This window comes from Miniopterus schreibersii (genome assembly GCF_964146895.1).
Source record: "Miniopterus schreibersii genome assembly, chromosome: 4".
NCBI lineage: Eukaryota > Metazoa > Chordata > Mammalia > Chiroptera > Miniopteridae > Miniopterus > Miniopterus schreibersii.
Window position 1 is genome coordinate 65,215,002 of NC_138105.1, and position 282,413 is coordinate 65,497,414.

A 282,413-nucleotide genomic window follows, 5' to 3' on the forward strand; every position below is an offset into this window, starting at 1 on the left:
CAGAAAACAGATGGCGGCGGGCGCGAAATAGATGAAAGGGGTCAAAAGATAAAAACTTCCAGTTATAAGTCATGGGGATGTGATGTACAGCATAGGGGCTATAATTAACAATACTCTGTATTTGAAAGTTGCTAAGAGCAGATCTTTAAAGTTCTCATCACAAGAAAAAAAATTGCAACTGTATGTACAAATATTGAATCATTAAGTTGTACACCTGAAACTAATGTTATTATATTCAATTAAGAAAAAACATGCTCGCCCGGCTGGGCGTGGCTCAGCGGTTGAGCGTCGACCTGGGATCCAGGCGATCAGGGTTTGATTCCCAGTCAAACCCCGGCACATGCCCGGGGTTGCGGGCTCAATCAATGATTCTCTCATCATTGATGTTTCTATCTCTCTCCTCCTCTCCTTTCCTCTCTCTGAAATCAATAAAGATATATATTTTTTACAAAAAAGACAAAACATGCTCAGTAAAAGAAAACGGACACAAAGGCCACATACTATGTGCTTCCACTTACACAAAACGTCCAGAAGAGGCACTGATAAAGTAGGGTCTGGGCACTGTGGACATTTGGGCCCCATGCCTCGCTGTTCCTTTCAGGATGTGCAGCAACCTCTCTGCTCTCCCCACACCACTACCTGATGCCACTAGCACCACCCCCGCCTCCAGTCCGCACAACCCAAAATGAATCCAGCCTGGCCCCGCGTGGCACGGAGGTTGAGCATCAACCTAGGACCCAGGACACAGCGGTTTGATTCCCGGTCAGGGCCCATGCCCAGGCTGCGGGCTCATCCCGAGTCAGGGGCGTGCAGGAGGCAGCCGATCAACGACTCTCTCATCATTGATGTTTCCATCTCTCTCTCTCTCTCCCTTCCTCTCTCTGAAGTCAATAAAGATATATTTTTAAAAAAATAAAAAATGACTCCAGATATCGCCCACGTCACCTGGGGAGCAAATTGCCCCCCCTTAAGAACTACTTCTTTTCTGTTGCTCTGGAACTTGCCAGGTGTTCCTTCTGCCAGAACCCCTGCTCCATGCACCTGGGGCCCTTGATTCAGCCTCCCTCAGGGACCCCAGGGAAGAGTACTCACCTGTCCCAACACCTGAAGCAGAGGGCCCAGCCTCAGGCCCTAGACAGGCAGGGTGAGTCCCTGGCTAGGCTGTGACAATGCTGTCTTCCGAAAAGTTATCTTGTGTCTGTGGACCCACTGTTGTTTTTTCTCCTACTGGTAGAAATAGAAAATATTTATGACCGGGTTTAAATCAAAAGGTGATACTACAGGAGGAGGCAGGGCCAAGGGGAGAATGATTGAGGTTTGGGGTGGCATTTCCTACCCTCCGCTCCCCAGACTCAGCTGTAAAGCCCTCCCCATCAAAGCTCCAGCGGACCACCGCCCGGGGCCGCGGCGCGGACCGGACGCCCGCTCGCCCGCCGCTCAGGGCTCCGCAGGGCCCCCCGCGGCCCGCGGCGCCGGCCGCTCTCGGCACTCGCGGGCCCCGTCCCGGCAGCGCGGGCGGGCCTGGGCCTGCCTTCCCCTCCGCGAGCTGCAGTCCGCGCCCTGCTCCCCGCCCGCGTCGCTCAGCGCCGGCCCCGCGGGACCCCCGGGAGCGGGACTCCAAGTCCCAGAACGCCCCGCGCTTCCCGCGGGCGAGGCCCAGGCCCCCTCCGGGTGCGCAGTTTGGGAGGCGTTGGCAATTTTCGAATTTTGGCGCTAAGAAGGCGGGGCGGCGACGGCTGCGGCCGTGACCCTCTGACCCCTCCCCGCGGACCCGAGGTCTGGGGCCCCGGCCGAGCGGCCGTCCACGCGGCGGGGTCTTAGGGCCCATTTCCAGGACGGGAAACTGAGGCATACAGGGATTTTTTTTTTTTTTTTTTTTTTTTAGGAACCTGTCCCGGGACCCAGCAGAGGCGGGGCGGGGGCGGGATTCGAACCTGGGACCCTCTAAGCCCAGGGCGCTGTAAGGTTACTGGCCGACTGCTGACTGCTCTGGGGGTCGGGGTGCCCGCGGCGGGAGAGAAGTCCTGGACCCCAGGCCCATGCACAACCGCTGAGCCACGCCCGGCGGCGGAGGGCTGCAGTTTTATTTTTAAATTTTTTTAATATATCTTCATTGATTTCAGAGAGAGGGAGAGGGAAAGGGAGAGTTGAAACATCAATGATGAGAGAGTCACTGATGGGCTGCCTCCTGCACGCCCTGGACTGGGCATGTGCGCTGACCAGGGAATGGAACCGTGATCTCCTGGATCCTAGGTCGATGCTCAACCGCTGAGCCACGCCTGCCAGGCCAGGCGATTCTTTTAAATTTTGAAAATGAACTGTATGTTAATAAACACTGACTTCATTGGGGGTTTTTTGTATGTTTTTTTTAATCGTCACCAGAGGATATTTTTTCCATTGCTTTTTCAGAGAGAGTGAAAGAGAGCGAAGGAGAAACACTGATGTCGATTGGTTGCCTCCTGCACTATCTGGGGCCAGGGATGGAGCCTGCAACCGAGGTACATGCCCTTGGCCTGAATCGAACCCAGGACCCTTCAGTCCTCCGGCTGACGCTCTAACCACTGAGCAAAACAGCGAGGGCAATAAACACTGACTTTTTAATCATTCAAAGTGCATATACATTTTGGGAGGGCACCCTGTATTTAAGACTCAACCAATGAATGCATAAATGAAAAAGAAATCGATTCTCTCTCAAAAAATCTATTAAAAAACCCCAAAATGGCTAAATTAGCTGTTATTTAGGGGTGCTCCAAATGTGATATAATTGAAAGGAAAGTGGGGGCATGATTAACCCAGAAGTCAGCATAGCGGTTCTGTCCAGAGGGGAGGGCAGGTGGCATGTGGCAATCGGTACACACACAGTGGGGCTTCAGTGTGGTGGCCATGTTCTATTTTGTAAGCCCAGGGATTGTGAATGTCTCCATAATCTGGATGTATAAGTCATAGATGCTCTTTGTGTGTTGGATATACTTCATGTTTCAAAAAAGAAAAATAACCTCACTTGGACCTCTGTGTAGAACCACATGGTCCTAATATAAATAGAATATCCCACCGCAAAAAAGAAATAATAATTAGGTGGCCTGATAGAGGTGTTAACTAACAGTAAAGTGGAAATCATGTTGCAATATATCAATGTATCAAATCAGCCACCTTAAACTTACACAATGTTTTATGTGAAGTATATTTCAATTTTTTTAAAAAAGAATACCTTAAAAAAAGTAGTGAGCCACATATGTTACTTTAAATTTTCTGGTTGCTACTTTTAAGAGTAAAAGGAGCCTGGCCGGTGTGGCTCAGTGGTTGAATGTCAACCCATGAACCACGAGGTCACAGTTTGATTCCCTGTCAAGGCACATGCCCAGGTTGTGGGCTTGATACCCAGTAGGGGGCGTGCAGGAGGCAGCCAATCGATGATTCTCTCTCATCATTGGTGTTTCTATCTCTCCCTCTCCCTCCCTCCCTCTAAAATCAATAATATATATATGTATATATATATATATTTTAAAGTAGAATTCAGTGGTTTTTAGCATATTCATAAAATTATGCGATAATCATCATAACAAACTTTTCATAAAGTTTCAGGACATTTTCATAACTTTTTTATTTTTATTTATTTTTTGTGTTAATTCTCACCCAAGGACATTTTGTCCATTGATTTTTTAGATAGAGTGGAAGAGAGGGAGGTAGTGGGGAGAGAGAAAAACATAACTCACCCTGACTCCGGCCAGGGGATGAGCCCTTGCCTGGAAGCGAACCTGTGACCCTTCAGTCCATGGATGGATGCTCTAACCACTTAGCACACCAGCCAGGGCCATTTTCATCTCTCTTAAAGAAGACCCTTATCTGCAGTCACTCCCCAGCCCCCTCCCCCAGCCCCAGGCAACCAGAAGCCCACTGCCTGTGGCTGAGGATTTGCCTGTTCCGGACACTTCACATAAATGGAATCACACGCTGCATGGTCTTTTGTGTCTGACTTCTCTCACTGAGCCTCATGTTTTCTTTTTTTTAATCCTCACCTGAGGACATTTTTAAAAAATTGATTTTAGAGAGAGAGGAAGGAAGGGGGAGAGAGAGAAACACTGATGTGAGAGCGAAACATCCAATGGCTGCCTCCCACATGCACCCCAACAGAGGGTAGAACCCGAGACCCTTCAGTGCACTGGCCGACGCTCCAGCCAACTGAGCCACACTGGCCGGAGCTGAGCATCATGTTTTCTTTCTTTTTTTTTAAAATCCTCACCAGAGGTTTTTCTTTTCCCCATTGCTTTTCAGAGAGAGAGAGAAACATTGATGTGAGAAAGACAAATCGATTGGTTGCCTCCCGCACGCACCCCAACCAGGCCAGGGATCAAGCCTACAACCAATGTGCATGTAACCTTGACCGGAATCGAACCTGAGACCCTTCAGTCTGCGGGCCGACACTCTAACCACTGAGCCAAACCAGCTAGGGCTGAGCATCACGTTTTCAAGGTCATGCACATTGCAGCGAGCTTCAGTGCCTCACTCCATCATCAGCTGATGGACATTTGGATTGTTTCCACTCTTTGGAAATGATAAATATTGCCACCATTAACATTCACGAATAAGTTTTTGCGTGGACGTAGGTTTTTCAATTCTCTTGGGTAGATAGGAGGGGAATTGCAGGGTCAGGTGGTAATTCTGTGTTCACCCTCTGGAGGATCCCCCGAACTTTTCCACAGCGGCCACACTGTTTCTCATTCCTGCCAGCCGCGGGGGTTCCAGTGTCTCCACTTCCCCCCGACACTTATTGGTACCTGTCTTTCTGTGTAGCTGTCCTAGTGGGTGTGAAGTGGTATCTCATCGTGGCCCCGGCACAGCCACTGTTAACCCACTGGAGCATTTGTCCCCAAGGAGAGCAAAATGTATTCTGTTCAGCAGTTTATTTGATGTTTAATTTTTGAAGCCTTAGTCATGGGTGTATGGCCCTCTTGAGGTCTTGCTCTGTGTCCCACAAATGTCAAGGGCATGCTTGCTCGTGGTTGGTCAAAGGATGGAAAAAGGGGTAGATCTGCTTTGGGACCAAAGCCAATGGATTCAATATTGGGGACAAGGTAGCTGTGAAGGTTAGACCCACCCAGGCCCTCCTGCACCCCATTCCCCCTTTGCTCTTGAGGGCTGACCCATCTACATGTCCGGCGCCCCTCCAGCCTGGAAGCCCCAAATCTTCACTGTCTGTGTTGAAGTGAATGTGTCCCCTGCAAATGGAAACAGGGTCTTTGCAGATATAATTGGTTAAGATGAGGTCATCTTGTAAGAAGAGGGCGATTTGGACATTGAGGGGAGAACCTCATGTGAAGACACAGAGATGCACAGGGAGATGGCCCCGTGGAGACAGAGGCAGAGATTGTAGCCACGCATCTGCAAAGCCAAGGGCACCAAGGATGGCTGGCAGCCACCAGAGGGGCCTGGAACAGACTCTCCCTCAGCCTCTAGAGGGAACCAGCCCTGCCAACATCTTGATCTCAGACCACCCTGCAGAGTCGGGACAGAATAAATTCCTGTTGTTTTAAGCAACACCGCCCACAGCATGTGGGACTTTGTTGAGCCCCGACCCCGAGAATCAGACATTGTGATCATAAACTCAGCACTTTCCTGAGTTTTGAATTGTTTTAGTGAATTATTGAGCCTGAGGGGGTTCGTGGGGACACCTTGAATTTTCTTCCAGCTGGTCTGAAGGGAGAGTGGCCCTGGGAGACCCTAGAGCTTGCAGCTGGTGTCTGAAGTAAGGGCACTCTTACCGGAACGGTCCCCTCCCACCATATAAGTGGCTAGCCTCCTTGCATCTGGAGAAACAGAAATTATCTGACGGAAAATTGAGGACCGGGCCCCGGCCAGGTAGCTCAGTTGGTTGGAGTGGCAGTCCTGATACGCCCAGGTTTCAGGCTCGATCCCAGTCAGGGTGCATATGAGAATCGGCCAATGAATGCATCAGTAAGTGGGACGACAAAGCAATGTCTCTCTCTCTCTCTTCCCTCCTCTCTCTCTAAAATAAATAAATAAATAGATCGCAGCTCGTCCTATATTAATTTGCACCTACTAAACAAATTCATTTTCACATCCTGATTGCCTAGAAATGTGTGGTTCTTTGAGTTCTTTGAACCGGTGGTGGCATCTTTCTGGCTCCCTCGTTAGTTAAATGCAATCTTTGGCACACATATTGTATCAGCTTCTTCCTTTTTTTTTTTTTTTTTAAATGTAACCTTTTAGCATAATGTGGAGCCCCTCAGAGTGATGTTGGGGGCTCATTCAGTCATTCAACCGGCACACATTTATTGAGCACCTGCTATATACCAGGAATATCACGCTGAGCAAAACAGATCCAAACTTTTGCCCTGCTCGAGATGACATTCCAGTGAGAGCACAGGTAATAATTATGACGAGTAAGTAAAATATCTAGCATGCTAATGGTGTTCAGTGCTAAGAAGTAAAAAGGGGGTATGAAATGTGCGGGTGGGGGTGTGAAACATATGGCAGGGGGCCCAGGGAAGCCCCACCAAGACGGGGGACAGAGGCAGGATGACTCAGGGCAGGGAAGATTGTCCAGGGGAAAGGCCTGGAGGTAGGTTGTGTCTGACACATTCAAAGTGCAACAGGAAAGGGTTGCTGGTGGTGTTTGTCTTTGGAGGGTGAGCAGAGGAAGGACATTGTGAGATGAGTTCTGGAAGGGACCTCTGGGGACTGCAGGGAGAGCCAGCAGAGGAGACATGGGACATGGGTGTCCAGGGAGGAAGGGGCGTGGCTCAAGGTAACTACAATAGGGAAGATGTGTAGAGACCCTTCTCTGTGCCAAGCCCAGTCTAGGTCATGTTTTTTTGGTCATCCTTTCAATATGGTTTTCCCATGAAAAGGAGTTTCAGAGAGGTTAAGTCACCAACTCAAGGACACACAGCTTGTGAGTGGTGGACGTGGGATTTGAACCAGGTGAGCTTGACCTCACAGTGGAGCCCCCACTGCCCCCAGCAGGCCTGGCCTTCCAGCCTCCTCACCTAAGCTCCTGCCATCTCCCACACCTGGTGAGTCGTGTCCACCTCCTGCCAGCCCACCCTGTCTTACCAACGTCTCAAAGTTCAGATAATGACTCACCTCCACCGGGAAGCTTCTCCTTGGGGACAGGAATCACGTCTTGTTCATCTCCGGGAAAAAAAAACATACACAAAACAACCACAATGTCAGAGGCCAGCGCCACCCTTGCTTCAAACACTCTAATGTCTTCCTGGCAAATCCAGAGTCAAATCCAGGCCCATCCCCACAGCTGCCAGGCCCACCTTCCTGATCTCATGTTCCCACTCTCCCCTCAATTACTCTGCTCCAGCCACCCGGGCCTCCTGGGGGCTCCTCACATGTGCCAGGTACGGTCACACCTCAGAGCCTTTGCTGGCACGGTGCCAGGAGCAGTGTCCTTCACAACTTCACTCGTCACTCAAGTCTCAGCTCAAAGGTCACCTCCTTAGAGAAGCCCACCCAACCACCCCACCTGAAGTAGCTGTGCACCCCCCCCAGGGCTGAACCACTACCCAGTAGACCTTCAATTAATGTCTGAAAGTTAGATAACAGCTTCCATTTACTGGGTGGCTCCTATGCATGGGCCAGTGTCTTCTAAGTATGGACCAGAATGGATTCATGCTGTACTCAGAGAGAGCCTAGATGATGCTATGATTTCCATTTGCAGAGGGGGAAACTGAGGCATGAAGGCGAGGGTGGAGAAATGACATGCCCAAGCTCACACTGTTGGTCAGGAGAGAAGCTGGAAGTTAGAATGCAAACCCAGGCAGTCAGAAGTATCCTCGGTTACCCCCATCTCTCCCATGTGCTGTTTGGGGGGGCTCTGTCTGACCCCCATTCTACTTACCCCAGCCCCTCATACCCCTCCTATCTTAGTCTGCTCAGGCCGCCATAACAAAATGCCATAGCTTGGGCAGCTTAAAGAGCAGACATTTATTTCCCAAAGTTCTGGAGGCTAGAGGTCTACAATCAAGGTGCCGGCAGGGTCAGTTCCTGAGGAGGGTTACTTCCTGGGTGTAGATGGGCGCCTTCTTGCTGTGCTCTTACATGCTGGAGAGAGACTGATCTCTCTTCTTCTCCTTCTGAGGACACCAGTCCCATCACAGGCACTCACCCTCACGACCTCATCTAACCCTAATCACCTCCCAGATGCCTCACCTCCTAATATCCCTCTGGGAGTTAGGGCTTCAGTATATGAGTTTGGAGAGGACACAAACATTACGTCCATTACACCTCCTACAATGAAAGGGGCCTTAGCTCTGCACTCAGCTCTTTCAAATGTCCCTCCCCAGCCCTGACCCATAATCCTCTCACAGTCCAGCCACCATTCTGGGAAGGAACCCAATGCTAGGCAGATCAACTCCACAACTCCCTGGAGACTTGGTTTCCCCTCTGTCCATTGGGAACACCCCTCAAGTTTGCTTTTTGGGGGCTAGGGTTTTAAAATGGTACCAAGAAGGAGGGCAGGTACTCGTGTGAGGCAAAAACTCAGTCATAATTTTTTTAAATCATATTTTTAGTGCAACTGAAAAAAACACATGCAAAAGAAAATTTGCATGCTGGAGACATTCTCAAAATTTTAAATTGAGACAGAATCAGTTATACTGATTTTTTTTTTTTTTGGCCTGGCTCCGGTCTGGCTTGGTGTGGCACTGCTACTGATCCATCTTGGATTTTAATGTGTTTTTATTTAAGATTTTTTATTGATTTTTAGAGAGAGAGGAATGGAGGAGGAGAGGGAGAGAGAGAAAAACATCAATCAGCTGCCTCCTGCATGCCTCTTACCAGGGACCAATCCTGCAACCTGGGCCCATTTCCTGATGGGTAATCAGACCAGCAAGCTTTCAGTGCGTGAGATGATGCCCAGCCAACTGAGCTACACGGACCAGGGTGTTGGTTTTTTCTCTCCCCCTGCTGACCAGGGCTTAATATTTTAAAATTTTAACATTCTGTTCATCATGGATGTTATGACATCCTTTTTTTTTTTTTTTTTTTAATATACATTTTTATTGATTTCAGAGAGAGGAAAGGAGAGGGAGAGAGAGAGAGAAACATCAGTGATGAGAGAGAGTCATTGATGGGCTGCCTCCTGCACGCCCACACGGGGAATGGAGCCCGCAGCCCGGGCATGTGCCCTGCCCCGGAATCGAACCGAGATCTCCTGAATCCTAGGTTGATGCTCAACCACTGAGCCACGTCGGCCATGTGAGACATTGGTTTTGATTTAAGTTATCACATTGAATATATCTCATTCTGGAGTAGTGGTGACAGCTGCATAAACTTCTGACTATACAAAAACCCCACTGAACTGGACACTCTAAAAGGATGAATTCTATAGTATGTAAATTATCTCTTAATTTTAAACAATGGGAAAAAAGGTTATCTTGAAACTGAGTTGTTTTGGGCCCCCTTAAATTTTGCACCCTAAATTTGAATGCTCTCTTCAGCTAAGGAGGGCAAAGCAGGCCTCAAAGAATATGTGTTCAGGTCCTTCCTTTGCATCAGCCACAACAGTCTTTCCCCAGAGGCCAAGCCTTTGTCTGGGCCCCTCCGCCAGGAAAACAAATACTCATCCTTCAGGGTTCATTTTGCTTTGTCTCCCTGCAGTCTGACTTCCCTGACCAGCCCCCCAGACATCTCCCTCTAGACTCCAAACATCCCCTCCTAAACCCCCCCCCCATCTTGGACTGCCTACAGTTCAGCTCTGCGCCCTTTAACCAACAACACTGTCTTCCTGAGTCTCTGCTTCTTTCTTGGCAAACCTGGAAAATCACACCAGTGTGATTGGGCATTGAAATAAAAACTGTTAACAAAATGCTTAGCGTGTAGTAAACACTCAATAAGTGTTTGTTCTCAGTATCTTCAATGCAGTGCAACATTAATAAAAAAGAGGAATTACACTTATTGATTCTCATTTGCAAAGAGAGTATGGATATGTTTGCTTTTTTTTTCCGGTTGAGGAGTTCCCTCCCTCACACATTCTCCAATGAGGAGGTTGTGGGTCACCTCCACCCCATAGCTGTGTCACCTCTGCTTGGACAGGGACATCCTCAGGGCTGGGCCTAGGGTAAGGTGAATGAGGTGCTGGCCTCAGGAACAAAATTTAAGATGACACCAAAAGACTCAATAATCAATGTAAATATTTTCATGCAATAGGTTAAAAAAATCAGAATCAACACCCTAGCTGGTTTGGCTCAGTGGTTAAAACGTCAGCCCTAGGACTGAAAGGCCTGGGGTTCAGTTCCAATCAAGGGCACTATGTTGGTTGCAGGCTCAATCCCTGGCCTGGTCTGGGTATGTGCAGAAGGCAACCAATCCATGTGTCTCTCTCACACCGATGTTTCTCTCTCACCCTTCCACTCTCTCTGAAAAGCAATGGCGCCTGGCTGGGTGTGGCTCAGTGATTGAGCATTGACCTAGGATCCAGGAGATGGCAGTTCGGGCATGTGCCTAGTTGAGGGCTTGATCACTGGTCCTGGCCGTGCAGGAGGCAGCCAATCAATGATGACTCCCTCATCATTGATGCTTCTATCTCTCTCTCTCCCTCTCCATTCCTCTTTCTAAAATCAATAAAGATAATTTTTTTTAAAAAAAAGCAATGGAAAAAATCCATGATGAACAAAAAAATCAAAATTGCATATAAACAGGATCTGACCTTACACACCTGCACAGCTCATCTCCCTGTCCTTACCCTAAGTTCTGGCCCTAGTCCTGTGTACATATTTTATTCATCATGGGTGGCTTTTTTGCATAAATGCTGATTTTAAAGTATATTGCATCTGGGTATTATTAAATACATGTTGCACATGTAAAATATTTTAATGTCACCCAAGTCCCAGCCCTCTTCACCCCGCCACCGCCCCAGCTAGTCCCTTCTGTCGCTGCTGGAGCAGATACCCAAATCGGCCACCAGGTGGCGCATCCATGCCTCTCAAGGCCCGGGACCTTTCGCGCCTCCACGGTGGGCGGCGCGGAGGTGGCGCGATGCGTCAACCCGGTCGCGGACGGGGGAGCCTGGGGAATTGAGCGATGGGGCGGAGGCCAGACCCCAGGTTGGCGGGGGAGGGGACACAGTTGTGAGTCACCCGGGAGCCCCCGCTCGGCCGTGGGAGACAGTCCCCCGCAGGCCTGCCCGCCTGGCTCGTGAACTGCCTTTCCCGAGAGACTGGGAGACTGGCGGCAGTCTCTGCGTGCGGCCGTTCCTGGCGTACACGTGTGGCTCCAAGAACAGGTAGCCGGTGGCTTGTGGGAGTGGTGGCCTCACCAACCCTCAGTTTCCCCTTTTGCATCCTGCAGATAAGTGTGGCCCTTCTTCCTGGTCCCTTGAAGATTAAATGAACTATGATACAAGAGCCTGGTACATTGCGCACTAAATACATATTACCATCCACCCACGGAGGAAATAAAAGTGGCGACCATCATTGCAAGGGGACCCTAGGTGACAGCCTGCGGCGCAAGCTTGGACCATTTCCCCCCCGGCTTTCTCTCCGACCTTGATTTGTCCAGGTGCGGTCAAAAGATGGAACGCAAGACGCCGGCAGGGGGCGCGCAGGGCACTGAGGCCTGGCCACCTGCACCTCCCACGAGCGCCCCACCCTGACAATCTCCGTGGGTGGGAAGGGGGTGCTTGGGCTCGTCCCTAGAGCACCTCGGACATTGCAGCCCCTGCTTCTGGGGACCAGGCAGTGGCCTCCCGCGACCACCAAGTGACATTTATTCGGGGCTTATTGCGTACCCCTTATTTTATGTAATGCTTCCTGCAACCGGATGAGGCCAGTGTGCATGCTCATAGGACAGGTGTGGAAACAGGCCGATTTTCGCAGCCCCCAACATCTGGGACTGCGAGGCTGCCTCCAGCGACCACCACAGTTTATTAAACACCTATTGTGTACCCCCTTTTTAAACGCTCCCTCCAACCCAAGGAGGCCGGCGTTGCCTGCGATTAGGCAGGTAGGGACACAGAGGGCCAGAGAAATTAAGTCACCCAGTGTCTAAGGGTCTCACAGACTGGGGAAACCCACCACCTGGGAGGGCTCGGGCTGCAAGCCGGGTCCCCTCCCTTTACAAGCCCCCAGCACAACCTGGAAAAGGCTCTGGCCGGGGACTCTCCGGTGACTGGGAGGGGATTCCAGGCCCCCCCGACAGTCTGGGCCGCCTCGCGCGCTGGAAATCCCGCGCGCGCCCCGAAACGCGGCGCGGCTGCCGGGAAATCTGGAGAAAAACTTCTGCTTTTTTTCTTTTCTGGCACTCACTCTCCCCGGGCGCCCTCCTCCTGGCTTTCGCCCCCACGTGGGGCGCCCCCGCGTAGCGCCCCGCCCCTTCCCCGCCGACAACCAATCGCCTTTGTGGGTTCCCCAGTGGGTGGGGCGGATGGCAGCCGAGGCCACGCCCCCGTTTGCTCAAGCCTCTAAAAGGCGCCACGGGCGGCGGCAGGATCAGATCGCTGACGCCGGGGACCCGAGCACTTTGTCCGAGGGATCCTGGATTATTCCTGCTGAGGACTTCGCAGAGTTTTTTTCGCCTTTTCGGGGGAGGATTTCGTTGCCTTGCAAACGCTCGGGCTCCGTAGGAAGGTGTTGGGCTCTCTGGCCTCGGAGTTTGCATTTTCTCCCTTGGGACTGTCGTGGGCTGTTTTCCACTGTGGATTATAACTGCAACATGACTCTGGAAGAGCTGGTGGCGTGTGACAACGCGGCGCAGAAGTAAGTAACCTGAAGTTGGCCGTGCCGGGGGAGGGGGGGACCCGAGCGCCGGGTGACCGGCCGGGCGCTGACCCCCCTCTCCTCCGCCCCAGGATGCAGACGGTGAGCGCCGCAGTGGAGGAGCTGCTGGTGGCCGCGCAGCGCCAGGACCGCCTCACCGTGGGGGTGTACGAGTCCGCCAAGCTGATGAATGTGTGAGTCAGATTCCGTTCCCCAGCTGGCTGCGGGTGGGGACCCCCCTCCGCTCTGCACGCTTTCTGCTGCACACCTCTCCTGCACGGGGCTGGGACTTCCCCAAGTGTCCCCACTGTGGGTGAAGAATCTCTCTGCTTTCTTGTAGGGGGGGGAGCTGAAGTATTCTCACGCTGCACCATTTGCAAGCTCCCCCCATTATATTCCTACCTTACCTTCCCCAATACTTTGAACAGTGCATCTCCCCCCCCCCCCCCCCAGCTGCATGCACAGGCTGTTCCTGCAGACCTGCGGTTTCTCTTCGTTTTTGCAAACTACCCCTTGCATGGTCGCCCCTCCCCAGGCTCCCAGCTGACCTGTCCCCTTCCTCTGGCCCCCTCAGGGACCCTGACAGCGTGGTCCTGTGTCTGTTGGCCATTGATGAGGAAGAGGAGGATGACATTGCCCTACAGATCCACTTCACGCTCATTCAGTCCTTTTGCTGTGACAACGACATCAACATTGTCCGGGTGTCTGGCATGCAACGTCTGGCACAGCTGCTGGGTGAGCCAGTTGAGACACAGGGCACCACCGAGGCCCGAGACCTGCACTGCCTCCTAGTCACGGTGAGCTGGGCATCCTGGGTCTGCCCCACCCCAGTACCTGGGCCCGTGTTTGTCAACAAAGTTGAGCTGGCTGGTCTTGCACCAGCTCAGTGCTCAGCCACGATTGGCATGTCCCGTGGGCAGCTCCATCCGGGCCTTGTCACCCAGCAAGCTATTTTGAGCTGGCCTGTTTTCCCCACAGGGGCTCTGGGAGAGGGAGGCTCCCTGCACACTCCCGGGGCTCCCACTGAACCCCATCTTTTTCCCCTTCCACAGAACCCTCACACAGATGCTTGGAAGAGCCATGGCCTGGTGGAGGTAGCCAGTTACTGTGAAGAAAGCCGGGGGAACAACCAGTGGGTTCCCTACATTTCCCTCCAGGAGCGCTGAGACCCCTCCCAGCATCAGAACCTGTCGAGTTGCTGCCAAAAATACAAAATAAATATTTGACCCCCTCCCCCCAGAACAACCCCCCAAAACGAACTAACCTGTGAGACCATCGGGGGCAGAATCATTGGAGACTGGAGACAAGGAGAGGGGAGTGCGCAGCCACCCCCGGGGCCGAGAGCCTGAAACAGCGCCAGTGGCGGCCACCGTGAGAGGAGAAGATGGGGACTCAGGCCAGCAGAAGAGGGGACCCTGGAGCTCAGGCCTTCTGACAGAGCAGAAGCTGCAGTGGGGGAGGGCATGGACTCCACATTTCAGGGGTGGGGTGAGGCTGATGGCATCCCCCACCTTTCTAGAGGCTGGAGCTGACATCTGCGACGGGCCTTGGTTGACGAGGGTCTGCAACCCTCGCCAGGACTAAACTTTGGGACTTGGGAACTGGGGCTGATGTTGCTCTGTACCCATGAACTCCCAGTTTGCAAACTAAATAGATAATCTATTTTGTTACTTGCACTGTGACTTGAACCACTGAGAGAGACCGGAAGCTTACAGATACATCTATTTTACTTCTACGATGATGGCCTTGTAATAAATTTCTAAAGCTTCTGGGTTCTTGTGTATGTGCTGCCTCCGAAAGGGACCAGGACCCCCGCCCCCCTCACACTGCAGCAACCCTGCCCCCAGCCCCCTCCTGCAGGCTCACCAGGAAATGTTACTTAAGTCCCTGTTAGCAGCTCCAGGCTCCTTCGCAAAAACAGTGCCTCTTCTCTCTGCAGCCGGCGCCACCCAAGTCCAACAAATCTTTGCCTCTTTTTTTTTTTTTTATTCTCCCTCCTCCTGCCCTGTAGCAATTAAAAGACCGGTTTATTACGAAACCTGGCCGCCCTGCCACTGCTGTTACAGGCTGTGCTGGAGCCAACCCCAAGCCCTGGGCACATACAGATGCAATGGGGAGGGCCTGTAGTCCCTGCCTGCCCAGCCACTGCCGAAGCCCTAGGTCCAGAGGGGTCAAGAAGGTACCTTTGACCACACAACAAGGCTGCCTCAGAGATGCCTCTGGGCAGGCTGGGACCTTGCAGGAAGAGTTCCTCTGGTGATCCCCCAGGGTGCGCCCCCTACCTGGGCCTTCTCCCTGCCAGGATAGGCCTCTTCACTGCACTAAAGAAAAAAAACACACTTTTCTCCCAAACTAAAATCAACAGGCAGAAAAATACTCCAGGAAGTTTTGTTCCTGGTCCAGCTGGGCTTGGCATGTTGCTGCATTTTGCCTCTAAACCGAAACTGTAGGGGTGGCCACCTCTTTGTTCTCCCTAAACTGAGTGCAGTGATTTCCACCCCACTACCCCCCCACACCCCTGCCCTGGGCTGGGAGCTGGGAGTGGCCGCAGGATGAGGGGTGGGCTCACGCCTGGGGCAACCTTGCCCCCCCTCTGTCAGGAGGCCTGGCCTGGGAACTGTGGGTATGGAGGGGGAGAATCCAACCGCAGGCCACGACCTTTCCACAGAGCCCACGTGGGCAGAGAGGAAAAGCCCCGGTGGCCCCCCCCCAGGAGTCATGGGGCTGGGCGAGCCCCGTAGGAGGCGGGGAATCGAGTGAGCAAAAGAAGGGGGAAATCCCAAAGAGAAGGGGAGGGGCAGGACCCTTAAAGGGTTGGGAGAAGGGGAGAGAGCACAAATAGGGAGGGAGCCCTGAGTGAGTAGGGAACCTGGGGTAGGGGGACAGAGGAACACCTGTAGGGAGTGGGGAAGGGGAGATTCTAAGAAGAGGGACTCAAGCCCCCCAGGGTGGCGGGGGGGGGCACCTAGAGGGGCTATAAGGGGGCTGAAATAAATCCCTGCAGGGGGTGGGATAGCTGAGTTGGGGGACCACAGCCCCCAGGGGAAGGAAGGGGTACTCCAAGGGGGTGTGTAGGGTAGATGGGGAGGAGATCCCTGAGATGGAGCTGGGAGAGGGAAGGGACCAGGGGAGGGGGGAGCAGACGTTGAGAGATTCCCTGAGGTGGGGGCCCAAGGGGGAAGGACTAGCAGGGACAAGAGTCAGCCCAGCTGTGGCCTGGAGCTCAGGCTCTCTGTGTTAGGTCAGTTCCTCTCAGGGAGGCACATCCCTGCTGGTTTGCCCATAGGCCTGGGCCACTCTGTCTCCATCCTGACCCTGGCCCTCCAGAAGGGCCCAGTGACCTCTGACCCTCTCAGCCCGAGGTCCCCTGTGCAGTAGGGGCAAGACTACAGGCTTCTGGGCCCCAAGGAGATATCAGGGCATGGGTGAGACTTCAGCTCTGTGAACCACAGCCGGTTCCTTAACCTCTCTGTGCCTGTTTCCCCTCTGCAACATGGGGATAATAATGCTGCCTACTCAGATTGTTGAGGAGGTTCAATGAAATATATATGTCTTAAATCAGCACCTCCTACATAGAAAATATAAAAAACGATTCGCCTTTATTACTAATACTACTATTATCAGCGCTATTATGTCCCTGCATTTCCAGAATCATCTCTAATCCTCTCACAGCCACTTTGTGAACCAGCACAGTGGAGACCAGGGTGAGGCCAGGGAGACACGCCCTCGTGCAAAATTTAGGAGAGAAAGGTCCAAAAATTCAGTGAGCAAGATAAAGAATATTTTAAAGCACTATTTTATAAACTCAAATGCAAACCAAAAAAATAAATAAATGAGAGAGAGAGAGAACTCCCTGGTAAACAAAATTGTAAATCAAGATAAGATCAACATGGCTGAGTTTTCCTTTTGCCTCAGGCTCCAACACCTCTTAGCTGGCCCTGTCCCCATCCTGTCTTATTTAAACTCCATACTGTATTCGGTTTGCAGGTGGGGAAGTGAAGGCTCAGGGCAAGGTGCAACTTCCCAGGATGAACCCTGTGCTCCCTCATCAACATGAATGCTGAGGGCTGGGACTCTTTTTTTTTTTTTTTTTAATTTTCATCACTTTTTTAAAAAAATCCTCACCTGAGGACATGTTTTTTATTTGTTTGTTTTTTAAATTAATTTTTAGAGAGAGGGGAAGGAAAAGAGAAAGAGAGAAACATCAGTGTGAGAGAGAAACATCGATTGGTTACTTTCTGTATGTGCCCCACAACCTTTGGTGTACCAGAGCAGGAGGCTCCGGCCAGGCCAGGGCAAGGGCTGTGACTCTCATGAGTAGTTCTCTCATTACTATTACTGTTATTGTTGCTGGTATAATTGTTGCTGTCATTAATAAAAGTATTAAGTCTTCTTGACTGGACCCAAGGATGTCCAGAAATCTGCTTCAAATGACGCTATTTCGCTAAGTTAATAATAGCAGTTTGGTCTTTCCTGGCTATTAAACCCCTTAACTTAGCCATAGTCCCAAGAGGATAGGGCCGTTGTCTCATTTTCCAGAAGAGGAGACTGAGGCCCAGAGTGGAGGCCTGGAGTCTTGCATTGTGGGTGGCTGGCTAGCCAGCCACTGAGGAGAACCCAGGGTGATGGTGGGAGCAGGGTTCACCGCCCCCAGTACCTCCCCTAACTCCTGAGTTCAGGATGAGCCAGGGAGAAGTTGCCACAGCTCAACAAGGCTCAGTCATGGATGGAGGTGACTCCCCTGGGCTCCCACCGTTGGGAGCTGGATACCAGGAGACACTTTGCAACCTCACCAGGAGGGGTGTAGGCAGACACGCTTCCCCGGCTGGGGTGCATGCTCACCTCGGGGTACTCATGCTGCCTCTGCCCACACCTATACTCATGGGCCCAAGACACGCACACATGCAGGCACCCCCCGCACTATGAAGATATACACATATTGGAACCCTGCACACAGCTTCCCAAACACCATACACACTGTACCCACTCAGGTGCACCGCACATCCCGATTCCCTGGAGCCAACTGCTTAGCTTTTCTGAGCTGCCTTTCCATGTCTGTCCAATAGACACCCCCCCCCCAGCATATGTCCACATGTGTATACACGTGCCAACGTGGACACAGAATCACACGTATGGTGACCGATGTGTAAATATACTAGGTCTCAAGGGTTTGTAGGATTCTAGCTATTTCCTTGAACTCTCCTTGCCTGGGGAAGGGGGATGGCCTTGTGAGCATGTCATGAAGCATATAACACATCCCTGGACATAGGGACCAGGCTGGGAATGAGACAGCCAGACACGGCAGCGATGTTGGGAGGAGCAATACAAAAATCACTGACAGAGTCCTGGCTGGGTAGCTCAGTTGGTTAGAGCATCATCTCTATATTCCAAGGTTTCGAGTCAGGGCACATACAAGAATCAATCAATGAATGCATAAATAAGTGGAACGACAAATTGATGTTTCTCTCTTGCTCTCTCCCTCCCTCCCTTCTTTTCTCTCTCTAAAAAATCAATAAATAAAAATTTAAAAAATAATAAATAAAAATCACTGACGGGGCACTGGGCCAGCCCTTCCACCCTATTACCCCTTCATCCTCACAACAACCCTACAAGGTAGGGACTATTATTATCTGCTTTTTACAGGAAGGGAACACAATGGACTCAGAGAGGTGCAGTGACTTGCACAAGGTCACACAGCTGGATGGCAACAGAGTCAGGGACCAAGCCAAGGCCTGTGTGATGCAGAGTTAGGACTTTATATCTATTTATATTTATATATAATGGAGATATATACCACAAAATAGCTCATGTACCATAAAATTCACCCCTTTAAAGGGTAATTCAGTGATTTTTTGAGTTCTCCACAAAGCTATGCAATCATCACCACTATCTAGCTCCAGAACATTCCATCACCCCAAAAGGAAACCTCATGAGCAGTCACTCCCCATCCCCATCCCCCAGCCCCTGGCCACCACAAATTCCACCTTCTGTCTTTGTGGATTTGCCTGTTTTGGACATTCCTTATAAATGGAATCACGCACTCTATGGCCGCCTTCACTTGAATAATATTTGGGGGTTCATCCATGTGGTAGCATGTGTCACTCTCAAAGTCTGGACTTGTATCACCTCCTTGTATCTGCAGTCCCCAGTGTGTATACCTTAGCACCCTCCCGTGTAGACAGTATACACAGGAAGGCACTCTGAGTCATGAACACAGTTTATAGTTAGCAAGCACCCCTCATACACACACACCCTGCACCCGTACACTGCGTGCACACCTGGCCCTCTAACATCTGACCTGTGTATGTGCTGATCCCTCTGCCTAGAACCCTTCCCCCATCCCTCCCTACCACATTTCTCCAAGCAAACTCCTACTGTCCTTTTTACTTTCATCTCAGATGTCCCGTCTTCAGGGAAGCCCTCTGACAGGACACTTAGAGCCTGTCTCCAGCTCTGCCCACCTCCTCTTCCTGGCACCTCCCCTGTTTGCAATGGCATATTTAATCTTGGCATCATTGGCTTCTTGTCTGTGTCCTATGTTAGACTGCAGACTCCAAGAGCGTTGAGAAAGAGTCTGTTCTGCTCACCCCTGGCCCCACATGGCTGAGCTCAGGGCCCAGGACCCAGTTGGCATGTCATAAATGTTTGTGGCATAAAGACTCAAGCCCGAGTCCTGAGTCTTGTACAACTAGAAATTGACCCATCAATGACCTCCTTCTCCAGGACAGACTGTTTTGTCCCTAAAGGACACATGCTGGCCTGCCAAGGGCTAGGGCCTGGCCAGATACAATGACACAACCCAGGACAGGGCTGGAACCTGTCCCTGTGGAGGCGGCCGGCCACATGCCCTTGGGCAAGTTGCTTCACCTGTTTGGACTCAGTCTCCTTACCTGTCCAATGGGGAGACTAGTAGGAGTGACTGTCTCTCAGAGCTGTTGTGAGCATTAAACCAGTGAAATTATGTCAGGCATTCAGAACAGTGGGGAGCCTTGCAGAGCATTAGCTATTACTATGTGAATTGGTATTCGACTGTTTATGATGCTATCTGGACTTGGTATCTGCTTGTCTACCTATGTGCCTGTGAGTAGGATTTGTCTATGCATCTCTCCAAGTGCTGTGGTTCAGGCCTGAGGATCTGTGCGGCTACATGGAGTCGTGGCAGTTCACATGTGCCTGTGGCTGGGCCTTGAATTCCTGGAGTACCCAGCATGGGCCTGGGCTCCCAGAATTGCTGACCAACTGGGGTCACATGATTCTACCTCGACCCCTCCCACTTTACCTCAACTCAGAGATGCTGATTCTGCAATACAGCTCTGCATCTCCCTGAGAAGTAAGGTGGTCCCTGGGCCTAACCTTTTTGGGGAGGCAGCGGATGTGTCTTGTGGCCCGAGCATTGTTTATTCTAAGCAGTGGGCATGGGTGGCCACATGTACGCATGCAGGCACACTTGTGCATAGCAGACAGGTACTCAGATTTGCAAACAGGCATGGACACACACCAGGTATGAACACACAGACGCACACAATTGTTCTTACCCTCCTGAATACCCATTGAATGAATTTCCTGGGGCAGCTGTAACAAAAAACCACAGACTGGGGAGCTTCCCTGACAGGAATTTATGGGCTCTCAGTTCTGGAGGCCAGAAATTGGAGATGAAGGTGTGGACAGGACCTTCTGAGGCAGTGAAGGAGGATCTTTCCAGGCCTCTCTTGCTTCTGGTGGCCTCTGATGTTCCTTGGCTTGCAGATGTTCTCCTGTGTCTTCACATGGTCTCCTCTCTCAATGTGTCTCTGTGTCCAAATGTTTTCTTCTCAGAAGCACACTGGTCATATTGGATCACGCCCCACCCCCCCCATGACCTCATCTCAACTTGATCATCTGCAAAGACACCACCTCCAAATAAGGTCCCATTCACAGGTCCTGGGGGTGAGGACTTCAACATCTTTTGAGGGGACACAATTCAACCCATAACACCCCCCAAAAAATACCCAAACATGTACTGCCAGGCACACAGGGAGACGCCGGATTGCCTGGGGCACACACGCCAACAGTCACCTTTCTTTATCTTGTTCCCTCTAGTTCTCCCAACACTAGCATGGGCCCTACTGCACAGCAAGGGCCCAATAAATGATAAGTAGCAATACACACCCAGGGCCACAAGTCTCAGACACACAGGTGCACCAACTCTCACCCAGCCCCTCCGCTGAGGCAACAACTTCCTGGTCCTTCCTGCCTACCCAGAGGGTGTCCAGGTAGAGAAAGGCATCAGGAAAGTTGTGGGGTGTTGGGAATCCCCTCAGGCAGCCTCTGTGGTGCCCAAGGGGGCAGGGGTAGCGCCTCTGAAGAGCACTTCTCAGACTTCAGGTTTATGGGGCTTGGCGTCACAGTCTGTTCATTCAGTAGGTAAGATGGAGCCCCAGGGACCAGGTATCCCCAGGGGTCAGCACCACACCTCTGACCCTGTCCCACTCTGGCCCTCACCTTCTCCCTTCCCTCTGCAAAACACCACCAATCAATGGCCAGCTCCCCGGCTTTTCTCCATGGTCCCTTCTGTGGTCCACTCCGCCTGGGGTGTCCTCTTTTGGCCTCTGTCATATGCCTCACTCATGCTGCTGCTTTTCTCTCCTGACCCCAAGTCCCAGGCAGAGGGTATGGCCTCTCTGCTAGATTTTCAGGGTTCCAGTGGTGCCCTACCAAATCTGGGCACACGCATGAGCAGGGAGGCAATTGAGGAGCATGGCTTTATCTGTTGGAATTGGGAAGCCTGGCAATGTTGCTCCCTGGAGTTGTACAACAATGGAGGCACAGGGACCTGCACACTGACACCCCCAGTCCTCAGTGTAGTGAGGTAGGCATCCACGTGGAAGTGTATGCCAGTGACCAACAGCCTTGCCGTTATCCAGGGGCTCGTGGTGACCAGCAATCACCTCTAGAGACTCAGATAACTCAGAGTGACACACAGCCCTAGTGACACCCCTCCCCCAAGGATGACAGACCAGGGAGCCGACAGACCAGGGAGCCGGCAGACCCATTAGGGACACACGCAGAAGCTCCATCTGGAGAAGGGGTAGGGGAGTTTCCTTTCGCAGCCCCTCCCTGTTCTTTCCCTTCATTGTTCGTTCCTCCTCGTTCCCACCCCACGCCCTCCTCCTGGGCGCCAGAGGTTCCCAGGCTTGGGGCAGAGGAGGGGTATCGCGGGGCAGCCGAAGACCCTCGTGCACACCAGGTCTCGTGCGCTGTCCCAGGAGTGAGAGCACACGCGCGCTGAGGCGCGAGCCTGTGACCACATGCATGCTTGCGCGGGGCGGTGTTTGTGCCGCAGCGTACACAGCAGGCGCTCCATAAATGCCTTGGAGGTAACAGCTGGGTGGAGGGGCAGAGTTCCTTCCACACCCTGAGAGACAGCCGCAGAGCTTCGGGCTCGAACCTGGCCTCGGACAGCTTCCTAGCTAGGGTCGCGCGGCAAGCGTGACTCAGTTTCTCCATTCATGAAAGGGAAAGTCTCATCGCCCTCCCACGTGGCGACGTGAAACTAGATAATGCACGGAAGCGCTCAGCACAAAGCTGGCCTTGAGAACCCTCATTACGCCTTCCTTCCACCCCGCCCTCTCGCCAGACACTCTGGGGGTGGAGGGGCGCTGACCCAGGCCCCAGACACCCCTCCCTCCATCCCCAGCAGGCGGGAGTCCCGGCTTCCTCGGTCTCTAAATTGGATAATTGGAGACAGAGGCGGCTGTGCGAGAGACAGAAATCCCCGAGTGGGCGAAGTTCAGGGGCCTGTCCTCCCAGTTTCTCCACGTTTGAGGCTCCGACCCTCACCAGCGCCACTACCGGTGCGCCCTGAGCGCGCGGCCGGTGCGCTCAGGAGCCCCTAGCGCTGGCCGCCGACCCCTTCGAGAGCCCGGCAGTGCCAGCCTCCCTCTGGTGCCCGCCAGGCTGGGTGTCTACGGCCGCCCCGGGCGGGGGGCGGGGGTGCCCGCCGGCGGCGGCCCCGGCGGCGTCTCCCTCCCCCAGCCCCAGGCGGCCGGCGGCCGAGGAGAGGGCGGGGCGTCTGAACACACCCTCCCTTTGTGAGCGGCGCCTTCTTCTGGGCTTCCTGGCGCGCAGGGCTAGGGCACCGCGCCAGCGCCAGGAATAGCCTCCCAGCCCAGCCGGCCGCTCCACGCCCTGCTGGAGCCGCCTGACCTGCCCGGCCTGGCGCGGGGGTGGGGGTGGGGGTGGGGGTGGGGGTGTCAGGCCGCGCAGCACGGGATCCAGTGCGTGCTCAGCGGCACGGGCTGCACGCCTTCCGCCTGAGAGCAGCAAGGCCTACTGTGTGTGCAGCCCCTCTGCTGGTTGCAAACGCCCACTGTGTTGGTCTGTCTGCATGCAGCCCCTACTGTGTGCAGACCCCCACCTACATGCAAACGCCCACTGTGTTCCTTCTTCGTACAGCACCTATTGTATGAAACCCCTCTGCAGGGTGCAAATGCCCACTGTGTGGAGACCACTGCCTGCGTGCAAAGCCTAAATGGACACCCCATCTGCATGCAAACACCCATGTGCAGACTTCAGCCTGCCTGCAAAACCCACTGTGTGTAGACCTCACCTGCCTACAAACACCTACAGAAAATAGACACCCTCATGTGTGCAAATGTCCAATGTGTGCAGACACTGACATTCAAACACCCACTGTGTATAGCACCTGAGTGTGCACACACCCACTTAGCACAGGCACAGACACATTCTCAAACACCCATTCGTGGGGACAACCCATACTTTGAAATGCCCTTGTCTGTGGAAGCACTCACATGCAGGTAAAAACCCTAATGTGTGCACACCTGCTTTCTGACGAGTACATGTGTGGTCATCAGGATAGTGCAAACATTTCGTAAGTTCAAATATTTGCTATGCAGAGCCCCTGTGCCTGCAAATACCCACTGTGTGCAGAGATCCACGCATGCACCAAGGGGCATGTGCATATGCCTTGACTCCACTTGCAGACTTTGCTCTGCTTGATTCTCTTCTGGTTCTGACTGTGAGGGGCTCTGTAAGTGTGGGAGGAAGTGGGTTGCACCCCCCCTGCATTGTATGGGTGAGGGCGGTGGACTCAGGCATGCAGGGCTGGGGGCTGGGCCTCCTAGGGCCTTCCTGGAAGCCCAGGGGACAGGTGCAAAGGCAGGCAGGCTCTGTGGGCAGGACGCCAGCGGGTGGCTTCCCTGAAACTGGGCACAGCAGCTGGGAGAGGTTTCCGGGGCCCACCTGGCCCCGGGCACTCTCGGCAGATGGGCAGGGCAGGCAGGCAATGCCAAAGATGATCAAGGCCCCAGCCAGCACATGCCCAAACAAGAGCCACTGGTGGACTTGTGCACACACACCTGTGTGCATGCATGTGTGAACTTTGCTCCCCACATGCAAAGTTGTGTGCTTGTGCAAACACACGAGCTTGCACTTGTGTGTTGCATGTGAACCACATGACACAGGCAATGACTCTGGGGGTTCATACTCACCCTGAGGCTTCACAGGACAGAGAATTTTGTCTGCATTGCTCATTGTGTGTCTCTAGCACCTGAGAGTTGGTTGGCGCTCTGTAAATATTTGTGGAGTGAACCAAAGAATAAAGGGGCGAATCATTTTACAACTATGTACTGAATGTCTACATGTGCCGGGCACTTGTACATCTGGGAACAACAAAAAGATCCTTGGACTGACATTCTAGACATGCACACAGGGCTGTGAATAAGCTCACAGCTGCATACATCTGTGAGTACACGCATGTTGATCAGGAAACAACTAAGTCCACTTTAATTCATTCACCTACAGAAACTAGAGCCAGGTGTACACACCCAGCCCTTGTGGACACCTACACATTTTTGTGCACACAATTTCCCAAAACTCTTCTCTCTTTGTCAGCTGCTTGTGTGATCCACTCAGCCATCCTGGAGGCCTCCCCTTCAAAGACCACTGAGTGCCCAAGCCTGGTTTTGGAGTGGTTTTGTTACCAGGTGTACCTCCCCCAATCCCACCTGGAATTTTCAGCACTAGGACTTAAGCTGTTTCTGCAGAAGTTTGGTGGGATCAGAGCTGTGTAGGATGTAGGCTTGGAGGAGCAGTTCCTGGATAACCCCCAAAACCATCCTTCCATTTTACAGCCTGGGAAACTGAGGCCCAGGACACTGTGAGAAGCAGATGCTCTGCGGAGCCCCCTCTTCTTTCTCATCCCCTTACAGTGGTAAACAGCAGGTTCCCAAGCCTGGGCTAATGGCCTGGGGTGGGGGCAGGGAGGAGGAGGCCTGTGGAGGGAGGGGGAGCCTGTCTGTGTCCTGGAGACAGACGCAGAGGCAGGAGGCCCAGAAACACCTTGCAGACAGACACACACAGCAGGCAGCAGGCAGAGACCTAATCTGGGACACACAGACACAGTCGCTTCCTGTGGCAGATTCTCCTTCCCCAGCCTCCAGATGGGACTCCTGGGGCCCCTGCCCTGCCTGGGGGAGAGGAAGAGAGAGAGAGAGAGAAAGAGAGAGTCTATGTATGTTTAGTGTGTGTAAGTAACATGCATTTGTGTGTGTTTTTGTGTGCATGAGTGTGCATGTGTGTATGTTTTGTGGCCATAATTATGTGTATGTGGGTATTTGTATAGGTGTGTGCATATTTTAGTGGGTGCTATTGTGTGCACACATATGTTTATGTGTATGTTCGTATATGTATTTATATTTGTGTGCATGTGTTTGTGTAAATGTGTGTTTGGGGTGTGTGTGAGCACATATGTGTGTTTCTATGCACACTATTTTTGTATCTATGCACACACATGCTTGTGTGCTGTGTTTGTGTGTCTCTGTGTGTGCACATGCATTTGTGGGTATGCATGGGTATGGTGTTTTGAGTGTGTGTGTTGCACAGGGAAGGTCCAGTGCTCTAGGTGTCCTAGCATCCAAACTCGGGGATCTGTTTTCTTGGGGCCTGGAGCAGCTTCCACACACACAACAACAACAATGTCAATAATAATAACAGCTATCATCTATTGTTTCTTTACTATGTATGGGGTATTTTTCTAAACCCCTTACATTTATTTTTCTAAGCTAGGTTTATTGAGGTATAATTTACAAAAAGAAAATCCATACTTTTTAGGTGTACAATTTGATGATTCCTCACACAGAGAGTCATGTAAACCTTTCACGATCAAGACTCAGAACAGGTTCATTATCCTGGAAGTCCCCTCCTGGCCCTTTGTGTAGTCAGTCCCCTCTCCCCATTACCAGCCCCTGCAACCACCAGTCTGCTCAGTCCCTGTAGGTTGGCATTTTCTAGAAAGTCAGGTAAATAGGATCACACAGTATGCAGCCTTTTGAGTCAGTTCTTCAAACTCAGCAAAATGCATTTGAGACACAGCTTTGTTGTTGCATGTATAAATAGCTTGTTTCTTTTATTAAAAAATTGAGCTATAATTCACATACCATAAATTCACCCTTTTAAAGTGTACAATTCAGTGGTTTTTAGTATATTCATAAAGTTGTGCAACCATCACCTCTAATTCCAGAACATTCCACCACCCCAAAGAAGCCCTGTCTCCATTATCAGTCACCCCCACTCTTCTCCCCCAGTCCCTGACAACCATGAATCCACTCTCTGTGGATTTGCCTGTTCTGGGCATTTCACTTAAATGGAATCACACGCTATGTGGCCATGTATGTCTGGCTTCTCTCAGTTCCAAGTGTTTTCAAGGTTAGTTTGTTTCTCTTCATTTGCTGACTAGTATTCCATCCTATGGATGGACCTCAGTTTACCTGTTCACCTAGGGATGGAGAGCTGGGCTGTTTGCAATTTTGGGGGGATTAAGAATAAAGCTGCTATGAGCATTCACCAGTGATCTTGGTTTGGACCTGTTTTCACTTCTCTTAGATCATACCTAGGGGTGGGATTCCTGGGTCCCATGATGAGTAAATACCTACATTTATTAATTCATTTGTTCCTCATAATCTAGGAGGTAAGTACTATTATTAGATCTATTTTATGTATAAGGAGAGCAGACTGTCCCACAGATCTCTCCCTCCCTTCCTCTCTCTTACACACACACACACACACACACACACACACACACACACACACACACACACACACACAGCAGACAGGAATATTGCCCCAAACACCCACCGCAGGCCGTCCAGGACTGAGCATATACGCCCAAGGCTCCCCCAGTGCACACAGCAGCTAGTTGACACACCCCTCACCCCTAGAACAGAAGCTGGTGTGGCCTGCAGACCCAGACGTGCTGCAGACACATTGCGATTTGTTCATCTTTCCAGCCATCCCGTCTCGTCCTGACAGTAATTAGCTCCCAGACTGGCGGGGAGACAGTGAACAGGCTCAGAGTCATCGCCCCACGCCCACAGGCCACGGGCACTGGGCCCTGTGTGTCCAGGCCGAACGCCCTCCCCTCCACCTCAGATATTACAGACAGGCCCTGAGAGCCAGGCCGGGTTTCTCAGCCTCTTCCTAGAGCCAGCCGGGGCCATGCAAACCCACAGCGCCTGCCACGCAGGATCCGGCCCCGTGGGTTTGGGGCACGCAGGCAGGCCGTGAGCTTATGCACGCTTACACACCCCAGGCATGCCCAAGCCTCGCACTGAAACGGTGTTTGTCCCTGTGGGCGCCCCGGGCACTTTGCACTCGTGGAGCGTGAGCCCTTTGGGCTGCCCCGCCCCCTTCGCGCCCGCGTCGGGGTGGGGCGCCGCGTGCTGGGTCCCCCACCCCCAAGCCTGCCAGGGCGCAGGCCCGGAAGATCTGCCGCGGCGGCGGCGGGCGCTGGCGTCACCGGTTTCCACTGGGGCCTCCGCGCGGGGGCCGGGATTCCCTGGCCGCGGAGCGCCCGTGACGGCGGCGCCAGCCTGCGTCGGCTGCTGGGAGGCTGCACCCGGCTGGCGATGACGTCAGCCTCGGCGTTTCGGGAGCCCGCCTGGGAGGGGGGAGGACTGGAGAAACTAAAGTGACACGGATTGCCAGTGCATACGCTGGGCTTTGTACCCCCATAGTCGCTGTTGCAGGTGCTGCTAAGTTCCCCATTACACAGATTCCCAAACTCAGGCCTTGGGTCTGTCATCTGGGAAACTTCTATAAGTCGCTGAACGCATGCCTGGCACTTAGGCCGATGCTCAGTTCTCATCTCATGGTCTTCAAAGAGTGTCCCATTCCAGAGCGAGAGCCCCCTTTGCCTAGCGTCTTCTGGGGTCCAGACTCCCTACCAGCGTGTCTCCCTCTCTTTTGCAGTAACCTGGCTCAGAGAGGGCTTGTGGGTGCCCTGGCGCCACCCAGCAAGGCGGACGCTCAGGCTAGATCTGTTCACCCCGTTGGTCTCCCCCCCAGCTCTGGCCCCTGCGGTGGCCAGAGGCAGTGCCTGCGTCCTAGCCAGGGAGCCCGGGCTGCCCGGCGGGGTGCGCCCAGGCTGGCTGCCGTTGTGCCGAGGCCTGGACGCATGGGCTCTAAAAATAGCCGGGGAGGAGGAGAGGTCTATTTTTAGTCTGGGTGGCTCTGGGCACTCCCAGTTCCCGGGTCAGCAGATCTGGGCTAGGGCCGTGGAGAGGGGGAAGGAGGCTCCATTTTCTAGGGTCCCCACCCCTTCTGGGCGCCCCCTGCGGAGACGCCCCCACCCCCAGATCAGGGGCAGCCAGCCTGCCCTTAAAGGAACCGGCAGCCCTGGGGAGGCGAGCCCAGATGGGGAGAAAGAGCCTGGAGTGGGGTAGTCTTGCGGGTGGGGGGAGGGGTCGCCCAAGGCCATCTTTCCTCAAACCCCACCCCTCTCTTGGCTTTTGTTGGGCGGGGAGGCTGCTTTCTATTTTGGGAAGGTGTTGGAATAATTTCCAGGGCTATTTTTAGCTGGCTTGGGGATTCCTCCAACCAGGCTGGCCGCCCAGCCTCTCCGCCTTCTTCGGTCCTCCTCCTCCCAGCCGGCGCCCCAAGGCTTGCCTTGCTCACAAAGGGCAGACAAGGACACAGCCCCCCGGAGCAGGGGTGTCCACTGGGGCAGACCTGGAGTGGGGAGACCCCCGTATTTTCTGGTTGGTGGGAGGGAGGGGGCTCTCAAGGGCGTTCCCACGTTCCAGGTGAGCCAAGCATTCCATCCTTAAGGAATCCGTGACCTCACATCTGAATGCCATCTCCAGGGCAGGGTGGGGCTCCTGGTCTCTGACCTTTCACCTCCTTTAAGGGTTGTGACAGGTCTACCCAGCCAAGAACTGAGCTATACTGGGTCTTGACCACTATACTCGTTGGCTGGGGCTCCATTGTCCCCAAGAGGAAGATCTGAGAGTAAACTGAGGCACAGGGAGAACGGAGGAGTGGGCTACATTTTAGGCTTATTCTCTTATGGCTTCACCCCCATCCACATTCTTAACAGCTGGGCAACCGTGAGGGGGGTGACTTCACCTCTCTGTGCCTCAGCTGCCTCCTTTGGGAAAATGGGGTAATAATTGAAATGGAGTTTTAAAAATATGAGTGGATATATTAAAGATCTTAAAAGAAAAATTAGGCAGGTGATGGAGCAGGTGGTCCCAGAAAGGATGCTGAGATGGGCCTGGCTGGAGATGTGAGGAACATTTTGGGTTCTAGCTGGTTCCACACTTTGAGATGATTCTCCAGCTACTTCCTTACTCCTCACAGTCGTGAGGCAGGAGTGATCCCATGTGACAGATCAGGAAACTGAGGCCTTGGAATAATTTCACAGGCACAGGGTCTCATGACTGGTGACACATAGGAGGCCAGCACAGTCTCCTGACTCTTCTTGCTCTGACCCACACGGTGGTATTTCACAGCTGCCTTTTGCATCCTTTCATTGTTCCTTCACTCATTCAGCAAATATTTGTTGGATAGTGTATGAGTTTCCTACGGTCTCTGTAACAAGTCACCACAAATTTAGTGGTTTAAAACAACCCAAATTTATTCTTACATTTCTGGAGGTCAGAAGTCAGAAGTTAGTCTCACTGTACTAAAAATCAAGGTTTTGCCTGACCAGCATGGCTCAGTGTTTGAGCTTTGACCTATGAACCAGGAGGTCATGGTTCGATTCTCAGTCAGGGCTCGATCCCCAGTAGCAGATGTACAGGAGGCAGCCAATCAAAGACTCCCTCTCATCATTGATGTTTCTATCTCTCTCCGAAATCAATAAAAACACATTTAAAAATAATAATAAAATAAAAATCAACGTTTCCACAGGGCTGTGTTCCTTCTGGAGGCCCTAGGGGGAAATGGCTTCCTTGCCTTTTCTGGTTTCTAGAGGTGCCTGCATCCCTTGGTTCACGGCCCCACAACACAAAGCCTTTTTTCTTGCTTCCATCTTCACTTCATCTCTTCTTTCTGACTGATCCTCTTGCCCTTCTCTTATAAGAACCCTTGTGATGACACTGGGCCCCCCTGAATAAGCCGAGCTATTCTCCCCATCTCAAGATCTTTAATTTAATCCCATCAGCTGTCTGGAAAATAGTCACAGGTTCTTAGTACTAGGATGTGGACATCTTTTGGGGAGGGGCTATTATTCAGCCTACTACAAGTACTTTATTTGGTCAAACCCTGCTAGGTGCTGGATGGTGAGGAACAAAAGCTGATGGGTGCCCGCCCTCCTGGAGCTCACAATCCGGGGTACATGACCAAACTAATCAGATGGTCACAATGATGAACGAAAATTTATAAATAGGGTTGCCAAATAAAATCCAACATAGCTAGTTAAAATCAAATTGAAATAAACAAATTAATTTTAGTATAAATATATCCCATGTACTATCTGGGACATACTTATACTAAAAGGAAATTTAGTATCTTTTACACCTGCCCGTGGTCCTCCTGCCCTTCAGGTTCCTGAGCCGCTTGGCCAATCAGAAGCCGAGAGGGAGCGTCGGGTTCTGAGAAAGCTCGCGCCCCCCTGACCCCGGGCCTTCTGCGCAGCCTCTGGGGGCGGAGCTTCGCTCTGGTGTCTTCTGCGCAGCCTCTGGGAGGCAAAGCCTCACGGTGGGTGGGGCCTCGCGCTGGCTTCCCGCGCAAAAGACCCCTTTGACCTCCGGCTGAGAAGCGCCGTAGGGGGAGCTCTGGGGAGAGCCGATCAGGCATCTGGAGACCCTGACGTGAGGTTCAGGCCAGTCGGGTCTCCCGTTCCTGCCGGGAGTGTCCAGGCCTGGCTGTGGGCATCAGCCTTAGGAGCGGGGCCGCTGCCTGCCATGACCCCTCACAGGAGCGTCGGTCGGAGTCCGAGACCCCTCAGGTGGGGTCCCTGGTCTCCAGGCCTCTTTCTCCTTCTGAGAAAGGCTCCGGATCCTCCACCCGGGGAGCCTGCTGGATTCACAGAAATGAAGCAGAATTGCCCTGAACAGCCCTGGAAGGGGAACAGCTGCCTGGCTTCGGAGAAATGGGCCGGAAACACAGAGGAAGCAGCAGCAGGCCCAGGGGGAAGTCAGCTCAACCCGAAGGCCTCACTGGCCCTGCCCGCGCCCTGACCTCTTGTAGGGTTTGCAATGGAAGAACAGAACGCACGCTCAGCCTCTCCAGCCTATACATTGTCCTGGGTCACAGCAGGCACAACAGCAACAGCGGGCAATGTAGTTTCTTATTTTTTTCTGTGGTGCCAGTTTATTTCTGCTAGCCTGTTGCAACCCTCCAAGAGAGGATAGTCTGCCTGCGGAGATAAGGCCCAGGAACAGATAGTAAACGTGGTTCAGCATTTGGCAGGAAATGTTCACGCCAGTCAGAAGGGACAGTTGTCACTTACTTGCACCACAGACCACCTGGATGTTGAGGGCATTACAGCATCTTAAGACTGTTGGCCAGTTTTGCTTGTTGGAAGCTCATTATGTAATTTATGCCTATTACATATTTTTACGACAACTTCAGTGCTACTAATTCTCATTTTACAGACAAGGAAACTGCCATGCAGAGCCATCACTTGCTGGAAGTCCTCCAACTAAGTTGGCGGTAGAACCAGCCCCACCTGTTCCTTTTTACCTGCTGCTTCTTGTTTGAATGCTTTAGAGGCTATGCAGATCCTTGTTCCTCCCTCACAGTCACAGGAGAATAGTGGGTTCCCCAATCCTGGGCCCAGGCGCACTGTGCTCTCCTGATCTGAGGTGTCCTCTGAAAACAAAGAGCCTCTGAGAGCCTATGGAGAGAATGTTCCAAAGTGTGTTGGCCAGGAAAGAGACCATATCTGAGGGGTACTTCCTCCCTCACTCTGCTCCAAAGGTGGCTGGGATGAGGCTGGCAGATAGACAAGATAGCAGGAGTGTCGGGAGGATGGCAGCTTCCACTACTTCCTCCCCATGGGGGGATGTTGCTGGGAGAGCAGTTTCATGACCCAAGGATCAGGCTTTGGATTTCTTTGACCCCCTAAGCTAGCCTGTATAATGCCCTCCACAGGATGGGTGACTAGTTATGATCCCATAGTTATGCCCAGGTTGTCTTATGAAGCTTTAAGACCTTGGTCTGAGAAGTCCTCCTTTCCAGAGGCAGTTCCATGTGGCTTTGAGGATGGGGACATGAGTGTTCGCCAAACTCAGACCTTTTTAGACTCTCTTTATACTTGGGGAGTAAGTTGGGGGCAGATAAACTACCTGGCAGTGCAAGCTGGGCTTTTCCTGACCCTAGAGTAGGAACTTGCCTTCCTCCTGCTTAAAGCTGATCTCTTATCTGTAGGTAAGAACAGGAGGCTTTAGAACAGGAGAGACCCTACCACTTGCTCCAGAATCCCAATGCTATTCAGTCTGAGATTTTTCATTTTCTTGATTATAGAAGAATGGAGTAAGACAACATTGAGATGGTCTATGGAAACCAAAAATGCAAGGAAGTATGTGGTTGCTATGTGAGATCATAGAGCAAGTGAGGGGCAGAGCTGGATTAAGACCCTGGGCACCTGTTGGCTAGCCCAGTTCTCCACCTCACCCTGTCCTGTGTCATGTAGGCCAGCAGACTGCGCCATTCTGACCAGAGGAAACATTTCTTTCTCAACCTGGGGCTTGGAGTTCTTCCCAGAGTGATAAATTTTGGCGAGAAAGAGTGCCACATTCTTAGGGCTGGCTCGCCGGTGAGGCCTTGCATCACTCTTTCCACTGTAAACCCTGTGCTGGCTTCCAGAGATCAGCCACACGTGTGTTGCAGAAAGTGCTGAGCCTGACGTGGCCACCCAGGGGGAACCCTCATCCTGGAGACTTTGCGGCTGCCTCAAGGCTCCAAATGTGGGATTTCCCCCCCTCAATTCTTTGGGTTCTTGGGGGAACTGAATCCTGAGCCTGCCTCATTGGCTGACTGGGCTCCAGAGCCCAGCCATCACTTGTGAAAGACTTTCTTGGAATCATAGGGACTAGCCAGGAGGGTGTGAACTGTTGAGCAGGCAGGCTTCTGCAGGATGTAAGATCCCATTGGGAGGGAGTGGAAGCTGGCAGTGGGTCAAAGTCACAAGTCCTGATAGAGGGGGATTAAAGTCATCACTTAGATAAACACTTTTGCTTCTGCACCACAGCCTTATGAAAGTCTCATTTACCCTTTCTTTGGTATGAAAACAAACTTTCTAAATATTATAAATAAGATGTGTGCAATGTGAAGGTTGGTGGGTGGTACTCTTACATTTCTCCTTTGTATCAGTTTCCAAAGGTTTCTCTTTAGTGGAGTTGATTGGTGTCAAATGTTTATGAATAGTAGAATGTTAACTATGAAAGCTAAAGAAGACGAGTCTGGTGGGTGTGGGGATACACTGCCCACATCCCTTTAAGGAAGGATGAATTGCCCTGGTTTCTGGGAGTGTTGACACCCTTCAGCTGTCAGCCCCTGCAGGAATTGCTTCACCTGCAAAGAGCTTCCTGGCCCAAGGTCACAGCGCTCTGGAAGCAGCCCATCCAATGGCTTATCAAGATCGAGGTATAAAGGCCTGCATCCCCCGGGGAAGCCTGAGGTTCCTCTGCTCCATTCCACATATTTTGATCCCCAAAGTCTTTAATAAGCATACTGAACACAATATGTCTGCTTCCCAGAGAACCCAGCCTGCTCCTATAGCACTGTGATAACTGTGCTTTTGTTTGTTTACTGCATTTCTTTTGTAGGGCAATGAATTTGGAGTTCTAGAAATGATGAGATAAAGTTAGGACTAGTCTTCTAGGACTACTGCAGGATCCTTATAGTTTCTATAGTTATGACTGTTGATATTTTGACGCAGTGTTATTGGTGAGAGTTTCATCTTGGTTGTGAATTGTGCTCTTTATCATTATAAAAAAAAACAACCCCAAAAAGTCTCATTAGATGCTTTTGGTCTTGCTTTCAGTTCTGAAATTAGGACCAGTTAGAGTGACTTGCCCAAGGTCACAGGGAGGCTGAGTTGCTTCCACTTGCTGAGGTTTTTAAATGTACTTAAAAGAAGGAGAGAAGAAATACCAAAACAGGATAAAGAAATTGTAGAAGAAAAAATATAGATTGTCAGAAGAGTGTAATATACTATTCACAAAGCAATGATAGGATTTATAAAAATATGAATTCATTGTGCCCTGCAGGTGGTGTGGTCTGGTAATGGGGCAGATTTAAAATTGTGTGAGGACTGCCCAGGCCGGTGTGGCTCAGTTGGTTGAGTGTCGTCCCATATACTGAAAGGTCACCAGTTCGATTCCTGGTCAGGGCATTAAGAAAAACAAACAAATAAACAAACAAACAAATAAAATTGTGTGATGACTATGGTCTTTCAGTCTTGTCAGTCTATGTCTTTCCATTATAATTTCTTTTGGAGAGAGCATAAAAGTCTAAGGAGGATCTAGTGTCAGTTACAGAATCAAATATAGATCTGGGTCTTAATTCAGTGCTCTTGCCACTAGTCTTCTAGGACTACTGCAGGATTCATGTCCCCGCTCCTCACTGTTCAGCATTTTGTGTTTATAAATGAAAAGAATGAATAAGCATGATGTGCCTGAGTAGCTATTGTGCTAACTTACCCGGCTTCATAAATGCAGTCATTTTGATTTGAAAGGCACATGGGAATTTTTTTTTGAAATTTATACCATCTCCTGAGCAAAGAGGTTTTGTGTAGAACTCAAGGTCAGTGAATGTGTTTTGCATTGCATTTCCTGAAAAGCTGGTTGCAAATGCAAGGAGGGTTATAGGGCCCCTTGTTCTTCCAAGTTCCTGTGCATGGCCAGCTTTGTGGGCGTGCGACCTGTGGAGGCACCTGGGTTTAATGCTCTACTGTTACCATCTTGAAATTCTTAATTAAAAAATTTTTTCTCAGTTACAGTTGACATTCAATATTATATTGGTTTCAGGTGTACAGCATAGTGGTTAGACATTTATATAACTTACAAAATGATTCCCCCGATAAGTCTAGTATCCACCTGGCACTATACGTAGTTATTGCAATATTATTGACTATATTACCTATGTTGTACTTTATATCCCTGGAAATTCTTAATTTTTGAACAAGGGGTCCTGCTAATTCTGTAGCTCATCCCACTGAGGGTCTGTGACTCAAAATTTGGTTTCAATGAACTAACTAAAGGGGAAGATTCTGGAAATAATACTGGTGTCTTGCGCTTGTGCAGTGACTTCACTTATGATCATTTTGAATTTACTTACTCTCTGAGGAGGCAATATATGCTTCATTTGGGTGTGCCACCTCCACCCAGTTAGGGACATGGCCATACCCACCCTCCTTTCAATGCCAGCACCTCTCCACTGCACCCCAGAGCCTGACCTTTCCTGCTTTGTGGGCCAGGGTGTCTGTATTCTGCACTGCATGCAGCGCAGTCCATGGTTAACACCAGGTTCACTACATTCTGTGGGTCTTGCCAAGTATATAATGTTGTGTCTCCACCATGGCCATGTCCTACAGAAGTGTCACTGTCCTAAAGATCCCCGGTGCTCCCTTAGTCATTCTCCCAATTCATCTTTTTAATCGCCTCCATAGTCTTGCCTTTTTCCAGGTCAGAGTTGGAATCATATAGTATAGGTTTTTCAGACTGGCCTCTTTCACTTATTTCCTGACTTTTCCATCTTCTAGAAATGCCACATCCCTGGCTCGTGGCCCCTTCCTCCATCGTCACAGCCCACAGCACAGCCTCTTTCATCTCTGACTCTGACCCTCCTGCCTCCGCTTTATGAGGACCCTTTGAGAGCACCGGACCCACCAGGGAATCTAGGATGGTCCCCATCTCAAGTTTCTTGACTTAATCCCACCTGTGAAGTCCCTTTTACCCTATGTAAGGTGACATAGCCACAGGTACTGGAGATTAGGATGTGGACATCTTTGGGGGTCAGTCTTCTGACCGGACATGCTGTGCACAGGCTTGCCTGTTCTAGAATATCATATAAATGGAAGCATGCAGGCTCTCCTCTCTATAAGGCTTATTTCACTTGGTGTGAAGTTTTGCTAGTTACTCAGTTTGTTGCACTTAGTATTAGTTTATTTCTTTATAAGCTGGGTGGGATTCCAGGGTATGAATGGACTATAGTTTGTCTATCCATTCACCTGTTGCTGAATAAGAGATGTTTCCAGATTTTGACTATTATGAGAAGAGCTGCTTTGAACATTCTTTCCAAGACTTTGTGGACACGTCTTGATTTCTCTTGGTAAATACAAGTGGAATTGCTGAGTCATGGAGTAGGTGTGTTTTTAGTTTTCTAAGAAACTGCCAGACCTTTTCCAAAAGTGGTGTAGCATTTAACACTCCCACCAATAAGCTCTGAGTCTCGTTGCTCCACATCCTCAGCAATGCCAGGCTTTTACGTTTTAGCCCTTCAGGTGAAAGGTGTTGTGTGTTTTTTCTGTTTCTGGTAAAACATACATAACATGAAATTTAGTGTTTTAACCATTAAATGTGCACTTCTGCAGTGTTATGTACTCTTACCATGTCATACAAGTATCTCCACCATCCATCTCCAGAACCTTCTCATCTTCCCAAACAGAAACTCTGTCCCTGTGAAACACTAATTCCCCACCCCCCACCCCCAGCCCCTGGCTCCCGCCATCTTATTTCTGTCTTTATGAATTTGACTCCTCCACGGATCTCATGAGTGTGATCACACAGTATTTGTCCTTATTTTACTGAACATAATGTCTTCACGGTTCATCCATGTTGTAGCAGGTGCCAGAAGTTCCTTTTTAAGGCTGAAAAATATTCATGTGTGGATGGACCATACTGAGTTGATCCACTCATCCACCCATGGCCATCTGGGCTGTGTCCACCTTTTGGCTGTTGTGAATCACACTGCTGTGAACATGGATGTGCGAGTCCCTGCTTTCAATGCTTTTGTGTGTACATAACTAAAAGTGGGACTGCTGGGCCATGCGGTGTTTTGTTTGAAATGCCTTCTAATCATACTTTTTGATACACAAGGGATAATTTTTATGTAGTTGAATTTACAAATGTTTTATACAGAAAACGTTCTTCTTTACTCAAAGATCGGAATCACCCATTTGCAGATTTATTATTAAAAATTTAACTCTTTTTGATATGGTGTGAGTTGTTCCACGGCTCACGGGACTTCCCTGGAGTCTCTCTGGTAGTTGGGGGTGGTTCCTGGGTGACTGGCGAGTGGGGGTGAAATGAAGATCTCCCAGGCTCTGAGTCCTTCAAAGATCAAGGCCCTTACCATGGGCCATGCCAGACAAACACTCCCAATCCGTGGGGCACATGGCTCATGCTATGCAAATAGCTTTCCCCCTAAATTTTCTAACTACAAATCACAGAGCCCATCAAAGCTGAGGCTACTTGAGTGCTGCTGCCTGCAGCGGGTTCCAGCCGTATTGCCTCTTCCTGGGTGCAGGTGAGGGGAGCGGGGATACTGTGGGGCAGCCCCAACTTCCCAGCAGTAGCCTGAGAGAGCAGGAGGGGCCCAGACTGGAGACAAGGAGCAGTGAGGCTTTTTATTGTGGATTAATTTACTTTGTATTGACAATTCCACACAATATTAAAATACTGCGAGAAAGTGGGTATGACACACCTGGAATTTTTTTAAAAATCAGAAATAAAAACCACCAGATGTCCAAAGGCAGATGGGGTAGAACCTGCCAGAACCACAGATTGCTTCCGAAAACCAGGAACAAGTCATTACAATATTTGGCAATGCGTTCCATGGACAGAGGAGGAAGAGGGCGGAGCGTCCGACATATGGCTTGTTTTCAGGGGACCCCGTGGCAGGCTGGCTTTTTGTAAGTGCTCGTGAAGCGTGAATGATTTTTGGTGGCTTCATTTCAGATGGACACTGCCCCTGGTCACTCACGCTTGGGGTGAGAGTCTGAGGCACCAAGGGCCTTTTCCTGTTGGCCTAGAGCTTGGGCAGGGCTGGGCCTCTTCGCCAGATGGATGAACTGCCTAGGGGCCCAGAGTTGTTCTGGACCAGTGGCAGGGACATCAAAGCCGGAAAGGCAGCACCTTCCACCCAGCCCAGTGGGTTTACATCCCTTGGGGCTGGAGGTGACAAACATCACTTCATTCTTGGCCTGGGAATCACCACTGGAGGATGGGGCAAGGGTGCGTGGTTAGCTCCTTTCTGGAGTGGGGAGGGGGATCCAGCAGAACAGGGGCTTGGCCAGGCCAGGCAGGTTGGCCCACTAGAAACACTGAAGCAGACTGCAGAAGACGGAGACTTGGCACCTCCACACCTGCCTTCTGTGTGTGTGTCCTTAATCCCCCCCCACATGGTGGGAGGCCTGTGCGGCCACCACCACCAGCTCCCTAAGGCATGGGGCGCTTTCAGACCCCCAATGCCTTGAAAGCCATGTTTTCATGGCGGACACTTGTGCCAGGAGCACACAAGCAGCATAGGTTGTTGTGAGTGCACTGATGCTTTAGGTCTACACTATGGACAGTGAGATTTACTCTAAATGGAAAAAAAGGAGGTGTTTTTTGTTATATTTTTTTTCTCAGCTAGAAAGAAAACCACAGTGGGATTTCTGCTGATCACCACTCCCTGGGGTTGGAGGTTGTGGGCACCTGGGATAGGCAGCTGAGCAATAGGGCCGGAAACCAACTGTCCTTACGGTTGCTGGCCTCAGTTTACCCAGACCACTCAGTCCCTGGGTCTTCTGACTCAAAAGCCTCCGCAAGCCCGGGCTGGAGTTTCCTTCAGGGCTGGGGGTCAGGTGGGGTGGGGAACGTGTTGGCAGGCTGAGCCCATAGCAGGCCATGGAGCCGATGAACTCGGGTTCAACCCCACCTCCCTCAGCCAGGGGTCCTCAGCTTTGCTTCCCACTGGCTTCTCCAGAGTCACCTGGGTCAAGGACATGTGGTGGGGCTGGGCTTAGAATGACTGTCAGGGCAGGGTGTGGAGAGAGAGGGGAGGTCTGAGCCCCTGGGGGGCTCCTGATGTTGAAGTCAGGACCTCCTGTTTCTGGGGCCCAGTGGCCAGGCAGTGGGGGACCCAGGAAGAAGGATGGGCATGCAAGGATCTGATGCAGGCTCAAGGGATTAAGGCTTCCGTCACAGAGCAAAGGGGGTGCACTAGTAACCAGCCACCAGAAGGCTGGCGGGAAGGGCCGGTAGATGTGGTCTCCACAAGCCGCGCTCTGCCACCCGCTCTCCGCCCTCTCGGGGTTAATTTCCACTGTGCCCTAGAACAGGGTTTTGTTCCATCCTGCTGGGGACAGTGAAAGGCTCTAGGGCAGCACAGGCTTCTTGCCCAGTGAAAGGCGGCTGCAGCATGGGTACCTTCATGGCTTTTCCTGACCAACTGCTGGTCTGGAGGTGCCGGGCTCCCCAAAGCCCCCGGTGCACCCAGACCAGCTGGGGAGAGCTGGGTGCTGGGGAGAAAGTCTGAGCCCACCAGCCTGTACCCTGTGGGAGCTGGATGGAGGGTCATCCACTGGAACCTTCTTAGCTCTGGCAAGATCTGAGCCTTGGCCCCAGCTGCGAGGTGAGGGCCTGGGCCTGGCAGCTGTCCAGGACCCTGCTGGCGTGGGCCTCAGACTCTGACGTCCATTGGGGCCACAGGGGCAGAGCTGGGCTCGTTTATTCCCACAGTTTGCCTCCAGCCCCGTGATGGGGCAGCAGAGGACCCCTGAGTTCATGGTTGTATGGGGTCCTGGCAGTGATGGGTGGCACTGCCAGGGGAGGAGGGGGATACATTCGGTCCCATCCTCTTGCTCCTTTAACTGTCCACATCGTAACAGGAAAAAGTGATTTTAAAAAAGTCCCCTGCCCCCAACCCCCCGACTCCATGACGTATCAAATTTCCAAGGCTGTTGGGAAGTGATGCCTCTTACTTTCTCCAGCCAGAGTTCTGGGTCTAAGGGTCATGAAAGGAAGCAGGGAGCCTCGGAGGCCTTCCAGCTACTTCCAGACCATTTAACACCTTTTCATACCAGACTCAGGTGGCCCTGCCCAACAGGCTGCAGCTCTGTTTGAATAATGGCCATGGCGATAAGTGAAAATGGAGAAAACCAAAAAACCCTGAAGAACCTAATATGATTGCAACTTCTCATCGCCTGTATCAATGTCAGGTGCTTAAAACAAAATAAAATCCTGCTGGCCATTCCAGGGACCAGGGCAAGTTGTTGAAAATCCCTTTCTGTGATGGGTGGGGTCCCCAGGGAAGGGCGGGGTCACATGTGGCTGTACAGTGACACATGCCATACAAATACCATACAGCAGGGTGACACTTGGCAACACAGGGTGCGTTTCTCAGGCAAAGCCCCCCCGCCTGGCCCCTAAAATCCACTTGTGCATTACACAGTACACCTTGGCCAAGTGTTCAGCCATCGAAATCTGACTTTAGCAGTGTAGAATAACAATTTTTTAAATGAAAAGGAGATTTTCTCCAAAAAGTTCATTATATAGCCTACCCCCCAAATTTTACTCTTTTAAAAAAAAAAAAGCACTGTAGCGTAAGTTTGTTTTCTTTTTTTACAAGTGGCCAATTGTGTGAGAACGGCCAGCTGGCCAGGTTGCCCAGGTAACCCAGGACAAGTGGCCAGTGCCCCTTCCATGCCCTTCACCCGACCAGCTTGGCTCTGGACCACAGCGCAAATGGCAAGTAAGAGTTTAAAAAATGGTGACCACATCGTTTGGGCATCTCAGGTCTTCCTAATTGGAAGTAGCTGTGCAGCCAACATCCATCTTTCGGCCAGGCCCTGAGGGCTATGCTGTTCAGTCTGAAAACCCATCATTACCCAGTGGGTACATTTTACTCCATCTGGGCAGTGGCAACGGTTGACATTTCTTTTGGCATTAAAAGTTTCAGGGACCCAAAATGCTTTGCTTTACGTACTGAATTATGCCCTGACAGAGAGAGAGAGAGAAAGAAGTGGAGAGAGAGAGGGAAAGAAAGAGAGAGAGAACACACACAGAAGAAAACCAAGCTATAGAATGACACAAGGCTTCTTGTCCTTGAAGGGGTTCTCGGAGGCAGGGACTCCGACCAGCAGGGGGTCGTTCCGGGCATGCTGCTCACAGTAACTCATGAGTTCCGATGAGGCTTTGGAGACCTGAGTGTGGGCACAAGGGTGAGAGAGAAAAGGTGAGAGGCTGATAAATAAAACCAGCATATTCACAATGGCCAGAAGGTGGATACTGCCCGAAAGTCCATCAACTAGTGATGGATAAACACTGTGTCCCGCCTTTTCATGGCTGGAATATTACTCAGCCACGAAAAGGAGCGGAGCGCTGACAGTTGCTACAACAAGGATGAACCTTGAACATAGGATGCTCACTGAGAGAGAAGCCAGACACAAAAGGCCACACGGTGTGTGATTTTATTTATGTGAAATGTCCAGGTCAGGCAAATCCACAGAGACAGAGAGTAGATTCGTGGTTGCCAGGGGCTGGGGAAGGGGATGGAGGGTAGCTACTGATGGGGTGAGGTTTCTTTCTGTGGTGATGAAATGATTTGGAATTGGATAGAGATGGTGATTGTACAACACTGAACACACAAATACCACTAATGATAAATTTTATGTTGTGTATTTTACCCCAATTTTTAAAAGATTAAAAAGGAAGGACTGAGCCTCCTCCAGCAGGAGTTGCCCAGATTTTGAACAGAAAAGGTCAGAATGAGATGCAGCTTCCTTAGGAGTCAGCCTAAGACTCCATCCCACCCAAGAAAGGACTGAACAGTAAGACCCCTGCTTGGACATCGGCACGACTGAGGGGCATGAGAGAAGCCTGTCTTCAGTTCCTTTCTGTGCATTCTGGACCCACTGGGGTCCAGTGACCCAGCGAGGGCACTGACCCTTAGGACCACCTGCATCAGAGTCCCCAAGAGAGGAGGGCGGTGAAGGGAGGGTCCTGGGGAAAGCTGACATGGGGAAAACGTGGCATTTAGCATCTGAGGAGCTGAGGGTCACTACAAAGGGTGCCCCCTTGGCCACATGCCCTGTTCTTCCTGGTTATGCATTTGGGGGTGCTGCAGGGGCCATTCCACTCTGTTTGCCCCAGCAGGGCTGGGTGGCTGGGTGGCTGGGTGGCTGGGTTGCAGGTATCCTCGCTGGGGGGAACAGGACATGTCTGTGGGCCTCTGGATCCCATTCCAGGGGCAGGAACTGTCTGCCCACGGGGCTCTCTTTCTTGGCCACTCACTTTCTCACCTGTGAGGCCAGAGGCCAATGAGAGCTGTGCAGGGGCTGCTGGGTGGGAAGATGAGGCCCGAGGTGGGGGAGACTAAACTTTGAAAAGCCCTGGCAATGTCTACGACACTGCACACCTGAACACAGAGGACGCCCCAACCCTGTCCTGTGCTGGGGGATGCTCCTGCCCTGAGACAGCGACAATTGCCACTGTTGTGAGCACGCTGGCTGCTGGCGGGACGGCTGCCTTTGATGAGCAGATGGAACTTGGTTTCTAGAGTCCTATTTGGAAAGTACCCCTCCCAGACGACAAAAATAGTCAACGGGCCCTAAAATAACTGATGTTGTGGCTCCAGCTTGTGCCCCCCCACCCCATCCCTGGCGTTGACAGGAAGGCTCTGCCCACAGTGCCAGGACTACCTTCCTGCCGTACATCCAGATGGTGGGGCACCTCTCCTCTGCCAGGCCGTGGCTGGGTTGGCCTTTTAGGCAGGCTGATGCGCTGTGGTTCTGGTCACCATTTTGGGGGGATGCAAAACCTCAGGCAGGACTGAAGGGAGAGTGGGTTATGTCCTGATTCCCCTCCTCCTGACTTTCAAAGGGGCGGCCGGGGGCTGCTCCTGAACATCAAACGATGGGATGAATCACTGCTCCACCAGGGCTGGGAGCTGGCACCACTCACAAAGGAAAACCACTTCAACCGGGCCCTTCTCTTTCTTCAGCCTGAAGGAATGCTTTGAATGTGCAGAGTTCTGGAACATTCAGCCACCTCCTGGGAGGCACTCCCCCACCCACTGGGCAGCCCTCCCCCACCCCAACTGGCTGGTAGAGGCCCAGGGGCCCATCAAAACCATTTCCCTCTCTTCTACCACTTGGCTGTTAGGTGTGAGTCTGTCTGCGCCTGGCTGGGCTATCCCTTCCTATGAATTCCGTGACCAGCAGTGAACAGGGCATGACAGGTGCTCAGGAAAGCGAGTCTGAACAAATACGTGGGCTGATAGTTGATTTTGTGTTTCCACTTGGCTAGGCCACGGCACCCAGATATTTCATCTAACACCACTCTAGAGTCTCTATAAACATGCTTTATAGATAATATTAACATTTAAATCTGTTGGCTTTGAGTAGAGCAGATTTGTTTCTATAATGTGGGTGGGCTGCATCTAATCAGTTGAAGGCCTTAAGAGAAAAGACTGAGGTCCCTGCAAAGAAGAGAGAATTCTGCCTCCATACGGCCTTGGGACTCAAGCTGAAACATTGAATCTTTCCTGGGTCTTCAGCCTGTGGAATTCAGACTTGCCAGCCCCCACGATGGCATGAGCCAATTCCTTAAAATGCATCTCTCTTTCTATATATGTACACACATCCTGTTGGTTCTGTTTCTCTGGAGAACCCTAACCCAGTAGGTAGCTAGAGCAGGGATAATCTAGAAGTGCAAGCGCTGGGGCCTTCTAGATGGAGACTCCCTGGTGCTCACTGGGCTGTCTGCAAGCTGGGGCCTGGGACAGGAAACAGCTTCTTGGAGGCACCTCACTGTCCTTTGCAAAGTGGACGTGGGTTTGGTGAGAAGGTGCCTTTGAAAAGTGTCAGGCACCTTTCTTGTGTAAGCAGCCTATTGGTTTATACCCTTGGAAAGGAGGAAAAGTGTGTGCCCTGGATGTTGTCCTGATGTCCCCTCATGGACTTATATTCATATACATAAACTCAATGTGGCCATGCACACTCTGGAATATTACTCAGCCACGAAAAGGAGTGAAGCTCTGACACTCGCTACAACACGAATGAACCTTGAACAAGGCCACACAGTGTGTGATCCCATTTATGTGAAATGTCCAGAACAGGCAAATCCACAGAGATAGGAAGTGGGCTAGTGGCTGTCAGGAGCTGGGGAGGGGGATGAGGGCGACTGCTAAGGGGGATGGAGTTTCTTTTTGGGGTGATGGAACATTCTCCAACTAGACAGAGGGGGTGGTTGCACACTGTGAATGTACTCAATGCCACTGAATGCACTTCAAAATAAATGGTTAACTTGATATTATGCAAATTACTATTTTTAAAAAATATATATATTTATTGATTTCAGAAAGAGGAAAGGAGAGGGGGAGAGAGAGAGAAACATCAATGATGAGAGAGTCATGGATCAAGCCTGCAGTCGGGCATGTGCCCTGACCGGGAATCGAACCCCGATCGCCTGGATCCTAGGTCAACGCTCAACCGCTGAGCCACGCCCGGCAGGGCACAAATTACTATTTTTTAAAAATCTCTGTCTGCAGAGCTGATGTTGCATGCTGCACTATTTTATTTTGCTTTGAGTGTCCCTGATAACTGAGGGGTTAAGTGTCTGAACAGAAACTGCTTGTCCTTTTCCTTTTTTTAGCATAAAAAGCAAACGTGCTTATTTAAAAAAACTCACACCGTGCAGAGGTGAAGGAAGCAGGCAGCGAGCAGCTCCGTCTCTCCCTTCCCTGGGCCGGGTCCCTAACTCCCATCGGCGCCTGTTGCAATGAGGGGGCTGAGGGGACAGGAGAGAAAGTGCCTGGCTCACGCTGGTCCTTCGGTGAAGCCCGAGGTGGCCTGCACGGGGCCTCCAGGGAAGGATCCCAGGGACGGGGGCGAGGTCAGTGTTTATAAGTCACTGTGGCACATGGGGGCATCACAACCCATGAAGTACCTTTACGTCAGCTGCCTATCTGCTGAAGAAACTGAGGCTTAGAGGCGGAGCGGCCTGGGGCGGCCCAGTGCGGGGCTCGGCTGCGGTGCCAGCCGGTCGCCCTGGCGCGACGGCCGCTGTGGGCCCTGGGTCTCTCCCGTCCCCTCTGCTGCCCTGCTCACCTTGATGCGCTGGATCCCGGCTTCGATGCGGAGCTGCTCCACCAGTTTCCTGGCCTGGGCGATGTTGTTAGTGGCTGACATTGTCTGCCATCGGCTCTGGGCCCGTAGTCCAGAGAGCTGTGGGGGGAGAGGACAGTGTGAGCTGGCTCTTGGGAGCCCTCTGGCCACCCGCCCCACCACCCTGCAGCCCGTTCTGGGGACTGGCCACGTTGTCCGTGTCCTCAGGTTGGAGATAGAGGCCTGGCCAAAGCCCTCTTTACCCACAGTTCCCTCCTGTGGCTAGTTGCTGGCGGTGACCATCGAGGGTTCCCAGGAGAGTTCATGAAACCAGTGCATTGGCGCCTGGCTGGCTGGATGAGGGACTTGGCAGGGGAAAATGACGTTTTCTCCGACCTCTGCCCCAGCCCTGGGGTCCCTGGAAGTGGGGCTGGGTCACCCCCTGGGGTGGGGCCATCCTGGGCACTGTAGGGTGTCAAGCAGCAGCCTTGGAATTATCCTCTTGATGACAGGAGTACCCCCAGTCATGATGACTGCATTTGTCCCCAGACATGGCTCAGTTTCCTGAGGGGCAGATCGTCCCTGGCTGAGACTCCTTGGCTGTCTGAGGCAGATCACCGGGGACACCACACACTGTCTATCACCCCTTCTCTGGAGGGCCGGGGCAATTTCTGTCCTTCCTTCACTTGTTTGTTCAGTAAACTCTCAGAGAATGTCTTGCCACACCCCAGGCATAGCTCTGAGAATCGAGCTAATGACTGTCATGAGTATGCGGGTGCCTGGTTCACACTTACGCCCGGCGCGCCCCAAGCCTGGCCTGGCTGCCTTTGGAACCAGCGGCCGTGGCCTGGCCTCCACACCTGGCTGCCCGGCGGGCAGGAGCAAGAAGTGCTGGCTCTCCCTGCTCCGGAGTAAGTCTGAGGTGGCTAGATGGGACAGTCACAGGGAAGGGGATTTAGGTCAGAAACTCTGGTACGGTGGTTGCCAGAGACTGAGGGAGCCCGCTTGGTTCTGCAGGGTTTCCAGAGCTTTCCAATGCTCTGAGGCTCACGTTCCTCTATTAGTGTCCTGCGGTGGCCATGACAACCACACACCGGGCAGCTTAAAACAACAGAAATTTATTCTCTCATATCTGGAGGCCGAGTCTGAGATCAAGGTAATGCAGGGCCGTGCTCTCTGAGGGCTCCAGGGGAGGGTCCTTTCTGCCTCTCCCAGCTCCTGGTGGTGGCCATCCTTGGTGTCCCTTGGCTGTTGGCTGCATCACCCCAACCTCTGCCTCTGTTGTCACATAGCCTATGTGTCTGTGTTCATATTTTCATCTTCTTATAAGGACAGGTCATTGGGTTCAGTGTAACCTCATCTTAACTAATTACATCTGCAATGACTCTATTTCCAGATAAAGTCCTGTTCTCAAGTCCTGAGTGGATACAGATGTTGGGGGACCCTACAGTTTCCCTGAGTGTGGATGATGTGCTCAGAGTAACCCACTTCATGTGGGTGGATGCTTCCAGATAAACCCTCCTCCTTCCCCTGGTAGACCTTTTGCTAATTCAGATCCAGGATGAGAAATCTCATGCTGTTTTTTCTGCATCAAATTCCACCTGTGGACCTATCTCCCCAGCACCCTTAGGAATCAGGTGTCACATGTCACAGTTTAGGGGACCAGAACGCTTCTCTGCTCCCTCACCAAAAAGAAGGTGAACCCTTTATTATGCCAACAATTCCTGCTTTGCTTTTATTTGGGATGTTTTTTGGTTCCTTCCAAAATATTTTTAGTAATTTTTAAAATTATTATTTTATTATTATTTTTAAAAAATCCTCATCCGAGGATATTTTTTTCCATTGCTTTTCAGAGAGTGTAAGGGAAAGAGAGAGAAACATTGATGTGAGAGACACATTGATTGGTTGCCTCCAGCATGCGCCCCAGGGATGGAGCCTGCAACTAAGGTTTGTGCCCTTGGCCGGAATCAAACCCAGGACCCTTCAGTACATGGGCTGACGCTCTAACCATTGAGCTAAAATAACTAGGGCTACTTTTAGTAACTTAAATTAAATTTTAAAATTTGAGATGCCTGTCAATTCACGTGCAGTTGTGGGAAATGATAGAGACCATGTGCACTTTGCCCAGTTTCCCCAAAGGCGGGTATCTGGTGAAACTGTAGTGAGATCACAACCAGGATGGTGACATCGATGCAGGAAAGACACAGGACATTCCCTTTTATGGCCCTTAGATGGCCACTTCCAGGTCCACCCAACCCATCTCCATCCCTGGCGACCACTGATAGGTTCTCTTTCTCCACACATTCGTCATTTGGAGAATGCTATATAAATGCAAGCATTCAGTATGAGGCTTTCCCCCCACTTGGTGTCATCTGGAGCTCCATCTGATTGCTGCCTGCATCAGTGGGTCATTCCTTTTCAAGGCTGAGTCCTGCTCCAGGACAGGGCTGTACACAGGTTAACCATTCACCCATGGAAGGACATCGGGCTGATTCCACATTGTGGCCATCACAAATTAAGCTGCCATCGACATTCATGTGAACGTAGTCTTTATTTCTCTGGAATAAATTGCTGAGGAGTGTGACTGCAGGCTTAATTTTTGAAGAAAATGCTAACTACTTTCTCGAGTGGCTGTACCATTTTACATCCCTATCAGTGATGTATGAGTGATGTTAATTTATTTTTGTAATTCAGTTATCCTAATTCTTTCCTATTCCTTAAGGAAGTGAAAATTCTTTTTCATCCAATCTTCCTTTAGTGAGCCCTAGTGGTGTGGTTCTGAATTGGGATGATGTCTGGGGACATCTGTGGTTGTCACATTGGTGGTGCTCCTGGTATTGAGGGGGTGAGGGCAGGAATGCTGCTCAACCCCCCATAGTGCCCAGGATGCCAGGGGGTGAAGTGGGGTAGAGGGTACAGAACCCAAGTTCAAGAGTCCTGGGAAGCCCTCGGCCCAGCCAGGCAGACTCCTAGTTGGGTGGCTTAGTAGCACTCTGTACCCCTGTCTGCTTGGCAGTCAGGACGGCCAGGTGGCTACGGAAAAGTAAAGGCTGATTTTCAAAAAATGTCTTATTCAGCAATCAAAAGGAATAGACTGTTGATAAACAAGCCTTGGATGGTGCTCCATGGAGTTCTGCTGAGTGAACAAAGCTGGTCCCCAGAGGTTACATGCTGTACAGTGCCATTTATGGGCTATTTTTGAGATTACAAGATTGTGAGGATGAAGGAATGATAGGTGGTTGCTGGGGGCTGGGGCCGGGGCCTAGGAGGAAAGGGTGACATGCAGGTCTCTGTGGTGCTGGAGATGAGGCTTATCTTGACTGGCAGTGGATCATGCGCCTGCCCAGGTGATGAACTTGCCTAGAGCTGCAAGATCCCATAGAATCTGAATAGGGTCGGTGGGTTATACCATGTCCAATATCCTGGCTGTGACATATATATATATATATATATATATATATGTATGTATATATGTATATATGTATATATGTATATATATATGAAATATGTTTTTATTGATTTCAGAGACAGGAAGGGAGAGGGAGAGAGGTATAGAAACATCAATGATGAGAGAGAGTCATTGATCGGCTGCTTCCTGCACATCCCCTCCTGGGGACTGAGCCTGCAACCCGGGCACATGCCTGACAGGGAACCAAACTTGACCTCCTGGTTCATAGGTTGATACTCAACCACTGAGCCACGCTGGCCGGGCCTGGCTGTGATACTGACAAGGGACTTTGACAAAATATTACCATTGGAGGGGGGATGGAGGGAAGTCGAAGAGGGTATAGAGGGGATAAAAGGTGATAGAAGACTTGCCTTGGGGTGGCAATATAATATGCAGATGATGTATATAAAGTTGTACACCTGAAACCTATATAATTTTATTAAGCATGTCACCCCAATAAATTTAATAAAAAGGAAAAGCAACAACCATTGGGGAAAACAGAGCAAATGATACAGGAATTTCTCTTCATAATGTTACAACTGCATGTGAATCTGCAGTGATCTCCATCAAAGTTTCAATAAAAAAAAGAATCCTTCCACATGGCCTGCTCCCCGAGTCCTGCAGACATCCAGTCCCCGACTGGGTCAGAGGAGGCCCAAGTGTGTCTACCCTGGGCGCACAGAGCCCACGTGTGGGCTTCCAGAGCTCTGATTCAGCAGATAGCTTCAAAGCAGCCACAAAACATCCAACTCAGGGAAAACCGCCCTGGTTCAGCTCAAAAATACCTAAATTACTCAGCGCTAAATATAGATGTGTACAGAGAACAAACGAGGTGGCCCCAGGAGTGTTTTCTTTGGAATGCGGGAGTCCTGTTCAGCGTCCAGTGTGTCCACCAGAACCCAGGACCCCCGGCACCTCGCGCAGCCACCCAGCCGTGGTCTCCCTCCTGAGCACTGAGCCCGAGGCGGTGCTGGCTTCTACGCCGGGTATGTGCCCTGAGAGGCTCTCGCTGGGCTGGTGATAACCCAGGCCCAAGAGAGCGGCCAGAGGGGTGTGTATGTGTGTGTGCCTTTGTATGTGGGTGTATGCATTTGTATGTGTGAGTTATGTGTGTGCACGCATGCGTGCATGTGTTTGTGCTTGCGCCTGAGTGTATGTGTCCATATGTATGTATGTGAGTATATTGTGTGCATGTGTGTATGTGAGCATGCATGCTTGTATGTGTATATATTTGTGTATGTCTGTGTCAGTGTGAGTATATGAGCACGTGATACGTGTGAGCATACCTGTGTATATGTGTATGTATACATGTGTGTGAGCGTGTGTGTGTGTGTGTGTGTGTGTGCCAAGAAGCCAAGATCCAGACATGGTTGCGTTACCACAGCCCATGAAGCAGACTTAATGTCACAGCCAGTCACTGACTCATGGGCCAGCCATGCCTTCCAGGATGAGACCAAGGCCAGCAGAACAGGCATCGTGCTGAGTCAGCTTGGGGAACACTCCGCACCAGCTGCCCCTCCACAGGAGGCATGTGACTAATGGGCACCTGACCTGGCAGGGCCTGCCGGGGCCCAGCAGAGCCTCCAAAGGCCCCAGAAGCTGGCAGGGCCTTGGGATGCTGGGGGTGGGTGGGGGGATGGAGCAGGCTGCTCTAGGAGGGAGGGGCGAGGTGGTCAGAGCTGCTGGCAGCGGTTCTCAACTCTGGGTTCAGCTTCTGCAGAGAGGCTGGTTCAGGCCTGAGGACAGGACTTGGGGTGAGGTTAGCCCAAAAATAGAACCTTGACAGACGCCACCAGGCCCTGGCTGGCTTCCCAGTGAAGGGCTAGGAAGTCACACCAGGTTGAACCTGGCTCAGCAGAAGAATTGAACATGCTTGTGTCTCAAAGGCAAGGGCGATGAGACTGCATCCCCCACATTCCCTGTAAGCACTGTGAAGCTGTGATAAAATGGGGGCTAGTCACCCCAAAATATTACAGACCTGAGCTGAGACACGAGTCTCCAAAGCACAGTAGGATTAAACAGAACCATGGAGCCCTGGCTGAGGAGCTCAGTTGGTCAGAGCGCCGTCCTGATACGCCAGGGTTGCAGGTTCGATCCCCGGTCAGGGCGCACAGAAGCAGCCACCAATGGTGCATGAATAAGTGGGACAGCAAATCGATGTCTCTCTCTCCCCTCTCCTCTCTCTCTAAAAAACAAACAAACAAATAAAACCCCACCAAACTATGGAGAGAGTCAGCCTTCCTTCACTGGGGGCTGCAGGGATGGCGAAAAGGGGAAACTCCTAGTTTAGAACAGTTTCTCCCTTGGGCACTGCTGACACTGAGGCTGGGTCACTCTCTGTGGGGCCGTCCTGGGCACTGTGGGGTGCTGAGCAGCATCCCTGACCCCCACCCATGTGATGCTAGGAGCAACCCCAGTAGTGATAAACCCAGATGTCCCCAGAAAACCCTAGTGTTCCAGGGGCAGAATTTAAGGCCTTTAAGGAATTCCCTTATCAGAAGAAAATCTGCAGCTAAAAGAGGTTCATTTAAGCAAACTGCAAAGAGCTTTTTTTGGAACTGAAATGGTTCAGTTTGAATTGAAATAGTCCTGGATGAAAACAGAAGCTTGTTTTAAAAGGGGGTTTAATTTTCTTAGCATCCAAACCCTCTGTGACAAGAAGTCACACAGGACCAGAGCTTCCCCTCCACTCAACCAACAACTCATCTGAAGGGGGCAAGAGCAGAGAAGTGGAAGGTGCAAGCGCCATGGAAAGCAGCCCTAAATTCTGCCCCAATCCCAAAGCTGTGTGGCTTTGGGAAGGTTACCTCCTCTCTCTGAACTCTGCTGGAATGCTCAGAGCGACAATCCCTCCCTGCTGGCAAACCAGGTCCCACTGAGGACCTGTGGCAACTATTAAATATATAAACACAACCGAAGAGACGAACAAAAGACAAAATGACCTGGACGTTGTGTGCAGCACATGCGGAAGGGCTGGTGTGCTGGAAGCCATTGGGAACCCTGCTCCTCAAGGAGCTTGTTGCACCAAGATGGCCATCCCCTCGCCTGCCCAGGGGCTGGGGACTAGGGTGTCGCAAAGCCCACCCGCCCCAGGGAGACCTAGGCAGAGTTTGAAGTTGATCATATTAAAAATAAGAGTGGATGAGGTTCACGGGAGAGCCAGAAATTGAGACCATTTTCATGTTGCCTGACTTAAATCATGCAAATCCCTGCCCTTTCCGAGCTATAAAGTGAGACTAGATTCCTTTAAGCTCTGCTATGAGTTCCCAGAGGCCACGATGACAGCCTCACCCAAGTCGGTTCCATGTCATTTTTGGACACACTTAGATGTGTTTTAGCTTCTGCTGACCTCGAGTTGCAAAACTGGAAGTATCAGAAAGAAGCCGGGCAATTTCCAGGGACCTCATTCCTGGACAAAGGCAGACCTGGTTCCTGAAGGTACAACATGCAGGGCATGTCTGGAGGTGGGCACTGGGTCTGCCCTGACCTGGGTCTTAGCTTCTTCACGCAGAAGATAACAGGGTTGTTCTAAAAGCTGAGAGCAGGCCCCAGTGTGTCATTCTGTGTCCCTAGGATCAGGGCGATCTACATTCATGGCCTCCTCCTAAGCCACCTGGACTTCAGGTAAAAATCTTTATCTGCAGCTCTCCACCTGCACAGCAGTGAGCTAGCTGCCACCGACGGGCTCCAAGGGCAGCCGCGTGAGCTGGGCAGAGCAGAGAACGCCTGCTGGGAGGCACTGCAGGGCCGTGAGGATGGTGAAGAATTTCCACGGGGCCTGGAGGAGAACGGGAGCCCAGGGTCCTGTTCCCTGAGGCTGCTTTTTCGGGTGTGGAGGGTTTACCGAGAGGCTGAGCGACGCCTGTTAGCCGCGCGAGGCCGGGCATGGAGGCTGAGGTCCAGGCCTTCCGCGGGGAGGAGCCTGGAGAACCCCCCTTGGTGTGAACCTGGGACAACAAAGGGGTGCGCTCTGAGCACAAGGGCGCACAGGAAGTGGACAGGCTCTGAGAGCAACTGGAGCTCAGTTTTGAATAATCTTAGTGCCTGATATTGGACTGAGGTGGCCTTAGGTGGCTCGCAGCCCTAGATGCTGGGTAGGAGTAGACGTAAATCCTCTCTGATGGAAACATCATCATCTTAGGCTTCGACTGATTTCTATAAACAAGTCTGCAATCACAATGTGTAGCACACAGTGGGAAATAACCAGGCACGCAAGGAGGCAAAACCACATGAACACAAATCAGCAGAAATAATGGGCAATACAGACTCCAGGGTTCTATGCACGGGAGCTGGTAGAGACTTTAAAATAATTGTGTTAATTATGTTCGAATAGAAAAATGGATGAGATGGGAATTTTAAAAAAATATGTCTTTAATGATTTGAGAGAGAGGAAGGGAGAGGGAGAGAGAGAGAGAAACATCAGTGACGAGAGAGTCACTGATCGGCTACCTCCTGCACACCCGCTACTGGGGATCAAGCCTGCAACGTGGGCGTGCGCCCTGAGCGGGAATCGACCACAATCTCCTGATCATAGGTCGATGCTCAACCGCTGAACCACACCAGCCGGGCTGAGACGGGGGTTTGAGCAGTGAATTGGAAACTATAGAGGAAAGAATCCACGGACATGTAGAAAGTGCTGATATCTGAAATGTAAGAACACGATGGGTTGTTCCAGTCAACAAGGCGGAGCAGGTAAACGTAATACTTGCACCCTCCCACAACCACATCAAAATCACAGCTAAATTACAGAATAACTGTCATTCAGAACATCTGAAATCCAGCTGAACAGAAGTCCTATAACTAAGGATATAGAGAAGCCACATCGAGACTGGCAGAAGATGTAACCGTGACAAAGGATTTTAGAAGAGTAGAAAATGCTTATCACATGGAAGCAGAGGTCTGTATTACATTTACTGAATTTGAAAAAATGCAAAGTATTTATAACTTTCTTGTTGAAAAGCTAGATAGCTCTGTTGTCACCTGACAACTCCAGTTCTGTCATACCCCAGTCTAGGAAAACTTTTATTAATCAAAGAAACAAAAGACTGAGAAGGACAAAGAGACAACTAGTTATCCAGACTCGAGGTCATTAACTGTGCAACAAAAAATCAAAAGTGTGACAATACACGCTGCTTCAAAAGTGTTTATAAGTTTTGAAGGGGAAAGAGAAGAAAAAAATCCCTGAAATTCCAACTAAAATATGTTGTTTGTATCTTTCTGTCTATTTTTATACTTTTTATAATGTTTGCTTTTGTCCTGAATATATACACACTGGGTATTGCACAAAAATGCATACACACTTAATAGCTGATAGCTCAATTCATGTTTCTTTATTTTCAGATTTAACCCATTGGAATTAATAATTATTCAAAATGTGTATACATTTTTTGGGACACCCTGTATTGTATAGTATATAAAGACCTTCTCCCCCAAATCTTTCAATCCTTGAATACAGTCCCACAGAATACTTATGCTTACTTTCTTTTAAAACCTTACTATGGGAAATACTCTTTGGAAATATGTTACGTGCACACTTTTAAAAAACAACGACACACACATGGAGGAAATAGTATCATTAAAGACAACTAAAGAGAAAATTACTGCACTGGAAGATAATTCAGGGGGGAAATATCCAGAATGAAGCATGGACACACAAAGGGAAAGAAACCACAGCAGAGAAGGTAAATGTAGAGGATGCAATGAGGTGTGATACACAGGTAACTGGAAGTCTGGGAGGAGGAGAGAGAGAGTGGGACAGAAGGAATCTTCGAATAGATAATGATAATTTCCCAAAACTGACCTCAAGCCAGATTCCACAAGCCCTACACCCTCAGGTAGGATAAATACCTTAAAAACCAATAGAGAAATGGCCAATAAGCACATGAAAAGATGCTCACTGATGAGGCAGCAGGGAAACAGAAATGAAAGCCACAGTGAGAGAAATGACTGCTTCATAACTAATAAGGTGGTGAAAATTCAAAAGGCCAACAACACTGGGTACTGGGGAGATGCAGAAATGCTGTGAGTTATACACATTACTGACAGGAGTGTGAAATAGTACAATCGGTCTGGGAAAGAGTTTAGCAGTTTCTTATAAGGCTACACACACACTTAACCTATGGCCCACAATTCCACTCCTTGGGATTTACACAAGATAAAGAAAAATGTTTTTCCACAAAAAGACTTGTACGAGATGTTTGTATGTCTTTACATTTGTAATAGCAAAAACTGGAAACAACCCAAATGCCCATCAACAAGAGAGCGAACAAACAAACTGGTCATTCATACCATGGACCATGACTTCACAACGAGAAAGAACAGTGCGCTGACAGACGGGGCCACTCGTGAGAATTTGTCAAGCAAAAGGAGACAGCCATCAGAAATGTTCTGTATCTTGTCTGAGGTGTTGGTGTCCATAGGTATACATATTTGTTAAGATTCATTAAACGGTATAGTTAAGATCTGTTCATTTTACTAAATATGAATTATACCTTAATAAAATCAGTTAATTACAAAACAAACAAACAAACATAACTGCCAGAGGAAAAAGGGCCCACAGTCAGGTGGAAAGTTATAGACCTGCTGAAAACAAACTTCAAGAATTAGGGGAAAAGATAAAGACATTTTAAACAAAGAACAGGCTTTCCCACCGGCTAACCTGTCTTCTTAAGGTAAAAATAAAAGGATATTCGAGAAAAATGATCCCAGGTTAAAAGTAGGACATTGAGAAGGACTGAAAGCAAACAAACAAATGAGAGATGAGGAAGGAAAGGAACTGGATGAAATAATGAGAAAGTTCCTGTGGAAAACAGCCAGGAAGTGAGAGCCTTCGGCACACACACAAATCACGAGCCAGCGGCTCCCGCCAGCGAGTCACACACTCATCTCCCACCAGTTTATTCACAGGCGATGTTCTGTGCATCTGCCTCAAAATTTTTATAGTACTAGTTTTTATTACACTATCGTGGTGATTCAGTCCCAGTGATTGGAGTCATCAGTATTACTTTAGGAGTCTGCTAGTGACATCTTATTTGAATTGAGTGACTACACACAGGAAAAGATGAAGTCAGCATCTGAAAAAAATAACTATTCATCTCCATGCGCCACGGCTGGTCCCGGGCCAGCCCGACAGCGCCCAAGTCCAGTTGTCCCCGTTTCTCCTCAGTCCCGCTGGCCCCTCCCTGCACTGCCACTACAGTCACCCTTAATGTCCATAAAACTCAGTTACAAAGGTGTTCTATTTCCATTTGTTTTATATATATACACACATATGTAATTTAAAAGTTCTTACAACAGCTTCATACTACATAAATATAACCAATAGGCAATAAACTGCACGCTCGGAAAGTTCAGTTTGAGGACTGTGGACATGTACACACACCCTGAAGCCATCACCACCGAGAGAATGACCCCCAGGGCGCAGAGGACAGCCAGCTCCTCTAACCGCTCCGAAGCTGAGGGGGTTTGCTCTGTCCTAACTTCATTTTGCAGCCTCGGAAACTGCTCAGAGACAGGCAGTGATTTGTTCCAAAGCACCCAGCTATCAAGTTGCAGGAATGGAATTAAAAATAGTACAAATATGGGATGCTGGGTCTGGGGCAGTCCTGCGGCCACCGGGGTCAGAGAAAACAATGGGTGACATTTAACAACAAAAAGCCTTCGCTTCACGCCTCCTATTTAGTGCTTTGTAAGCGATGCCGGGCTCTCTGAGTCCTGGACACTTCCCCCCAAGAACTAGAGCAGACTTTCCTGCCAGCTTCCGACAGGGCCGCCTGAGTGCGCCTGAGAAGCCCGTGCATTCCTTGAAAGGCACTGTCACCTCTGCAGGAGCTGCAGAATTCCTGGGAGGCCTTCTCAAGGTCATATTTCTGTCCGCTTTCTCCTAGTAACAGGCTCAGGGGGAGTAGGCTCTAAGATGTCATTTGGATTCTGGGTCTCAAACAGGTACCCAGCGTCTCCTTGGGGGCAGGCAGCCTGAATCTCAGTGTCCTGGGTACAAAGCCAAGCAGACAACAGGCCCTGCAGGGACCTGGGAGCTCCGAGGCTGCCCGGAAAGTGGGTCTGCTCCCTGCCTTCCTGGCACACAGCCTGGGCATCCAGAGAAGCTCCCGCCTGCGGGGGGGTCTCAGTGGGACAAACAGAAGCCCACTGGCCCCGGGCCGGGCCCGGAGTTCCCCGGAGACCTGAGAGAGCTGATGACCCAGCTCCTCTGTGGACCTGTGATGCCTTCTCCACCCTCAGAGGTGTTTTCCACTTGCTCAGGAAGCAATGATAGCGAGACACAAAAATGCCGGCAATCCCTCTGAATTCCGCGCATAGCTCTCATAGCTGGGACAAGTGCCACTCCCAGGCCGCCGGATAAACCGACCTGGGCTGCTGCTTACCAGAAGAGAGCTGGATGCCAGCACAGGCTTCTGAACGGTGGCCAGTTGGGCTGCATAAAAGGAAAGCAATGTGAAAAATGTGCCTGGCGGGGCCGAGACGAGGCAAGAAGGGCCTTTGAGGAGCAGCTCCCGATTCTGGTAGCTACATGGGACCCCGCCTGGGTGTGGGGCCCAGCAACCCCAACCCGTTCGAGAGAAGAGAGATGGGGCTGAGCTCCGGCGTCCCAGGGGCTGCCTGCAGCAGGCAGTCAGTCCTGTGCCGAAGGGCTGACGGCTGCAGACTGAGTGTCAGACAGGCTGGCCCCGGGGGGAGGCCACAGCCCGTGTCTCTTCTCCGAGGCACATTCTCCATGTTGAGGCTCCCAGAGGTGGGTCCCAGGCTATACTCCCAAGTTCATGAAAATGAGTGCTGGAAGATGAGAAAAGGGGGGTTCAGGATTCAGTTCTCCTGCCAACCGGCCGCTTAATTGTTGTGTCCGAGGGACATATCTTCCAAAGCAGCAGGGCGTCCACGCCTGGATGAGGGGGGTCAGCGAGCCCACGTGGCTCGTGGCTCTCAGAGTGAGTTCTCCAAAACGGGCAACTGCTGTTATGAGTAGGAGGGACTATGCAAGGTCACCCCCATCCACTGCTGACACAGGGGCAGGTGGTTCTCTGTGGGGGGCCTTCCTGGGCTCTGTGGAGGTTGAGCAGCCTCCCTGGTCTCCACCCACTCAATGTCTCAGTTGTGACAACCACAGGTGTACCCAGACATGGCCCAGTGCCCCCTGGGGTGAGGCTGCGTTAGAACCCCTCAAGAGAGCCCTCATGTCAATGCTTCTTTCCTGAAGTTTGCTGTTAAAGACAAGAAGGGGAATTACAGGAAATGGGAATTAGGGGCTTTTTCTGTGGTGTGTTGCTGGTTTCAGGCCCCACCCTAAGCCAGGGCCCAATCTCACCTGTGGCGTGCAGCAACGTGTGTACAGGAGGACTCCCACTTTTCCTGGGGGCTGTTTGGCAATTACAGGCATTTTCCACACCTGTTATGTCACAACGAACCTTCCCAGCAACCCAGTAAGGGCTCAGCAGGGGCTGTGTGCCTGTTACAGAGGTGAGACAAAGTGTGGCAGGCACACCTCTGTGATGACCCCAATGACCTTGTGTAATCACCTCTCCTAGAGTGTGGTGGGACCTGAGAATAGGCTCCAGGCCAAGGCCCTGGTGACACACGTGACATTAAGAAAGGTTGGTGATGTTTGGTGGGCCTTATCTAATCAGGCAAGCCCTTAAAAGGGAACAGAAAGGATTTGAAGCTTGAAAGGGATTCGATGCAAGGGAAACCCTCTGTTGCTGGCTTTGAAGATGGAGGGGGCCAGCTGACGAGGAATGGAGGCAACTGCTAGGAGCTTATAGCCAGCAAGGGAACAGGGACCCCGATCATGCAGATGCAAGGAACTCAATTCTGCAACAATCTGAATGGGCTCAGAAGATGACCTCAAGCTCCAGATAAGACATTTCAGCTTCAGCCTGGTGAGACCTTGAGCAGAGAAGCCAACATGGGCACAGCCTGGCTTCTGACTTCCAGAACCACGGGCTGGCACATGGGTGGTGTAAGTGGCTAAGTTGAGAATAGTTTGTTATGCAGCCCAGCTAGCTGATACACAGGCCAAGGTGAGACCAGAATGGTATCTCCTCACTGTTGGACAGGAGTCTTTCTAGTAGCCTCTGCGCTTAGATATTGGTCACATGGCCTGGGGTAATTCCAGCCGGCCTTCACTAAGGCTGCTGAACACGAACACTGAGTGTGCTGCACATGTGATTTCTCCTATTTCCCTTTATAGCAGCCCTGAGATACAGGTATAGCATTAAAGCCAGAGAACTTTCTGGTGGCTTTGCCATTAGTGGGCTAATCTGTACCCTGTGGTTCCTGTAAATTGAGACCTGAGTGCTACGTGCATTTAATCCTCTGATGGCACAGTCCTCAGGGAATTCCAGCTGGGAGAGAGCCCTGGCTACTTCCAAGCAGTTCCACAATGCTCCTCTCACCTTCTCATCCGGGCTTGTGTGACCAGCATGCCCGGTGAGTCAGAGCCCAGGAAGGTGGCCTGGTTGGGGGAGGCGGTTGCAGCTGGCAGTCCTTTTGGGGCTGCAGGGCTTAGCTCAGCTTCCTGGCAGCAAGTCCGGAGGGGAGGGAGGGGAGGGAAGGGAGGGGAGGGGAGGGAGGGGAGGGAGGGGAGGGAGGGGAGGGAGAGGAGGCACAGCAGCATCAGAGACTCCTTGTCTTTAGAGAGAACAGCCTTCATTTTGCCATAAAACTTCCAGAACCAGTAGCTTAACAGCTCACCAAGCTTCTGAATTCTTTCCTGCCGAGGCCCGGCATTCAGACACTCACCCCTGCCTGTCATTAGAAAGGAAAGACAAAAACTCAAAACCCCCAAACACAAGCCTCTAGCCAGATCCGAGGACAACCGGTGCAGCGTGAGGCTGCAGGCTCTTTCCCAACCGAAGGGGCTGGCTGCTCTTGGCCGCACCATGATCAGAAGAAGGGAGGGTGTTTTGGCGAAAGAGGAAAAAAACCCCAAACCAAAATAAAATGGGACGGAGGTCTGGGGGGAAAAGCAGCTCTGAAGTACAGTTAGGACAGAGCCGGGAGCTGGGTTTGCAGATGCTTGTCCACGTGCACCTCCATCAACATACATTTCTTGCACACCTACTGTGTGCACAAGGCCTTGGCTTTGCATACCTCCAGGGGTAACCTTTGCACCACAGTCCATGTCACAGAAGCCCCTAGAACAGGTGTCTCACCCTGAGCAGTCTTGTCCCCCGGGGGACACTGGGTTATGTCTGGGGACATCTGGTTGTCATGAGTGGGGGTGCTCTTAGCATCGAGTGGGTGGGGGTCAGGGATTCTGCTCAGCACACCACAGTGCCCAGGACAACCCTGCAGAGAACGACTCAGCCCCAATGTCAGCAGTGCTGAGGGGGAGACCTGCTCTAGACTCTACAGAAATGTGCACACAGTGTGGACAGCGCATGCCAGACGTTAGGATACTAAAGTCAAGGAGCACATTCTTGGATGTGTCCCCAGCAACTGGGATGGGGCTGCCCTCAGCCCCCCGCAGGCCCACCCCATAGAGGGGTCTACAGAGAGATATGGGTGCTGCGCTGGCACCTGAACTTCAGTACGAGGCAGACACAAAACCTCTGATGCCCCAACCCCTCGGCAGCCTGGGGCCAAGCCAGCACCCTCTGCCTCTGTCCTCACCCCTGATGCTCCCAGGTCTCCAAACACTGGGCCTCTCCCTGCCCCCTTCCCTGTGCCTGAGGCTCCTCCAGGGTCATGGTCACCCTGGCCAGTGCGGGAAAGGGCGCCCACGCGAGGACCTTTTGGTGGAACTGCGGGGGCCGTAAAACCCTAGTGGGGACTTTGTCAGGCACACTTCCCAAGAGAAGGCCCGCACCAATGGAGAACAGCGTCTTGTGACTCTCTCTGTCACCAGTCCCTTTGTGTACAGGCTAAATCAGTCCTCGGGCAGCTATATTTAGAAAGAGCCGGAGAAAAGGGAATGAATGAGGTGCCCACAAGCCAGGGAAAAACAGCGCAGCAGGGAAAGCAGATACTGCCTGCGGCCGGAGCGCAGAGCCCGGGAGTAAGTGGCTGTGGGCGCAAGTGGACAACGAGCCTGAGGTGACAGAGGGTGACAGAGGGCGATGACGCAGCTGACGCGCGGGCAGAAGAAAAGGCTTTCTCTGTCCACCAGAGGATGACTGCAGTCATGTGAGAGTTTGCAAGCCTGGGAATGGGGCTGGGCCAGGATGCTGAGTGCCTGTCATTGCACTTCTCCAGGCTTCTGGCACTGAGGACGTGCTGTCACCCTGGCCCAGGGAGTGTGCAGCTTGGGAGACAAAGGGCAGGAGGGCTGGGAAGGGAGAAGGGGAGATCCAGGCCTTCCACCTTGGCTCAGACAGATCCTTCTCCAGCTGGGGCCAGACAAACTCTTGCACGTCTTACAAAGCCCCGTGAGTGTCATCCCCTCTGAGAAGCACCTGGCCTGCTGTCCAAGCACAATCAGGCTGCACTAAACCCCCTTCTCAGTGTATCCACAGCTCCTTGGACATTTCTTGGGCACTGCATCTGTTTCCTGTGGCTACTGTCACAAATTACCACCAACTTGGTGTCTTAAACCACACATTTATTCTCTGGCAGTTCTGGGGCTAACCCCAGATGTGGGCAGGGCTGGTCCTTTGGAAGCTCCAAGGGAGAACCGCTTCGGGCCTTCTCCAGCTTCCAGAGGCGCCGCATCCCTGGCTCGCGGCCCTCCCTCCATCCTCACAGCCAGCGGCGCAGCCTCTTCCATTTCTGACTCTCACGCTCCTGCCTCCCTCTTATGAGGACCCTGTGATGACACTGGCCCCCCTGTAATCCAGTGTCATCCCCATCTCAGTCCTTGACTTAATCCGACCTGCAAAGTCTCTTTATCATGTGAGACAACATGTCTACAGGTCCTGAGGATTGGGATGTGGATGTGTGGGGATCATGGCCAGGAATCCGGGCACCAAAATGCCACCTGCATAGTAGGGACTAGTCGCCATATTACAGGTATTTACCAAGGAGGCTCCTTGAGGAACTAACTCTGTCCCCAGGGCCAATCTCTCTCCTAGGACAGGGGCTCCCAGGACCAGGCAGCCTGGGACAGAGCACCTGTCTACACCTGATGGCCTGCCCTCGAGGACAGATCTAGACCCAGGTCATTGCTGGGGCTTCTTGCTCTGGGCTCTGGGTTGTTAATCAGCACTCAGTATAGTGAAGGTGTAACACCACGTCATAGGATGACTGGTGGTTATGGAGCATCTATGGGATCTCCCACTCCACTCCAATGTTGTTAAAGTCCCAGAATAAAACAGATCCAGAGAGGATGTTCCTAAGGGTTAGCTGTAGGTAGGGACATTTTTCATGTGAAAAATGAACACCAGAAAACAAAAGACAACCCCCCCACCCCCCGCAAATGATAACCCAACCAACAATGTGATTAAACAGTTTTAGAGGGTTCTCACTCAGGGGACACTGGGAGATGTTTGGAGACATCTGTGGTCATCACGATTGAGGGTGTTCCTGGCATTGAGGGGCTGGGGCCAGGGATGCTGCTCAACAGTGTCCAGGATGGTCCTTCACAGAGGATGACGCAGTCCCAGTGTCAGCAGTGCCGGGGGGAACACTGGTCTGAGGAATGTCCCAGCCAGGAGCGGGATCCTGTGAGATGTGTTCCTTGTTTTAGTTCCACCGGGTTCAGGTAAGAAGCCAGGGTGGGCAGAGGCTACCAATGTGGCTCCCAGGCTCCTGTTTCTGGCTCACGACATGAATCCTCAGTGCCTAGACACTGAGGGGCCCCAGATGCCCACCAGGTGTGGATAGGAAGGCTTGGGGTCAAATGCCAGGGTGCCTTGCCCAACAGCAGAGCATCTGGACATCTGGGTGGGCTCCTACTTGGGTGCGAAACCACTGTGTCTGGCTGGAAGCTTTACCCTGAAACACAGCAAGGTGGGGGTTGGTGGATATAGAAGCAAAAGTCTGGGTCAGGATGCAGGTTTTGGCAGAGAGTGCTTCGAGATGGCACCACTGAGCTGTCACTGGACTGCATCCTCATTTGGGCATGTGAATGGAATGGAAGGATCCACATCAGCATTGTGATGCTAAGCGTGTCATTTCGTGTCTCCTGTGGAACCTTCCAGAGAAGGGCAACTGCAGAGGCCCTTGCTGAGGATCCCAGCCTGAAGCCTCAGGGACCAGGAGGGAGGGATCTCAATGCCTGGGTACCCACGGGCAGCAATAGGGATGCGGGAGCCAGCTCTGGATTTGCAGAAAACCCCTAGCGAGAATGTTTATCTCGGTAGCCCAGGCCAAACGATAACCCAGCCCTGAAATAAGGTTTCAATGACCCGCATGGAATTTCTAACAATGAAACCAAGTGTTTGCTTCTGCTCCTGCTGACATCCCCTTTCGCATCTGTCCAAATTCCCCCACGCCTCTCCTTGTTAATGCTGAGATGAAACCTAGCCCTGGGCCGCTCGGAAGGGCTGAGGTCTTCTAGGGCTCTCACTGGAAATGGGAACCGTGGCTACACTGGGGCTGGGCGCCTGCTGCTCAAACTTAGGAAGGGTAGTTTGGGCCAAAACTGGCACACAGAAAGTGGGGGAAATGCACAGAATTCAGGTATGTGATATCATGCTGGCTGGCTTGATGGAAGTAAGCAACTGTGTGTAAGAAGCTCACCTGGCAAGGTGCTATGGGAGACCCCTAGGAGCTGATGGCAGACCCCAGCTGACAGGCAGCAAGCAACCAGGTTCACGTCTTATAGCCACAAGGAAATATTCTGCCAGTACCCCGAGGGAGCTTCGAAGCCAGTTCTCTCCCACTGGAGTCTCCAGGTAAGAATGCAGCTTGGTCTACAGTTAGAGGGTGGCCTAGTGAGACCCAGCGGCTGTCCCTGTCCTGACACTCCCAGGGAAAGTGACCATAGTTCTGGAGGATTCTGAGGAGCCCATCCAGATGGGCAGGTGGCTGTGCAGCCTGGGAGGCCAGGTGGTGGTTGATTTTACATGTCCACTTGGTTGGGCCACGGGATGCCCAGATATGTGGTCTAGTATTACTCTGGATGTTTCTCTGAGGGTGTGTCTGGACAAGATTGAATTTAAACCAGTGGACCTTGAGTAAAGCAAATTGCCCTCCCAGTGCACGTGGGCCTCATCCAATCAGTTGAAGGTCTGAAGGGAACAAAAGACAGATCTCCCTGAGCAAGTGGGAATTCTCCAGCGATGGCCTTTGGACTGCAACTGCACCATCTGCTCTCCTGGGTCTCCATCCTGCAGATTTTGGATTTGCTAGCCTCTGTGACCAATTCCTTAAAATAAACCTCTCTGTATATACACAGCCTGTTGGTTCTGTTTCTTTGAAGAACACTGACTTATATGAACTGCCAGGTGCTTTGTGGTCAGAGAGAAATGAACTCATATCCTGGCCCTGTTGCCCACCAGTCAGTGGGCCTTGCCAAATCTCTCTGCTGCTAAGCCTCAGTTTCCCCACCTGTAAAATGGGGATAAGGAAATCTATTCCTTGGGGCTCCTATGAGAAAGAAATATAACAGAGCAGCCAGGCTTGGCCCACAGTCAGGGCCTGATGAGTGTCTGCTGAGTAGCTGAGTGGGAGCTGCAGATAGAGGAGCTGTGGTGGGAAGTGAGGAAGGAAAGAGACAGCGGTCAACAGTAGGCAGGGCTGGGCTGCTTGGGAGCAGGGCAGGGGGCTTAATGCTCACTCATAGCCACAGCCCAACTGGAGCTGGCTGAGGCTTTGTGTGGCTCCACCAGCAGGTGCTGCACCGCAGGGACCTAAACCTGCAGCATGTGGGGGCAGCCCAGCCTGCTCTCTGGACACCTGAGCCTGGTGGAGGTGGCTCCACTGAGATCCTTGCACATGTGTGTGTCCCAGGGGAACACACACCTCCTGTCGGATCTCTGGCAACTGAGCTCTGATCTCTCTGTCAGGAAAATGGGTGCGTATCTGTGCTTCACTGGCAGAGAGTGTGAAAGGACCAGAGACTGTGGCCTCCGGTAAGCACAGGGAACTGGCCACACTTCAGATCATCGTGTACATAGTCACTGTTACTGTTCGGGGAGGCTGGGGTGAGGCAGGTAAGGCACTCGCCTTGGGCGCAAAATCTAAAGGGCACCAAAACCTCAGCCATTGTAATGACTCATACTTTCATGCAATGTTTTTATATAAAAAAATAAATGCAAATTATCCATGATGAACCAAATATCAAGTTTTTCGTTAGAGACAGCACCTGATAGGGCTAGGGTGAGGGAGAAACCAGACCCTTAATTTAAAATTTTCACCTTTGCCCTGGCTGGTGTAGCTGAGTTGGTAGGGTGTCATCCCGTGCACTGAAAGGTTGCGGGTTCGATTCCGGATCAGGGCACATGCCTGGGTTACAGGCTCAATCCCTGGTAGGGGGTGTGCAGGAGGCAGCTGATCAATGTCTGGCTCTCACATCGATGTTTCTTTCTTTCTCTCCCTCTCCCTTCCTCTCTCTCTAAAAATCAATTAAAAATTCTTTTTTAAAAAAATATTTTTTTGACCTTCAGGTAGGAAGGAGAAGTCTGTAGGAAGCAGAGGTCTGGCACATTCAGGGGCAACTGAGGCCCCAAGAAGCACAAACTGGAGAGAGGTGAGCCTTCAGTAGGATGGATGGCGAGCCCCCTAGAAGACCAGGGTGTGTCAGCACCTGTAACACTCCTTAGAACTGCTGAGGAGCTCCAGTCCCCTCTCACAAGTATGAGAGGTGATATGAGCTCCAGAGTTAAGCTCCCCACCCCAAGACCAGCCCTCCCTGCACCCCACCAGCGAGCCCTGCAGAGAATGCTGCCTGAACCCCCAAAGGTCCTGAGATAATCCCAGAATGAAAACCGGTTCAAGCTACCCCACTGCTTATCGCCCTAGATAGAGAAACATGTCCCCATGCCCTTTCCTCCCCAAATGGATCATGGAACTCGTGGAAATTAAAGGACATGCTCTTGGACAAGTGATGGGCCCCAGAAGAAATCCCAAGGGAAAGTAGGAAATACTTTGAATGAAGATGAAAATGCAACACACTGAAGGGTACCTGTGGGGACGGTAGCGCACAGGGGGACTCAGGCTGCAAATGCCAGCATCCAGGACGATCTCCGATCCACCACCTGACTTTACATCTTACGGAACTAGAATGGGAAGAGCGAGCGAAACCCAGGGCCAGCAGGAGGAAGGAAATGACAACGACACAGAAGAGAAAACGAAACGAAGGCTAGAAAAACGAGAGACTCAACGAAACCAGAAGCTGGCTCTTTGGAAAGGTCAGCAACATTGGCAAACCGATAGCCAGAATGCTGGAGAAAGAAGAGGGAAGGTGCAGTAACTCAAGGGAGAGCAGGGCATGCTGAGGTCTTCTGGAAATGAAAGGACTGGAAGAGAAACTGAACAACCGCTCCCTCAAATTAGGTTATCGGCATATATCTCAGAGCCACTTGGACACGGCACACTGTGTTTCTGTAACTGTGGCCTTAGTAATCTTTGTGACATTCTTGGGAAGCTGGAGGATGTTATTTCCGTGGCAGAGATTAAAGGCATCCGCCCACTCGAGATGGTGGCTCACAGGCCAACCTGAGATCTAAACTCAGGTTTCCTGGCTCTGAGCCCAGAGTTCTTTTCACGGTGACACAATGCCCAGTATGTCGTGTGCGCGTGAGATACTGTGGCTTGTTTGTTCCTTTTTCTCAAAAACAAGAGATTCCAAACTCATGAAGTAAAGATAAAATGCTACATACCTTTTATAGTTTTTCCAAGAAGCGCCTCCCTACCCTATTTTAAAAAGGGGGGGGGGGAACATGGTTAAATCTTTTTTACTTAACCATCTCCAGCTTTTTTCAGATAAATACTTTGCTGTTGTCAAAAATGTGTTAGCATCCTCCAGGGAAACGAGGCAAGTCCTCTTTACCCTTCACTAATGACCCATTCAGAAAGGCAATCCTGTGTCTTTGGGGCGGCGGGGGAGTCAAGTTTTCTTCTGGAATTTGTATTATTGCACTTTGGAACATGAGGACCCCAAGTCCAGCCCATCAGATGCACCAGCAGGAGAAAAACAAAATATCCAGCCATTGAGCAGTGAATGTAATGTGTGGTGTTTTTCCATGTCTGGTTTCTTACTTTGATGGAAGCCACGTGCCGGGTAAAAAAAGGGAGAGCTGGAAAAAGTGAACTCGGGGGCAAACCAATTAACCTCGGGTGGAATAGGTGACAGGTATATGGGCACAGGAAGGAGAGGGATCTGAGGCTGGCCGCTCAGGGCCAGGAGGTCAACAGGAAAGGAAGGAAGTCCCCGTGATCGAGCACTGGGGGTGGGTGGACTTGGACACTTTGGAGCCACTGTTTTCCAGGGAATGGGACCCCTCGCTCCAAGCGGAACCCTGGACAACCTTGGACAGAACCACAGCTCTCTCTGATACTCAAACAGTAGGGTTCCTGGAAGCCGCTGTGTCCAGCTGCCAGGGTGACCCTGAAAATGCATGCCAGCCTACACCCTGCCCTCCACCCTGCACCAGCTGCCCTGAGAATGCACCACCCAGGGGGGCACCCCTTTAACTAATTCCCGCCGAGGCACAGAGAAAGAGGCAAGCACTGACCCTGTCTGTCCAGCTGCAGTGTGGTCTACACAGCCAGCACCAGCCTTCTATTTGCAGATGAAGAGACTTCAGGTCTGGCTCCAGGTCTGCACACGCAGCTTGACCAGAAGGATGCCCCATACTGCACTCTCAGGGGGACCCCTGCAGTTGCTGGGCTAGGATCACACTTCAAAGCTTGCAGTAGACCACCCTCCAGTCCTAGAGGCCAGTCCTTGCCACTTATTCTACTGTGAGCTTGCCCCGGGGAGGTCAGCAGAAGCCCCTACCCCTGCGCCATTGCAAGTCCAACTTCCTGAGCTGCGAGGCCCACTGGAGAGGGCAAGGCTGTTTCCCTCTGGCTCTGGAGGTCCCCTGTGGCCTCTGAGAGCTGGCCCCTCTTCCTTTGCAAACATTTGCTTTTTCCATAAACCAATGGGGTTTTTTCCATCTACACAAAGGGAAGCACCAGGGCTGCCCCTCCTGGGTCAGAGCTGAGGGCCACTGTGGACCTGGGGTGGGGTGACACCAGAGGCTGGGGGTGGGAGGGTGGCTGAAGTCAGGCAGGAACCTCCTACCTTGAGGCCCACCAGGGGAGGCCCAGCCTGAGTGTCACAGAAACTCTAGGGTACCAGCCGCAGGAAGGTGGTGACTGGGGGTGGCTTTCTCTAAAGCAGGGGTCTTTCTCTCCCCCTCAGCATTGCTGACATCATGGCCATCCCAGACACTGTGGGGTGCTAAGTAGCATCCCTGGCCCCCACCCACTCAATGCCAGGGGCACCCCCAATTGTAACAGCCACAGGTGTCCCCAGACATGGCCCAGTGTCCCGAGGGGGATAGGATCACCCCTATTTGAGACCCATAAGGGAGGGCTGGGTGACAGACAGAAATAAGGCACTGAGTAGGGAGAGCTAATGTCATGGCCTTGTGAGGCTGGTGGACCCCAGAGTCTGCTGAAGGTCAGCACTGGTGCTACTGTGGCCTGGTGGGGACACAGAACCACCACTGGGCTGGGCTGCCAGGGTTCCAGACATCAGAAAAGTCTGCCCTAAGCATAATGACAGTGGGCCCGCGTGGGCACCAGGCTGAGGGGTTATGTAGAGTCTGTGCTCATCACCCACAGGTTCTGTATTTGTGAATTCATCTTCTTGCTAAAACTTATTTGCAAGCCCAAATAAATATTCCCATTACATATGACTTGGAGGGGGTTCTCAAAGTCATTGTGGACACGCGCAGAGCACATGCCTAGCTGAGGTGGAACCAGGAGACAGAGGCTCTGCCTTCTTGTTTTAGTTCCGACTGTAAACCAGGGTCCTTTTCAATGTTTAGTGCTATGATTTTTGCATTTAAAAAAAATTCTTTTTATTGATTTTAGAGAGAGAGGGAGAGGGGAGAGAGAGGGAGAGAAAAACATCAATTGGCTGCCTCACTCACGCACTTTAACTGAGGCTCGAACCCAAAACCCGGGTATGTGCCTTGACTGGTATTTGAACTGGTGACCTTTTGATGCACAGGACCGATGCTCAACTAACTGAGCCACACCAGTCAGGGCACATTTTTGGTGTTTTTGTGGGTGATTAAAATGTCGCCCAAGCATAGAGCTGAAGTGCTGTCTTGGGTTCCTGAGCCCAAGACAACTGAGATGTGCCTTCTGAAGAAGACACGTGTGTTAGAGAAGCTTGTCGAGGGCTCAGTGTTAGTGAAGCAACAATGGGTGTCAAATGTGTCTTTAAACAGAAACACACGTGAAACAAGGTTATGTGCCCACTGCTTGAGGAAGATGTGACCAGAGGCCTACGGGAACCTAACCTCGTATCCCCCATGGGCAGTGGTTGCATATTAGCCCATTGAGTGTTTGTTGCAAATAACAAGAACCAAATATATATATATATACTTTTTTTGACTGTGAAAGGAACACAATTGTACTTTACAAAGTCTGGGACTCACATACAGACGATCCATAACCCCACCGCCTCATTTTTCCCAGGCGCGTGCACATGCACCCATTTTTACATGTTTAGGTCCTATATCCCGGTTGATCAACTGCCTTTAAAATATTTCTTGCTTAACACTGCTTTGTGGGGGGCACATGATTTTCCCATGCCATCACAAATTCTTCTAACCCTTGACTTAAAAAAAAACAAGACCTTTATGTTGAAATAATTTGACTGACAGAAAAGTGGCACAAATAGCACGGAGGGTTCCCACGTGCCCGGTGCCAGCTTTGCCTAAGGCTGACACCTTGTCCAGGTGAAGAAATGAACGCTGGTGTGCTGCATGCATCAAATTCCACTTTATCTGGATTTCACCAGTTCCCCCCCAAAGCCTGTTTTCCATTCTGAGATCCCGTCCAGGATACTAGATGCATTTAGTGACCTTTTATGTCTGTGTTTTATACTTTATGGATGTACCATAATTTATATTATTACTGTTATTATAGGTATTATTGCCCATTATTGACGTTTATGCCAACTCTGGACATAAAAAGTTCCTAGATTCAGACAACTTTTATCTTGCTAGTCCTTTATTGAAGAGTAACATGCACACAGGAGTGTATAGATCATTCATGTACAGTTACATGCATTTAAAAAGTGTATGCATCTGTGTCATTGTAACCTACATCAAGACACAGAACATTTCCAGCATCCCTGAAGGTGCCCCAGGGCTCCTTCCCAGAGTGAATCATTACTCTGATGTTATATTTTTACAATTTTCATTATTATGATTATCCTGACTTTCGTTCCTGAAGATAGAAAGGAGGGTACAGATTTTTTTTTAACTTTTATTAGTATTTACTTTATGCTGAATTTACTCCCAGCCTGTAAGTTTTGTTTCTTCAGTCTCTTCTGGGATATCTTTTCTCCTGTGCAACCTCCTTTTCTGGTTTAGGAACAATCTGCTCTTTTCAGTAGGGAGCAGCCCAGTGGGTCTGACAGGGCTACAGCTGAGCGCCCCCCTCCCCGCCCCGTCAGTCCACTGTCCTAATTTTATCCTAATTTTATGGATGTCAGAGCCTCCATGGGGGATGAGGCTGGGCTGAGGTCACGCGGGGTTGGTCTGGGGATGTCAGGCTTACTCAGTGTTTATTGCGGGTCAGAAGTTTAATTTCCCTTCTTTCTCTACAACCTCGCTGAGGAAGGTGTTACAACTGCTTTGCAGACCTGGCCGGGCCGGGTCCCCAATGCTTCTACAGACACGTGCTGTTCCCTGGTGTTGTTCCCTGGCTCACCCCTTAGAAAGAAGGGAGGAAAATTCCAGAACCCCCGGTAACTTGACTCTGTACTCTCATGAGCAAGGCCCTGCTAGATATGCAGGAGGAAGGGAGGGAGGGAGGGAGAGAGAGAGGGAGAGAGAGGGAGAGAGAGGGAGAGAGAATAGGTGTGTGTGCGGGCGTTACTAGCTCAGGGTCTCTCCTGGGGCAACACTCCCTCAGGGCAGCATCCGGGGATATCTGGGGACATCTGTGGTTGTCACACTGGGGGTGCTCCTGGCATTAAGTGGGTGAGGGCCAGGGATGCTGCTCAACCGCTCACAGTGCCCAGGACGGCTCCCTACAGAGAACAATCAGGCCCTGACGTCAGCAGTGCAGAGGAAGACCCGGTCTGGTCCCTTCACAAGCACTGAGAGCCACCAGGCAGAGCTGCCCCCCAGCTCAGGATGAGCCCAGAACAAGCAGCTGTAGGCCTGTGCTTCACCTCTGAGAGCCCTTGCCTGGGCCCTTGTCTTTGCAGGTCTCAGCTTAGCCTCTCCTAGAAAGGTTTAAAAATAGGTCATCTGCTTTTTTTTTTAAAGTTTCAGGAATGCCCAAGAGGAACTGCCCTCAAGGAAGCTGCCCTAGGCAGTAACTGAAACCTAAAGAGCTGCTGTTTGATATTTAGCAGCTCTTCTGGGAGCCAGGTGGGTAATCCCCTCTGTAAGGCATTTCTCTTAGAAGTCTCTCTGCCTTTTACTTCTCAGAATGAAACTGGGCTGCGGGCATTCACGGCTCTGCCCACTCAGAGCTTTGGGGAGGTGGGAGTTCACTAGAAGCCGGGATCCCAGGCACTAGAAAGCCCAGAGTGGCTGTCCCCACCCGCCGTCCTCAGCCCAACAGGGGGGTACCAACTTGTCACAGCTGCACGGAGACACACCAGCAGCCGATTCTTTTTTTAAAAAAAATTGACCAAGCCCTAGCCAGTTTGGCTCAGTGGTTAGAGCGTCAGCCTGCGGACTGAAGGGTCCTGGGTTCGATTGTGGCCAAGGGCACATGTACCTCAGTTGCAGGCTCGATCCCTGGTCCTGGTCTGGAGGTGTGCAGGAGGCAACCAATCGATGTGTCTCTCTCACATTGATGTCTCCCCCCGAGAAGCAATGGAAAAAATATCCTCGGGTGAGGATTAAAAATGAAATAAAACAATTGACCAATAAATAAACATTTTTATTCAGTTGAAAGCTACCATCACTTTCCACATCTATGAGAGGGTTCCCCCTTGGCACCTTGGGGGATTAAGCAGCATCCCTGGCCCCACCCACTCAATGCCAGGAGCACCCCCAGTATGACAACCACAGATGTCCCCAGAAGTCGCCCAGTGTTCCCTGGGGCAGGATCACCCCAGCCCCACTTCACTGAGAACCACTGCTCTAGGATTACTGCTTTGGAGAAAGGGTGTTTGCAGAAAAATGATGTTAAGGATCTCAAGATGGGGTCATCCTGGATTTAGGGTGGGTCCTATATCCAATGACTGGTGTCTTTATAAGAGAAAGTGGAGGGAGATTTAGAAACAGACACACAGAGAGAAGCCACGTGACAACGGAAGCAGAGGAGGTTGGAGGGATTTGGCCACAATCCCAGGGACGCCTGGAGTCCTGAGAAGCTGGGAGAGGCAGGAAGGACCCTCCCCTGGAGCCTAGGGAGGGAGCACAACCCCGTGACACCTTGATCTCCGACTTTTGGCCCCATGATTGTGAGGGGATAGACTGTTTTAAGCCACCAAGTGTGTAAGTTCGTGGTCATTTGTTATGGTCGTCCCAGGAAATGAAAACATTAAAAAAAAAAAAAAAAAAGGAATTGGCTGCAGGTGTGTCCCTGCAGCTGTGACAAGTCAGGCCCCTGAGTGAGAAGGGGAGTGAGATGGGTTTCCCTCTCCCTGTTGGACTGACAGGCTCACAGCCCTTGGGGAAAATGCAGGAAAGTACCTAACCCCCCTGGTGAAGCCTGCACCTCACAGGGCTCGACAAATTTAAGCTGTTTGCATGGGAGGAAGGTCTGTGGCTCCTTCTAACCAGGACTAAATTTATAAGAACTACAGACATTTGGGATTAGGGACCAGTTAGCACAGGGTTTCCCAACCTTGGAATCACCCAGGGGACTTTGAAACACACTTACACAGCATCCCACCAGGAGAATGGGATGTAGTTGGTCTGGGTGGAGAGGTCTCAAGTGACTCCACTGGGCAGCCAAGGGTGGACCCCAAGTAAGGAACCCCATAGGAAAGCCAGGCCCGTAAGTTCAATAAGTGAGTTCAGGGCTCCCAGAAGGTGAGGGCGGGTAATGTGGTTAACCATTTAATGACAATAGGAAACAGAAATAAAGAAATAAAAGATCAAAGTCCTTCCCCTAGGGAGCTTTCCTAGCATGGGTGGAGGGGAGAAGGGAGGGATTCTTAAGACAAATAAACAGACGATTACAGAGTGTGATATAAGTAATAAATAATAAACATTTTTTTTCTGTAAAAGGTCAAATACTAAATATTTTTGGTTTTGTGGGCTGTAAGGTCTCTGTTGCAAGGACTCAATTCAGTTGCTGTAGTGCAAAAGCCACCACTGACCATATGTAATGGGTGTGCTGCGTGCCAATAAAACTTTATTTGCAACAACAGAAAGAGGGCCAGATGTGACTGCTTGGCTACAGGTGGTAGAACTCTGAGCTACATACAGCTTCTGAGGTTAAGCAATGACAGCTCTTTAAAAGGTTAAAATAGTTACCATTTGACCTAGCAATTTCACATCTAGGTACACACTGAAGAAAAATGGAAACACGTGCCCACACAAAAGCAGGTGCATTAATGTCCACAGCAGCAGGATTTATAATAATAGGCAAAGTCTCTGGCTCACACCAATATACTTTCTGTCTCTGTGGATTTGTCTCCTCCAGGGACCTCATGAGTGGAATCTGGCTTTTTTCACTGAGCATAACGTCCTTCAGGTTCATCCATGTTGTAGCAGTGTCAGTGTGTCCTTTTTAAGGCTGAGTCATATTCCATTCTACGAAGAGGCCAGGTTTTCTTTACCCACTCATCTGTTGGATAAAGCTACTGTGAATAAAGCTACTGTGAACACGGTGTGCAAATACTTCTTTGAGTCCCTGCTTTCAATTCTTAGGGTCCATATCCTGAAGTGGAATTGCTGCGTCACATGGTGACTCTATTTTTAGGTATCTGAGGAGCTGCTATACATCCACCAGGCTGTTTTCCACAGCAGCTGCACAATCTTACGTCCCTACCAGCTGCTGTGCACAAGGGTTCCAGTTTCTTCCCAACCACACCTGTTCTAAGCCCCGTTTTAACCTGAGCCTCAGGAGCCTCATCTAGCAGATGGGTGCACGGTTCCTTCCGCAGGCCTGTGGGAGGCTGTGCAAGAGAGGGTGCTTGTATGTCAGGCTTTGTTTTGTTTATGGAGATGACGGTTGTCTCTGAGCTGTCAGGAACCAGAAAAAATGCCGGTTGGACTCTGTCTTTTGTGATTATTATTTTTTTGACCATCCTTGAACATTGATCTGAAAAGCCGTTGGGAAATGAACAAACCAGGAAAAGGGACACCACCCGCACGCACGCACACGCAGACACCCAGATACATGTCGCACACATACGTGTTCCTGGAGCAGGGGTCTCAGGGCTGGTGGCCTTGGAGACCGAGTTTCCCCGCTCGCAGCTGTGTCACCCTGGGTGACGTGCAGGCACGCAGCCCAGGCGGTGCCGGAGGCCAGCAACAAAAACAAACAGGCCAGGGTGGGTTCAGCAGAGCGCTCAGGCAGCCTGCACGTGGGGCACCGGGGTCTGCTCCTTCCTGCAGGGCCACTGTGGCTCCTAAACACGGTGGCCACGACCACCAGCACGGGAGAGGGGCTAAAAGCAGCTGCTGGCAACCCTCACACACATCTGGAAAGTGGGAGCCTGGAGGTCCATTAATTTGAGTTCATTCACTCGGCACGGTCCCCAGGGCACCCCCTCATGAGGCTTGGTGTCCTCACCCACAGACCTGCCAGCTGGGGCACTAGATCAGCAGACTCATTTTCTATGCTGTGTATGTAACAAATTGTCACAAACCTGGTGGCCTCAAACACTACCCAGTAATGTCTCCTAGTTTGGGGGTCAGGAGTTGGGGCACAGCTAAACTGGGGTCTCGGCCCCAGGGCCCCAAGAGGTTGCTGTCTCACCAGGAAGGAACTGGGGAAGGGCCCCCTTAGAGCCCCCTTGGGGTGCTGATACAATTTGTCTCCCTGTGGCTTCAGGACTGGGGTCCCCAAGTTCTCACTGGCTATTGGCCTAGGGTCACACACAGCAACTAGAGGCCACCCTGGGGTCCTGGCCATGTGGCCTCCTCCATGGATCCTCTTATAATGTGGCAGCTGACTTCTTCAAGGCCAGCTTGGGGCAGGGAAATTGTTGTTACTATGAGCCTTATATATACATATAACGCATATGTAACATGTATACACACACATATATACATGTGATACATATAAATGCATAGGTAATATATGCATATATAAGTATTTTAATATATTTAACATATTTATACATTTATATATAAGCATATATCTATATGTATATATTGCCTATGTATTTATATGCACACATTATATATACTGTATACTTTTATTTATAAATTAATTTAATAAGATTCTAATCTAATATTCATCAAAATGCATATAAATATGTAATATGTGCATATAAATACATGCTTTTATATATTTAATACATATTATGTTTTATATTATTATATTTAATATTTATCTTTTAATATGTATTTATAAACATATATAACACATATGTGAATATATTTTAAAAATATAAATGTTATTTATATGCATATATTACATATTTATTTATATACACAGTATTACATATACTACACACTTATATTTATGAATAAATCTAAAAAGCAAAGCAGCCCTATATGAAGCGCATATGCAGCACTCTGGCATCATGGAAGATGGTCACTTTTGGAAGTGAGGTTCTGAGGCTAAGAGATGCTGAGATTCAGCTGGAGGCTGAGCCTCCCACCCCAGCCAAGGACCCTCAGGGGAGAGGATTGCGACCAGAGTGCAGAGGGTGGCGTGTGGATTCCCCCGGGTACTCAATTTTTATAAAGCCATTTGTATTCTTCTATTGGGTTGAATCCCCTTCCTGAACGCTTACCTGGGTTCTTTGTGAAACAAGGTGGGAAATAAGTAAATCAACACAAATCTGAGCGTGAGCGTACGCAACAAGTGACCGGTCTCGCAGGGCTGAGAGCGTTAGTGAGCAGGGTTCCCTAAGGGACTTGACGAAGGGTGGCCACACATCTGTTATCCCGGAGTCCAGAGAACTGAGCAAAAAGCACCTGTCTGAATCCCTGTAAACCTGGGCACTAGGGACACTGGGGCCTGGTCACTCTCTGTGGGGGGCCATCCTGGGCAGTGTCTGGGATTGAGCAGCATCCCTGGCCCCCACTCACTGAATGCAAGGAGCACCTCTAGTCATGACAACTACAGATATCACCAGTGTCCTCTGGGAGCAGAATCACCCCAGGTGACACCCCTCTGGGTCAAAGGATTCCATTGATCCCAGGAGACTATGTTCCATAACCATCTGACTCCTGAGGTCCTAGGAGGTTGCACACATTTAAATACAAACACTGAGTGGGAGAAGAGAGGAGGTGACTCAGACACTGGACTCACTCTGGTTTATACCATCTGACCACTGGGAATTTGTTCTGGTGTCAACTGTGAGCCTAAGGATCTAACTCAATTTTTCCCCAAATTATTAACACAGGGTCTGTCCCTTTGGCATTGCTGACACTGAGGCCAGGCCATCTCTGTGGGGCCATACTGGGCACTGTGGGGGGGGGGGGTGAGCAGCATTCCTGACCCCCACCCACTCAATGCCAGGAGCATCCTCCAAGAGTCATCAGGCCCCAGTTGTCAACAGTATCATGTGGAGTGACCCTGAGTTAAAAAATTTCCAAGTCACACAGTGGGGAAGAGGTGGAGTGGGCTTGGAACCCATGCCTCCTTCCTCCTAGATCACGGGGGTATGGATCCCAGACTAACCCCCTACATGGAAAACAACCAGCCCTGGCTGGGTGCCAGCATTGCTTGTCTGTGAGGGGCCAGGAAATGGCTGGGAGAGACATACGGAAAAACACCCCGAGAATGCAGATCTGGCCTCTGTCCTGGCCCTCACCCACCTGCCATTGACTACTCTGGAGGGACCCATTACTCCGGGGTCCTAACCCTCCAAACACATCCAGACCAAAGGCTGGGGAGACAGCTGCCTGAATGTACATGATCGTGTCACCTGGCTCTGTGTCATGTGTTAATAAGAGCAAAGAGGCCACTCCCAACAGCGGTGGCTACTGTCCTGGGCTGAGGGTTACCTTCTCCTGCAGAGCAGCCTACAGCTCTGTCTAGTGACCCCACCTGGGACCCCACAGGCACCCAAGCCCCCATCCAGGTCATCAGGTTGGTGCCAGGAGCCCGGTGGCTGGGGAGAAGGGAAAGCAGAAAGTCAAAGGGGGGACGCCAGGAAAGCAGGTGGGGGGACATGCAGACCATCTGGCAGGGGCTAGACATGGGCTGGGGAGCTCCGAGACACAGGCACACAAGTGGTTTCAGTTGGGAAGCATTGGAGTGTTTGCCAGAAAGTCTTTAAGTATTTATGGTGATAAGAAGAGAGCACAGGCAGCTCCGCATGCCGGTCACCTCCTCGAGGACAGGCCACCCATCTGACGGGGAGGGCAAAGGATGCTTTTCTAGTTACCAAACAAGCAAAAATCCCAATTTCTCAGTAACTCTGCGTCTGAGTTTCCTGGGGCAGCAGCAACAAGTACCACTCATTTAGTAGCTTAACACCATACATGATTCTCTGACAGTCCTGGAGGTCAGAAGTCCTAAACCCAGGCATGGGCAGAGCTGGTCTTTCTAAAGGCTCCAGGGAGAATGGTTTCTGGCCTTTTCCAGCTTCTAGAGGTGCCACATCCCTGGCTCGCGCCCCTTCCTCCATCGTCACAGCCAATAGAGCAGCCTCTTCCATCTCTGACTCAGATCCTCCCCCCTCCCTCTTAATGAGGACCCTGTGATGACCCTGCGCCTCCTGGGTAATCGAGGGTCATCCCTATCTTAGGGACCTTGACTTAATCCCAGCTGAAAATTTCCTTTACTATGTGTGGTGACATATCCACAGGTCCTGGGATCAGAATGGGGACATCTTTGGGGTCATTATTCTGCCTGCCACACATACTGTTCTAGAAAGATATTTTTTAAAAATCACCAATGTTTAAAATCAAGCCATTATAACAAGTGTGACCTGCAGGAAGGCTGGGTATGCTGTGACATGCCCTGTGGATCTCAGGAAAGCCTGATGTCCCAGGATGAGTAAAAACCAACAGTCCCTGCAGACCTAGGAGCACTGGTCTATCATGTCCTGTCACTCACACAGCTGTAACACTCCTGGTTCATTATATGCTTTTATGGGTAGTGGCGGTGGTGGGGTTATGGGTTGACTTGCATCTCCCCCCAAATTCATATGTTGAATCCTAACCCCCTACATGATGGTGTTAGTAGGCAGGGCCTCTGGGAGGTGATTAGGTCATAAGGGTGGAGACCCCATGAACATGGTCAGTGTCCTTATAACAGAGACCCCAGAGAGCTCCCTCCATACCTCCTCCATGTGAGGACACAGTAACACTCTACTGGGCCACATCAAGACTTTTAAAGATCTTTGCATCCCTGGTGCCCGATCCTGAGCAGACACAGTATGCTTGAAAAACTATGAAAGGAACCGTGGAAGGGATGTGCGTGGGGAGATCAGGGACCAGACACTGTAGCTGAGTGGATGTCCACCCTGCCCACCAATCCCCAGGGTCTGTGCCCATGACATCTGCCCATTTGCACAGCAAAGCCCCCTTCCATCTAGCACACAACCTCCATTTAAATGCAGGGGATGGAGGCAGGACGTGTCCCTGAGCCTCTAGGAGGTTCATCTTTCTCCTCTTTAGTCCTAAATCAGGTCACAAGGAAGATTCAATATGGACTTTGTAGAACCTTGCAGAATCCACTCCGATCCCTCAGGTCAGAGAGCTCTCCTGGGAATTCTCAGCCTGACAAGACATTAATCTAGAGTTTTGTCCCTTCTGACCCCCAACAGAGATTTTCTTAAGGACGTAGTCCCCAATAATGAGACAAAAACAACAATAACAAAAGGACAATCTATGTGACAGAATGATGGGGGTGGGCCCTGGAGAGCCAGGCGTCAATTTTCTCACTTGCAAATTGCCCAGGAGGGCTCTCAGGAGGGGTGGGCTGGGTTCTCAAACCACAGGAGGGTGAGAACTGGGCCCTCATTTCGGGGTGGGGCTGCCCCCCATCCCTGGCATACCCTCATTCACAGCAGCAAAGTCACACCTGCAGCTTAGCTCCCGCTGCACCCTGAATGCTGGCTGCATACCTGGCTTTGTGCCCTGTAGGAATGAGGCTCCCTGCTTGGTATTTATGGGGACTCCTGCCCTTGAGGCTGGAGACCATGAGACACGCCCCTCCCACCCCTTGACGGGTCCTACCCACTCCTCATCACTCAACAGATGTGGGATCAAAGGGTGAACCCCAATTCACACAGGACACAGCTGTGCCCACGGCCAGCACAGCTTCATGGAAGACGCTGACCAGGGGAAGCCAGATGAGGACAGTAAGGACCTCGCTCTACCGTTTCTGCATCTCTTTTGGAAGCTGTGAATTATCACAAAATTTAAAAAATGAACTGTTAAGAACTGAAGCAATCCATGAAAGCATTATAAGAGACCATTACGAAAACTTTCAAGCTCTCCAGTAATCAAAAAATTATATATAATACAATGAAATGTTACTTTTAGCCTTTGATCCAAGGAAAATGACACTTGGACTCAACGAGGGATCCTGGGTGGGGCAATGGCTGCGAAAGATGGCATGGGGGCAAGTGACAGAATTTGGATACAGATGGCAGGTTAGATGAGATGGTGTCAATGTGAAATGTCCAGATTTTGATGACAGTGCTGTGGTTCTATAAGAGAGTGTCCTTGTTCTTAATAAATACTCACTGGGGTATTTAGAGGTCATGGGGCATGTTGTCTCCAGCTTAATTTTAAATGGCTCTGAAAAAATTAAGATGCATATGTATATAATTGCATATATACAACTATATGTGTATAGGTAACTACATAACTATATATATTATAACTAGAACTGTGTATATATGCACTTGTAACACCTATACACATATAACATACACATACATGCATGTGTATCCACACACACTATAATAATAATAAATACTACTACTACTACTACTACTAATAATACCAAGCTGGCACACCTGAATTTAAAGGGTATATAAAATTCCTGTAATTCCCTGGCCTGCTAGCTCAGTTGGTTAGAGCGTCATCCTGATACACCAAGGCTACATGTTTGTTCCCTGGTCAGGCCACATACAGAATCAATGAATGCACAACTAAATGGAACAACAAATCAATTTTTCTCTCTCCCTTTTTCTCTTCCTCTCTCTCTAAAATAAAAAAGTTTACCAAAAAAATCCTGTATTAATCTTGCAACTTTTCCGTAAATTTAAAACTATAAAGAAAATAGAAAGTCAGTCTGGAGGAGTATTTTAACAGTGGTCATCTCTAGGCAGTTGAACTTTTCCTAAATCTTTAAAAAAAAAAAAATCTGTATTGATTTCAGAGAGAAGAAAGGAGAGGGAGAGAGAGAGATAGAAACATCAATGATGAGAGAGTCATTGATCGGCTGTCTCCTGCACGCCCCCAACTGGGGATCGAGCCCGCAATCCGGGCATGTGCCCTGACCTGGAATCGAACCAGGATCTCCTGGATCTTAGGCCGACGCTCACCGCTGAGCCACACCCAGCTGGGCGAACTTTTCCTAATTTTTTAAAAATTTGGATATTGTTCACATACCACAAAATTCGCCTTTTAAAGTATACAATTCTGCCTTAGCTGGTTTCTTCAGTGGTTAGAGCACCGGCCCTTGGACTGAAGGTACAGGTTTCAGTTCCAGCCAAGGGCACGTACCTCAGCTGCAGGCTCCATCCCTGGCCACCGGGCTGTGGGAGGCAACCAATCAATGGGTCTCTCTCAAGTTGATGATTCTGTTTCTGTCTCTCTCCCCCCACCCCCTTTCTATGAAAAGCAATGGAAAAAATTATCCTCAGGTGAGGACTTAAGAATACATAAATAAAGTATACAATTCAGTGACTTTTGGTATCCTTTCTTCTTTAAACCTTTGTGCGTTTTCTGAAATTTAAAAATACACACACATGAGCATGTATTACCTTTATCAATAAGGAAAAAAAACTATGTAAAAAAATACACCTGACCTTTCACCCCTTTACAAACTAGACCAAGGGTTGGGTCAGGCATGTGGAGGGCATTGTGATGGCATGAGAATGACCTCAGGAGAGACAGAGGCAAGGGCCCTCACATGCCTGGCCCCCGGGCCCAAGCTGTGTGACAACGGGCCTATGTTGGTGCAGGTGCTGGGGGCTACTGGCATTTCCCACCTTTCAGAGTGACTGTCACCTCCTGATGGGTTTCTCATCTGCTCAGCAGGCCCATAAATTTGAAGCAAGGGCCACACATGGGAACCTCCTGGGGCGGCATATCTGCCTGGGAAGCTGCGAGCCAGGACGTTAGACATGCTGCTGATGGACTCAGGTCCCCTGCAGCCCAGCTGAAGCTGAGGGACAGGGCGAGGTGGGAAGGACACAAGCTGGAGGCAGCCTAACCTGGGTGCAAATCCCAGTCCTGACATCTGCCCCGCAAAAGCCCTTGGTCTTCTCTGAGCCTCTATTTCTTCAAATGAAAACGGAGACAGATGGATACACACAAGCCCCTCAGTGGGAACTCAGAACCAATACTGCATGTTTGGATCCAACCAAACATGACCTCAGAATCATAATTACAGCAGAGAAGGCTGACAAACATGACCTTGGCTGACGGATCAAGGTCAACATCAACAGTGATAAGTCATGGTGACATGTGGCCCTGGATATGAGGGGATAAGAAGGGCCCTTCACTCTGGGGTCTTCCCCTGAGACCCATCACTCCTGTCTAACCAAGAGAAAAACACCAGACGAACCCCAATTTAGGGACTTTCTACAAAATCTCTGACCAGTCCTCCTCAGAGCTGATAAGTCACGAAAAACAAGGAAAGTCTGAGAAACTGTCACAGCCCAGAGGGGCCTAAGGAGACATGTTGCCTGAAAGTCAGTTGGGATCCTGAGACAGAGCGAGGACATTAAAGGAAAAGTTGATGACATCAGAATAAACGGTGGAGCTCCGTTTACATTAACGCAGGCTTCTTGGCTGTGGTGCTGCACTGTGGTGATGTCAGATGCCAACATGAGGGGAGGCTACGTGATGGGTAGACGGGAACTCTGTCCTGTCTTTGCCACTTGTCTGTAAATCTAAAACTATCACACACAAAAAGTTTATTTAAAAGATCATCAGAGTTGGCAACATGCTTCCTGATGGCTTCATTCAGCATGTCCCACAATAGCATGTTTCCGGTGAACAGGAAGCGGGTCTGATGCCAGAGCACGTTCAGTTGAACATTCTAGAGCTGCGCGATGTCTGTGGCTTGTCACAACTCGGGGTGCTCCTGCATCAAGTAGGTGGGGCCTGGGATGCTGCTCTCAGTACCCCACTGTGCCTAGGACAGCCCCACAGAGACGATCCAGCCCCACTGTCCACCGTGCGGAGGGGAGAGACCTGCCTTAAGTTTCAGGAAGCACCACACAGGATGTCTGGCCTTTGAGGCTCAGGGCTGAGCCTATGAGATGCCCACCTGGCTGGGAGAGCCAACCATGCCCAGCTTCAGGGAATGAGGACTCAGACCTGACACCAGATGAAAGGAAAGGGGACTCTGGTATGGCTTCATCCCATAGACACTTTATCAGCGCGATGACATGCACAGGGATATGGAGAACAGATCAGACTGCCAGGCCCTGACAGAGTTCACAATCCCAGGAGGAACCACCCATCCCAGGAGGAACCACGTAATCCCGTGAATGTAGAATCACAATCAGACACCATAATGACAGTTTTAAAGGAAAAATACAGAGTGTCATGAATACACGTACTGGGGGGTGGGGGTCCTGATTTTGCTTGGGGAGGATCAGGAAGTGACTTCTGACTGAAGAAGGCAGTTTAGGAGGTGCAGAAGCTGAGTCGGGGTACACATCAACCCACAAACCCCATGGATGCATTTTCACTTTTAGGACTTGCTAAGAAACGGGGGTTCAAACTCCAGCAGCTGGGTTCTGGGGACCAAGCAGGGAGGAAAGAGGGGGCAACTCTCCAGGACTCTGGGCTTTATAAAGCAGCTGCCCACCTGCTTTAGGGGACAAGCAAAGATGCAGGGATATTGGTTTACTGTATTTGAATTCTTGGGGGGCCCCGAGAGGAGATGCTGGGACTCTGCCCTGCGCTATTATTACTGGGCGGAAGCTTCCAGCATGGTCCAGTGCCAGGCCCTGGGCCTGACATGCAGGAATCTGTTTCTCCTCTTGCCAGGGCCACCGCAGGGCCTGCTTACCTGTGTGGCTTTGGCAATCTTCTTCCACTCAGATCTCCAGTGCCCTTTTTGCATTAAATGTCTGCCTTTTTAATAAAAATGTTTTATTTTAAAATCAGTATAGTCATAGGAAGTGGCAAAAAAATTTGCAGGAAGTCCTGTGATCCTTCCCTCAGCCTCCCCTAATGGTAACATCTTGCGTAATATAGTGAATATTACAGCCAGTGTCTTAGTCCACTCAGCCTGTCCACAAAATACTAGAGACTGGGAAGCTTAAACAATAGGCATTATTTCTCACAGTCCTGGAGGCTGCAAGCCTGAGATCAAGGTGCTGGCAGGGACAGTTTCTGGTGAGGGCTCCCTTTCTGGCTTATGGATGACCTTCTCATTGTGCCTTCACATTGTGGAGAGAGAATGAGCTCTGGTCTCTTCCTCTCCTTATAAGGACACCAATCCCATCACAGGTCCCCACCTTCATAACCTCATCTAACCCCAATCACCTCCTAAAAGCCCCACCTCCTAATATCATCCTACTGGGGGTTAGGGCTTAACATATAAATACCAGGGGACACAAAAATCTGATCCATTACAACCAGAAAATTGACATGGATACAATCCACAGAGCTCTTCAGGTGTCCCTGGTTTTACATGCATACATTTGTGTGCGTGCATGTGTGTGTGTGTGTGTGTGTGTGTATCTAAGCAACTTTAGCATATGTGTAACTTCATGCTCCCATTACTACTGTCAAGATACAGGACATTTCCAAGACTCCTCCAGGCTATGCCTTTCAGCTACACCCTCCTCTTCTTCACCCCTAATCCATCCCCTCTATACTGATCAAACGTCCATGGCCCTCAGCAAAATATCAGCAAACCGAATCCAGCAATACGTAAAAAAGATTCCACACCACAAACACATGGGGTTTATCCAAGGAATACAAGGTTGGCTTGACATTTGAAAGTCAATGTAATGCACTACATCAATGGAAAACAGGACGTGACCGTTTCCATAAATGCAGATGAAGATTCGACTGTTATCTACACCCCTCTGTGATAAAAATAACTCACCAAAGGAAGACTAGAAGGGAACTTCCTCTACCTGATTAAGGGCCCCTAGGGAAACCCCACAGCTACGATAATTCTCAATGGTGAAAGACTAAATGCCTTTCCCCAGAGACCAGGGACAAGACCAGGACACCCATTCTTGCCACTTCCACTCAACACTGTGCTGGAAGTTCCAGCCAGGGCAGTTGGGCAGGAAGATGGAATAAAAGATATCCGGATTGGACAGCAAGGAGGAGAACCATGTCTCCACTTGCAGATGATATGATCTAGTATAAAATGTCCCTGGTACACACTGCACAGCAGTGGTGCAAAGCTCAAAGGGGCCTCTGGAGCTGCAGCTCTTTCCTAAGTTTGGTGGGGGGTGGGAGAGGGCTGGAGGGTTTGACGGGAGTCCTGCTGAACTGCAACTGGCCTTTGCATCCTAATTAGCTCTCCCGAGGACAACCAAAGGGCATCAGATTAAAAAGTTACACTGAGATAAGCACCTGACAGACTGTCTGCAAAGGGACAGGTAGTAAACAGACCTCTTAAAACACGTCATGAGGTCTTTTTGCCTTTTTTTTTTTATGTCAACAGTTGATCAGGGCGGTCAAAGGGCCTGCTCCTTGGCTGGGAATAGGGCGGAGACAGAGGGCAGCTGGAGCTGGACAGCAGCCCTGTGGGAACATTGTTCCGTCAGGGGCCACATTTCTCCTCCATCCTCCTCTGACCTTCTTTCCAAACTGCCTGCTGACGTGTCTATTCTTGGCTGCTTCCTGGGAGCTCCAAACTTAGGGTAACCAACTTGTCCTGCTTTTAGCACTCCAGGTCTTGCATCCTAGGGACCCTCAACCCTGCAAACTGGGACAGATGGTCACCCCATAAGCTCCTCCAACTGGTCATCATTCCCCACAGGCTCTCCTGTTTGGCTTTGTGGCACCATCTTTCTCTCTGGTTGCTCAGGTGTGACGCTGGGAGTCCTGGGCTGTCCCCCAGGCCTGTGAAACTCCCAGGTCTCCTTTCTCCTTTGGTTCCTCAAAGCCTCCCATCTGCCTCTAGACCTTCCCACACTGTCTCTACCGCTACTACTTAAATCTGGTTCCCTACTCTCATGTCCAGGCCATGGGAGCAGTAAGGATAATAAAACAGTGGTCTGGTACCCCTGGGCCCTGGGCACGGAGGGTTGTATGAGGTCTGCGATCACCGCAAAAACACTACAAAACATGGATGAACCCTGAAAATGTCACGCGGAGTGAGAGAAGCCAGACACAAAGGCCACACAGTGTGATTCCATTTGTGTGAAATGGCCAGAACAGGCAATTCCACAGGGACAGAAAGTGGATTTGTAGTTGTCAGGGGTTGGGGAGAGGAATGGAGTGGGTGGTGACTGCTCATGGGGTCGAGGTCCCCTTTAGGGTGGTAAGAATGTTTTAGAACCAGTTTGTGGTGATGATTATACACTCTGTAAATATCCTAAAAACCATGGAATTGTACACTTAAAATGGTGAAGTTTATAGTATATGAATTTTTTCAATAAAGCTGTTAGTAAATAAATGATAGGGCCCTGGCCAGTATGGCTCAGTGGTTAGAGCGTCGGTCTGCGCACCAAAGGGTTGTGGGTTCGATTCCCAGTCTAGGGCACGTACCTGTGTTGCAGGTTCAATCCCCAGCCCTGGTTAGGCCACGCGTGGGAGGCAACTAATTGATGTGTCTCTCTCACATTGATGTTTCTCCTGCTCCTCTCCTCCCTCTCCTCTCCCCCCCCCCCTTCCACTCTCTCTAAAAATCAATGGAAAAAATATCCTTGGGTGAGGATTAACAGAAAATAAATGATAGGTAACAACATTATCAGGAGGTTGGGTCCTTTATCCAAATGGGTTTTTCTAGCACAATGGTTTTTAAAAGCATCACCCCCCAAAATAGAAGTGCTATGGAAAAAATAGAGCAGGTAAGGGAGAGTAAGAGGTCTTTTCAAATTACTTCAAGCACATAATTATTTTCATATATTTTTATAGATGAGGAAACTGAGGCTTAGAAATGGTAGAATTACATGAGCTATAGCTTGATAAAACTGTCATATCTATTTATCTGTCCATCCATCCATCTATCCACTCACTCCTCCATCAATCCACTCATCCATCTAATGGAAATGGCAGAATTGCAACTAGAATTCAGGACTTGTAAACCATGGTCCAATACTACTCTTTTCCTTTTAAAATGTCAATACCTAGTTTATTTTTTAAAGTTGAACACAATTATACATTGTTCCCTAGTTTGGTAACCTAGCAACTCGACATCACTCAGAGGACACAGCAGAACATTCTCACACAGAACATTCAACTCAAAAACAAGCATTCCACACTCAGACGGCTTGTGTGAGCCGATGATGCAGACGTTAAAAATAATCTCCCCTCCTTGCCACTTCTCATAAGATTTGCAAGGGACACTCCTACATGCTAATACTATTTGCCAACATACTACCTTGCCTCCACGCATCCTGTTTCCTCTTCTGTACCATGCCAGCAGAGCATGCAGGATCTGACTCCACTCTGCAGACCCAGAGGCACTGTCCAGGAGTCAGGGCCTGCAGCCCACCGCCAATGTCTCCAAGGACCAACCTGGCCTGGAGAGCTTCAGGGCAAACCTTGCCTTGCTGAAAAGCCCTGGTTGAAATTAGTACTGGCATTTTAGAGGAAAACATGACTTCTGCTTCTTCTGTATGCGTTTTTGGCATTATTTAGATTTTCTAGTAAGTTGTTGCTTTTGTAATTTGAAATCACATATTAAAATGAGGCTTGGAACAAGTATTGATGTGGAGAAACTAGAATCTTCATGCAAAATGCAAAATGGGGCAGCCACTGTGGAAAACAGGATGAAGCTTCCTCAAAAAGTTAAACAGAATGACTGTATAACCCAGCAATCCCACTTCTGGGTTTACACCTAAAAGAACTGAAAGCAGGGTCTTGAAGAGAAATTTGCGTACCCGTGCCCATAGCACCATTAGTCACAACAGCCAAAAGTGAAAATAACCCAAATGTCCGTCAGCAGATGAGCCGATAAACACAGTGTGGTCCGTCATTACAGGGAACTATAATTCAGCTATGAAAAGAAAGTTCTGACACCTGCTACAATGTGGATGAACCTTGAGGAAATTAGGCTCAGTGATATAAGCCAGGCACAAAAGGTCAAATACTGTGTGATTCCACTTATATAAGGTCAGACACAGAAAGTAGACGGTGGGTGCTGTGGGATGGGGGCGGAGAGTGGGAGCTAGTGTCTAACGGGGACAGTTTTAGTTTGAGATGATGAGACCATATTTGGAGAACCTACCAGAAACCAAATCACCATGAAGGGACATGTTCCCAACCCAACCCACCAGGATCCTCCTAGCCAAAGCTCCAGATGACCAATCTGCCGGGCACACAGTATCATTCCACCTGCATCCATAAGGGTGCGAGCGCACGGGAAGAGTCTAGAAAGAAAGTTCAGAGATGACATGGGTGTGGTGATGATGACAAGAGCAAAAGTGGCATTTACTTAGCACGTATTCTCATCAGGCCGTCTACTTAGCTTTTCCCCTCCATTACCCAAAGTTTATGCTCATGACAACCCTGTACAATAGATGGCTATTATTCCACTGTACAAACGCAATGCCTGTTCTTCCTTTGTACAAACGAGGGAGCAGAAACAAGGGAACACAGAGAAACTGGCTCAAGACTCGTAATTACAACCTGAGGGCAGTTCAGGACTGGATGGTCTGAATTTTGTCCATGTGTCAATGATCGTGAACACCCACCCTGCCCACATGCTTGGTGGTGGTACGCTGTGGGGAGCGGGTTGCGATGGAAGAGTCCCCCTTTCTCATGCCTCTATTATTAGATTTACTTATAAATATATTCTCTCTCCATGGGGGCGGGGAGATGAAAATCAATTTTCAAGGAAGCAGAAGAGATAAAAATCTCACTCTTTTTATGCATAAAGCCCAGATGTATAGATAGAACATCAACTGACACATGGTATATCTGTGCTATTAACATTTCATGGGGGTCCCACGAAGAGAATTTTTTCTCACCAACTCCTTGATTACCAGAATTTCAGTTTTTCCCCTAATAAGCCACCTGCACAAGTGAACAACTGAGGGGTTTTTTTTAAAGTATCACTATGAACTCATAATGTTTCAAGATATGAAGTGTTTTCATCCATTGCTGGCATTATTATTTTTGATGAACAATTATGAAGAGAAAGTCTTTAAAAGGGTGCTTGGCAGGGTGGGGTGACCATGAAAAAGAAAAAACAAGGTTGAGAAAACAGTGATTTGTATTCGGCCGGTATCACTTCTGTATTAATTTTTTAGAAAAAGGGAAAAACTGGAACTGAAGGAAAAGGTCACCTTGCTTTGGTAGAAATAAGTTGTTTTGAGAATCATTTCCAAAATGGGAAGTTGAGCTTGCAGCATACCACCGAGCACTGGTGAGGGGCAGGATGGCAAAACCAAACGCCACTGGGCCCTGCTGGGGGCGTGCGGCCCGGGGAGCGTGTTTCAGGTGCAGTTCTGGTGCACAAACACCACGTGGTGTTTTGTTCGATGGCCAGCCTGCCAGCCACTGTCCTGGTCTGACCTCAGGCAGCACTGCATTTTCCCTTGCTGACTTGGGGAAGGTCTGCCTTCTGGAACATCTATGCGGAGATCTGAGGTTTCGATTTCACCAAAATAAATACTGCAATGGCCCACCCCTTCCGGCGAGCCGGGGCTACCATAAATCCAAACAAACCAGGCGGGTTCTGAGAGCATGTCCAGGGTCTCCAGAGGAGAGAGTGCTGACCTGCCAGCTTCCAGAAAGCAGTGCGCAGGCGCTGGGTCTGCTTCCCCTCCGCAGCCCTGCGTGCAGGTGTGGCACTAAAATTTGAGGAAGTCTGGGCATTTCTCTAAGGTTATATGATCACTGAAACGCGGGTTTGATCTGTAACAGTGAAGTTCAGAGGCAGCAGGGAAGCCCTTGTTGGAAGGCATCTGTTACAAAGGAAGGAGACTTCAAACTCCAAGAGACAAGTACCCCAGCAGAGGGGGGCAAGGGGCGGGGGCGGAGGCATGACCACCAGGGCACACCTGCAGATCTCAGACCCGGGGGTGTAGGAACTTTCTAGAACACAGTTCTCCCCTCAGCACTGCTGGTATTCAGGGCTGGGTCATTCTATATGTCACTGTCCTGGGCACTGTGGGGGGTTGATCAGCACCCCTGCCCCCACCCACTTGATGCCAGGACACCCAGTCAAGATAACCACAGATGTCCCCAAACATGGCCCAGTGTCCCCTAGGGTCAGGATCACTCCAGGTGAGAGTTCTGGTCTAGAACAACTCATGACACATGAGCAAGCAACTTTCCTGTGCTGATTCAATTCAAGGAACGTCCATTGTGCATCTACTGAAAGGCTGATCTGGGGGCTCCCGCTCCCTACTTGCACAGCCCTGGGCAGGTCAGTCTACCCCTTGGGCCCCTTGGACATTCTGCAGGGCTGTGTGGTCAGTGGCCCATGTGGTGCTTGCTACTGGAAAGGCCCGGGCATAGGCGGATGAAAGGACAAATAAACAGACAGTGTGGAAAGGCAGATGTGGTGATGCAGGGAAGGTCAGCTAACTCCCAGGTAAGTAATACACTACATACTTTTCCTCAGTCTCCAGAGAAAGTACACAAATGGCCAATAATCACATAAAAAGATGCTCATCCTCATTAGTTACCGGGGAAATGCAAATCAAACCACAAGAAGATTCCCCTTCACACCCACGAGGACGGCTAGAATAAAAAAGACAGGCAATGCCGTGTTGGGGAAGATAGGGAGCAAGTGGAACCCTCGTGCACAGCTGGCGGGGATGTGAAATGGGGCAGCTGATCGGAAACTGTGTGACGGTACCTGAAAGGTTAAACGTGGAATTTCCACATGGCCCAGCAGTTCCATCCAAGAGAAATGAAAACCTATGTCCACACAAAAACTTGTAAACAAATGTCCATAGCAGCAGCATTTACAATAGTCAAAGAGTGAGAACAACCCAAATGTCAATCAACAGATGAATGAATAGACACAATGTGTCCATCCACACCTGGAATATCACTCAGACATGAAAATGAGGAAAACACTGACACTTGCTACCATGCGAATGGACCTTGAAGACACGATGTACAGTGAGAGAAGCCAGACACAAAAGGCCACACAGTGTACAGTTCCATTTATGTGAAATGTCCGGAACAGGCAAATGCTCAGAGACAGGAAGTTGATTCTTGGTTGCCAGGGCCTGGGGGAAGGTGGGAATGGAGAACGACTGCTAATAGATAAGGAATTTCTTTTTCAGCAGGGACATCAATGTTCTAAAATTTAAACGTGGTGCCCGGCCGGGCGTGGCTCAGGCCTAAGATCCAGGAGATCCTGGTTCGATTCCAGGTCAGGGCACATGCCTGGGTTGCAGGCTCGATCCCAGTCAGAGGAGTGCAGGAGGCAGCCAATCAATGACTCTCTCATTGTTGATGTTTCTATCTCTCTCTCTCCCTCTTCCTTCCTCTCTCTGAAATCAATAAAGATATATTTTTAAAATAAAATAAAATAAAATTTAAACGTGGTGATGGTTGTACAATTCTGAATACACTAGAAACCACTGAGTTGTACACTTTAAATATGTGAATTAGGTAGTACCTGAAAGTCTTAATAAATCTGTTATATAAAAACATGTACATAATTATGATTAAAAAAATTATGGGGGAGGGTACATGAGGAGGATGCAAGGGGCATATGGGAACTCTCTGTACCTTCCACTCAATTTTGCTGTGAACCTAAAACTGCTCAAAAGATAAAGTTTATTTTTTTTAAATGACTAAGGACCCCAAACAGAGTGCATTAAAAAATTACCTATTTCTAAAATTTTAGCAAGACTACATTTTGAAATGAAAAGTAACAGTTTATCCAAAGAAATTTTAGGGAGAAGAGTGGTGTTGTTTTGCATTTTTGTGAATCTCCTTCATGTCTGGCTTAACAGGAAACAGATGGACTCTCCTATCAGCTCCTGCGTTCAGTCTGCTGTGATACCACACTCACGTAACTGCTGGAAAGCTCCACCATACACCCGTGAGACAATGAGAATGAACAAGGCAAACAGCATGTCAGCATTATGTGAACAGGGAGAACTCTGCCACACAGATTCCTCCACTCCATTTTACAGATGGGAAAATGAGCTCACAGAAGGTATATGAGCTGCCCAAACCCACCGAGTGCAGCAGGAATGGATCCTTCTGCCTGCTCCATTCTGTCCAGGTGTTCCAGGGTACATCTGGGGCTCCGCCATCTCCAAAGGCCTTGGACATAAATAAGTCACCCTAGATAACCTCAATCCAACCAGCACTGGACCTCCTCGCTGGACCAGGCCCTGTGTTGCCATAGTGATCTGATGGCGTCCAGCTATGGCTCACTCCGATTTGCAGATACACGTGCATATGTGCAGTGCCGAGGCAGTATACGTGTCTGTCGCCCTTGCTCTGCTGCCAGTGTCCTCGCTGCTTGGCATTAGGAAAAGAGAGACGCCTGCAGAAAGGGAGCTGATGTCACCTCCCCAATGTAAGATTCTGTCAAGGAAAATAAAAGGCAATGGCATCCCAGATGGTCGTTAAGGCTCCTTCAAGGAGTATTCTGGAGGCATGGCCGGGAAGGAAGCCTGCTGGGTCCCCAGACCTGCTTCTGACGATGAACCTGCTGACTGAGGCTTAATCCTCTGCAGGCCCTGGCTTCTCTCTACCCATCCCCGACAGTCTTGCAAAGCCGCTGCCTCCTTTCTGGGTCCTAGGCAGCAGCTGCCAGCAGAAAACAACGGTCTATGAGAGGGCTCCAAGTTACACCAGCGCCTCCAAATCAGCAGAGAGAATGAAGGCAGAGCTGCTGCACTGGATCTGCCCAGCAGGGACACCTTGGGTGTGGCCCTGGAGCATCTGAGCACGAGCTCTGTCTGATGTAATCATAACAGCATGTGCTGCCTCCAACGGTATTCTGAGAATCTAAATTAATCCCAGGTGCCCCCCCTCCCCTGCAGTGCAGAAGCTGATGTCGGCCCCAGGCAACAGGCCACCCATTCCTCTTAGATTAGAATTGCCTTTTATAGCCAGGTTGACAGTTAACAATCAGAAGGGGTCAAAGGGCAAGAGAAGTAAGTATTAGAAGTGTAGGGCCTGGGAGGAGAGACCTGCTAAAGGCTGAAACCCAGAGCCTAGACTTTGGGGCAGGTGCTAAGCACAAAAAAGGCCGAGGTTACAGGTCCAAGGGCTTGCAAGGGTGAAACGGTAGGGCTTCGGTGGGCATCCTGCTCCGTACTCCTTACTGCACTGTGAGGGAGGGTGCCTTGCCCACCTTATTTTTTTTTTAAAAAAATATACCTTTATTGATTTCAGAGAGAGGAAGAGAGAGATAGAAACATCAATGATGAGAGAGTCATTGATCAGCTGCCTCCTGCACACCCCCTACTGGGGATCAAGCCTGCAACCCAGGCATTTGCCCTGACTGGGAATCGAACCTTGATCTCCTGGATCATAGGTTGATGCTCAACTGCTGAGCCACGCTGGCTGGGCACCTTCTCTTATTTTTAAAGAGAGAGGTGATATGCTTCGTGCCATGTCCTGCACCGCCTGACAGAGCTGAGGTTCAAAGGTAGATCTGCTGCGTTCCTTCCATCCCTTTGGCTGGAGAGGAGACGGTGGTGGCTCTCGGGGCTGTATATGCCAGACAGAGACGCCTGAAGAATCCAACAGTCCTGGGCTCGGAAACGCAAACTCAGTGCAGTGTTTTCAGAACCTGGAGTGGAGACTGCCCGAAAGTATGCAGGGCTCACGCTTGTGGGGTGGTGGCTAAATTTAGGAAACCCAACTATCTGGAGAATGTGAGTGGCTGGCTGGAGGGAGCAGCCTCTGCCTTGGGGGGGGGGGGGGGGGGCGTGTAAGTTTGTTTTTATTCATTGTGCACAGATTTTTATTTTTTTTAGTTTTTTGTTGGGCTGTAGAGCTGGGAGGAATGTCAGTGTTTGTTTCACCTCGATTCATTTCACAGATGGGGGAACTGAACTGGCAAGTGAGGGGTGTTTCTTTTTTGAGAAACTGAAAGTTTTCGCCCTTGCCTCTGATGGTTGTGTGAAGGACTTTCCCACGCTCTCCACTTCTCATTTCATCTTGAGGGTCTGTGCCTCCCACCCCCCACGGTCAGGGATGAAGTGTGGCCTGTTGAAACGATTTCCCCAGAGAGATGAAGGATAACAGCAGGAAGAGTAAAATCCAGCTGTGGCTTCCCTCCCTCTTAGAAAAAGTTAGCCACAGGGTGGCCCAAAAAAGCCTCTGAACTCTGAGGATGAATTAGGTACAGTTAGTTGCTGGTATGCAAGCCCTTTGTGCAGTCTGTCTTCGTTTCCTGGGCCTGCTATAACAAATCACACTGATTTGGTGGCCTAAAACAGCAGAAATTTATTCTCTGAAGCTCTGCGGGCCAGAAGTCTGAAATCAGGGTCACAGGGCTGTGCACCCTCTGGAACCTCCAGGGGAGGGTCCTTCCTGCCTCGCCCAGTTTCTGGGGGCTCCAGGTGTCCCTTGGCTTATAGCTGCATCACCCCAATCCCTGCTTCTGTTGTCACATAGCCATATTCTCTGTGTGTGTCCAATCTCCCTCTGCCTTCCTCTTCTAAGGACAATTATGACTGCATTTAGGGCCCAGCAGAATCAACTCTCCATTGAAAGATCCTTAATTTAATCACACTGGCAAAGCCTTGGCCCTAGCAGGTAACCTATTGAAAGATTCAGGGATTCAGCACCTGATACCTCTGGGGCCCATTCTCCAACCAACCACGTGTCTTTTCAGGATAAATGCATGTGCTTACAGGACATGCCCCCACGTGGGCCAGTAGCCGGGAGGTCTCCATGGGAGCAATATGCTTCTAGGAGCTGGGAAGAGAGAAGGTAGCTGCAGTAGCAAGCAATGGTGGTACTGTCTTTCTGGAGAACATCCGAAACAGACAAAAGGCTCCCGTTTGGGCTGATGAGAAAGTCCCAGAACTAGGCAGTAGTGATTGCACAACACCGAGAATGTGCTAAATGCTAATGAGTTGCCCATTTTAAAAAGATTAAAATAGACTTTAAAAAAAAAAAAAAATTAAGATGGGAAATAAAATCACCTGGAGTCAGCCTCCTTCGGGAGCTCAGCCTGGCACCAGGGATCCTACCCCAGTGGCACCTTCCTCCTTTCCAATTGAAGCATCAGTGCCTTGGCCAACTGCACAGAGGTATGAGGACTGAGCTTGGTAACCACCAAAAACAAGTGACAGGCTCTCCAGGCAGTACTCACTGTGACAGCAAAAGTTGCAGCCACAATGTAACTGAGCCACAAGGCAAAACCAGTTTGTCCCAGCCAGCAGCACACATGCAGGACTCAAGGGAGTTCAGAAAGTTCCTGAGGGTCTAAGGTGCAGCTCCTTGGGGAAGCGCCTCAGGTCAGGTGGCATTTGAGAAGAAAGGTTAGGTTGAGCCGAACACAAAACAGAGCAAACCACAGTTTCAACCCCCAAAAGTCAGGACAATATGCAGGTGGAGAGTAGGTGGAGAGGGGGAGGGGGAGGACTGAGGAGGAGAAAAACTGAAACTCGAGAGTGAGATCTGATTCAGCAAAGGTTCTGCCCACACATGACCTTCCCTGTGAAAAATAGAAACACTACACCATGCACAGGCAGGCCTGCAAACCAAAATGACACGTGGGCCGGGGATGCCTCTGAGCGCACGCACACATTGGAGGGCACAGATATCCCATCAGAGGCAGAGGGACTGGCCTGAACTGTGAGAGCTGAGGGTACAGCACACAATGACCCATAAGTGATGCAAGTGTGTAATCTGGAGACAGGCAGCTGGCTCACGCGTCCCCAGATGCAGGCACACCTGTGCCATCTTGAACGCATCCCAGGGTCTTGAGGTAGAAACTCTGGCAGAATTCCTCCTGCTTCAGTCAGATATCCTGGGCCAAGGTGCTCAGGGCCTCCTCCAGCAACTCCTGCTCCTGCAAAGAGCTTGGAGGGAGAGTCCCCAAATCCCCCCTGGGGTGGGCAGAATGCAGGATATGGTGGACCTGGGGCCTTCCAGCCAGTACCAAGGCCTCCATCAGATGCCTGTGGGCCTGTGGACACGGCCTAGATCTGTGTTCCTGCTCCTAAGCACACTTCCTTCTGCCTTTTTTTTTTTTTTTTAAATTGAAGTGAAATTTGCATAAAATAAAATGAACCATTTTATAGTGAACATTTCAGTGGCATTGAATGCATTCACAATGTTGTGCAACCATCATCTCTATATACTTCCAAAACATTCCCAAACCTCATCTCCCCAGCCCCTGACAACCACTAACCCACTCTCTGTCTCTGTGGATATGCCTATTCTGGACATTTCACATAAATAGAATCACAAACTATGTGGCCTTTTGTGTCTGGCTTCTCTCACTGAGCACCATGTGTTAAAGGTTCATCCGCAGTGTAGCGAGCGTCAGTGTCTCACTCTTTTGCATGGCTGAGTAATATTCCAGTGTGTAGACTGACTGCAGTGTGTTTATCTGTTCATCTGCTTTAGTATATTTTCTTGTTCCCACTTTTGGGCTGTTGTGAATTGTGCTGCTGTGAACACATGTGCATGTGTGTGTGTGTGTGTGTATTTCTTCAGTTTTTGTGGGAACATACGTAGGGGGTGGAGTTTCTGGGTCACATGACTCACTTTTCACCTTTACACCCCTAAAATGGCCCAGATCAGGCCTCCCATTCTGCACCTCTGCAGCAGGCTTTTCTGAAACATAACTATTTACAACTGACAGGTGCATGTCTCTCTGACAGATATCTTCATACCCTGCAATGATGGGTAGTAGGGAATAGTGGGTCTTGCAGGACTGGGAGTGGTGTCAGGTGAGCAAGGCATTCAACTTGGTAACAGAACAGAAGAGGGCACCAAAAAAAACAGAGATCAAGATAAATAATATTTTAAGACACTATAGCAAAAAAAAAAAAAAAAATCAAAACAAAGGACAAAATCCACCATAAACTAAATACTGGCATTTAAAACCAAGACAGGCCTGGCTGGGCATGGCTCAGTGGTTGAGCATCGACCTAGGATCCAGGAGATCATGGTTCAATTCCCAGTTAGGGCACATGCCCGGGTTGTGGGCTTGATCCCCAGTTGGGGGAGTGCAGGAGGCAGCAGATCAATGACTCTCTTATCACTGATGTTTCTCTCTCTCTCTCCCTCTCCCTTCCTTTCTCTGAGATCAATAAAGATATATTTAAAAAAACAAAAACAAAACACCAAGACAGCATTGGTAACAGTGCTGTATTGGAGATCCATAACGGAGCCTGACCCAAGAGGAAAAACCAGTACAACTAATCCTGTCTTGATTTAAAATTTTGAAACTTGGTTCATTGTGGATTTTTATGCATTAGTTTTGGATTTCAATGGAAGTAATAAATAATCTTACAGTAAAGTATTTTATTTTGACATTGAGTCAAATTGGAATAAAAGAGATTAAATACATAAAATGGATTAAAATTAATTTTTATTTTATATTAAAATATTATTTATCTTGATCACTGGGGTATTTGGTGCCCCCTTAGGTTTTGTGCCAGTGCCTCTCCTGCTAACCCCTGGCCCTGGCACTGGGATCCCAATATCTCTGAAGAGAATCCCAGCTCCACTGGCTAGCTGGAGGTACCCAGGCTCCCTTCTCTGAGCCATGTTTTGGTATTTCTAGAATCCCAGGTGTGCAGAGTAGCTGGTGGATTGTAGTGACACTTGCCCAGCTTGTCCTAGCACCCAGCACCCAGAAGGGTCCCACTTGTTAACATCATCTGGGCTGCCTGGAAGGAGACGGTACAACCTGGAATGACCTACAGGGAAAGGGGTACAAACTAGGGTTCTGTTTTTATTTTCTATTGGTCCAGAGGTGGAGGGAATGAGCAGTGACTAGCATTATTTCTTGATGCCCAATTTCATTGTGAACAAAATAGGGGTGATGATAAAGCCCTTATTGCTGGGGTTGCTAGGAGGGTGAAAATGTTGAGCTCACATTAACTTCTTCTCAATAAAGGCAGACCCTTCTCTATCTGGGCCTCCCAAGGCTCTTAGGATGAACTTCCCAAAAATGTGGGCTCAGAGCAGGTGATCCCCAAAATACATGCAGCTGGATGCACCATGCTGCTGAGGGTTAAATGTCCCTCTAGACACTTCTGAAAAGAGTCCTGGTGTGGGGAGGGGAAAGACAAGGAGGCCCCAGGCCTCTCCCCAAGTCAACAGAGCCTCCCTCTGGGAATGTTCCGCCACGTTGCCACCCTACAAGGCCCCAAGGAAGCACGTCAGCACTTTCTTAGAAAATTATTTGTTTTGCAGATGGCATCAGCCCTGCCTGGCCCTGAGCCATGCTCAGTAAGTGCGGCCAGGCCAGGTCTGCGTCCATCCTGGCACCCAGTTCTCCTTCCTCCTCAGGCCAAGTGGGATTCTCGCTCTCAGAAAGCAAGGCAGGAGGTGTCACCTGGCACTGGTTCCCATCCAAGACCCTGCAGGACAGAAGTCCAATGTCTGGTGCTACGGGTTGAATTGTGCCCGTGCCCCAAATTCATACGTTGAAGTCCTAACTCCCAGGACCTCAGAATACTTTATTTGGAAATAGAGTCTTTTCAGGTGTAATTACTTAAGATGAGGTCACACTTTGGTGTAGGGTGGCCCTGACCCAGTATGACTGCTGTCCTTATAAAAAGGGGAAATTTGTACACAGACATGCACACAGGGAAATAGATGATTATGTATGTAACAACAGAGGCAGAGGTGATGTATCTACAAGCCAAGGAACACCAAGGATTGCCAGCAACCACTGTAAGCTGGGAAAGACACAAACAGATTCTCCTTTACCTCCCCAGAAGGAAGCGGCCCTTCATACACCTTGACCTCAGACTTCTGGCTTCCAGAGTTAGGAGAGAATAAACTAATGTAGTTTCACTCACCTGTGTATAGTAGTCTGTTATGGCCATGCTAGCAAACCATACACTGGGTTAATACATTGGAATGGCCTTCAGAGCCCAGGGTCACAGACTGTCCACCCTGGAATGTTCCAGAGGGACATTGGCAGTGCCCCAGTGTCCACCCCCAAAGCCTCAGAGGCTCCTATGGTGGGATCAAGACATGACATTTCAGGAAAAGTACCTCGCAAGGGCCTCACCCACAGGAGGAGGGCTTAGGTGGCCTACGAAACACAACAAAGACCAGCTTTAATTTTTGCAAGATGCTGCACCATTTCAGAAGGGCTGGTACCAAGGCAGGGCAGGGGTATGTTTCTCCCAGGCCAGGTCTGGTTTCAGTGGGGCTGAGGGTGAAGATACCTGTCTTCTGAGCATTCAACCTGAGACTCTCAGTTCCCAAAAGGCAGCAAAAGAGAGAAATTCAAGGCCAGACACAGAACAGGCAGCTGGGGCCTGCTGAGGGCCAGCTAGGAGAAAGGCCATTGACTGGCTAAGCTGGTCACGCCGGCCTGGCCAGAGACCTTCCTGGCCCTAGTGGCATTTCACACTTGTCTATACAGGCTGCTGGATGGGTCCCTTTTCCCTGCCCGCTTTCCGAGAAGCAGTGCCCCCCCACCCCCCATGTTGTATCCCGGCTGCCCCCACCCAGACCCTTAGAAGCCACTCAGTTGAGTGATCAGCCCTGGCGAGACAGCTTTGAACACACACAGTGGGAAATGATGACCAAGAATGAGGATCGCGAATGTCTCCGTGCAGACTGACTTCAGGGGAGAGGAATTCCGCCGGCGGGTGTCTAGACTGCGGTGTTTCTGGGACGCTGGAACTGGGAGCCAGGACCATCACCCACTGGGAGGGCTGTGCTGCCACCTGGCGGCTATGACTGGAAGGGCCGCAGGGCCTGGGCCCATCAGCGTGTCAGGTGGACGCCAGGCGTTGGGCAAAGGGGAGTCTTGGCCCTCCTGGGGCCTGTAGCCTAGTAGGGAAGGCCATGCAAAACGGGCATTTGTTTAGGGTAACAACCCCTGGGTCAGGGTATTCCACTGCATTCCACAACCATCTAACTACTGAGGTCTTAGGAGGCTGTACATATTTAAATACAAACACTGAGTGGGAGGGAAGGGGAGGTGACTTACAGATCCTGGGGTCACCCTGATTTATACTGTCTAACTATTGGGGATTTATTCTGGTGTCTACTGTGAGCAGGGATTAAATTAAGTATTTTTCCAAATAATTAACACAGGGTTTCTGCCTTGGCACTGCTGACACTAGGGCCGGATCACTCTCTGTGGGGCTATCCTGGCCACTGCGGGGTGTTCAACAGCTTTCCTAGACCCCATCCACTCGATGCCAGGAGCACCATTATAGCGACCACAGATATCTCCAGGCAATACCCAGTGAGTTGTACTGGGTTAGAAACACTTGCCATAGGTAATTATTATTATTATTTTAAATGTTTTTTTATTGATTTCAGAGAGAGGAAGGGAGAGGGAGAGAGAAATAGAAACATCAATGATGAGAGTCATCAACTGGCTGCCCTCCACTGGGGATCGAGTCCCAGCCCAGGCATATGCCTAGACTGGGAATTAAACCGTGACCTCTTGGTTCATAGTTCCATGCTCAACCACTGAGCAACGCCGGCTGGGCAGTAATTTTTATTTTTGCTACAGCCCAAATATCCTTTCTTGCTAAGCAGAAACCTTCCAGGCTATTGATGCCAGCAGTGCCCTTGTCCTCCACCTGTGAGGAGCCTCCCTTCAGGGCTGGGGTGAGGCCACACTTGAGGTGTTGGGGGACCTGGGAGGATAGTATTGAGGGCTGGAAGACACCCACCTGCTCAGCCAATAAGGCAGTGGTGGGAGGGGGATGCAGGGTCCGGGTGATGGGCGGTCTGAGAGCAGGGAGGCCCCTTGGACAGAAGCAGAGCAGAGGGGTGTTTGCTAGTTCAAAGGGGGACAAGGTTGCACCCAACCAGGAAGGGTAACCTTTCACTACAAAATTCTATTTCTAAATTTGTTTTCATGGCCTTTAAGCATGATCCATTTCCCTCTGGCTTCACCTGGCTGCCAGACCACATAGGGAATTTTGCTAGCCTGTGGCCCCCTCCTCCATACAATTATATGGAAAATTATATTTCACAATTGCGTAGGTGTAAAGATGGCTATAACAAGGCTGAATTCATGATTATAGTCATTAATAGATTATTCATTTTTATCCACTGATTTTTTTAAAAATTAAAATTAATTATTAACATTTGGATAGGCCTATAAACACCTTCCCTGGGCCCTGGGCACGGGGCCTCCTGTGATGAATGATGCAGCCATCCTGCAAAAATGGCCTCGGCTGAAACTTAGCTTCTCATGAAGGCCTCCTCCTCCCTGGCCCAGGCTGGGTCAGCCCAGCTATGACACTCCCAGGAATTCTTGGGCATCTTCATTTCAAGGTCTGGGACTCTACTCTAGATCCTTCTCAGCCCAGGGTGATTCTGCCCCCAGGGACACTGGGTGATGTCTGGGGACATCTGTGGTTGTCACACTAGGGCTGCTCCTGACATTGAGTGAATAGGGGCCAGGGATGCTGCTCAGCATCCCACAGTGCCCAGGACAGCCTCACACAGAGTGACCCAGACCCATGTCAGCAGTACTGAGTGGAAGACCCTCATCTGTAAAATAAACTCAGACCCTGAGACTAGTGAATTCTGTTTCCTGAACTAAAATACTCTCACCAGACACTCAGAGCCCTCAAGGCAACCAAAGAGCTTGCTGAAAGCTGCAGTCACAGTGACATCTAAAGGAGTGACACATGCAATACAAAAAGCCGCCCAAGGAGGCAAGTCCCCTGGACCCAACCCTCTGCAGGAGGCAGGTCTACTCATTCATGATGAAACCATGTGCCCCACAGCAGGAGAAGCCACTACAGTCCAGAGAGCAGGTTTGGGAGATGAATCAGCTTGGGAAATTGAGGGAGAGTGGGGAGGTAGTCCTACACCGCAGCCTGAGCAAGGTCACATGACAAGCAATTACAAGATTCCCAGGGGTGTTGAACATTACAACCCAATATGCATGCAGTAAGGCAGGGTCCCCCATGGCACTGTTGACATCAGGGCCAGTCATTCTATGTGGGGCTGTCCTGGGCACTGAGGGGTGCTAAGCAGCATCTCTGGCCCCCACACACTCGATCCCAGGGGGCACCCCAGTTGCAACACACACAGATGTCCCCAAGCAATAACCGGTGTCTCTTGGGGGCAAAATCGCCCCTGGAGGCCCTCCTGCCTTGCTCCAATAATAGAAATGACTTCAGAAGCAGCTGCTCATACCCTTTGTCCAGTGCCCCGTGTTTGCACTGGACAGGATGTGGATGAGAAGCAGTGAGGAGACTGCAAAGGTCCCAGTTTCCTGGGCTGGTGTGTGTTGGAGCTCTCAGCACAGAGGCTAACATCCCTGGTTGCCCAATCCCTGGAAAGCACAAGCCCTTCTGCTTCACAGCCAAGAAATCTAGCAGAGGAGCACTGGGTTATGTTCTTGGCACTGCAGCTGCATGGCTATGCCCGACCCCAGGCTATTCCTGGCACTTGTCCGGGGAGGAACCCAGCTGTACCCAAGAGGATGGGACTTCACAGCTTCTGCCTCCCTCTCACACAGCCTGGATTAGAGAAGGCTCTCACCAGGGGTGACTCTGCTCCCAGAGGACACAATGTTTAGGAACATCTGTAGTTGTCATGATTGGGGTACTCCTGGCGTGGAGTGGGTGGGGGAAAGGCATGCTGTTCAATACCCCACAGTGCCCAAGTTGGCCCCCCACAGAGAAAGACTGGTCCCTGATGACAGCAGTACTGAGGGGACAGATGCTGTGTTAATTATTTGGGAGGAAAAAAATGAGTCTGATTGCTGCTCACAGTAGACACCAAAACAAATCCCTAAATGGTCAGATGGTGCAAACCAGGGTGACCCCAGCATCTGTGAGTCACCACCCCTGTCAGGTCCTGCATTCCACCTTCAGGTCAGGGAAAGAAGCCAAAGACCCAATGCAGGCAGGGAGGGGACAGGCCAGGGAGTGGGCCAGGCAGGCTGAGTGGCCCCAGGTTTCTGTTAGGCACAGGGGTGAGCACAAGACCCAGAGGCCTTGCACCAACTGGTCTGCAACAACTCCCATGCAGGGACATCCTGCAGGCAGAGTGCTGTTTCCCAACCTTTTTCTGGTCAGCCCAGTTTAACACACAGGCAGGTGAAGTAAACATGGATGAGTGCCAAGGATGGCCACTCGGCTTTGTAGCAGGAGTACTCGAGAGGGCACTCATGGTGGATGCAACCTGGCCTGGGTAAGACAGCCCTGTGGAAGGAGGGAGGGTCCTGGAGCCTAATGCCCACTCCCCTGCCAGAGCCCTCCCTTCTCTGGCCTCAACAGTAGAGCTGGCATGGCTGCCCTGTCCCCAGAGGGTTTCCTGCATGGGGAGACTTGTGTAGGTGCCCAGAGCCCTGCAGTCAGAGGGCCCACCCTTGGTTTAATACACTGCTCTCATCGTCCAGAATCTGGGTAATTTTTGAACAGGGGCCCACTTTCTCATTTTGCACCAGGCCCTGAAGACTCCACAGTTGGTCCCTCAGCTACAGAGGACAGAGTTTCTGAGGCCTCCTGGCTCCAAGCCCCATGTGGACACAACTCAGGGAAATTCAGGATGGACAGACAGGGAAGGCTAGGGCCAGGGGCATTTGAATTTCCAAGTACAGAGCAATGTGGAGCCACACCTGAGTTCAAGGTCTGCTTAAACCTAAGTGTCCAGTGACAGCAAGAATTGGACTCATTGTTTTTTCCAAATAATTAACACAGCGTCTCCTCCTCAGTACCGCTGATATTGGTGCCACATCGTTCCTGTGGGGCCATCTTGGGCACTATGGGGTGTTGAGCCGCATCCCTGACCCCACCCACTCAATGCCAGGAGCACCCCCAGTTTTGACAATCACATATGCCCTCAGACATCACCCCGTGTCCCCTGAAAGCAGAATCACCCCTGAATTAGTGGTTTCCAGGGGCTGGGAGAGTGAGAGTGGGAGTGACTATTAATGGGGATGGGATATCTTTTTGGGGTGATGGAATGTTCTGGAATTCAAGCAGTGGTTGTACAACTATGTAAATGTACTAAAGTTACTGAAACGTACACTTTAAAGGACGAATTATATGGTGTAAATTATATTTCAATAGAGCTGTTATTGTAAAAAAATTTTTTTTTTAACTTGAAGAATTAAGAAAAAAGAGCCAATTCTGAGACACAGCCTCCCACCTGTGGAGCACAAAGCCTGTTTTTCCATGTTCAGTTACTAAAGTGTTTGACCTCTTATGGAACCATATTTCTGTTCTTAATGGGAAGCACTTGACCCCTTCCTCTTTGTGCCTTAGTCTTTATTTACTCCATTGAGCTTCTTCAGTGTGGACAAGGCCCTGAAGCCTCCTCATGTAACCTCCTTTATCAGGGCCAAAAAAGACCACATGCCTTTGCTGGTCCACTGCCTCTATCCTCTGCCCTGAGTTACCAGCAAGAGTAGGAACAAGACCTCCATCTAGGCTAGAGTGGGACAATATAAAACTGTTGTGGAAATGTCCAGTTTATCACTAGTGAATCCCCCTTCCCCAATTCCCTTTCTTCCCAGGGTTATCAGCTGTCTGGACTCATCAGACTCAGGAAAATAAGAATTGTGTACTGATGTAAAAATAATCTAATAAAAACTTGCTTTTTAGAGAAGTTCCTTAAATGAAAACAAACAGGTTTTAGATTTAAAAAAAGAAAAGAAAAAAAGAGCTAACACACCTGTGCTTTGGCTGCAGGGTGCTGTCCTGTTTCATCTTTCGACACACTCAGTCTCCTGCTCGCTGCTCCACTTCGAAATTCCCACTGCGGACAGTCACTGCTCCCGCCCCATCCCCCACTACAGCCCAGAGCAGGGCCCAGTCTCCAAGAAACATGTCACCTCACAGGGTTGCTCAGGCCACAGGATCAACAAGATACAAAACAAGAGAAAAAGTAAAAACTGTCTCCTACCGAAGCAAATTAGAAAGATCTCAGGCAAGAATGCACCATTTTCAAGCAATTAACGGCAAAGAGAAGTCAAGGAACCATCCCAGCTGCTGTTGGGCTTCCAGGGCCACGGAACTAGCCGCACTGGGGGACTCTAGAGGTGTCCTTGTGTTATCGGAACCCTTGGCTAGGCAGCTGGCCTTGTGCACAGAACCAACACAAGGGGTGGAAATGCTGGCTCTGCTCAAGGCTGTTCTGTGACCTTGGATGACCTCCCCTATCTTGAATTTCCACTTTCATTGATAAAAGGGGTGGGTAAACGCTCCCCTCACAGCAGAGTGACCTTTCTTGAAGGTTAGAGATTACATCTCAGCTAAATGACTTGCACTGGGCTTGCACAAACAGTGGCCCCCTCTGGGATGACCCATCCCCCTTCCTGCACACCCTTCTGGGGTCTCTTCCTGAGGACTATGTTCGACCCACTTCTCTGTGGTGGGTTAAATAGTATCCCTGCAAATGTATGTCCACCTAGAACCTCAGAAGGTGACTGGCATGGACTGAACTGTGTCGTCCCCCCCAAATTTATACGTTGGGCTCCTGAACCCCAAAACTTCAGAATGGGACTGCATTGAGATGGAGTCTTTAAGAGGTGATTAAGGTAAAATAAGGATGGGCCCTAATCCAACATGACTGGCATCCTTTTTTTAAAAAATATATCTTTATTGACTTCAGAGAAAGGAAGGGAGAGAGAGAGAGAGAAACATCAATGATGAGAGTCGTCATTTATCAGCTGCCTCCTGCAGGCCCCCACTGGGGACTGAGCCCGCAACCCGGGCATGTGCCCTGACGGGGAATCAAACCGCGATCTCCTGGATCCCAGGTCCATGTTCAACTGCTGAGCCACGCCCGGCCAGGCAACTGGCATCCTTTTGAGTAGGACACAGGCATACACAGAGGGAAGACATGAGGACACAGAGAAGATGGCCGTCTGCACACCAAGGAGAGAGGCTTTAGGAAGAAGTAGCCCTGCTGACACCTTGATCTCAAAATTCTGGCCTCCAGCACCAGGAAAAAATTAATCTCTGTTGCTTAAGCTGCGCTGTCTGTGGTGCTTTATTACGGCACCCATAGCAGACTAACACAGTAACCTTATTTAGAATGTCATTCTCACTGTATACCATTTGTACCTTTTGAATTTTTATACCATGGCAAATTTATTTATGCAACAATATATTTTTCTTCCTAGAGGTATGTGGGCCCAAGTGAGGGTGGATGAGGGAGAAGCCACCTTATGACCCAGGTTCCTGATTCTGTGGCTCAGGCTGGGTTCCTTTGTGTCCTGGGGGGCAGAGAGGTGACCCTTAGGCTGGGCTCGAGGTATCATATCAAAACCAAAAGGTGTTTCACTCCTCAAAGAATTGAAAGCAGGGTCTCAGACAGATAATTATACACCTGTGTTCATACTAGCATTATCCACAGTGGCCAAAAGGTAGAAACAACCCAAGTGCTCATCAATAGATGAGTGGAAAACACAATGTGGTCCATCCACACACTAGAATATTATTCAGCCTTAAAAAAGAAGGGCATTCTGACACCTGCTACAAGGTGGATGAACCTTGAGGACATGATGCTCAGTAAAATGAGCCAAACACACAAGGACAAATACTGTGTGATTCCACTCACAGGAGGTCCCTGGAGGCAAATCCATAGACAGAAAGTAGATGGTGGGAGCCAGGGGTTGGGAGATGGTGATGGGGAGTAAGTGTTTAATGGGGACAGAGTTTCATTGGGAAGATGAGAATGTTCTGGAGATGTCTGATGGTGGCGGCTGCACAATAATGTGAATGTATTTAATGCACTGAGCTGTGCACTGAAAAATGGCTAAGATGGTGAATTTTATGTTATATGTATTTTACCACAACAGAGAAGAAAGGATGTTCCAAACACTCCTTATCTTTGTGTGTGGAACAACGCAGTCTGTGAGTAAATATGGTGACCCTGGTGGCCTCACAACACAGATGACCATCTCCAGCTGGCATCTCTGCCCAGCTTCCCCTAGGAGGCAGCTGAGCAGGTCTGAGTATTCTGGGAAGGGAACAGATTTGCCACCCTTTCCTGATAATTCCCAGGGAGGGGTGGGCAAGCGGTAGGCAAGGAACCCAGCCCCCATGCCCTCCAGTCCCTGGGTGTTTACTGAGTCTGCAGAGATCCACACCGCAGGCCAGACTGTTCCTGCCCGGACAGGAAAACAAGGTCAGCTTGGGACACAGAGCCACTGCCTACTGCCGCCTGCTGCCTCCTGCTGCCAGGGGACGGGCCCTGGGCCGGGGACACATTCTGTCCCTGAGATTCAGCTTCTTTCTTGCCCTCGGTCACTCACTGATTCCCAGCATTTCCATAGATACCAGAGATACTGGATGACCTCTGGTGTCTTTGGGAAGGAGGCAGGCAGAGCGAGAGGGGATGGGTGTGGGATGAGGCCTGCAAAACTGATCATATCCTCTAGTCCCTGAGGCCATCCTGGGCATCGGAGGCAGTTATCACTCCAAATTTACCAAATGGAAACAGGGCAGGAGGAGGTGCCTGCTTGAGCAGGGGTCTTGGAGCTGGGAGGTACCGAGGTAGGTGCTACTTCCTGGGCCTGGCTCCAGAGCCCAGGCACACCCCCAAAATGGCATGGTCAGTGGCCTTGTGAAAACAGCCCTGAGGTCTGCTGGGACCTACGCCACCCTCACCTTCAAGGTGCCTCAGTTGCCTAATATGTAAAACAAGGAGGTCAATCAATTGTTGCCGGGGTGGAGCTGGAACCCTCTATGGCTCCCTACTGCCCAAGGGATAAAGCACTGTTTCTGCCTGTGGGCTCCTCGCTCCTCTCTCTCACCTTGAACCCGACCGAGGTCCTGGAACCAGCCTCTGCTCCTGTGCCACCTGGAGGGTCCACCTACCCTTGTCAGCTCCAGGGCATTGTCAACCTCAACTCAGACACAGCTTCCTCCAGGAAGGCCTCCCTGAACTCTGGAAAAAGCCCCCTGGACAAGCACCTCCTCTAATTCAGGCAGTGTCAGCAGCATCAATTCTCTTGGCCAGGGTCTCACCCAGGGTAATCCTGCCCCAAGGGGACACTAGTGATGTCTGGGGACATCTGTGGTTGTCACACTGGGGGTGCTCTTGGCATCGAGAGTGTGGGGGTCAGAGATGCTGCTCAGTACCCCACAGTGCTCAGGAAGGCTCCCCACAGAGAGTGACCCAGCCCTTACTGGAAGCAAGAGACCTGGTAATGGTTTGCCAGGGGCACTGGTGGGTGTGGCCCCAGCCCCAAGACCTTGTTTCCCCTTCTCCTTCCCACCTACCCTGTGTGCCCTTCCTCACACCTGCAGTCTCGGTGCCATGAACCCCCACCCAGACCTGGCTGGCTGTTTCTCCTGCTGCCTGGCTTTGCCAGTCTCTCGGGCGAGAGGGTGCTTGGCTCCAGGAGCTGGCCTCTCGTCCGAGCAGGGCTCTGAGTCGGCCAGGATATTAGTCAGGGTGCTAGGGAATGGTATGTTAAAATTCCAGGAGGCTCATGAGCTCAGACCTCAGCTCCTCGATGACTCAGCCAGAGAAGACCCATGTCATCATTATTCCTTTCAGGGTACAAGAATTATGTCCTTGAGGTTCCATTCACTGGTCCTAGTCATAGGCTCACCTCTCTGTTCAAAGGTCAGGTGAGGATTCGTTCTTTCTCTCACTCACTTACCAAACATCCAGCAGGTGGTTAGGCGAGGTCCCTGGCCTTAAGGAGCCAGATCCCTGGTCTGGGCCTAGTGACACTCAGCTAATTTGAATATCACAAAACAGTTAACATGTGGCCCTGTACAAGTTTCTTAGCCTCTCTCTGCTGCTGTTTTCTCATCTGGAAAATAGAGATAATTAGCTCTAATTTGCAGGGTTGTGGTGGGTTTTAGAATGAGCGTGTCTGAAGGCAACATAGTTGGTGTAACAGTCAGCTACTGCTGCATAACAAGTTGTCACAAACTTAGCAGTTTAAAACAATACACATTTGTCATCTCACAGTTTCTATGTTAGGAATTAGGGCACAATTTAACTGGGTTCTCTACTCAAGGTCTCTGAAGCATGAAATCAAAGAATTGGCTGGGTTGAGTTCCCATCTAGAACTTAGGGTCCCTTCCAAGCTTATTCAAGTGGTTGGCAGAACCCATTTACCTGTAGCTATAGGACTGGGGTCCCCATTTCCTTGTTGGCTGTGGGGTGGGGGTTGATCTCAGCTCCTAAAAACCATATGGCCTCCTCCACAGGCAGTTCACAATGTGTCTGTTTGCTTTCTTCAAGGCCAGCTAGAAAGGGTCTGCCACTGCTTCTAATGTCTGTCTCCACCTCTGCCCCCTTTTATTGTGGTAAAAAAAACGTAACACAAAACTTACCACTTTAACCTATTTTATGTGTACAGCTCAGTAGTGTTAAGTATATGCACACACATGAGTAAGAAGCACTCTCTCCACTTTATGAGTGGTGGTCCTGCACACCCATAACTTAGGCAAAGCCCAATCTGCATATGTGATAAACAGTGGTGACCTCTGCATACTACATGATCCCCGTACCAATTTCTGGTCTCATGTTATAGTTATGTGAGATACCACTCCAGGGGAAAGCTGGGGGAAGGGTGCTCGGGACCCCCTGAACAATTTTTGTAATTTCCTTTGCAATTATTTCAAAATAAGGGTTTTTAAAAAAAATTAGGCAAAGCCATAGGTACATTTAGGTGTAAGGGCCAAAGCATGCCAGGCATTCTCCAAACACCTCCTTTCTCCCTCAACCCTGGTCCTCCCCCGAGTCCTGGTGATACATACTGCAGGGAGTTGCAGAGGTCAGAGGGGAGGGCAAAGATGCCCTCTGTTCAGCTTTGGTGGAGACTCAGCGCTGGCTGAATCTCCCTGCCTATGTCTATGCGCCCCTTCTACCTCTGTGTGGTCAGCAGGCTCCTAAGAGCCCCTAAATCCCTGTAGATGAAACCCGGAGTGTGGACAGGGCCTGTAAACATGATAAGACACCCCTGGTTAAGTTATTTTGTACAAAAGAATGAATTTGGAGGATGTAATTAAAGTCCCAAATCAGTTGACCTTGAGTGAATCAAAAGGGAAATTTGCCTGGGTGGGCCTGGCCTAATCAGGTAAGCCCTTCCTGAAGTGAGAGACTGGAAGCGTGAGGGGGTCTATAGAGGAGACCATGTGGCTAGGACAGGACCTGAGAGCCACCTCTAGGAGCTGAGAGTCATGTCATCCCTAGCTGGCAGCTGGCAAGATAACTGAAAGGAAATGGATCCTGCTGACAACCTGAGTGGACCTGGAAGTGGGTCCTTTCCCAGTTGAGCCTCAGATGAGAATTTAGCCCTGGCCAACCCATTAAGACGCCGAGCAGAGATCCAGACATGCCACGTCCACAATTCTGACTTGTAGAACCAGGAGCTAAAGGAGAGGTGTGGTTTAAGCTACTATGTTTGTGGTGACTTGTTATGCAGCAACAGCTAGCAAATACACTTTATATGTGATAGCAGAGAAGAGCACCTGGAGTTTTACAATCACTTTTGTATTTAAGGGATGCTCCCATTGCTCAGGAAATTCTAAGCGTTTTGGGAGCTGTAAGCCCGGAGCTGCGGATAAAGACCAAAATATGTATTTATTATTAATCATACCATCACACCTCCCAAAGGCCCCACCTCCAATTACCATCACACTGGGGGTTAGGTTATACATTTGAATTTAGGGACACCAATGGCAATTAGAGACAACTGGTGATTCAGTTTATGGCAATGATGGACAAGCTCCCCACACACTAGTCCCCTGTGGGCCCTGCATTTAATGTACTTGCTCAGGTCTCCACTGTGCTCAGGAGCCCTCAGCCCCCAAGCCCCTCCCCATCCCCAACTCCTGAACACAGCCCACCTGGGCCCTCTCCAGGCAAGTGGGTATTTGCTGACTAAAAGAACAAAATGGGAGGGAAGAGAAATCAGGCTGACATCCTTAGTGCCTACCAGTTCAGATGGAATCAGGGCAATGTATTACAGGGCTGAGAATGGGCCTTGGAAGGATGTGGGGACCCCTTCTGCCCACCTCAAATGAACTCCTCTTGGGCCTCATCACGGCTCCCCCGGCTCACCCACCTGCTTGTCATATGTGACTGTCACCCCTATGTGTGCTTTGAGTCCAATGACTCTCTGATGACTGCCTGCATGCATCATCCCCTGCCCTGAGGCTGACTGTTCAAGTGGTTGCCTAGCAATGAGCGCGTGCCTGCAGGTGCTGCGGTTCTGCCGGCCTTTGTTGCCAGTGGGCTGTTCCAGTTCTGGCTGCCCCACCAGTAGATCTCTTCGGTGATCTTGGATATGAACTTCTCTGGGCTTTTATTTTCAAACCAGTAAACGCGGATGGTAGCGCTAGCCAACCCATGAGAGGTCTAGCTGAGAGAGCTTAGCCTGTACGGTGCAGAGGAGTGGGGCCTGTAACTGTGGCTTGGGTGAGAACCACAGTGATAACATGAAGTGGAGAATAGAGACAGTGGTCTTGAGTCACCCTAGGAGGCAAAAATCTCATAGAACAGGGTCCTCCCTCAGCACTGCTGACATCAGGCCTGGGTCATTCCCTGGGGTACAGCCATCCTGGGCACTGTGGGGTGCTGAGCAACATCTCCAGCCACACCCACTCGATCCCAGGTATACTCCCAACTGTGACAACCACAGATGTCTCAGACATGGCCTAGTGTCCCCTGGGAGTAAAGCTACCCCTGAGTGAGACACTACTGTAGGGATCAAGGTTGTGTCTGAGCAGGGCCTGCTGCCTGGGGAAGCACCATGTGGCTTGGTCTCTGGAATCCAAGGTTCCAGGCTGCAGGTAGAGGGTCCTGTAGGCTGCAGTAGGAGCCCCATAATTACATAAATACTGTATACGTTTTCTGTTGGGAAGGTGGTGGTGGCAGCCCATGACCTTCCATGAGCAGAACATTCTAGATTTTGACTGTATATCTTGGCAGTCCTTCTAGAACAATGTGTCCATGGAAAGAACTGATAATAATGTGCATTTTCACACACCCAGGACAGACCAAAAGCCCGGGGGAAAGACGAGAGCTCTGATTTGCACGCCAGGGCTGGAGTCTGCTCCCCACACAAGGGCCACTCTCTTAAGATAAAAGCTCTGGCAATGCTTTCAGCAGAAATGTTCAGAAACTCCCAGAGAACAGGAGCTATCAGGAAAACACGCTCTGCTGCTGGGAGGTTATGAAGTTATTTTGTGCTGTATGCAGTGAGCAGGACAGCTGCAGAAATGCCTGACCTTGTCCAGGGTCCCCCTGGGCACTACTGGCACCGGGGCTAGGTCAACTCTGTGGGGCCCATCCTAGGCACTGCTGAACACAAAGCAGCATGCCTGGTCCCACTCACTCAATGCCAGGAGCACCCCTATCGTGACAACCACAGGTGTGTCCAGGCATCAACCAATGTCCCCTGGTGGCAGGATCACTCTCACTTAAGAATCACTGATTTAGACCAACATATGCAAATTATAATCATTTCCACTGGTGGCCCCATTGCAGGTGCTCAGTAGGCCCCAGTGGCTAATGGCTATCATTTTGGAAATCACAGTTCTGGACACTGTGTTCAGCTCAAAACACTATGTCATCACAAGAAAGCTCGTACCAGGGCAGCCTAGATGTCCGAGCCAGGTGACTCCCAAGCTGAATGGTTAGTGCAGTCAGTGGACAGGGGGTCCGAGGTGTCCTTGAGAAAGCCCTTGCACTGCACAGCTGTTATGTTGGAGGGGCTCTCGCTTGCTGTTCCATGAGGCAGGAAGCAGCTAGCTGTGCTCCCAGTCTCACCCCCTGAACTTCCAAGAGAATGGTAAGTGCCACCCAGTAGAAACTTAACCACGTCCAAAGACAGAGTGTGAGAGGAACCAGTAAAACAGTGTCTCGCTGTGTGATCCTGCGCTAGGGGATACTGGGCCATGTCTGAGGACTCCCATGAGTAGGTCCACAATTCTTGCTTGAACATCAGCTCTGTGAAAGCCAGGGGTCTTTGGTCTTCCTTGTCATGTTGTTTTCCCAGAGCCTAGCCCAGGCAGACATTTGGAAATCCTTGCTGAAGAAATGAATAAAATCTCTGGGAGGGTCATCATGTACCCAGTCAGGCCAAGCAGTAACTGCACAGGTGACTATACTCAAAGTTGTGACAGAAACCCAAGGGTGCCGCAGGGGATACCGGGCATATTCCACACCCAGAAGGCCAATGGGGCTTCTGAGGGTTGGTGTTATTTAAATGAGTCCCAAAGGAGAGGCTTCATGGGGCCAGCGTGCAGAGGTACCACGTGGCCAGAGCTTCAGGTCACTATAGGACCTGTCTTTGGGGGTGCGAAAGCAGCAGCCAGGCTGCCACCCACAACCTTGCCTCTTCGCTTCCCTGGTGCAGCTTCTGCTCCAGCCACTGGGCCATGCCCAGGTACAGGGTTGGTCTGGGGGGTGCAGATGCTCCAAGCACCCAAAGTCACAGAGCTCATGTTTCCTGCCTCTCTCCTACACCCGACAAATGGGAGTCTCCGTGTCTATGAGGCAGGGGGGCCCCCAGGATAGGGTGACTATGGGACTTTCAGCGCTGAATCAGAATGTCTTGGAGAATGGGGACCCGTGGTCACAGGGCTCCAAGAGGGGCAAAGGATTGACTGAAGATATCTGGATACCCATCTACACCCACCTGAATTTCCATCCACACCTGGGTCTCTGTGGGGCCCATGCTGAGCCAGTCTGATCCCATGGGCCTTCTCTGCCCCCTAGTGACTGCCAGAGGAAACAGCAGCCCTCTGATGAATGTTGCCCAGGCTCAGGCACTCTGGAGCAAACGCCACCAACCACTGGCATCTGCAGAAATTCAGAGGAGTGCATCAGAGCGCTGGTTCTGCCTTCAGGATGGGCAGCAGCAACCCTCACTCAGTGACACACTGGCTCTCTGGAGACAGGTGGCTGCTCGGTAATGGGAGACCCTGGTCAGAATCTTGTACATCTTGGACCCTTAATCTAGTCCTCTGCCTGACGAGGACCCTTAATCTGGAACCTCTGACCCTGGTGCTATGGGGAACTGAATGTGAGGATGCCTGTGGGTGGGTAACACAGCACCTGGCAAACACAATGCGCTCAACAAGTGATTATTAACTTTTTAAAAACAATCAGGACAAGCCTGGTATTACCCACTTTGAGGAATTTCTTTCGCAACTCTTGCAAGACCCGCCTGTGGTATGCCAGCTCAGCAAATAATTGTCTCCCTCCAACAGGGCTTCCCCTCGGCTGACATTGGGCGGTAATTCTCCGTTGGGCTGTCCTGGACACTGGGGGGGTTCTGAGCAGCATCCCTGGCCCCCACCCACTAGATGCCAGGAGCACCCCTAGTCATGATAACCACAGATGTCCCCAGACATGGCCCAATGTCCTCTGAGAGGCCAAATCCACTCTCAGTTGTATGCAAAGGGATCAAAACCAAAGAAAACGCTTGGAATTTTCAGCTACTCTGTGACGTCCTGTTGACACATTAGAGTGAAACTCAAGCACCACACTGAGCTCAGACTGCTAGAATGTTTTGTCTCCAGATGATGTTCCCCAGTCATCTCTAGAAAAATTCTCGGTAGCACATATGGAAATGTAATTAGCAGCTGTTTTTCCTCTGTGGAGATGACACAGATTTGGGTCTGTAATAAAGACGAATGAGTCCCTTTAGACCTCAGGGCCAGACTGTGCAGGATCCCTAGCTAGTACTGCTGACGTCAGGACTTGGTCATTCTCTGTGGGGGATTCTCCTGGGCACTGTGGGGAGTTAAGCAGCATCCCCGGGCCCACCCACTTGATGCCAGGAGCACCCCTAATCGTGACAACCACAGATGTCCTCAGACATTGCCATTTCCCTTGGGGACAGGATCACCCCGGTGAGACCCACTAGTACAGTTGAATTTCAAACAGGTCAAGGATTTAAGTGCAAAATATGCAATTTGGACACATTGCAGGTGAACTGTTTTTATAATCTCGAAACTGAAGAATGCCTCCCAAACACAAAGGAGAACACTTGTGTCCGGGAAACATTTATAGTTCTAGTTCCCTATGGGAGAACCACCACCAGCCAAGTGGGAAAACACACTCAGAAAAATAGTCGCATTTGTGACACACCAGAGTCCAAATGGAGAAATATAGTAAATTCCAACAAATATGTGCAAAGAGCTCACGCAAATCCATGAGAGAAAGAAACTCCCAACACAAAGGAGATTAGACAACATAGCCAGGCCACTCACAGCAGAAGCTCCTAAGAGAGAATGCTGAATTCATGGATAATGCAGAAGACCACGACACAGCAGCCACACAAGTGACCTGGCTGGTCAGATTGGTAAAGACATGAAAACTGTAGTTGGGATGGTAAGAAAAGGGGCCCTGGAAATAAAAAATGGTATATTTCCGGAGGTCCTGTGGCTGAAAGTCAAAAATGTAAATGAAAACACTCTAATTTAAATACACACACACACATATACACCCCACAAAACTACTTATAGGAACTTACCCTAAGTAATAACCAACCAAGGCTATACAAAGTTGGCACAAAAACATTCATCCCAAAGCATAGCAAAAAGGAAAAGAAAATAAACACCCACAGGAGCCTACCAAGAGGACACCAGTCAAATCAGTTATAAAATCATCTCTAAAAAATTAATTATAATTTGTCTATAAGGTGGAATGTTAAGCCAACATCAGGAAAGATGGAAATCTAGCTTTACTGATAAGAAAAAACGCCCATCAAGCGAAATGAGCTCACTAAAAAAAAAAAAAAAAAAAAAAAATCTACTTATTTAAAATCATTGTGTGAATGTAATTCACAGAAACTCAGGGACGATGCTCAACAGATGTCAGCAATGGTCATGGGGGGGGAGGTTTGGGTGACATTGCCTTCTCTATACTTGTCTGCATTTCCACTATGTTTTTACAGGACGTCAGTGTGACGTTGATACTGAAAAGAACTGATGGGCGGGGTTTGCTTGTCCATGAGCTGTGCAAACCATACACCCGGCCACAGCCTTGCCCAACTATACACATAATTCACCAAACTCCCCACTGGTTGGCGACTTTGTAAAATAGGAGTTACATTTTAGGTTTTTTCCCCCCATTGATTTTGAGAGAGTGGAAGGGAGGGGGAGAGAGGAGAGAGAAACATTGATGTGAGAGAGACACATCTATTGGTTACCTCCTGCATGCACCCCCACTGGGGGTGGGAACTGAACCTGCAGCCCAGGTACATGCCCATGACCAGGACTCGAACCTGAGACCCTCTGGTGTGCAGGCTGATGCTCTAACCACTAAGTCACACTGGCCAGGGCAGGAGTTACATTTTAAATCTGCTCTGGACCTAGGCTGAGCATAAACAAGTCAGGCAGACACCAGGACTCCAACCTCAGCTTTTGGCCTCTGGCTTCAGGGACAGCCTCTCTCTCTAGCTTAGATAAAATATATATTTTTTAACTTTACTGAAGTGCACTTTAACTTCTGTAAAATTCACTAGTTTAAAGTGCATAACCCAAGATTTTCTAGTGAATTCACTGAGTTGTGTGACAGTCCCTGCCACGAAGTGTTAGACCCTTTCCTTTATCCCATCAGATTCCTGGTGTTCATTCACACCAACCCCCTTCCCACCCAGGCCCTGGCAGTTTTGCTTCTTCTAGAAATTTCAACTAAATGGAATCATATAATGCATTGTCTTTGGGGTCTGTCTTCTTTCGTAACATTTTTTTCTTTTATACAAATACACACACTGAATGGGAATAGCCAACATTATAGATATCAGATCTCCCTCAAGTTTATCCATAAACACAATCCTAATTAAAATTCCATCCGAATTTTTGTTAGAGGCCGGAAGTTTATTCTAACGATCGCATGAAAGAGAAAACTCCATGACAGAAGCAAAGACATCTATGAAAGATGAAGGAGCAGGAGTGGGGCCTCCCTGCTGGGCAGGAAACATACCAGAGAATTATAGTAAACACAACAGGCAGGCAGTGGCACAGAGCGCACAGCAATCTCTAACTAATTTTCACATTATTCCCTCTTCCCACATTGTAAAAGCCACTCAAAATCCTTTGGGGAATGAGAACAGAGATAAACAGATAGGAACTAACAGAACAGGGCCTGAGCCTTAGCTTTGGTCCTAACTTGTTAAAAAAGAACCATCCTGCCCAGCTGGTGTTGCTCAGTGGGTGAGCGTCAACCCATGAACCAGGAGGTCATGGTTCAATTCCCGGTCAGGGCACCTGCCTGGGTTTCGGGCTTGATTCCCCGGGGGGGGGGGGGGGGGGTGCAGGAGGCAGCTGATCAAAGACTCTCTCTCATCACTGATGTTTCTATCTCTCCCTTTCTCTCTCTGAAATCAATAAAAACATATTAAAAAAAGGACCTTCCTGAAGCCACTGAGGTCTTTCCCAGTCTGCCAGGGTGGGTGACGGGTTTCAGATATTCATCACGTCCAGTGACTTAGCTCTGTTCCTGGCAACAGTTAAGCTAAGACGGCTGAAAGCAGACTAACACAGTTGCACACTCTCTGCCCTGACCCTGTCCTGGGATAGACTGGGACCAGCCCTTGTCCCCCTACTTCATGGGCGACTGGAGCTCAAGAGCACAAGACATTCCGTGTTGCTCCAGGCGCTCTTGATGGAAAAGACAAACCCTCAGAGAAGAGTCAGGCGCGCACAGCAGGACAAATGCTCCAATGGCAACCTGGCCTCTTCGCTCTCATCCTGGCCTGGAGCGGCCAACCCAATACCTGCATGAACTGCGAATGTGAAAAAAAGGAACACTTCATGACACTGACCTGTGTGCAAGGCCTGGCTGCCTTCAGTGCTGAGGTTCCAGGAACCCAACGTCTGCTCCCTGGAAGAAAATCATAAGACTTTAGTTGAGCATCATGTGGCCAGAAATTCAGGTGTTACTGCGGGCATTAGCATCAAAGAATTGCAAGCTCATAACTAGACAACGATAAAATCATTTTGGGAGTCCTGCCTTCTGGTTACTCTGACAGACACTGGGGACAGCACAAATAGGATGTTTCAAGATGCAGAGAGGATAGATTTGAGGAGATCAGAGCCCTGGCCGGTATGGCTCAGTTGGCTGGAGCGTTGTCCCATATGCCGAAAGGTTGCGGGTTCAATTCCCTGTCAGGGTGAGTATGGGAGGCATCTGATGGATGTTTCTCTCTCACACTGATGTTTCTCTTTCTCTTCCCCCTTCTCCTCTTTCTAAAATCAATGAACATAGCCCTAGCCAGTTTGGTTCAGTGATTAGATCTTTGGCTAGCAGACTGAAGGGTTCCAGGTTCGATTCCAGCCAAGGGCATGTACCTTGGTTGCAGGCTAGGCCCCATTCAGGGTGTGTGCACGAGGCAACCAATCAGTATGTCTCTCTCACATTGATGTCTCTCTCTCTCTCTCTCTCCCCCCCTCTCCAAGCAATGGGGGGGAAAAATCAATGAACATATCCTAAAGTGAGGATTAAAAGGGGGGGGGGAAGGCAATTAGAGATTGATTATATTATCCCTGATAAATCTCCACATGTTCCAAAACTAAATTAAATGAGAGGATTGGATGTTTACGTGACCTTTTAGAAATTATAAAAGACATTCAGCCCTGGCCAGTGTTGCTTAGTAGTTAGAGCATCAGCCTGCACACCAAAGGGTTGCAGGTTCGATCCCTGGCTCTGATCAGGGCACATGTGGGAGGCAACCAATAGATGTGTCTGTCTCACATCAATGTTTCTCTCTCTTTTCCCCTCCTTCCCTCCCTTCCACTCTTTCTAAAAAGCAATGGAAAAAATATTCTCAGGTGAGAATTAACAAAATAAAATAAAATAAATTCCCTTTTTAAAAGGAAGACATTCACCTGTATCAGTTGAACCTCATGGGAGGAAGAAGGGGAGACTGAGTCAATCCCCTGCCCCAGGGCGCCCATAGGGTGACCAACTCACCCAGTTTTCCCTAAGAAGATATAAGAAATAAATGCATTTTGAGGTCTTGGACAGGGGCAGAGAGAGGAAACTAGTGAAATCCGAATAAGGAGTGGAGCTGAATTCAAATAAATGTACCCACATCTGTTCCTTGGTTGTCACAAATGTACCATGATTATGGAAGATGCAACCACTCGAAAACTGGGTGATGGGTAGATGGGAACTTGCTGTACTATTTTTGAAACTCTTCTGAAAATCCAAAACTATTTTAAAGTTAAAAGTGTATTTAACAAAATAACGCAATGAAAAATTTTTAAGTGCTGGTTCCTTTCTCTGCGTTCCAGGCTAATTTGTTAGTATAAGGCCAGGACGGTGAACTGAAATCCCCACTGTAACCTGAAGGTGGCACCAGTGCTCCAGGAATGCCGTATGCACTTTGGAATCTAACCCAGCAGCGTATGCTCTTCCCAGGCCACCACTTAGGACGGGGAACTGCTGGGGCACTGGAGCAAGAGGGACACCTGGGGACTATCCTGCCAAGTAACAGTGGCTGGAAGAGGTGAAAGATGAAAGGGCTGGAGCAACATGCCCATGAACCTGGAGGCCAAGACTTGCCTCATCCTTGCAAGAACCATCTATGTATATGATCCTTCAATTTTTTTTTTTTTTTGGAATCAATTAAAGACTCACAAGAAATTGCAAAACTAGTAAAGAGGAGTCCCAGGCACCCTTCACCCAGTTTCCCAGATGACAGCTCCTTACACAACTAAGAGGCATTATAAAAACTAGGAAACAGTGACTAATAAACTAAGCACCGTTTTTTAGACAGTCTTATTAAGATATAATTCTGATGCCACACAATTCACCCATTTAAATGCATGATTCAGTATGGGTTTTTCTGTATATTCACAAAGTTGTGTGACCATCACAATTATATTTTAGGACATTTTCATCATCCTTAAAAGATACCCTGCCCCCCATCAGCAGTCACTCCCCAGCCCTTGGCAACCACTAGCCCACTTCCTGTTTCTGAGGATCTGCCTGTTTTGGACATTTCACATAAATGGAATCACACACTATATGACCTTTTGTGTTTGGCCTCTCTTGCTGTGCATCATGTTTTCAAGGTCCATCCACATTGTAGCAAGTGTCAGTGTCTCATTGCTTTTCATGGCCGAGTAATATTCCACTGTGTGGATGGACACATTGTTACCCATCATCCACTAATGGACAGTTGGGTTGTTTCCACCTTTTGGCTGTTGTGAATCGTATTGCCGTGAGCACAGGAGTTTTATGAATCACTTAAAAATGGTTTCTCATTCTGCCCTGACATCTACCAACTGCAAATCTCCCCATCCCCGGCCCTTTAACAACAGCTGCAAGCTGCTGTCCTTGAGCCCTTGGACTTGGACTTGAGCAGTGAGGTGATCTCCACCCCTGCTGCCCTTGGCCCAGACCAGCTTGGGCCGGGGCAGAGAGCAGCCTGGACAAAACACATCCCTGCAGCTCCATCCCCAGGGCCATGAGATGGCAGGCTGTGAGCTCTACCAGCTGGCACCGAGCTATCCGCATGACCTTCACAGGCTTGCTCACCCAGACAGACGCTGGACTTTCACTTTCTCGTCAGAGTGAATCCCAAGCCCCCCAGAAGGGTCAGCACTGAAAAGAGGAGGTGGGACCTCTCCATAGGACCCGCTAGAGAATTTTCAGAGCCAGCGAAAAAATGAAACAGTAGGACCCCTGGTTCAAGAATTAGTGCAAATTTCAAGATGGCAACAGCTGGGTGCGCAGGAGCCTGCAAAACCCACACAGACCCTGCCCTTAGGAACTACCCACAAAGCAGGGTAGATAAACCTCAGACACAAATAATGAACACTCTGGGTAGAAAATCCCAGGTGCTGTGAGGGAGAAATAAATCCTTAAGGAAACAGGGGCCTTATTTACCATGGTGGTGATCAGGGATGCCCTCAGGAAGGACTCACACTTACTCTTGTGGGCAGCATTTCCTACAACCTGTGAGCCCCATTGTCCACATGCCTTTTTTAAAAATTGAGATATATTCACATACTATAAAATTCACCCTTTTAAAGTGTCTGATTCAGTGCCTTTAGGATATTCACAGGGTGTACAAGCATCACACTATATAATCCCAGAACATTGCCACTGCCCCCTGAAGAGACTGTGACCATCAGCATCATATGGTTCAAAGGTGAGTCTCCCCAGGAGAGACAAGATCCCAAATGGCAAGAATGTCATGTGTTTTCCTTGCATGGTGGTTCCAATAGCTTTCATGGAGCCCACCTATAGGGGGGGCTCAGTAATTCCTGTAGGTGGTAAGGGAACACAGCCTATGGAGCAGGAGGATGTTGGGGAGAACAGGCCAACCCCAGAGCTGGGTAAAGTTGGGCCCCTTCCTGCCCAGAACCTGGCCTGAAATAGACAGGGACACTTGGGAACCCCACTGCATTCCTATGGGCTGGGCACAGGGGCACGGTCAGCACAGGCTTGGCTTGGAGCCAGGCCTGTAATGTGGGCTAGTTCTCAGCTGCAGACTTCAGCTGTGTCATCTGTCACCTTGAAAAAGGAAGACAAAAACCACGATCTCAAACCAAGAGTACTTGAGGGTCTTCCTTCATTAATTTCCTAGATTTTTTCTCCCCCTTACAATTCAGAAAGGGTTCAATAGATTTGTCAGATTATCAGCTAATGGGTCTAAGCGGTGGGTAGTGGGGCAGGGACACAGGTGACCGGATCCTTAGTTCCCAAACCTGGATGTTTGAAACTGCTAAAAAGAGGGCCGTGAAATTGGCTTATTGAAATCCCTGATAAAGGGCTGCAGGAACCCGTCACCAGTAAGGAGCTGAGGAACCAGCCCCAACTGACCCAGGATGTCAAATCTAGGCAGGAAGCCAGCAAGTCCCTACCTACTTCTCTAGATCAGAGCTACCAGAACTTTTTCAAAGGGTTTGCACAACCAACATCGGCGCAAATGCTGCCCTCTCCCCCTCTAGAATCTGGACCCCTCCCCCCACTGCTTACATTTGGGGCAATCGTTCTCTGTGGGGCCATCCTGGGCACTATGGGGTGCTGCAGCATTCCTGGTCCACCCACTCAATGACAGGAGCTCCTGAGGTCATAAGGCCATAGATGTCCCCAAATGTCGTCCATTGTCCCCTGCAGGGAGGAGGAGGAAACACTGCACTACAGCTTCCTGAGCTGCTTTCTCATCTTAAAGGGTAAATCCCTTTTCAGGCAGGACCCTGTTATCGACCTCATGGGGTGGGAGGGGGGGGTGCAAAGGGGTACTCACAGAGAACTGGGGGACATAGAGGCCCATGCGCTGTGCAGGTGGCATGGAATGTGACTTTAACCCATCAATCCTGAAGCCAGGGGCTCTGGGCAGATTTTGAGGCACACCTGAGACCCAGGATTGATTACACTTTCTCATGGAGCAGCAGAGAAGGGACACACCATACTTGTCACTCCTGCCAGATATAAATACATTTAAATTGTGTGCTCTCACCCTGGCCAGTGTGGCTCAGTGGATCAAGCGTTGTCCCATGCACCAACAGGTTGCCAGTTCAATTTGTGATCAGGGCACATGTCAGGGTTGCGGGTTCGATCCCCAGTAGGGGGCATGCAGGAAGGAGGCAGCCAATCGATGTTTCTCTCTCCCCCTCTCCCTCCTCTCCCTTCTTTTCTCTAAAATTAATTTTAAAAAAAAATTTTTTAATTGTGTGTTCTCTGTTTGAGTTTGATTCTTGGGGCAGGGGGACAAGGATATCACAATGGCTGTGGCCCTCCAGGAGCCCCAGCACATAATGGACACACAGTATGTTGGTGTTATGAGAGTTTCCTACAGAGTGGCTTATAAACACTGGTTTCTTCTGAGGAAAAAAAAACAGCATTCCACACCAATTATTGGCAGGAGTCATTCAGGAAAGGCGATGGCGCCAAATGGCACTGTGGGGTCAGGCAGACGTGTGCTGAGTGCTGGCAATGGCACCTAATGGCTGCGTGTTTTATGTCCCGTGGCTCCATTTTCTCAGCTGAAAAAGAGCAAAGACTATCTACTTGGGGGTTGAGAAAAAGACTGAAATTGGATGACGAATGCAAACCTCACAGCACACACTGCTCTGTGAGAAATACTCCTGTAACCCAGAACAAAAGGGATAGAAATAAACTTTGTTTACTGCCTGCCTGACCCCAAGACTTCACCTACTGGTGGTCACACCTTTGTTTAATCCCTTCCCCTGAAGTGTTGGTGGGGCCAGTGACTCTGGCAAAGGTGAGGGGGGGTCACTTCTGATATTACACTGCAGAAGACTATGACTTCCGCCTGGCTAACAAATTCAACTTCTGTCTCAGCCTGCACGCTGTGACAAAGCAATCAGCCAAGTCGGCAAAGTCCACGTGGCCTCCATCCAGCAGCCAGAGAAGAACTAAGGCCCAGAGAAACTGCATCCAGCCAACAGCCACAATGCTGGGAATTGGCAACTTCCCCAGTTGAGCTTTCTGATGAGACCCCGGCCCTGAATGACACCTTGATTGCAATCAGTGAGAGAACCTGAGCAGAGGACCCAGCTAAACCAATTCCTGTATTCCTGACCCACTGTAAGATACTAAATGTGTGTTGTTTTAAGTCACCACATTTGGGGTGATTTGTTATGCAGCATTAGCTAAGTAATAACATAACAGGAGCCCATTGAAGTAAACCATTCATACAGTAGAATAAAAATATCCCAATACTTACTGAACACATATGTGCCAGTCTCTATGCTACACATTTTTTATATATATCTGCTCATTTAGTTATAACAACTATTATAATTCACTTCTTCGTTAATCCTCACCAGAGGATATTTTCTTCCATTGGTTTCTAGAGAAAGTGGAAGGGGGTGGAGAGAAAGAGAAACATCAATGTGAGAGAGACACATCGATTAGTTGCCTCCCACAAAGGGGCCAGGGATCAAGCCTATAACCATGGTACATGCCATGGACCAGGAATTGAACCTGAGGCCCTTTGGTGCACAGGCCAACACTCTAACCACTGAGCCATGCCATCCAGGGCATAATTCACTTCTTATAAATGAAGAAATTGAGTCACAAAGAAAGGAAGTTAGGAAGGAAGGAAGGGGAGAAGAAAGGAAGGAAAGAAGGAAGGAGGAAGGGAGGAGAGAGCCCATCTCAGACCAGATGATCGCTAAGCACTCAGATTTTGCCAGTTGATTCATTTGACAGCTGTTATGAACAAGAGCCAGAGAGAAGCGAGGTCAGTCCTGGCCAAATATATTTCCTCGTTTTTCCACCAAGCCCCTGTAAGTGCCATAATAATATATGAGGATCAAAATCTCCTGACCACTCAGGCCTGGATTAACTGACATCAGAGCCATGTCAGGCCAGGGAACCATGGCAGTCCCAGGGGCAGATTAGAGGAAAGCCCCAATAGAATCATCCCACATGAACTCCCATGGATTATTGCCAAATGCCATTTGGCCAATGGGAAGCATATGCTGGCCGATAAAGAGCTGATTTTTCCGTAAGACGGCACAGAGCAGGAGACAATCTCTTCATTCTCCCATTACTGATGTGTCCCTGTGCAATCTAGCCTGAGGCTCAACCTGTTCCTCCTGCCATTCCTGTTGGGGAGATTCCACTCCTCTCATCTCTTGGTGTGAAGCTCTCAGCGAGGCCCAACACCACATGGAAAGGAGAAACTGGACACATCCCTCATCCTCCACCTCTCCCCATGCTTGTCCTCCAAACTTTGCGTGAAGGATAGAAACAGCCGAAATAAGTGGACAAAAGGCATCTCAAGGATGGTTCCAGAAACTGCAATTCTACCCAGGATGCCCTGGGAACAGCCTGCACACAAAACACCAACAACTGCCATTTCTTGGTGAAATCACTAAATCCATCACTTCACATAGCATTTCTCTGTGATAGCAGGTGGTGTTTTTCTTTTTTTAGGAACATTGGGCAAATAAACTAATGTCCCATTTGACTATTTTCAGAGATAAGTTCACCTGCTGTGGTAGCCAGTCGCCAACAACCAACCCATCTCCTGATATTCATGCTCTTGTGAGACCTCCTCCCACTCTGTATCACAGTTGGTCTGTGTGACCAATGGCATGTGGCAGAAGTGATAGCATACCACTTCCAAGACCAAGTTATGAAAGACACAGGCTTCCTCCTCACTCTCTGGGATCACTCTCTCTGAGGGAAACCAGGTACCACATTGTGAGGATGCTCAAGCAGCGCTGTGGAGGGGTCCATGTGGAGAGGAGCTGAGACCTCCCATCGACAGCCAGCCACACAAGGGAGCCATCCTGAAGTGGCTCTTCTAGCCCCAGTTGAGTCTTCAGATGAAGCAGCCCTTGTTGACATATGCTCCGCAACCTCCTGAGAGTCTCTGAGCCATCAGTTAAGCTGCTTCCAAATTCTCAATTCATAGAAACTGCGGGGTAATAAATGCTTGTTGTTTAAGTTTGGGGGCCATTTGTTACAGAGCAATAGACAGCTGATACACCTGCATCTGAGCTGATTCACCTGACATCTCCACGTAGACATTTAGTCAGCTATTACATTTTTCTAATGGCAAGCATAGAACAGCACTGGCATTTTCATTTTTCTGTTTGTTTTTTTTTGTGTGTTTTTAAAAATATATCTTTATTGATTTCAGAGAGAGGAAGGGGGAGGGAGAGAGAGAGATAGAAACATCAATGACGAGAGAGTCATTGATCGGCTGCAGCCCGCAACCCAGGCATGTGCCCTGACCGGGAATCAAATCCTGATTGCCTGGATCCTAGGTGGATGCTCAACCGCTGAGCCACGCCCGGCCGGGCTTCATTTTTCTGTTTTCCAAGCCTCTATTACAGTAATAACCTGGAGAGACACAGCCCAATAGGACTGGTAAACTCAATGAGAGGAGAGTGGTAGAACAGCTAGGGTGAGAGAGTGAAGCCTTTGGGATTTCACAAATTATCGATGTCAATGCCAGCACCAAGCTTCTGAAACAGAATAAATCCATTGCCTCTATCATCTTTCCCCTAAAGCAAGGTTCTTCCCCTTGGCACTACAGACATGGGGGCCAGTCATTCTGGGGGGGTGTCTTCCTAAGCACTGGGGAGTACTGAGCAGCATATCCGAACCCTCACCTGCTTGATGCCAGAAGCACCCATAGTCCTGACAACAAAGATGTCCCCAGACACACCCTAGTGTCCTCGGGAAGGACTGCCCCGGATGAGAGCCCTTGCTCTAAGCACGCCCCTCATGGCAGGGACTGCCAGGGAACCAGCAACAGGCAGCTCTCCCCCACCAGGTTGCAGATCCTGCCTCTGGAATCTGAGTGGGTAAACTAGGACATATGAACCCCTTCCCTTCTCTTCCCACACTGACAGCCCACCCGCAAGTAGCAGGAGTGCCTCATCTCGCTGGAGGCTGGATATAGAAACAGCGCTGGCTTTTATGCACTCACTGCAGCTATTACCTCAGCCTTCACTCATCACCACAGTAACCATCTAAATATGTCACCCTGACGAGCTCTGACTGCAAATGAAGGGGGAAGAGAGCCTAGGGACTAGGAAAGGTACCTGGGGGCCGGGGCAGTGACACACTGCTCCAAAACCACTAGGCTGATTGCGGGGTTGGCCATGGCTGAACCAAATCAGGAGCCATCACATCCCTAACGAGACAGGGCAAATGGGCACAGTGAGCTTAACCCCAGGGGTTAAAGGTCAGTCTCTGGGAGCCAAGTAGAATGATGTTCTTGGTGCCTTAGAGGCTGGCCCAACTCTCCTCTGTGTAACACAGGAGGGGGGTTCCCCTGGTTTAAATGTCTATTGGGGATTTTTCTAGTGTCTTCTATGAGCAGGATCGGCCTCAGTTTTTTTCCAAATAACACAGCATCTCCCCCCCTCGGCACTGTTGACATTGGGGCCAGGTCATTCTCTGGGGCCCATCCTGGGCAGTGTGGAACATTGAGCAGCATCCCTAATCCCCACCCACTCAGTGCTAGGAGCACCCCCAGTGCGACAACCACAGATGTCCCCAGATACTGCCCAGGTCCCTTGGGGACAGGATTACCCCACCATGCTAGGCAGTGTCCCCCATCATCTGGGATTGTAACATATGGAGGGACAGGCAACTGATTTGGAAAGAGGACCAATTTTGGACAATAAAAAAGGAAAATGTGTACAAACAGATTTCTCTTTCTGCTCACAATTAAACAGCTGCACTGAATCCCACGGAAGGGGGTGGGGGTGGGAACACAGATTCTTGCATCAGAGAGGCAGCACGGTGGCGTACTATCTGTCCCATCTTCATGACTTTCTCCTCCATGCCTCAGTTTCTGAATCTGTAGCATGGAAAGGATGGCAGCACCTTCTAGATGGGTTTGCTTTTTGGATTAAATAAATGAATATCTATAAAATGCTTAAATCAGTGCTTGACATATTGTTAATAGTACATAACTGCTTTATTAAAACTTTATTATGTTATGTATTATATATTAACTTACACATTAGGACTTCTTTATTATATTAGGAACTTCATTACCTGCTTTGTTCACAAGATCAGGGTCCAGCAATGTGTTTCAGTGAAGGGCCAGCCAGTAGATATTTTTAGCTTTGCAAGTTATACAGTCTAGGTCCCTACAACTCAACAGGGCTGTCGTAGACAAATGGGTGTGGGCCATGTGCCAATAAAACTTTATTTACAAACTAGGTAGTGTGGATTTTGCCCCGGGGCTGTAGTTTGTGGTCTACGAAAAAATGACAGTATGTTAGTCACTAATGCTCATATCCAGGCACCAATGCAGGCACCTCTCATCCTGAAATTAGATTACAGGTCATAGGGAAAGCTCAGTGCTGCCTGTCGCAATCATCTTAGGCCATCTGGCAACACAAAACACTCACAACCACAGAGGGCAACTTTTAAATTCAGAAGAGAGCTGTTGCTTCCCCACCACTGCCTTGAAAAATCTGTTGCCTATCTTCGTTAGCAAATACCTCATCTCTATCAACCAGCTAGAAAACTCTGACTGCAAAGGGCATCCAAAATATCTAAATTCATCGTCACTAAATCAACAGACACCCAGGTGCGTGAAGATGGGGAGAAAAGGGAATTTTGTGCACTGTTGGTGGGGTTGCAAATTGGTGCAGCCACTATGGGAAAGAGCATGAAGCTTCCTCAAAAAACTAAAATTAGAGCTGCCACACAAACTACCAAGTGCATTTCTGCGTATTTACCCGAAGGAAAAACATTACTTCAAAAAGATATATGAACCCCTATGTTCACTACAGCATTGCTTACAACAGACAAAATATGCTTGGAAGCAGCCTAGGTGTCCATCAGTAGCTGACTGGATAAAGATGTGAGCCCTGGCCGGGTGGTTCAGTTGGTTGGAGCATCATCCTGTACACCAAAAGGTTGCAGGTTCGATTCCCAGTCAGGGCACGTACAGGAGGCAACCGACATTTCTCTGTCACATCGATGTTTCTCTCTTTCTCTAAAAATCAGTAAGAACATATCCTTCGGTGAAGATTAAAAAATAAAAATAATAGATGTGATACATACACACAATGGAATATTACTCAACCATAAAAAATAAAATCTTGCCCTGGCTGGTGTGGATCAGTGGTTACAGCATAGGGCCAAGCACTGAAGGGTTTTGGGTTTGATTCCAGGTCAAAGGCACATGCCTGGGTTGCAGGTTCAATCCTCGGTCCCAGCTGGGGTGTGTATTGGAGGCAACCAATCAATGTGTCTGTCTCACACTGATGTTTCTCTCTCTCTCTGAAAATTGATGAAAAAAATATCCTCAGGTGAGGATTAACAAAAAAACAAAAACACAAAACTTTTGTTTTAAAAAAAGAATAAAATCTTACCACTTGGGACAACATGGATGGACCTTGAGGCATCATGCTAAGTGGAATAAGTCAGAGAGAAAAGGTCAAATACCATGATTTCACTTATATGTGGAATGTAAAAAAACAAAATAAATGAACAAACAAAACAGAAACAGACTCATAGATATAGAGAACCAGCTAATGGTTGCCAAAGGGGAGGGGTGTGAGGGGATGGGAATAAAGAAAAATAAATAACAAAATACCTAAATTTGGTGAGCAAAATTTTCTAGATAGGATAGTTTATCACCTGCAAAATTGCCACTGGTCAGGTCCCCTTATAATCCATCCCTAGACTGAGAACTGGTTTCTGCATATGGAAAATTTGAGAAACCATCACTGCCCAGAGGGGCCTAAGGAGACACGTCAAAGGTCAAGGGGTCCTGGGTGAAGTCCTGGAGCAAAAAAAGGGCATTAACAGAAAACTACAGAAATCTAAATAAAGCATGAACAATAGTTAATAAGAACACAAAAATACTGGTCTATTTGTTGTGACTAATGTACCAGAATAATGTATGATGTTAACAGTGGGAACTAGGTGTGGGGTGTATGGGAACTCTGCACTGTCTTCCCAGTTTTCTGGGACTCTAAAACAATTCTAAAATAAAAGTTTATTTTAAAAAAAGAAAAGGGAGTGCCAATAGGCAATTAGTTATGTATGCTAGAGAATGCTTTAAAATATGATTGAGGGAACATGAAGTCCCTGTGACAGCATCTAATAATGAAAGTATTATATAAAACCTAGAAAAGAAAGATGCTAATAACAGGATATGCTAATGAGTGGGAAAGTTTGCTCTTATGAAAGGAAGGAGGGGGAGAAAAGACAGGTGGCTGAGTGGTTCCTGCACCAGCCATGGTGGCTGAGACCCTTACTGCTAGAGGAAACCTCTGGAACATCCAGGCAGATCTGGACAATGGGCTGCATCCACTCAGGAGGCCGTAGCACCAGGTGGCACGCAACTAGTGCCTGCCAAATGTGTAGCCAGCGCCCAGGTATGGCAGAGGGCAATTTTATGGATGGAGAGTTCTGGAAAATAAATGTGAAGCAGTGGTCCAAAGACAGACAACATCTCCTGATCTTTGCAAGATAACTTATTAGACACCAGGGTCTCTCCCCTCAGCCCTATAGACATCCAGGGCTGGACTGTTCTCTGTGAGGGGCTATCCTGGGCACTGCAGGGTGTTCACCCTGGTCCCCACTCAGTCAATGCCTGGGGTACCCCCAGTCATGACAACCACAGATGTCCCCAGACATCGGCCAGTGTCCCTTGGGAGTAGGATCACCCCAGATGAGAACGGTCCTATAATATCTAACAATCTATATAGAACTCCATAAAGTATAATTATCCTCATTCTACAGATGGGGAAACTGAGGCTCAGAAAGGCAATAAAGCCAGCCTGAGATCTCCAAGATAGGAGAAAGCCTCAGAGAAGAAGGGGCTAGTCATAAGTGTTGAATGCTACTTTGAATAAGGGACCTCTGCATTGGGAAGGCGGAGGGCCAGGCTGATCTACCAGAGACAGGAGGCCTAATCCGGCCAACCACTTGTGTTTGTACATAATGTTTTATTGAAACACAGCCATGCCCATTCGCTTAAATACTGTCTATGGCACTTTCATGCTTACAAGGGCAGAGCTGAGTAGCTGTGACAGGGACTGCCTGGCCCGCAAAGCTGAAAATATTTACTCTGGTCCTTGACAGAAATTTGTTGACTCCTCATAAAGAGATATCCAACATCACCACCTCAGGCCCTGCAGTGTTTTCTCTTCAGACTCAGTCTGCGTGCTCAGGGAGTATTTTGTTGAAGGAACAGACACAGAGGCAGCCTCCCTGGGAAGGGAGGCCTATCCCCCGGGCTCTGGTCAAGGAGGCCCGCCCTGGGTTCCCCTATTCAGCCAGCCGGGCGGTCTGCCCTTCCCCACCCACCAGGGCCCGCCCCAGCCTTTCAGGCGGGCTAGCAGCACAACAGCCCAGCTGCCTTTGAGGCCCTGGTGCTGTGCGGGCAGTGCTGTCATCGAAACCTGCTCTCCCGTGGGATGGACTGGGGGCTTCTGCTGAGCTCTGGTGCTCCGGAAACCATGTTCCCCTGACTTGGCAAGGTCAGCCCTGCAGCCTCTGGAGGGTAAAATGTGCTGAGCAGGACAGGCACTGCTGCACCAGCTCATCTTCCCAGAGCCCCAGTGGACTTGGCACAGCTTAGGGTCCTAGTGTGAGACCTACAGAATATTCTTTTTTAAAAATTAAATTTCTTGGGGTGACACTGGTTAATAAGATCATATAGGTTTCAAGTGTATATTTCTATGATACATAATCTGTATACTGCATTGTTGGCTCACCACCCAAAGTCAAACCATCTTCCATCACTATATATTTGGCCCCCTTTACCCTTTACTACCCCTAACCCCTTCCCTCTGGTAACCACCATACTGTTGTCTATGAGTTTCAGAAATCATATGGTTCTTAGCTCTTTCTGACTTATTTCGCTTAGCATAATATTCTCAAGGTCCATCTGTGCTGTCGCAAATGGCAGCATTCCACCCTTTCTTATGGCTGAGTAGTATTCCGTTGTATATATGTGCCACATCTTCTTTATCCAAGCCTCTACTGAAGGACACTATGGTTGTTTCCATGGCTTGGCCACCGTGAATAATGCTACAATGAACATAGGGGCGAATATATATTTGCAAATAAATGCTTTCCAGTTTTTCGTGCAGATACCCAGGAAAAGGGTTGCTGTGTCATATGGTAACTTTATTCAGTTTTTTGAGGAGCCTCCATACTGTTTTTCCTGGTGCCTGCACCAGTTTACACCCTCACCAGCAGTGAATGAGGGTTCCCTTTTCCCCACAACCTCTCCAACACTTGTTATTGCTTGTCTTGTTGGTAACGGCCATTCTAACAGGTGTCAAGTGGTGTCTCTTTGTAGTTCTGATTTGCATTTCCCTATAGCTAGTGAAGTTGAACATCCTTTCATGTATCTGTTGGCCATCTGTATGTCTTCTTGGGAGAGGTATCTGTTCAGGTCCTCTGTCCATTTTTTAATTGGATTGTTTGTTTGGTTGATGTTGAGTTATATCAGTACTTTATATATTTTGGATACTAACCCCTTGTCGGAGCTATTTGTAAATATCTCCCATTCGGTTGGTTGCCTTTTGTTTTGTTGGTGGTTTCTTTTGCTGTGCAGAAGCTTTTTAGTTTGATATAGTCCCATTCATTTATTTTTGCCTTTACTTCCCTTGCCTTTGGGGTCAAATTCATAAACTGTTCTCTAAGACCAAGGTCCATAAGTTTAGTACCTATGTTTTCTTCTATTAATTTATTGTTTCAGATATTATATTTAGGTGTTTGACCCATTTTGAATTAACTTTTGTACATAGGGACAAACTGTAATCTAGTTTCATTCATTTGCATGTGACTTTCCAATTCTCCCAGCATCATTTATTGAAGAGGCTTTCTTTTCTCTATTGTGTGTTTTTGGTTCCTTTGTCAAAAATTATTTGCCCCGCCCCCCCAGTATGGCTCAGTGGTTGAGCATCGACCTAGGATCTAGGAGATCACAGTTCTATTCCTGGTCAGGCCACATGCTGGGTTGCAGGCTCAATCCCCAGCAGGGGGCGTGCAGGAGGCAGCCAATCAATGACTCTCTCTCACCATTGATGTTTCTCTCTCTCTCTCCCTCTCCCTTCCTCTCTCTCTGAAATCAATAATAATATATTTTTAAAATATTATTTGCCCATATACATGTAGTTTTATTTCTATGCTCTCAATTCTGTTCCATTGGTATGTATGTCTATTTATCTGCCAATGCCATGCTGTTTTAATTATCATAGCTCTGTATCATGATTTGGAGTCAGGTAGTGTGATACCTCCAGTTTAATTCTTTTTTTCTCAGGATTGCTTTAGCTATCCAGGGTCTTTTGTGGTTCCATACAATTCTGATTATTTTTGTTCTATTTCTATTTTTAAAATGACAGAATATTCTTTAGTCAGAAGGTAACCTTAGTCCATGCTTTCTACCCCAGGCACTGCTGACACTGGGACTGGGTCATTCTGTGTGGGACTGTCCTGGGCATTGTGAGGGATCGAGCAGCTCCCAGCCCCCACCCAGCAACCCTGGATGCCAGTGGCTCTGGGCCTCACATGCCCTTCACACTAACTATAAAATGCTCCCAGGTGACTTGTGCGCACCTGCATTCCAACATGCTTTTCTGATTTACAGCTCAGAATGAGCTCTGCATGGGAACATTCCCCCCTGAGGGCCGAGAAGAGGGTTGCTGAGCTCTGGTGCCTGTTCCAGGATGATGAGTTTGAGGTGGGCCCCAGGGCAGGCAGGTGACAGCAGTGTGGGGTCCTGGAGAGACTACGCCTGGCTCATTGGAAGACCACACCTGAATCCAGTGCCAGCTCTCACCACACAGGATGTGGCCTGATGTCATCAGCAATTCCAATTATCCTGAGAGTTTTTGCTGGACAATCTCCTGATTTTTTTTTTTTCATTCTCACCCAAGGAGAGAATTTTCCATTGCTTTTAGAGAGAGTGGAAGGGGAGGGGGGAGAGAGAGAGGGAGAGAGAGAAAGAGATGGGAAACACATCAATTTGTTGCCTCCTGCACCCACCCTGATGGTGATTTGTTATGCAGCATTAGCAGACTAATGCAGGCTGTTTCCCAAATTCAAATCTACTCTCAAATGATAAAAATCTGAAATGCATTCAAAACATACAAATTTGTACATCTGAAATACACAAAAGCAGAGCAGCCCACCTTGAAGACCATCACAGTGGAAACACTATTAGAAGTACAAGGTCTCCCAAGGTGAATGAAAAAGGAGGAAACGACTGCTTCAATGTGAAGTCTGGGGGTGGTGAAGAAAATAGAGCTATTTTTTGTGGACATTCATAACTCAAGAGTTTCACACTCAGTGGCATATATAGTACACCAGGCAGTTTTTCTACATTACTGGGTCTCAACGCTGTGTTGTTGTGTATCCCCCAAAGGAAAAGCTGATTCAGAAAACAATGCTATACATTATATATACATATATCATACTACTTTCCTTAAATCAGAACTGTTCTAACGCCTCTCCCTGTGGCTGAGACTAGAATAGATAACAAACTACGTTTTTGCACACTTGGGATTGGTAATATTTTAACACATGGAAAATGCTATGGGACTGCAAACTGCTTTATATTCCTCAAACATACCACCAGCTATAGCAACTCCCCTAACAGTTAGACATGTTCATAAATGAACCAAAACAGATCACGTTCTTGGAGGCAAGACGCATAATGGGCTCTCCACCAGAGGGATCTAATTAAATCCCCGAACCATCACAGAAAACAGGAGTTCGGCTTCTATGAGAATTGAGGCTTAGAGGCCATGTGGAAGGGAGAGTGCCGTGGCCAAGTTCAGTGTTCTTCACTGAAAACCTGTGACGACAAAAACCAGGAAATGCCAGCTAGGTCACTCAGAGGTAAAGAAACTGGGAACATTATTTACCAAACCCAGCTGGTTAGGGACTGGAACTATCAACCTGCACAGCCCCTCTCCCGAGGACGGAGCTGAAGGACAGCCAGGACCTAAATTGATACATGCAAAGAACTGCTGGAAAAACATTTCCCCAGGGTCCTACAGGGTACAAAGAAAACACAAGAAAACTTACATTCCTTGCATGAGGATTCTCAACGAGGGGAAGAGGGACAATTGCCCCGAGGGGACACTGGGCGATGTCTGGGGACCTATATGGTTGTCACGACTGGAGACACTCTTGATATTGAGTGGGTGAGGGCCAGGGATGCTGCTCGACACCCAACAGTAACCAGGACATTCCCCCATGGAGAACAACCTGGCCCTGATTTTCAGCAGGTCATTCTCCTGGGGGGACTCTGCACAGTCTGGCCCTGAGGTCTAAAGGGACTCATTCGTCTTTATTACAGACCCAAATCTGTGTCATCACCGCAGAGGAAAAACGGCTGCTAATTACATTTCCATATGTGCTACCGAGAATTTTTCTAGAGATGACTGGGGAACATCATCTGGAGACAAAACGTTGCAGCAGTCTGAGCTCAGTGTGGTGCTTGAGTTTCACTCTAATGTGTCAACGGGACATCACAGAGTAGCTGAAAATTCCAAGCATTTTCTTTGGTTTTGATCCCTTTGCATACAACTGGGGGGTAGATTCTGCCCCTCAGGGGACACTGGGCGATATCTGAGGACATTTGAGGTTGTCACAACTGGGGGTGCTCCTGGCATGAAGTGAGTGGAGGCCACAGATGCTGCTCAACACCTCACAGTGCTCAGGACAGACCCACATATAATGACCCAGCCCCAGTGTCCACAGTGCCAAGGGAGAGACCCTGTCTTATGGGAAATGAGTCAGCAGGAGAGTATGGCATGGAAGGTCAGAAATGTGTGTGGTAGGGACTGCACCTTGGAGATAACAACACTGACGAAAACCAGTGGAGCAGATAATTGCACGCACAGCACAAGCACTCACCTCATTTCGTCACTGCCATAACTTTGAGCTAAGTCCAATTATTTCCCCACTTTGAGCTAAGTCTTATTATTTCCCCACTTTAGGTGGGGACACAGATGGAGGGAGGCCCCAGAGGGAGCTGGAAAAAATGCTGGAGTGGGTTGGTTTTCTATTAGAAATCTGGAGTCACCATGTACTCACTGTATAATCCAGGGCAGGTTTTACAACTGCTCAGCTTTCTGACTGAAAACAAGGACAAGGACACCTACCTCAAAGGTTTAAGACAGGGAATCTTCCCCTCGACACTGAGCACTTGGGGCCGGGTCATTTTCTGCGGTGGAGCAGTCCTGGTTTAAGGGCTAGATCAACAACCTTGGTGGCTACAAAGGTGTCTAGCACATAGCGGGTACTCAAAGAATAGCTGGGTCCTTTTTAATTTTTCCGAGACGTGGGGTATAGACAGAGCCTCACAGCCGGGTTTAGGGTGCTGCACTCCTAACAGGAGGTCAGCCCTGAGCCCTCCAAAGCCCCTGCATTAAAGTCACAGAAGTATCCCCACCGAAGGGAAAAGGGTACAAGGTCCGTCATACAGATGATTCTCCCAGCCTGGCCAGCCTGATCCCAGACAGTGGGTAACCAGACGCCATCCTCTGCAGAACCCAGTGTGGGCCTGTGTGCTTCCATCCTTCCACAAACATGAGTATGAATGTTCCCTTGCCTCAAAGGACAAATCCATCACCATAACGCCATAAAATTTCTAATTCTGCAGCCACCTACAGTCTCTTTACAGATGTTAGTGGCAGGGTCAGCAGCTTTTAGAAAATGGCTGGCTGGGGTCTGGTCCCTTTGGCCCTGAGTGGAAGGGGGAGGGGTGGATGCAGCAGATACTAATTCAGTCGAAATAAGACACATGAGGGGGGTGAATGTGCAGTGAGAGGCAATGGGGGAACAATATTGATATTAATATGTATATTATAATACTAATATTAGCTATAATATAGAATTAATAGCATTAATATTAAACTGATTATTACAGCAATCACAGTGATAACCTGTCCACCCCCCACCAGGTCACTGCCTCGTACATCATCTCAACCCTTGGATGATCCTGGGTGGTGACCTCTATCCAAGTTTGCCCACAAGGAGAAAGGAACATTGATCCCTGCTAGCTACTACACACATTCTGTGTGGTCTTCTCACTGCCCTTGAGTCAGGAGCCTCTTTTACAGAAAAAACAAACCCACCAACCAAAACCTGAAGCTCAGGTGCAAGAAAACTGCGCAAGGTCCCCTGGCAACTGCAGAGCAGTGAGGGCTGGGGTCCAGCAGGTTCGGGGCTTCAGCAATTGAAAAACACTAGTCATGACGGTAGGTGGAGGGTAGGGAAAGATGGAAACATGGCCAGGCTGAGAGCAAGCAAGTGGAATTTGTCAGAGCAGAGAGCATTCTAGGTGAGGGGGATAGAAATGAGACTCCAGGGCAGGAGGGAGAAAAGTCAGCTGTGCCCAGAGAAAGCTGCTGGGAGGCACAGCTATGCAGGGACACTGCTGCTCGGAGGCTCTGAGAAAGAAATGAGGATGGATGTGGGGAGCGGATGAATGGACTCGGCCAGAGGAACTCGATTCCTTCCACAGCCCCCAGGGCGGAGCTGTGAAAGCAGCAAATGTACAAAAATCCCAGCAGGCACAGAAGCACAAACAGTCTATAGGTTTAAAAATAGATGATGGGCCGGCAATGCCCATCCAGAACTGAAAACATCCACATAAAAACTATACACGCATGTCCACAGCAGCAGGATTCACAAAAGCCAAAAGGTGGAAACAACCCATGCCCATCAATGGATGATGGATAAAGACAATGTGATATATTTATACAATGGAATATTATTCTGCTATAAAACATGAACGTGGAGGAACCTTGAAAGCACGATGCTCTGTGACAGAAGCCAGACACAAAAGGCCACACAGTGCACGATCCCATTTATGTGAAATGTCCAGGATAGGCAAATCCACAGGCACAAGAAGTGGGTCAGTGGTTGTTGGGGGGTGAGGAAGGGAATGGGAAGTGACTGCTGATGGGAACAGGATGTCTTTTTAGGGTGATGAAAACATCCAAAAATTGCCTGTGGCAATGGTTGCACATATCTGTAAATATACCAGAAACCAAAGAATGGTACATTTTAAATGGGTAAATTATATGGTATGTGAGTGATATTTCCATCGTGTTAAAAAAATGTCCTGCCCTGACGGGCGTGGCTCAGCGGTTGAGCGTCGACCTAGGATCCAGGCGATCAGGGTTTGATTCCCGGTCAGGGCACATGCCCAGGTTGCTGACTGCAGCCAATCAATGACTCTCATCATTGATGTTTCTATCTCTCTCTCCATCTCCTTTCCTCTCTCTGAAGTCAATAAAGATATATTTAAAAAAAAAATATATATATATATATACATATATATATATATATCTCCTACTAGGCACAGAAGCAACCCACACAAACAGTCTATACATTTAAAAATAAATGATAGGGATAAACATAGATAGAACCTCCTAGAATAATGCCCACTGAGAGGCATATAAAGAATGTGAGTAGGAATTTCATTTTCAGCTCAGCTTCCATGTACTGAGGGCAAAAGACTCCGTAAAGCTGTCTGTCTCTGACTTATGTCATTTGATTCTTCAGGTAACTCATTTAGGTTAGCATTACCATGCCCATTTTTGAGAGGGGAAGACTGAGGCTCCGTCCTCGCTCCTGGTGCTCCCTCTTTCCCCTTTTCCCCCTCTTCCAATCAACTAAACAGAAGTGATGGCAATCCCTTTGCAAACCTCCCTGGAGAGGGTCTCCTAAAATCATATCATCTCCCTCCCAACAAGCTGTCCTTTTATGTTTCTTTCCTTCAACCAGCTGACCCTGCTTAGAAACCACCATGGGACATGCAGATCAAAGCTGCAGTGAGAAACCTGCAGGACGCTGGACTCAGAGATGCACATCATAACTGCTGACGAACTGCTGGTGGGAAAAACAGCCTGGTGGGTTCTTCTTCTTTTTTTTTTCCAACTTCATTATTTTTTTAAAAAAAAAATATATCTTCATTGACCTCAGAGAGAGGAAAGGAGAGGGAGAGAGACAGAAACATCAATGATGAGTCATTGATTGGCTGCCTTCTGCACGCTCCCGACTGGGGATTGAGCCTGCAACCCGGGCATGTGCCCTGAGCGGGAATCGAACCCCAATCGCCTGGATCCTAGGTCAATGCTCAACCGCTGAGCCACACCCGACCAGGCTCTTCTTTTTTTTTAATTCTCATCCAAGGGCATGCTTAGAGGAACAGAGTGAGAGACATCAATTGGTTGGCTTCCGTATGTGCCCGATCGCAACCCTTCAGTGCTACGCTCAACCAACTGAGCTCCTCGGGCCTAGCTGGCATGGCGGGTTCTTAATGTGTTAAACAGGAGTTGGTGAAATGACCCAGCAATTCCACTCTTAGGAACCTACCCAAGTGAAAGGACAAAGTCTATGTGATTCCAAACTCATATGAGATCTCCAGAGGAGTCAGATTCATAGAGACAGAAAGTAGATGGTGAATGGGGGGGGGGGGCGCGGAGCTGGGGATGGTAAGTGAGCGCTTAATGGGGACAGTTTCAGTTCGGGAAGATGAGAAAGTTCTAGAGATGGATGGTGGTGATGGCTGTATGACAGTGTGAATGTGCTTAATGTCACTGAGTTGCGCACTTAAAAATGGTTACAATGGTGCCTGGCCGGTGTGGCTCAGTGGTTGGGAGTCATCGCATGCACCAAGAAGTCACAGGTTCGATTCCTGGTCAGGACACGGGCACATGCCCAGGTTGCGGGCTCGATCCCCAGTAGGGGGTATGTGGGAGGCAGCCGGTCGATGTTTCTCTCTTCCTCTCCCTCTCTCTCTGAAATCAATAAAAACATATTTTGGGGGGGAAATGGTTACGATGGTGAATTTTATATTTTGTGTAATTTACCACAAAACAGAACAAAGTAGAGAAAAAGTGGACGCAGGGAGGTGAGTAGGGAGTTCATGCTGCCCTGAGCACAGAGTTGGGGGGCTGGTGAGAAGCAAATGGGATGTCTGGCGTGTGATACAGTGGCTACCAGGACCAATAGGTCCCCTCCCCTGGGGAGTGGGCAACAAGGCAGAAGACAGTCGCATACACCCAGCACTCAGCAACATCCTACTGTTGTTTGCTGAGTAAAAAGAGGTCACTGAGAAACAAGCCTCATGCAACAAAGGGTCCCATTCAGTCCCAAGCGGCTCAGAGAAATACTGCCTTCTCTCCGGGGAGATGACCCGTGGCTGTACAGTTTCACTTTTAAAGGACACACCAAACACCTGCCCACAATACAGCCTGCTTTCCAGCAACCCTCTGCTTTCACCAGAGATCCAGGGCTGTCACTGTGGGAGGGGGGCAGACCAGGAGGGAGGGCACGAGTATCACTGCTGTCACGTGGTTTACAAGCCTTGGGCCACCTGAGTCGCAACTGTATTTATTCCTAGATATAAAGCTCCCCTTTGTTAACACATGGTACCTATGCAAACTTGAGCTAAAACACTCAGGTCCAGTTTATTTCAGTCACCAGAGGTGGGACGAATGCAAGCCCACACACACCTGAGCACATTTGGGACAAGTGAGACCCATGCATCTCAAATTAGATGTTTCTCCCAACACCCTTCAGTGTCTGCAGCCACATATATAAAATGATGAGTTTCCAACTCCCCAAACACCACCTGGGCCAGGAGGTCCAGCTCATCCTGAGGGTGATGATGTTTGGGTATCAGGACCCCTGATAGGATATGACAAGAAGTGCACCTCACCTATGTGTTCCCCTAAACCTATGACTGGGGTCCAATCATGAGAAAGCACCAAACAAATCCAGATCAAGGGACATTCTGCAAAACTCGTGACCTGTCCTTATAATTGTCCAGGCATGAAAGGTAAGGAATGTCGGAGGGTGTCACAGCCCAGAGGGACTAATGTCATAGGGGATCCAGGATGGGGTTCTGGGACAGCAAAGGGGCATTAGGGAAAGTTAGTAAAATCTGAATAAAGACTTTAGTTGATAGTAATGCACCCATGTTAATATATTAGTGTGGCAAAGATGCCCCAGAGGGACTATAAAATGCTAACATTGGGGAAGCTGGGGAGGGTACATGGGAACGCTGTACTGCCTCTGCAACCTCTCTGTACATCTCAAATTAGTCCAAAAGTAAAAAGCTAATTAATAAAATTAAATAAAATAAAAACATGTCTGGGAACTCAGTCTACCACCTTTCTTAGAGACACTGAGGTGGGGTGCTGTGCTGCATTACATGGAGCTGAATGATGGGTACAGATGTAATCTGATCCTAGGGAGAGGGAAAGGGAGGAAAGGGGACACTGCCCACAATGGAACGAGAGGCAGAGCCAAGACTGGAACTTGAGGTTCCAGAACATGGGTCCTCACCTTCTGCACCCCAAACCTACATTCACAGCTCTGAGGTTGTGGACACCACAGACACACTTTGGTTTTCTTTACACACCCCTGAGAAACTCCTAGAACCCTTCAATGACAAAGAGAAAGAGAGGGGGAGGGAGGCAGAGAGGGAGAGAAGGAGGGAAGGAGGGGAAGGGGGAAGAGGAGGGAGAGAGGGAGAGAGATAGCAAGAGACAGAGAAGGAGAGAGAGACAGATATGGAGAGAGAGATGGAGAGAGAGAAACAGACAGACAGACGGAGGAGGGAGGGAGACAGAGGGTGAGAGAGAGGAGCCAAACTATTTTTAAACAATAAAAAATGCCCATCCCATCCAAAAAACCCCAACCAGCCCCATTTCCTCCCATCACCTCCTGCTGTCTATCAACCATCATAGAAAGTTCAAGTCAAAAGCAACTCTATATTTCATTAAGTAACAATTTGAAAAAAAATCTTCCATTTCTTGTCCCTGCCACAAATATTTAAAACTCAGAAGAACTAATGACCTGTCAGTTCTCACTAAAGAGAAAGGTGTTTCGAAGCTCAGCGGGTATTGAACAAGACCATCTTGGGCTCCATCCTGGGCTCCTGGCCAAAGGAAACGCTCATCTTCACTATAACCAGACAGTTTTCAAACCTCACCCAGGGATGGATGGCCCACCTGGCAAACTATGACTTGGAACACCATAGAAAAAATACCCATTGCCTGACATCAAGATTGTCTAAATATGCATTTGGATGCCATTGCTTTACTGAGTTACTCGTTTGTTTTTATTTATATTATATATATTTTTTTTCAGTTTACGGTATAAAAGCTATGAGCACAAGACATTTATACACAGTTTTACTTTTGTATGTCTTTAAGTAACATTATAATAGGCATAACTGACATTTTAAAATGTGGTCTATTTTTGAACTAAGATGTCACAATTCATCAAATCTCAGAGCTCTTATTTCTTTTTTCTTTTAATCCTCACCGGAGGACAAGCTTTTACTGATTTTAGAGAGAGAAGAAGGGAGGGGGAGAGAGAGAAAAAAACACACATCATTGTGAGAATGAAACATCAATCAGTTGCCTCTGTCATGCACCCCAACTGGGGATCAAACCTGCAACCTGGGTATGTGCCCTAATTGGAAATCAAACCCGCAACCTTTCAGTGTATGGGACAACATCAGAGCTCTTATTTCTAAGATGGACTATTACGTCTTGTGAAACTAAAGAAAATATATTGTCATTCTTACTAAGACTGGCACAGTGCTGTGGGAAATATAATCACTCTATATATTTGTTCCCAAATCATTAAACCCTGTTCAACCAGGCTGCTATGGGAATACAAGCTCCTACATTAGCATTAGAGGCAACGTCTCTGAAGTTGTGTTATTTGCTTTCCCAATACTAGTGCTTAAACAAAACGATAAAAGCTATGAGACCACCCCGCTGGCATGGCTCAGCGGTTGAGTATCAACCTATGATCCAGGAGATCGCAGCTCAATTCCTGGTCAGGGAACATGCCTGAGTTACGGGCTCAATCGCCAGTAGAGGGCATGCAGGAGGCAGCCGATCAGTGACTCTCTCATCATTGATGTTTCTCTCTCACTCTCCCTCTCCCTTCCTCTCTCTGAAATCAATAAAGATATATTAAAAAAAAAAAAAAGATAGCCCTAACCATAAAAATCTATTAAAAAAGAAAAAAGCTATGAGACGCCAAGTTCAAGTCCCAGCACTGTCATGTCCCCCTGAAACCAGTGAGTTTCTCATCTGTAAATCACATATGCTGGGCCAGAGGGATCAACAGACTTTTTCTCAAAGGAGCCAGAGAATTAATTTTCGGCTTTTAGAACCACATGGTATCATATGTGGTAGCATGAAAGCCACCACAGGCAACATGTGAACAGATGAACCTGGCTTTGTGCCAATGAAACTTTATTGCTGAAAGAACTCTATATAATTTTCATGTGCCACAATTCATATAATTTTTCTTTTGATTTTTTAAAACCATTAAAAAATGTAAAATCCAGCTCAGTCCAGGGGCCATATAAAAACAAATGATGAGCCCTGGCCAGTATGGCTCAGTTGGTTGGACGTTGTCCAGTACACCAGGAGGTTGCTGGTTCGATTCCTGGTCAGGGCAACATGCCTGGGTTTCAGGCTCAGTCCCGGTAGGGGTTGTGCAGGAGGTGGCTGATCGATGTTGTGCTCTCATATAGATGTTTCTATCTCTTTCTCCCTCTCCCTTCCTCTCTCTCTAAAAATCAACTAACTATTAAAAAGTAGTAATTTTTTTAAAATGATGAGCTGAATTTGCCACATGGGCCATGTCGCCCCCTGAACTAGACAATCACAGGGACCCTTCTGGAACTGACTTTCTAAGATGCTCTGATTCTCAATCCACATTTTAATAAGCAAATACTTCTGTAGCTCTAAACAACCCACAAGGTGTCCAAATGCTAAACTCTATCGATATGCCTCCAGAGGTCTTATTTTCCCCCTAAAATTTCCCCTATTCGCTACCTAGACCTGTGATGTCCAGCACGGGAGCCACCAGCCATATGTGGAATTGAGCACGTGGACTGTATCTCATTCTGAGATGTAAAAACCTGTGAGTGCAAAATACACACCAGTTTCCAAAGACTTCGTATGAAAGAAAGTGAAGGTCATTTGCACCTCCTTTATGTCGATGACATGCTATCATGCAATATTCTGGATATAATGGGTCATGTCAAGCATATTATTAAAATTAGTCTCACCTGCTCTGCTTTCTGGAATGTGGTTACTCGAACATTTAAAATGATGTCTGAGGCTTGAATCCTGTCTCTATTGGAAAGCACTGTTTTTTAGAGAAAAGGGGGAAGAATAATTCATATAAAACTCAATAGCATGCCAAGTTACCACTTCCCAACAGGCACTCAAGGTGACCGCTGTTCTCATTGCTTTGCGCATAAAAACAAAATAATGGGGAAGGGATGAGCAGGTGGAGCAAAGATGATGTTTAGGGAGATTAAACTATTCTGTATGACACTATAATGATAGATAAGTGTTATAATACATTTGTCCCAACCCATAGAATGTACGACACAGAGAGTGAACCCTGACGTAGGCTATGGATGTTGAGTAATCATGTGTCAATGCAGGTCCACCGATTGTAACAAAAGTCCACTCTGGCGGGGATCGCTGATAATGCGGGAGGCTGTGCAAATATGAGGGCAGGGGAAAAACAGGAAATCTTGTACCACTATTCAATTTTGCTGTGAACTGAAAACTGCTCTAAAAATAAAGTCTGTTTTAAAAACCAAACATATCTTTTTATTTTAAAGCAATCATAAATTCATATTAGAAATAGTTATAAAAAAACAAAACAGAAAGAAGTAATTCATCCCAATGGTTCACAATCTGAGGTGGTTCTGTCTCCAGGGGACACTTAGCGATGTCTGGGGACATCTGTGGTTTTCACAACTGGGGGTGCTCCTGGCATCAAGAGGGTGGGGACCAGGAATGCTGCTCAATACCCCACAGTGTCGAGGATGGCCCCCCAAAGAGATGACCCACCCCCAGTGTCCCCAGTGCCATGGGGGAAGAAAGGAGACCTGGTTTAGTCAAATGCCATCTTGTTAATAACAAGAACACTTAATAATTACAGTGCACTTTAAAATTCCTACTGTGTCCTTCCACAGGAGCCTCGTTTGATCCCACAGCCTGGGAGGTGGCCAAGGTAGGTGTCCCAGACCCTGTCTTATAAGTAATCAAGAGTTTCTCAGGGAATATGGTTACCTGTGGCCTCCTCTATACCTCTCTCCATAAACTTGAAAACTCCCACCTCCACTCCCAGCCCTCACTCCCAGGGGCCCTGTCATGCCCAGAGTTCTCCACTTTCTGTGAGATGGTACAAAGTTTTATTTTTCTGGTGTGGAGAAAGGGGGGATGGAGAAAAGGAAAGAAGGACATCTGGCAACTAGGACCACATGGGCCCGAATAATCTGAATTTTACCCTGCCGGTGACTGCTTTCTGGGCAGTGAATTGTGTCCCCAAAAAAGATATGTCTGTATCCTAACCCTGGTACCTGGGAATGGGATCTTGTTTGGAAATGGGATCTTTGCAGATGTCAAGTTAGGGTGAATTATACAGGCCCTAATCTAATGCCTGGTGTCCTTATAGAAGAGGAAGATTTGGACATGCTTTTCAACCTGGCCTCAGCTTTGGGGAAGAATTCTGCTAAGGTGGTTGATCATTCAATCCTCCAACTTTCATATCTGACCACTCTTATATCTAATCAGGGTCCTCACCCCCTGCCCTCCCTCAGGTGATGTTGGATCACTCTGCCTGCAGCAGGAATCCTGTTAGCTGGTGTAGCCAGAATCCCCCTGATGTTCTTAGTGATTTTCCATCCATTGATCTCACTTGCTCCTTGGCTGTAAGTGCCCACTGGTTCACACTGTACTCAAAGTTGAGCCCAGATCTACACTGTTTTCTTTTCCCCGTTGCAGGAACTCCTGAATAAATATTTTTCTACCATGCTGACAATTATCTGACTTTGGCTCTCTCTAACAGATACACATAAAGAGGCCAGGTGATGACAGAGGCAGAGACCGAAGAGATGCTGCTACAAGTCTAGAAATGCTGGAAACCACTAGAAGCTGGAAGAGGCAGGCAGGACTCTCCCCTGGAGCCTCCAGAGGGAGCAAGGCCCCATGACACCCTTATCTCAGACTCCTGGGTTCCAGAACTGGGAGAGAATAGACTTCTGTTGCTTCAAGCCGCCCATGGCTGTGGTACTTTGTTACAGGGGCCCCAGAAATTCACTCAGGCAAACAGAAGACAGGTGGCACTAAGGTCTTATTCACTGACCTCCCAGCCACAGCCTGTCTGTTCCAGCACAGTGTCTGCATGGATATCTACCTTTAACTTGGCTGGATTCACCTCTCATCTTTGGTTCCTCCTGACTTTCTGTGTCCATCAAATTAGGCAGTTTCTTAAGGAGACAGGGGCAGGGGTAATGGCCTTGACAACAAAGGACAAAAGATCTGACCAGCGGTAACAGTCAAGAAGCAGAGCTGGAGGGCACCCCAGATTCACCTAGCCCTTGGCCCAGGTCCCTCCTCATGTTAGCACAGAAGTAGCAGGTAACCCACACATGTGCACACACACAAGCCCACAGTAATGACAGCACACTCTCAGTTAACTGACAGACACCAAAGATGAATTGTCTCTATTTTATCATCTCCAAACAGTTAACTTTCAGAAATTCCAAAAAAGGTAGTAATTTCTGCAAATCAGTTTGCCTTGCTCAGCACCACATCCTGGCATCAAGTGGGTGGGGGGAGGGATGCTCAACACCCCACAGTTCCCTGGATTGCCTCCTACAGAGAATGACCAAGCCCCAATGTCCACAGTATACAGAGGGAGACCCTGCAAGAGATGACATGGAAAGCCCAGTCCCACCTTGGTGCTCACACGTGGCTATGCCCCCCACCTGCCCCTTGGCTAATTTGTCAGTGCAAAACTTCTCTCCGGTCTCTTCACCTAACCATCTATCCTATGTACAGATGTTATCCCCACCACTCTGCCCCCTGAAAAACTTATTGTCACCACACCTGTGGAGCTCATGGAATATACAGGCCTGGGCTCCCGTCTCCATCACCCTCAGGGATCCCAAATCGAGAGAGCTGGGCCATGGACAGAATGGCCCTGGATCCCCTGTCTGCACACCTCCCCATGTGTGTGCACAAGTGCCTTATTCACATGGTGCTCCTGGAGCCTGGCACATGTTCTGATGCTTAAAATAGGCACACAACCAGCCTTTGTTGGGGAGAGGAAGGAAGGAAGGAAAGACGGTTTCAGACAAAGGAGACAGCAACCCAGCCATCCAGAAACGCTGGGGATGTGCTGGGTGGGCAGAAGGGGGAGTGGGAGGGGACGGTTCCTGGAGTCAAAGTAAAGGTCCTCAAGAAAGGTAACTTGGGGCGGACTCCTGCAGTGTCATGAAAGCTGTGTGCCCGGTGTGTTTTTTACTGTCCCCCAATACAAAAAAAAATAAAACAAAAACCAGTTAAGAATTATAAATAAAAAGTTAGGCAAAGACAGGAGGGAAATACACAAAGTCATTAGTTAGAAGATTAGCATCTTATCCACAACCAGAGAAAACTACATGATCTAACATTTGCAACATGAGAAAACCAGGGGAGAGTGCAAGCAGAGTCCTCCACTACCACAAATTACAGTTGAGTCTCCCACATGTGGGGAATCCAGAGTGCAATGGACAAGCCTCGTCCTGAGAAAACCACCTTCTTGATCATGGTGTCTCCCCTGACAGGTAAGTATGTGAGGGATTTTGATTTTGCTGAGTGGGTGAGGAATTGGTGAAGGTGGCAGGGAAATGACATACCAATCTGTGCTTTAGAGAGAGGATTCTGGTCATATGAGGTTCATCCAGCAGAAGGGGAAAGACTGGAAGCTGATCCAGCAGCTGGGATGCTCTGAGCAAGAGTCAGTGAAGCACTTAACTCAGGGAAAAGAAACACAGAAGAGAGAGAGGTAAAACCCAGAGGGCTGACACCAGACAACGCCCTAAGCTTCGGTTTAGTGGGCTGTTGCCTGCCCAGAGAAAAGCCATTTAAATAGCAGCATGATTCTTGAATGCCAAAGGTGGGAGCAGAGCACCCAGATGTCCATCAATGGATAAATGGATAAACACAATGTGTCCATCCACACGAAAAGGAGGGAAGCACTAACATTTCCTACAATCTGGATGAACCTTGAACACATGATACTCAGTGAGAGAAGCCAGACACAAAAGGCCACACAGCATGTGGTTCCATTCATGTAAAATGTCCAGAATAGACAAATCCAGAGACAGAAAGTGGGTTAGTGGTTGTTAGGGGCTGGGGAGAAGATGGGGGGGGGGGCACATGATTGCTGATGAGGACAGGGGATCTCATTGGGGGAACAGAATGTTCTAAAATGGGTTTAGGGGAGCCCTGGTTCAGGTGTCGCTCAGTTCGTTCAGCACTGTCCCATGCACCAAAAGGTTGCCAGTTCGATTCCCAGTCGGAGCGCCCAGGTTGCTGACTCAAGCCCCAGTAAGCAGCCAATGGATGTTTCTCGCATTGATGTTTCTCTCTCCCTTCCTATCTCTCTAAAGCACAATAAAAACACATTTTTAAAAAAGATAATAGCCCAGCCGGGCGTGGCTCAGAGGTTGAGCGTCGACCTAGGATCCAGGCGATCGGGGTTCGATTCCCGGTCAGGGCACATGCCCGGGTTGTGGGCTGCAGCCGATCAATGACCCTCTCATCATTGATGTTTCTATCTCTCTCCTTCTCCTTTCCTCTCTCTGAAATCAATAAAGATATATTAAAAAAATAATAATAATAATAAAGAAACCATTTAAAAAATTAAAAATAAAATAAAATGGGTTTAGGGGGATGGCTGCATAACTTGATAATCTTACCAAAAAAACTGAACTGTGTGCTTAAAATGGCTGAATTTTATGACATGAAAATTGTACCTCAATTTTAAAAATTAAAAAACAATAAGGCTTTCCCCTTTGTAAGTTCCTCAAGGAGAACTAGTAGCCATTTCTGGAAGAGTCTCAGCTGCCCAAGGCCTCCTGCCCACCTGCTGGCAGGACAAAATACATTGAGAGAATCCAGCTAATCAACGCCCTGCAGGGTGGTCAAGGAGGAAAAGGATGACGTGACTGCCCGGAACAGGTCACCCCACCTGTTCAACTCCCCTATCAGGTCCCCTAGTCTCCTGGGTGACATACATAATGAACACTTTTCTCTAGACCCTGAAGAGAGGGAGGCTACACCAAAGGGCAGCACAAGATAGAAGGGATGAAAATCAAGGTCCAGAACTATCAAAAGTGGAAACCAGAGGGAGGCTCCCCAACATCGGCAGGGACCTGGGATTGCAGGAGCCAGCCCTTAAAGGACCCAGGGGACCCAGGCCCAGCCCTTAAAGGACCCAAGCAAGGGGGTGAATGGAAGACACAGTTTCAATAGCTGCTGTTGTCAGTTAAGACACAAAGGAAGGGGGAGAATACCTGTGTCAACATCCACCAATCACACAACAGTCCTGGGTAACCTGCCCCTCTAAAAAGCTCTAGAAAGTTCCAAAGTCAGGTCCACCGACCCTTTTTTAAGAAATTGTGTAAGAAATTACAACAGAGTTTCAAGAATACGAATAACCTAGTAAATACAATTTTAAAGATGATTATTTGTTTACAGGTGCAAATGAAGAAACCTGTGATAACACCTTGAGCGGAAGAAAGTTTTTACACTACTACAAGGTGGACCAAAACATAAACACCTCCATTCAGTAAACAAGGAGCTAAATCGTCTGCGTGTCAGGGTACTTCCCATTCAGTTGTCTTTCCCTTCAAACAATAGGGCCTGGTATTTACAAAATGAGCACAAACTAATAACACCAGTCACAGGATGTTTCCTACAGAAGACCAAGAATTACATGAAAAACTCAAGTTTCATGCTCTAGGCCAAAACCAAGGAAGCAAACTGCATCCTTTGGCATCTTTCAATGATTGCAACAGATTATTTAATCCCATATTCAAAACCAGTAAAAGTGGTTAAAGGCTGCACAAAAGACCCGCGTAGAAAGAGGTGTTTCTAAAATTCTCTAAAAGTGGTGATTTTTTTCCTCTTCAAATGAGACAACTGGATGATTTTAAAACAACCCCCAAATCTCGGCTTAACTTCCTAAGAATCAAAGGTAAGAATGTGGTTTTTAAAGGAGAACACCTTAGTTTTATTTATAACAGTAGGTCTCAATTGGGGCAATACTACCCCAAGGAAAACTGGGTTTCGCCTGGGAACATCTGCGGTTGTCATGACTAGGGGTGATGCTGGCATCGAGTGAGTGGGGGTCAGGGATGCTGCTCAGCACCCCACAGTGCCCAGGTGAGCCCCAAAGTCAGCCAAGCATATGGAAGGACCCAAGTCTATCAGGGTAGATAATTGTGGCCCAGTGGTTCCCTCCAGGGCACACATCCAAATGGGTCCTGTGGAGTACACCTAAATAAGAATGTCCCATGCAGCCTTCCCTTAAGTAGACATGCTTGTTCCGCAACAAATCTTCAGAATTTCCTGGAATCAGATCCAAAAAGATTCTTTTACTGTTTTGTTTTGTTTTCCTCACTTTTAATAATAGGACTTTTTCTTTTTGCAGATTTTTTGTGAAAGCTCAAGGAGTGATTCTTATGTGCACCCCCAAGGTTGAAGGACTAGAGTCAAGCTCTGATTCCTTCCCACCCTCCCTGACAACCCAGTTATTCTACCCACCCACCTTTCTCTCCTCCTCCCCAAAAGACCTTAATTTAGAACACTATTATCAATGCTGCACGTAGCCTCACCATGTGCCAGGAGTGTGCTAGGTGCAAGCATTCTCTCATTTGACTTTGACATTCCCAGTGATCCTGCTACTGTTTTGCTATTCCTATCTTATGGAGAAGTAAACCAAAACTCCCAGAGGCCACTTGGCCAAGCAAGGGTCTGATACACTGTTAATCTTGGGGAGACCGCAGCATCTGAGAAACAAGTTTGTGAACTTGGCTTTTGCCTCGCTGACACCTAGCAACAGTGGAAGCCTCTTCCCTGCTGCTCATCAAGCCTGTCTTCTCCCACCCACCTTCCAGCCCCTAGCAACCCCCGTTCCCCAGGAATAATAAAGTGCCAAAGTGCTGCCCACATCCCTCAGTATCATCATCCCCAAAACTCCCACTTTGATTCTTCGCTCCTGAGCCCAAAAATTCCTGAAAAATTCAGTCACCAACACCAGCCTTTTCTGCTTCCCAAGACGCTCTCCTATGCACCCTACATCTCAGTCATAGACCTCGCAAAGTACATTGAACTCCTCCTCCAGCTCACTGGTGCCAAGGGGTTTCCACTCCATGATCCTTTCTACAACAAATGATTAGCCCCACACAAAAAGTGGGGACAAGTCTCCTCCACAATCCTCAGAAGTGACTTCCAACGGATACCCCCCATTTCCTCCTGATTAGTCAACTTCCCATAAAACACCTGCCATCCCTCTATCCCACCATCACTCGCCCCCCCCCCACTTTTCATCCCTCCTTACTCCACATCTCCCCACATCCCTCCGACCGCTTCTGAAAGGAGGCTGACCCCACCTCCATTCCTCAGCCCGCCCTTAATTCTGCCCTCTGGCCCCTTCTCAGCTCACCCTAACCCCACATTCCTCAATCGCCCTTCCCGGACAACTCACTCCCAATTCCATCCCCAACCCACTACCCAGCAAACCTCCATTTTCAACTAAACTCTCGGCCCCCTCAAGTAACCTTCACCTTCAACTCGAACCCTCTCCCCTCCCCAGCTAACCTTGACCCCCACCCTCCCCAGCTAACCTCGACATAAACTTCAGTCACCTCCCCAACTGACCTCGACCCCCAGTCCCAGCCCAGCCCCCCAACTCCAGCCCCCCCAATACCCACCTCAGCAGACACCGACCCCCAAGTCCGCAGCCAATGGGAGCTCTCTCAGCGCCCAAGCCCTGGGCTGCCCGAGCCAGCTCTCCGCCCGGGCCACCCCTCGCCCCTCGCCCCGCCCCACCCGGCGCCCGAGTTGGGGGCGGCGGACCTCGGCCCGGACCACGACCGCACGCGCCCTAACCTGAACTCCGGCCGCCGCGGCCGACTCAGCCCCGCTGCGCAGCCGAACCCGCCGCCTAGAATGCGAGCGCTCGCTCCCTCTGGGGGGCGGGGCCGGCGCGCGGGGGGGCGAGCGCTGGGACAGCGCAGCCAATCGTGGGCCTCGGCGGCGGGAGCCCGGGCCGGGGCGCGGCGCGGGGCAGGCAGCGGGGTAGGCTGCGCGCTGGCGAAGGGGCGGGGCTCCGAGCGCGAGCGGGGCCTGGAGGCGGAGCGCTGAGTGGCACCGTCGCTGGCCACCCGAAAGCGGGTACCGAGCGGGTGGCGGGGCTATGCTAATATGCAGATAGAACACTGTGTTGGATTCCTTGGCCGGGCGACAAGCGGATTTTCAGAGGCGACTTGGTGACGTCAAAGAGGCGCGAGGCTTTTCGCGAGTTCGAATCCCGAACAGGGACAAGGGTTCGAATTCCCAATTCCTAGATGCTGGGGCTCGCTTGCGGAGCGGGAATAATGTCCCCTCCTGATAGGTCGCGTGACCTACAGGACACTAATAATAAATGCTCCCTGCCCTAGCCGGTTTGGCTCAGTGGTTAGAGCGTCAGCCTGTGGACTAAAGGGTCGGGGTTCTGTTTTGGGCCAAGGGCACGTACCTTGGCGCAGGCTCAATTCCTGGCCCTGGTCAGTGCACCAGCGGGAGGCAACCAATCCCTGTGTCTCTCTCACATCCATGAATCTAGCTATCTATCTATCTGTCTCTCCCCCTTCCACTCTCTCTGAAAAAGCAATGGAAAAAATATCCTTGTGTGAGGATTAAATAATAATAATAACAAATGCTCCCTTGTTATTATTATTATTATAACGTTGTACCCTCTGCATAAGGCTAGAGGAGAAATTATAAAATCCCCATTTTACAGAGGCAGAAATTGAGTCTCGCAGAGGTTAAACCCAAGGCCATTCGCTCAAGCCTGTCTCATCATTTCCAGGGTCTCTCAATTTCCTAACTCCTGGGCCCCCACCCATATGGATTGATCTAGGATCCTCCAGGAACTGGATTCCTAGGATGTGCATTTTTAACACTCCCCTGGTGATGTTGGAAAACATTGGAGGGGAGAGTTTTTTATACAGGAGGATGCAGCCACCATATTCTGGACTTGAGGAACTTTGTGTAACATTGAGGCTCTGTGATCTGAGCTGCTGCCCTCCCAGCTGGGCGCCCCAGGGCTCCTTTCATCCCTGTAGGAACCTCCCTGCTCATCCCCTGCAGCGCACTGAGAGAACCACGTGCCTGGGGCAGCCATCTCACTCCCCAACTTACATTCCCTCAGAGGAATTACCGTCTGAACTAGAGACGAAAACTTGTGGCCCCCCAGGCTTACTGTCTTAAGATTGTGGACCAAATAGCCTTTAAAAATTCAAAATTCATTGCCAACATTTAAAAATCAGGCAATTCACACACAAAAATCCACATTTCCAGGTGCTCTTGAAAAATCAGAAGGTCTGGTGATTCCTGCAGCAGCTGGGTGCAGCAGCTGGATGAAGCAGCTGCACAGCTTCAGGCAGGACCAGGACTGGGGTGAGGTAAGTGAAACATTTTTCTCAAATACCAAACCTAAAGGGGTGGGGGGGAAGCCCTCACCATCAAGATAAATACTATGTTAATGATATATATATTTTAAAATATGTTTTTATTGATTTCAGAGAGAGGAAGGGAGAGGGAGAGGGAGAGAAACATCAATGATGAGTCGTTGATCAGCTGACTCCTGCACTCCCCCTACGGAGGATAGTGCCTGCAACCCCAGGCATGTGCCCTGATTGGAATCCAACGGTGACCTCCTGGTTCATAGGTCGATGTTCAGCCACTGAGCCATGCTGGCTGGGTGGTTAATGATATGTTTTTAAATTTCAAATTAAATACAGAAATAATCCAGGATGAACAAAATACCAAATTTTCAAGAAAGACAAAATACGCTTTTGCACTTGTGCAAACCATCTCCTTTGCTTTTCCTTAGCCCGAGCCCTGCCAGATCCTGTCCTTATCTAAAAGACTGATGCATTGTTCATCATGGCTTCCTTTGCATTAAACAGTACTTTAAAATATGTTTCTTGATGGTTGAGATTTTTGGCACACACTCCCACTTAAGTTTTGCTGCTATGGTGATTGCCTCGCTTTCCTCAGCTAGTCCTGCCCTGCTTATAAGTTTGTAAACTCAGCCCTGAGCCATTTAGCAGATGGAAAAACTAAAGCCCTGTGGGTTCCTCTCCACATAATATGGGGCTCAGAGTGCCTGCCTGTTCCCCTCAACTGGCTGAAATAAGCGTGGTGTCATCAGGGCTTGTGAGGTCTCTTGTGGGGACCACAATGTTCCCATGACACCCTGATGTCCTTGTCATAAAAGCCCATCCTCTTCACACAGCCCACTAGGCCCTGTCTGACCCTGCTCACCTCTCTGATCTCCTTGGCAACCACCCTTCCCTCACTCCTCTCTTGCCATTCTGGCCTTCGTTGGTCCCTGCCTCAGGGTCTTTGCACATGCTGTTCTCCTAGTCTGATGCTCCTTCCCAGATCATCCTCTTAGGGCTGGCCTCTACTATGCCTCCTGTCCCCATGTCACTTTTGTGGTCCAGGTTTCCCTTTTTACAGCATATATCTGAAATGATCTGATTCAGTTCTTTGGTGATGGTGTGGAGGGTGTCCTCTCCCCAAGTAGATTATAAGCTCTCAGAGGGCAGGGATCCTGGGGTTTGAGTCACTCATTACTGTGTGTCCAACATCCAGGAAAGGGCCAGGCACATAGTGGGTGCCTATTACATACTGGATGGATGGATGAATGAATGAATGAATGAATGAATGAACGAATGAATGGATGGTGTCTCAGTTCTTCCTCCGAGTCTGTCCCTCAACCAGGCCTTATCTCTTCCCACTGAGACACCTGCCTGGTCTGGTCTGAATGGGTGGGAAGGAGGCTGGAGTGGCAAATGAGAAGTGACATGGGACAGGTGAGGGAGTGAGGAGGATAGTCCCTCCCTGCTCAGTTCACCCTCTCCCCGCGCCCCCCCCCCCCGGACTTCTGTGAGCACCCCTACTCACTCACTCTGTGAGCCGTGCAGGGAAATCGCCCAAGTTCACAGAAAGTCCAGGGAGGGTGCCCCAAGTAACATGCAGAGTGAGTGGGGAAACCAAGGAGGAGCCTGGGCCAGAGCTACACAGAGCCAGTACTATCAGAGCCCACTTGGAAGCCCTGGAGCCCGGACTGCTCCTGCCTCTCCTTGCTTCCTCACGGCCCTCTCCACCTGTCACATCCCCATCCTTCACCTCCCTATACCCGCATGGCTGTCACTGCCCACCTCTCAGCTCCTCTCTTCCTCACCCCCATTATTTACTCCTGCCCCTCACCTCCTCCATCCCTCGCCTCCATCCCTTCCCTCCCAGGCCTTCATGTCCTCATCCTTTGCAGATGGCCAGATGACCCCCCCACCCCAAAGAAGGAGCACGGGTGGGGAATGTAGGATCCACTTCTTTATTACAGGAAGACTATTTCTAGAACGAATGATACACAGACCCCACAATGGGGGACGAGGGTACCCACATGCAGGGGGAGAGGGGGTGGGGGCGGAATCACAGCAAGCATGGCCTGGCACGGCCCCCAGACCCAAGGATACCCACACAAGACAGGCCAACAGCCAGGGCAGGCTCTGCCCCCTCCTGCTGCAGAACCCCTCAGTCCCCAGAGTCAGGGCAGGGCCTGAGGCAGGAGAAGCCTGGAGGGGCAGGGCCCCAGGGAGATTGTGCTATCAGGGTGTGTCCCTGAGAAAGGGCTGCAGGACCCCTGCCCAGCCTCACCCACTCAGGCACCTTCAATGCCCAGGAACCACTCCTGGGGTGGGGAAGGGAGTAACACCAGCTGCTGGTGGGTCCTAGACCTGCCACAGGATAAGGGGACTCAGCTATGCTCAGACGGAATGCTACCAGCTCTTCCATGGGCTCATCCATGTGCCTGGCAGTCACACACACACACACACACACACACACACTCCTCTCTCTCATAGTGTGTCCAATAAACATATGTGGAGTGAGCAGTCACATGAACAAACAGAAAAATAAACCTGCTGTCACTAAGTTGGACACAAACAGTCCCTCTTATCTACATGCAGTCCCATGTGCTCACATGACTAGACAGCCACATGGCCTCCCTCTCTCACACACACACACACGCGCGTGCGTGCAGTTCAGTCTCAGCGTGCACAAGCCCACACAAACACATACGCATGCAGCTTTCTGACGCCCAATGCTGCGAGAGGCCGAGGGAGAGACTCATGGGGCAGGGACATGAGGGCAACTCCTGCTGACAACCAGTGAGCAACTGAGGCACTCGGTCCTGCAACTGCAGGGAACTGAGAGCTGCTGACAAGCACTTGAGCTGGGAAGTGGGTCCTTTCCCAGGCAAGCTTCAGATGAGACCAAAGCCTGGCCAGCTCTCTGATTCCAGCCTCATGAGACCCTGAGCAGAGGGCCCAGCTAAGCCATGCCTGGGCTCCTGAACCACAGAAACTGGGAGATGATAAATGTGTGTGGTTTCAAGTTGCTGAGTTTGTGGTCATTTGTTATGTATCAGTAGCTGACCGATATAGGTTTTTAGATGAGAGACACTTTGCTGTAGAGTAAGACATGGTGAGAACAAACAGGTTCACAGATGCTCCTCAATAAATCACATCACCCACTCCTGAAAACACAGGCACTTATAGTCATGCTCATGCTGTTACATCACAAATATCCTGACCTATAAACAACAACACCCACCCCTATGTTATTAAATACACAGACTGTCACATGCACATACCACTCCAGTGACAAGACATACACACAGGCACGCACACAGACACATATGTAGACACATTGGCCCCTACACAGCTATTTGCACAAATATACCATCCCATGGTCGCCCCCCACCCCTCCAGCCTACAGGTCACCTTCATTGTCAGACACGGGCCCACAGGGTCCCAGGAGCGTAGAGTTATCTAGACAAGTACACCAAAACACTCAGAATTTCATGGTTGCAGAGACACCCCGGCTGCAAGACACACACCTTCCTGGGGGTCCCCCTTTCAGGAGTGCAGGTGGTGGGAGGAAGTGGGCTGGGCAAGACTCTGCCTTAACCCTCTCAGATCCTGCTGATGGTGAGTCCAATCACTTGCCATTGGACAGGGCCCCAGGCACCCCACCCAGCACCCCAGACCCCTGCCTGGGGCTCAGTGGTGATGCGCTGTGTCAATCTTTGTCTGTGGGCCATGTCCAGGAAAGCCCCCCATTTTCACACCTGGCAGTCCCCGAGTTGTGCTGTGGCCATTGGCCAGTCCTGGGCCTCCCCTGCCTGCACCCCAGGCCCAGGCTGGGAGAGGAGTGGGGTTCTGGGCTGGCAGGGCACTGCTGCAGGCCCTGGTTATTGCCTGGTGGTCTGAGGTCCATCCCGCAAGCCACCCCCCCCCCCCCCCGCCCCAAGCTGTGGGGACAGAAGTGAGAGGGGTGGTCAGGGCCTGGGGCAGGAAGCACAGGCCAGAGGTCAGGAGGGATGGAGTTGGGGAGTGGGAGGAGTGTATGTTAAACCCCAAATAGGAGAAAACAGAATCTGAGGTCCATGTGCATTTCAACTCCTCCCTCCCCAGCAAGGTCACAGTGATCTAATGGGTGGAGACAGGTCTGTCTGGGGACACCTAAGGGAAAGGTACAGGAATGGGAGTCCTGGGCAAAACAGAGACAGGTGAAGATGGGAAAATTCGGCATCCTTGGTCCCTACAGGGACAGGCAGCTTCCCCATTTTCCCATGTGCAGATCAAGGGGGCCACATCTAGCACTTTGCTTTCGCAGGGATACAGACAGGACAGTGGGGTAGAGAGACAGGGCGGAAGGCAGAGGGATGCGACAGAGCTGGGTTGGAGCCCCAGACCTGCAGGGCTCACCAGGGCCTCGGAGTCCCCATCGGGGATGTTGGACGATGGCAGAGAAGTGGAAGTGATGGGAGAGAGAGAGGAGGAGGAGGGTAAGGAAGGGGAGAGGAGGAGAAGGCAGTGGCTGCAGGGTGGTGTGGGGAGAGGCATGGGGCCAGAACAGGGGCCAGGACAGGGGCTGTCTGCAGGGGGCATCCCAGGCTCACATGAGGATGCATTTGCCCTTGATGCGGTCTGTCCTCTTCTGTTTGCTGGAGCGCTTTCCATCGATGTTGAGGCTCATGTTCCGGCGTGTCTCCAGCGTGAGCAGCTCCTGGAAGAGCTCCTTGACATTGTAGTTCATCTTGGCTGATGTCTCCATGAAGGCGCACTTCCACTCCTGGGCCACTGCCTGGGCCTCGCGGGTGTCCACCTCCCGCTGCGTCTCATCACACTTGTTGCCCACCAGCATGACTGGGATGTCCTCCACGCTGCCCTTGATCTGCACAATGAGCTGGTAGATGGGCCCCAGCTCCTCCAGAGACTGCTTGCTGGTGACCGAGAAGACCAGAATGAAGGCATGGCCCTTGGAGATGGATAGCCGCTGCATGGCCGGGAACTGGTGGCTGCCTGTGGTGTCGGTGATCTGCAGCGTGCACACGCTCTTGTCACAGCTGATCACCTGCCGGTAGGTGTCCTCAATGGTGGGGATGTAGGTGTCTCGAAATGTGCCCTTCACGAAGCGCAGCACCAGCGAGCTCTTGCCCACGCCACCCGCACCGAACACCACCACCCGGTAGTCATTACTCTGCTCAGGCATCTTCCACGCGGGGGGTGGGGGTCGGAGCCGGGAGGGCTCGTGCCAGCTGAAGGAACCCCAGGCCGACCCTGTACAGAGAGGAGTGGCAGATGCAAAAGGCCACCTGGCCTGGAGGGGATAGCTCCAGGCCTAGGGGCAGGGGGGGCTGTTTCTCAGAGGAGGTAGCTTTTCTCCTGTGTCCTGGGAAGGCCCTTCTGGTTGATTTGACTGACTTTGCAATTCTCCCTGCATGCAGGCTCAGAGCCATCCTCCTCTGCTGGTTTTCACCCCAACAAAATCTGTGGCCTAAGCTCCTTCCCAGGGGACTTTGGGCTGGAAGACGTGAAGGTGACTCGTTGCCCCGCATGCATGCTCCCCCAGCCACTCCCCCAGGCTGCATGAGCTTTTCCCTCTCTTCTCAGCTTAGCCATGGGCTCCTGCAAGCCAGGTCAGATCAGATCTGTGACCTGAACAAGCTGCTCAGCCTTGGTTTCCCCCTCTGCAAAGTGGGTGACATGATGCCTGAATCCAAAAATCACAGGCTTCCTGCTCTCCCACCAGCCCAGAGGCTCCTCAACCTTGTGGGAGCTACTCTTTAAAATGGCCGTTTTGGCTCAGTGGTTAGAGCATCAGCTGGCAGACCGAAGGGTCCTGGGTTCAATTCCAGCCAAGGGTACGTACCTTGGTTGCAGGCTCGATCCCCGGCCATGGTCGGGGCTCATGTGGGAGGCAACCAACCAATCGATGTGTCTCTCTCACATTGATGTTTCTCTCTCTCTCTCTCCCTTCCACTCTCTCTGAGAAGCAATGGAAGAAATATCCTCAGGTGAGAATTAAAAAATTAAAATAAAAAAATAAAATGCAGCTTGCAGGGCCTCAGCCCTGGAAATGATTAATCAGTTGGCTCAGGGCCATGACCCGGGGCACCTGCATTTTAAAGTCACTCATCCCATAAGCTTGATTCTAATGCTGGAGGTCCCAGAACCCCACTGTGCAAATCATGACACTGATTCCCCATAGAAGCCCTGAGAGGCAGGGATGCACAGCCCAGATTGGGGATGAGAAAATTAAAGCTGAGGCCAAAGAGAAAAATACCTGCTCCTTAAACTCTGCACCCAGACCATGTCTGCCCACCCTGGCCTCCCATTCAGGTCCAATATATCCATATCCCAGGCACAAAGCTCCCTCTCCTGAGCTCAGAGAGGTCCATCGGCCTCTGGAGGTCACACAGCATAACAATTCCTGCAGTGATGGAGGCAGAGGAGGAGCCCTAGGCTGGGGGTGGGAGACAGGAGGTTTGGCTCCAGCATCTGTGTCCTTATTTATAGAAAGCAGGAGAGAGCCCACCCCTTCCTCCTTCCTAGCCATCCCTAAGGGTCCCTCAGCATGGGGGTTGGTCTACAGTGAGGGAGGAGACAATAAGATAGCACCTCAGCCAAGTTACTTCCCTTAGAGGTGAGTGTGTGTGTTTAAGACTCAATAATGTGAGCCTGATGGCAGGAATGTGGGCAGGTAACTTGATGTCCTTGAGCCTCAGTTTTCTCTGTGAAACTGGAGCAATTGCAGTGCCCACTCTCCGGAGTAGCCAGGAAGAGGGTGTGATAAGCTGGAGAAAGCCTTTAAGTAGGTGCTTGGCACAAGGAAACCCTCTATAAGGATGGATGATTAGGATTATCGATCACAGGGGCTCAGAGTGTAAAGCACTTGGCCGTAGTGGGCTGGGATGATCAAAGGTAAGAAGTTTATCAGAAGAAGATATGAAATAAAAGTAACAGCCAGCACATACTCCACCAACTATGTGCCAGCCAAACTTCCAGGAGCTTTGGTAGTACTAACTCATGATCAACTGCTAGGCATGTTGGTGACATGGTGACATGTATGGCAGTGTTCCACATGAGAGGACACTGGGTGGGGGGCTGGTGAGGGGTGCCAGCCAGCTCTGCAGTCACAGCACTGCCCTTTCCAGGTGGGTGCCCTGAGGAATAGGTACATGATGTGCAGCCAGGCACCACCACAACTGGCCTGGGGACCCAGGGTGGCCAGTAACAATCAGTTCTGCTGCCCCAGTCCCAGCCCTGGCTTTGCTCTGAGTGCAGACCCCCTGGAAGGGATCCAGGCCAGCCAGTAGGGGTGTCCTCCAGTAGAGGCCTCTCTGGGTCCTGGGATCCCTGACTAGGAGACCCCATTCAGTCACACCTAGTCCATGCCAGGCATCCATCTGGTTCGGTTTGAAAACCACCTTCACCTCCCACGGGGCAGGAGTTGGGGGAGGGGTCTCCGGCACTGAGGTTTGGAGGGGAGAGGCACTGGCTCAAGGTCATAGAGCAGGGAGGTGGCAGAGCAGAGCAGGATTTGAACTGGCCCTGGTTGGCCTCACAGCAGGGGGGTCCTCCCCCTGTGCAAAGCAGCCCACCCTGAGACTCCCCAGTAGGGAATCAGCCCAGCCCTAGGTCCCCGGAGCCCAACTGGGGAAGTTGCAGCAACCTTAGGTGCAAGAAAGCAGGCAGGACCCAGGGGAGGGCCTGGGGGAGGTGCTTGCCCAAATTGGGTGGGGGGTGGTCTAACCCGGGACTAATGAGAGGCTTAGTGAGAGAGGGCCTGCTCTAGGGGGCTGACAGAGATGAGACACAATTAGGAGGGCCAACCCAGAGGCTCCCCTTGGCCAGAGGAGGATCTAAGGAGTAGGGGAGGGGGCCCGACCAGCGAAGGGCTCCTGAGTGAGGAGCTTCACTTGGCGGGGAGGACAGGAGGGCTGAGCGGGAGGCGGTGGGAGGAGACAGGCCCAGGGCCCAAGAGGCTCCTCGTGGAGGGGTCCTGGCTGAGGGGGACGACCAACCAGACAGAAGGTCTGAAGGGGGCTGGAGAGCGGCAGGTTTGGCCGCGGGGGCGCCCTGTGGGTATGGGGGGGAGGGGAGGACGCAGAGCGGGAGCTGTCCAAGGTGGGAGCGGAGGGCGGCCGGGCCAGGGCGCCGTGGGCTGGGGAGAGGTTCCGGTGCGGGGCCGGGCGGGAGGAGGGCCCGGCCCCTCGGGCTGGCCGGGAGGGTGGGGCTCGGACAAAGGAGACGCGCGCCGGACAGGGCCCCGCGGGCCGGGCGAGGGGGATGCAGCAGGCCCGCGCCCCGGCCCCGGCCCCCGCCCCGGCCGCCTACCTGGGCGCTCGTCCCTGCGGCGCCGCCGCGGCTGCTGCTGGCCGGCTCCGTGTCCGCTCCGGCGCCGCCGCCCCCCGCGCGCCCGCCGCCGCTGCCGCCGTGCCCGCGCCGTCCCCGCCCGCCAGCCCGCCCGCCCGCCCGCCGGGCGCCGCGCTCCGCCCCTCCCCGGGGACCCGCGCCCCCGGCCAAGGTCACAGCCACCCTCGCACGCAGTGCAGCCCAGATCCCCACCCCGGGCCCCCAGCACTGGACTCCCACCTGGCGTCCCCAGCCCTGGACCCCAGCCAGGGGACCCCGCCCAGCCCCGCGAGAGCGCAGCCCCGCCGGGACTCCCTCGCGCGCACACCCGCTTCGCTAGGATGCCGGGACGCGAGGGGGTGGGGTCCGCTTCCTCTGGATCCCCGAATGGGAGCTGGCGCACTCGGGGTCACCCTGAAAACCAGGTCCTGGGCAAGAAGGGGACAGAGTCGAGGCCACCCCGGGGACAAAGGGAAAGGGCAGAACTGCAGATAAGGGGGCTGGGAGAGCAGAATAGGACACCCTGGGGTTGGTGGGGGTCGTGGTCCAGCTCAGGGACCGGCTCCAGAAGAGGTGCATTGGTAGAATAAATAATCAATCAACCAATAAATACTATATAATTTTATTAACCAATGTCGCCTGATAAATTCAATGAAAATTTAAAAGAAAATGATAAATAGATGTATGAGAAGGCAGAGGGAGTCCCAGGGGGTTTGGGGCAATGGGGGTGTTGGAGGGGGAGACAGGAAGTGAAGAGGGCCTCCGTCTAGGTTGGTACCCCTAAGGGCAGCCCACCAGGGCTGGGGGAATGGCAGGTGGGCCCTTGATGGATCTGGTGGAGGGTGAACAAAGAGGGTTAGGGGAAAGTGGTTTTTTTGGTTTTTGGCTTTTTGGTATGAAAATATTTTCCTTCCTCAAAGAGGTAACTGAGAATAAACATTCACCTTTGGGAAGTGTCTGTGCATTTGACATGACTGTGTGAGCTCACAAGATGCCATTACCCCCTCCCTCCTGAAACCCCGGAGAGCAGAGGCTCATCTCAGAGGAGACTGGTCTTTGGGGTGCAGCAACTGGGCCAGGGCTGGGTGTGAGATGGCCCTGTTAAAGGAAGGTGCCCCTTGATGGCTGACATTACGGTCCCACAAGGAAGGGCTTTCTGGGGTCAGATCAGTTGGAAGATGAAAGAGTCTCTTTCGTAGGTGGTGAGCTCCCCATTATGAGGTGTGTGAGCAGATGGTCAGCTGAAGCTCAAGGGCCCTTCTGGCTTTTGGTTCCTTTATTCTTGCTGACCCACCGTTTCTGTGGCTTTGGCTGAGGCAGACTCTTCTGGGCTTGAAGGGTCCCATTTCTCCCGGACTCAGCCCCTCCACTGCATCCCCAGGCCTCTCCTACCTGGACAGTCTCACCCACTTCCTTCCTGGCCTCCCAGGATCACCCACCAGCCCTTTTCCATTCTGGCATTCAACTCCCAACCTTCAACATGGCCCTCCCCTGCTCTAATGCTGCTCATATCTCCCTTTGCCTCCAGGTCAAGGTCCAGCTTTTCAGCCTGGTATTCAAGTTCCTTTACGAATAGAGCTCTCATGATTTCCCATCCTCCCCCCCACCCTGTACACCTCCCTTCTGGCCTGTCCTTGGTCCCGGGGGATGCCTCAGAGGGTGGCTTGGCCCCACCCTTCTTGGGGTGCTGTCAACCAGACACAGAGGCAGCCCCATGGGCAAACAGATCCTGACTTATGGTCTGAATTGCCATGTCCCAGTCAAGTGTCCCTTTGAGACTTAGTTTCCCCATCTATGAATGGGGATCACTGTTGTCTGGCCTCCCAGGGCTCCTGGGAGCAATTGGGATGACGGCCACCTACATGGGGCTGCTGGGCACACAGGGGCTGAGACAACAGCCCAGCTCCCTTCCACTCTGATTGCCTACCTGCCTTCATCTCCTGAGTGACCGGCTGGTGCTGGGCCAGGCTTCTGGCCTCCGGCCGATTTCTGACTCCTCCAGGAGCCAGCCCAGGCTGGGACAGGCTGACTCATACACATGATCGTGGGCACAGCAGCAATGCCACTCTGCAGTTGCTATTTATAGCTCTCAGGCCAGGCTCTCAGCCTCCAGAGCCTGGGAGGACAGGCCCCAGAGTCCCCTCCTCATTCTCCCTGGGGCACAGGGGCCCAACCCCCACCCCAGCACCCAAAACTAGGAAGACAGCAGTACCCCTTCCCTGTGGCCAGCCAGGACAGCTGTCTTTCATGAGCATAGAGATGTGTATGGGTGAGGCACCAGCTGTGTCCCCTCTGGTAACCAAGGTGCAGAGAAGGCAATTGGCTCATGGGGAGTGGCCCAGCTGGAACTCTATTGGGCTCTGAAGCCACAACCCAGCCTTCTGGCTTTCTGGGGGCCTGACCCAGGGTCCTGCACCTGGCCTTCAGCTGTCCCTGTCCTAAAGAACTCCTCTCAACTACAAGGGACGTTCACCTACACAGTCCCAGCTCACCTGTCCTTGCAGCCCATGGGTCTACTCCCTGCCTCAGTGTTCCAGGAAGCGGCCACACCACCTCTCCCACCCCCACCCTGCTTCCAGCCCAGCATAGCTACCTGGTGGAAGGTAGGCAGCTAGGTCAAATTCTCTGCTGTCTCCCTGGATTAACACAATTATGCAGGTAAAGCAGAGGCTGAGCCTCATGATGGCCTCTCACAGATGCAGTTTGGCTCACCAAGGTTTTTCATTTAAGTTTGGTGTCAGCATTTTAAATTAAGATGATCTGCTAAAACCCAGCTTGCCTGGAAAAATGAATGGGCTGGCATCCATGAGCCTGAATTCTGCTGGTCAGTGTCTGCAGGAGCTGGACCCCACTCCAGGGTGGAAGATGCTGGGTCCTGACCAAAGCCACCTGCCTGGCCCCTGGAGGCAACCTGAGTAGCTATTCAGCCTATGGACTGTGCTGTGATCACCACCTCCGAGGAATGGGGTTACCGAAGACTTCACCACCAGCAGGATGAATCCCTTTAACGCTTGAGTCTTTTGAGAGAGAGACAGGGCTATTTTAGTCAATCAGAAAAAAAAGGACTGTAACCTGCAGAAATACCTTAGGGCCTTTGCACAGGCTGCTCCCCCTGCTGGAAAAGCTTTCCCCCATCTTGTGACTCACACATGGCCCTCACAGGTTTCCTCCCTGACCAAGCTGCTAAAATTGTTGCCACCTCCCTTCACCTTGCTTTTTTGTCTTTGGGGCTTTTATCACTCCCTGATATTGATCACATGCTGAGATAGCATGTCTACCTCCCTAGAATGTGAGCTGCCTTCCCTGGATCTCACCCAGGGTGATCTTGTCCCCAGGGGACACTGGGCAGTCTGGGGACATCTGCAATTATCACACTGGGAGTGCTTCTGGCACAAGGGTGGGGGCTCGGGATGCTGCTCAATACCCATATTCAGACAGTCCCCTCCCCCGGAGAAGGACTTGGTGCCCCAGTGTCGAGGGGAGGGCCCTGCTCTGAGGGCCAGCTTGTTGGGCCCAAGTTGCTGAACCTGAACTAGCTGAAAGGGCCCATCCACTTCCTCAACGGAGAGGGCCTGTCAACCATGGTGGCTGTGTATTTTCCTCAAAATGCAGCTCCTCAGCAGTGTTTCCCATGCACCCAGAAACCGGGGGCTCTGAACTGCCAAGCTGCCCAACCCAGTTGTCTCCTGCCAAGCTGGGCATGCAGCAACCACTTCAGCCCTCAGCCAGAACACCAAGGCCTGCCAGGTCAGCTCTTCTTGCCCAGGCAGTTGTGGAGGCAGGCCTAGGGGGTGGCAGGAACAGAGAGGGTATCCCTGCTCCAATCCAATTTGGCCTCAGCACCCTGATAGCCCAGGAAAGAGTTCTAGTGTCTTCACAGAACCACTCACACACCTTGTAGCAGCGTCCCTCTGACCTTGCCTTGGGAAAGTCAAATTGGTTGGTCACTGGCTCTGTGTTGAAGCTGGCAGACAATCTGAGAGAGCATGTGCTGGGACAGGTGGGGTGCATGCCCCTTTCTTCTCAGCGGGCCTGAGGGTTCATATTGGTGGCCAGGGCAAGTCTGAAGGCACCATATGCTAGGAAACACCATCCCATTTGTTGCCTGCTTTTGGGGCCCTAAAGATGCAGACAGGCCCATGAATTGGTGCTCTCCCTTCCCTGCCCCACGATAATAACTTCACAAGAAACACAAACAGCAGACAACAGAAGCCCCAACACACTGTTATTATGGTTGATTCAATCCATGAGGTCTAGATGCCACCTTCTAATTTTCTTCTCTTTTGTTTCCAGATCAAGCAGGGAAACCCGGTTGACTCCATCCAGCTGTTGCCTGTACTGAGCCCGTATGTGGCGCAGACTGTGGAGGGCCCTGGGCCCTGGCTGCTTCACTCTCTGGGGTGGGGCTGTACTGGGCACTGTGGGGTGCTGAGCAGCATCCCTGGCTCCCTACTCAATGCCAGGAGCACCCTGCTGTGACAACCAATGTTCTCAGACATTGCCCAGTGTCCCCAGGGGGCAGAATCATTTAGACTGAGAACCAGAGTTTACTAAGATGCCTGAGGAGGAATCTAAGGGACATGTGACATCTCCTTGATGTCAAAAGTTGCATAGAGATAGATGAAGCCTTTGAGGTGAGTGCTGGTCCAGGGCCTCAAGTTATAAACCACCTGCAGTCTTATTCAAGCCAAAGCTTCTGTCACCACACGGCAGTGCTCCCTCGTCAGAGATGATGGGCAGTAGAGTTGGCCTCAGAAGACCCTGGAAAGATTTGGCCACCATCCACAGGCGGACCTCAGAAATGTTCCTTTAGCCTCTGCCAGATGGGCCAACTGCTTTTCTTACCCCACTGTGGAGACATTCTGATCCTTGGCCAAAGTGGGGAAAGCTCACCCAAACTGGCCGAGAGACACCATCACCCGTGCAGCTGGCAGACTCATGATGGCTCAGGGAATTAGATCCCAGGGCTGAACCTGCTCCTTTGACCGCTGTAGGCAGGAAGGGTAGCCTTCAGGGGCTAGTGGGGCAGGCTTCGTCCTTTCCTACATCCCTGCCCCCAAACCTCTCAGGGTCTGTGTAACCAGTGGGCCTAGAAGCACATTTGCTGGGGCTGGTAGGACCCTAGGGAAAGGGGCAGCTGGGAGTGGCCACAACCCAGTGAACGAAGGCAGGACAGGCACAGGCATGCTCAGGAAACAAGGATGACAGGACCTAGGACAGTGATGTCTAACTGAAGGGCGGGCAAAGGACACTCAGGTCTTTCCCTCCTTGCTGGTGTGGTGATGCCCTTCCTGGGCCTACTAGTCTGGAAGCTTGCTCAGGGCAGAGGGGCACGGTCTTGGAGCCTCCCCCTGGGGACAGGGCCATGGGAACTGTTTGGAGGACAGGCTGTGGTGTCTCCAGGGCTACCCCAGGAAGCTGATGGATGGCAGGAGGGCAGGGACCCTGCTGTGTGCACTTTTGGTGATGGGGGTAAGAAGCTGAGGACAACTGGAACAGACTGCTCTGCTCCTATGTAGGGTTCCCACTGGATTCAGGGGGACAGGATCTCCTGAGCCTTCCTATATGGGAGATCCCAATGCCTACAGCCCCATCCCCTGCCCAGTTCCATCCCCCCAGCTGAAGGAAGACTCCAGAATCTAGTGGCTCCATGGTGACCCACCCATCTGGAACCTTCTGGTTCCTGGGTGGAGTGAGGGGGGGCTATAAAGAGGATGATGTTCCCATACCTATGGGGTCATTTTTCTGGCTTGGGGTCAGGGCCAGGCGATGAGGGGTTGGGAAACGGGTCCCTGGAAGTTTCAGATAGTTCCTAGAAATGGGCTCTGACAGCAACAGGGTGGGAGCCAATAGTGTGAAAGTAGGGGGCCTCAAACATGTCCCTGGCTCTCCAACTCTTGTAACAACAGAGGAGGCGGCTGGGGCTGTAGCAAAGGTCATACCTTCCCGTAGCTTGTGCTTAGTGGGCAGGCCAGCTCCTGGGGAGTCCACCCTTGGATAAGCAACTAGATGCTCCTGGAGTTCCCAACCTGGCTGGTGTGATGACTAGAGGTCTCACTGAGTCCAGAGAAATGGGAAGAGGGACCTGTCTTTGTTGGAAGCTTAAATGGCCCTATTGCAGCTCTTCCTGGCATTGGTGGGCACAGGAAAGACATTTGAGATTTCAGAGAGGTGCACACCTGGGCCCTGGGCCTCCTGAGTCAGGAAGTAGGAATGGTGTAACAAGCAGGCCCTAGCAGCCATGACAGCTGGGAGAAGCTGAGGCTGGGCAGAACCCAGCCCAGGTAGCCAGGCCCAAGCATCCTCCCACCACACCTCCAAGCCAGGCCAAGCCAATCTCCCAGGAAAGGCTCACCCTACTCCCACTCCCCAGGCATGCCCCAGGTTGCCAGGACAACAATAGAGGCTAATGAGAGGTTGCCATGGCACCAAAGGTTTGCACCAGCCACTCGGCTGTTAGTCTCTGCTCTCCTGCACCATCTGGGACTGGCTTCCTTTGTGTCTGGTGGGGGGAATCGATTCTTGTGGCTCCTGCCCCACAACCTGCAGGATCTGTCTTGCTTTGGAGACCCCGGGCACACATGGAACTGTGAAGCAATGGCCAAGCTGCCTCCCAGCTCTGCCTGCACCTTTCTCAGGCCATGGGTCTGTTCCTTCAGGAAACCCATATGCTCTCCCTGGCCCAGCAGTCCCACCCCCCCGGAGGGCAACCTCCCCATAGAGGGGGACACCACCAGATAGCAGAGGAGACAGTAGTCTTGAGGTACCCAGGACCCTGTCTGTCCCTGTGGTGGCAAAGCCTCAGGTGGCAGGAGGCACAGAGCTGCCCTAACCGCAGAAGGGACACTCCATGCTGGTGGCCTCCTCTGTTAGCAACAGAGCCAGTTGAGGGCAAAGGACAGAGGCCTCAGAACCTCCAACAGTTCCTGTCTTGGTCCACAGTTGGGGTGTGCAGGGAGGGGAGGGTCTTAGCTTGATCCCATGTGGATGCCCAGCCCTGCCTCCCATGAGAGTTGCCAGACCCCCATGCCCAGGTTGATATGGCCACACAGCTTTGGTAAATACCTTTAAGAGAAGTATTTTACAAGTAGTAGCGTTGCCCCAAGGCTCAGGGTGTAGAATCTAGGGTGCAGTCTGGTCTTGGGTAGCCTCTCTGTGCACAGGCAGTGGCCCGGGGCCTGAGCTCCCCGATGGGGGGAGGGGGGTCGGGGGATGTGGCCGGTTTCCACCCCAGGGCTCCATGAGGGCTCCAGCAGGGTGGGGTGACCAAGGTGGATAACGACGGCAATAGGACATTCACCACTTGAGGAAGACCATGCCGGCCAGCACGGTGTAACCCAGCACCAGGAAGAGGACTTTGAGCAGGCGGTCATTCTTCTCCTCCAGTTCCTTCCCCAGGATCTCAAAGAAGGTGACAAAGAGAAAGGTGCCACCCACCAGGCCCTGCAGCAGCACTGAAGCCACACTGCTGGGCACGCCCTGCGCACTCTTGATGCCCAGGCCAACACTGATGCCCAGGGGGATCATGGCACTCACGGTGACGGCCAGCTTGGCCGCTTCCCTCAGGGGCATGGAGCTCCGGGCCATGTTGATGCCCAGAGCCACAGCTACCAGTGTCTCGTGGATGGCCACACCCACGAACAGGCTTACCACCTTCTCCCCCTCCTCCAGTAGGCCCAGGGCCAGGCCCTCAAAGATGGAATGAGCTGAGAGCGCGAAGACCAGGCTAAGGAGGCGCAGGGGGCTGGAGCGAGACAGCTCTTGGACACTCAGCCGGTGGCTGTGGGTGTGGGGCTCCATGTAGAGTGCGTGGCCCCGTGCTGCCCCCATGAAGGGGCTCTCGTACTCTGAGTCACTGCCGGCATCCGAACCAGCATTGAAGGTCTCCAGATCGATGAAGGATGGCTTCTCCTTGCGGAAGGTCAGGACAAGCTGCTCCAGGAAGATGGTCATGAAGAAGCCTAGCATCATAATGGTCTCTGCCAGTGGGTAGTCGGTGTTGATGTGCCCAAGACTCAGAACTTTCTGGAGCTGGAGCGGAGGACATGAGAGAGGGAGGGAGGGAGGAGGGAGGGAGACAGAGAGAGGTGAGAGGACTTCAGAGGCAGGAACCCAATGCAACAGGGTTCATCAGACACCACTATTCAATTAGCAAAGCACAGAAATACCCAATAAATAAGAGAATTTAAGTAAAAGGGGAGAGAGTGATGGGCTCATCCTTGATGGATTAAACAAAAACTCTACTATAAAGGGAGTCATGAGGCCTCACCAAAGTGAGCTGAATTGTGGCCCCCAAAGACATGTCTACTCAGAAACTCAGAATGTGGCCTTATTTGGAAGGGTCTTTATAGATATAAGTATTAAGGTCTGAATTGTGTCCTCCCCCCAAAATAAAAAGTCATATATTCAATTCTCTGAGCCCCTAGTACCTTAAAACTAACCATATTAAGAGAATCTTTAAAGAGGTGACTCAGTTAAAATGAGGCCATTAGGGTGGGGCCTAGTCCAATAAAACTGGTGTCCTTCCAAGAAGAGGAAGAGACACCAGGACCACAGAGAGGCAAAAAAAGGGAGGCCTGAGAAGGACCCAGCCCTGCCAGTACCTTGAGCTCAGATTTACAGCCTCCAGCACTGGCAGAGAATAAATGTTTGAGTCACCCAATCTGTGGTGTTTTGTTTTGGCCACCCCAAGAAACTCATATATAAGATAAAGATCTTGAGTTGAGGTTATCCTGGGTTAGGGTGGGCCCTTAATCCAACGATAGGTGTCCTTTTGAGATAGAAAAGGAGATACAGAGACACACAGGCAGATGGCCATGTGAAGATGGAGCCAGAGACTGGGGTGACGTGTCTGTAAGCCAAGGATTACCGGTCACCACCAGAAGCTGGGAGAGAACATGGAACAGATTCTCCCTCATGGCCTAGGAAAGACCCAGCCCTGCTGACACCTTGATTTATTAGGACTTCTGGGCTTCACCACTGTGATATAAACTAGTCTTTCTGGCCCTGATACCTGCATGGTGTTTGCCTCCATATAACCCAGGTGGGGCTCTGTTTCCAGGGTCTTCCCATCACTCCAACCTCCTGGGTAAAGGCTTGCCAGCACATTCAGCCACCCATCAGATCCCTTGAGTCAGCACCATTCAATAGAATGTTGTGGATAATAGACACATTTTCTATCTGTGCTGTCCAATATGGGAGCTACCAGCCATGTATGAGGACTTGAAACATGGCTGTTGCAGCTGAGGGCTGGCATGTTGAATTGTACTTCGTTTTAATTCACTGAAACTTGACTAGCCAGGAATGGCAAGCAGCTGCGACACTGGACAGTGTTGCTTTGGACACTGTCCAGCAAGCTTGTCTGTGGGCTCCTCAAAGATGAGGTTAATTTTCCCTGGGTTGGTAAGGATGTTTGCACACACCAAGCTCTGTCCAGCCTTGGGGTTGTGCCACCAGCTCTGTCCAAAAGGTACCTCCTTCAGTTTTATTCACAGCTGATGGATACTCATGCTTTGGGTTTGGCTTACATATAATTTCCAAGTACTCTACCTAAACTAGGTGCCCCAAACTCCGCTTACTGCCCCGATCTCTTCTTTCCCATCACAACCTTCATTACAACCTGTGACTGTGCATGCACATTCACACACAGAATTCTCAACTAGGGCGATCCTGCTCTCAAGGGAGAGGCGTAATATCTGGAGACATTTTGGTTGTCATGACTTATTGGGGGAGGTGTTGATATTGGAGCAGGATCATTCTCTATGGGGGCCATCCTGGGCACTGTGGGGTGTTAAGCAGCATTCCTGACACCCATTCACTTGAAGCCAGGAGCACCTCCAATCATGACAACCACAGATGTGCCTAGACATGGCCCAATGTGCCTTATGGGCAGAGTCACCCCTGGATGGGAACCCCTACGGCAGCAGAAGGCTATATTTCTGTAGAGAAGCCATTTCATTCACTTGCTAAATGTCTCATGAAGGCCTGAATGTGCCTCACTGGGGGAAACACCAGCTCACGAGAAACACAAACTACCCCCATAAACATGGATTGGAAAAGACACACAAAGGCCACATCTTGTGGCACTATTCTTCTTGTGGATGCTGCTGGCTGAGGCTGGGAGGGACCGGAGCTACTGAGGTGTGGGAAGCCTGTGGGCAGGGATGCAGCATAGGAGTGGTTTTGGGAGGACCCAGAGAGGGCCACATGCACTGAAGATGGACAGAGAAGAGCAAGGCATTGCAGCAGCCAGGCCTGAGGTAGGAGGGTGAAAAGGGATGACACAGTGGGAATGCAGGGAATGGGGTGGTTTTGAAAGTGGCACTGGGGGTACAGAAGCCATCAGATGAGACTCTGATTTAACCTCATCAATGCCAACTGTATGACTATCCTGTGCTGTGTAATGAAGGAACATAAGCTTAGCAGTATAAAGCAACACGAAAGCATCATCTTACAGATCTGAATGTCAGAAATCCAGGCACAGGTTGCAGCCTGAGCATGAAGCAAGCAGCCATGTTGGGGAGGTACATGGGGCAAGGGACTGAGAGTGGCTCTCAGCCAACAGTCAGGAAGAAACTAGGCCCTAGTCTGACAACCAGGAGGTGGCTGAGTCTGCCTTACAACTACATGAGCTTAGAAGCTGACCCATCCCTAGTTGAACCTTGAGATGAGACCACAGCCCAGTGGACACCTCGATTGTTGCCTCCTGAGAACCTGGAGCAGATGACCCAGCTAAGCAGTGTCCAACCCTTGACCCACAGAAACTGAGATAATAAATGCGTGTTGTCTTAAGATGTTAAGCTTGTTATCACTTGTTATACAGCAATAGTTGACTGATACAAGAACTGAAGAGAGGCCACAACTGCTCAGGACAAAGTATATACTATCAGGTATAGGTGGTCTGGTTAGATAATCACTAATGACCTCACCAGTTGGGAACCCCAGGTCTAGTTTAAAACCCTTGTTTACCAGGTAAGGCTCAGAGAGGAAAAGCAACCAACTCACGGTCACACAGCAAATTCATTTTCTACTTTCCATCACCTTTGTATGTCAAGGCCCCCACCAAATTCAGGGTCAGAGTTGAAAGAGCATCAGAGACTCTTAGGCATAAAGTGCCAAGGGCTGCCGAGACCACCCAGGGAGCCCTTACCTTTTCCCTCACAGCAGGCAGTAAAGCATTGAAGCAGGTGGCCAGAAAGACTCCACCTCCGAAGGTGTTGCAGAGTGAGAGGATCTTTTTTGAGCGGTGGGCCTTCTCAAAATCTGTCTCGATGATCTTCACGGGGAGCAGGGAACCCAGCAGCATGAAGAAGAACACACCCACCATGCAAAGAATTTTGACCACTAACAACTTCACCATGGTGACAGCCTGGGCTGCTGCAGTCACCGCAGGGCCAAACCATGTGTGGATGCACACTCCCGTCCCACGTCGTGCTACCAGGGGCTCATGCCTCAGTCCAGCCACTGTAAACACCAGAGGCAATCACATCAGCTGTTGGATTTATCTGACCGGATCTAGTGACCAAGCCCATTCTCCCCCTTTCCCCCCTGGCACATATCCCTGCCTCCTGCAGAAAATTCTCCATGGTGGTGACATCCAGTACAGTAGTCACTAGCCACATGTGTCTGTTCACATTAAAATTAAAGAAAATGTAAAATTCAGCCCTTCAGTTGAACTACCTGTACTTCAAGTGCTCAGTAACCATGTGTCTAGTAAACACCATATTGGATAGCACAGACAGAGAATGTTTCCATTGTTGCAGAATGTTCTACCAGGTGGTGGTGTTCCACTGGTTCCCCACTGACTTCACATAAAATCCAAATGCTTCACCCTGAGGCAAATGCTCCTGGGCCATCAGCTCCTGCTTCACCTCACCCCACTCTGGCCTTTGTGGTCCCTAAATGTATCAAGCCCGTTCCCACCTCAGGGCTTTTGCACAGGTCGTTCTCTCGGCCTGGAACATTTCCCTCCCCGATATTCCGATGACATCTTGTCTTTCAGGTCACTGCATCCCGGACCCCACAGAAGGGCCTCCCCTGGCCAACCTCTACCCTACACTGTATCCCTTGTACCTACCCAGAGGCCTGGCGAACAACACAGACTCAATAGCTGCTGGCTGAACAAATGGATGTGCTGAAGCATGTGAACGTCTTTACATGAATCAATGAGCCCAAGTGGAGCAGTTTTCACCCTGGACCCGAAAATATCAGTTAGTATGCAGGACCTTGGCTGCTCCCCTGTCCTCATGTTTTTCTCCCAACCTCCCAGTTCTCACTGGCCAAACCCCCACTTCGGTGAGCTCTTCAGGTCTCAGCTCAGATGCCACCAGTTAGAGGTCTCTCCCACCCCCTCCCGATATTTTCCTGGCATTATATGTGCTACAGAGAGCTACACAACTTAAGTTCCGGAATGTCCTCACTGGCTCTAGCCTGCGACATCTACAGGGGCAGCGACTCTGTTTTTCCTAGCCCAAGGCCAGGTACACAGTAGGCGCCCATCAGATATTTGCTGGGTGTCCCTACGACCCAGTCTGTGGAGTGGGGGTAAGGAGTAGCCTTCACGCTCCCAAATCCAGGGCTGAGTGGAGGACGGGATGGGCTCATTCATTTATTTAGCACTTATTTGGGGCCTTCTGTGTGCCCACAAGGCACGGGCGCCCCGCAGAGGACAAGGCTTACATGGCCCTTCCCGAGAGGGGACAACTCGCACTGTCCTGGTGGAACTGGACGCAAATCACAAAGATCTCGCCGATAAAAGTGAAGCCAGGGCGGACGCCTCGTCCGGGCCTGGGCTAACCAGCAACAGTGTCCGCCAGGCCCCGGCCCCACCCCAGCCCGATCCCCAGACCCCGACCTGGCCCCGGCCCCAGCCCGCACATACCTCCGCGAGGACCCTCGCCTGCCCGCCGGCGCCTCCCGCCGCTCAACCGTAGCGCGGTCTAGACCCCACAGTGGCCCTCCAGGCGGAGGCCTGGGTCAGCGCGCCGCAGCCCACGCCCCGCCTACGCCCCTGCCTATTGGTCTTCCCAAGCACCGCGGGCCTAGACCGCCCCTTCATTGGCTGCTGTGGCTACCACTCATCCTGGGAGAGTCCTACGGGCAGGGAAAAGTAGTCCCCTCCGGCAACAGCGGTAGGTACAGGCACCGTGTGGCTCCGGTGGGAAACTCCGACCCCAGTAGAACAGTTCCGGCAGGGTTTTGCTCCCAGAGCTGTCCAGGGGCCCTTGGTGCTGAATCCCTCTCCGATTGAGCCTTGAGCATCGACAGGAAACGATTTTCTACCGGGGACTGTCCTCTCTGAGCGTCCTTGCTGCCGATGCCCTTCTCGTTGGCCTAAGAAGCAGATTTATCTGTTCAACATCTCTGCCTACTATGTGCCAGGACTTTTTCTAGGAGAACATCTGTGAGCAAAACGAAGATCTCCCTTTGGGAGCTTACCTTCTAGTTGAAGACACGGAAAATAATGAATAAACAAAATAAATAATGGAATTATGTTAGAAGGTGACAAGTGCTCTGGAATGATAGAGCCTAGTAAGGGTGGTGGGTTTCTATTTAAAATAAAATGCGGGCTTAGCCAGTTTGGCTCAGTGGTTAGAGCATCGGCCCTACAGACTGAAGGGTCCTGGGTTCGATTCCGGCAAAGGGTAGATACCTTGGTTTCAGGCTTGATCCTCACCCAGCGTGCAACTGATCGATGTGTGTCTCTCACATCTCTCTCTCTCTCTCCCTCCCCCCTTCCACTCTCTCTGAAAAGCAATGGAAAAAATATCTTCAGGTGAGGATTAAAATAACAATGATGATGATGGTGATGATGTATATCTTAAAAAGTAAATAAAGTAAAGTGCCCTAAAAGACTTCATCAAGAAAGAGATATTTGAGCAAAAACTTGAATGTGGAGACATTAGTAAAGTGGATAGATGGAGGCAAGCATTCCAAATAGACATATACTCCTGGAGCAGGAGTGTACAAGAATACCAGTGTGGCCAAAACACAGCAAGGTGGGGAAGTGTATTTGGAGATAAAGGGAGGCCTTAGAGGGCATTGAAAGGACTTTGGGGGAAATGGGGAGTCACTGCAGGGTTTTGGTCAGAGATGTGACAGACCCAACACGTATATAAAAACAGAGATACACTTTTGTTCATTTTTAGAGAGAGACGAAGGGAGAGGGAGAAATAAGTGGCCGCCTCCTGCATGCCCCCTACTGGGGAATCGATCCCACAACCCCAGCTTGTGCCCTCACCAGAAATCGAACCGGCAACCTCTCAGTGCATGGGACTAGGCTCAACCAACTGAGCCACAGCAGCCAGGGGAGGTCCAACATATTTTAATGGAATCATTTGGTTATTGTGTCAATGCTGCCAATAGATCAAGTCAGATGAAGACTGCAAATTGACTATTGATATTTTTTAATGGGGAGAAGGGACCATGGGGGGGGGATCTTGCTTTATTTCCCTATAAAAGTAACCAGACTTATGAAGGAAAGGACTGTATTTATTTATTAACTAAAATCTTATTGTCAGCCAACCACGAACCAGCCAAGGGGAGAGATGCTAAGAATAATATGGAGAACGTTATAACCTGGATGAAACTTGAGGACATTATGCTCAGTGAAATAGGTCAGACACAGAAGGGCAAATACCGTATGATTCCACTCATAGAGGAGTCAGATCCATAGAGATAGCAAGTAGATAGTGGGTGCCAGGGCCTGGGAGAGGGCGAGGAGGGTTACTATTTAATGGGGACAGAGTTTCAGTTTGGGAAGATAAGAGGGTAGGGATGGTTGCATGATATTGTGAATGTCACTTAATGCCACTGAGCTGTATGCTTAAAAATGGTTAAAATGTTCAATTTAATGTTACCATTTCACCACACTTTTAAAAAATTATTTGTACTTAATAGTTTCCTTCTTCACCACACCCCAAACTTGGGCTTCCTGTTGGCATTGAACTAGTGCCAATGACCGTGAGTTGACAATAGTAAAGGCCAGACTCAATATTATTAAAGTCTTGTTTCTATTACCAGAAGCAATTAATAAAATGGGGTAAAAAACACCAAAGTCCATGCACTCACAGTTCACAGTCTAGTGGGAGAGATAAGTATTGATGAAATAATAACATACTGAAGTAGGCAGACTTCTAAGATGATTCCAAACAACCCCACATTCTTGTGCTCATGCTCTGGTGTTATTCCTTCTTCTGGAGTGTGGGCTGCATCTGGTGACTAAATTCTAATAAACAGAAAATGGCAAATAAGGAATGTCATGATTTCTATTTTGATACCAAGAGTCTCTCTATTGCCTTTTCAGCTTCCATGCTTTGATGAAGCAAGCTGAGGTGCTGGAGAGGCCCATGTGGCAAGGAACTGAGAGTGACCCCCTACCAACAGTCAGCGAGAGCCTGTAAGGAACTGAATCCTGCCAACACCCCCGTGAGTGATTGGGAAGGGGATCCTGCTCTGGTTGAGCCTTCAGATGACTGCTGCCCAGCAGATACCTTGACTGAAGCCTTTGAGAGATCTGGAAGCCAAGGACCAGCTAAGTGCATCTGGATTCCTGACCCACAGAAACTGTGAAATAATAAATGTTGTTGCTGCAAGTCACTCAGTTTTGGGATAATTTGTTATGAAGCAAAAGATAAATAATACACATACATAAAGGTTGCAAACTATAGGTTGCACTTAGTGCCGTGAAGAAAAAAAGAGAGAGAGGGTTCTGTGTGGGAATTAACCAAGTGAAAAGTGGTAAGAGGTGTGGGGGGGGGGCAGAGAGGATACTTGACCCAAAAATAGAAGAGTTTGCAGTATTTGAGGAACTGCAAAGCTGGCTGGTTGAATATTAGTGAGCAATGGAGATATGAGAGATTAGGGACTGTCCTATAGATCATGCCAAGGAATTTAGAGCTTACCATAAATGCAAGGTGATTCATAAAAAGCTTTTAAACTGGTGAGGGTCATGATTCAACTTATGTTTTAAGGTTATTCTGACTCCTGCATAAAGAAAGACTGAATTGTAGGGGAGCCAGAGTGGAAGCAGGGAGACTCGTTAAGAACCAGCTGGGCAAGAATGGAAGCTAGTTTAGACGAAGGCATTGGCAGGGATGATGGAGGGGGTGGATGAATTTGAGAACTATCTTGGAGGGTGAATTGACAGGACTTGGCACTGGTTTGCCTGGGTGGGTTGTGGGGGGAGGAGGTGTCAGGGATGACAGCCTGCGTTGTTCAGTAAAATAGGAAAGACTGGAGGAGGTGCAGAGAATTGGAGGTGTCAAAAGACTGAGTTTGGTTTTGCAGTGGGAAAGTATGAGATGTCTGTGAGTTTTTAATATTGAATGCCACTTTCTGCCTGCTTTGTAATAAGCACGTTAGACACAAAGTGCCTCGACTTTTTTTCTGGTTTCCATAATTCACAACAACAAAAACAATCACTTGTAGTAATAGCACACCAGGTAAATGTCCACAGGATGCCTCCTTCCTATAGAAGAATTAGGATGTGCAATATTTTTTTCATGATTAGTTAGAGAATGAGGCTGCTCAGAGAAGGAGCTGTGTAAGTGCTGGGGTTTTACTCACTGGGAACATATTTTTGAAAGAGTCTTAGGCTCCAAGACTTGTGTATGGGCAGGTATGAGAGAAAAAAATACCAGCAAGTTTGACTCTGTTGAATATTTTTAAATTTTTCCATAGTGAAAGACCGTGAATGGGCTTAAGAGACAAGTGACAGCCCTGGGCGGGTAGTCAATTGGTTAGAGCATAGCCCCAATGAGCTAAGGCTGTGGGTTCCATCTCTGGTCAGGGCATATACAAGAAGCAGCCAATGAATGCACAACTAAGAGGAACAACAAACCTATATGTCTCTCTCTCTCTCCCTCCCTCTCTCTCCCCCCTCCCTCCCTCCCTCCCTCCCTCCCTCCCTCCCTCTCTCTCTCTCTCCAGCTTCCTCTCTCTCTCCTTCCTTCCTCTTTCTCTCTAAAACCAAATTTTAAAAAAATAGAGACAAGTGACAGACCAGGAGGAAATGTTGGTAATAGATGACACAGAGCACTTGATAGAGAACAAACATCCTAAAATAAAAATGGGAAGGGAGATGAACAGACAATTCACAGAACAAATACAAGAGGTGAGTACATAGAAGAAAAGATGCTTGATCCATACAGATAACCATGGAAATATGAAATAAAACCATCGTAGCAGCTTTATTGGGTTATCATTGACATACAATAAACTACACATATATGAAGTATACAATTTGATAAGTATTGACATATGTGTATATCTGTGAAATCACCCTCACAGTCAAAATAGTGCAATAACCTGCACCCCCCAAAATTTCCTCCTGCCTCTTTCCACCCCCAACTCCCAAGCAGCCACCATTCTGCTGCGGTTGCCCATTAGTTTCTGCTGTTAGCTGCTGCTAACAGCGCTGCTCTGACTATTCCTCTGCCTGCCTTTGGGTGGCTGTTGGGCGTACATCCAGAGGTGGAATTGTACCTCCGGGGTCCTGGGGTATGCCAACACTCAGTGTTAGAACTCAATGCACAAGCTGGCTTTTCCCCTTAGGTGCACAAAAGAATTAACATGGCAGGCCTGAGATTTCTATCTTTGGAAAGGGCGGCTTGCAAGGCTGACCCTTGCTGGTGTCTGAAACTGGACTCTGAGGGCTCCCTGTCCCTACACTCCCTGTGCAAGCATGTGGTTCATGCTGAGCTCTTGCTCTAGCCTCCTGGAATCTGGGATCTCCTACATGCCACATGGAAGGGCCTGAGTAACTGGCCCCTGGGGAGAACGCTCATACGGTTTCTATGAGCCCCCTGGGGACCACACCTCCCACATGCTGTCACATTCTCATTTTGGGACAATTAAGAGTGCTCTGGTGACTCCACTCAGAGAGGACTCAGGAAGCTTGCACCCTGTCTCTGGCCCTGCTCCATGTACCCTTTCCCTTGGCTCAACCATCTGCTGAGTTCTGGGGCCTCCTGGTGAATTCCTGCACCTGGGGGTGGTCCCGGGGACCCTGATGCACTTTTGTAATAAACAGCACTTGTTTTTCATTTCAGTCATTCTTGTGTAGTCGTCTCACATTATGGTTTTAATTAGTGTTTTTCTGATGTCTAGTGAAATTGAGCCCCTTTTCATATGCTCACTGGCCAATTGCATGTTCTGTTTTTAACAAATGCCTGTTTTCACCATTGAAAAAATTGGGTCATTTCTCTTTTTCCCATTGACATATAGGAGTAATTTATAGTTTTGTCAAATATATTTTGCAAATGTCTTCACCCACTCAATAGCTCACCTTTCCCCTCATATTTTAAAAATTGAATTTATTGGGGTGACATTGGTTAATAAAATTATATAGGTTTCAGGTATACAATTCTATAATAAATCATCTGTATATTGTATTGTTTGTTCACCACTCCAAGCTAAGTCTCCTGTCACCATTTATCCCCCCCTTCACCCTCTCCTACCTCCCCTAAGCCCCCTTTCCTTCACTTTTAATGCAGTTCAATTTGTTGATTTTTTTAAACATTATGGTTACAGCTTTTATTAGTCAGGATCTCCAGAGAAACAGAATAGGGGAAATAGATAGACGATAGATAGATTTATTTTAAGGAATTGGTTCATGTGGTCGTGGGGGCTGGCAAATCTGAAGTATGCAGGACAGGCCAACAGGCTGAAGACCCAGGGAAGAGTTGATGTTGCAGTTTGAGTCTGGATGAAGAATTCTCTCTTCTTTATGGAGAGCTCAGTCTTTTCTCTTAAAGCCTTCAACAGATTAGATGCAGCACACCTGTATTATAGAAGCTAACCTGCTCTACTCAAAGTTGACTTATTTAAATGTTAGTTTCATCTAAAATACACCTTTCTGGCAACATCTAGACTGGTGTATTACCAAATACCTGGATAATGTAACCTAGCCAAGTGGACATATAAAATTAACCATCACAGTGATTTGTGTTCTCTTTAAGAAAGTTTGCCTATCCCAAATCATACTTTATATTTTCTTCTATAATCTTTATACTTTTAACTTTCATAGATTTCATTGTATACATTTCAAAAACAGGCAAAACTAACCCACAGCATTGAACTCTGGGGCACTGTTACCCTTTGGGGTAGTAATGACTGGAGAGGGCATGACAGGGGGCTGGTCAGGTTCTGTCCTTGGTCTGGGTGCCAATGACATGTGCACGTTCCCTTGTGGAAATTCAAGCCGTTTGCTTATAATGAGTGCACTTTGTCTGTGTATGTTACACTGTGATAAATTTAAGGAGTACAATAATAAAAGAGAGAGAATACAGAATGGACTCTTCCAGTCTACCAGAGTTTACAGAGACCTGGGAACAGCTATGGGCTGAGCAGAATTTGTGATTTGCATCCTCCAACCTCACCACTGAAAGGATTCATATTTGATGCTGTAATGCATCAGGCAACTTAGGATGGTGACCCCATCACAGCAGAGAGCCTAGCAGATGTCCCCGGCTGCAAGGACTTATACTTCTGAAAGGAAAACCAGCTCTAAAATCACGACGTTAATCTCCAGAACTGAGCCATTTTTAGGCCCAGACCTAGGTAGCTTCATGATCAGATGTGGCGTCGTACTTTCTGGTCCCTTTCCAGGGACGGAGGCGGCAGCGAGGCTGCGGAGCTGGCGCGCCACCTGGTGGCCTCAGCCTCTCGTCTAGGAGGGCCACACTGGGCTCCACCTTTGCTCCAACTTTGAAATCAATAGTTTGCAAGAGGGAATGGGGTGGTGAAGCCATCAGTTTTGGGTTTTCAAGTTACCTGGGTTGGGGTGAAATCTATGCTGCAAAGTTACAAGGGCACTCTAGAGCCAGTGAACAAATTATTTTTGCTGGTGGCAAAATGGTTTGGGATATTGGTTTGACAAATTTATTTAGGTAGGGCCTGTGTGCTGGCAGTACCAGAGGTTGGGGGTTTCAGCCTTGGCACTGCTGACACTAGGGCTGGGTCATCTCTGTGGGGGCCATCCTGGGCACTGTGGGGTGCTGAGCAGCATCCCTGGCCCCCACCCACTCAAAGTCAGGAACACCCCAGTTGTGACAACCACAGATGATCCAGACACGGCCTAGTGTCCTCTGGGGAGCAAAACTGCCCCCAGTTGAGAATCCTGTTTCCGTGAGATACACTTCGTTTCTTTCTCGTTGCTTCCTGGGATGTAATCTGGGTGGGGTTTTACCATCTAGCCCGCAGGAATGACACACTAAATGTGTGGAGATGGGAAAGGACAGAGCCTTCATAACACCATCTACGGCAGCAGCCCCTGCCTTACATCTTAGGCTCATCCTACTCCTGGAGGCCTTTTCCAAGTCACGATTTATGCCAAATCCATTATTTGCCTTTTTTTTTTTCTTTTTTGCTCAATGCACCTCTGACAGGAATATTCAGAAATATCCTATTTCTAACTTGTGTGGGATGGAGCAGTAATTATCATGACACACGTCTCAAGTCACTGGCTTATAGGATGAGGTGTTGATAGTTTTTTCCTCTTCTGCTCTCAGCTAGTGGTTCCAAACCACAAAGTTTCTGGGGCTTTCCTGAACAGCTAGGCCAAGTTTGGGGTAAATTGGAAGCAGCTGTGCAGGGTCTCCCAGCAATGCACACAGGAGGGGAGGGAAGGAACAGAGATTGGGAAGACCTAAGACACATGTAGATGCTTCTGGAATGTACAGCTCATTTTCACGTTCCCACCATGGTTTCTCAAAGTGGGTGGGGATCTCCAAATATGCAGGTCAGAATCATCTGGGCTGCCCATTTAAAATGCAGAAGCCAGCCCGGCCGGTGTAGCTCAGCCTTTGAGCATGGAGTTTTGATTCCTGGTCAGAGCACATACCCGGGTTGTAGGCTCAATCTCCAGTAGGGGGTGTGCAAGAGGCAGCCGATCAATAACTCTCATCATTGATGTTTCTCTCTCTCTCCCTTCCTCTCTCTGAAATCAATAAAGGCATTATTTTAATAGTTCAAAATGCAGAACCCAAAGGCAGCTGGCTAAATTAGGAATGCACAGACCCAACCAATGGTTCTCGAACATTGGTGGGCATCAGAATCATCAGGAATATTTGTTAAAACACAGATGACTGGGACTCACCTCATTTTTGATCCAGTAGGTCTGGAGGTGGGAGGCCAAGAATTTGCATTTCTACCAAGTTCCCAGCTGCTGATGTTCCTGGGCTAGGGGTTGTCACACATTGATATGCATTGTTCTAGTGCAGGGTCTCCCCTCAGCACCGTGGACATTGGGGCCAGATGATTCTGTGGGGGGGAGGCTCTCCTGGGCACTGCAGGGTTCTGAGCAGCACCCCTGGCCTCCACCCACTTGATGCCAGGAGCACCCCCAGTCATGACAATAGTGATTCTGGGACAGAATCATCCCTGGTGAAGACAGGCACAGGCCTCACTCTTGCCCCTCCCCATGCACTCTCCGTACCAGGCTGAGTGCTTCCTGGGGCTGCTCTCAGTCCATATTTTGTCATTTTTTTCCTGATTTGTGGGAGGACCGACCACCGCTGAGCCTGAAGATCTCATTTCTTCATCTGTTGCTGGAGCAGGCAGCTCTCACACAAAGTTGGGGTCCTCAGCCAGCCACTCCTAGGACAATTGGGGGCTGCGCTGCACCAGGTTTGCCATTCAGGGCTGGGTAAGCTCAGGAGTCAAAGCTCCATTTCTTCACCTGTGAAATGGGTATGATGGTGCCCACCATGTAATGAACTGAGAGTCCACGCAAAGTTTTTGTAATGACTATGAAGTGCTTTCTATATCCACAAAGGTTTGGGGACGAACCCTAGGACTGGGGCCAAGCCAAGCCTGAAGTTTACTGGGCTCCTTCCTGCCTAAGACGTATCTCCCCTGGAAGTTACAGGAGGGTCTTTGGGTTACAGAATGGTGAATTTATGGGCTTTAAGAACATACTAGAAAAGCAATGCACACAATAACCTTACTGCTCTGTCCCTCAGAACCTAGGAGTCTAGCTTAACCCATAAGGTCACCATTTACATAGTGGGTGTGGGAGTGTGACTGTGGTCAAAGGTGAGGGAAGAACATGGGACAGCCCAGAGGTTTGCTGTTTCTGGAGCCATCTGTGACCCCTGGCACAAGAAGAGCTTAGTCGTGTCAGGTAGTGATGTTATTCAGTGTCCTGGGTGGTGTGGAAACTCTAGGCTGGGGGGTTCTGGAAACTTGGGGCAGGGGTGGCGCCGAGGTGTCAATGCAGAGACGGGCAGAGGTCACGATGTCTATTTATTCCCCACACGTTATTTTGTCACCATGGCTAGCACTTAAAGAGTTAGGGCCACCTTACCACCCAAGTGACCACTGCAGGTGGCTGGTGGTGGCCATTCTTCCTACTAGTTTCCTATTACACACGGCACCGGGTCGATCTTGCAGACCACCAGGGAGACTCCAACACTGCTGTCAGCACAGGGGGACTCAACAGATAGCCCCTAAATCCCCCGCCCAAGCAGGGGACGCAGGGATGTCCATGGTGGCCTTGCATCTTAGGCAGGCTACCTGGCTCTGGCTTGTGTGTTTACCCTCCCTGGAGGCAGCTCTTGCCTGCTCGACAATTGCAGGCTGAGGAGGGTGGCCCCAGGGGCCCCAGAACAGGAAGGGGAGCCCGCTGGGAGTCCATGGGCCAGACACAAAGGCAGGCAAGGATGGCTTGGGGACCAGGCCTGAAGGTAATGATCACGCCCCTCGAGGTCTGTCGGGTGTGAGTACTGGGGAAGGAGGATCGAAAGGGGTGAAAAGCACATCTATCAAAACGTTCGATTGTCCCCAAAGCTGCCCTAGGCACACCGAGACAGTCCCACTCCCAACAGGCGCAGGGAAATGAAAATGTCTTTAGGAATCTGCAACTAAAGTTCCTCATGCAAAAACCTGTGGTCTGAGGGCCCGGTGGACACTGGTGTCCAGACCGTGGCTGGCAGTGAGCTCGTCTGAGCAGCCAAGGTTGACTCAAAAAGAGGCTTCGGATGTGGCTGGACATAAAACCGGTAGCTTCTTGGAGAGCACCCCGAGGACCATCCCCACTCCGGAATATTCTAGAAAATACTTTAGTGACTGGGTTTTTGGAGATCGGTGCTGGTCTGCATTCACAGCTTGCTGGCTCTGTTTCGAGAAGGGTCTGGGAGCCATGAGGGAGTACAAAACGGGAGGTGAGGGTGAAGGGAAAAAATAAAAAGCATAAAAATCCGTCTCATGCAGGTCCAATTTCTTTTTCTTCTTCCCTCTCTGGCAATCCGATGGGAGAAAATGGCAGAATGTGTGGAGGCTCCAGTAAGCCGGGAAGAACCCGATGGCACTGGAATGGCTGGAAGGAAAAGACACATAGGTGGTCAGTCAGGCAGGTGCCCAGATTCGAGATGGCACTACTGTAGCTGATGAAATCTAAATTCAGTGCACCGGTGTGGCTTGTGGCTGCTGTGTAAGCACAGAAACAGCATGGCCATCATCACAGGTGGTTCTGGGGCCCAGACGTGAAAATGTCAGTGAAGGTAGTTTGGGGATAAAGTTCCAACAAATAACAATTACAAAATTGACCTGAGCTATGTTTTTTCTTAAATTTCTTAAATTTAAGGCAAAAAAAAAAAAAAAAGAGAAAAAAAGAAAAAGTACTCCAAATATTAACACTAGTTGCTCTGCATGGAAAGATTAAAGTTATTTTGCTTTTCTGTGTTTTTTTCTTTACATTTTTCTATAAAAAATCATGGTTAAAAGAAAAATGTGAGGTTGACGATAACAAAATAAAGAGGTGACACCACAGCAGGATGTGAATGTCTTGGGAAGGAAAGCTGCCTGTGACCTGTATCCAGGGAGCAGAATCCCTGGAGATAGACAGGGTGGAGGTCAGGGGCTTGGGGGACAGCTAAACAAGCCAGCCAAGGCCTCCAGGGACCCTCCAAGTGTATTTTTAAGCAATTGTTCATGTAACATTTGCTCATAGCAAAACAAAATAACACAATACCCCAAAATCATGTGAAGGAGAGGCAGATATAGGTCTGTCCTTCCCCTGCCCAGGCGACCTCATCTCACATCCATTGGGGCCACCAGGACACTTTCTGTGGGTGCACAAAAAAGCACTCTGCCAACACTTTTCTGCACACTCATCACCTGTAGACACTCAGGCACCAGCCCTTCCAGGAGCTTTGGGGTTTCAGCCCGAGTCTCTCAGTGGGAGTTGGGAGGGGGAGGAAAAAAATTTGGTGGAAACACCTGGAAGGGGGCCTGCACCCCCTCACCGCCCTTCAGCCTGAGGGGACTCACGTGGGCGGTCATTCCTGCTGGTCATCGTTGCTGGCACTGGGTGTTCGACTTCTGATCTGACTTCGAAGCTGCTCAATCAGCTCTGGGTTCTGCTGTTGCATCTGCTGAGCAAACTGCTGGCCCCTGTGAGAGAAATGCGAGGCTCAGTCCAGCCAGGATACTGGCCTGCTCCTTGGAGGATCATATGGAAATGCCCCCCGGGCATTCATCATGAGTCCCCATGTGTGACCCCCAAGGGCAGTGTGGCTACTAGCTGGGCAGTGCTGACACTTCCATTTTCCCATGTGGAGTGCCCCTGCCTGCCCACTGTGTCCCCACTATGCAGGTCTACTCACGCCTGGATGAGACTGGCCAGGTCATTCTGTGAGGGGCTGGTGCCAGGAGTCCCCAGGGGGTTGTGGCTGCCGGAAATCATCCCAGACATGCTGCAAGAAGAGAGCCTATGACTCGCACAGGATGGCCCAGCCCACCCAGTCTCATAGTGGCTCCACTCAGCCCTTAGCTTCTGCTAGCAAGAGATGTTCTCTGTCACCATCTGGCAGATCCCCTGACTGAAACCCACCCTTGGCCCACCCTTCTCCCTGATGGTAGCCCCTGTGAATTCCATCAGCTTTCCCAGGAACAGCTTTTTGTTCTAATGACATTGATTCTCAACTGGGCAATTCTAGCCCCCAAGTGACACTGAGAAATGTCTGTGACACAATAGGTCCTACGGTGTGTGATTTCATTTAAATGAATTGTTCAGAACAGACTAAAGTCACAAATAGGATGTGGGTTAGTTGTTGCCAGGGGCTGGAGGAGGGGGAGTGATTACAATGACGATGGGGCTTCTTTTTGGGGTGGTGGAATATTCTGGAACTAGATGGATTTGATAGCTGCATGACACTGTAAATGCACTTAATGCCACTGAGTTGTAAATTAAATGGTTAGAACAATAAATCTTATGTGTTTTACCACAACAGAAACAGATTTAAGCACAAGACCCAGGGGAGAAGGGCTGTCACTTACAGCTGCTGAACCTGGGGGTTGTTCATCAGGTTTGATGCCTGAAGAAAAGAACCGATCATCAGAGGACAGCTACCAACAAGTTCTGACTGAGAACATTCCCTCTCAAGCACCTTGGGCTCTCTTGCCCCAGCATAGCAAGTATGTCACCCCAGGTGCTTGCTCTCACCACCCCTTCCCTACACCGTTTCTTCCTCCATGCGCTGAGACTCACGTTTCACCAGTTTTACCACTTTGATCCTGTCTGGGACCTTTATTTCAGGAGACTCCAGGACAGCTAACATTTCTTCACTGGCACCTTAGGTTTCGCTGGATGGATGTATTTTAGATCTTTTTTTGGGTCACTGAAGATATTAGGAGAGCCAGGCAGTCCCCAGTTTTGCTCTATCAGTAAAGAACACTGCACTGGGCACTTTCGTGCCTTCACTTCTCCACTGAGGACATTTCCTTAGAACCCAGGTCAGGGAGTGAAGGGTAGGAACTGAAGAGCTGCCCGCCAGACCATTGCTCACGGGCTGCCTAACTTTCTGTAAAGAGCCATAGGTTAAGTACTGTTGTCTTTGGGGCCAGTCTCTGCCTCAACCAATCAGATTTGCCAAAAGCCGCACGAGCGGAGCTGTGCCAGTAAAAGTACACAAACCAGCGGTGGCTGGGTAGGCGGGGTCAAAAGGAGTGACTATTACAAAGCTGAGTCCTCAAGCCAGGGTGCCCTTTGGAGAGCTGGTACCCACTCATCCCTGTCCATCAACAGAGACCCCAGCTTTGGCTGCGGTGTAGGCTTATGACGAAAGTGCAACCTCTGCCGATTTAGGAGGTGAGATGCTCCTTGATGTACTGAGGATCTCTCTCTGCCAGTGGGTTCCAGATTTTCCTGTTCTTGACAGTTTGAGACTCTCCACCCTTAGGCTCTGTAGGCCAGCAGTGAGGCCTCAGGTTGAGCAAGATTACCCAGAAATGGACACGTGTATGTAGGGATCAGCCCCTACAGGTCACAGCTAGGAGCCTGCTCTCAAGGGACAGAAGTACCTCCAGACTTAAGTCTTTAGTGGCACTTCATGTCGGAGGCACCTAGTGCTCTGGTGTCCCATTTGCATCTGCAGGCATGGCCATATCACTATCACTGTCTCCCTGTGAGAACACCAGGCTGGGGCAGAGGGGAGGTAGCTTTCCCAGGTTATTCAGCCAGGAGAGGTAGGATGATTTGTCCTTTGTGCTCAATACTGGGGGTCTCACTTGGGGCCATGCTGTCCACAGGGGACACATAATAACTGAAACATCTTTGGTTGTCATAACTGGGGGTACTCCTGGCATGGAGTAGGTAGGGCCAGGGATACTGCTCAAAATCCCACAGCGCCCAGGCAGGCCCCTACCCCAGAGTGGTCCCAGCCCCAGTGCCCACAGTGCCACATCAGTGGCCCTGGTCTATGGCAGGCAGTGATGTGGCAGGCCCAGGTGGTGGGCAAGGATGCTGCTGGGAGGGAGATGAGGGCAGTTACCATGCTCATGAAGCTGGGGTTGTTCAGCAGGCCCGCGATGTCAAAGCTGCCGACCCCTCCTGTCTGCGGGGATGAGGAAAGCACTGGTTAGTGGCATCAGGACACAGGGCCATGATACTGGTCTCAGGAACTGAGAGATAAGACCCCATGTGGGGCCCAACTGAAGTTCTAAGAGGTTAAACTCAAATAAATGCGCTCTCAGCCTGAGCAGCTAGGCCATATGGCTAGGGGTACTTTGTAAAAAAGCAGGAGCCCCGGTGTCCATCACTGGGAAAAGCACTCACTGTGTTGACCACATCTTTCACTTTCTGATGCTCTGACACCTGGGGCCTGGCAGACCCTAGAGGAACAGGCCGTCCCCAAGGTGACCAATTCCTAGAGACAGTCCACAACTCACCCAGGAATGCACCTTTCAAATGCAAGTCAGTCAGCCCAGTGTCCACTCCCACCCTCTCCTCTATGGGATTTTCACACTCGGGCAACTATCCTCCTGCCACAGTCACCCCAGAGCCAGGTGCCAGACAGTTGGGGCCAGCCCCTAGCCCAGAGTTCCCTGGAATTATTCAAACTAGTAAATCGCAAGCCTGCTTCCCCCACATCACCCTTTTCTTCCCATGAAATCATAACAAAGGCTCTGGTCCACATTTCGCCCCTCTCGTTGCCTCATGATTGACCCTGGTGCTTCCCCATGCAACCCTGCAGCTTGTACCCTCCTGTTTCTGGGGATCTGTGAAAATAAAAACATCTTCCTTCCTAACAGGCATTTCTGTATGTATATCTCATACCTGCTTAAACAAATGCCAGGTCCCCTAACAGTACATTCTTTGCACACAGGTCAAGCCTGGCCTGCCCTGTGCTCTGCCTCCCTGACAGAATCACACCTCTTGTTCCTGGGGGAACTCACAGGACTGGGTGCCTCTCTCAGCTTCAGTTCCGCTATCTTGAGGTTGGACTTATATGTTTCGTTGTCAGGGTCCAGCTCCAGGGCCTTCTTATAGTAGGCCACAGCCTCCGTGTGCTTGTTCAAACTGGAGAGCGCCAGCCTGGGGGGAGAGATGTTGGGGATGAAGGGGAGAGGCCCTGGGAGCTTCTAGCTCCTCCCTTGGCCCCCACACCTCAAACTATCTCCATGTTTATGTCATCATTCCTTGGCCAGTCTGGGCTCCAGTGGAGGACACACGAGGGGGTCAGAGGAAGGGCTAAGAGGATGAACATGGGACAACTCAAATGCACAGGTGTGAGTGTCCTAGTGGTGGTGCCCAATACCAAGGGCTTTCACGGCCCAAAGGATGGAGTACCAAGGGGACAGGAATGGTCAGATAAAGAAATTTATATGGTCGGTCCTTGACCCTGCTCCTGGCAGAGTTCCTAAAATCCCTGAAATTTCCAGAGTCATAGGTGTGTATTATTCATAAGGAGCCTCTTCTGATCACACCTAAAGAGGGTGACCACATCCAGGTTCCAGGAGGTGGTATACCCCCAACTCCACAGTGACAGAGGCTCTGGCACCCAAAATCCAGGACCATGCTGGATTTTACCGTGTGCCTCTATCTAGCTGTTCCATCTGAATCCTAACAAACTGGTAAATGTAGGTAAAGTGTTTTCCTGAATTCTGTGTCATTCCAGGGGATTATTAATCCTGAGAAGGGGGTAATGGGCAACCCATATTATAGCTGGTGAGTCAGAAACCCAGGTGACAACTTGGACTTGTGACTGGTGTCTGAGTGGGGGTGGTCTTGTGGAGCTGATCCCTGAACTGGTGGGATCTGATCAGTAGGTGAAGTCAGGACTGAATTGAATGGCTGGACCCACAGCTGGAGTTGGAGAGTAGGTTATTAGAATGGAATACCCTCCACACAATCAGAGGAGGAATGTGGTGGATGCAGGGGGAGGGGCAGTTCAGGCCCAGACAGAGAGATGGGTTGGATCCTCCCGGCCTCACAAGGGGCACCTACCCAGGCACTCACCCCATCCTCCCATATGCTTTGCTGTAGGACGGGTCTATGCAGATGGCCCGCTCACAGTCCTGCACGGCCCCTGCGTAATTCCCCAGTTTGCTGTAGGCTGCGGCTCTGAGGAAATAAAGCAGGGCATTCAGAATTATGTACCTTGTTGGCCACCTAGGATGAGCCATTTGGGGATGGGCCTTGGTTTCCCCATCTGTAAGGTAAGGTGGATATGGGGTTGCAAAGGGGTGTGCAGGCTTTGACATGGACATCCATCTGCTAGGCACCTGTGCTGGGGGGCTGTGGAAAGGGTGATGCCCCACTTGACAGGGGAAACTAAGGCCGAGGGAGGCAGAGGGGTGTGGCCCCATGCTGCACAACAGACAGGCAGTGAAAGGACCTGGTTCTGAACCCACAGTCACAGGGCTCTGCGGTGCAGGCTCTTTCTTTTGGGGGGAGCTCATGCCCATCTTATGTTGCCAAATAAGTCTGCATGCCCTCTGCAACTTTTCTGTATATCTAGAATTACCTCCCCCAAAAAAAATTTAAAAAAAAAAGAAATCAAAACAAAGGCACTTCTACCCTGAGATGATGTGGACAACCCTTGGCATGCATGCTTCTGGTATCTTCTATACACTATGTGTTTCCATGGCTTCCACACTGATTGTGCGATGCTACCTCCTGCTTTCCACTCAGTCCCTCTCATTAGCACAATGTTCTGTAGAGTGAAGCTATGTGACAGCTAATTTGACTTTTCCTTTGAAAGCACAGGCCAACCAGTCAGTGTGGCTCAGGGGTTGAGGACTGACCCCATGATCCAGGAGATTGCGGTTTGATTCCCAGTCAGGGTACATGCCCAGGTTGCAGGCTCGATTCCCAGTAAGGGGCATGCAGGAGGCAGCTGGTAAATGACTCTCATCATTGATGTTTCTATCTCTCTCTCTCCCTCTCCCTTCCTCTCTCTGAAATCAATATATATATTAAAATAAATAAAAATAAAAACAAGGAAAAAGAAAAAGTACAGGCCAGACGCAGTTCCTCACTATTGTCAATGCTGCCGTGAGCATATGCATGACGTTATCCAAATTTTGGGTTATTTTCTTCACTCCACATCTGAGTAGAGAATGGTAACACCTAATTTTAACATCACCATCAACTGATGGACAGCTCGCTGACTGCCTAACACTATGGTTATTTGGGATTGTGGTGGGGCAATCAGTAACCTATAGTACAATAGCCTGTCCAATTCACCAGGGAGTGAGATTGGCTGACCTGGCCCCTGAGCAGGCCTGGCAGGTACCTGTTACAGAAATAGACAGCGTTTGCGGGATTGAGCTCGATAGCTTTCCCGTAGAAGTGCACGGCAGCCTCAAAGTTCTCAACTTTCATCTGCTCATTTCCTAGAGAGAAAGAAAAAAAATGTACACTGGCTGTTCACAAGAGACCTAAGGGGTCTGAGGTGTCATTCTCAGCTCTCTCAGCTCCTAACTGAAGGCCTGAGATTTCAGGGGGCAGGATACAAACACTCAGGCGTAGGCTTGGGGGTGTGGATTGCATTGAATGTCTTGCAAGGGCTGGCCTGAGCCAGCACTTGGTGATGGTAGCTGTTACTGCTTTGGTTGTGGTGCTTGGGCACGTAAGTCTCAAATACTGTCACTTCTGCATCTTCTTTTAGAAATAGAGCCCAGTTTCAATGAGATGTAATCCACATACCACAAAATTCACCCTTTAAAAGTGTACAATTAAGTGTTTTTTTAGTATATTCAGAGTTGTGCAACCAGAACCTCCATCTAATTTCAGAACATCCATCACCCCAAAAAGTAACTCTGTCCTCATCAGTAGTCAATTCCCCCCTCCTAGCCTGATAACCATGAACCCACTTCCTCTGTCTGTGGATTTGCCTGTTCTGGACATTTCATATAAATAGACTCACACATTGTGTGGCCTTTTGTGTCTGGCTTCTCTCACTGAGCTTCATGTGTTCAAGGTCCATCCATGTTGTAGCACGGTCAGTGCCTCACTACTTTTCATGGCTGAGTAACATTCCAGTGCGTGGATAGGCCACCTTGTATGTATCTGTTCCCCAGCAGACTGACATCTGGGTGGTTTACACTTCTTGGTTACTATGAATTGTGCTCCTATGAGCATTTGTGTACAAGCATCTTTGTGGACGTGTGTATTTGCTGGGTCATGTGATCACTCTATGTTTAACTATTTGGGAAGCTGTCAGACTATTTCCATAGCAGCTGCACCACTTACATTCTCACCTGTTATGTGTGAAACTACAATTTCTCCACATACATCTGTGTTCTTAAAAGCCATCTCCACCCTATCTCCAAAGGCTGGTTTGCTGTCTATTGCTCAAGAGCAACCCTCCCTTGGCTTCAAAGCCAGGGACCAACCTACCTCACCCTCTTGCAGCCCCTGGAGTCTAGGTGGGCAAGGTGCCCAAGGGGGATGGAGAACCCTTCTCTCACCTTCGGTTTTGAGGCGCTCTGCCTCGGCTGAGTCCTCCTCTGAAGGTGGAGTTCGCTCGGGGCTCCTCAGGTTCTGTGGCATCTCCTGGCCCCAAAGCAAAGATGGCAGTCCTACTGTCCTCTTCCTCCTCCAAACCCAGCACCTTGAGCCTCCCTCCCCCATCAGGGGCCTCTGAGGTCTGAGAGAATGGAACTCAGGCCCAGTGCCCGCAATGCTGGTGCCCTACTTCCCTCACCCAGGAGGGACGTGCTTTAGAGCTGTTATCTACCCATGCTGCTCTCACTGTTTTGGGCTGTGATGGGGGCAGCCCCAAAGCTTACCTTGCTTGCGGCAGCTTCAAATATTTCTGGAAGAGTCTGAGAGAGTGCAAGGTCACTGTCTTCCACTGTCACCCCAAAAGCGGTCTCCAGGCACTGGATTGCAACTACAAGGAACACAAAGGTATTTTCTTCTGAATGTACCCAAGTTTACATTGGGGCTCAGGAGGCAGGGCTCGTGCCTAGTTTTCTTCAGGAGGGTTGGCAGAGACCCCGGAGCACAATGCAATGTGTGCCCCTTGAGCCCTGGTTTGGAGTCTTCCTGGTTAGCTCAGAGCTGTGGGAAACTCAGGATGGGTAGATATGCCCTTGAGCCCTAAGAGCAAGGAAGTGTGGGGGAAGATGCTGTCCTTGCCCAGTGGGGTTCAGGTGGGTGACATCAGGGCTCTCTGTGAGGTCACTATGCTGGGGCCATCTGGCTGGGAGGCTTGGAGCTGAGCCCAGCCTGGAATGTGACATGGGGGTCCAGATGCCAGGGACACTCTGCAATAGAGGGGTGGCCCCTGTGGTGAGGGAAGGGCACTGGGCTAGGAGGCTGGAGAGCTCAGTTCTGTGCCTGCTTAGGGCTCGGTGGCCTTGCCTGTGACACAAGGACATGACCAGTGTCCACGGCTGGGCAAATATGCTGGCCTATCATACCTACCCTGTAGTGGTTCTTGGCATCGATGAAGGAAGGGGAAGAGGGAAAGAAGAGGAGCAGGAGCGGGAGAAGGTGGTGGGGACAGGGGACTCCATTCCCAGGGCCGAAGGAGGTGTACCTTCCAAACTCTCCTGGGCATCAGATGAAAGCCCCCCGTGCCGCAGCTGGTCATGTAGGAAGCGGATGATGGCATAGGCCAGGCGCTTCTTGTTATCCATCTTGAGACGGGAAGAAATGATGTCCAGGGGTTTTCAGGATCTGTAGACCCCAGGCAAAAGTATGAGGACCGGGCTGTTTAGGTAGGCACTCTTCCACACACTCACAGGTCCTGCTCTAGGCAGGACTCTGCAGAAGATGTGTCCCCCACCCAAGCACAATGGCCACTTTTATCTGTGAGGTAAAAAGTTAACAATCCCATTTCACAGATGAGACACTGAAGCAAGGAGGCTCAGAGCTCCTGCTCTTGTGCATGTGGGTACTTAGAGCACCCCTCGAAGTTCCTCCTCCTTGCTTTCACAGGAGAGCAACAAAGCCCTGGGCCTAGTGGTCTTCACCCTTTCACTGGCTGGATGGGAGCAGGCTGGGGCTCCCCGAGGACTCAAGAGGGCTGCCTAGCATGGGCTGGAGCCCTGCAGGTCTGTGAACCCCAAGTTTCCAAGGCACACAAGGGATGACACAGGCATCATGGATTGGCCCGAGCAGACTGAAAGGCCCTCCTGGGTTCCTCTGCAATGTGCTGTACTGCCTGGGCTGAGTCTAGAGAGATCTGTGGTTGTTACAACTGGGGGTGCTCCTGGCACTGAGTGGGTGGGGCCAGGGATGCTGCTCAACCCCCCACAGTGCCCAGGATGGCCCACCACAGACAGGAACCAGGCCCTGATGTCCCTAGTGCCGAGGTTAGAATAGAAATGTGTGAGGAGCCTGCTACCTGAGCTCCTGTGATTCGTCTGGCACTTTACACAGAACACCTCACTTCCGCCATACAGCAACCTTTGAGGTGCATCGTTGCTCCCAGTTAGAGAGGATACAGGAGCGGATGGAGACCTACATGCTGCCCAAAGCCCCTCATATCCACTCAGCATGGCTGGGAGTCACGGTGTGAAGCATCTTGGTCCCCCTGAAACATCTCCAGTGGGGTAAACAGCCTGTGCCCTCAAGAAATCAAGGAGTGGGCCTCCTGACCACATCATCATTAACCCGTTACTGGCCAGAGATCAGAAGAGTGAGTCATTAACCTCCAGGCTTTACAAGCTGGCTGACAGCAAACTGAGCTGATGCTAGCATTTGGCGCCTAAAAGTTGTGGTGCAAGGGCAGTCAAGGCGTGTGATGCTGGCCATGTTCCAAGCTCTCTGACTCTGGTTCATGGAAAACCACATCCATCAACAACAACTTCTTAAAAGAGAGGAGTCATACACAAAAGGCCATACTGTGTGTGATTCCATTTACGTGAAATGCCCCAAACAGGCAAATCCAGAGAAAGGAAGTGAGTTTATGGTTGTCAGGGGGACTGTGGAGTGGCTGCTAATGGGGATTTGGCTGCTTTCAACGGTGATGGAATGCTCTGGAACTCATGGTGATAGTTGTACAACTCTGTGAATATACTAAAATCTACTGGTTTTTATGGTATGTGAATTATGTTTCAGTTTCTAAAATGGAGACGAACTTAAAATAGCTATGTTCTGTACAGTTGGACAGGAGTTACAGCCATCCCTGGAAAGCTCTCGGGGGATGGTTATGAGTTTCCCCCTCTATTTCTGGACACAATGAGCTTTTACCAAGCAAGTGCCTTTGGCCCAAAAGCATCCCTGGAACCAGGTCTGCGATCAGGGTGTGCCAGAGCCTGGGGGGCAAATGGCCAGTCCCAGATTCAGAGGATCTTGGGGACAATACACAGGGGCCCATGAAGATCAACCACAACCTGCTTGTTTTGAAGACAGTGAGGTCCCAAAAGGTGACTCATGCTCCCCAGCTGGAGGGTCCTGAGAGCAAACTGGCCATCTGCCAGCCTCCAAACCCTAGGAGACAGACATGCTGTCAAGAACATAAAAAATGTTTGTTTTATACATATTCTTGACAGGTAGCAGCATGACTCACAGTAGCTGAAAGGTGGACAGACTCCAATGTCCGTTGATGGATGAATGTGTATCAACACAATGTGGTCCATCCACACCATGGAATATTATTCAACTTTAAAAAGGAAGTTCTGACACCTGTTACAACATGGATGAGCCTTCTGGACATAATGCTCAGCGACATAAGCCAGACAGAAGAACAAATACTGTGTGATTCCACTCATACGAGCTCTTTAGAGGATTCAAATTCACAGAGACAGGCCCTGGCTGGATAGCTCCGTTAGTTAGAGCATTGTCCCGATATGCTAAGGTTACAGGTTCAATCCCTAGTCAGGGCACATACAAGAATCAACCAATGAATGCATAAATAAGTGGAACAACCAATCAGTGTATCTCTTTCTCTAAAATCAATTGCAAATCAGAGACAAAGTAAATGGTGGGTGATGAGCTGGAGGAAGGGAGTTAGTGTTGAATGGGGACAGAATTTCAGTTTGGGAAGATGAGAGAGTTCTGGAGATAGATGGTGGGGATGGTTGCACAAAATGTGAATGTGCTTAACTGCCACTGAATTGTTACTTAAAACCTGGCCGGTGTGCTCAGCAGTTAGAGCCTCGGCCTGTGCACCAAAGGGCCCCAGGTTCACTCCCTGCCCCCGGTTGCGGTGTGTGGTTGGGGTGCGTGCAGGAGGCAACCAGTCAATGTATCTCTCACATAGATGTTCTCCCTGCTCCTCCCTCCCTGCCTCCCTTCCACTCTCTCTGAAAAGCAATGGAAAAAATATCCTCTGGTGAGGATTGGAAAAAAAAAAAAGGCCTGCCTGGTGTGGCTCAGAGGTTAGAGCATCGGCCAGTGCACCGAAGGATCGCAGGTTCTATTCCCGGTCAAGGGCATGTACCTGGGTTGCAGGTTTGATCCCAGCCCCAGTGGGGGCATGTGAAGGAAGGCAACGAATCAATGTGTCTCTTTCACATCGATGTTTTTCTCTCTCTCTCTCCTCCACCCTCCATCTCTCCCTTCCACTCTCTCTAGAAATCAATGGAAAAAAATATCCTTTGGTGAGGATTAACAACAAAATGAACAAAAAAATAGTTAAAATGGTAAATTTTATGTCTATTTTACTATAATTAAAAAACTCTGTTTCAAAGGTCCTCCTCTCAGAATATAAACCTCTGAGATCCCAGGTCCCTGCTCCCCCCCTCCTGCCCCCACTGAACTAATTTAAGGCAACTCCCGCTGCCTACCTCTGAGAGGCTTCTCCTGGTCTACCGAAGTGATTTCCTCCCATACACCAGAGTGTCAACAAGTCAGGGCCCCTGGAGCATGCCCTGGGCCAGTGTCTGGATGATGGGCTAGACAGGACATCTCTTTTCCCTGGAGGATAAGATCTGGAGTCACTATGTCTTAGGTAAAGCCATTTCTCCCCAAGGCCAGCTGCATGTTGCCTTCCCTGTCCCTGTGTCACATCTGAAAGAGTCCCAGTTGATGCCCTCAGTTACCTCTTCTACAAAATGAGGTAACAGGTATTTTCACAAGCTGTTGAGAATTCAGTGACCTAATGCAGGGTTTCTCCGCCCAGGCACTATTGACATATGGAACATTTTCTGTGTGAGGAACTTTCCAGTGCACTATAGGATGTTTAATAGCATCCCTGGAATCCATCTAAAGTTCCCTTGGAGCTGGGGGTGGGGGCAGGATTATCCCAGGCAAGACCCCCTGGGTCAGGGGATTCCACTGATCTCAGGAGACTGTGTTCCATAACCATTTGACTACTGAGGTCCTAGGAGGCTGCACACATTTATTTATTTATTAATCCACACACAAGGATATTTTTTCCATTGCTTTTCAAAGAGAGTGGAAGGGAGAGAGAAAGAAAAACATAGATGTAAGAGAGACACATCGATTGGTTGCCTCCCACTCGCACCCTGAGCGGGACCAAGCCTGCAACCGAAGTACGTGCCCTCGATTGGAATCGAACCCAGGACCCTTCAGTCTGCAGGCCGATGCTCTAACCACTGAGCCAAACCAGGCAGGGCAAGGCTGCACACATTTAAATGTACAGCCTGAGAGAGAGGAGAGAGGAGGTGACACACAGATGCTGGGGTCATCCTGGTTTACACTGTCTGACCATCGGGGATTTATACTGGTGTCTAGAGTGAGCAGGGATGAAATTCACTATTTTCCCAAATAATTAGCGCAGGATTTCTCCCCTTCAGCACTGCTGACATGGAGGCTAGTTCATTCTCTTTGTGGGGGGTGTCCTGGGTACTGTGGGGGGTTGGGCAGCATCCTTTGCCCCCACTAACTTGATTCCACAAGCACCTCCCAAGCAGTGACAACCACAGATGTCCCCAGACATGGCCAAACCACTCCCAGCTCAAAATCATTGCTAGACACTAGTGGGAAAAAGAAAAGACTCTAGGTCAGCATAAGTTAAACTTTCTGACCAAATGATTTTGCTACTAACTTTGGGAAATCTTCCGTGTGCTGGGTATTTGGGTTTCGGAAGTGCAGAAAAGGGATTGTAGGTCCACAGCAGAAGACTGGGCACAGTGTTTGACACAGGTGGTCCCTAAAAACTGCTGCTTCTCCTCTCACCTCACTGAACAGGGAGGACAGGAAACAGTGTGAGCATCTGACTTAAACACAAAGCTTTAAGATGAACAAACTTCTGCTCCTCACAGAGCAGGACCCAGCCTGACACAGGGACAGCACTTTTGCTTGATGGCTACTAGGCACTCTGTGTCTTTGGAACAATCACAACTTGTAGGTCTTTGGCTGCTGGACAACATTCTCAAAGGCCTACTCTCTCTTAACAGTATGGCCTGTGTGAGCTCCCAGAAAGCATCACCAGGGCATATGGTACGGGAATAAGCCTGGTGAGGGTGGGCAGGTCCTGCCCCAGGGTGTGGAAAGGGGTCCCAGAGACAGTTCCTGTTTGGCGCCTTCAGAATCCCTTCTAGCTCTCAATCCACTTTTTCATTTTATCATTAAAAAACAAAAAACTTCTATTCCTTTTATTTCCCTGCCCAAGACTGACCAATAAAAGGAAAAAACGATATACTTTACTAAAATGAGTGACCTACCCCGCATACCCTAGGAAGAAGTATCCACTTTTTGAAGGATGGCCCATCTCTTCTGTGGGTGCTCCTCCCACCCACCCTAGGACACTGTAGGTACCCAAGAAAGGCTGCCCCAAAGCTAGAACTGGGGTTCACCCCCCAAAGCACAGCCCTGTTTTCTTCTAAAATGCCGCCAGGTTGTCCTGCACACTTACAAACCCTCGAAAGCTCCCTGAAACATAACAAGTGTGTGCGCCTAGCACCTAAGCACTGGCGTGTCACCTGCTGGGCTCCAAACCCTCTGTGCTCCACTCAGATCCACTATTCACCTTTCCTCTGATCCACCAGGGAAACTCTTATTCTCCCTTTGACACCAAGCTGCAAGGTCACCTCCTCAGACAGAGCTGGACACCTTCTTTTCCCAGCAAAGCCCAAGCTCTATTCCCACCTCTGGTATAGCATCTCCTACAGGCTCTTTCCTGGCCTGTCGTCAGCCAGCAGACTGTGAGCCACTGGACAGATCATCTTCCTTTTAACCCCAGCTCTTGGAGGCACATGATCCATACGGACTCAGGAAAATGTGAGGTCACTGTCAAATTCAGAGCAGGACCACCAGGTTCCTTGGGGAGGCTATTCTCTTTGGGTCTCGGTTTCCTCATCAGTAGAAGACCTTTGGTCTTGCCTACCTGCCTATAACCCCCTTTATTCCTTCAACCCTCAATGAGTATTTCCCACCTTGGCCCGAGTAGGGTCTTGGTGAAAAAAACATAAGATCAAGTAAGACTACAGCTCTAGACCTGGGGCAGAGATTAACCTCATTTAGAGTCACACAGCCTTCCAGGTCAAGATTGAATTATAAACCTCAGGTGCAATCCTTGGAATGCCAAGGACTTTCTGGGCCCTGAGCTAAGTGCTGTATATATAATGGCTTATTTCAGTGGTCAGCAAACGTTTTCTGAAAAAGGCCAGAATTTCTTCAGCTTCACAGGCCACAGGGTCCCTGTGGCAACGACTCAACACTGCTATTATAGTGCAAAAGCAGCCACATAATGTGTATGCCATTGGGCATGGCTGTTTCCACAAAACTTTATTTACAAAAACAGACCTCAGCTGGATTTGGCTCCCTCATTAGTTTGCTGAGATCCTGAGTTGTTTCACCTAATCCCCATTCTACAGAAGGAAAAATTGAGGCTTAGAAAGATAAGGGCATCACCACTCAAGGTCATCAAGCCAAGAAGACACAAATCAGTTTTGAACCCAGCTAGTCCGACTTGAGAGTTTAACTCCAAAGTACCTTTCCTGCTCCCTACAAAAACGGGTGCAACACACAAAACCTTGCACATGATTTCTTCGGGTTCACTCCCCCCACCAATGCAGAGGTCTCAGTGGTAAAGAATCACTCACTGGTCTAGGGTAGGGTTTAACTGCTGACATTTGGGGCCGATCTTTCTCTGGGGAACCATCCTAGGCACTGGGGGGAGGGGGGATTGAGGAGCATCCCTGGCCCCACAACCACTTGATGCCAAGAGCACTCCAGTTGTGACAACCACAAATGTCCCCATCTCCCAGTGCCCCCCCCCCAGGGGGGTGTACAAAATCACTGGTCTAGGGAGAGGAAAAACAGACTAAACAAATAATCAGGGATAGAAACAAACAGGAACATCACTCAGGGACACACTTTGCACACCCATGTTCTGACACCCAATAACAAAACCAGTCATTCTCTAGTGAGCAAGTACTAGGAACTTGATTAAAGAATGTTCTCACATAGACCCTAGGAGACATATACTTCTACAGCCCCTATAAGAGACGTGCTGCTCAAAGAGGGGAAGCGACTTGCCCAAGCTTACACAGCCTGGGAGAAAGGTGGTGCAGCGGGTTCCTCAAGCCCAGATTTCTCCAACTTCTAGCACAACATGCAGAAGACCCTAAGTGTAAAATAAGAGAAACTGTTGGCTGCTTTGAGCTCTCATTTTGCACTGGGCCCTGTGGCTTGAATCCTCCCCAAGCCCCCCGCCCGTGAGGCAGGGGCTGTGACAATGCCCGTTTCACAGAGGAGAAAACTGAGGCTCTGAGAAATCAAGAGGCTGTCCAACGTTATCCACCTGGAGAGCAGCGGCGCTGAGACAGCAAAGAGCCCCCCCGCCCCGCCCGATTTAAAGGGACCGTTTTTCCGTACAGCAGCGGACACCTAGCGAGCGATTACTACGTGCGGGGCGCTTTTACTTCCCACTTTCCACCCACGGACCTGCGAACCAGCATTACCAGGCCTGGGGTCCAGGGGAGGGAAGCCAGGGCCGGTGAGGGCGAGTCCCACGACGCCCGGCCTCAGTTTCCCCTCTGTACTGCCCATTCACAGCACCACGCCGATGCGCGGTGACTCCAACTCCAGACCGACCTCCCCTTAAGGGTCCTGTAGCTCCGGAAGCCCCTAGCCGCGAACCCGAAGCCAGTCCGCTCAGCGCCAAACCCCCGACTCACCTCTCAAGCGGCCGAACCCCGACCCACCGACGGCTGCGCCTGCGCACCGCGGCGTCGCCCGGCCCCGCCCCCCAGTCGGGACGCCTGCGCGGAAGGAACCCTCTCCCGTCGGCTTTCATTCTGCGCAGGCGCATCAATTGTCCAGGCAGAAGTGGGGGAAGTGACGCAATTTAGAGGCGGGAACGAGCTGGTCCTTAGGGCAGCTGACCTCTGCGACCGAATCAAAATGGACTTGTCCTCTAGAACGGTGCACGGTAGGACAGTGACTGATTCCTTGCTGGTAGGTGGAGCCGGTCACATGGTGCATAGCCGGCCACGTGGTGCAGCTGCATTTGGGTCTTTGGTGCCCAGAGCCGTCATCGGCGCTCTGTGAATGGGAGCAACTGTTATCCATTATCTTAGTTCCTTTATTCACCTACTCATTTACCCATTCACCAGCAAACGCATTCTTTCGTTCATTCAATCCATACTACGTAAAGGAATACAGAAATTGTTCACAGTAGGTGCCTAGTGGTCAACAAGTATTTATTGCAAACTAACTGTAAAGACCAGCAAAGTGTTTGCTCTCATTATTTTGTATTGGGGTAGACGAATTATAAAATAGTAAACTAATGAATTCATAAATTAATGAATTTCACTTAATGGGAAGGACTATGAAGAAATATGGGGTGTTGTGATCGTGACTGGGGAGATAAGTTGGCTGGGATGGTTAAGGAGGGCCTCTCTTTTTAAATGCGGGTTTGGAGGATGAGGAAAAACACTCCAGGTACAGCGAACAGTGAAAATGAAGACTAAAGTAGAATTAAACTTGGTGTGCTTAATACGGAGTAATGAGAAATTCCCTAGGATGACTCAGAACTGCCCTCCACTAATGTTAAAAGTTGCCAGAAGGGTTCTTCCGATTCATTTTTATCCTATTTAAATCGCACGCATATTTAACGCCATGGATTATTTTAATTTCTTCTGCAGAAATAAAAGAGGTGGGAGTTTTTTGCAAGTTTAATTCTAGTAAAATTTTCTTTCTGGGTGCCTTAGACGGTTCAAGATTTTGTTTTAACCGGCAGCACTAGATATAGGTCAGGTTACTGCATTCTTCCAAAACACCTATTGTTAGAAGTTCTGGATCCGTTTATTGAGGCTTCCTTGGTGGTACTTAATTACTTACGTTTCTCTTTTTCTTTTTTTTTAAGGTAGAAAGGAGGCAGGTACCAATTAATCCGGGGACTTAGAAGCCCAGGCGAAGTACTGGCAGAGAGCCGCAAACGTTCAGACGCGCCAGCTGCCTCGTTCTGTCTCTTTCGCCCCAGTGTGCTCGCGCGTGCGCAGTGTGGGTGGAAGGAGCCGAGAGGGGCTCGGACTGTGGGTGGAGCTGAGGCGCGCGTGCGCCCTACCCCCGGGAGCACGCGCCCTCCCAGCGTTCAGTGGGCGCGCGGGCGGTGGGTGCCTTAGTGGTGACGGTGGCGTCCACTGAGCGGACGGAGTTGGCTGGCCCCGGCGGCTGAGGCGGCCCCACGCGGATCAGGTGGAGAAGGAGGCCGGCGGTAGACACCGGCCCGCCATGAAGCCCCCAGCAGGTACCAGCCACCTTTCGGTGCGGCCCCGCTCGCGGGACCTGGGCGCCTCCTGCACCCTCGTGCCTTTGGGGGTCTTGACTTGGGCCTTAGAGCGGAGCCCAGTGACCCTCTAGTGACTAGGGCCTTGGAGAGGGGTCCTCGTCTCCTCGGTAGCAGAATGAATGAACCAGCTTTTCGAGCGCCTCACTCATTCAGCCAACTTCATGTGCCTTCTGCTAAGGACGGGTCGGGTTCTGAGGTGGACTCTGGGAGAGACTGTGAGTCCTAGATGCTGTTCCAGAGCGGGAGACAGACGTTCAGCAAGCAAAGAAGCTAGCGAGGGCTTTAGAGAGTGGTCAGTGCCGGGGCTGGTGGCACTTTTTAGAGAGGGCATCCTGGAGGGCTTCTGGGAGGAGGTGGCATTTCAGCCTGTACTCGATGGGGACAAGCCTCTCTCTGCCAAGACCTCAGAGGAACATCCAAGTTGGCTGTGACCGTGAGGGCAAAAGCCGGGAGGCAGGAACAGGGGTAACTTATTTGGGAGAGTAATACGTCATTTTGGCTAGAGGACAGCTTTTATTTTAAGGGCAAATGGGTGCTATGGACAGGTTTTCATTGGGAGCGATGTGACTTGTTTACTGTATTTTAGAAAATCGCCCAGGTTGTTGTGTAGTGCCTCCTGGAATTTTCCCTTGCCCGTCCGTCTCTCCTTCCCCAATTCTTTCGCCAGTTCATTATGATGGTGATGTTGATAATTGTATTAATGATAATAATTACAACTAGGGTTATGGAGGACTCAGGAAGGCAGAGAATGTTGTCTGCCTTGTTTGCTGGAGGATTGTTAGCTTGGGGACCGGTTACATAGATGGTAATCAGTAAATATTTATAGAATGAATGAATGCATGTGCTTTTGAATTTTTTCAAATTCTAGCTCCTCCAGGAAGTTTTTCTGACACTTCTAGCTCACATGGATCTCCCACCTTTCCTGAGCTCCTAGAGCCCTTCTTTACCACCAAATTAATACAGACCTACAGTCCCTTTTTGGCACTTCTGAAATTTAAAATACTCTGCAAATAGAAAGATTTCCCCGAAGTTTGGCTAGAAAATCTGACCTGTGCTGACTTAAAAGCTTTTTCCTTCTTAGTGTATATCAGTGGTCCTCAGCTAGGATGATTGTACCACCCTCGGAGACCCTGGGCAATGGGGACATCTATGGTTGTCATGACTGGGAATGTTCCTGGCATCGAACGGATTGGGGACCAGGGATGCTGCTCAGCACCCCAGAATCCCCAGGACGGCCCTACCCCATAGAATGACCCAGCCCCCAATGTTAATAGTGCTGTTCAAAAACCCTACCCCAAAGATACCAATACAGGTCCGAGCTAGCACACCTTTCAAAGGTCCCCAGTGTTCACAAGATGGGGAGTCCAGGACCACTTTGGCCCTGCTCAACTCCTGGCTGGCCAGAAGGGGAAAATGAGGCACAAAGCTGGGTGTTTCCTGGAGCAGCCCCTTCTTGTTTATGACACATTCCACACCCACCCTGTTCATTAACTCAACAAGTAATTTGGGACAGGTGTAGCCATTCCAGACCTACAGGTTCTATAGGAATGCCATGGCAGGGCCTCCTTGAGAAAGGAATGTGGAAGGGAAGACTGGCAGGGCAGGGCCTCAGGGCAGAGAAGACAAGCTGCAGGAAAGCCCTGGAGACTGAAGGCCAGTGTGGCTGGGCATAGCAGTTGGCAAAATCAGCTGGCAAAACCTACTGTATAGGACCCAGTAGTGTGTGGACAATGTAGATCAGGGGTCAGCAAACTGCTCTATAAGGGGCACATGGTTTAGACTTGGCTGCCACATACTACCTCCCATGTGAAATCACTTTTAGCTCATGGGCTGTGCAAAATCAGGCAGGTGTAGACTTTGATGAGAGGTTTGAACTTGATGAGAGGTTTGCAAGGTGGAGCCCTGGGAAAGGGACAGGAAGTCCTGACAACCAGATGTGCAGATTTACAAAGGTGGGGTGAGTACAGTATACCAGTTCACAGTGTGGGAGTGGAATCAGACTTTGGGTATGAACCCCACCTCTGCCACTTGTTGGCTGTGGGATCATTGTGGCAGGAGACTTGAATGCTCCAAATCTCAGGATTCCCACCCATAAAACAGGCAAATGGGATGCAGAGTGCAGAACTGTCAGAATTCAGAGGGAAAGAGGGCAAAACATCTTACACTCTGAACCTTACACGGAAGTTGTCAAGTGACTTCTATTAGTACAGACCACAGTCACTTATCCAAAAGCTCTCAGGGCTAGGGATATTTCAATAATCAGGATTTTCCCCCTACTTTAGAAAGGTAATACAGTGCAAATGTCACATTTTACATCCAGGGAGGTTGGGAGTTGCACCTTGTAATTAAGTTATTCTTTGAGTGAAATGCAGGTGTATACCAAATGTCCACCTCACCACACTTGATGTTTGGGGCCAGGTCACTCTGTGAGGGGACCATCCTGAGCACTGTGGGGTGTTGAGCAGCATCCCTGGCCCCTACCCACTTGATGCAGTAGCATTTCCAGTCCTGGTGACCACAAATGTCCCCAGACATCATCCATTGTCCCCTGGGGAGCAGAATCATGTGCTCTAGAGGACTGGTTAACCTGTGCATCCCCACAAAACCTTTGGGCCTTGCTCATCTGCAGAGACACAGTGGTCCTCTCCTGTTCCTCATTCCCCTCTCTCCCACCTAGTTACTCTGACCCTAATTCTAGAATTCTGGATGTGAAGCAGATGCTTGGTATGGAGTTTTGTCCTCTGTGTAGCCTGTGTAGGAGATGCCCTGGATATGGCAGCCCCCTGCTCTGTGGTGAACTACCTGAGATGGGACCTGAGTGCCCAACAAATAGCAGAGCTCACGACAGAGCTCATGGAGCAGACCAAGCGCGTGTATGACCAGGTGGGCTCTCTGAAGTTCGAGGATGTGTCCTACGAGAGTACGCTCAAGGCCCTGGCTGACGTGGAGGTGTCCTACACAGGTAGGTCCAGGTCAGGATCTGGGCAGGGAGCTCCTGGACCCTTACCCTGGGGTGGGGCCACCCATCCCCTGGGGTCATGGTGGGTAAACGTGCTGGCGAGGGTAAAGGTACCCAGCAGGTGTGGTCCATTCCCATGAGCACCCTGCTCCACTTTGCCACCTGGGACAGTCGGTCCTCACAAGCATGTCATCTGAGGGCCCAGAGGGGACAACAGCACCCCTCTCTGAGATCCAGCTCAGGTGCCTGCCTTGAAACTGGAGCCCTTCTCACTCCTTTCCTAGTCCTAGGGGGTATTTGTTTTCTCTCTTGAGAACTGAACTGAGAACTGAACTTGGTCCTCTTACTTTTCTTCTCCCCGAGGCCTCCCCCTGCACTTTGTGTAACCTGATGCCACCCCCCCCCCCAGCTGGCTTTTCTCTCCTCTTTGGGGTCTGCCTATTTCCTTTGGGAGGAGTGAGGTGCTCAGTTAAATAGATATGGCATCTGCTTCCTGGAGCCCCTTTGTAGAGGATGACAGCATGGGGACAAAAAATCAAGGGAAGTCTCGAGGTGAAGCCAGGAAACCCCCTGACCCCAAATCTCTAGCAAAAGTCATTTTTTTGGGGAACCATTGAGAATCCCTGCTACAGGATTCTCATGTATCCCTGAGGCCTCACTGTGTCAGCTTTGCTGGTGTTCTGGCAAAGAGAGGTGGGCCGAGAGGTGAGGGTTCTGCATCTTGCCTCTGCCTCCCCTTCCCCACTTTGGGCAGATGGGCCTCAGTTTCCCCCTCTTCTCTCTCACAGGAGGCACTCAACGGTTGAAGGATGGTAATTCCCACTTATCAGGTGTCACTCCACCCCGTTCTCCATTCAGTAGCCAGAGTAATTTTAAGGAAAACCAAAATTGACTTGTGGTGCTCTTGGAGGCCAGAGCCCTGGTTGTGGCCTTCAGCCCTGCACTTTCAGCCCTCCTCACTCTCCCTGGGCTGTCTGCCTAGCCACATGGCTTTGCACTTGCTCACTTCCCTCTTAGCCTGGAGTTCTCACCCTCTGCTTTAATGGATGTCAGACTGATCTGTGATCACAGGAGCCCCTTCCCTGGCCCCACCTTCCTGTGCCGGCTGCCTAGATTAATCCCTCACTCTGCACTGTTTTGATGTTACACTCAGTGCATGTCAGTCTATAAATCCCAAACCCAGAGGCTGGCTGTGTCCTTTTTTTTCACTGTTCTCTTTTGGGCAGCCGGCATCAGGCCTACCCAGGGTCCCACAGTTTAATACAAGTCAGCTGAGCAGGTCAGTCCTTATCCCACCCTCAGAGGTCTTCATGGTGCAGTGAGATGCACCCAGACCAGGTGCCATTTCATAGGCCCAGACAATGGAAGTGACCAAACTGTGATTTGAATTCAGGTCTCCCCAATGCAAAGTGTGTGCTATTTTTCCACCCATTTACAGCATATATCCCAGTGGTTTTTAATATATTTGCAGTGTTGTCCAACTATCACCATTATCTAGTTCTAGAATATTTTTGTCACCTCCCCCAAAAGAAGCCCCTTTCCCCTCTCCCAGCAACCGAGAATCCACTTTGTCTCCGGATTTGTCTGTTTTGGACATTTCACATAAATGGGGTTACACAATATGTGGCCTTTTGTGCCTGGCTCCTCTCACTGAGCGTTGTGTCCATCCATGTTGTAGTGAGCGTCAGTGCTTCAGTCCTTTTCCTGGCTGAGGAATATTCCTCTGTGTGGATAGATCACGTTTGTTTATCCATTCATCTGTCATTGGGCATTTGGGTTATTTTCACTATGTGGTTATTACGAATCCTGATGCTGTGAGCATGTGTGCATAGGTTTCTGTATGGACCTGTGTTTTCATTTTTTTTTTTTTTTAAATATGTCTTTATTGATTTCAGAGAGAGGGAGGGAGAGGGAGAGACAGAAACATCAATGATGAGAGAGTCATTGATTGGCTGCCTCCTGCATGGCCCCCCAACTGGGGATCAAGCCCGCAACCCGGGCATGTCCCCTGACCAGGAATCAAACCTCAATCTCCTGGATCCTAGGTTGATACTCAACCACTGAGCCACGCCCGGCCAGGCCTATGTTTTCATTTCTTGTGGGTGAATATGTAGGGATGGAATTGCTGGGTCACGTGAGTCTGTATTAAAATTTATGATTTTATAGCTACTCCTTTCTTTATTTAACAAAGTGTGAATGTGGTATGTAAATTATAAAATCATTTGTGAATTTAAAATAAATTCATCAGGGCCCTGACCAGGTAGCTCAGTTGGTTAGAGTGTCATCCCAATACGCCAAGGTTGTGGGTTTGATCTCTGGTCAGGGCACATATAAGAATCAACCGGTAAAAAAAAAAAAAGAGAGAGACTCAATGGTGAATGTGTAGATAGGTGGGATAACAGATCAGTGTTCCTTTCCCCCCACCCTGAATCAATAAAAATAAAGAATCAACCATAAATAAGTGGAACAACAAATTGATGTCTCTTTCTCCCCCTCCCCCCTCCATCTCCCTTCCCCCTCCTCCCTCTCCTTCCCTCTCTCTCTCTCTCAAAATCAATAAATAAGTAAAATAAATAAAAGAGCCATCAGCAGCCATGGTTCTTTTTCTAGAATGGAGTCCCTTCAGCCTCTCCTGGTCTTGTCATACTTCCCTGTTATAATCCTCCTTGGCTTGGAGTATCATGACCTAAATTTGTGTCTATTTGAACTTTGAGGTCCTAGGGACATGGGTGACAGTGCTCATTTCTCTATTCCGGTGCCCAGCCCAGTGTGGAGAACATTCACTGAACAAATCAACATACAGGGATGAGTTCTGTGCCTGGGGTGTGAGGTCTAGCACTTGCTGGTTTCTACCCAGTACCCATTTTCACAGTTGTCTCATTGTCTCCCCATTTTAGTTCAGAGGAATATCCTTGACTTCCCCCAGCATGTTTCTCCATCCAAGGACATTCGCACAGCCAGCACAGAGGCAGACAAGAAGCTGTCTGAGTTTGATGTGGAGATGAGCATGAGGCAGGATGTGTACCAGAGGATCGTCTGGCTGCAGGTGAGGATGCTGTGAGGACACACCACCAGGCACACAGCAGGTAGAAATCCGGGAGCAGGCCCGTCTCTCCAGGGGCACCAGTGGGCTGACACCTGTTCCAACTGGACCATTTTGCTCCCCAGACTTTAAAAGGCAGAAAGCTGAAAAGAGTTTTGGAGATGGATGGTAGGGATGGCAGCATAGCAGTGTGAATGGACTTAATGCCACTGAGCTGTGCATTTGAAAGTGGTTAAGGTAGTAAATTTTATGTTTATTTTGCCAGAATTTAAAAAAGCATTTTAAAAATGACAGACAACCTAGGACTTGTTACATCTTTCCCATATCCACCATGTCATTGCACTTTTCTGACCTTGTTGGGTGTTTCTCAGAGATAATATCCTGTTTCCCTCGTGAGATGAGCAGGGTTGAGCGATGTGTGCTGGGTGACGCAGCACGAATGTGGGTTCTATCTCCAGCCTGTGCTCCTCTCAGCAGGAATGGGAACCTTTGCTGATGATGGCAGAGGGTTCATAGAGATGACTACAGATGCTCTTCATCCCGCTTATCCATTTCCCTTCGATTGTGCCGACATGTCGGCCTCAGGATCAGGAAGACATTCCCATGTGGTTTGGTGCGTGTGCAGGCACAGGCCTGGGGATGCACAACTGTTTTGGTTTTTTAATTGAAATTCTTATTGAGACAATTGTAGGCTCACATGCAGTTGTGAGAAATTATTCAAAGGGATCTCATCTACACTATGTCTGATTTTCCTAAGGTAACATTTTGCAGAACCCAAGTTAATTCCACAAGTGGGGTATTGTCCCCTCACCTTATTCCTGTGGGAGTGCTCACTTGTGCAAGCCTTCTGGCTGGTCTCAGTTTGTGCTATGCCAGTAAGTGAGCATCTGGGTGCAGGTTCTTTGTGGACTTATGGCTTCATTCTCTGGGTTAAATGCCCAGGAGGGCAGTTGCTGAGTCATATGGTCATTGTATGCCTCTTTTTTCAAGAAACCACCAAACTGCTTTCCAGAGTGGCTGCACTATTTTACCTAACCTCAGCAACATCTGAGTGAACCGGTCTCTTCGCTGCCTCCCAGCCTTTGGCACTATTCATGATTTTTTCACTGTAAACAGAAATTTGATTTTCTTATTCTAGGAAAAAGTTCAAAAGGACTCACTGAGGCCAGAGGCACTGCGGTACCTGGAACGACTGATCAAGCTTGGCCGAAGGAATGGGCTCCACCTGCCAGAGGAAACTCAAGAAGTGAGTACCAGCTCTGAGGGCAGGGGGGCCCATGCCTTCCTGTGCCCATCTGAGGGCCCGGCCTCTGGCCTGATGCCATCTGCTGCTGCCTGAACTCTGTGGTGGGAGGTCTGTCTAAAGCAGCTCTCTCTTTGCACCTGATCTGCTCTCAGTTCTCCAGCATCATGAGGGGCTTCCCCAGGATGACAGGGCTCCCTCAGCAAAGGAGAGTGCAGGATGAATCAGGTACCTCCCTGCGTCCCACCTTATCCAGTTATCCCCATGAGTTTGCTGCGATAGTATTACGGAAAAACTTACTCCTCCACCCTCAGTACAGTGCTACAGCACGGCTTCACTCCTGACACCAGATGTGTGAGGATCTCACATGAAGGAACTTTCTGACACCAGCTGGGTGCCTTACACTTTAACTCTGTCCTGACACTGTCTACCGGGAAAGGGCATCAGGTCCCAGATGTTCAGGGCTCAACCCCACAGGACTGCCCCTATTTCAGACTCCAAGTTGTTACCTGTGCTGTAAATTGGAGGTTCCCATTGCCCCCTCCTTAGATTCAATTAATTTCCTAAAGCGGCTTGCAGAACTCAGAGGAACCCATTACTCACAAGATCACTGGTTTAGTGTAAAAGGTCATAACTCAGGAATAGCAGATGGAAGAAGTGCACAGGCCAAGGTAAGGGGAAGAGGCTTGGAGCTTCCATGCCTTCCCTAGGTATGCTTCTCTCCTCACATCTACATGTGTTCACCAACCTGGGAAGCTTTCTGAGCCCCATCCTTTTGGGAGGGTTCATTACATAAGCATGATTGATTAAATCATTCACCCTTGGGGACTGATTTCAACCTCCAACCTCCAGCCCCTCTCCCCTCCCAGAAGGTGAGGAATGAGGTAAGACTAAAGTTCGACCCATCCTGTGGTTCTGCGGCTTTTCGAAAGTGGGCTCATTAACATAAACTCAGCCGTGGTTGCAAGGGGCTCCTGTCACTTTTGTGCCCCTGGACCTTTTTCACTTGCTTTTTCACTTAGCAAATGCCAAGGGTTTTAGGAGCCATGTGTCAGGAACGAGGCCAAGTCCAAATACACATTTCAGGTGTCCCCTGTCTTCCAGCTAGGAACTGAGGCCGAGAGGGCAACACTTGCTCCCAGTCCTGTGGTTGATAAGTGTGGTGTCTGCCTTTACCCTTGTTCCCTTTTCTCCCATACCAGGCAGCGCTGGGGTTTCCAAAGGACTCACACCCTGGGCCCAGGCACTTACTTTGTGCCCCTGCGTCACTCCCTCATCCAGATGGGTCTATTTTTAACTGTTTCTAAAAACCAGATGGACCCTGAAAAGATGAACATTGAACTCTGTTTAGATGTCCAAAAGCTTAAGCTGCAGTCTCTGGGGATAATTCCTCAGTAGGAGGGTGGGTCCAGAATGCTTTTGGCCAGGAACCCAAATAGATATGGACACCCCTTGAGTCCTTGGGTCACAAGGTTGCTCAGCACAGCAGACAGGTGCTTGTTCCAAAAACCCCTTGTTTTTCCTACCTTATCTGCCTCTTTTCCTGTCAGGGGGAGCCCCAACCCTGGGGGTATCTTAAGGGTGGTGCTCCCCTTTACGACTCTTCTCTCCTTCAGAAAATCAAAGGCATAAAGAAGAAGCTGAGTCTCCTGTGCATTGACTTCAATAAGAACCTGAATGAGGACACGACCTTCCTGCCATTTACACGAGAGGAGTTGGGTACGTGGTGGGCTGTGTGGGAAAGGTAGCCATGTTGACAGCCACAGTCTCAGGGTCATGGTCTTGGGGAGACCCTCCAGGGCCACTGCCTCCTCCCTTGGAGGTTGAGGCATTTGTCTGACCATTCCAGAGCATTTGGTGTTTTGGAAACTAAGGTTCTAGATCCTTCCTTGGAGATGGCCGTGTTCTGTCTATTGAGATTCTGACCCTGATGGGAGATGTCTTGAGGCAGTGGCGGGAGCCTGGGCAAGGATGTGGGAGCAGCGGGTAGCAGACTCGGCCTTGCCAGTGAGTCATTTGGGAGGTCACCTCTGAGATCCACACCCTACCCTTCATTATTATTTTTATTTTTTAAAATCTTACAAAATGAAGGGGATAGACTGAGTTAGTGGTTCCCAAGCCTGGCTGTACATGGAAATTTTGAAGTGTTGGGGCTTAGGTGTCCTTTCTAGTTTTTACTCTTTTCTCTACTTCTCTTTCCCTGAATGTTTTGTTTTGAAAAGTTTCTCACCTATGCGAAAATTACAAGAATGGTGCTGTGGAAAGCCCTGCGCACTTCACCTATCCTCACCTTCTGCTAGTGGTCTGCTTCCCCTCCTTCCTGTTGATACTTGTACGTGTATTGTTTCTGAACCTTGGAGAGTTACTTGTCAGCCTCGTGACACTTCAGCAGAAATAGGGACATTCTCCTGCATCATTGGTGTAGATCTCGCACTCAGGAAACAGAACAGAGAACAGTTTTGTGGAGAGTGCAGATGGGCTTCCCCACATCAGCTCTCTCCAGGGTTTTCTCTCTCTCCCATCGGGATCCAGTTAGTTTTTGTGTCTTGCCAGGCTCCTTTCCTGTCGAACAGTTCCTCAGCCTTTTGCAGACTTTTTCCCATCTTTCCCAACATTGACAGTTTTTAAAACCAGGCCAGTGGCTGTGCTGCATCCTGTGAGGGGCTCTGATGAGGCTGTGTATTCTAACTAGTTGTGTGTAGTGCAATGTGGGGTCATGTTATGTATGATCCAGCTCTGAGTCCAATAGCCTTTGCCTTGAAGGTGGCCAGGACTCAGGGTTCTCATTGAAGGTGGCTGCACTACACAGAGACCCATGGACATGTGTTTTTTGGAACAAGTGCTTACAGACTGATCAGCCCTATACCCTGCCACCCCTCATTCTTATTCATTCCCCCTTATTCATTGTGTCCCAGGCAGCAAGTTCCATTATGTGGCTCCTGACATTTAAGAACAGCTGCTGTGTTTCCTGGCCAAGGGGGCATCCCAGGTCTTTGGAATTCAGCAAACCAATCTGCTCAACCTCACTGTCCATGGGACTGCTTTGCTGTCTGTTTGTCCAGCCCAAGGGCCTCGCTGTGTCAGACTGGCCTCCTGTGTGGGCAGCTGGAATCCCAGCACGTGGAGCAGATTATTGTTTGTCCAGCCTAGCCTCAGAGACCGTGTCTTGCTGGATGGGGGCAGTAACAGTGGCTGGGACATGTCTGGCGAGTCTGGCAAGGTCTGGCGCTGCTGCAGGTCTGGTTGAGCAAAATTGTGGCACTTGTTTGTTTTTTTCTGGTTGCAAAAGAGATACTTGGTGTTATTTTACAAAAATATAGATGATGTATCTCTCTATCCTTTTTTTTTTTCCTGAATCTTAATCACTTGATTAGGTGATTGTCTGCCAGGTGTCACCATTGTAACATTACCAGTTTTCCCTTCATAATCAGCAATTTCTCAAGAGTAGCTTTGAGACCTCTGCTTATCACATTTCCACTCACTGGTTATAGCATCCATCGGTGACTTTCTCCCATCCAAATACTAACCAGGCCCGACCCTTAACTTCTGAGATCAGACGAGATCAGGCGCGTCCAGGGTGGTATGGCCGTAGACCCTGTGGGTGACTTTCTAACTCCATCAATCTTTGTTCATTTGTTAGTTGGTTTTCTCATAAGTCAGAGCTTTTCCTTCCCCCCACTTATTTATTGATTTATCTATATAGTGTGCACTATAGATCCTATTTTATTCAATGGGTTATAGTCTACCGCTGTCACTACTGACATTGATGCTCAGACTGTCCCAGTTTGACCTCAAGGGGCTAATTCTAGCTTGCCATGTCCCTGTTAGTCTTTGAGCACCTTCTTTTTGGCACAAGATGTTCTAGGCTCATTCCATCCTTTCCCCGTGAGGTGGGAGCCTGAAGGTGCCCAGTCCAAAGGGCAGATCTATGTCATGGAAGAACAGGTCAGGAGCAGGGGACCAGGTGGGAGGCTGTAGCAGCAGTGTGGTCCTCTGGGATGGGGGTTGCTGTCCAATAGTCAGGGCTGCCAGGTAGTTTCTGTTCATTTGGTGTCATTTATTGAGAAAGGACACAGGAGGAGACTGCAGCCCTGGGAAGCCCACCCTGTCCAAGGGTCCAGCTGACTCTAGCTTTTCTTCCTCAAGGGAGTCCTGATGCGTATGGTAGCAGATTTCTGAGGTGGGCAAGTCCTTGATATCTTCACTTTGGGGTTCAGGCTGGGGGATGAGCAGCCAGAATCCCAGAATGTGGAGGGGAGACCGAGCCTGGTGCTCCCTTCTGGCTCCCATTCCTAGCCCACCCCTTCCCACCTTGTCTGTGTACTGGCCTTTAAAAGCCCCCCTAATTTGGTTCATAGGAGGGCTTCCTGAGGACTTCCTGAACTCTCTGGAAAAGACTGAGGATGAGAAATTCAAAGTCACCCTCAAGTACCCTCACTATTTTCCCCTCCTGAAGAAATGCCATGTACCTGAGACGAGAAGGAAAGTGGAGGAAGCCTTCAATTGTCGGTGCAAGGAGGTGAGAAGATGGTGCCAGGGTCTGGCTGTGGGGAATCCGCCTGAGGGGTCTGTCCTCGAAATTCTTGTCTGGAACCTGGCAGTGCTGGTCTGTCTAATCAGTGCCGGTGTGAGTTGCCTCAGTGGCTGTGCCTGCAAAGAATCACCCATTGTCTACTGGGCTAGGTCCAGGGACCGGGGAGGCCCTCAGTGAACTTGGTGGTGCCTGTAGATCATCCCACTGGGTCTGGCTCTGTCCCAGGGTCACACAGAGCAGGAGTTAGAGCGTCTGTCCCAAACTTATGCTGCTCCTGTTGTGCATCTGCTTCCACATAAATCCCGACGTCCTCTTTTCTTCAGCTGTCTCCCATGCCTCTGCCTTAGCTTTAGGTGGCTTTTTCATTTCCCAAACTCAAACACTTGGCTTTGCTCTCTGCTATTCAGCAGCTTGTGTGGGGCCTGGGCTTCTGGCCATGGCCCTGGGTGTCGCCTCAGCACTATGTCCATTCCCACATGGGCGCTTGTGTTTGTGTCCACACTCCAGTGTGGCCTCCGAACAACTCTTGTTTAGCCTCTCAAACAGATGGGGTGGTGGGAGGGGGTCCCTTCATGCTCCCTGCTGTGACATCACTGGTGCTCATGTGGCCGGCACAAAGGAGCCACCAGCTGGAGGTCACAGGGTAACAGGAAGTGCATGTGGCAAAATCTTCTGTTCTCCACTTTCTGGACTGAAAACAGACCACTTTAGTCTGAAGATAACTTGGGTTTCCACAACAGAATCTGAGATGTAGCCCTGGAGGAGGCAGTGCACACACAGGTGGTCACTGACGGCCTTTAGAAATGGAGGTGTCTTGTCCTAGAGTCAAGAGTTGCAGTTCTGATGGGGGTGTGCTGCTTTATCCAGGTCAGCAGTGAATTTAGAATGTCGAGAGCTTGAGCCACAGACCTGTTGGCTGCTCAGGACTGGATGGGGGTTGGCACCCTCTTGTCTTCATTCCCATCCTGTCCCCCAGACTTGACCTGAGAGGAAGAACTGGGGGCAGGCAGAGTTCCAGGCCCCAGGGGATATGGCATGCTGCCTGGCACTGCTGGCCACCAGCTTTGAGTCCCCTCATGTGACTGAAAGCTCTCCACTCAACTTCCCAGTCATAATTTGTTTTCCTGTGGACCAGTCGTGCCAGCAGGAGTGTTCTGTTCTGAATGCACCTCTGTCTTTCCTTGCAAATGAATCAGACAGGTTTCATTTTGTGTTGGCCCCATGAGTTTGGTTGGCTGGGTCGGCTGCTCTGAGGTCCCAGTAGAGATGTGGTGCAGCCTTGAGCCCTGGACCAGGCCTTGCTCAATGGGGGCATCCCAGTGCGCAGTGCCCCCCTGGAGGCCATCCTGGAGAGCCCCAGTCTCAACACTGCATTCCACTCAGCTTCAGAACCCTTCACTGTTCACACCCTTTGTGTTTCCAAAAGGGACCTGAGGGCTTATAGCCAAGTGTGTAGAGATCTAGGTCAAGGGCAGGAGGGGGGAGGGAAAGTAGATGTTCCAGAGCTGTGCCAACCAGGGGCCTGAGAAGCCCTGCAGCTGCTGAGACCCATTAGGGTAGCGAGATACTGGCCTGGGATCCCCACGTGGTGGGAGTGGCACCCACAGGCCTGCTCACTTGTTGGTTCCAGGAGAACTGTGCCATCCTCAGAGAGCTGGTGACCCTGCGGGCCCAGAAATCCAGCCTGCTGGGCTTCAGCACGCATGCTGACTACGTCCTGGAGATGAACATGGCCAAGACCAGCCAGACAGTGGCCACTTTCCTAGGTAACTGGCCTTCCTCCACTCCCGTGTGCTGTTCTTGATGGTGACAAGATGGTGCTTTTGAGAGCTCTATTCTGTCCGCCCTGAGGTGGGCATCCTGATGACTCCTCTGACCCCTATATTTGACCTGAGAGATCCTAATCTAACAAATGAGCATTGGGGCTCCAAGGCAGGGCCTGTAACTGGCCCAGCTCTGCCCTTCTGGGTGTGAGGCTCTGGACAAGCAACTCACATGTGGCTGTTGTTCCCTCCTTGTGAAATGAGACCTATGACCTCTCCTGGGGCTGCTGTGAGGTGATATGGCGCTGGCCTCCGTCAGGCTTTTGTCTCAGGCCCATCCTTCCCACGTGGGGCACCAGGGCCCAGACAGCTAGAGAAAGCTAAGGTCAGCGTGTTGGGAGTTGGCTGTGGCGGGGGTGAGCATGGGTAGCTTTGGTGTGCCTGCTGCAGGGAGGTAGTCTTGTCTTTCCCCTCTGTACCCCCAGACGAGCTGGCCCAGAAGCTAAAGCCCCTTGGGGAGCAGGAGCGGGCAGTGATCCTGGAGCTGAAGAAGGCCGAGTGTGAGAAGCGGGGCCTGGACTTCGATGGGCGGATCAATGCCTGGGACATGCGCTACTACATGAACCAGGTGGAGGAGACGTGCTACAATGTGGACCAGAACCTGCTCAAGGAGTACTTCCCTATGCAGGTGGTCACCAGGGGGCTGCTGGGCATCTACCAGGAGTTGCTGGGGCTGACCTTTGACCTGGAGGAGCACACAACAGTGTGGCACGAAGATGTGAAGCTATACTCAGTAAGGGACACGGCCTCAGGAACAGTCATCGGGAAATTCTACTTGGACCTCTACCCCCGGTGCGTGTAAGCTGGGGCGGGAGGGTGGAGGGAGTGTTCATACCATTTGGGATGTGGGTGCTCACTCCTCTGCTGAGCGCCCTTCAGTGTGTCTATTAGCCTCAGCTGGCAGATGGGTTGATTGAGGGATACAGGGTCAAGGAGGGGCAGAATTGGGGAACGGCCTGGGGTCACTACCCCTCGGCCAGTCAGCAAGCAGAGCAGACGGCCCCAGCCAGGCCTGACCCTGCCCGCCCCCCCTTCTCCCCCGACACTCTCCAGGGAAGGCAAGTATGGGCACGCAGCCTGCTTTGGCCTGCAGCCAGGCTGTCTGCGTCAGGATGGGAGCCGCCAGATCGCCATTGCGGCCATGGTGGCCAACTTCACCAAGCCCACCCCAGACGCCCCCTCCCTGCTGCAGCATGATGAGGTGGAGACCTACTTCCATGAGTTTGGGCATGTGATGCACCAGCTCTGCTCTCAGGTGGGCAAGGGGCCAGGGGCTGGATGGGGGTTGGAAGGGCAGGGGTACCCACCTACACCTGGTAGTTAGTGGGCCTGGAGGCAGTTTTCTCCGTGTTGGATTCTTCATGTGACATTACTATGGATATGGTAATACCCTCTTGTATCAGTTTCTATCACAAAGCCCCACAGGGGTGGCTTAAACAACAGAAATGTATGTTGTCCTGGTGCTGGAGGCTAGAAGTCTGAGGCCAATATGTTGGCAGGGTTGGTTTCTCTGAGGTCTCTCTCCTTGGTGTGTAGATGCTATCTTTTTCACATGTTCTCATATGGTTGTCCCTCTGTGTGTGTCTGTGTCCTGATCTCTGTTTCTTATAAGACACAGTTGTATTGGATCAGGGCTCACCCTAGTGACCTCATTAATCACCTCTTAAAGATCCCATCTCCAAATATAGTCATATTCTGAGGTCCTGGGGGTTAGGACTCCAATGTATAAATTTTGGGGGGACACAATCAGTCCATAATAGCTCTCAGAGAGTTGTTAGATTAGTGAAGATAATTACAGATGTAACATGCCTAGAATGGTGTGCATGCCAGCCTCCTCACCTGTTAGCTCACATTAAGAAACATTGCAGGATCCTGTGAAAGCCAGCGATAACAGCCAGAGCACAGGCTGCAGGACCCAGACACAGAGCCTGGCTCACTGAACACTCACTGAGCCCAGTGAGGAGGTCCAGGGGTGCTGTCCCCTCTGGATGGAGACACAGAGGCTTAGGAAGTTGAAGTAACTTCCCCAAATAGGCACTCAGTGGCAGAGAAAGGACTCACCTGGGTATTCTGGGCCCTCAGCCTTCTTTTACTCAAGGTCACTAGCCAGCACCACATTTGAGGGCCATTTTGAACATTGAAATCACCCACAAAACCAGAAATGTGCAACAAACAGGGCACTCAGTAGACTGTGAAAAGGGTGCATTACAGTCAGCTGAAACCAGAAGGCAGTGTTGAATGACCATGCAAATGCCGTGGTGTGTTGATTTGGGGGCTATAAAGCTTAGTGAGTCACAGTTCACAAATATGGAATCTGAATAAGAACGACCAGCCATGTGTCCTCTTCTGGATTCCCTGCTTCATCTTGGGCCAGGACAGGGCTGCCTTAAATCACTCAGCAGCTTGTTTGGCCAGTTAGCTGCCAGACCTAGGTTTTGGCTGCAGTGGATCAAGTGGTATTTTTCAGGAAAAATTTCAGACACAAAAGTGGACAAAATACAGTGCACCTTCCAACATCTGTCATCAGATTCCACTGTTTCCAGGCCTTGGCATTTTTGGGGTACAGGCTTTTTGAAAGCGTTCACTTCATGGGTGGGAAACAGAACCTGGGTGACCAGCAGGGCCATGCGTGCTCTTTATCTCCCTGTGTGTCCCTGTCTGAGACAGATCAGCCAGCAGCTCCCCAGGGAAACTCAGTTGTCCCCATCCTTGGCCAGGCATCATAGTCTGGGGAAGGAAGGACCCATGCCTAGGATGTTATCCACTCACCGAGGTGTGCTTAGGGTACCAGGTACCTGTGCGCCCAGATAAGGCCGGGTGGGTGGGAGCTGGCCGAGCAGGGTACAGCATTCCTGGGCTCTTTGCCCTGTCTCCACAGGCAGAGTTTGCCATGTTCAGTGGGACGCATGTGGAGCGTGACTTTGTGGAGGCGCCTTCGCAGATGCTGGAGAACTGGGTGTGGGAGAAGGAGCCACTGCTCAGGATGTCGCAGCACTACAGGACAGGCAGCGCCATCCCCCAGGAGCTGCTGGAGAAGCTCATCAAGTCCCGGCAGGCCAACACAGGTGTGCCCCACCGCACCTCACCTCTGAGGCCCCCACCAGCCCTGGGACCACCTCTAGTCCCCATCCTTCTTCAGTCCTTGAGGTCTGAAAGAGGGGAGTCCTTGATGCCCGTGCTGCAGCCTGTGACACCCCAGTATGCCTGTGGAGATTTCTGGACCACCCTGACTGGAGCATTGGGGAGAGCATAGTGCCAGCCTCCCATCTCCTTCCTCCCGACTAGGTCTCTTCAACCTGCGCCAGATTGTCTTGGCCAAGGTAGACCAGGCCCTGCACACACAGAAGGCCGCAGACCCAGCTGAGGAGTATGCCCGCCTCTGCCAGGAGATCCTTGGGGTCCCAGCCACACCAGGTAGCTGCTTGTGAGCCTGGCCCACCTTAGAGGTTAGGGGTCTATTCTCTGGGTCAAAAAAGACCTAGTGCCACATGAAGAGAGTTGGGACAGATTATAAGTTTGGCTGACCTGAGAGAAGCAGGGGGCTCATGGTCTCACTTCTGCTTTGCATTCCTAGGTCCTTGGTTGGCTCCAGCTGTGGAGCCTGATGGACAGTTGGTGTGGGCGGCTTTATCTTTCCTCACTGACTATGTGTCCCTTCCATCTCCACAGCGCCTTCATGCGCTTCCTTGGGGTGACCTCCCACACATTGCTTTGTGAAAAGCCTGGGAGGTACAGAAAAGACAAGTTATCTTATACCCTGGGGATGACAGTAGTTAAGGTTTTGATGTGTATCCTCCAAGTGCATGTGTGTACTTGTACATACATAAAGGTAATTGAGATTTAATGTATAGTGTTGCATTGGTTTACTGTTTCATGAGCATTTAAAAAACCCTTCAAAAGTGTTTCATTCAAGGCATGTTCTCTATTGTGTGAGAGAGCCTTGACTTACCTCAGGGTCTCCCCACGTTGAACCCTGACACTGTGGCAGCTAGCATTGTTGAACATGCTCCAGGTGAGCCCTCTGCGCTTCAGCAGCTCGCAGGCAAAGGTTGATTGAGTTCCTTTAGCCAAATCACCTGGCCTCTGCTTTCTGGAAGTGTCAGGGCAGTTTCCCCCTTCTGGGTGGGGGGTAGTATGTCTCATGTGGCTGCTTTGAAGCCCCCTCTCATGATGGGGAGTCAGGGATCAGGCCAGGGCATAGCAATAGCCTCATGTGTCTGCCCAGGGACCAACATGCCTGCGACCTTCGGCCACTTGGCGGGCGGCTATGACGCACAGTACTATGGCTACCTGTGGAGCGAGGTGTACTCCATGGACATGTTCCACACGCGCTTCAAGCAGGAGGGCGTCCTCAATGGCAAGGTGAGGGGAAGATTTTGAATGATGCCCCCCACTGCCTAGGACCAAGAACAGTTGTCCTTGGCCTCAGGCCTGAGTGCCTGTGCAGCCAGCCCCTATAGAGCAGGATGCTGGGGCAGAGTTGGGCCCTCCTTTAGCCCTTCAGGGCTCCACCTGAGACCCTCTGGGGCTAGGGGCTTGGCCAATTTTCCATCCTTTTGTTTAGTCACAGCAGAGGCTCAGCCACCCTTGTCCTGAAGGACGAGGTTCCTGCATGCACGTTCATGTGCACATGAAGTCTTGCACACAGGCATTTGCATGCACACATGTACACACACTTGCACACTCGCTCTGAGATCCCCATCGAAGTCTCAGCACGTGCTCCCTTGTGATGCTGATGTAGGCACCCATAGGCCCACTGGGAACCAGGAAGGGATATTTGAGGGCCCTTAACCAGCCCCACCTCTCTTCCCCTCTGCAGGTCGGCTTGGACTATAGAAGCTGCATCCTGAGACCAGGTGGCTCTGAGGATGCCAGCATCATGCTGAAGCTCTTCCTGGGTCGTGACCCCAAGCAGGATGCCTTCCTCCTGAGCAAAGGCCTACAGGTGGAGGGCAGCGAGCTGCTGGCCTGCTGATCTGCCCAGGGATCCTGCCAGCCCTGGATGGGGGCTCCAGCTCCCGCTGCCCTGGTGCCTTAGCTCCCACCCTGGAAACGGGGTGGGAGATGGTGGCCTCCAGCTCGGCATCCTGGGGAGGGTGGGGCAGGGTGAGAGAGGGGCCATTCTCGCTGATCATTTCTCACAGCCAGTGTCCATGACCCCCACTTGGTGGCCAGCCTAGGCTGAGGAGAGCTTGTCCTTAAGATGTCTGGGGAGCTCTTGTGTCCAGTCAAGGCTTCCTTTGTTGCACTAATATAGCCCCTTCCTGGGAATTTGTCCTAGGTAAGGGATGGGTTCTTTGAAATTCAGCCATTAAAAAAAAAGGAAAAAGAGTGCTGGCCTGTTCTCTGATGCCTGTCCTTTCTGCCACAGAATAGTGGAACATTGGTTTTCACACTTGTGATGAGTTCTGCTGTTCCTATTAAGCCCTGAACTTGGCAATCAGCCCTCAGGCTGGGGACACAGACAGTTGAAGGCTGTTCTTTCTGCACTGGAATGTTCTGGTGTGTTCCACATTATGACCCGTGTGGGTCACTGAGATACCGCTGAGCTGTTGGAGTGAGTGCAGCAGAGGAGAGGGGAGTGTGGAGCTGGGGTGCCAGGATCGCTCACCAAGAGGTGTTCTTCCTGCCAACCTCTCACCTAGCATGATTCTGGGAAAATTCCCTGTCCCTGTGCAGCACTGGCTGATGTGGAGCTGAGGCTGCCTGCCCTTGGCCCGTGGTAAGTCCCGTGCTAAGTCCCGTGCTAGGCTGCTTTTCTGGCTTGGTGGCCAAAGTCTGTGGGATTGCTATTTGACAGGAGCTAGTTCCTGATTAGGACACAACTGCTGGAAGCCGAGCTGGTATCTTTCTTATCCTCATGACTTTGAGGACTGAAGGCAGGTGTGCCCTGTCCTACTTGCCACTCAGTCCAGCTGTTAGCGTCTGCCAGGGACAGAGCTGTTCTCACCAGGAAGGCCCTATATGTCCATCTCTTGCCAGGTTGCTAGCTTTGGCAAGCACTGTTTGATGAGGACACTTGGATGGAGTGGACGCTGGCCCTAATCCTGAGCTGGCCCCACTGAGACAATCCCACAGGGAGGGTGAGCATCAAACATCATGCGCAGACCCCAAGTGTTGGCACACCTGTTAATAAGAGTCCCACAGCGTCCCACTGGCACCACCTGCCGCCTTCAGGGGTGAGAGAAGTTGAAGCTGCTTGAGGCCAACAGCATCCTGAATGTGACAGGGCTGGAGAGACTCTTGCTGAAGGATCAAAGCTGAGAGTGGACATGAAGCCTGTGGCTCAGGCAGGACTGGCATGGACAGGGGCAGAGATGAGAGGCCAGTAGACATAGTACCTGATCCCTTGGAGCAGCGCTTTTCAACCTTTTTCATCTCATGGCACATATAAACTAATTACTAAAATTCTGCACACCAAAATTTTTTTTGCTAATCTGACCAAAAAAAAAAAAAGTCCTGCTGGTGTGGCTCAGTGGTTCAGCTTCAACTTATGAACCAGGAGGTCACAGTTGGATTCCCAGGGGGTTGCGGGCTTGATCCCCACTAGGGGGCGTGCAGGAGGCAGCTGATCAATGACTCTCATCATTGATGTTTCTCTCTTTCTCTTCCTCTCTCTCTGAAATTTAAAAAAAAAAGTTTATTGCCCTAGCCAGTTTTGCTCAGTGGTTAGAGCATTGGCCTGCAGACTGAAGGTCTTAGGTTCACTTTTAGCCAAGGGCACATACCGGTTGCAGGCTAGATCCCTGACCCCTGTTGGGGATCATGCAGGAGGCAACCAATGTGTCTTTCTCACATCGATGTTTCTCTCTCTCCCTCCCTTCTACTCTGAAAAGCAGTGGAGAAGTATCCTCCAGTGAGGATTAAAAAATAAAGAAAAAATTAAAAGAATAGTTTATTGATTTTTTTTTTTTTTAAATCCTCACCTGAGGATATTTTTTCCATTGCTTTTCAGAGAGCGGAAGGGGAAGAGAGAGAGAGAGAAACATTGATTGGTTGCCTCCCGTATGTTCCCTGACCAGGGGGGTGGCAAGGATGGAGCCTGCAACTGAGGTATGTGCCCTTGGCCTAAATCGAACCCAGGACCCTTCAGTCCTTGGGCTGACACTCCAGCCACTGAGCCAAACCGGCTAGGGCGATTGATATATATATATGTGTGTGTGTGTGTGTGTATATTTATATATATATATATATATATTTTTTAGAGAGTAAGGAAGGGAGAGGGAAAGAGAAACATCAATGAGAGTGCAACATCAACTGCTTCCTGCATGTCCCCTACTGAGGACTGATCCAGAAACCTGGACATATGCCCTTGATTGGGAATTGAACTGGCAACCTCCTGGTTCAGGGGACAACACCCAACCAAAGGAGCTACACTGGCCAGTGCTAATGTGATTTTTTAATAGGGTTAAGTTTGAATTTGAATCTATTGTATTGCTGTATATATATATATATATATGTGTGTTTTTTTAATTATTTTTTATTTTTGTTCAAAATATTACAGATGTCCCTTTTTCTCCCCATTGACCCATCCCACCCCACCCCAGCCCCCTCCCCAGTCCCTCTCCAAGCCATTGTCCGTGTCCTTGGGTTGTGCATACATGCATATAAGTTCTTTGTTTAATCTCTCCCCCTCCACTCACCCTCCCCCTTCCATCCCTCTGAGATTCGTCAGTCTGCTCCATGCTTCCATGTCATTGAATCATTTCTGTTCAGTTTATTAAGTTCTTTAGATTCCACATATAAGTGAGATCATGTGATGTTTGCCTTTCTCTGCCTGGCTTACTTCGCTTAGCGTAATTTTCTCCAGGTCCATCCATACTGTCCCAAAGGGTAAGAGACCTTTCTTTACAGCTGCGTAGTATTCCATGGTGTGAATGTCCCACAGCTTTTTTATCCACTCATCTACTGATGGGCACCTGGGCTGTTTCCAGATCTTAGCTATTGTATATTGTGCTGCTATGAACATAGGGGTGCATATATTCTTTCGGTTCAGTGTTTCAGGATTGTTAGGATATATTCCTAAGGGTCAAATGGCAGCTCCATTTTTAATTTTCTGAGGAACCTCCATGCTGTTTTCCACAGTGGCTGCACCAGTCTGCATTCCCACCAGCAGTGTACCAGGGTTCCCCTTTTTCCACATGTCATTTGTTGATTTGTTGATGGAGCCATTCTGACAGGTGTGAAATGATACCTCATTGTGGTTTTAATTTGCATCTCTCTGATGATTATCAATCTGTACTACAAAGCCATTGTAATCAAAACAGCCTGGTAATAGTACAACACCAGACATATACATAAATGGAACAGAACAGAGACCCCAGAAATAGACCCAAGTCATTATCGTCAGTTAATATTTGACAAAGGAGGTAAGAGCATACAATGGAGTAAAGACAATCTCTTCAATAAATGGTGCTGGGAAAATTGGACAGCTACATGCAAAAAAATGAAACTAGACCACCAACTTTCACCATACACAAAAACTCGAAATGGATAAAAGACTTAAATGTAAGTCTCGAAACCAAAAAAATGGGGAAGAAAACATAGGCAGTAAAGTCACAGACATCCCACATAGTGGAATTTTCACTGATACATCTCCTAGGGCAAGAGAAATAAAAGAAAAAATAAACATACGGGATTACATCAAACTAAAAAGCCTCAAAATACAAAGGAACCCCACGGTTTGGGAGAACATATTGGCCAAGGATATATCTGATAAGGGGCTAATTTCCAAAGTGTACAAAGAACTCATATTACTCAGCAAGAGGAAGACGAACAATCCAATTAAGAAATGGGCAAAAGACCTGAATAGACACTTCTCCAAAGAGGACATACAGATGGCCAAGAGACATGAAAAAATGCTGTATATTTTCTATTTACTCTAGTTTACCTCTTTTTCTGCCTGCCTTTGGAGTAACTGAGTATTTTTTATGATTCTATTTCTTTGTTGATTTCTTAGCTACAGCTGTTTTGGTATCTAATTTGTTAGCTACATTAGGGATTATAGTATACATGTAACTTGTCACAGTCTACCTTCACGTGATATTATAGGACTCTGAATATAGTATAAGAACCTTACATTTCCATGTCTCCCCTTCTAGCCTTTAGGCTATTGTTATGCCTTTTACATTTATTATGAAACCCTCAATACACTATTATTTTTTTAATTTTTTTGAAATAAAATTTTTTTCAATTACAGTTGACATTTAATATTAGTTTCAAGTGCTGTGTACGTCATAGTGATTAGACATTTATGTAACCTACAAAGTGATCCCCCTAAATCACCCACTTGGCACCATAGTTATTACAATGTTATTGACTATATTCCCTATGCTGTACTTTAGATCTCCATGACTATTTCGTAACTGCCTATTTGTACTTCTTAATCTCTTCACCTTTTTTACCCAGTCTCCCAACACACCCATCTGGCAACCATAAGTTTATTCTCTATAAGTCTGTTGCTGTCTTGCTTATTTTCTTTATATTCCATGTATAAGCAAAATCAAAATCATATAGTGTTTGTCTTTATCTGACTCCACTTAGTATGATACCCTCTAGGCCCATCCATGTTGCAAATGGTAAGATTTCATTCTTTTTTATGGCCAAGTAATATTCTATTGTTTATATGTGCTACATATTCTTTTTTTTAATTTAAACCTTTTTATTTTATTTAATCTTCATCTGAGGATATTTTTCCATGCTAGAGAGTGAAAGGGGAAGAGAGAAAGAAATGTTGGTGTGAAAGAGACACATGGATTGGTTGTCTCCTGCATGTGGCACAGGATCAAGCCTGCAGCCAAGATACATGCCCTTGGCTAGAATCAAACCCAGGACCTTTCAGTCTGAAGGTTGACACTCTAACCACTGAGCCAAACCAGCTACAACTATGCTACTTATTCTTTATCCAATCATCTATTGATGGATACTTAGTTTGCTCCCTTATCTTGGCAATTGTAACTAAAGCTGCAATGTATCTTTTTTACACTGCTATTATTATTATTTTTAAATATCTTTATTGATTTCAGAGAGAGGAAAGGAGAAGGAGAGAGAGAGATAGAAACATCAATGATGAGAGAGTCATTGATCGGCAGCCTCCTGCAAGCCCCCGACTAGGGATCGGGCCCACAACCTGGGCATGTGCCCTGACCGGGAATTGAACCCTGATCGCCTGGATTCTAGGTCGATGCTCAGCCACTGAGCCACGCCCAGCTGTGCGACACTACTATTATTTTTATTTGAGCAAGGCTGAGAGCTGAGGACTGTCAGCAGCATTTCCAGCAGGAGGAATAGGTCCTGAAGGAGGAATCTGGGCAGCACCATATATCTTCCACATCATGAGCTGAGACTGGAAAAGTCAAACTGAAAAGGTTGTGTTGGAAAATTATTTAACACATCATCGTAGTCTCTTTGGGCTGTTATAACAAATTACCATAGACTGGGCAGCTTAACACAATTTGTTTCTCATAGTTCTGGAGGCTGGAAGTCTGAAATCAGGGAGCCAGCGTGGGTAGGTTCTGGTGGGAACCTTCCATGTTGCTGACAGCTGACTTCTTACTGTGTCCTCACGTGGTGGAATGGGAGAGGGAGCTCTCAAGTCCTTTTTATAAAGGCATTAATCTCATCACATGGGTTCCATCCTCACGATCTAATCACCTCCCCCAAACGCCACCTTCTAACACTATCACATTGGAGATTAGGAGTCAATTTTTGAATTTGGGGGGAACACACATTCGGCCTACAACACATTATTGTTGGCTTGTGCCACATGGTACACAAATTTATCCAACCTTCTGAGACTTTTGCCTGATGTTTGTTCTATTTTAACCAGAGCCCCTTGAGGACAAGATTCCCACTCTGGGCTTGCAACAAGAGGTAACTAAGAAAGGGTCCTAATTCATTTTGCCTGAGCACCTGTTGATCATAGGACAAAATAACAATCATGTTTATAATTATATCAAGCACCATCTCGAGTGCCAAGAGATCATCTGTTGTAATGGAGGAAGCACTATCAGCTTCTCCCAATTTCCAGGGGGACCCCATTTCTTCTCTAAAGAGAACATGCAGTACAGGGCGTGGGCTGCTGCATACACAGCACTGTATACACAGGGGTGGGCAAAAGTAGGTTTACAGTTATAATAAAAATATAGAATACAATAATAACACGAATAAACTTGTGTACTCACAACTGTAAACCTACTTTTGCCCAGCCCTGTAGAGACAGTGAGAGAGACATATAGTGAGAGAGAACACATCATGGTTTAGCTCAATTATAATATGTAATTTATTATAAATATATATAGTTTATCAATAAATTATTTTATTAGATGATTACATTTTATATATTATCATATAGTAAGAATATGTTATTAATCTATAACATACTAATACACCAATTATGGTAGTTTGATTATTTTAATAGAATATTAACTAATATATTAATATTACCATTAAAACAATTTTCTGACATGGATTATATTTTTAATAATTTTAAAATAAATTGTAAGAATAGTAATAATTTTAATGGCAAACCTTTATGTCTCAGGCACCGTGCTAAATATATTGCGGTTTGCCCTGGAGGGTGTGGCTGGGTTGGTTGGAGCCTCCCCCTTAGAGCAGAAGGGTGGTGGGTTCCATTCCCCTTCAGGGCATGTGCTCAGTTTGCGGGTTTGATCCCTGGTGGCATTCGGGAGGCAGCCGATGGATGTTTCTCTCTCATATCCATGTCTGTCTGCCTTTCTCAAATCAATGCAAAAAAAATAAAGAAAATACATATATTTAGTTTTCGCCCTTATCTAAGCACAGGTGCATGAGCTTGGGGCCAGTGGGTGCGCGCAGCCGCAGGCGTAGATATCGCTGCCCGGGAGAGGTCGCTGTGCCTCAATTCACTGCTCCCAGAGGGACGGACACCCAGAGCCGAGCCCCGAGCCTCCGGGACTTGCAGGGTGTGGCCTTGTGGTGCGCAGGCGCAGTGCCTGGGCGCGCGTTTCGGGGTGCCGGCGGCGGCGTGAGTTAACTGGGGGCCTGACAGGGCTGGGGGGAAGGGGGCCTCCGCCGGGGCCGGGGAGAGGAGTAGTGGGGGGTACCCAAAACAGGCTGCGTGGAGCATCTCCTCCGGGGGGGAAGGGGGGGAACCTGCGGATCCGGTGGCGCCTGATCGCTGCGCTCTAAGTACCACCTGCGCTCGCGCCTGGGGCCGCAAGCGGTGACACCCACACCCGCGCCGTGCAGCCATAGGTGGCCGACCCTGGCCCTGTGCAGAGCTTTTGGTGGACAGGGGTGGGGCCGGAGGCGTGTCTTTGGGTGCCCCCCTTGGGGTTTGCACCACCTGTCACTCTGGTGGCGACAGAAAGGAAAGCCAGAGAGGCCGGTCAGCTTGTCCAAGGCCGCCCAGCACCCAGAATGGCAAAGTCTGGCCTTTACCCTGAGAAAAAGACCCTGACAGACCCGTGGGGGCAAACTCTGTTAGGAAGTGAGGGGAATTCCCAGAGGCCGAACGTTAAGGGAAGTGGGGGAAACCCATTCGCTTTTACAGGCAGAGAGGGACCCGGACGCCCAGACTCTCGAAGTTAGGCTCTCAGGCTCCTTGGGGGAGACCAGATGTTTGCAAGTGAGGGTTACCCTAACCCCCAAGGGACACTGGGCCGTCCATGTCTGGGGACATCTGTGGTTGTCATGACTGGGGGGTGCTCCTGGCATTGAGTGGATGGGGGTCAGGGATGCTGCTCAACACCCCACACTGTCCAGGACAGTCCCCCACAGAGAGTGACCCTGCTCCAAATGCCCACATTGCAAAGGGCAGACCCTGTTTTACAACTCAGCACTGTGATTCTAGTGCTATCCGGTGTCCGCTTCACTTATGTCCGCGCGTGCCTACAGCTGGCCCTTCCTCCTCTAAAGCTGACGCCCAGCTCCCCAGCTCTACCCTTCCCCGCGAGGAAGTCCTCATTGGACCTTTCTTGTGGAGAAAGGGTGAATCTCGGTTGTTTGAACATTGAAAGGGGAGATTGTGAGTCCCCCCTCCCCGCTGGGTAGCTCCTTTGGTTGGAGCATTGTCCCTGTACCGAAAAGGTTGTGGTTGCTTCAGGGTTAGGGCACATACCTAGGTTGTGGGTTCGATCCAGGTTTCTCTCTTTCTCTTCTCCTTGCTCTCTAAAATCAATAAAATGTTTCCTTGGGTGAGGATTTATATATATATATAATGATTAGATTCCCCTTTAAAAAAGAAAGAAAGGAAAAAGGAAGGCAAGAGGGACAGGAAGGGAAGATCATGAGCCAGGCGCCACAGGCCTCAGTGAATGAGGGATCGCTGACATCAACCACGAGGGAGGAGGGTCCAATGAGCCATGAGAGGGTGAGAGAGAGTTGGTCTGGAAATGCTAGGAAGGGGCTGGAGGTCCTGGACCCACTGCCATGAACTGCGATTTAAAGTCTCAAGAGCAAAGAGGGAACCCCTTGCAGTGTGGGGGCAGGGTTGTAAATCCCTCCAACCTCAGCTTCAAAGAATTCCCTGCATGAAGCCCTTTGACAACAAGGCAAAGGGGAGGGCAAGGATCCTCAGCTTTACTCGACTTTGGTGTTTTTATGGCTTTCCTAGGGCAGCTGGAACAAAGCACTGCAGACTGGGTGGCTTAGAACAATAGGCATTTATTCTCATATTCCGAAGGCCGAAAGTCAGAGATCAAGGTGTCAGCAGGGTTGGTGTCCACTGAGGCTTCTCTCCTTGCCTTGTAGATGGCCACTTTCTCCCCGTGTCCTCACATCCATGGGTCTTGTCTGCAGGAATTCTTGCTGGGGTGTGCCGTGGCCTTTATCTGTTTCTGGGGGGGTGATTTTTGAAGGTTTCATCTGTGAATACGGATCACACCCGTGGGAGATGTTCAGTACACAGCCCCTATCTATTACTCAGGAGTCGGTGGGAGGGTTTGCCATTTACAATGGACTTCACTGAGAGGACGTTACTGAGAGCACGTGGCAAGTGAGGACAAAGCAGGACTGTCTCAGGGTTTTGTCAAAGAAAACCAGAGCTGGACACACATCACAGCAGTAGAGACAGATTCAGATCAGGAGCTCCTGCAACGGGGAGAAGAAAGCTTAGTGTAGACCTGGGCCCAACTTCACATACAGTGTGACAAGTGGGGACTTACAGCAGGTGGAGTCAGTGGATGGAAAGCTGCTAAGAGGAAACATCAGGGGGATTCTGGTGGGGTGATCCAACATTGCCTGGGTGGCTGAGGGGTGAGGAACCCTATTGGGTATCAAGAGTGATCAGATATGGAGGGTGGAGGTTCTCGATTAACCACCTTAGCAGAATTCTTTCTAAAATTGGGCCCAACTCAAGTCTGCTCAAGGAGAGAGCCCTGTCACTGAGCATAGGTGCCAGAATCAGCTCTTTCCCCGAAAGGGAAGGGAATCCTGCAAATATGTGGGGAGCTTTGAATTTCCCATGGACTTTCAGGGCCACGTGTCCCTGTTTCTCATAAGTAATGAGGGATAGGCCCAACTGAATGCTGCCTGCTGCTATTTGGCAGAAGAGGAGATGAGGGAAAAGCCAGGAAGGGAGAGAGGAGCTGAGACATGCAAGGGGTGGGGGCATCTGTGAGGTTCAGAACGGAGCCTTCCAGAATGTGGGTCCAGGAGGTCATACTGGGTGGGATGGTGTCCTCCCAAGTTCACATCCACCCAGAACCTCAGAATGTGACTGTCCAGTTGACTCTCAATGCAGGTTTGAACTGTGTGGGGTCCATTATACATGGGTTTTAAAAAATAAATACAGTACTTTCAGCGTATTTTTTCTTATGATTTTCTTAATAACACTTTATTTCCTGTAGCTTACTTTATTGTAGAAGACAGTACAGAATACATATAGCATACAAAATATGTGTTAATTGATTTAATCAGTAAGGCTTCTGGCCAACAGTCGGCTATTAGTTGTTAAGTTTTTGGGGAATCAAAAGTTTACACTGATTTTTGACTGCACAGAGGGTCAGCACAGGTTCTGGGGTTTGGGGACAGGCCTATTTGTGGTTTTCACCGTATCTTTCCCCTCCTGCAGTTTTGCCCATAAACCTGCACTTTTGCCAAGAGGAGAAGATGGCTGCTGGGTGCCTGCTTCCCTGGCCCCAGGTGAGTGGAAACTTCCTCTTATCCTAAAAAGCATCCAGTGTGTCCAGAGGGAACATATATACCAGGAATAAGGTCCTTGTTAGAGAAGGGAGCCCCCTTGCTATGTAGAAAAGGAGAGAGAATTCCCATGAGTGTCTGGGTCCAGGTTCTCATGCTTGTCAGCACAAGGAATGACATGAACTATATCCAGCAACACCTTTCCCTACAAGAGACCTGTGCTTCGTTCCTAGGGCTGGGAGCATCTCTAAAACCTGAAGATCTGGCACCTTTCCCCAAAGAGCGGGGAAGGCTGCCCAGGAAAGCACCATCATCTTTACTTAAAAAAATGTTTAATTGTGGTAAAATACATATAACATTGTTAAGTGTACAATTCAGTGGCATTCAGCACATTCACACTGTTCTGCAGCCATCACCACCAGCCATCTCCTAAACTTTCTCATCTTTCCAAACTGAAACTCTGTCCGAATTTAATGCTGGCTCCCCCTCCCTACCCCTAGGCCCTGGCTCCCACCATCTACTTTTTGTCTCTATGGATCCAACTTCTCTAGGGACCTCCCATGAATGCAGTCACACAGTATTTGTCCTTTTGTGTTTGGCTTATTTCACTCAGCATGGTATCCTCAAGGTTCATCTACATCATACCAGCAGGTATCAGAATGTCCTTTTTATTTTTATTTTTTATTGACTTGAGAGAGAGAGGAAGGGGGAGAGAGCAAGAGAAAGAGAGAGAAAAACATTGATTTGCTGTTCTATATATATGTTTTTTGGTTAATCCTCACCTGAGGATATTTTTTTCCATTGATTTTTAGAGAGAGTGGAAGGGAGGGAGGGAGGAGGAGAGAGAGAGAAACATCAATGTGAGAGAGACACATCGATTGGGTGCCTCCCGCAGGAGTCCCACCTGGGGCCGGGGATTGAACCGGCAACCCAGGCATGTGCCCTTAACTGGGAATCGAACCCAGGACCTTCAGTGTACGGGCTGAGGCTCTATCCACTGAGCCAAACTGGCCAGGGCTGTTCCTCCCATTCATACATTCCTTAGTTGATTCTTATTTGTGCCCTGACTGAGGACTGAGCCCATGACCTTGGCATATCAGGATACCAGACCAGGGTCTCAGAATGTCCTTCCTTTTAAAGGCTGAATAAGACTTTTAAGGGCTGGGGACAGCTGCGTTTAATAGTGAAACTGCCTTACTAAGGCATGTCTATCGGAAGGGTAAGGGGGAATAGCAGCTCTCAGGCAGTTGGGACAGATCTCTCAGGAGTGGGTGGACAGGGTCTCCCCTCCCCTCCCCTCCCCTCCCCTCCCCTCCCCTCCCCTCCCCTCCCCTCCCCTCCCCTGCAGCTTTGAGTGGCCGCCACAAGTTCAAGAACAAGTTCAGGAACTCAATTGGTCTCCTCAACAGAAATACAGAGCTGTCAGAGGGGAGGGGGGTTGGGGTCTGGGTGAAAAGGTGAAGGAATTAAGCAAAAGAAACAACTCATAGACACAAACAACAATATGGTGATTATCAGAGGGAAAGACGGGTGGGGCGGTAGAAGAAGGGAAAGGGGGGATAAATGGTGATGGAAGGAGACTGGCCATGCGGTAGTAAATACACAATACAATATACAGATGATGTATTATAGAATTGTACTCCTGAAATGTATATAATTTTATTAACCATGTCACCCCAATAAATTCAATAAAAAATTTAAAGAAAAAGAGAAATACAGAGCTGATTAAAAGCAGAGTTTCAGGTGGTCCCCTTGGCGAGCAAGCCCTTCTCTGCGAATGTTTGTGAGTGACCCAGATGATCCAGCTAGCATCCAGGACGTTCTCATAGGGCCTCCTGGAGTGTTGTCCTAGATCTGCACTGTCCCTGAGTCAAAGTCCTGGTCATCGTGCCCGTACCCTCTGTCAGGTCAGCTTGGCCCTGAGGCTGAAGCAGTCCATGGGACACTGTCAGGTTCTAGCTTGGAGCTGGTACAGGCGGTCAGGCTCTGTGACTTCAGGATTCCCAACAGAGCCCACGAGTGTCTTTCAGCAGCAGCAAAGCAGAGAGGCTTGCAAAGCCAGACAGCAGGCCCTTCTTGTCTGTCTCAGGGCCCACATGGACCCACTCAAGCTGGCACAGGAAATCTGCCTCCAGTTATCACACATCTGAATTCATAGGAGCTTATTTGCAGCTTAGATCTGTGTCTTTAAAATGCCAAATCCAGAGACTGTCTTTTCATATTGTCTGAGACTCCGATAGGTATGAATCCTAGTAAAAATCATGAATGATAGTCATTTTGTTTTAATATTTAAAGAGTTTACATTTTAACCTGCCCACTGGGCAGCAAACAACAAAGAAGTTGTGTCCCGCTAACACTTTTTTTTTTCTATCTCCCCGAATGGTATGATCTATTAGGAAATAATACATATTTATAGCATTATAATCTATATTATAATATAATTAAACATATGTAATAAATATAAAACTATAATATTTCATAGTAATTTTATTATACATCGTATCCAATAGCCACAAACCATTATAACTTTTTTCCTTTTTATTTACTTGCAAATTGACTCAAACCCTTGCAGTGAGTGACTTTAGGGTTAACACTAAAGCGCCTGGGAAGAAATGAGGCCAGCTGGAATGAGGCCAGTGGGGGAGGTTGCAGCTGCAGCTGGCCTGAGAACGGGCTGCTTTTTTTCTAATTTATATAAAATGTGTTGCCACCTGGGATCTAATTTAACTCTTTTTCCTCCTGCTGGGGAATGAGCAAGAGAAATGTTGAATATTTTGGGTCTACTTCAAAGCTCACCTTTGGGAGTGTTTGAGCCCTTTCTCCTCCCACCTGGAGGAGAGAAAAAAACCAAAGACATCACCAGAACTGTGCTTTTTTTTTTTTTTTTAAATCCTCCCACTTCAGCCCAGAATGGCCAGAACAACCAGGGGATCTAACATACCCACCTTCCTGGAGGTGGATCTCTCATTTTCAAATTCCATAGGTAATTTTTACCTTTGGAGACAGCGCCCAGCTGCCGATTCATGTCACCGATACCACAAAAGCCAGCCAGGCCCCAAATATTGGCCATACTCTCCCTCTTTACCCCTCCTTTTCCCGAACAATGCTCCCACCATATTTCAGTGAGTCAGTGGCGGGGTAGCAAAAATCCCACTTCTTGCTCCCTCTGTGTCTTGTAACGTGCAACTCCAAGCGCGGCAGCAGAGAGAACCTGTCTCTACCAAGCTCAAGTTTGGAATAAGGGTCCATTTGGTCGCACAGGATTGCTAGGTATGGTTTCTAGGTTCTCTGACTTTATCAATAACAGATGCCTCACCAGCATGAACTAATTAGCCCTCACTACAACCTTGTGAGGGTGAAATGGTTCTGCCCATTGGGCAGATGAGGAGGCCATTTCCTGGGAAGGCCAGTAATATACCTAATTGTCCCCTACCCATGGTGTGGCATAGTCACAGACCTACAGATTTTTAGAATAAGCCGGGTAAGATTCTCATGGGGAAATGGCATACTTACAGATTTAGAATCACCAGCTCTATAAGAAATGGGCAAATGTTTCCCTCAGACCTGTGTGTTGGTCATCCTTGCTGTGTTAACAGTGGGCCCAAGGTCTGTACGTCCCTGTGATTGTAAGGCAAAGACAACCACCCACAAGATGCTAGTAGACAGAGTCTGACTTCTGGACTTTGCACCCTGCTGCATCTGACTCCCTGGTGCCACCATCCTCAGCCCGCCTCCTGTAAACATGGGTGAGGCTGTTGCTTCTTGAGCAGACCTGATGTGATCTTTTAGGAACCAGTGACCTTCCAAGATGTGGCCATGGACTTCTCCCAGGAGGAATGGGAGTTGCTGGATGGTGCTCAGAGGAAGCTCTACAGAGAGGTGATGCTGGAGACCTGCAGGAACCTGGCCTCACTGGGTAAGTACAGTGTTATTTCCTTGCTCAGCAGGTCACACTTATTTAGCATCTACCAACACAATAACCTGATTTCTTCAGTACTGTAAGTCCTCATTTACTGTCATCAATATGTCCTTGGAACTGTGGCAAAATGACAAAACCAGTTTTACATAGGCGAATTGATATAAACCAGAGTTAAGTTCCTACAGCATCTCATCAATGTTACGAGGACCCGTTGTACATTACAGCCAGAGTTGCTGTTGAAATTCATAGCTTAGCTTAGGTGTTGATAATGTCTCTGATTCCTCTTGAGTACAGAGTCAAGGTGTTTGTACTTTTTCTGCTCAAGTGAAGAGCCATAAGTTAAAAAACCATTTTTGTGGTAAAATATATGTAACCTATATGTAAAATATATGTAAAAATGTGCCTTTTTAATAGTTTTTAAGAGTACAATTTAGTTGCAGTAATTACATTCACAATGTTGTATAACCATCAGCACTGTTTCCATCACCTCAAACAGACACCCCATACCCATTAAACACTAACTCCCTTTCCCCCTCCCCCAGTACCTGACACCCACCATCTACTTCCTGTCTCTATGGATCTGACTCCTCTAGGGACCTCCTATGAGTGGAATCACACAGTATTTGCCCTTTTGTGTCTGGCTTATTTCACTGAGCATAATGTCCTCAAGGTTCATCCACCTGTAGCAGGTATCAGGATTTCCTTCCTTTTTAAGGCAGAATAATATTCCCTTGTATGAATGAACCACATTTTGTTTATCTGTTCATCTGTTGATGGACACTTGGGTTGCTTCTATCTTTTGACTATTGTGAGTCTGGAGGTGCAAATACTTCTTTGAGTTCCTGCTTTCAATTCTTTTGTGTCCATACCCATAAGTAGAACTGCTGGGGCATATGATAACTTTATGTTTAACTTTTTTAAAAACAACTGATTGTATTTATTATTTTTCTTTCTTGCTTTTTTTTTCTTTTTTGCTCAATCCCTTCACCACCACCCCAACACTACCCCCCTCACTCCCCCAACTGTCAGCTTGCTCTCCATCTATGAGTCTGTCTCTATTTTGCTTGTTAGTTCAGTGTGTTCATTAGATTCCACATATGAGTGAAATCACATGGTACTTGTCTTTCTCTGACTGGCTTATTTCACTTATGCAGTTGCAAAGTGTAAAATTTTCTTCCTTTATACAGCCAAGTAGTATTTCATTGTGTAAATGTACCATAGCTGTTTTATCCACTCATCTACCAATGGACACTTGGGCTGCTTCCATATCGTGGCTATTGTAAATAATGCTGCAGTGAACATAGGGGTTCATATATTCTTTTGATTTAATGTTTTGGGTTTCTTTGGATAAATTCTCAGAAGTGGAATTGCTGGGTCATAGGGCAGTTCCATTTTTAATTTTTTTAGGTACCTCCATACTGCTTTCTACAGTGGCTGCACCAGTCTGCATTCCCACCAACAGTGGGGGAATGCAGGCTGGTACAGCCACTGTGGATTCCCTTTTCTCCACACCCTTACCAACACTTGTTGTTTGTTGATTTATTGATGATAGCCATTCTAATAGTCGTGAGGTGATATCTCATTGTGGTTTTAATTTGCATTTCTCTGATGATTTGTGATGTTGAGCATCTTTTCATATGTCTATTGGTCATTTGTACGTCCTCTTGGGAGAAGTGTCTATTCAGGTCTTTTGCCCATTTTTTAATTGGATTGTTTGTCTTTTTTGGTGTTGAGTTGTATGAGTTCTTTATAAGTTTTGGATATTAACCCCTTACCAGATGTATTGGTGAATATGTTCTCTCATCCAGTGAGTTGTCTTTTCATTTTGTTGATGATTTCTTTTGCTGTGCAAAAAGTTTTTAGTTCAATATAGTCCCATTTGTTTCTTTTTCTTTTGTTTCCCTTGCCCAAGGAGATATATCAGAAAAAATATTGCTATGAGAAATGTCTGAGACTTTACTGCCTATGTTTTCTTCTAGGATTTTTATGGTTTTGAGTCTAACATATAAACTTTTAATCCATTTTGAGTTTATTCTGTGTGTGGTGTAAGAAGGTGGTCTAGTTTCATTTTTTTTAACATATCTGTCCAATTTTCCCATCACCATTTATTGAATAGACTGTCTTTAACACATTGTATGTTTTTGCCTCCTTAGTCAAATATTAACTGACCATAAATGTGTGGGTTTATTTCTGGACTCACTATTCTGTCCCATTGATCTATATGTCTGTTTTATGCCAGTACCATGCTGTTTTGATTACTATGAACTTGTAGTATAGTTTGATATCAGGTAGTGTGATTCCTCCAACTTTGTACTTCTTTCTCAAGATTGCTATTGCTTTTCAGAGTCTTTTGTGGTTCCACAAAAATTTTTGGAATATTTGTTCTAGTACTGTGAAATATGCCATTGGTATCTTGATAAGATTTGCATTGAACCTGTAGTTTGCTTTGGATAGGATGGATATTTTAATGATGTAAATTCTTCCTATCCATGAACATGGTATATGCTTCCACTTATTTGCATCTTCTTCAGTTTCTTTCTTCAGTGTCTTATAATTTTCTGAGTATCTTTTACATCTTTTACATCCTTGGTTAAATTTATTCCTAGATATTTTATTCTTTTTGAAGCAATTGTGAATGGGATTTTTATTTTTAGTTTCCCTTTCTGATAGTTCACTATTGGTATATAAAAATGCAACTGATTTCGGGATATTTATTTTGTATCCTGCTAATAATGACTTTAAATGTAATTGGCTTAAATACTCCAATCAAAGGACATAAGGTAGCTTAATGGATAAGAGAACAAGACCCATGTATATTCTGTCTTCAAGAGACCCACCTCAGAACAAAAGATGCACACAGACTAAAAGGAAAAGGATGGAAAAATATATTTCATGCAAATGGAAAGAAAAAAAGCTGTGATAGCAATAATTATATCTGACAAAATAGACTTTAAAACAAAGGCTATAGTAAGAGACAGAGAAGGACACTACATAATGATAAAGGGAGCAATCCAACAGGAGGACATAACCCTTGTAAACATTTATGTAGCCAACATAGGAGCCCCTACATATGTAAAGCAAATCTTGATGGACATAAAGGGAGAGATTGACAGTAATACAGTTATAGTGGGGGATTTTAACACCCCATTGACTTCAATGGATAGATCTTCCAGACAGAAAATCAATAAGGAGATGGCAGCCTTAAATGACACACTAGATCAAATGGATTTAATTGACATCTTCAGAGCATTTCACCCCAATTCAGCAGAATATACATTCTTTTCAAGTGCGCATGGAACATTTTCTAGTATAGACCACATGTTAGAACACAAAACAAGTCTCAATAAATTTAAGAAGATTGAAATTATATCAAGCATTTTCTCTGACCATAATACTATGAAACTTGAAATCAATCACAAAAAGAAAACTGAAAAACACACAAAGACATGGAGACTAAATAGCATGTTACTAAACAATGAATGGGTTAACAATGAGATCAAGGAAGAAATCAAAAGATACCTTGAAACAAATGAAAATGAGAACAGAACAACCCAAATCTGTGGGGCACAGGGAAAGCAGTCCTAAAGAGGGAAATTCATAGCACTACAAGCCTATCTCAAGAAACAAGAAAAAACTCAATCTAACTTTACACTTAAAGGAACTTGAAAAACAACAACAACAAAGCAAGCCTACAGTGAGCAGAAGGAAGGAAATAATAAAGATCAGAGAAGAAATAAACAAAATAGAGTCTAAAAAAAACAATACAAAAGATCAATGAAACCAAGAGCTTGTTCTTTAAAAAGATCAACAAGATTGACAAACCTTTAACCAGACTCATTAAGAAAAAAAGAGAACCCAAATAAATAAAATCAGAAATGAAAGAGAAGCAACAACTGACACCAATGAAATACTAAGGATTGTAAGAAAATATGAACAACTATATGCCAACAAATTGGACAATCTGAACAAAATGGATAATTTGCTAGAAACATACAATCTCCAAAATTAAATCAGGAAGAATCAGAGAATCTGAATAGATGGATCACAACTAGTGAAATTGATGCAGTAATGAAAAAACTCCCAACAAATTAAAAACCCTGGACCAGATGGCTTTACAGGTGAATTTTACCAAACATTCAAAGAAGAATTAACACCTATTCTCAAACTATTCCAAAAATTTCAAGAGTAGGGAAGACTCCCAAGCTCATTTTACAAGGCCAGTGTTACCTTAATTCCAAAACCAGGAAAAGACATGACAAAGAAAGAAAATTATAGGCCAATATCCCTGGTGAACATAGATGCTAAAATCCTCAACAAAATATTAGCAAACCAAATCCAGCAATACGTTAAAAAGGTCATACACTGTGGCAAAGTGGGATTTATTTTTGGATGCAAGGTTGGTATAATATCTGCAAAACAATAAATGTGACACATCACATAAACAAAATGAAGGATAAAAACCACATGATCATATCAACAGATGCAGAAAAAGCATTTGATAAAATCCAGCACCCATTTATGTTAAAAACTCTCAGCAAAGTGGGAATAGAGGGAACATACCTCAATGTAATAAAGGCCATATATGACAAACCCAAAGCCAACATCATATTCAATGGGAAAAAACTACAAGCGCTCCCCTTAAGATCAGGAACAAGACAAGGATGTCTGCTTTCACCACTCTTATTCAACATAGTACTGGAAGTCCTAGGCACAGCAATCATACAAGAAGAAAAAAATAAAAGGCATCCAAATTGGGAAGAAAGGAGTAAAACTGTCATTATTTGCAGATGACATGATACCGTATGTAGAAAACCCTAAATATCCCATTAAAACTTCTAGAACTGATAAATGAATTCAGTAAAGTAGCAGAATTTTAATTTATTTTAGAGAGAGGAAGGAAGGGAGAGAGAGACACAGAGAGAGAAACATCGATGTGAGAAAGAAATACTGATTGGTTGCCTCCCGCACACACCCCAATGGGATCAAAACCACAACCTGGGTATGTGCCCTGATCAGGAATTGAACCCACCATCTTTTGGTGTGTGGAATGATGCTCCAACCAACTGAACCGCACCAGCCAGGGCTATGTTTAGCTTTTTGAGGAAACCCAAGATGTTTTTCCACAACAGCTGCCCCATTTCACATTCCTACTAGCAATGTATGTGGGTTCCAATTTCTCCACATCCTCTCCAATACTTATTTTCTGTTTTACTTTTCTTTAAAAAATTATAGCCATCCTAATACGTATGAAGTGGTATCTGACTGTGGGTTTAAAAAAATTTAAATATTTAAACTACAGTTGACATTCAATATTGTATTAATTTCAGATGTATAGTGCTTAGACATTTATATAACTTATAAAGTGATCCCCTGTTAATTTTAGTACCCACCTAACACCATACATAGTTATTATTGACTATATTCTCTAGGCTGTACTTTTATATCCCCATGACTATTTTTTAACTGCCAGTTTTTACTTCTTAATGCCTTCATCTTTTTCACCCAGTCCTTCAACCCCTCTCCCATCTGGCAATCATCAATTCATTCTCTGTATCTAGGAGTTTGTTTCTGTTTTGTTTGTTTATTTTGTTCTTCAGATTCCACAGATACATGAAATCTAATCAGATTTGTCTTTCTCTGTCTGACTTATTTCATTTAGCATAATACCCTAAAGGTCCATTGCCGGAGCCCGCCGGCAGAGTCGAACGGTCCTGAGGAAGGGGTGAGGATGGAGAAAAGACAGACACAAAAAAGATGGGATCGGGAGGGCTGCAGCTCATTCCTGTTGCCAGCTGCCAGCCCCGAGTTTATTTTCCCAGCTCAGTTTATACAGACACTGTTAATTTTGCTGAATAGCACCCCGCTCCACATTCCTACCCCTTGAGTAGTTCCTTCAAGGCCATTGAATGCTATCTCAGAGCAAACACCCTGCCTCTTGCAGGAGCTCTGACGTTGGTACCTATCTTTGTTTCGGCTTCTAATGGGAACTTGCAGGGAGGATTGAGTCCTTGGCTTGGTATGTGGCTTGACTGTCCTTTAACCCTTCAGGCCGGGACCAATATCCTGATAAGCTTTTTTGGAACTTAAGGCTGCAAGCTAAATTAGTATTGCCTTGGTGCCTCAAGGTCTGGGTCAGGGAGCAGGAGAGCACATCGGCAGCTCACCCAGGCAGCTCCTCTGTGCCTGGGGCCACAGCAGCTCATCCACATCTCCCCGGAAGCAGGGGAGCACATCTGCAGCTCACCCAGGCACTGTGCCTGGGGCCACAGCAGCTCACCCACATCTCCCTGGGAGCAGGGGAGCACTTCTGCAGCTCACCCAGGCAGCTCCTCTGTGCCTGGGGCCACAGCAGCTCACCCACATCTCCCAGGGAGCAGGGGAGCACTTCTGCAGCTCACCCAGGCAGCTCCTCTGTGCCTGGGGCCACAGCGGCTCCCCACAGTCCATCTATGTTGTTGCAAATGGAACGATTTCACTCTTTTAATTTTTTATGGCTATGTACTCTTTCATTGTATATATGTACCTCATATTTATCCAATTGTCTATTGATGGACACTTAGGTTGCTTCCATACCTTGGTTGTTGTAAATAATGCTGCAATGAACATAGGGGTGCACGTGTCTTTTTGAATTAGTGTTAGTGTTTTGGATTTCTTCAGATAACTACCCAGAAGTGGAATTGCTGGGTCATATGGTAGTTCTATTTTTAATTTTCAGAGGAACCTCTGTACTGTTTTCCATAGTGGCTGCACCAGTGCAACCCCACCAACAGTGCATGAAGGTTCCCTTTTCTCCATATACTCCCTAACACTCGTTATTTGTTGATAAGAGCCATTCTCACAGGTGTGAGTTGATCTCTCATTGTGGTTTTGATTTGCATTTCCCTGATGATTAGTGATGTTGAGCATCTTTTTATATGTCTATTGGCCATCTGTATATCCTCTTTATATGTCTACTCAGGTCCTCTTCCCATTTTTTAATTAGATTGTATTTTTGGTGTTTTATTGTGGTTTTGATTTGCATTTCCCTAGTGACTAATGATGATGAGCGTCTTTTCATGGGCTTGTTGGCCACTTATATGTCTTTGGGGAAAATTAAGATCCACAATTTTTTAATTTGAAGATAAAATTTTTAGCTGGTTGAGCGTGGTACTTCTCCAGCATGCTCTTGTCTTTTCAGAAGCCTTGAAGAACTAAGGTACTGATACAGCCATTGAGGATGGTACATTTTCCCCCAGCACAAACCTCTCAAGACACCAGTCTTTTCCTATGGACAGAGTGTTCATTCTTTCAGCTACAAGTGTCTTTCCACTTGGAGCAAGGAGAAGCCAGTTGATGGGGAGGGGGGAAAGAATTTCCCAAGCCTCCTGTTTAGGTGAGAACCAGGCAGACATGAGCCATTGGGATAGAGGCAGTGTGTTGAGGACTATAGGTCAGAGATCTCTCCACAGAGGCCCTAATTGTATAAGGAGAAGGCCTAGGCCCTTGGTGGCGCTTTCTCAGATACCTTCAGTTCATTCTCCAGCAAAGTTCTACTTTCACATACTACCTTCTCTCCTTCTTGGGTACAGACAAAAGAACATCCAGTTCCCTTTGTGAAGCCATTCTACCTGTGCTTCTAGTTACATCTCTTTCCTTTCTCATTTCTTGATAATTCTTTCTCTCCATCATTCTTATTTCCCCTTTTTTTGTAGAGCAATTCCTTCTACATTTACATTTTCTCCATTTTCCACCATTTTTCAAACTTTTTACACTGCATCCTGTCCTCAGCACACCAGCTTACTGATCCATCTTGTTTTCTTATCCTTCCCCCATATTGACAGCTGATTCTTGAACATGAATCCACATGTGCCTTGTATATGTTGGAAATCCTTCTGTTCCACCATTCTTAAGTTAGAAGTTTTATTCTTTTATTTTCTCCTCAATTAATTTCAGATTGGGAGACTGAACTGAAAAGCCAAGAGTCAATTTACAAGAAGGTGGTTTTAGGGGAAGAACCACATTGTGGTATGAATATTATAAAGCTCCCCAGAGAAGACTGGGGATGTGGTCAGCTTGAGGAGAACCATGAAGACCCCCAGAGGCTTTTGAAGCAAGTGGCATACATCCAGTTAAAGGCATTTGCTCTAAAGAAGGCTACTGCCTGGTATGAATTTGGGGAAAACTGTAATTTGAGCACAGACCTTGTTTTATCACAAGGAAAACACTTCCCTGACTGACCTAAATATTGAGTGTTTGGTAGCTAATCCATTCTTAAACCATCATCAGGTGAGATGTACAGTTGAGAGACCCTGTGAATGTAATGAATGTGAGAAAGACCTCAGCCAAAATTGTCCCCTTATGAAACACAAAAGAGCTCAAACGTCCACATATGCAGAAAGTGGAAAATCATTTAATCATAATATGACTCTTACAATACATAAAATTAATATGGTGAAGAAACCCTATGAATGTTTCCATTGTGGGAAAGTGTTTAACCAGAGGCATTCCCTGAGTGAACATCAGAGAATTCACACAGGAGAGAGACCATACAAATGTCAGGAATGTGAGAGAACCTTTGCACACAGCTCAACCCTCACTCGACTTTTGAGAACTCATACTGGAGAGAAGCCCTATGCATGCAGTGAGTGTGCAAAAGCCTTCAACAGGATTTCATCTCTTACCCAACATCAGAGGATTCACACAGGGGAAAGGCCATATAAATGCAAAGACTGTGGAAAATCCTTCTGCCAGAGTTCTTACCTGATCTTGCACAAGCGAACACATACTGGTGAGAAGTCCTATGAATGTAATGAATGTGGGAAGGCCTTCAGCGATCGCTCATCACTTAATCAGCACCAGCGAACTCACACTGGTGAGAACCCCTATGAATGTAATCAGTGTGGAAGAGCCTTTAGCCAGAGATCCTCCCTGGTTAGGCACAAGAGAACTCACACTGGAGAGAAACCGTATAGCTGTAACAAGTGTGGAAAGGCATTCAGCCAGAGTTCTTCCCTTATTACACACCAGAAAACGCACACTAGTCAAAAAACCTATAAAATCATTGATTGTGGGAAAGCTTTCTATAAGAGCAGCCACTTTATTTCATTTTAGAGCTTGCTTGCTGACTTGTAAAATACTTTTTAGCACTCTATCAGATAAATACGGCTAGACATTGTCCTTCTGATGTCCTACTTGAAAAGAAGTAGGCTTATGCCACATTCTTAAATGAAAGCCCTGAGATCTAGATCTTAGAGGGGTCTTTTAATGAGGGAAATTGCCACTGAGCTATGCCCAATGAGTTCCACCTTCTTGGAAAAGATCAATAAATGGGAATACTAACATGGAATGGGATTTTGGTAAGAATGATCATATTCATTGAGTTGTTAAATCAAAAGGTATTCTGTTTCAACTTTTCTTTCAGTTGTCATTTAAAAATTTTTTTTAATCCCCACCCAAGGATGTGCTTTTTTATTGATTTTTTTAGTGAGAGGGGAGAGAGAGAAACATCAATGTGAGAAAGAAACATTGATTTATTGCCTCCCTATTTGTATGCGCCCTGAGTGGGGATCAAACCCACAACCTAGGTATGTGCCCTGATTTGAACCCACAACCTTTCGTTGCATGAGACAATGCTCCAACCAACTAAGCCACCCAGCCAGGGCTCAGCTGTCAATATTTTTGTTTCAATAATCTTTCACTATTTTACTTGATTATCCCAATGCTGTTGGTCATTTAGCAAGGTCCTGACTTGCCCCATGCACTACTATGGTAATGCAGAGTGTGTGTTAAGACAGTAAGTGTTTGGGGTGCAATGTGAAAAAGAGGGTGCAAAATCGTATATGTAGTTCTATCTGGAAAAGTTGAAATATATATAATACGTGGGCAAAGGCTGGACAGAAATGTGCAGAAATGAACAGAGTTTACTGGTCAGAGTTATGTGATTATGTGTGATTTTTTTTGCCTTTTGCTATTTCATTTGCTATTGCTGGAATCATTTTGACAATAATTAAAAATCAAATTACACTAAGGAATATTCAGTTTCATTGATCAGTTAGGAAGGATTGTGGATACCAAGATGATGGGGATATGGTGCAGAAGGACTTGGGACATGGAAAGGTGGGATGACCTTTGGTGGCCTGGGAGAAGTCCCAACTGTGAGGTGTACTTGCCAGGGTAGAGACTAAGAGTACTGATGCACATCATCATCATCACCATTATTCACATTTATTGGTGATTACTATATTCCTGGTACCACTCCAGCACTTATATGTGTTTCTTCACTTAATCTTCTCAACAACCTGTGAGATAGTAGCTCTCCCTATCCCAATGATACAGAAGGGGAAACAGAAATAAAGTAACTTGCCCAAAGTCCACAACTAGAGCAATTAAGATGAGGAATTTAACCAGAGGAGAGCTTAAGTTTAGCTCTGTTTTCACATGTGGTTTTATGATTATTTTAAAAATATTTTGTTTTGTTTTGATTTCTCTGACTAAAAAGTATTTTGAGAGGATACATGTTTTTAAACTTCTGGATGTTTAAATGTCCTTCAGTTCCCAGTCAGGGCACATGCTTGATCCCCAGTAGGGGGTGTAAGGAGGCAGCCAATCAATGATTCTCTCATCATTGATGTTTCTATCTCTCTCTCTCCCTTCCTTGCTCCGAAATCAATAAAAGCTTATTTTTTAAAAATTAATCTTTATTTTTTATAATATTTTTCACTTCCTTTGAATTTCAACTTTTTAAATCCCCTGTATCTCTCTCTTTAACATACAGATGGATTTTGTTTTAGGATCCTTTTCTTTTGGTGGGATAAATGTTTTTAGCTTTAATTCTGTGAACATATTTTATGTCATTTTTCTTACTTTTGAAGTTTCTTTTTCTCTTTATTTTTTACTGTATTATTTGTATTGGAGGCATGTATTTATTTTCTGATAATTTGGAAAATGTATTGTCTGCTTTAATTTCTTTTGGAATTTCATTTTATTACTTTAAACATTACATTAAACTTATATATTGTGATTTAACATTAAGCAGTTTTTGAAGGATAAGAAGTCAAATTACAGAGCTTGTATAGGGTAATAACATATTTATAAAATCTGAATATAGGGACAGTAATGTTATATATATTTTATGGATCCATGTGTATGGCATGGCAGTAATAAACATCATGTTTGTGAATATGGTTTCCCTGGGAGGTGATAGAGAGGAATAGGATCCTGGAGGTGATAGGGCATTTTAATTCCGTCTATAATGTTTTTATTCCTTCAAGAAATCTGACAGAGTATAGTGAACTGGTGGATTTCAAACAGTTTAACAGTAGATACATGAGTATTCAAAATGTTATCCCCTGCATATTTATATGATTGAAAATTCTCATAAAATATTTTAAAGTGTCTCCCTTCTCACTGTGTTGCAGTTATCTTTAATATATGCCTTTGTGAGGAATGCAAAAATCAACTCTCCTAATATTTTTCAAATGGATACTTATGGTTTGGGATAAAATTTCAGAATATCATCTATCCAAAAAGTGCTATTTTTTTTTAAAGAGAAAAAAAAATACAAAAAGTGCTGTATTTCAGACACAAAGACACAAAGGTGTTGTTCTCTGAAAAATGTCAGATCATTCCAAGATGCGTTGTAGTAGGAGCAGAGCCATGTTGAAAGAGCATATGGAATGTTCACAGTTGTCTCATGAAAGATGAGATTGGGAATAGGAAATATTTGTGCCACTTACTAGGTTACAGTTTCTCTGATTCAAACCCACTGTATGTTTCTTGTTATCACTGTAACAGATTACCACATATTTAATGACTTAAAACAACCAATTTATTTATATGTATAACAGTTCTGGAGGTTAGAGACTAAAATCAAGGTGTGAGTAGGGCTACATTCTTTCTGAAGGCTCTAGGGAGAATCATTTCTGGCCTTTTCCAGCTTCTAGAGGCACCACATCCCTAACTCTGACTTTCCTGCCTCCCTCTTATAAGGCTGCATGTGATGATATCTGGGTCACCCAAGGAATCCAGGGTCATCTCCATCTTAGGGTTCTTAACCCAATCCCATCTGCAAAGTCCCTTTTGCAATGGGAGGTGACATAGTCATAGTTTCTGGTGACTAGGATGTGCACACCTTTAGAGGACTGTTATCCTGCTGGTCACACTTACCCTTTCATACTTTGCTTTGTGATATGTGGTGGAAATGCTGCAAAACACGTTTCTATATTGCCAGTGACTTCCCATTAAGCTCTGCTAATGGGAGACTTGGAGGGAGGGTGGAAAGCTGGAGGAGGGAGAGGGGATTTGTTCTGTCCTTGCCCTCTCCTTCCTTGCATGTTTGAAACTGGCTTTGTTTTCTCTGTGCAGGAATAACATTCTAGCACGGTTCAAATACCTTTAATCACACTCCTTTCCCCTCATATTGCCATAATTGTTACTCTCTTCTCTTGTGGCAATGAATGTTTTGTCAAGAATTCAGAGACCAGACTGACTGGTGTGGCTCAGCGGTTGAGCATCGACCTAAGATCCAGGTGATTGTGGTTTGATTCCTGGTCAGGGCACATGCTCGGGTTGCAGGCTCGATCTCCAGTGGGGGGCATGAAGGAAGCAGCTGATCAGTGACTCTCTCATCATTGATGTTTCTATCTCTCTCCCTTTCCCCTCCTCTCTCTTAAATCAATAAAGACATTAAAAAAAAAAAAAAGAATTCAGAGACCAGCCTCATTTTTCACCTTAATAAATGAATTGACATGTTTTTTAAGAGTGGTGCTCCTAGAATAAATCTCTGAACATGTCATTGAAACCAGACAATGAGTGGGTCTGGGCTGCCTGTCACTACTTGAGCCAATTAAGCAGAGACAGTGTTGAATCATACATGAGCATTTATTCCAATAATGCCGGCAATATGGAAGAGCAGCAGGTCATCCACAAAAATCTGCTCTATCCCTCTCCTCCACCCCCCAATAAGCCAGCTGCTTATATTGGGTAGAAGGACAAAGATTACATGGGAAAGTAGGAATTACAGGCATGGGGCAGTAGGCAAGGTATAATAGTTACAGGGTACACGCAGTGCAGGCTGGGGGTTACAAAAGGCCGGCACCTCCAGGACTCCATTGTTGTTAATCTTTCCATGATTATAGGCAGTTCTCCAAGCAGGAGAATGGACTGCATTCCAATGTTAACTCTCATGTCCCGGGGCAAACAACTCTCAGCCAGGTCAGAATGTGCTTTCTCTAATCAGAACAATCACAGTCAACAGAGCATGATTAATATTTCTTATAACTATAGCTAGTCCCCACTATTCTATTTCTGCCCCTAACGTTATGGCAAGCAGACATGAATGCTAGAGGTCCATGCCAGGGCGAATCTGAAGGCCGACCTCTAAATTCCATGCTGATTTGTTGAAACTTGGCAATAATTAGTAATACATATTAAACAAAAATGCATATAATCATATTTTATTTTTAATAGTTTATAAATACAATGAGTAGTTTATTTTTAACTCAAAGCTTTAAAAAATTTTTTTAACTTTGTATTTATTGTTTTGAGAGAGAGAGAGAGAGTCATCGATTTGTTGTTCCACTTATTTATGCATTCATTGGTTGCTTCTTGTATGTGCCCTGACCTGGTATGGAACCTTCATCCTTGTTTTATCAGGCCAGCGCTCCATCCAACTGAGCTACCCAGCCAGGGCAACTTAAAGCTTTTTTGTTGTTGTTGTTGTTAATCCTTACCTGAGGATATTTTTCCCATTGATTTTTTAGAGGAGTGGAAGGAGAGGGAGGGGCAAGGAGAGAGCGAGAAGCATCGGATGTGAGAGAGACATATTGATTGGTTGCCTCCCGCATGCGCCCTGACAGCCCGGGATCGAACCTGCAAGCCAGGTACATATCCTTGACTAGGAATTGAATCTGAGACCCTTGGGTACTTGGGCTATGTGTTAATCCTCTGAGCACTAATTTTTATAAAATCATATAAAACCTTTCTGGAAACCATAAAAGAGGAATTTTTTAAATTCTGTAAATAAAATGACAAGTGATATCAGAGTTTGGATAACCACTTAATCTCAAAGGAGAGAATGTTTTCTAGCAGGAGCATGCCTCCATCTATTAAGTGTATTAATAGTTTTCAGGTCTATCCCAAATTTATATAAGCTTCTTTGCTGTTGTTTTATAGCAGTTAAAACAGGAATTCAAATTCCTTAGGGATATCATAGCCTTTTAAGAAAGTAAAACTTAAAAAATTGTGGTAAAATACACATAGTTTACCATCTTAACCATTTTTAAGCATAGAGTTTAGTGACATTTGGTACTGTTGTGCAGTATTAGAGCAGTTTCATTTTCAAAATTCTCTTGGAATACACTGAAAACCTGATCTGACAGAAATTTCCTTGCAGCATAAATGCACACTGAGAATTCTAACATCTTACCTACGGCTGTGCTGAGAGGAGCCCTGCGTGCAAGTTGAGGCTGCAGGGTCCCACTTTCTACTTTGGGGGCAAAGGAACCTGGGCCTCGGGTTGCTGACCTTAAGCCCCATTGTGAGGGCAAAGGGCAGGTCTTCCTGGTGTCAAAGGTCACAAGTAAAAACCTAAGGGAACCCTGCAGTGCACGCGGAGAGGTCACTGTAGAGTGTCTTTGTTTTTAAACAAAGGGCACAGAGCAACGGTGCTTCGCCCTGGGCAGAGCCCAGATCACGAGACCCTCTAGTTCTGTTCAGGCTCCGGACCGAGGGCGCTCTGAGAAGAAACTAAGTCAGAACTTGCCCGTCCAGGGGGAGGACTTGGACGCGGCTGTGGAGCTGTGGAGCTGTGGACAGATGCCCGACGCCCAGAGAAGGTTCTGCCCGGAGCCAACATCCTGAGCAGTGGCCAGCCAGGAGTGTCCCGACAGCCCGTCACTCAGTATGTAGGGGGCGGGGCCTGAGAGAACTGTCCAATCAGACAGACAGGGGTGGTGCACAGGGAACAATTGGGAATGCAGGGGCGGGGCCCGGAGGACTGTCCAATCAGAGGTCCAAGGGGCGGGTCTCGGGAACTGCCCAGTCAGAAGTCCGTGAGCGTGGGCGTGCCCGAAACACCGTCCACTCAAGGCGCCGGATCCCGAACAACGTCCAATCAGAGGTTCCGTGGAAGGGAGAGAGCGTGGACGTCGCTCTCGGCAGATCGCGGCGTCGGTGCGCACCTGCCCCGCGCAGCCCCAGGTGTCTGGTCCCGGCAGCTCACACCTCCCTGGGCGCCGGGAGGACGCCTCGAGAGCCGGGAGATGGTGAGTGCGCTGGGCCGGCCCGAGACTCGGAGGGGCTGGTTCGAACCGGCGGGAATCCGCTGGAAGCGGCCGCGAGCTGGGTCTCCCCGCGCGTCCCGGGGTTCCAGCCCGAGTCTCCTCCGTCGGCGCGGAGTGGAGTCCTGGCGTCCTGGCCGGCCCCTGTGCTAGGTGTGGGGTCTCAGGACCGCGGCGTGGGGTGACTGGGATGCACAGTGCTGCATCCACCCGGGGGGCGGGGAATATCAGCCCCTGGTCGGCTCCTCCCAGCCGACTGCCTGCGGATGGGCGGGGAGTCTGGGGAGACCTGCCTGGGGCCCCGAATTGGGACGAATCTCCTGGTAGGTGCTCGCTCCCTAACAGACCCCGACCCCAGTTATTATTTCCTGGAGGGACGCAGTTGTCAGCTGACAGGACTCTGGTATTGAGGAGAAAAAGACGGAAATGATTCGGGCCCCTGAAGGGAGAGAAACTAACCCAGAAAACTGGGGAAGCCCATCCAGTGAGGTGGAGCAGTCACCTGCAAAGCTACCTGCACTTGAGACTCACTGCGGGACACCAGCTGGTGTCCTTTGTTCCGGAGACTGTCAGTGAACAGTGGGGAGGGGTCTCCCACGTGGTAGGGTGGCTGCGCTGGACTCTTGAGTCCGAAGTCATCTATGTCTATGTTCCAGCTCAGCACTGCCCCTTCCTGGGTTTGAAAAGATGTATATATTCACTTATTGGGGCCTTGTTCTTCAGTACTTTTAATTAATAGAGCAGAAAAGTTAAAATATTTCCTAAGAGGTGAATTTCGGAGTGGGAGGAGGGGGAAGAAAGTGTCTTTCATTCCATTTGTTAAACCTTCTTCTGTTCCTTTGAATGATAAGAAATGGAATTCCAGGGCTTAACCTTGAAAGTCCTACTTGGGAAAAGACTGTCAGAGAAACAGAAAACCTCTCTTCTAATATAGCAGTAGAGAAATGAATACATTTCCACAGAGTGTAGTAGGTGAATTGGTGAATTATAGAGATTCACCGAAATATCAGTTATTTTCCTTGGCAGAGTGAAGAATTTGTGACAGTAGGTAAAACTGTTGTTTGCTATTATCTGTAATGTACTTTGCTTTAATCTACAATAAATTGTTATTGTATATGGACGAGGTGGGAGTAAAGCATCTTTGTTAAATAATTTCTGTCATTGTTCTGCAATGGCTGTCCTGTTGTAAATTAATAGACAAGGACCCACTTCAAGTTGTTCCTTTCCATGGATTTAATTGTCCATTTCTCTACTAATTCCATCATGTCAGGATGACTAGGCTTTAAAATCCTTGCTTTGTGATAGGCAGGCCCCTGACTTGTTCTTTAGAATACTTTGGCTCTTTTTGGATATTTGTTCTTCCTGTTAGATTTGTAAAATTAGTATTTTTCAAGTCCTTAAAAAAATCTGGTTTGGGGATTTAATGGAATTTTAATGAAGACTTTAGATCTTTTTTTCAGAGGGTTGATATTTTGCTAACACCTAGTGCTCTATTTTGAGAACATGTGCCCTCTTTCCATTTAGTTCCTTTTATTTCGTTATGTTTTAAAATTTTTCCATTTGGTTCTTTTTATAGCCTTCTTTAGACTTGTTTAGTACTAATTAAATTTGTTTTTTACCATAGTATGTGTTGTCATTTTAAAATGAATTTTCCAACTTGCTGTTAATTGAAAAGGTAATGAAATGTGTTTTTATATTGAATCTTTGTAGTGGATTCTTGTTAAAAAATCTTATTCTGTGATTAATTATTTGTTCTCATGGTGTCGTAAACATCAATTGATAGAGGTGGGCATAAAGACAAGGTTTTTTTTCTTTTTTACTTCTTGTAGATTTGTGCTCTGCTGAGTCTGGATTGACTTTCTAGTATGTTGACCATGAGGGGGTTCCTGAGCATACTTGATTTGTCCCTAATTTTTTGGATAAAACAACATCATACCATTTATATGTTTTTGTTATTTTTTAAATGTTTTATTAGCAGTTTTTCTTTATCAGGTTATTCATATTACCATATATTCTTCAATGGTAAGATGTATGACTGCTGAATATAATAAAATAGTTTTCAGCAACTCCTAAAATGATTACAGACAAATCATATATATTGATTTTAGAGTTTTCTGTTGTATAATATAACATCAGTTTAGGAAAATGCATATGACTTATGTACAGTTGACAGAAATATTAAAAAATAATCATCTGTGAAATGAAATTCGGCCCTAAATGTAGAACAAGCTTTCACACCAAATACCCCAGTTGAAATGAACCCCAATGGCAGGCCCCCTCACTCTGATATGTGTAACCAATATATATATATATTTATATATTTAAAGCAATTTAGGTATCAGTTTGCAGTGTTATTTTCAAAGGGTTATTTTATTGTCCTTTACTCTGCCTTACAACCAGTCATTCATATTTATCCATATCAATATTGATATATACACACATACACAAACACACACGTAAAGATATATATCTCCCTCCTGATCCCCTCACTGTACCACATTTTCCTTGATACTTACATTTGATTTGCTCATTTATTGTTTTCTTCCAAAAGAATTTAAGATCCACATGGTTCAGAATTTTGTTGTTCAGTGCTATAGCCCTAGTGCTTGCAAGTACTAGGACCCCGTCACTGTCACCTAAATCAGTTTTACTAAATGAAGGAGCCAGAGGTAAGATCTTCAAACAAAGCAGTCTTTTACAAAATACAGGGCTTTGCCAGGGGAGGAGCATAAGGATGTAAGCATGGAATAGGATGCTTCTCTTGGCTCTTTTCCATAGTGCTGGGGAAAATCTAGCTTATTTCCTTATCACACTGGGAAATAACAGTCACAATAACAAAAAACTGTAAGTTGTATGTGAAAGACGTGCAAGTGGTAGGAGTTTGCATGATGTTGTTCATGGACTCTTCTGCGTTTCCTCTATTATGAACCAGTTTTAATAATGTCTGCTTTACAGAGTTATTATAAGACTATATGAGCTAATGTATGTGTATAAAGCTCTTTGCAAAGCTTTTTGCATATAAGGGATGCTCAATGGCACTTTTTGAAGATGAATACTGTAGATTGTTAGAGTATTTGAGGGTTTCAAGCTGGGTGTGTTGGGAGTTTGTCTTAGTCAGCTGGGGCTGCTATAACAAAAATACCACAGACAGGTTTATAAACAGCAAACATTTATTTGTCACAGTTCTGGAGGCTGGGAAATCCAAGATCAAGGTGCTGACAGATTTGGTGTTTGTTGAAGGCCAGCTTCCTGGTTCATAGACAGCAGTCTCTTCACTGTGTCCTCACATGGTCGAAGGGTCCAGGAAGCTCACTTGGGTCTCTGTTATAAGGGCACTAATTTCATTCATGAGGGCTAGGAGGACTCCCAGGACTCAGTCTGTAGTCATGCTCATGGCTATGATTTATTGCAGTGCAAGAATAAAGCAGAGGCAGCCCAGAAGAAAGGTGCCTAAGGCCAAGTACTAAGGAGAACAGGTACAGGGTCCCCTCTAGTGACATCACAAAGCAGCCAGGTGTGACAGCCCATTTGAAATGCTTACCAGGGAAGTTAATGAGAGACTCAATTACAGGGTTTTTATTGGAGGCTGGTCATGTAAACACCTTTTTCCTGGCACGAACCAAGAATTCAGCCTCCTAGAAGGAGAGCAGGTTTTTGGCAGAAGCCTTATTGTTTGCATAAAAAGACAGAGGGAGCTACTTGTATCACGGTGCTGGGAACTCTCCCCACATCCATGTTCCCATATGCCAGCCAAGGGCCAATCTTGCAAGCAGAACTTTCTGAGGATAACGGCTCTCAGGCTTGTTCAGCTAACGCTTCTGCACAGTCTGTTTCCTTGGCCCTTGGACAAGGCATCTTTATAGCAAATTATTAGTAGGATCCTGTATAGTAGGGTGAGAAACACCTGCAGTATTGATTTTGGTTATGCCCTTTAGGTGTCCTGTACTTAGCCAGTTCAAGTAAATCCTATTAACCATAAAGCTCTTAGAAAGCCAGTGGGGTTAGGGTCTTCTTCCTCAAATATCTATATTTTGTTGTTTTGTTGTTGTTACCTTGCCTCAGGTATCAATTCCCACACAACACAAACTCTGGCCAGTAAATTGAAGCTCACCGGAGTGCCTTATCCACAGATAAGACAGTGTCCTGATAGGACACACCTGAGAAGTACAGTCCTAGAGGGCACACTTGGTCCCCTGGAAATGCAGAGTTTACAGTAGTCCGGGCACCCCAAGCAGAATATGCATTTGTCAGAAAGCCAGGTGAACAAGGCCCCCACTGTGGCCTCGGAGTTCCCAGTGCAGACCTAATTATTCAGTCCAGTCCTTGTTTCAAGGGACTGCCTGAGGTGGTCAGTTTCAGACAGTTTTGTTTATCCATGACAGAAGTTCATGCACCTCACTAGTGCAGACGACATCTGGAGGTGATCTGTCAGTGTGGAAGCTGACCGTTATGAAATGAGCAGCTTGATTTCAGATGGTCCCATTGGAGAACAAAGGCCTTTTTTTTTTTTTTTTTTTAATATATTTTATTGATTTCAGAGAAAGGAAGGGAGAGGGGGAGAGAGAGATAGAAACATCAATGATGAAAGAGTCGTCATTGATCAGCTGCCTGCTGCACGCCCCCGACTGGGGATCGAGCCCGCAACCCGGGCATGTGCCCTGACAGGGAATCAATCCACGATCTCCTGGCTCAACTGCTGAGCCACAGCTGGCCGGGTAGAACAAGGCCTTCTTCGTGGACAACTGTAAGTGACCCCGCCAGACGTGCTTGCATCCATGAGGTTTTCACAGTTTAGGGTCTCACGGAGAGCTGTTTTAAATCTTCCACATTCCCTGCTTTCAGGCCAGCACAGTAGGTACTGAGGCTGAAACAGCCCATCATGGATACTGTTGGGTTTTAGCTCACAGTCAAGTCCAGGAAGCGTAAATGCAAGCTATGTGGATTCAAAATGCCATCAAACACTAGGGCTTTTTCTTCTCAGTAGCAAAGCTGAGACGCTGCAGGGGCAGACAGCTGTGTCCCAAGTGCAAATAGCAAATGAGACTGTCCTAAGCCCTTTTTGTTTTGTCTGTCTTAGAGTCCAAATTGACCCACTGCTAGACGGTTGTCAGCCTCTACAGATAATCAGAAATAGGTTTTTGTGAGATCTCTTCAGCAAACGAAACTTTTTAAAAAATATGTTTTTATTGATTTCAGAGAGAGAAAGGGAGAGGTGGAGAGAGATAGAAACACCAATGATGAGAGTCATTGATAGGCTGCCTCCTGCATGGCCCTGCTGGGGATTGAGTTCGAAACCCAGGCATGTGTCCTGACCAGAATCGAACCACAATCCCTCGATCATAGGTCTATGCCCAACTGCTGAGCCAAGCCGACCAGGCAAACAGGAAACTTTTACTCAAAATTCTGAAAGTCTACCTCGCATTTAGAGGTTGCCTGTCTTTTCATTTTGTTTCTCTCTTTTTTGAACCTAGGTAAAAATCATAGCAAATAGTCATCAGTTGTGGACACCTAATCTTGTTTCTGATACTTAGAGTTTCAATTTCAATCCATGTACCAGTGGCAAAAAGCAAAGAAGTTGTGTCTCACTAACACTTTTTTCTTTGTATGGATTTGGATGATCCCACTAGCACTGATAAAATTATAAGGATATACCATTTGCACCCATTTTTATCATACATGCAGATGCAGGAAGAAAAATTTTAAGTAAATATCTCCTTCCCCTTTATTTTCATTGCAAATTCACTCACACCCTGTATTAATTTCCTAGGGCTGCCATAGCAAGTGACCACAGTGTGTGTTCTCTCATAGTTCTGGAGGCTGGAAGTCCGAAATCAAGGTGTTGACAAGACTGTGCTCCCTCAGAACCCTAGTCCTGGGCACATTCCTTGTCTGTCACAGCTTCTAGGAGACCCAGGCATTCCTTGCTTGTGGCAGCACAGTTTCAACTTCTGTGTCCCTCTTCAGGTGGCCATTTTCCCTGTGCTTCTCTGTTCCACATATGGCATTTTCCTCTCTTTATTAGGACACTGGTCAAATTGGATTTGGTCCCATTGTAATGGCCTCATTGTAACTTGATTACACCTGCAAAGACCCTTTTTCCAAGTAAAATCACATTCACAGGTACCAGGGATTAGTATTTCAACATATCCTTTTTGGGGTGGAAACAGTTCAACCCATAACAAGGCCCTAGTTATAAATTCAGCATTTACCAGGATAAAAAAACAGCTGCCGGGGAAGGTCCTGGCCAGAATGCAAGGGTGGGTCAGGAGGCTGCAACGCCCCAGCTGGCCGAGTCTTTCCCTCCTCCCTTTCTCCTTAGTTTTGCTCCAACCTTGGGAAGTGATTTAACTTTTTTTTCTCTCCTGATGCAATGCAAACTTTTAGCACTTTTGGGGAACTCAGGGGTTGTTTTTTTCTCTTGCTAGGGAAGAGAACAAAAGTCAAAGGCCCCACCAGGGCTGCCTTTGTTATTTTTTGTTGTTTTTTCCTCCGCATAGTCAGTGGGGCCAGAAGCAGCCTATCTACCTAATGAGCCAGCCCTCCTGCAGTCAGATCTGTCATTTTTAATATCTATCAACTTCCCATCAAACAACAGCTCAGCTGCCCTTTCATACCACGGACAGCTCCGTAGTCACCCAGGCACCGGAGTACCACCACCCCTCCCTCTTTGTCCTTCCTCTCCCCAGACAGTGCTTTCACCATATTTCAGTGGGTTGAGGTATTCTAGAAAATCTACTTCTCGTGTCTCAAAGACCACCCCCAAACCCTGTTAGTAGGAGTCTCCCAGCCTAGCATATAGTTGCATTCCTCACTATGATTCGTTACAACAAAAGGACATGGACAAATCAGCAAAGGGCAAAGACGCGTGGGGAGAAAGCCGCAGGAAACCAGGGGCGAGCTATTAAGAGGCCTTTCCCAGCGGAGTCACATGGAATGTACCCAGCAATGAGTTATGACAACATATAAAATGTTGTCTACCAGGGAGGCTCATTAGACCCAGTGCCCTGGATTTTTACTGACAGTTGATGTGAGCATCGTCTGCTTAGCATGTCTCCAAACACCAGACTCCCAGAGGAAAGTAGGTGTTCAGCATCAGCACTGTTGTCTGCATAGTCAGTTTGGACAGTGTGAGGAATACCAGTTTGGGTGGTGTGATACCTCCCAAGTCCAACGTCCCAGAAACCAGCCAAGGCCAGCCATGCCTTAGTTGTTTCCAAGGATAGAAAGTTCAGGCCTGAGATGTCAACTCTTCTTCTACACAATGGGTAAGGGAACTTTAATAGAGGAAACACTACAGGTAACTGTCCTAATATCAATTCAGCTGACTTTGGACTCTCCTGTCATTCCCTGTACCAATAACAGGGATAGTCCTACTACGCTGTTAACTCTGTTGAATAGGTAAGTTCTGACAGCAGAATTGACTGAGTATTTTCTCTGTTTCCTGCTCATGGATGTCAGTGGGTTGATATTCTTTAAAGAAAAACAACAAAAACACACACACAAAAAAACAGGGCTTAAAGGAAGCACACAGCTCAGTGCTTCCTGTACTTAGGGGGTTGGCCTGACACGCTCATGGGCCCAATGGGAGAGGGATATGAAAATGAGAGACATTGGCAGTGCAGCCTCTAGGATGATTTATGGGAAATCAGCTTTCTCCTGGAATTTGAGATGAGGAAGTATTTCCTTTGTAGGAAGGCACTGGTGAGTCTTTTATGTGTTTTTTAATCAAGGGCAGGTTTACTATTGGATGTTTTTACTTCAGTTAACTCCTTAACAAAAGGGACTATTAACCTTGTCCTCAAGGTCAGCAAGAGTACTCTTATGAGAAATCCAAAACACTAATTCAAAAAGACATATGCACACCTATGTTATTGCAGCTTTTGTTTACAATAGCCAAAATATGGAAGCAATCTAAGTGTCCATCAACAGATGAATGGATAAAGATGTGGCAAATATATACAATGGAATATTACTCAGCCATAAAAAAAATAATGAAATCGTACCATTTATGACCACATGGATGGACCTAGGGGGTAATATACTAAGTGAAATAAGACAGAGAAAGACAAATACCATATGATCTCATATGTGGAATCTAAAAAAAATAAAACAAACAGACTCATAAATACAGAGAACAAACTGATAGTTGCCAGATGGGAAGGGGATTGGGGAGCTGGGTGAAAAGGAGATGAGATTAAGAAGTACAAGTTGGTAGTTATAAAATAGTCATGGGAATATAAAGTACAACATAGGGAACATAGTGATATTGTAATAACTATGTATGCTGTCAGGTGGGTACTTATCACTTCATAAGTTATATGTATGTCTAATCACTGTTGTACCTCTAAAACTAATATAGTATTGTATGTCAATTGTAATTGAAAAATAAAATTATTAAAATTAATTTTTTAAAGCCTTGTGGTACACAGTAGGGAAGGAGCTGAAGTTGTTTGTGTCAAGTGGGATTGGTGGGTCATAAAGTGCAAATATTTGTTTAATTTGCATAGCATTTCTTTAACTTCTCTAATGTGATCTGAACCCTTTGATTAAAGAATAAGTCTTGGTGTGGTCACAGTAAAAATGAAGAGGTAAATTCATAATGTTAGTGAAGCTCTAAATCAGGGATGGGGAACTTTAGTTCTGCCAAGGGCCATTTGGATATTTATAACATCATTATTGGGCCATACAAAATTATCAACTTAAAAATTAGCCTGCTATATTTGGTCAAACATTTAATTAACTCACCCCTTATGTGATGACTGGAACTGCTTCTCTTTGGTGAGGCCTTGGCAGGGCCAAATGATTTCGCCCACAGGCTGGACGTTCCCTACCCCTGCTCTAAATCTCTGAGGACTTGAGTGTGCACATGGAGTAAGAGGTTCTGATGACCAGTCATAGACTAGATGTTAGGTGACCACAGAATCTTGTTTGAACTTCCTGTAAATTGAGTCCAATTGCTCAGTCCTGTGAGTCTCACCCATTCTCCTGCACATATATTGGATGTTTCAGGACTCAGTGGTCTTTGAGGATGTGGCTGTGGACTTCTCCCAGGAGGAGTGGGCTTTGCTGGATGCTGCTCAGAAGGAGCTCTACAGAGATGTGATGCTGGAAAACTTCAGAAACTTAGCCTCTGTGGGTAAGAATGACATTGTTCCTTTACTTAGTCATTTAGAGAACATGCATTTCTTGCATATCAAGACTGTTCCCAGATTTGGAATGTGAAAAGGGAAGACATTGATTAATAAGAAAGACATAGTCATAACTGTCATAGAGCTAGAATCTAATAGTTCCTCCATGAGAATGAGACTCTATGTATTAAACTGAGGTGTGTGTGTGTGTAAAAGTGTCGTCAGTGGATATGGGTTCCAGGGCTTTTTAGGAGGCCCAGTGAAGGTTGTTTTTGTAACTTTGTGAGAATTTTACTGTTTATTAAATTGCTTACCATTTTGACCTCTTATATTTGTTATTGATGAAGTCCTGACACAGCTAACCTCCTTAGTGTCTTTTTTTGCTAACAGGTACCTTTTTTTTCTTATAAGATTTGTTTCCTTTCTTTGCAGATGATGAGACTCAATTTAGGGCCAGTGGGTCAGTTTCTCAGCAGGATATTTATGGGAATAAAATATCCCAGGAAGATAAAATAGCAAAGTTCACCAGAAATTCTTGGGTTTCCATCTTAGGAAAAATATGGGAAGAACTTAGCTTTGAAGATCAGCACACAAACCAGGGGAGATATCCGAGGTGAGTTACATTCTAGGAGGAATCTTAGTATGTTATGAAATTTAAAAAGCAAACAAACCAACAACCCACATAAGCCTAGATCAGATTTGTTTATTCACAGATTTTCACCAAAAAAAACACCCCAAAAAACACTTTATTTCAATGCGACATAGATAAGTGATAGAAAGAGTTGAAAAGAATTAGGAGAAAAGCCCATGTTTAAGAAACACTTTTCATAATGGCTGTGGTCAATGCATTCAGTTCATTCCACTTTAAAACTAGTTACATAGGGTAGAAAACAACACATTCACTGAAATTAGTAAGAATGTAATCCTAAGATTAATAAATATTAAGAATTAAGTATTAATAAACTATTAATACATGTTTCTCATTTTTTAGCAGAAACCATATGGTGGAGAGACTCTGTGAAAGTAATGATCAATGTGGGGAAGGCTTCAGTCAGATTTCAAATCTTAATCTGTACCAGAAAACTCTTACTGAAGTAAAACAGTATGAATGCAGTGCATATGCAAAAGTCTTCATGCATCATTCATCCCTCAAGAGTCACATTGCTATTCACACTGAACACAAACCATATCAGTGTCAGGAATGTGGGCAGGCCTACAGTTGTTGTTCACACCTAAGAATGCATGTGAGAACCCACAAAGGAGAGAGGCCCTATGCATGTAACTTATGTGGAAAAACCTTTCCTCGTACTTCTTCCCTCAACCGGCATATAAGGATTCATACTGCAGAGAAAACCTATGAATGTCAGCAATGTGGGAAAGCCTTCATTGATTTTTCAAGTCTTACTAGTCATGTGAGAATGCACACTGGAGAGAAGCCCTATAAATGTAAGGAGTGTGGGAAAGCCTTCAGTTATTCCTCAACTTTTCGAAGACACATGATAACACACACTGGAGAGAAGCCCTATAAATGTAAGGAATGTGGGGAAGTCTTCAGCTATTCCTCAACTTTTCGAAGACACATGATATCACACACTGGGGAGACACCACATAAATGTAAGGAATGTGGAGAAGCCTTCAGTTACTTCTCAGCTTTTCGAAGACACATGATATCACACACTGGAGAGAAACCCTATGAATGTAAACAGTGTGGGAAAGCCTTCATTTATCTCCAATCCTTTAGAAGGCATGAAAGGATTCACACTGGAGAGAAACCCTATGAATGCAAACAGTGCGGGAAAACCTTTATTTACCCCCAGTCATTCCGAAGGCATGAAAGGACTCACGGTGGAGAGAAACCCTATGAATGTCAGCAATGTGGGAAAGCATTCAGCCATCCCTCATCCTTTCAAGGACATATGAGAGTGCACACTGGAGAGAAACCTTATGAATGCACTCAATGTGGAAAAACTTTCAATTGGCCCATATCCTTACGAAAACATATGCGAACACACACTAAAGAGAAGCCCTATAAATGTAAACAATGCGGAAAAGCCTTCAATTTGTCTGCTTGTTTTCGAGAACATGTGAGAATGCATCCTGGAGACAAATCGTATGAATGCAAACTATGTGGGAAAGTGTTCTATTGTCACATATCCTTACAAAAACATATGAGAAGGCACACTGCCGAGAAACTCTATGAATGCAAGCAATGTGGGAAAGCTTTCAGTTGGCCGGAACTTTTGCAACAGCATGTAAGAACACACACTGCAGAGAAGCCTTATGAGTGTAAGGAATGTGGGAAAGTCTTCAAGTGGCCATCATCTTTGCCAATACACATGAGAATGCACACTGGAGAGAAACCTTATGAATGTAAGCAGTGCGGGAAAGCCTTCAGCTGTTCCTCATCCTTAAGTAGGCATGTGAGAACACACACTGCAGAAAAACACTGCATGTGTAACGCAGAAAGTCCTGCAAGCGAACTCATGCCCAATGCTTCAGAAAATCCACACCAGGAGAGAAATCTTGTGAAAGTTGTAAATACGGTGTTGCCTTTATGAGTTCCTCATTATTAAAGTGGACCCATAGGTAGTGTATTTCCAGTTCTTTTGCAAATAAACATTTAGTTGAAAAATAACTCTCCAAGTACTCTTAGCTATAGTACAGAAAATTTGCATGTAGTGTTTTTTCTTACATTTCAGTAAACAAAACTTTTATCTTTAGTTTGTGGACTCATAGGTGATTTGAATTGTATTTTCAATATGTAAGTATTTTGTTCAATATATGTTTTAATTTCTTCTTTAAATGTCCTTTAAGGGGTCATTGGATGTTTCTTACTGGCTTAGTTGGCAGATACTGATACACCCATTATATGTTTTCTGCCTTTCTTATTGAGTCTTTATTTTTCGCCAGAGGAGCCTTATGAAATGATGTGATTTGTTTTAAACTTTTTCCCGTCGCTGTTTGGTTTTGCTTGTGATTGAGAATTGGACAGCAGGCATTTACATAAGAGACACATGATATGACCATGAGATAGTTTGAGATAGTTCTTTTGGATTTTGCTATGTCAACATGGGTAATGTTGGGAACTACATTTTCCAGAATCTGTTCCCTTTATGATTCCATGTTCTAATTCACCAGTAGCCTAACATGGCATGAGATTTGGAAGGCAGAAGTGAACAAGCCATTACTAAGTTTTTGGAACCACTTTAAAGTGTGATAGAAAGATGCGTAGGGACTTCTAGATACCAGCTTTCAGCCCATTTCCCTGATTTCTTTGCTCTACTAATCAAGACTATCATCAAAAGAAATGACAAGTGCTTTATTTCCATTATTCTCAGAGGTATAGGCTTCCACAGATATCTCCATGAGCTCAGTATCAAGGATCCATACACTTGTGTGATCGGGTACTCACAATTTACTCACAATTTGGATTATCCTAGAAACTGTAAGGTATCCTCCAGACCGCTAATTCAGACTCATGGTTAGTGATCTCTAATGCTATGAGTCACCCTCTTTAGATGTGAACATAGTTCATAAGGTCCAATTTGTATAGCAAACACTGGTCTTAATACTTTTATTGGTTCTCTGATCCTGCCTCCACCACAAAAACTACAGTGTTGTACCAAGATAAAACAACTTGGGACTTTGTGCTGACCCAGCGCTTTGTGAGAACAAATACCTTCTTCATCTATTAGCTTTTGGGAGATTTCTGTTACACAGAACTAAATGCAATTCTTTCATATGAGTTTAATTATGTGTCTTTAAAAACAATGTGTATTTTATTTTCAAGGAAAATCAACTGGGTGGCTTGGGACAACAGAAAATTTTGTCTCATAGTTCTGAAGTTCAAAATCAAGGTGTTGGCAGGATCAGCTTCCTCTGAAAGTGCTAAGGAAGCATCTCTTCCATCTCTCTCCCAGCTTCTGGTAGTTCATTGGCTTGTAGCAGCTTAACTCTAATCTTCACGGTATTCTCTCTGTGTTGCATGCGTGTGTTTTCATATGGCATACTTTTTGTAATTACTGGGTTAGGGCCCACACTTCTCCAGTATGACTTCATCTTCTACAACAACCTTTTTTTCTCCCCATGACCCATCCAAGTCTCCAGAGCCACCCTGCCACTGCCAGTGCACACTTCTAACCCCTGCGCTCTGCATAGTCTCCACTCCAGTGGCCTGTGGGAGATGGAGATCTCAGTTTCCGCAGACGCCCAGCAGCCTTTTAAGAAATTCCCAGGAGATACCTAGGAGCTCAGCCTCAGTGGAAGTGTGCAGGGTAGGTCAGCAGGGCAGAGACTCAGAGGAGAGTCTGCACAAGGAAATATGGAAGCTCGGTCCCCACCACTCTTCGGACAGCTTCCTGTCCTCCTCCGGGTCCTGTAAGAGCCATCTCTGTAGCCCAAGTTCCTGAGGTGGCCACCCTCCATCTCCACAAGGACTTTGGGGCCGCTCCGGGCAGACAGAGCTAGCACATGGGAGACTGGCAGGCTGAGGGGACCCCAGTGCAGGACATGTTGGCTGCTAGTCAACAAGATCGACACCATCGCTGCCCTCACTGAGCAGAGAGACAAAGGGTCAAAGTGATTAGTATGTTTCTGGAAGAATCCTAAAGCTGCAGGGGTCATAATCCCGGCCACTTTGGGCCCCTGACACTTGCTTAGGTCCGCCTCCTGTGGTTCTGATGGAGAGAGGGTTCTTGTACTGTTCAAATTCAGGAAGTGTGACAGCACCATTCCAGGAGGAGAGAGAAGTAAATGGTGTTGGTTAGTCCTAAGCAGATAGCTGTTGTAGGGTGGCCTGGCTGTGTGTCTCTGGGGGTATATTGGTGTCTCTGGAGACATCATCTGTGTGTGTCTTGAGTTTGTCTGTGTCTGGGTTTGCCCACATTTATGTCCCAGTGATAAAGTTTGTGTCACGCCACCCTGTGTGTGTGTTTGGGAGAGTTCAGGTGTTTGAGTGGTGGTTCCTTTGTCCTGGCAGGAGTGTTTGTGATTGTCCATGTGGCTTATTGCAGTCCTGTACTATTTCCCCAGGGTGTTTACTGGAACCCAAATATATAGTAAGCCCACACAGATTTACTTGTATTTAACTTTTAAGATGCACATAGTTATTCTAATATTAAATTCTAATGAAATAGTAAAAAGTTAGAAAGCTTCAGTTATTTTTAGTGGTTGTCATGAGCTCCAACATTTCAGAGTGTTTACATCTACAGTAATAGGATGGCACATGCTGGCAATAATTTGGACCTCTCCAGATTTCTTCACATTTAAATTTCTTTCCAAATACATTTATTTTTTTTACTCTAGTTTTCTAACCAACAGTGATGCCACCAGATGAGGTCTTGAATGGTAATTGTTATATGATGAAATTAAAAAAAAAAAATCTTTATTGATTTCAGAGAGAGGAAAAGAGGGAGAGAGAGAGAGACAGAAACAAATGATGAGAGAGTCATTGATCGAGCCCACAACCCGGGCATGTTCCCTGACCGGGAATCAAACCCCAATCGCCTGGATCCTAGGTTGATGCTCAACTGCTGAGCCACGCCCAGCCAGGCTATGATGAAATATTTTAGACTGTGATCATTGTTAGAGGAAAGGAACAGATGACACCAAAATGGCTCCCCGAAGTGGATATAATGGAATGTGGTGAACAATGCCGTCTTGTTAGTTTTTCTGTAGCGCACTAAAGTGAAACTATGTGGCAGAGTGTGAATGCAATTTCCATTTCAATTTGAATTTACTCAATCTTCATATCATTTCATAAAGTTTTGTTTCCAGATATTTAAATTCACATCGTCTTGTTTGCATAAGTAAATGCAAGCACCCACTAACTGTTCCTTTGACCCTTTGTCCGTCTTGTAAATTCTCTTCCTTCTCTGACCCACCAGAGCACTAGTAGAGCAGAAAAGGAAGCGCTCAGAGCACAGATAACTTCTACTTAGTAAATGGCATGTTTTGCCTGGCATTAACTTGTCAATTGTGTAATTTTTAAATTTATTGTAACTGTGTAAATAACTATGAGTCCAATTTTGTTTATTACATGCTTTAATAAGCATTTATTTCATGCTCACAGGTTGGGCCGTTGGCCTGGGTAGGTTACCCAAGTGACGGGTCTTCAGGTCCATTCTGGAAGCCAAACTGGCTCTGATCCAAGTATGTTCATTCTGGGGCTGAAGCTCGATTGATAGCACCTTGGGGAAGGTTCCTTATTATGGATAAGGAGGGAAGGTATAAAGGGAAGCCAAATGCACAAACACATTTCAGGTTTTTTCTCATAACATTTGCTCACATAGCATTGACTTAAGGAAGTCACATGGCTCAAAATGGAAAGGAGAAGAATTACAATCTTGCTACCTACCATGAGACAGTGTTAGGTTGTTTCACAGGGTACTGAAATTTTTGAGTCAATAATACAATCCACCACATCATCTGAATACCCTTTTAGGAAAGAACTTGCATTACGCAGCGTAATTATAGAGAATGTACTTAAAAAATACTTTCATAAGCAGTTCTCCATTGTTTATTTTTAATATTTTACTTTGGGAAAACAACCAGACAAAAAAGGCCACATAGGGTATCATTCAAATCATATAAAATAGCCAGAATAGGCAAATCCATTGAGACAAAGTATTTTGGTGGTGGCCATGAGGTAAGGTTATCATGGCTATTCTGGCCTTTAAAATTTTTTTTTTTTAAATGGAAATATAATTAACATATCCTAAGGGCCACACTTTTAGGTGTAAAATTCACTGGTTTTTGTACATTCACAAAGCAGTGGAATGTCACTATGAAATCTGAAAAAGGAAATACAGCCTTTTATATTTCAAAATTCTCTGGGGACTGACTGAAACTTGACCTGACAAATTTCCTTGCAGCAAAATGCACACCTGAGAATTCTCACATCTCACATCCGTGACTGTGCTTGAGCCGAGTGCTGCCCAGGCCGGGGGTAGGGGTCCTACTACGCACAAAGGGCAGTGGATTGCTTACTTTAAACCCCAATGTGGGGACACGGATGGAGGACTGGGCCTCCCTATGTCAAAGGTGATAGGTCCAAACTAATGAGGTCCCTTCCTTACACTGGTGAGGTCACTGGAGAGTATTCCTAAGGGAACAGGTTGATGGTGACCATGCCAACTGGCCCACCACTGACCCAGGAGTTCACCAGGCCCTCCTTTTTCCTCCTGTTCCATTTCGGACACGGGGCGATCACAGGGAAAACTGGGTCAGGACTTCCCAAATCAGGAGGAGCCACTGGCCTGTGGGTTGAGGTAGGGTCAGCCGCACCCTGAGCGGGTTTTTTTCCTACACCTTTCTAATCCCTGGCCTGTACCGTCCCCAAGAACGGTGTGGCAGGGAAGGAGTGACGCCCAGAATCGGCATTCCTGCAGGATTTATCCCCGTGACCTGTGTGTCTGCGCATCACTCGGCCCGCGGGGACTGTAACTGACCTGTCAGGGAAGACGGCGTGGGGCTGGAGTACAACCTCGATTACTGGGCGGGGCTAAGAAACTGCGCACAAAAGGTCCACGGGGTGGTCTTGCCTTCCATCCAATCAGGGTTCTGTGCGTGCCCGAGACCTGTCCAATCAGAGTCCACGGTTTATTTAGAGTCCACGGACTAATCAGAAAGCGGGGCCTTGGAGAACCGTCCAATCAGACTAGGGGGCGGGTGCATTCGCTGCCCGGGTAGTCTGCAGTGATCCGCTCTCGCGAGCGGTCGCGTTTGTTTCTACCTACCCCTCGCGGCTCCACGTGACTGGCTCGCCGTCTCACCTGCCTGGGAGGAGGGGCTGCGAGGGGGACCCAGGGAGCCTGGAGCTTCGCCTCGGGATGGTGAGTGCGTGGGTTGGGGTTCGAGACCGGGAGGGGCTGGTTCGACCGGCCGCAGCCGGCTGGAAGTGACTGCGGGGATGCTCTCCCGCGTCCCTCCGCTGGCTCCCCCAGCCCCCGCTCCCGGGGTCCGACCCTAGTCTCTTTTTCCCCTGCCGGCTGGGTTCCCGGCGTTCAGTCCCATCTCCATGTGGGGTCCCAGGGTTTCTCCCCCAACTCTGCGGCCGGGTTGGGGGACTGATGGAGGACGGACCACCATGATTGGGTGCACAGGGGCTGATGGGGGAGCCTGTAGGATCGGGACGAGGCTCCTCTCGTGGAGCTATGCCGGCATTTCAAATCAGACAGAAAAGTGCTTTTCTGGGTGAGGAGGGTGAGCGGGCCGGCGGTGTGGCGGGACCCCCCTCCGCATACTGAGCGAATTCTCAGCGGAGGGCGGCAGGGGCTTGCTCTGCATCTCAGTGCTTGTTCAGGTGGGGGCGAAGGGGATGTGTGTGGGGAGGGCTCCAAACTCGAGGTACCGTGGGGAGGACAGAAGGCTGAGCAAAAATGGGAAATTGTTTAAAAAAAAAAAAAAAGAAAGAAAAAAGCCTGGCCGGGCGTGACTCAGCGGTTGAGCATCGACCTGGGATCCAGGAGATCGCAGTTCGATTCCCGGTCAGGGCACAGGCCCGGTTTGCTGGCTCAATCCCTGATAGGAGGCGTGCTGGAGGCAGCCGATCAATGACGACTCTCTCATCATTACTGTTTCACCTCTCTCTCTCCCTCTCCCTTCCTCTCTCTGAAATCAATATATTTAAAGAGAAATTGGGAATACTTGGCTGTGGAATATGAAAAATCCAAGCTTTGTAAGGAGAGACTTTAAAAGAACTGTTGCAAAGGGTGGGAGAGAAGAGACGGTTGCATTTGGGGCAGGACTGTGCTGTAGGGTAAACTCTCTGTCCGGATGATCTGCAAGTGTCTCAAGAGCTGGATGAAAGAGTTTTGCTTTTATAGAGAGGAGTTCACAGAACTAGGAAAGGCCAGGTGTGGTTGAGATGGCAGGTCCTCAGGTCAGTGTGTTCTCAGTAGGGGCCCGCCCCTGGCTGGGTGAAGGTGGGTTAAAGTTCAGTGGTCTGGCAGAAGAGGGGAAGTTGAACCAGGTCTGGCCAACAAGCATTTGCTATGCTTGGTTAGTGGTGATAAGCAGTTCATCTAATCAATGATGACACAGAATGGGGATTTGGTTGGTTTCTGTGTCCAGCTTTGTCACGGGTAAGCAAGGAGAGGAGGGGTTCTTGCAGTGTGTCCTGTTCCAGAGCAAATGGATGAAGGTTTCCTTTCACCTCCATCAATGTTTCCAAGAACACAGGTGTGCAGCTCAGTCAGCACTGAGAGCTTTCTGTTATAACAGTCTCAGGGTTCAACAGAGATAAAATGACTGAAATTTTTTGTCTGCTTTTATTTTTTTCACCTATGTGAGGGTGGTATCCCAAGCCTATGGCCTGTGTTGCTGACTTGTGTTATTCCCAGCTGAACAGGAGATGCCTAAGGAAATATGTCTCAATACAGAAAATATGTTCTCCTCCATTATTAGTTTTTGGGGAAATGCACAAAGTTCCACACTTTCATGTGAGGTGAGTAGAGATATGGATTAAAATGTTCATAAAGCCCTGGCAGTGTTTCTCAGTGGTTAGAGCGTCAGCCCTCTCACTGAAGGGTCTCAAATTCCATTCCCGGCCAAGGGCATATACCTGGGTTGCAGGTTTGATCCCTGGCTCTGGTCTGGGTCTGGGCTCAGGGGGAAGGCAACCAATCCATGTGTCTCTCTCATATCAATATTTCTGTCTCCCATTCTCCCTCTCTCCCTCCCTCCCTCCACTCTCTTTAAAAAATCAGTGGAAAAAATACCCTTGAGTAAGGATTAAATATGTATATAGATATATATTTATACAAATTTTAGTAACTTTTCTATTCAGGGTGCAGAGTTTGTGACACTGATCCTGTCCCACTTCCTGTGGGACTTTAGAGATTAATGTCTAAAGACATTAATCTGGTCTTTAGAGATTAATGGAAGTGTGACCGGTGAAACTGACATGTGTTTCAGTTCTGATTAGTTGATTTATAATTTGTTATCATGACGATAATAATGAACTGGCACTTGTTTTCTGAGATACGCAGTTTCCAGTTATTTAAATCCATAATAGTGTCCTAGAATTTCCCCCTGCCAGTTTATCCTGGAACACAGGTGAAAGCAGTGGTTCTGTGGGGTCTCATTCACACACTGGAGCAGGAGTTTTTTTCTCATTTAAATGACCCATGATGCTTGAAGCAGATGCTTCCCCTGGGTGGGTACAAGCTGCTCCCAAAGCTGGTCCTGCATGGGAGATAAAGGGAGGTGCAGTGGGGTCTTACTGGGCACCTCCCTCTAGAGGTGGCCTCCAGCCCCCAGAACCACCCAGAAGGAGCTGTTGGTGCCCAGAGAAGCTACAGAGCCTGGGAAGGGGAGACTCACTGCACATGGGCTAGAGCGGCTTGTCCTGAGGTGTACTGTGGATGCCTTGGGGCTGTATCTAAACCGTTGGTTTGATTTTTGCATTAACATTTAATAATAATAATACAAATAGTACACTCACTGCCTGCGTGAATAGCTTGACCCTGGGCAGTTGTCAGCCTTACCCCATCTTCCATGTGCTTCTGCCGTGTCTCATCTTGCTCCCGCTGCCAGGATGACTGCTGTTCTGAGTATGTTATTTTTTATATCTTTACTATTTCTTAATCATCTCCAAGCAGTGTGTTGTTTGCTTTTGCCTCTTAAATTTCCAGCAAGTGAATGTTAACATCAATAGACCATTATTTTTACATAGAGGCTTCTCTGTGATTCTCACGCCCCACCCCCACTTCTGTTTCACAGGTGCTGGTGCCTGAGGTTCCATCACCCAGTTTACTCACCCATCCCACTGCTGTGTGGCCTGGGTTCTTTTAAGTATTTTTGACTAGTCAATAAATAGACAACAGGCGTTCTTGTTTTCATCTCCAAGTGGAAATTGCATCTTGAGATTGTACACTTAAGAGACAAATTGTGGAGTTGTAGATTATGGATAAGGTTGAATTTACTAGGAAATGGTGGAGGGTATAAATTGATACCCTCTCCCCATACCTTTTTTCCCTACATGATTGCCACCACTCAAGTTACCTAAGTTAACTTTTGTTTATCTAACGTATGGCCCAGGATCTTGTGGTGACATACGGTTCTTACTAATCACCACTGACTCTGAGCTTGTGGTGTTTCATCTTCAGTGAAACAGTTTTCAGTCATCTGGTCTCATTTTATTAATTTCTATCTATGTTCATTGATTTCTGATGTTTTCTTAGATATTCTGAGCAGGAATCTTCTCGTGTGCAGATACTACACACATTTTCTCTGGAATGTGGCTTATCTTTCACTCTCTTTATTTTGTGCTGGTGAATGGAGTCCGTGCTAATAGAAATGAGTTTGTCATTTTCTTCCTTTATCACTTACTCTGTTTTTCCTTATATAAGAAAACTCTCTGTATTGGGAAGTCATAGAACACTTGACTCTAACTTGGTCTGAAAGTGTCCTACTATTTAAATCTGCATCAAGTTGGCTATTTTACATGAAGTCAATAAGGACATTCATTGTCCCCTGTGGATAACCGTTTCTCATCCCCTGTGTGTTAAAATGTGTGTTGTTTCCTCCTGGGGCAAAAGATGCTCCTAGTGCTTTTATGGCTTAGGTAATTATAAGGATCCTAAGGACCTCTGTGCCTTAGGGGCAGTGTTCAGTGTATATATGTATGTGTGTGTGTGTGTGTGTGTGTATCCTGTTATATCACAGACATACTTTAAAACTAAAAGAAAATTTGTAATAAATTGAAGGTTCTCATTTGAATTCATTTTAGTAGTCTAGGTTATCTTTTTTTTTCTATTGAATTTATTGGGGTGACTTTGGTTCACAAATATAGTCTGGGTTACTTAAAAAATTTTCTTTTAACTGCAGCTGCTAGTAATACAAAATCAATTGTGGTATATTTTTATATTGCTTTTGACTTCTGGAAACTCACTAAAAATTGTAGTATCTGCTTATCTTCTGTTTTTTGTGCGGATCCTCCACAATAATACTTTGACCTGTGAATACAGGAATCTCTTTTGTTCTGCTATAATTCTTATGTTTTCTCTGGCTCTAGATGGGATCTCTACTAGGAATAAAGTGAGGGGTCTACTTCTTTTACCTCATTTTGGGGAAAAGAGTCTTACTTTCCATCATTTGTATGTTCTTTAATGAACATTTCTGTTCAATGTGTCCCTTAGGCTCTGCAGGTTCCCACCCATTCCTAAACTGCTACCGGTTCTCATGTGGCTGCACGTGGACTAGCATAAATATTTTTCTTCATTTATTCAGATGTTGTGACATTGTTCCTTTAAGGTGGTATTGTGACAAATTATAATTGATTTTGTAGTGTTTAATTGTAAAAGGCAGTGCATGTAGAAAATGCACAAGCAACTGCACAGCTACCTACACAACCTGAAGTGAACATACATGTAAGGATGGCGAAGCCAAGTCCTGGACAAAACCCTCACACCAGACACCCCACTTGAAATGACTCCCACAGACAGCCCCCCTCTCTGGGTGAATTGTACGTGTGTGCACCCCTAAGTCAGTGTATTTTATTTCTGCACGTTTTCTTTTGAATGCACACAGCGTCGTCGTGTGTGTCCGATTGTGTGTCAGCTTTCTTTGGTTCGGTTTTGTTTTATTGCATGGAATGGCAGGTAATAAATATTGTTGCTCTGCAGTGTTCCCTGGTGGGACTATAACATTTTCATTTTTTTATTCTACTGCTAGTGGTCACATGGGTGGCTTCATGGTTTTCTGGTATGACAGATGTTTCTAACATTATTGGATGTCTTAGGCATTGAAATATCTTAAGCTTATCTTCCCAAATGTTCCCACACTGGACTCTTGTGTCTCCCCCAGAGCCACATTCCCTTCTATTTATGGTTGTCCTTTTGGGGCTGGAACCACCCCAGATCCACACCCAAAATGGGCTTGGATGTCAGGTGATGCCACGTGTACCATGAAGCTAAGAAAGTAGTTGGCAATCTGGGGAGATCAGGGCAGGTTCTGAGCTTTAGCAGAGCCTCTATCCAGGTGGGGAAGAGGATCGGGCTAGGAGACCTGTTGCCATTCAGACCACAGGTCACATAAAAAATGGAGCCAACTTCATTATTAGAATTCACCAGTCACGCATGCTCTATGCCTGACATATACCACATCTCACTTAGTTTAATATGAGTTTGTCTGAGTGTGAATTTTAAAAGCCAGCTGCCCAAGAGAAATATTTTAGTGAAGGCCAGCAGGCCTGGAATCTGCTCCTCCCAGGGCACTGGAGAGAGAGAGGCAGGAAAATATGTAAGGACTCCGCCTGTGGTATAATGTTTCAGCACCAGTATTGCCTGGTTTAATGTGCTGTTTCATGGTGAGTTACATATACAGATTTGTCATTGTCCCTCAGTGGTGAAAGAATTTGGATATGAATAAAGAGAAGGAGATATCAGAGCTGAGGGCAAGGAATGAATAAATGGGTTAGGTAATGAGGGAAATCCAGTACTACATTAATACCTGCAAAGCGGCTCAGAGCAAGAAGTGATGTCCTCTCCTAGTCATAGCAGGTGTCCAAAAGTGTAAGGCTGGGTGCTGCTGAGACCACGGCTGCTTTTTGAACCTGACAGAATGAAATGGAAGCCTGCAAATCTCAGTGCCTTCACTCTGAGAGACATGTTCATGTGATATGATGATGGACTAGATAGTAATGACTGAGTGAGATCCTGATAATGTGTCAGTATCTTTTGACTTTATGATTGTTTTGCTGTAAGGAATCTGTGTTAGAAGACCTGGGGTTTACTGTGATACTGTGACATAAGAAATTATATTGGGTCATTTGAATGACCAAAATACATTTGTCATAAGTATTTGGACCTGGTCTACAGTTCTTGAGTCACTCTCACAAAACCCTTAGAATTTCCAAAGAGTTGAGATAGGTAAAAAGTGTCGTTGGTTATGTTAATGAGGTGACTTTTAGACAACACCTGAAAATGGGGCTGGTTGCCAGTAGAGCCAATATGTGATAGAGGGTTGGAAGTTTCAGTCCCACCACCTGACTTTTAGGGAGAGGAGAGAGGCTGGAGATTGAGTTAAATTATCAATGACCCAAGATTTAACCAATCATGGCTATATTCGGAAGCCTCCGTAAAACCCCAAAGGAGAGGGTCTGGAGAGCTTCTGGGGTTGGTGAGCATGTGCAGATGTGAGGAGAGGGGTGCGCAGGGGAGGGCATGGGAACTCCACCCCCAGCCCCCATACCTTGCCTGTGCATCGCTTCCACCTGCTGTTCTGAGTTACAACCTTTTACACTAAACCAGTGGTCTAGGGAGTACTGAGTTGCGGTGAGTTCTATGAGCCTGTCCAGCAGATTCATCAGATTCAAGGAGAGGGGGTCGTGAGAACCTCCACTTTTACAGGCAGGCAGTCCTAAGCACAGCTGGCAACTTGGGCTTGAGACTGGCCTCTGAAGTGGGGCTGGGGTGGATGCGCAGCCTCTTAGGACTGAGCCATCAACCTGCTGCACCTGAAACCATCTCCCAGTAAATAGTGTGAGAATTGAGTTGAGTTCTTGGTGTTCTGAGAATTACTTTGTGGAGGTGTGGTATTCTATCCCCCACAGAGAAATTGGAGCGTCACAATACACTTTACATTTAGTGTACAAAATCTTATCCCATAAGTACTTTGTAAAATCTCCTCAAACTGCTTAATCTAAGAATTATCTGTGATTTTATTTCTTTTTCACAAGTTTGTTTATTTGCCCAAGTTCTGTTGTTTATGAATAAAATTGCCTTTAGTTTAAGGCATATATTTTAGTTTCTCTAAACCTATTTTTAAATGGCTTTAATTGAAATGTTTTTTAAAAAACTATAAAGTTCACCAGTTAAAAGTATAAAATGCACCAGTATTTCGTATATGTACAGAATTGTACCCCCCCATTTGAGCCATTTTTATCACCCCAAAGAAAACCTATGTCTACTGTTAGTCACTCCTCCTTTAGTCCCTCCACCCCCACGTCTGGTTCCTGGAAATTCATTCATCTACTTTCTTTTTCTGTAGAGGGGCTTCTTCTTTACATATCATGCATATGATTTCATACTATCTGTGGTCTTTTGTGAAGCTTGGTAATGTCCTTAAGGGCCATTGATTTGGTGGCATGAATCAATATTTCATTCCTCTTAGTTCCATATAATATTCTATTGTGTGAATGTCCCACATTTCTTTTCCAAACCAGTTGATGGACTTGTGAGTTATTTTTACCTCTTACCGGACAAATATGCCAGGCACCGGGCCCTGGCCTGTGTCCGTGCCCACAATATCACTCCCATTTTGGGAGGGGTCTTGTCTCCGTCTGTCAGATAGGAGGGCTCTAGACCAGGCTCCTTAACGCTGTCTACACTCAAGGTGAGAGTTGTTCAGGTCAAGCAGCACTGGAAATCTCAGTGTTCACAAAATCCTCACATTCTGATTCCAGGTCTTGGAGCTGACAAGGAAATAACTTTTGAGCAACCCAAGTATCCCTTTCCATGTTGTCTCAATGATGATTTCCATATTTAGTCTTTAGCTTACCCCAGAATCTGCTCTATCTCAGTCAAAATTATTCTTTTCAACTGTCTGTGGATAAGTCCATATTAGTTGTTGCACTTTGCTTCCAGATTTCAAGTACTTACCATCACTGAATGTACTGCATTTGGTTTGCTTGCCTGTTGTCGTTTCCCCTGAGAGTGTGAGCTCAGGAGTCCAGGAATCGAATTGAAGTCCCTTACTGTCAGCCTCCCTTGTTTTCCCACACGCGTTGGTGAAGAGATACCTTTTGAAATAGAATCTGTGGGGTGTTTCAGAACTCAGTGGTCTTTGCGGATGTGGCTGTGAACTTCACCCCAGAAGAGTGGGCTTTGCTGGATCATTCTCAGAGGAAGCTCTACAGAGATGTGATGCTGGAGACCTGCAGGAGCCTGGCCTCGGTGTGTAAGTATGACTTCATTATTTCCCTTGGATTTTAGAGAAGCCATGTTTCTTACAACTTTTATTTTCTATTGGGGCCAAAGAATGAAAATATGTTGAAAAACGGACAGACACAGGTCAAGCATTCATGGACCTTACCTAGAGTCAAATAGCTTTTCCACGATAACAAAGTTTCATGTATTAGTCTATTACTCTTGATCAAAAGCCTGAGGCTCCCTAATTTTATGTGTGAGCATCATTTCCAGTGTCACTTTGGGACCATGAGAGCAGCTTTATTGTTTTCCCCTTGAGAAAGTTACACTGTGGTTAATGCACATTTGATGTGGTAATTTTGCTGCCATTGAACTCACACTGAATGTCGCTGACGCTGAAGATTATACTGTCAGCCCGTCTCAAGGGATGTGCGCTGCCCTCCACCCTCCCTGACGGGGAGTTGTGCACTGTTTCATCTCCCAGCATGGCCGGGATCCTGAAGAAAGGCTTCATCCAGGGCCCCTCTGTCTGCCAACACAAGGAGAGCAGGAACCAGTGGGAGGAACACATTCTAGATGAGGGAATGATATTTGGACATGTCCATCAGAACGTGACCCAATCTCCGTTTGAAAAGGATGACATTTATCATTTACCTGGCCTTTCTTTTGGACTTTTCATCCACCCTTAACCTCTTGGGTAGACTTTCTGTTCCTCCTCTTGTAAAGGGAGAATTTGGGCATGTACATTTTGCCCATTTCCTTTCTACTGCATTTTTCAAAATAATATTCATCTGAACATCAATCTCCATCTCTTTTGAAGTAGTTCTTAGTGGACAGGCTGCCATTTTAATACATTTTACCTGTTTTTGCTACAGTCCCACAAGCTGAGGTCCACTGGTTTTTTTTAATTTGTTTTGGGTATTTTGTTCGCATGTAAATTCATTCTTATAAAAGTTATTTATATTTTGGATCAGTTTATGAAAATACACATATTGTCTGTTTTCTTTATTCCACCATTTCATTTCCATGAAATTAAAGTATTTTACCAATTATTGCAGATTGTTACACTCAAGTTAAAACCAGTGACTCTAGTTCTCAGAAGAATATTTTGGACAATGAAATACTCACTGAAGAGAAAACAGTAAGACTTACAAGAAATGATTTTTGGTCAGTTTTTGGTGAGAACCAGCTGCTTAATAACAGTGGAGATCAGCGTCTAACCCAGGAGATGCCTTTTGGGTGAGTCGCACTCTCACAGGAGGAAGGGGAATATCTGCATAGTGTTAAACTAACTTTACATTTTTAAAACTATAATAATCTCACCAAATAATTATGTACTGGGAGAATTTTCACACACAACATTTTTCTAATGCGATGTAGATACTTAGCATCTATACAGAATTCGGTTGGAAGCAATGATGAGGAAATTTCAGATGTAAGAAACACTAAAAGTTTTGGCTTAATTTTACCTCAGCCAGAGCATTAAGTTTTTTCCATGATGTAAAAATGCAGATGTTGCCAAAAAACTTAGCCATTATAAATAGCAAGTATATAGTCAGAATAATCATTTACATCACCAACCAATTATTAATAGAGAAATCACTTATCATTCATTTCTAATCATGTATTTAATATTTTGAACAGAAATCATTTGCAGGAGGGTCTCTGTGGAACTAATGAAGCTAATCAATGTGGACACACACTGAACCGAATTACAAATCTCTCTGTGCATGAGACAGATTTGACTGGACTTCACCCCAGTGAATGCACTACATCTGGAAAAGTCTTCCTGGAATGTTTTTTCCTTCAGCATCAGGAAAGATCTCAAACTGGACACAAGCCTCACCCATGTGGGGAACATCGGCAAGCCTGCAGGTGTGTCTCACACCTAGGTACTCAGGTGGAAACAGACCCTGTAAAGAAACCCTACCAATGTCAGGATACTGGGGGTGTACCTAAGAGATACATGAACAACTTGAGCAGTAGAAAAATTCTTTTTGAGTGTGAGAAATGCGGAAAAGCTTTAAGTTGTTCCTCTTCCCTTCAAGATAATGTAAGGACGCACAGTGGAGGTAAATCCTATGAATGTAAGCAGTGTGGCAAAGTCTTCAGGTTTCCCTCATCCCTGAGAAAACATGTGAGAATTCAAACTGAAGAGAAAGCTACTGTGTGTAAGCACTGTGGCAAGGCTTTCAGTTGTTATCCCTCTTTTCAAAAACATATGGAAACACACAGTGGGGAGAAACCCTATGAATGTAAGCAGTGTGGAAAAGCCTTCAGGCGGTTGTCATCCCTACAAGAACATGCAAGAATCCACTCTGGAGAGAAACCCTATGTGTGTAAGGAATGTGGGAAAGCCTTCGGTTATCGCTGCAACCTTCAAGTACATGGTAGAATTCACACTGGGGAGAAACCCTATGTATGTAAGGAGTGTGGGAAAGCCTTCAGTCAGCCAAGCTCTTTTAAAAATCATGTGAGAACACACAGTGAGGACAGACCCTATGAATGTAAGGAGTGTGGGAAAAGATTCAGGATTTCTACCCACATGCGAGAACACAAGAGAACACACACTACACAGAAACCCTATGAATGTAAGGAGTGTGGGAAAGCCTTTAGATGTCAAGCCTCCCTTCAAGTACATGCAAGAATGCACACTGGGGAGAAACCCTATAAATGTAAGAAGTGTGGGAATGCCTACACTTATTATTCATCTCTTCAAACTCATGTGAAAATGCACACTGGGGAGAAACCTTATGAATGCAAGGAGTGTGGGAAAGCTTTCAGTTGTCACTCCCACCTTCGAGAACACATAAGAACACACACTGGGGAGAAACCCTATGAATGTAAGGAGTGTGGAAAAGCCTTCAGTTGTCACTCCCATCTTCGAGTACATGTGAGAATGCACACTGGGGAGAAACCCTATGAATGTAAGGAGTGTGGAAAAGCCTTCAGTTCTCACTCTCATCTTCGAGTACATCTGAGAACACACACTGGGGAGAAACCCTATGAATGTAAGGAGTGTGGGAGAGCTTTCAGTTATTCATCATCACTGCAGCGACACATGAGGAAGCACAGTCAAGACAAACCCTGTGAATAAGAGGAATGTGGGAAAGCCTCATCATGCCTCCCTTTGAGTACATGCAAGAATGCACACTGGGGAGAAACCCTAGTATACAAGGAGTGTGGGAAAGGATCAGTTCTCACCCCCGCCTTTGAGAACATGTGAGAATACACGCTGCAAAGTAAAACCTTATGAATGGAAAGAATATGCCAAAATCCTCAGTGTCTTAATTATTTAGTATGTGGAAACTCAGCAGGAAAGTAATCTTATAACTTATAAATATGCTCTTGCCTTCGTAAGTGCCTCTTCATTAATAGGGATCCTATTTCAGTTCTAGTTCATGTTCTTGATTGAAGATTCAATGACTAGGCTCCTATATCCCCTATCTTCTGTGCTACATATATTTTGTTTAAATAATTGTAAAATATATAATTAGTCTCATTTTTAATGCAATGTCTTTTTGATAGGTGACAAGTTAGGTATTCTTTTCATGTGTAACTTGACATAATTTTACATGAAAAGTTGACATACTTTTACTGTGTTTCTAGTATGCGATCATGACATGAGACCTGTATTGTTGAATTTTTTTTTCTGGTCTACTGTTACATATACTAGAATTTTCTGACTCCATATGTATTCTCTGCTTCAGTCTTTATGATTGAAACATGTATCTTTGACATTGTTTGTTGGCAGCGAATACCACATCTGTGTTTCTCACAGAAATTAGTAATTGCTGTAAAATCTTGGGGGGTGGGGGGACAGTCTTGTCTGATCATGTTTATAATTTTACCTCTGCTTATTGGCCTTGATATTGTTTGGAAGTTGAACAGGATGCATTGAGTTACTAAGAGATCTTGTGGCATTACAATAAAAAGTCATGTCCAGATGGTTTTACAACACTGATGTGTTGTCATCTTGCATACGATGGGAAACTATATCCCAGAGTCCTTCAGTTTATGGTTCTGAGTTAAAGTTCACGCATTAAGGAAGATGCATGAGGTTGGAAGGTAGAAGTGAGGAAGCCATGACTCAGATCTTCTATACCGTCAGGAGACAGAGGTGCTTGGGAACAAGCGGGCTTGAGTTTCAGCATTTTCTTCTGATTTCTGGCTCTGCCCATCTGGGACAGTTGCAGCTGAACACATGTTTAATGTTAATTCCCTCTTAGGCAACTGATTCCACAGACTTTCACATGAGTTCCCTCATCATGGACCCTCATTGGTTTTCAGGTTCACACAGATCCTTGCATTTTCCTGTAGCTCTTTGATGTCCATCAGGCCTCTTTGTCAGGCTTTTTCTCTTAGAGACCTCTCATCCTGTCATCCCCTTCACCTGCTAATTACATGATATCTGTAGTAGCAGGCATCTTGTTTTCCTATTGGTAGGTCTGTTTCTTGCATCCGCCTTGAAACAGTTAATGCTGATAAGTGCAGGAAATTTAGTTCCCCGGTTGCATTCTTTTTTTTTTTTTTTTTTAATGTCTTTATTGATTTCAGAGAGAGGTGGGGAGAGAGAGAAACACCAATGATGAGAGTCATTGATCGGCTGCCTCCTGCACGCCCCCTGCTGGGGATCGAGCCCACAACCCGGGCATGTGTCCTGACCAGGAATTAAACCATGATCTCCTGGATCCTAGGTTGATGCTCAACCACTGAGCCATGCCCAGCCATGCCCTAGATAATATTTTAATGTGAAAGGCCATGATGTTTAAGGTAACTGAGTTTCCATTTTAAGTGCTAATGATCCATCCCTATGTCATTATACTTGTATTGTACTTCTATACTTTCATAATTATGCTACCAACATAACAGTTATCGATGTTGTATCAACTTATGATAAGCCCCTTCACCTCATTACTTAGAAAAGCATGGCCATTATTGAATGTGTTCTTATTTATAAAATTTAGAAGTGGAGATCATGAAGTTCCAAAAAAACTGGATTGTAGTATTAAAGGAATTTTATGAAAATGATACAGCTATTGGTTAAGTATTGACCTCATGGTGACATTGCCCTCTCTGTTAGAATATGCCCCATCTTTACATTTATTTTAGTCAGCTGTGATGTTATTCAGTATAATTTTACAATTTTTACGTTACATTCTCTTTATTTTTATGTTAAGCTGATATCCTAAAAACCTGTTCATCATTTTTTCTGCTGGTTACCCTTTTATGCTTTTGAAGTTCTAGACACAATTATTTCAGCTCTGAAACAAGACACGTTACTTTTTTTCTTCCTTTACTAACCTAATACCTATTTCTTATGGCACTGACTCAGATGCCTAGTCAGCTGCTGAAGGAGACTGGAGTAATGCATATTCTTGTTTTGTGTGTAATTTTATTGAACAAGAAAATGTTAAATATATATGTGTATATATATATATATATATGTTCTTTCATAAACATTTTTGGTTAATCCTCACCTGAGGATATTTTTTCCATTGCTTTTCAGAGAGTGGAAGGGAAGGAGGGAGGTGGGGAAGAGGGAGAAAGAGATACATCAATGTGAGAGAGATACATCAACTGGTTGCCTCCTGCATGTGCCCGAACCCCTGGGGGGGGGGAGCGAACCATAACCCAGGTGGAGTCTGTGACAAGGAATCAAACTCGCAACCCTTTGGTGCATGGCCCAACACTAACCAGGCTTTCATAAACATTATTTTCGAAGAGGGCCTTCACAAAATTTTGTAAGTTTTCATCTATCCCTAAATCAACAAATTGATCATGGATGAATGTTGAATAATACAAAATGCTTTTGCTCCCTCTATTGAGATATAGAGTTTTTAAAATGAGGTATTACAGTGATTACATTAATTGCTACCATAATATTTTACTGTAAAATGTAAATACAGAAAAATGCATAAAACGTGTATTTGATAAAAATACTATAAAATAAATATGTGACATCATAACCCATATAAAACAGTGAGGCTACCCTTATCCCACATCCTACTGGCTGATGCCCTTTCAGAAGTCACCAGCATCCCAAACTAATACAAGATAGTTTCCTTTTTTTTCAATCCTCACCCAAGCACATGCTCATTGATTTTAAGGAAAGAGAGAGAAACATCGGTTGGTTGCCTCCACACGTGCCACAACTGGGGATCAAACTTGTAACCCGGGTATGTGCCCTGACCAGCAAGCGGACCCACCACGTTCTGGTGCACAGGACAGTGCTCCAACCAACTGAGCCACATCAGCCAGGGCTGACCACAGGTATCTTTTTTCTTTTTTTTTCTTTTTTAATATCTTTACTGATTTCAGAGAGATGAGGGAAGAGGGAGAGAGATAGAAACATCAATGATGAGAGAGTCATTGATTGACTGCCTGCTGCATGCCCCCTTCTGGGGATTGAGCCCGCCACCTGGGCATGTGCCCTGACCGGGAATCGAACCCTAGGTCGATGCTCAACCGCTGAGCCACACCAGCCAGGCAGCATAGGTATCTTTACTGACCATTTCCTCTCTCAAGTCCCTCAGGGACTATTCACCTTACATTCCATCTGAGACTTAGATCCCACAGCCAGGTAAATGAAAACACAATACTTCCAGAATGCACGTGGCCAGAGAAGTATCACTGGAGGCCATCTGACACAGAGACACAAACTAAGCTTTGTCTTCTAAGGAAAGATTGATAGAACAATAGTGAGCTGAGTGAAAAGAGAAAAGCAAGGCCCATTATTTCATCCAGTGGAAATAATATAAGGAACCATCACTGGGCAGTAGCATTATCAATCATTTACCATCCATCATAGGAAGAATTATCCTGTGGATATGCAGCAAAATTACTAGCAAAAAGATATAAGACTGGAATATGTTTCCATTCTGTTATCAATTTTTCCATTAAACCTCTAAGAGCTATTTGAAAACATACATTTAGAAGCAGCATTTCTAGAAATTAGAGTTTACTCAAGGCACTATAAACTGAAGTTCCATCTCCTAACTCATTCCCACTACAACTAAAGTGTTCACCTAACCTAGAACACTTTGTTCAAGTTCTCCACAGACAACTAGGGAAGATATATATATGTCCACTTCCCCTCCCACACTGTTGGAGCTGCATAAAAATTAAGGAAAAAACAGAAAAAAACTTAAAAAGCTATATGTATTTAGTACTATTACCCCAGAATACATATGAAAAAATGGTAACAATGACAAGAATAACTTATATACTCTCAATGAAACATAAAACAATAATATGTGCCAGTATGCAACAGATTTGAAAACCTAAATAATAGCTAAGAAATAATGTAGAAAACTCCATTTGGAAAAAAACGCAGTTTGAATTACATATAAAAAAATGAAACCAACACTTGGTAATCACCTATAAAAATTGAACATAATTAAACACACTGGACTTATTATTTAGAGAGCATTCAGCTATAAGAGAAAACTTCCACAAACTGTTAAATGTATTCACAAATGTTTATTTCAACCATGGAAGTATCCAGAAACAAGAAAGGCAAGGTCAGTGCAGCCTCTGAACAATGTAGCCTGGGAGGTAAGTCTCCTGTATTTGTGGCTCCAGCATTAGATATGCCAGGGTTGAGGCAGGAAAAAGATCTACCAGTAGAGAAACAAGATACTTCCTACAAAAATCATGTTATTAGGAGAGGCATTGGAAATGAAGGAGGTGACAGGATGAGAGATTGCTAAGTTCCATAGCCTTAAGAAGTGGCCTGGACATCAAAGAGCCATAGGAAAATGCAAGGATCTATGTAAACCTAAAAAAAACCAAAAAAAAAAACAACAAAAAACAAACAGGGTCCATGATGGGGGAGCTCCTG

At 48.4% G+C, this 282,413-nt stretch overlaps 9 protein-coding genes across 19 annotated transcripts; 5 read left to right on the forward strand and 4 right to left on the reverse strand.

Annotated features, from left to right (window-relative positions):
• The first annotated feature begins 12,462 nt into the window (after positions 1 to 12,462).
• Positions 12,463 to 14,760, forward strand: GADD45B (growth arrest and DNA damage inducible beta). The gene is made up of 4 exons (XM_081135832.1): positions 12,463 to 12,725; positions 12,818 to 12,919; positions 13,300 to 13,522; positions 13,778 to 14,760. The coding sequence occupies exons 1-4, from the start codon at positions 12,682 to 12,684 to the stop codon at positions 13,889 to 13,891; spliced, it is 483 nt and encodes a 160-aa protein (XP_080991958.1). The 5' UTR covers positions 12,463 to 12,681; the 3' UTR covers positions 13,892 to 14,760.
• A 22,792-nt stretch (positions 14,761 to 37,552) lies between these two features.
• GNG7 (G protein subunit gamma 7) lies at positions 37,553 to 150,516 on the reverse strand. 4 transcript variants are annotated; one of them, XM_081135112.1, is made up of 5 exons: positions 150,429 to 150,516; positions 142,535 to 142,614; positions 116,804 to 116,862; positions 45,043 to 45,159; positions 37,566 to 41,136 (listed from the first exon to the last, which is right to left on the reverse strand). In XM_081135112.1, the coding sequence occupies exons 4-5, from the start codon at positions 45,121 to 45,123 to the stop codon at positions 41,011 to 41,013; spliced, it is 207 nt and encodes a 68-aa protein (XP_080991238.1). In that variant the 5' UTR covers positions 45,124 to 45,159; positions 116,804 to 116,862; positions 142,535 to 142,614; positions 150,429 to 150,516; the 3' UTR covers positions 37,566 to 41,010. The 4 variants fall into 4 exon arrangements, with proteins under 4 accessions (XP_080991239.1, XP_080991237.1, XP_080991238.1 ...); XM_081135114.1 differs by lacking the exon at positions 142,535 to 142,614 and adding an exon at positions 120,970 to 121,104 and having other exon boundaries at positions 150,429 to 150,506; XM_081135113.1 differs by lacking the exon at positions 142,535 to 142,614 and having other exon boundaries at positions 37,553 to 41,136; positions 150,251 to 150,472.
• A 3,398-nt stretch (positions 150,517 to 153,914) lies between these two features.
• Positions 153,915 to 160,354, reverse strand: DIRAS1 (DIRAS family GTPase 1). The gene is made up of 2 exons (XM_081136733.1): positions 160,277 to 160,354; positions 153,915 to 157,216 (listed from the first exon to the last, which is right to left on the reverse strand). Exon 2 carries the CDS (start codon positions 157,146 to 157,148, stop codon positions 156,552 to 156,554), a length of 597 nt encoding a protein of 198 aa, XP_080992859.1. The 5' UTR covers positions 157,149 to 157,216; positions 160,277 to 160,354; the 3' UTR covers positions 153,915 to 156,551.
• Positions 160,355 to 164,494: 4,140 nt separating this feature from the next.
• On the reverse strand, positions 164,495 to 173,432 carry SLC39A3 (solute carrier family 39 member 3). 2 transcript variants are annotated; one of them, XM_081135783.1, is made up of 4 exons: positions 173,175 to 173,432; positions 172,371 to 172,485; positions 171,444 to 171,757; positions 164,495 to 168,325 (listed from the first exon to the last, which is right to left on the reverse strand). In XM_081135783.1, exons 3-4 carry the CDS (start codon positions 171,651 to 171,653, stop codon positions 167,591 to 167,593), a joined length of 945 nt encoding a protein of 314 aa, XP_080991909.1. In that variant the 5' UTR covers positions 171,654 to 171,757; positions 172,371 to 172,485; positions 173,175 to 173,432; the 3' UTR covers positions 164,495 to 167,590. The 2 variants fall into 2 exon arrangements, with proteins under 2 accessions (XP_080991909.1, XP_080991910.1); XM_081135784.1 differs by lacking the exon at positions 172,371 to 172,485 and having other exon boundaries at positions 167,351 to 168,325; positions 173,175 to 173,297.
• Positions 173,433 to 182,521: 9,089 nt separating this feature from the next.
• On the reverse strand, positions 182,522 to 200,236 carry SGTA (small glutamine rich tetratricopeptide repeat co-chaperone alpha). Of its 5 annotated transcripts, XM_081134587.1 has the most exons (14): positions 200,060 to 200,132; positions 199,429 to 199,506; positions 194,366 to 194,462; positions 192,565 to 192,704; positions 191,810 to 191,913; positions 191,489 to 191,573; positions 190,312 to 190,411; positions 189,033 to 189,137; positions 187,970 to 188,108; positions 187,066 to 187,128; positions 185,573 to 185,610; positions 184,900 to 184,989; positions 184,565 to 184,687; positions 182,522 to 183,611 (listed from the first exon to the last, which is right to left on the reverse strand). In XM_081134587.1, exons 4-13 carry the CDS (start codon positions 192,662 to 192,664, stop codon positions 184,573 to 184,575), a joined length of 939 nt encoding a protein of 312 aa, XP_080990713.1. In that variant the 5' UTR covers positions 192,665 to 192,704; positions 194,366 to 194,462; positions 199,429 to 199,506; positions 200,060 to 200,132; the 3' UTR covers positions 182,522 to 183,611; positions 184,565 to 184,572. The 5 variants fall into 5 exon arrangements, with proteins under 5 accessions (XP_080990713.1, XP_080990712.1, XP_080990711.1 ...); XM_081134586.1 differs by lacking the exon at positions 194,366 to 194,462 and having other exon boundaries at positions 200,060 to 200,131; XM_081134585.1 differs by lacking the exon at positions 199,429 to 199,506 and having other exon boundaries at positions 200,060 to 200,130.
• A 1,119-nt stretch (positions 200,237 to 201,355) lies between these two features.
• THOP1 (thimet oligopeptidase 1) lies at positions 201,356 to 220,606 on the forward strand. Its single transcript, XM_081134583.1, has 13 exons — positions 201,356 to 201,633; positions 204,425 to 204,637; positions 207,532 to 207,680; positions 208,816 to 208,923; positions 210,537 to 210,639; positions 213,279 to 213,439; positions 215,085 to 215,220; positions 215,703 to 216,069; positions 216,331 to 216,532; positions 218,156 to 218,342; positions 218,563 to 218,691; positions 219,503 to 219,639; positions 220,097 to 220,606. The coding sequence occupies exons 1-13, from the start codon at positions 201,618 to 201,620 to the stop codon at positions 220,250 to 220,252; spliced, it is 2,064 nt and encodes a 687-aa protein (XP_080990709.1). The 5' UTR covers positions 201,356 to 201,617; the 3' UTR covers positions 220,253 to 220,606.
• A 6,644-nt stretch (positions 220,607 to 227,250) lies between these two features.
• Positions 227,251 to 245,049, forward strand: ZNF554 (zinc finger protein 554). The gene is made up of 4 exons (XM_081136017.1): positions 227,251 to 227,281; positions 230,330 to 230,400; positions 234,187 to 234,313; positions 242,249 to 245,049. Exons 2-4 carry the CDS (start codon positions 230,368 to 230,370, stop codon positions 242,530 to 242,532), a joined length of 444 nt encoding a protein of 147 aa, XP_080992143.1. The 5' UTR covers positions 227,251 to 227,281; positions 230,330 to 230,367; the 3' UTR covers positions 242,533 to 245,049.
• A 4,383-nt stretch (positions 245,050 to 249,432) lies between these two features.
• ZNF555 (zinc finger protein 555) lies at positions 249,433 to 263,831 on the forward strand. 3 transcript variants are annotated; one of them, XM_081136012.1, is made up of 4 exons: positions 249,433 to 249,558; positions 258,583 to 258,709; positions 259,134 to 259,314; positions 259,696 to 263,831. In XM_081136012.1, the coding sequence occupies exons 1-4, from the start codon at positions 249,556 to 249,558 to the stop codon at positions 261,257 to 261,259; spliced, it is 1,875 nt and encodes a 624-aa protein (XP_080992138.1). In that variant the 5' UTR covers positions 249,433 to 249,555; the 3' UTR covers positions 261,260 to 263,831. The 3 variants fall into 3 exon arrangements, with proteins under 3 accessions (XP_080992138.1, XP_080992140.1, XP_080992139.1); XM_081136014.1 differs by having other exon boundaries at positions 249,465 to 249,558; positions 259,693 to 263,831; XM_081136013.1 differs by lacking the exon at positions 249,433 to 249,558 and adding an exon at positions 249,570 to 249,726 and having other exon boundaries at positions 259,693 to 263,831.
• Positions 263,832 to 266,394: 2,563 nt separating this feature from the next.
• LOC308557095 (uncharacterized protein) lies at positions 266,395 to 278,532 on the forward strand. Its single transcript, XM_081137135.1, has 4 exons — positions 266,395 to 266,533; positions 274,475 to 274,601; positions 275,629 to 275,809; positions 276,215 to 278,532. The coding sequence occupies exons 1-4, from the start codon at positions 266,531 to 266,533 to the stop codon at positions 277,665 to 277,667; spliced, it is 1,764 nt and encodes a 587-aa protein (XP_080993261.1). The 5' UTR covers positions 266,395 to 266,530; the 3' UTR covers positions 277,668 to 278,532.
• Positions 278,533 to 282,413: the final 3,881 nt, after the last annotated feature.

Excerpts from the sequence above, each read along its gene's own strand:
- GADD45B (XM_081135832.1), top strand. The coding sequence starts at position 12,682 with ATGACTCTGGAAGAGCTGGTGGCGTGTGACAACGCGGCGCAGAA. Across the intron at positions 12,726-12,817 it reads TGTGACAACGCGGCGCAGAA|GATGCAGACGGTGAGCGCCG; the intron begins GTAAGTAACCTG and ends CCTCCGCCCCAG. Across the intron at positions 13,523-13,777 it reads TGCACTGCCTCCTAGTCACG|AACCCTCACACAGATGCTTG; the intron begins GTGAGCTGGGCA and ends CCCCTTCCACAG.
- GNG7 (XM_081135113.1), bottom strand. The coding sequence starts at position 45,123 with ATGTCAGCCACTAACAACATCGCCCAGGCCAGGAAACTGGTGGAGCAG. Across the intron at positions 41,137-45,042 it reads CCGGGATCCAGCGCATCAAG|GTCTCCAAAGCCTCATCGGA; the intron begins GTGAGCAGGGCA and ends GCCCACACTCAG.
- DIRAS1 (XM_081136733.1), bottom strand. The coding sequence starts at position 157,148 with ATGCCTGAGCAGAGTAATGACTACCGGGTGGTGGTGTTCGGTGCGGGT.
- SLC39A3 (XM_081135783.1), bottom strand. The coding sequence starts at position 171,653 with ATGGTGAAGTTGTTAGTGGTCAAAATTCTTTGCATGGTGGGTGTGTTC. Across the intron at positions 168,326-171,443 it reads TGCCTGCTGTGAGGGAAAAG|CTCCAGAAAGTTCTGAGTCT; the intron begins GTAAGGGCTCCC and ends CCTCCGCTCCAG.
- SGTA (XM_081134584.1), bottom strand. The coding sequence starts at position 192,664 with ATGGATAACAAGAAGCGCCTGGCCTATGCCATCATCCGCTTCCTACAT. Across the intron at positions 191,574-191,809 it reads TTGAAGCTGCCGCAAGCAAG|GAGATGCCACAGAACCTGAG; the intron begins GTAAGCTTTGGG and ends CTTTGGGGCCAG. Across the intron at positions 190,412-191,488 it reads AGAGCGCCTCAAAACCGAAG|GAAATGAGCAGATGAAAGTT; the intron begins GTGAGAGAAGGG and ends CTTTCTCTCTAG.
- THOP1 (XM_081134583.1), top strand. Across the intron at positions 208,924-210,536 it reads TGCCAGAGGAAACTCAAGAA|AAAATCAAAGGCATAAAGAA; the intron begins GTGAGTACCAGC and ends TCTCTCCTTCAG. Across the intron at positions 219,640-220,096 it reads AGGGCGTCCTCAATGGCAAG|GTCGGCTTGGACTATAGAAG; the intron begins GTGAGGGGAAGA and ends TCCCCTCTGCAG.
- ZNF554 (XM_081136017.1), top strand. The coding sequence starts at position 230,368 with ATGGCTGCTGGGTGCCTGCTTCCCTGGCCCCAG. Across the intron at positions 230,401-234,186 it reads GCCTGCTTCCCTGGCCCCAG|GAACCAGTGACCTTCCAAGA; the intron begins GTGAGTGGAAAC and ends GTGATCTTTTAG. Across the intron at positions 234,314-242,248 it reads CAGGAACCTGGCCTCACTGG|ATTGGGAGACTGAACTGAAA; the intron begins GTAAGTACAGTG and ends AATTAATTTCAG.
- ZNF555 (XM_081136014.1), top strand. Across the intron at positions 258,710-259,133 it reads CAGAAACTTAGCCTCTGTGG|ATGATGAGACTCAATTTAGG; the intron begins GTAAGAATGACA and ends CTTTCTTTGCAG. Across the intron at positions 259,315-259,692 it reads AACCAGGGGAGATATCCGAG|CAGAAACCATATGGTGGAGA; the intron begins GTGAGTTACATT and ends CTCATTTTTTAG.
- LOC308557095 (XM_081137135.1), top strand. Across the intron at positions 274,602-275,628 it reads CAGGAGCCTGGCCTCGGTGT|ATTGTTACACTCAAGTTAAA; the intron begins GTAAGTATGACT and ends CAATTATTGCAG. Across the intron at positions 275,810-276,214 it reads ACCCAGGAGATGCCTTTTGG|AAATCATTTGCAGGAGGGTC; the intron begins GTGAGTCGCACT and ends TATTTTGAACAG.